General features: G+C 47.5%; 2 protein-coding genes across 2 annotated transcripts in view; one reads left to right on the top strand and one right to left on the bottom strand.

The window, feature by feature from the left end:
- Positions 1–52,390: 52,390 nt before the first annotated feature.
- Positions 52,391–225,445, top strand: LOC121573347 (phospholipid phosphatase-related protein type 1). The gene is made up of 8 exons (XM_041885247.2): positions 52,391–52,677; positions 99,936–100,022; positions 126,008–126,196; positions 147,957–148,089; positions 157,948–158,198; positions 193,551–193,727; positions 195,465–195,596; positions 224,932–225,445. Exons 2-8 carry the CDS (start codon positions 99,963–99,965, stop codon positions 224,962–224,964), a joined length of 975 nt encoding a protein of 324 aa, XP_041741181.1. The 5' UTR covers positions 52,391–52,677; positions 99,936–99,962; the 3' UTR covers positions 224,965–225,445.
- Positions 225,446–231,866: 6,421 nt separating this feature from the next.
- Positions 231,867–260,000, bottom strand: part of LOC121574502 (glutamate receptor ionotropic, NMDA 3A) — a 100,938-nt gene continuing 72,804 nt past the window's right edge. Inside the window, exons 5-12 of the mRNA XM_045222752.1 lie at positions 258,960–259,814; positions 257,749–257,894; positions 247,167–247,282; positions 244,597–244,748; positions 243,099–243,260; positions 235,751–235,821; positions 233,093–233,231; positions 231,867–232,823 (exon numbers count right to left, since the gene is read on the bottom strand). Coding sequence (XP_045078687.1) covers positions 232,650–232,823; positions 233,093–233,231; positions 235,751–235,821; positions 243,099–243,260; positions 244,597–244,748; positions 247,167–247,282; positions 257,749–257,894; positions 258,960–259,814 — 1,815 coding nt within the window. The 3' untranslated portion in view covers positions 231,867–232,649. The remainder of the gene's footprint in view (positions 232,824–233,092; positions 233,232–235,750; positions 235,822–243,098; positions 243,261–244,596; positions 244,749–247,166; positions 247,283–257,748; positions 257,895–258,959; positions 259,815–260,000) is intronic.

Raw genomic sequence — 260,000 nt, 5'->3', positions numbered from 1 at the left:
AACCAAGAGGTCACTGGTTCTAATCCCCGAGCCGACTAGGTGGAAAATCTGTCGCTGTGCCCTTGAGCAAGGCACTTAACCCTAATTGCTCCTGTAAGTCGCTCTGGATAAGAGCGTCTGCTAAATGACTAAAATGTAAATGTAATTTCAATAGGCAGCAGCAGCCTCTAATGTGCTAGTGATGGCTATATAACAGTCTGATGGCCTTAAAATAGAAGCTGTTTTTCATTCTCTGACTTCGCCTTCTAGATTATCAACGGCGCGAGTAGTTATCAACAGCGCTAGTAGTTATCAACGGTGCGAGTAGTTATCAACGGCGCTAGTAGTTATCAACAGCGCTAGTAGTTATCAACGGCGTGAGTAGTTATCAACGGCGCGAGTAGTTATCAACGGCGCTAGTAGTTATCAACGGCGCTAGTAGTTATCAACAGCGCTGGTCCCATGAATTTGTTTATTTTCTAACGCTTCCGCATTAATAATTACGTTGTCTTCACTTGTATGTTTTAACCATGCATGAGATAAGACCTTACAATAAGATTGTAATGCATGTCATAAGACTGAACACTATGCCAGCATCACAAAAGGCACACTATTCCCTATCTAGTGCACTACTTTTGACCAGGGCCTTTGGACCATTTAGGGAATACGGTGGTATTTGGGATGCAGACTATGTGATCAGATTTTTTAAAAGCGGTTCTGATTTAAAATGTGATATTCCAAAAACAATGAAACGTGATTTGACAACGATTTAACCACGCAGCATACAAATGCATCCCCCCTCTCTCTCCATCCATCACTCCATCCCTCCTTCCCTCCGTCTGTTCTGTTTGGGCGAGGAGCATTCTTGGTTTAGCGTTGGTTTTGACGTTACTATGGATACCTCCTCAGCCAGCTATGGTTATTTATAGCAGCAGTAGGAGATATGCTGCTCCTCCACATCGCTGGGAGATACAGGCTACAGCTTAGCTCCCTCTCTCCCTCTCTCTCCCTCTCTCTCCCTCGCTGGGAGATACAGGCTACAGCTTAGCTCCCTCTCTCCCTCTCTCTTCGCTGGGAGATACAGGCTACAGCTTAGCTCTCCCTCTCTCTCCCTCGCTGGGAGATACAGGCTACAGCTTAGTTCCCTCTCTCTCTACCTCTCTCTCCCTCGCTGGGAGATACAGGCTACAGCTTAGCTCCCTCTCTACCTCTCTCTCCCTCGCTGGGAGATACAGGCTAGAGCCTAGCTCCCTCTCTCCCCCTCTCTCTCCTCGCTGGGAGATACAGGCTACAGCTTAGCTCCCTCTCTCTCCCTCTCTCTCCCTCGCTGGGAGATACAGGCTACAGCTAGTTCCCTCTCTCCCTCTCTCTCCCTCGCTGGGAGATACAGGCTACAGCTTAGTCCTCTCCCTCTCTCTCCCTCTCTCTCCCTCGCTGGGAGATACAGGCTACAGCTTAGCTCCCTCTCTCCCTCTCTCTCCCTCGCTGGGAGATACAGGCTACAGCTTAGTTCCCTCTCTCTCTCTCTCTCTCTCCCTCGCTGGGAGATACAGGCTACAGCTTAGCTCCCTCTCTCCCTCTCTCTCCCTCGCTGGGAGATACAGGCTACAGCTTAGTTCCCTCTCTCCCTCTCTCTCCCTCGCTGGGAGATACAGGCTACAGCTTAGTTCCCTCTCTCCCTCTCTCTCCCTCTCTCTCCCTCGCTGGGAGATACAGGCTACAGCTTAGCTCCCTCTCTCCCTCTCTCTCCTCGCTGGGAGATACAGGCTACAGCTTAGCTCCCTCTCTCCCTCTCTCTCCCTCGCTGGGAGATACAGGCTAAGCTTAGCTCCCTCTCTCCCTCTCTCTCCCTCTCTCTCCCTCGCTGGGAGATACAGGCTACAGCTTAGTTCCCTCTCTCCCTCTCTCTCCCTCGCTGGGAGATACAGGCTACAGCTTAGCTCCCTCTCTCCCTCTCTCTCCCTCTCTCCTCGCTGGGAGATACAGGCTACAGCTTAGTTCCCTCTCTCCCTCTCTCTCCCTCGCTGGGAGATACAGGCTACAGCTTAGTCCTCTCTCCCTCTCTCTCCCTCGCTGGGGAGATACAGGCTACAGCTTAGTTCCCTCTCTCTCTCCCTCTCTCTCCCTCCTCGCTGGGAGATACAGGCTACAGCTTAGTTCCTCTCTCTCCTCTCTCTCCCTCGCTGGGAGATACAGGCTACAGCTTAGCTCCCTCTCTCCCTCTCTCTCCCTCGCTGGAGATACAGGCTAGCTAGCTCCCTCTCTCCCTCTCTCTCCCTCGCTGGGAGATACAGGCTACAGCTTAGCTCCCTCTCTCCCTCTCTCTCCCTCTCTCTCTCGCTGGGAGATACAGGCTACAGCTTAGCTCCCTCTCTCTCCCTCTCTCTCCCTCGCTGGGAGATACAGGCTACAGCTTAGCTCCCTCTCTCCCTCTCCTCTCTCTCCCTCGCTGGGAGATACAGGCTACAGCTTAGCTCCCTCTCTCTCCCTCTCTCTCCTCGCTGGGAGATACAGGCTACAGCTTAGTCCCTCTCTCCCTCTCTCTCCCTCGCTGGGAGATACAGGCTACAGCTTAGCTCCCTCTCTCTCTCTCTCTCTCTCTCCCTCGCTGGGAGATACAGGCTACAGCTTAGCTCCCTCTCTCCCCTCTCTCCTCTCTCTCCCTCGCTGGGAGATACAGGCTACAGCTTAGCTCCCTCTCTCCCTCTCTCTCTCCTCGCTGGGAGATACAGGCTACAGCTTAGTTCCCTCTCTCCTTCTCTCTCTCCCTCGCTGGGAGATACAGGCTACAGCTTAGTTCCCTCTCTCTCCCTCTCTCTCCTCTCTCTCCCTCGCTGGGAGATACAGGCTACAGCTTAGCTCCCTCTCTCCCTCTCTCTCCCTCGCTGGGAGATACAGGCTACAGCTTAGCTCCCTCTCTCCCTCTCTCTCCCTCGCTGGGAGATACAGGCTACAGCTTAGTCCTCTCTCCTCTCTCTCCCTCTCTCTCCCTCGCTGGGAGATACAGGCTACAGCTTAGCTCCCTCTCTCCCTCTCTCTCCCTCGCTGGGAGATACAGGCTACAGCTTAGCTCCCTCTCTCCCTCTCTCTCCCTCGCTGGGAGATACAGGCTACAGCTTAGCTCCCTCTCTCTCCCTCTCTCTCCCTCGCTGGGAGATACAGGCTACAGCTTAGTTCCCTCTCTCCCTCTCTCTCCCTCGCTGGGAGATACAGGCTACAGCTTAGTTCCCTCTCTCCCTCTCTCTCCCTCTCTCTCCCTCGCTGGGAGATACAGGCTACAGCTTAGCTCCCTCTCTCCCTCTCTCTCCCTCGCTGGGAGATACAGGCTACAGCTTAGCTCCCTCTCTCCCTCTCTCTCCCTCTCTCCCTCTCTCTCCCTCGCTGGGTGATACAGGCTACAGCTTAGCTCCCTCTCTCCCTCTCTCTCCTCTCTCTCCCTCGCTGGGAGATACAGGCTACAGCCTAGCTCCCTCTCTCCCTCTCTCTCCCTCTCTCTCCCTCCCTCTCTCTCCCTCGCTGGGAGATACAGGCTACAGCTTAGCTCCCTCTCTACCTCTCTCTCTCTTGCTGGGAGATACAGGCTACAGCTTAGCTCCCTCTCTCTACCTCTCTCTCCCTCGCTGGGAGATACAGGCTACAGCTTAGCTCCCTCTCTCCCTCTCTCTCCCTCTCTCTCTCTTGCTGGGAGATACAGGCTACAGCTTAGCTCCCTCTCTCTACCTCTCTCTCCCTCGCTGGGAGATACAGGCTACAGCTTAGCTCCCTCTCTCCCTCTCTCTCCCTCGCTGGGAGATACAGGCTACAGCCTAGCTCCCTCTCTCCCCTCTCTCTCCTCTCTCTCCCTCGCTGGGAGATACAGGCTACAGCCTAGCTCCCTCTCTCCCTCTCTCTCCCTCTCTCCCTCGCTGGGAGATACAGGCTACAGCTTAGCTCCCTCTCTCTCCCTCTCTCTCCCTCTCTCTCCCTCGCTGGGAGATACAGGCTACAGCTTAGCTCCCTCTCTCCCTCTCTCTCCCTCCCTCTCTCTCCTCGCTGGGAGATACAGGCTACAGCCTAGCTCCCTCTCTCCCTCTCTCTCCTCTTCTCGCTGGGAGATACAGGCTACAGCTTAGCTCCCTCTCTCCCTCTCTCTCCCTCGCTGGGAGATACAGGCTACAGCTTAGTTCCCTCTCTCCCTCTCTCTCCCTCGCTGGGAGATACAGGCTACAGCTTAGCTCCCTCTCTCCCCTCTCTCTCCCTCGCTGGGAGATACAGGCTACAGCTTAGTTCCCTCTCTCCCTCTCTCTCCCTCTCTCTCCCTCGCTGGGAGATACAGGCTACAGCTTAGCTCCCTCTCTCCTTCTCTCCCTCTCTCTCCCTCGCTGGGAGATACAGGCTACAGCTTAGCTCCCTCTCTCTCTCTCCTCTCTCTCCCTCGCTGGGAGATACAGGCTACAGCTTAGTTCCCTCTCTCCCTCTTTCTCCCTCGCTGGGAGATACAGGCTACAGCTTAGCTCCCTCTCTCCCTCTCTCTCCCTCGCTGGGAGATACAGGCTACAGCTTAGTTCCCTCTCTCTCCCTCTCTCTCCCTCGCTGGGAGATACAGGCTACAGCTTAGTTCCCTCTCTCTCCCTCTCTCTCCCTCGCTGGGAGATACAGGCTACAGCTTAGTTCCCTCTCTCCCTCTCTCTCCCTCTCTCTCCCTCGCTGGGAGATACAGGCTACAGCTTAGCTCCCTCTCTCCTCTCTCTCCTCTCTCCCGCTGGGAGATACAGGCTACAGCTTAGCTCCCTCTCTCTCCCTCTCTCCCCTCTCTCTCCCTCTCTCTCCCTCGCTGGGTGATACAGGCTACAGCTTAGCTCCCTCTCTCCCTCTCTCTCCCTCTCTCTCCCTCGCTGGGAGATACAGGCTACAGCTTAGTTCCCTCTCTCCCTCTCTCTCCCTCTCTCTCCCTCGCTGGGAGATACAGGCTACAGCTTAGTTCCCTCTCTCCCTCTTTCTCCCTCGCTGGGAGATACAGGCTACAGCTTAGTTCCCTCTCTCCCTCTCTCTCCCTCGCTGGGAGATACAGGCTACAGCTTAGTTCCCTCTCTCTCCCTCTCTCTCCCTCGCTGGGAGATACAGGCTACAGCTTAGTTACCTCTCTCTCCCTCTCTCTCCCTCGCTGGGAGATACAGGCTACAGCTTAGTTCCCTCTCTCCCTCTCTCTCCCTCTCTCTCCTCGCTGGGAGATACAGGCTCGCTTAGCTCCCTCTCTACCTCTCTCTCCCTCGCTGGGAGATACAGGCTACAGCTTAGCTCCCTCTCTCCCTCTCTCTCCCTCGCTGGGAGATACAGGCTACAGCCTAGCTCCCTCTCTCCCTCTCTCTCCTTCTCTCTCCCTCTCTCTCCCTCGCTGGGAGATACAGGCTACAGCTTAGCTCCCTCTCTCCCTCTCTCTCCCTCTCTCTCCCTCGCTGGGAGATACAGGCTACAGCCTAGCTCCCTCTCTCCCTCTCTCTCCCTCGCTGGGAGATACAGGCTACAGCTTAGCTCCCTCTCTCCCTCTCTCTCCCTCGCTGGGAGATACAGGCTACAGCTTAGTTCCCTCTCTCCCTCTCTCTCCCTCGCTGGGAGATACAGGCTACAGCTTAGCTCCCTCTCTCTCCCTCTCTCTCCCTCGCTGGGAGATACAGGCTACAGCTTAGCTCCCTCTCTCTCTCTCTCCCTCTCTCTCCCTCGCTGGGAGATACAGGCTACAGCTTAGCTCCCTCTCTCCCTCTCTCTCCCTCTCTCTCCCTCGCTGGGAGATACAGGCTACAGCTTAGTTCCCTCTCTCCCTCTCTCTCCCTCTCTCTCCCTCGCTGGGAGATACAGGCTACAGCTTAGTTCCCTCTCTCCCTCTTTCTCCCTCGCTGGGAGATACAGGCTACAGCTTAGTTCCCTCTCTCCCTCTCTCTCCCTCGCTGGGAGATACAGGCTACAGCTTAGTTCCCTCTCTCCCCTCTCCCTCTCTCTCCCTCGCTGGGAGATACAGGCTACAGCTTAGTTCCCTCTCTCTCCCTCTCTCTCCCTCGCTGGGAGATACAGGCTACAGCTTAGTTCCCTCTCTCCCTCTCTCTCCCTCTCTCTCCTCGCTGGGAGATACAGGCTACAGCTTAGCTCCCTCTCTCCCTCTCTCTCCCTCGCTGGGTGATACAGGCTACAGCTTAGCTCCCTCTCTCCCTCTCTCTCCCTCTCTCTCCCTCGCTGGGAGATACAGGCTACAGCTTAGTTCCCTCTCTCCCTCTCTCTCCCTCTCTCTCCCTCGCTGGGAGATACAGGCTACAGCTTAGTTCCCTCTCTCCCTCTCTCTCCCTCGCTGGGAGATACAGGCTACAGCTTAGTTCCCTCTCTCCCTCTCTCTCCCTCGCTGGGAGATACAGGCTACAGCTTAGTTACCTCTCTCTCCCTCTCTCTCCCTCGCTGGGAGATACAGGCTACAGCTTAGTTACCTCTCTCTCCCTCTCTCTCCCTCGCTGGGAGATACAGGCTACAGCTTAGTTCCCTCTCTCCCTCTCTCTCCCTCTCTCTCCCTCGCTGGGAGATACAGGCTACAGCTTAGTTCCCTCTCTACCTCTCTCTCCCTCGCTGGGAGATACAGGCTACAGCTTAGCTCCCTCTCTCCCTCTCTCTCCCTCGCTGGGAGATACAGCTACAGCCTAGCTCCCTCTCTCTCCTCTCTCTCCTTCTCTCTCCCTCTCTCTCCCTCGCTGGGAGATACAGGCTACAGCTTAGCTCCCTCTCTCCCTCTCTCTCCCTCTCTCCCTCGCTGGGAGATACAGGCTACAGCTTAGCTCCCTCTCTCCCTCTCTCTCCTCGCTGGGAGATACAGGCTACAGCTTAGCTCCTCTCTCCCTCTCTCTCCCTCGCTGGGAGATACAGGCTACAGCTTAGTTCCCTCTCTCCCTCTCTCTCTCCCTCGCTGGGAGATACAGGCTACAGCTTAGCCCCTCTCTCTCCCTCTCTCTCCCTCTCTCTCCCTCTCTCTCCCTCGCTGGGAGATACAGGCTACAGCTTAGTTCCCTCTCTCCCTCTCTCTCCCTCGCTGGGAGATACAGGCTACAGCTTAGTTCCCTCTCTCCCTCTCTCTCCCTCGCTGGGAGATACAGGCTACAGCTTAGTTCCCTCTCTCTCCCTCTCTCTCCCTCGCTGGGAGATACAGGCTACAGCTTAGTTACCTCTCTCTCCCTCTCTCTCCCTCGCTGGGAGATACAGGCTACAGCTTAGTTCCCTCTCTCCCTCTCTCCCTCTCTCTCCCTCGCTGGGAGATACAGGCTACAGCTTAGCTCCCTCTCTCCCTCTCTCTCCCTCGCTGGGAGATACAGGCTACAGCTTAGCTCCCTCTCTCCCTCTCTCTCCCTCTCTCTCCCTCTCTCTCCCTCGCTGGGTGATACAGGCTACAGCTTAGCTCCCTCTCTCCCTCTCTCTCCCTCTCTCTCCCTCGCTGGGAGATACAGGCTACAGCTTAGTTCCCTCTCTCCCTCTCTCTCCCTCTCTCTCCCTCGCTGGGAGATACAGGCTACAGCTTAGTTCCCTCTCTCCCTCTTTCTCCCTCGCTGGGAGATACAGGCTACAGCTTAGTTCCCTCTCTCCCTCTCTCTCCCTCTCGCTGGGAGATACAGGCTACAGCTTAGTTCCTCTCTCTCCCTCTCTCTCCCTCGCTGGGAGATACAGGCTACAGCTTAGTTACCTCTCTCTCCCTCTCTCTCCCTCGCTGGGAGATACAGGCTACAGCTTAGTTCCCTCTCTCCCTCTCTCTCCCTCTCTCTCCCTCGCTGGGAGATACAGGCTACAGCTTAGCTCCCTCTCTACCTCTCTCTCCCTCGCTGGGAGATACAGGCTACAGCTTAGCTCCCTCTCTCCCTCTCTCTCCCTCTCTCTCCCTCTCTCTCCCTCGCTGGGTGATACAGGCTACAGCTTAGCTCCCTCTCTCCCTCTCTCTCCCTCTCTCTCCCTCGCTGGGAGATACAGGCTACAGCTTAGTTCCCTCTCTCCCTCTCTCTCCCTCTCTCTCCCTCGCTGGGAGATACAGGCTACAGCTTAGTTCCCTCTCTCCCTCTTTCTCCCTCGCTGGGAGATACAGGCTACAGCTTAGTTCCCTCTCTCCCTCTCTCTCCCTCGCTGGGAGATACAGGCTACAGCTTAGTTACCTCTCTCTCCCTCTCTCTCCCTCGCTGGGAGATACAGGCTACAGCTTAGTTACCTCTCTCTCCCTCTCTCTCCCTCGCTGGGAGATACAGGCTACAGCTTAGTTCCCTCTCTCCCTCTCTCTCCCTCTCTCTCCCTCGCTGGGAGATACAGGCTACAGCTTAGTTCCCTCTCTACCTCTCTCTCCCTCGCTGGGAGATACAGGCTACAGCTTAGCTCCCTCTCTCACTCTCTCTCCCTCGCTGGGAGATACAGGCTACAGCCTAGCTCCCTCTCTCTCCCTCTCTCTCCTTCTCTCTCCCTCTCTCTCCCTCGCTGGGAGATACAGGCTACAGCTTAGCTCCCTCTCTCCCTCTCTCTCCCTCTCTCTCCCTCCTGGGAGATACAGGCTAGCTGGCTCCCTCTCTCCCTCTCTCTCCCTCGCTGGGAGATACAGGCTACACAGCTCCCTCTCTCCCTCTCTCTCCCTCGCTGGGAGATACAGGCTACAGCTTAGTTCCCTCTCTCCCTCTCTCTCCCTCGCTGGGAGATACAGGCTACAGCTTAGCTCCCTCTCTCTCCCTCTCTCTCCCTCGCTGGGAGATACAGGCTACAGCTTAGTTCCCTCTCTCCCTCTCTCTCCCTCGCTGGGAGATACAGGCTACAGCTTAGTTCCCTCTCTCCCTCTCTCTCCCTCTCTCTCCCTCGCTGGGAGATACAGGCTACAGCTTAGCTCCCTCTCTCCCTCTCTCTCCCTGGCTGGGAGATACAGGCTACTGCTTAGTTCCCTCTCTCTCTCCCTCTCTCTCCCTCGCTGGGAGATACAGGCTACAGCTTAGCTCCCTCTCTACCTCTCTCTCCCTCGCTGGGAGATACAGGCTACAGCTTAGTTCCCTCTCTCTCTATCTCTCTCTCCCTCGCTGGGAGATACAGGCTACAGCTTAGTTCCCTCTCTCTCCCTCTCTCTCCCTCTCTCTCCCTCGCTGGGAGATACAGGCTACAGCTTAGTTCCCTCTCTCCCTCTCTCTCCCTCGCTGGGAGATACAGGCTACAGCTTAGTTCCCTCTCTCCCTCTCTCTCCCTCGCTGGGAGATACAGGCTACAGCTTAGTTCCCTCTCTCTCCCTCTCTCTCCCTCTCTCTCCCTCGCTGGGAGATACAGGCTACAGCTTAGCTCCCTCTCTCCCTCTCTCTCCCTCGCTGGGAGATACAGGCTACAGCTTAGCTCCCTCTCTCCCTCTCTCTCCCTCGCTGGGAGATACAGGCTACAGCTTAGCTCCCTCTCTCCCTCTCTCTCCCTCGCTGGGAGATACAGGCTACAGCTTAGTTCCCTCTCTCCCTCTCTCTCCCCCGCTGGGAGATACAGGCTACAGCTTAGTTCCCTCTCTCTCCCTCTCTCTCCCTCTCTCTCCCTCGCTGGGAGATACAGGCTACAGCTTAGCTCCCTCTCTCCCTCTCTCTCCCTCGCTGGGAGATACAGGCTACAGCTTAGCTCCCTCTCTCCCTCTCTCTCCCTCTCTCTCCCTCTCTCTCCCTCGCTGGGTGATACAGGCTACAGCTTAGCTCCCTCTCTCCCTCTCTCTCCCTCTCTCTCCCTCGCTGGGAGATACAGGCTACAGCTTAGCTCCCTCTCTCCCTCTCTCTCCCTCTCTCTCCCTCTCTCTCCCTCGCTGGGAGATACAGGCTACAGCTTAGCTCCCTCTCTACCTCTCTCTCTCTTGCTGGGAGATACAGGCTACAGCTTAGCTCCCTCTCTCTACCTCTCTCTCCCTCGCTGGGAGATACAGGCTACAGCTTAGCTCCCTCTCTCCCTCTCTCTCCCTCTCTCTCTCTTGCTGGGAGATACAGGCTACAGCTTAGCTCCCTCTCTCTACCTCTCTCTCCCTCGCTGGGAGATACAGGCTACAGCTTAGCTCCCTCTCTCCCTCTCTCTCCCTCGCTGGGAGATACAGGCTACAGCCTAGCTCCCTCTCTCTCCCTCTCTCTCCTTCTCTCTCCCTCTCTCTCCCTCGCTGGGAGATACAGGCTACAGCTTAGCTCCCTCTCTCCCTCTCTCTCCCTCTCTCTCCCTCGCTGGGAGATACAGGCTACAGCCTAGCTCCCTCTCTCTCCCTCTCTCTCCCTCTCTCTCCCTCGCTGGGAGATACAGGCTACAGCTTAGCTCCCTCTCTCCCTCTCTCTCCCTCTCTCTCCCTCTCTCTCCCTCGCTGGGAGATACAGGCTACAGCCTAGCTCCCTCTCTCCCTCTCTCTCCCTCTCTCCCTCGCTGGGAGATACAGGCTACAGCTTAGCCCCTCTCTCCCCCTCTCTCCCTCTCTCTCCCTCGCTGGGAGATACAGGCTACAGCTTAGTTCCCTCTCTCCCTCTCTCTCCCTCGCTGGGAGATACAGGCTACAGCTTAGCTCCCTCTCTCTCCCTCTCTCTCCCTCGCTGGGAGATACAGGCTACAGCTTAGCTCCCTCTCTCCCTCTCTCTCCCTCTCTCTCCCTCTCTCCCCTCGCTGGGAGATACAGGCTGCAGCTTAGCTCCCTCTCTCCCTCTCTCTCCCTCTCTCTCCCTCGCTGGGAGATACAGGCTACAGCTTAGTTCCCTCTCTCCCTCTCTCTCCCTCTCTCTCCCTCGCTGGGAGATACAGGCTACAGCTTAGTTCCCTCTCTCCCTCTTTCTCCCTCGATGAGGAGATACAGGCTACAGCTTAGTTCCCTCTCTCCCTCTCTCTCCCCTCGCTGGGAGATACAGGCTACAGCTTAGTTCCCTCTCTCCCTCTCTCTCCCTCGCTGGGAGATACAGGCTACAGCTTAGTTACCTCTCTCTCCCTCTCTCTCCCTCGCTGGGAGATACAGGCTACAGCTTAGTTCCCTCTCTCCCTCTCTCTCCCTCTCTCTCCCTCGCTGGGAGATACAGGCTACGCTTAGCTCCCTCTCTCCCTCTCTCTCCCTCGCTGGGAGATACAGGCTACAGCTTAGCTCCCTCTCTCCCTCTCTCCCTCTCTCTCCCTCTCTCTCCCTCGCTGGGAGATACAGGCTACAGCTTAGTTCCCTCTCTCCCTCTCTCTCCCTCTCTCTCCCTCGCTGGGAGATACAGGCTACAGCTTAGCTCCCTCTCTCCCTCTCTCTCCCTCGCTGGGAGATACAGGCTACAGCTTAGTTCCCTCTCTCCCTCTCTCTCCCTCTCTCTCCCTCTCTCTCCCTCGCTGGGTGATACAGGCTACAGCTTAGCTCCCTCTCTCCCTCTCTCTCCCTCTCTCTCCCTCGCTGGGAGATACAGGCTACAGCTTAGTTCCCTCTCTCCCTCTCTCTCCCTCTCTCTCCCTCGCTGGGAGATACAGGCTACAGCTTAGTTCCCTCTCTCCCTCTTTCTCCCTCGCTGGGAGATACAGGCTACAGCTTAGTTCCCTCTCTCCCTCTCTCTCCCTCGCTGGGAGATACAGGCTACAACTTAGTTCCCTCTCTCTCCCTCTCTCTCCCTCGCTGGGAGATACAGGCTACAGCTTAGTTACCTCTCTCTCCCTCTCTCTCCCTCGCTGGGAGATACAGGCTACAGCTTAGTTCCCTCTCTCCCTCTCTCTCCCTCTCTCTCCCTCGCTGGGAGATACAGGCTACAGCTTAGTTCCCTCTCTACCTCTCTCTCCCTCGCTGGGAGATACAGGCTACAGCTTAGCTCCCTCTCTCACTCTCTCTCCCTCGCTGGGAGATACAGGCTACAGCCTAGCTCCCTCTCTCTCCCTCTCTCTCCTTCTCTCTCCCTCTCTCTCCCTCGCTGGGAGATACAGGCTACAGCTTAGCTCCCTCTCTCCCTCTCTCTCCCTCTCTCTCCCTCGCTGGGAGATACAGGCTAGAGCCTAGCTCCCTCTCTCCCTCTCTCTCCCTCGCTGGGAGATACAGGCTACAGCTTAGCGCCCTCTCTCCCTCTCTCTCCCTCGCTGGGAGATACAGGCTACAGCTTAGTTCCCTCTCTCCCTCTCTCTCCCTCGCTGGGAGATACAGGCTACAGCTTAGCTCCCTCTCTCTCCCTCTCTCTCCCTCGCTGGGAGATACAGGCTACAGCTTAGCTCCCTCTCTCCCTCTCTCTCCCTCTCTCTCCCTCTCTCTCCCTCGCTGGGAGATACAGGCTACAGCTTAGCTCCCTCTCTCCCTCTCTCTCCCTCTCTCTCCTCGCTGGGAGATACAGGCTACAGCCTAGTTCCCTCTCTCCCTCTCTCTCCCTCTCTCTCCTCGCTGGGAGATACAGGCTACAGCTTGTTCCCTCTCTCCCTCTTTCTCCCTCGCTGAGGAATACGGCTACAGCTTAGTTCCCTCTCTCCCTCTCTCTCCCTCGCTGGGAGATACAGGCTACAGCTTAGTTACCTCTCTCTCCCTCTCTCTCCCTCGCTGGGAATACAGGCTACCACTTAGTTCCCTCTCTCTCCCTCTCTCTCCCTCGCTGGGAGATACAGGCTACAGCTTAGTTCCCTCTCTCCCTCTCTCTCCCTCTCTCTCCCTCGCTGGGAGATACAGGCTCGCTTAGCTCCCTCTCTACCCTCTCTCTCCCTCGCTGGGAGATACAGGCTACAGCTTAGCTCCCTCTCTCCCTCTCTCTCCCTCTCTCTCCCTCTCTCTCCCTCGCTGGGAGATACAGGCTACAGCTTAGCTCCCTCTCTCCCTCTCTCTCCCTCTCTCTCCCTCGCTGGGAGATACAGGCTACAGCTTAGTTCCCTCTCTCCCTCTCTCTCCCTCTCTCTCCCTCGCTGGGAGATACAGGCTACAGCTAGTCCCCTCTCTCCCTCTTTCTCCCTCGCTGGGAGATACAGGCTACAGCTTAGTTCCCTCTCTCCCTCTCTCTCCCTCGCTGGGAGATACAGGCTACAGCTTAGTTACCTCTCTCTCCCTCTCTCTCCCTCGCTGGGAGATACAGGCTACAGCTTAGTTCCCTCTCTCTCCCTCTCTCTCCCTCGCTGGGAGATACAGGCTACAGCTTAGTTCCCTCTCTCCCTCTCTCTCCCTCTCTCTCCCTCGCTGGGAGATACAGGCTACAGCTTAGTTACCTCTCTCTCCCTCTCTCTCCCTCGCTGGGAGATACAGGCTACAGCTTAGCTCCCTCTCTCCCTCTCTCTCCTCGCTGGGAGATACAGGCTACAGCCTAGCTCCCTCTCTCTCCCTCTCTCTCCTTCTCTCTCCCTCTCTCTCCCTCGCTGGGAGATACAGGCTACAGCTTAGCTCCCTCTCTCCCTCTCTCTCCCTCTCTCTCCCTCGCTGGGAGATACAGGCTAGAGCCTAGCTCCCTCTCTCCCTCTCTCTCTCCTCGCTGGGAGATACGGCTACCGCGCCCTCTCTCCCTCTCTCTCCTCGCTGGGAGATACAGGCTACAGCTTAGTTCCCTCTCTCCCTCTCTCTCCCTCGCTGGGAGATACAGGCTACAGCTTAGCTCCCCTCTCTCTCCCTCTCTCTCCCTCTCTCTCCCTCTGCTGGGAGATACAGGCTACGCTTGTTCCCTCTCTCCCTCTCTCTCCCTCGCTGGGAGATACAGGCTACAGCTGGTTCCCTCTCTCCCTCTCTCTCCCTCGCTGGGAGATACAGGCTACAGCTAGTTCCTCTCTCTCCCTCTCTCTCCCTCGCTGGGAGATACAGGCTGCAGCTTAGTTACCTCTCTCTCCCTCTCTCTCCCTCGCTGGGAGATACAGGCTACAGCTTAGTTCCCTCTCTCCCTCTCTCCCTCTCTCTCCCTCGCTGGGACATACAGGCTACAGCTTGCTCCCTCTCTCCCTCTCTCTCCCTCGCTGGGAGATACGGCTACAGCTTAGCTCCCTCTCTCCTCTCTCTCCCTCTCTCTCTCTCTCCCTCGCTGGGTATACAGGCTACAGCTTAGCTCCCTCTCTCCCTCTCTCTCCCTCTCTCTCCCTCGCTGGGAGATACAGGCTACAGCTTGTTCCCTCTCTCCCTCTCTCTCCCTCTCTCTCCCTCGCTGGGAGATACAGGCTACAGCTTAGTTCCCTCTCTCCCTCTTTCTCCCTCGATGAGGAGATACAGGCTACAGCTTAGTTCCCTCTCTCCCTCTCTCTCCCTCGCTGGGAGATACAGGCTACAGCTTAGTTACCTCTCTCTCCCTCTCTCTCCCTCGCTGGAGATACAGGCTACAGCTTAGTTACCCTCTCTCTCCCTCTCTCTCCTCGCTGGGAGATCAGGCTACAGCTTAGTTCCCTCTCTCCCTCTCTCTCCCTCTCTCTCCCTCGCTGGGAGATACAGGCTACAGCTTAGCTCCCTCTCTACCTCTCTCTCCCTCGCTGGGAGATACAGGCTACAGCTTAGCTCCCTCTCTCCCTCTCTCTCCCTCTCTCTCCCTCTCTCTCCCTCGCTGGGTGATACAGGCTACAGCTTAGCTCCCTCTCTCCCTCTCTCTCCCTCTCTCTCCCTCGCTGGGAGATGCAGGCTACAGCTTAGTTCCCTCTCTCCCTCTCTCTCCCTCTCTCTCCCTCGCTGGGAGATACAGGCTACAGCTTAGTTCCCTCTCTCCCTCTTTCTCCCTCGCTGGGAGATACAGGCTACAGCTTAGTTCCCTCTCTCCCTCTCTCTCCTCGCTGGGAGATACAGGCTAAGCTTAGTTACCTCTCTCTCCCTCTCTCTCCCTCGCTGGGAGATACAGGCTACAGCTTAGTTACCTCTCTCTCCCTCTCTCTCCCTCGCTGGGAGATCGGCTACAGCTTATTCCCTCTCTCCTCTCTCCCCTCTCTCTCCCTCGCTGGGAGATACAGGCTACAGCTTAGTTCCCTCTCTACCTCTCTCTCCCTCGCTGGGAGATAAGGCTACAGCTTGGCTCCCTCTCTCACTCTCTCTCCCTCGCTGGGAGATACAGGCTACAGCCTGGCTCCCTCTCTCTCCCTCTCTCCCTTCTCTCTCCCTCTCTCTCCCTCGCTGGGAGATACAGGCTCCTAGCTCCCTCTCTCCCTCTCTCTCCCTCTCTCTCCTCGCTGGAGATACAGGCTACAGCCTAGCTCCCTCTCTCCCTCTCTCTCCTCGCTGGGAGATACAGGCTCCAGCTGCCCTCTCTCCCTCTCTCTCCCTCGCTGGGAGATACAGGCTACAGCTTAGTTCCCTCTCTCCCTCTCTCTCCCTCGCTGGGAGATACAGGCTACAGCTTAGTTCCCTCTCTCTCCTCTCTCTCCCTCGCTGGAATACAGGCTACAGCTTGTTCCCTCTCTCCTCTCTCTCCTTCTCTCGCTGGGAGATACAGGCTACAGCTTAGTTCCCTCTCTCCCTCTCTCTCCCTCGCTGGGAGATACAGGCTACAGCTTAGTTCCCTCTCTCTCTCCCTCTCTCTCTCCCTCGCTGGGAGATACAGGCTACAGCTTGGCTCCCTCTCTCCCTCTCTCTCCCTCGCTGGGAGATACAGCTACAGCTTAGTTCCCTCTCTCTCTCTCTCCTCTCTCTCCCTCGCTGGAGATACAGGCTATCGCTTAGTTCCCTCTCTCCCTCTTTCTCCCTCGCTGGGAGATACAGGCTCCAGCTTGTTCCCTCTCTCCCTCTCTCTCCCTCGCTGGGAGATACAGGCTACGCTTCGTTCCCTCTCTCTCCCTCTCTCTCCCTCGCTGGGAGATACAGGCTACAGCTTAGTTCCCTCTCTCTCCCTCTCTCTCCCTCGCTGGGAGATACAGGCTACAGCTTGTTCCCTCTCTCTCTCTCCCTCTCTCTCCCTCGCTGGGAGATACAGGCTACAGCTTAGTTCCCTCTCTCCCTCTCTCTCCTCGCTGAGTACAGGCTACAGCTTGCTCCCTCTCTCCCTCTCTCTCCTCGCTGGGAGATACAGGCTACAGCTTAGTTCCCTCTCTCTCTCTCTCTCTCCCTCTCTCTCCTCGCTGGGAGATACAGGCTACAGCTTAGCTCCCTCTCTCCCTCTCTCTCCCTCTCTCTCCCTCGCTGGGAGATACAGGCTACAGCCTAGCTCCCTCTCTCCCTCTCTCTCCCTCGCTGGGATACAGGCTACAGCTTAGCTCCCTCTCTCCCTCTCTCTCCTCGCTGGGAGATACAGGCTACAGCTTAGTTCCCTCTCTCCCTCTCTCTCCCTCGCTGGGAATACAGGCTACAGCTTAGCTCCCTCTCTCTCCCTCTCTCTCCCCTCCCTCTCTCTCCCTCGCTGGGAGATACAGGCTACAGCTTCGTTCCCTCTCTCCCTCTCTCTCCCTCGCTGGGAGATCGGCTCTTATTCCCTCTCTCCTCTCTCTCCCTCGCTGGGAGATACAGGCTACAGCTTAGTTCCTCTCTCTCCCTCTCTCTCCCTCGCTGGGAGATACAGGCTACAGCTTAGTTCCTCTCTCTCCCTCTCTCTCCCTCGCTGGGAGATGCGGCTACAGCTTAGTTCCCTCTCTCCCTCTCTCTCCTCTCTCTCCCTCGCTGGGAGATACGTACAGCTTCTCCCTCTCTCCCTCTCTCTCCCTCGTGGGAGATCAGGCTCTTCTCTCTTCTCTCTCTCCTCTCTCTCCCTCTCTCTCCTCGCTGGGTATACAGGCTACAGCTTAGTCCCTCTCTCCCTCTCTCTCCCTCTCTCTCCCTCGCTGGGAGATACAGCTACAGCTTTGTTCCCTCTCTCCCTCTCTCTCCCTCTCTCTCCCTCGCTGGGAGATACAGGCTACAGCTTGTTCCCTCTCTCCCTCTTTCTCCCTCGCTGGGGATACCTACAGCTTAGTTCCCTCTCTCCCTCTCTCTCCCTCGCTGGGAGATACAGGCTCCGCTTAGTTCCCTCTCTCTCCCTCTCTCTCCCTCGCTGGGAGATACAGGCTCCAGCTTGTTCCTCTCTCTCCCTCTCTCTCCCTCCTGGAATCAGGCTACACTTTTCCCTCTCTCCCTCTCTCTCCCTCTCTCTCCCTCCTGGGAGATACAGGCTACAGCTTTGCTCCCTCTCTCCCCCCTCTCTCTCCCTCGCTGGGAGATCAGGCTACAGCTTCTCCCTCTCTCCCTCTCTCTCCCTCTCTTCCCTCTCTCTCCCTCGCTGGGAATACAGGCTACAGCTTAGTTCCCTCTCTCCCTCTCTCCCTCTCTCCCTTGGGAGATAAGGCTACGCTTTTCCCTCTCTCCCTCTCTCTCCCTCTCTCTCCCTCCTGGAGATCAGGCTACAGCTTAGTTCCCTCTCTCCCTCTCTCTCCCTCGCTGGGAGATCCTACAGCTTTTCCCTCTCTCCCTCTCTCTCCCTCGCTGGGAGATACAGCTACAGCTTGGTTCCCTCTCTCTCCCTCTCTCTCCCTCGCTGGGAGATGCGGCTACAGCTTAGTTACCTCTCTCTCCCTCTCTCTCCCCTCGCTGGGAGATCTACACTTTTCCCTCTCTCCCTCTCTCTCCCTCTCTCTCCCTCGCTGGAGATACAGGCTACAACTTAGTTCCCTCTCTCCCTCTCTCTCCCTCGCTGGGAGATACCTACAGCGGTTCCCTCTCTCCCTCTCTCTCCCTCGCTGGGAGATACGGGCTACAGCTGGCTCCCTCTCTCTCCCTCCTCTCCTCTCTCCCTCTCTCCCTCGCTGGAGATACGCTACAGCTTCGCTCCCTCTCTCCCTCTCTCTCCCTCTCTCTCCCTCGCTGGAGATACAGGCTACAGCCTAGCTCCCTCTCTCCCTCTCTCTCCCTCGCTGGGAGATCAGCTACACTTCGCTCCCTCTCTCCCTCTCTCTCCCTCGCTGGGAGATGCCTACAGCGTTCCCTCTCTCCCTCTCTCTCCCTCGCTGGGAGATGCTACACTTGTCTCCCTCTCTCTCCCTCTCTCTCCCTCGCTGTCTACACTTGTTCCCTCTCTCCCTCTCTCTCCCTTGCTGGGAGATACAGGCTACAGCTTAGTTCCTCTCTCCCTCTCTCTCCCTCTCTCTCCCTCGCTGGGAGATACAGGCTACAGCTTGTTCCCTCTCTCCCTCTCTCTCCCTGCTGGGATACGCTGGCCTCTCTCTCCCTCTCTCTCCCTCCTGGGAGTCCAGGCTCAGCTTGCTCCCTCTCTCCCTCTCTCTCCCTCCTGGAATACAGGCTACAGCTTAGCTTCCCTCTCTCTCTCTCTCTCTCCTCGCTGGGAGATACAGGCTACAGCTTGGTTCCTCTCTCTCCCTCTCTCCCTCTCTCTCCCTCGCTGGGAGACAGGCTACAGCTTAGTTCCCTCTCTCCCTCTCTCTCCCTCTGGAGATCAGGCTCAGCTTGTTCCCTCTCTCCCTCTCTCTCCCTCGCTGGGAGTACGGCTACAGCTTAGTTCCCTCTCTCCCTCTCTCTCCCTCTCTCTCCCTCGCTGGGAGTACAGGCTACAGCTCTCCCTCTCTCCCTCTCTCTCCCTCGCTGGAGATACAGGCTACAACTTAGCTCCCTCTCTCCCTCTCTCTCCCTCCTGGGAGATACAGGCTCGCTTGCTCCCTCTCTCCCTCTCTCTCCCTCGCTGGGAGATACAGGCTCCAACCTAGTTCCTCTCTCCCTCTCTCTCCCTCGCTGGGAGATACAGGCTCCAACTTGTTCCCTCTCTCTCCCTCTCTCTCCCTCTCTCTCCCTCGCTGGGAGATACAGGCTACAACTGCTCCCTCTCTCCTCTCTCTCCTCTGGGAGATACAGGCTACAACTTAGCTCCCTCTCTCCCTCTCTCTCCCTCTCTCTCCCTCTCTCTTCCTCGCTGGGTGATGAGGCTACGCTTGGCTCCCTCTCTCCCTCTCTCTCCCTCTCTCTCCCTCGCTGGGAGATACAGGCTACAACTTAGTTCCCTCTCTCCCTCTCTCTCCCTCTCTCTCCCTCTCTCCCTCGCTGGGAGATACAGGCTACAGCTTAGTTCCCTCTCTCCCTCTCTCTCTCTTGCTGGGAGATACAGGCAATTTCCCTCTCTCTCTCTCTCTCCCTCGCTGGGAGATACGGGCTACACTTGGCTCCTCTCTCCCTCTCTCTCCCTCTTCTCTTGCTGGGAGATACAGGCTACAGCTTGGCTCCCTCTCTCTCCTCTCTCTCCCTCGCTGGGAGATACAGGCCTACAGCTTAGCTCCCTCTCTCCTCCCCTCTCTCTCCCTCGTGGTACGGCTACAGCCCTAGCTCCCTCTCTCCTCTCTCTCCCTCTCCCTCTCTCCTCCTGGGGATCAGGCTCCCTTCTCTCTCCTCTCTCCCTCTCTCTCCTCGCTGGGAGATGGCTACAACCCTCTCCCTCTCTCTCCCTCTCTCTCCTCTCTCTCCCTCGCTGGGAGATACAGGCTACAGCTTAGCTCCCTCTCTCCCTCCTCTCCCTCTCTCCTCTCTCTCCTCGCTGGGAGATACGGCTCAGCCCTGCTCCCTCTCTCCTCTCTCCCCTCTCTCCCTCGTGGAGATCAGGCTACACTTAGCTCCCTCTCTCCTCTCTCTCTCCTGGAGATCAGCTCACTAGTTCCCTCTCTCCCTCTCTCTCCTCGCTGGGAGTCGCTACAGCTTGCTCCCTCTCTCCCCTCTCTCTCCCTCGCTGGGAGATACAGGCTCCTCCCTCGCTCCCTCTCCCTCTCTCCCTCTCTCTCCCTGCTGGGATACAGGCTACAACCTCCCTCTCTCCCTCTCTCTCCCCTCCCCGGAGATAGCTACACTTCCCTCTCTCCCTCTCTCTTCTCTCTCTTCCTCGCTGGGAGATACAGGCCTACTCTTGTTCCCTCTCTCCCTCTCTCTCCTCATGGAGATCGGCTACAGCTTAGTTCCCTCTCTCCCTCTCTCCCTGCTGGGAGATACAGGCTACAACTTAGTTACCTCTCTCTCCCTCTCTCTCCCTGCTGGGAGATACGGCTACACTTAGTTACCTCTCTCCCTCTCTCTCCCTCGCTGGGAGATACGCTACAGCTTAGTTCCCTCTCTCCCTCTCTCTCTCTCTCTCCCTCGCTAGGAGATACAGGCTACAGCTTAGCTCCCTCTCTGCCCTCTCTCTCCCTCCTGGGAATCCTACCTTCCCTCCTCTCTCCCTCTCTCCCTCTCTCTCCCTCGTGTGATACAGGCTACAGCTTGTTCCCTCTCTCCCTCTCTCTCCCTCTCTCTCCCTCGCTGGGAGATCAGGCTACAGCTTAGTTCCCTCTCTCCTCTCTCTCCCTCTCTCTCCCTCGCTGGGAGATACAGCTACAGCTTAGTTCCCTCTCTCCCTCTTTCTCCCTCGCTGGGAGATACGGCTACGCTTAGTTCCCTCTCTCCCTCTCTCTCCCTCGCTGGGAGATACAGGCTACAGCTTAGTTCCCTCTCTCTCCCTCTCTCTCCCTCGCTGGGAGATCAGGCTACAGCTAGTTCCCTCTCTCTCCCTCTCTCTCCCTCGCTGGAGATACGCTACAGCTTAGTTCCCTCTCTCCCTCTCTCCCCTCTCTCTCCCTCCCTGGGATCGCTACAGTAGTTCCCTCTCTCCTCTCTCTCCCTCGCTGGGAGATACAGGCTACAGCTTGGCTCCCTCTCTCTCCTCTCTCTCTCCTGATCAACTCCCTCTCTCCCCTCTCTCTCCTCTCTCCCTCTCTCTCCCTCGCTGGGAGTACAGCTACATTTCCCCCCTCTCTCCCCTCTCTCTCCCTCTGGGAGATGGCTACAACCTGCTCTCTCTCTCTCTCCTCTCTCTCCCTCGCTGGGAGATCAGGCTACAACCTAGTTCCCTCTCTCCCTCTCTCTCCCTCGCTGGGAGATCTCCGTTCCTCTCTCTCCCTCTCTTCCCTCGCTGGATCAGGCTACCTTAGTTCCCTCTCTCTCTCTCCCTCGCTGGGAGATACAGGCTCAACTTAGCTCCCTCTCTCTCCCTCTCTCTCCCCCTCGCTGGAGATACAGGCTACCTTTTCCTCTCTCCTCTCTCTCCCTGCTGGGAGATACAGGTACAACTTGTTCCCTCTCTCCCTCTCTCTCCCTCTCTCCTCGCTGGGAGATCTACAGCTCTCCCTCTCTCCTCTCTCTCCTTCATCTAATACAGGCTCTGCTTGTTCCCTCTCTCTCCCTCTCTCTCCTTGCTGGGAGATGCTACACTGCTCCCTCTCTCCCTCTCTCTCCCTCGCTGGGAGATCAGGCTAATGTCTCTCTCCCTCTCCTCCCTCTCTCTCCTCGCTGGGAGTGCAGCTCGCTTCCCTCTCTCTCCCTCTCTCTCCTCGCTGGGAGAGGCTACAGCTTAGTTCCCTCTCTCCCTCTCTCTCCTTCGCTGGGAGATACCTCCAACTTGTTCCTCTCTCCCTCTCTCTCCCTCTCTCTCCCTCCTGGGAGATGCGGCTCGCTCCCTCTCTCCCTCTCTCTCCCTCCTGGAGATACTATTGTTCCCTCTCTCCTCTCTCTCCCTCGCTGGGAATCCGGCTACAACTTAGTTCCCTCTCTCCCTCTCTCTCCCTGCTATACGGCTCCAGCTTAGTTCCCTCTCTCCCTCTCTCTCCCCTCGCTGGATACGGCTACAGCTTGGTTCCTCTCTCTCCTCTCTCTCCCTCCTGGGAGATCGGCTCAGCCTTCGCTCCCTCTCTCCCTCTCTCTCCCTCCTGGGAGATACGGCTATTGGTTCCCTCTCTCTCTCTCTCTCCCTCGCTGGAGATACAGGCTACCTTGGCTCCCTCTCTCCCTCTCTCTCCTCTCTCTCCCTCGCTGGGAGATACGCTACACTTGCTCCCTCTCTCCTCTCTCTCCCTCTCTCCCTCCCCTCGCTGGGGATCCTCTTGTCTCTCCTCTCTCTCTTTCTCTCTCTCTCTCTCCTGTGGTCCTACCTTGTCCCTCCTCCTCTCTCCCTCCCTTGTGGGATACGTCTGCACTTCCCTCTCTCTCCCTCTCTCCTCCTGCTGGGAGATACAGGCTACAATTAGCTCCTCTCTCTCCCTCTCTCTCCCTCGCTGGGAATACGTCACCTCTCCTCTCTCCCTCTCTCTCCCTCTCTCTCCCTCTTGGAGATCTCTTCCCTCTCTCCTCTCTCTCCCTTGGGGATAGCTACACTTCTCCTCTCTCCTCTCTCTCTCTCTTTCTCCTCTCTCCTTTTTCCCTCTCTCTCCCTCTCTCTCCCTCCTGGGAGATCAGGCTACACTTTTCCCTCTCTCTCCCTCTCTCCCTCTCTCTCCCTCGCTGGAATCCTACCTTAGTTCCCTCTCTCCCTCTCTCTCCCTCTTCCCCCCTCGCTGGGAGATACGGCTACAGCTTAGTTCCCTCTCTCCCTCTCTCTCCCTCGCTGGGAGATCACAGGCTACATTGTTCCCTCCCCTCCTCTCCCTCGTGAATCGCTACACTGTTCCTCTCTCCCTCTCTCTCCCTCGCTGGGAATACAGGCTACAGCTTCTCCTCCCTCTCTCTCCTCCTCAATCGCTACTTGTTCCCTCTCTCCTCTCTCTCCTCTGGGATATCGGCTACAACAGTTCCCTCTCTCCCTCTCTCTCCCTCGCTGGGAGATACGCTACGCTTACTCCCTCTCTCTCTCTCTCTCCCTCTCTCTCCCTCGCTGGGAGATACAGCTCCTATTCCCTCTCTCTCCTCTCTCTCCTCGCTGGAATCCTCACTAGCTCCTCTCTCCTCTCTCTCCCTCTCTCTCCCTCGCTGGGAGATACAGCTCCGGCTTGTTCCTCTCTCTCTCTCTCTCTCTCCCTCGCTGGGAGATCTCTCTCCATTCTCTTCCCTCTCTCTCCCTCTCTCTCCCTCGCTGGGAGATACAGGCTACAGCTTAGTTCCCTCTCTCCCTCTCTCTCCCTCGCTGGGAGATACCTCAGCTTGGTTCCCTCTCTCCCTCTCTCTCCCTCGCTGAGATCGCTACAGCTTGTTCCCTCTCTCCCTCTCTCTCCCTCTCTCTCTCCTGGGAGATAGGCTACTTGTTCCCTCTCTCTCCCTCTCTCTCCCTCGCTGGGAGATCAGGCTACACTAGTTCCCTCTCTCCCTCTCTCTCCCTCGCTGGGAGATCTCAATTCCCTCTCCCTTCTCTCCCTCGTGGGAGATCCACTTTCCCTCTCCCTCTCTCTCCCTCTCTCTCCCTCGCTGAGATGCTCCTTGTTCCCTCTCTCCCTCTCTCTCCTCTCTCTCCCTCGTGGAGATGCTAACTTTCCCTCTCTCCTCTCTCTCTCTCTCTCCCTCCTGGGAATCCTACACCTTTCTCTCTCTCTCCCTCTCTCCCTCGTGGAGATACCACAACTAGCCTCTCTCTCCCTCTCTCTCCCTCTCTCTCCCTCTGGGTACGGCTACAACTTGTTCCCTCTCTCCTCTCTCCCTCGCTGGGTGCGTTGCCAGTTCCTCTCTCCCTCTCTCTCCTCGCTGGGAGATCTAGCTTGTTCCCTCTCTCTCTCTCTCCTCTCTCCCTCCTGGAGATACGGGCTACAGCTTAGCTCCCTCTCTCCCTCTCTCTCCCTCGCTGGAGATACAGGCTCCGCTTAGTTCCCTCTCTCCCTCTCTCTCCCTCTAGATACAGGCTACAACTTAGTTCCCTCTCTCCCCTCTCTCTCCCTCGCTGGGATGGCTACTTGTTCCTCTCTCCCTCTCTCTCCCTCCGCTGGGAGATACGCTCAGCTTGGTTCCCTCTCTCCCTCTCTCTCCCTCGCTGTCAGCTCACGTTCCCTCTCTCCCTCTCTCTCCCTCCTGGTGGCTAACTTTCTCCCTCTCTCCCTCTCTCTCCCTCTTCCTCGCTGGGAGATACGGCTACAGCTTAGCTCCCTCTCTCCCTCTCTCTCCCTCTCTCTCCCTTGAGATGGCTACACTTATTCCCTCTCTCTCTCTCTCCCTCTCTCTCCTCGCTGATCCTTTCCCTCTCTCTCTCTCTCCCTCGCTGGGAGATCACTACTGTTAGTTCCTCTCTCCCTCTCTCTCCCTCCTGGGAGATACCTACAGCTTAGCTCCTCTCTCCCTCTCTCTCCTCCTGGATCTACGCTTTTCCCTCTCTCCCTCTCTCTCCTCGCTGGAGATCTAGCTTAGTTCCCTCTCTCCCTCTCTCTCCCTCGCTGGGAGATACAGTCTACACTTGTTCCCTCTCTCCCTCTCTCTCTCCCTGTGGGAATCAGGCCTCAGCTTTTCCCTCTCTCCCTCTCTCTCCTCTCTCTCCCTCCTGGGTGATCCTACACTTTTCCCTCTCTCCCCTCTCTCCCTCGCTGGAATGCTCAACTTTCCCTCTCTCCCTCTCTCTCCTCCTGGGAGATCGGGCTACTTCTCCTCTCTCCCTCTCTCTCCCTCGCTGGGTATACGTACATGGTTCCCTCTCTCCTCTCTCTCCCTCTCTCTCCCTCTCTCTCCCTCGTGGGTGATACGGGCTCTGGCTCCCTCTCTCCCTCTCTCTCCCTCTCTCTCCTCGTGGAGATACAGGCTCCAACTAGCTCCCTCTCTCCCTCTCTCCCTCTCTCTCCTCTCTCTCCCTCGCTGGGAGATACGGCTTCAGCTTGCTCCCTCTCTCCCTCTCTCTCTCCTCGCTGATGTCTACACTCCCTCTCTCTCCTCTCTCTCCCTCTGGGAGATACCTACAGCTGTCCCTCTCTCCCTCTCTCTCTCTCTGAGATTCTTAGTTCCCTCTCTCCCTCTCTCTCCCTCGTGGGAGATACGGCTAATTCTCTCCTCTCTCTCCCTCTCTCTCCCTCGCTGGGAGATACACTACACTCTCTCTCCCTCTCTCTCCCTGCTGAGATACAGGCTAACTTTCCCTCTCTCCCTCTCTCTCCCTCGCTGGGAGATGCAGCTACAGCCTAGCTCCCTCTCTCTCCTCTCTCTCCCTCTCTCTCCCTCCTGGGAGATAGGCTACAGCTTCTCCCTCTCTCCCTCTCCTCTTCTCCCTCTTCCTCGTTCTCCCTCTCTCTCCTCTCTCTCCCTCGCTGGAGATGTTAAGCTTTCCTCTCTCCCTCTCTCCTCTCTCCTGGAGATACAGGCTACAGCTTGGTTCCTCTCTCTCCCTCTCTCTCCCTCGCTGGGAGATACAGGCTACAGCTTAGTTCCCCTCTCTCTCCCTCTCTCTCCCTCGCTGGGAGATACAGCTCGCTTAGTTCCCTCTCTCCTCTCCCTCTCTCTCTCCTCGTGGGAGATAAGCTACATTGTTCCCTCTCTCCCTCTCTCTCCCTCGCTGGGAGATACTGCTACAGCTAGCTCCCTCTCTCCCTCTCTCTCCCTCGCTGGAGATCCTACAGCCTAGTTCCCTCTCTCCCCTCTCTCTCCCTCTCTCTCCCTCGCTGGGAGATACAGGCTACAGCTTGGTTCCCTCTCTCCTCCTCTCTCCCTCTCTCTCCTCGCTGGGAGATCCTACAGCCTGCTCCCTCTCTCTCTCTCTCCCGCTGGGAGATCGGCTCGGCTTGGCTCCCTCTCTCCCCCTCTCTCCCTCTCTCTCCCTCTCTCTCCCTCGCTGGTTATACGGGCTACAGCTTGTTCTCTCTCTCCCTCTCTCTCCCTCGCTGGGAGATACGGCTACACTAGTTCCCTCTCTCCCTCTCTCTCTCCTCGTGGGAGATACGCTACGCTTAGTTCCCTCTCTCCCTCTCTCCCTCGCTGGAGATACCTAGTTAGTTCCTCTCTCCCTCTCTCCCTCGTGGGAGATGCTCACTTATTCCCTCTCTCCCTCTCTCTCCCTCGCTGGAGATACGGCTACAGCTTAGTTACCCTCTCTCCCTCTCTCTCCCTCGCTGGAGATACAGCTACAGCTTAGTTCCCTCTCTCCCTCTCTCTCCCTCTCTCTCCCTCGCTGGGAGATCGGCTCTGTTCCCTCTCTCCTCTCTCTCCCTCGCTGGGAGATACAGGCTACAGCTTAGCTCCCTCTCTCCCTCTCTCTCTCTCGCTGGGAGATCGCTACGCTTGTTCCCTCTCTCTTCTCTCTCTCTCCTCGTGGGGATACAGGCTCAGCTTTTCCCTCTCTCCCTCTCTCCCTCGCTGGGAGTGCTCGCCCTCTCTCCTCTCTCTCCCTCGTGGGAGATCTATCCTCCCTCTCTCCTGTGGGAGATACGGCTACAGCTTGGTTCCCTCTCTCCCTCTCTCTCCCTCGCTGGGAGTACCTACACTTAGTTCCCTCTCTCTCCCTCTCTCTCCCTCTCTCTCCCTCGCTGGGAGATAAGCTCTAGCTCCCTCTCTCCCCTCTCTCTCCCTCGCTGGAGATACAGTCCAGCTTAGCTCCCTCTCTCCCTCTCTCTCCCTCCCTGGGAGATCCTTCGCTTGTCCTCTCTCCTCTCTCTTCCTGAGATCCGGCTACACTTAGTTCCCTCTCTCCCTCTCTCTCCCCCCTGGGAGATACACTACAGCTTAGTTCCCTCTCTCTCCCTCTCTCTCCTCTCCCGCTGGGAGATACCTCACTTGCTCCCTCTCTCCTCTCTCTCCCTCGCTGGGAGATACACTACGCTTCTCCCTCTCTCCCTCTCTCTCCCTCTCTCTCCCTCTCTCTCCCTCGCTGGGTGATACAGGCTCCAGCTTAGGCTCCCTCTCTCCCTCTCTCTCCCTCTCTCTCCCTCGCTGGAATACAGGCTACACTTGCTCCCTCTCTCCCTCTCTCTCCCTCTCTCTCCCTCTCTCTCCTCTCGCTGGGAGATACGCTACAACCTCCTCTCTCTCCCTCTCTCTCTTTGCTGGGAATACAGGCTACAACTTAGCTCCCTCTCTCTCACCTCTCTCTCCCTCGCTGGGAGATACGGCTCAGCCTCCCTCTCTCCCTCTCTCTCCCTCTCTCTCTCTTGCTGGGAGATAGCTAGCTTGCTCCCTCTCTCTCCCTCTCTCTCCCTCGCTGGAGATACAGGCTACAATCTCCCTCTCTCCCTCTCTCTCCCTGCTGGGAGATACAGCTACAGTCCCTACTCCCTCTCTCTCCCTCTCTTCCTTCTCTCTCCCTCTCTCTCCCTCCTGGGAGATACAGGCTACAGCTTAGCTCCCTCTCTCCCTCTCTCTCCCTCTCTCTCCCTCGCTGGGAGATACAGGCTCCGCCTAGCTCCCTCTCTCTCCCTCTCTCTCCCTCTCTCTCCCTCGCTGGGAGATCAGGCCCTACAGCTCCCTCTCTCCTCTCTCTCCCTCTCTCTCCCTCTCTCCCTCGCTGGAGATACAGGCTACAGCCTAGCTCCCTCTCTCCCTCTCTCTCCCTCTCTCCCTCGCTGGGAGATCACTCACGCCCCCTCTCTCTCCTTCTCTCCCTCTCTCTCCCTCTCTCTCCCTCGCTGGGAGATACAGGCTACGCTTAGTTCCCTCTCTCCCTCTCTCTCCCTCGCTGGGAGATACGGTTACCGCTAGTTCCCTCTCTCCCTCTCTCTCCCTCGCTGGGAGATACAGGCTACAGCTTGTTCCCTCTCTCCTCTCTCTCCTCGATCCTACTTTCCCTCTCTCTCCCTCGCTGGGAGATCAGGCTACAGCTTGTTCCCTCTCTCCCTCTCTCTCCCTCGCTGGGAGATCTACAACTTTTCCCTCTCTCTCCCTCTCTCTCCCTCGTGGAGATAGTCCTTAGTTCCTCTCTCTCCCTCTCTCTCCCTTGGGAATACAGCTACTTAGTTCCCTCTCTCCTCTCTCTCCCTCTCTCTCCCTCGCTGATGCAGGCTCGCTGCTCCTCCTCTCTCCCTCTCTCTCCCTCGTGAGATACAGCTACCTTGCTCCTCTCTCTCCTCCTCTCTCTCTCCCTCTCTCTCCCTCGCTGGGTATACAGGCTACAGCTTAGTTCCCTCTCTCCCTCTCTCTCCCTCTCTCTCCCTCGCTGGGATCAGCTAATAGTTCCCTCTCTCCCTCTCCCTCTCTCCCTCGCTGGGAGATAAGCTCAACTTGTTCCCTCTCTCCTCTCTCTCCCTCGCTGGGAGATACAGGCTCAGCTTGTTCTCTCTCTCCCTCTCTCTCCCTCGCTGGGAGATACGGCTCACTTTCTTCCCTCTCTCTCCCTCTCTCTCCCTCGCTGGAGATCTGGCTGCTTGTTCCCTCTCTCCTCTCTCTCCCCTGCGCTGGAGATACAGGCTACACTTAGTTCCCTCTCTCTCCTCTCTCTCCCTCTCTCTCCCCTCACTGGGAGATACGCTACAGCTTAGTTCCCTCTCTCCTCTCTCTCCCTCTATCGGCTACACTTGGCTCCCTCTCTCCCTCTCTCTCCTCTCCCCTCTCTCCTCGCTGGGTATACACTACACTTCTCCCTCTCTCCCTCTCTCTCCTTCTCTCCCTCCTGGGAGTCTTCTCCCTCTCTCCCTCTCTCTCCCTCGCTGGGAGATACAGGTCTAGCTCCCTCTCTCCCTCTCTCTCCCTCGCTGGAGATACAGGCTCAGCTTACTCCTCTCTCTCTCTCTCTCTCTCTCCCTCTCTCTCCCTCGCTGGGTGATACAGGCTACAACTTGCTCCCTCTCTCCTCTCTCTCCCTCTCTCTCCCTCGCTGGGATCGGCTACACTTAGCTCCCTCTCTCCTCTCTCTCCCTCTCTCCTCTCTCTCCCTCGCTGGAGATACAGGCTCAGCTCTCCTCTCTACTCTCTCTCTCTTGCTGGGAGATACGCTACAGCTTGCTCCCTCTCTCTACTCTCTCTCTCCCTCGCTGGGAGATACGTCTGCTCCCTCTCTCCCTCTCTCTCCCTCTCTCTCTCTTGCTGGAGATGCAGGCTAATTGCTCCCCCTACCTCTCTCCCTCGCTGGAATGGCTACAGCTTTCTCCCTCTCTCCTCTCTCTCCCTCGCTGGGAGATAGGCTACAGCCTACTCCCTCTCTCTCCTCTCTCTCCTTCTCTCTCCCTCTCTCTCCCTCGCTGGGAGATACAGCTACACTTCTCCCTCTCTCCCTCTCTCTCCCTCTCTCTCCCTCGTGGGAGATACGGCTCACCCTATCCCTCTCTCTCCCTCTCTCCTCTCTCTCCCTCGCTGGGAGATACAGGCTACAATTGCTCCCTCTCTCCCTCTCTCTCCCTCTCTCTCCTTTCTCGGAGATCCTACGCCTATTCCCTCTCTCCCTCTCTCTCCCTCTCTCCCTCGCTGGGAGATACAGTCTACAGCTTGGCCCCCCTCTCTCTCCCTCTCTCTCCCTCTCTCTCCCTCTCTCTCCCTCGCTGGAGATACAGCTACCTTGTTCCCTCTCTCCCTCTCTCTCCCTCGCTGGGAGATACAGGTTACAGCTTAGTTCCCTCTCTCCCTCTCTCTCCCTCTGGGAGATCAGCTCACTTAGTTCCCTCTCCCTCCTCCCCTTCTCTCCTGCTGGAGATCGCTTTTTCCTCTCTCCCTCTCTCTCCCTCCCCCTCGCTGGGAATCCACTACACTTCGTTCCCTCTCTCCCCTCTCTCTCCCTCGCTGGGAGATACAGGCTCAGCTTTTCCCTCTCTCCCTCTCTCTCCCTCGTGGGAGATACAGCTCATTTCCCTCTCTCTCTCTCTCCCTCTCTCTCCCTCGCTGGGAGATGCAGGCTACACTTATCTCCCTCTCTCCTCTCTCTCCCTCCTGGAGTGGCTCTCTCCCTCTCCTCTCTCTCCCTCGCTGGGAGATCCTCCTCTCCCTCCCTCTCTCTCCCTTGGAGATCCTTGCTTATTCCCTCTCTCCTCTCTCTCCCTCGCTGGGAGATCCTCAACTTTTCCCTCTCTCCCCCTCTCTTGTTCCCTCTCTCCCTCTCTCTCCCTCTGGGAATCCTACAGCTAGTTTCCCTCTCTCCTCTCTCTCCCTGCTGAATCGCTCACTTATCCCTCTTCTCTCTCTCCCTCTCTCTCCTCGCTGGGAGATCGCTACAGCTTAGTTCCCTCTCCCTCTCTCTCCCTCTCTCTCCCTTCGCTGGGAGACAGGCTACTTGGTTCCTCTCCCTCCCTCTCTCCCTCCTGAGATCAGGCTCCGTTAGTTCCCTCTCTCCCTCTCTCTCCTCTGATAGGCCCTTCCTCCCCCCCTTTTTTCCCTCTCTCCTCTCTCTCTCCCTCCTGAATCGCTACAGCTTGTTCCCTCTCTCCTCTCTCTCTTCTCTAGATCTCCTTTCCCTCTCTCCCTCTCTCTCCCTGTGGGAGATACAGGCTACAGCTTGTTCCCTCTCTCCCTCTCTCTCCTCTCTCTCTCCCTCGCTGGGAGATACAGGCTCAGCTTTGCTCCCTCTCTCCCTCTCTCTCCCTCTCTCTCCCTCGCTGGAGATCGCTTCAGTTCTTTTCCTCTCTCTCCCCTCTCTCTCCCTCTCTCTCCCTCGCTGGGAGATACGGCTCAGCTTGTTCCCCTCCCCTCCCCCTCTCCTGTGGGATCGGCTCTTTCCCTCTCTCTTCTCTCTCCCTCCGCTGGGAATAGGCTCTCTTGGTTCCCTCTCTCCCTCTCTCTCCTCTCCCTCGTGGAGATGCGGGCTACACCTATTCCCTCCTCTCCTCTCTCTCCCTCCTGAGTCCTACAGCTTAGTTCCCTCTCTCCCTCTCTCCCCCTCGCTGGAGATCAGTCCTTTCCCTCTCTCCCTCTCTCTCCTCTGTGGATCGGCTCTGCTTGTTTCTCTCTCCCTCTCTCTCCCTCGCTGGGAGATACAGGCTACAGCTTATTCCCTCTCTCTCCCTCTCTCTCCCTCGCTGGGAGATACAGGCTACAGACTTAGCTCCCTCTCTCTCCCTCTCTCTCCCTCTCTGGGAGATCCTACACCTCTCCCTCTCTCTCCCTCTCTCTCCCTCGCTGAATACACTACAACTTGTTCCCTCTCTCTCCTCTTCCCTCCTAATCTCTCCTCTCTCTCCCTCTCTCTCCCCTCGCTGGGAGATACAGGCTACAGCTTAGTTCCCTCTCTCCCTCCTCTCCCTCGCTGGGGATACGGTTACAGCTGTTCCCTCTCTCCCTCTCTCTCCCTCGCTGGGAGATGCAGGCTACAGCTTAGTTCCCTCTCTCCCTCTCTCTCCCTCTCTCTCCCTCGCTGGGAGATACAGGCTACAGCTTAGTTCCCTCTCTCCCTCTCTCTCCTCGCTGGGAGATACAGGCTACAGCTTAGTTCCTCTCTCCCTCTCTCTCCCTCGCTGGGAGATACAGGCTACAGCTTAGTTACCTCTCTCCCTCTCTCTCTCCCTCGCTGGGAGATACAGGCTACACTTGTTCACCTCTCTCTCCCTCTCTCTCCTCGCTGGGAGATGCAGGCTACAGCTTAGTTCCCTCTCTCTCTTCCCTCTCTCTCCCTCCGCTGGGAGATACGGCTACAGCTTAGTTCCCTCTCTCCCTCTCTCTCCCTCGCTGGGAGATACAGGCTACGCTTAGTTCCCTCTCTCCCTCTCCCTCTCTCTCCCTCGCTGGAGATACAGGCTACATGCTCCTCTCTCCTCTCTCTCATTCGCTGGGAGATACAGGCTACAGCCCTCTCTCCCTCTCTCTCCCTGCTGGGAGATACAGGCTACAGCTTAGCTCCTCTCTCTCTCTCTCTCCCTCGCTGGGAGATCAGGCTACAGCTTAGTCCCTCTCTCCCTCTCTCTCCCCTCGCTGGGAGATACAGCCTACAGCTTGTTCCCTCTCTCCCTCTCTCTCCCTCTCTCTCCCTCGCTGGGAGATACAGGCTACAGCTTAGCTCCCTCTCTCCCTCTCTCTCCCTCGCTGGGAGATACAGGCTACAGCTTAGCTCCCTCTCTCTCTCTCTCTCCCTCTCTCTCCCTCTCTCTCCCTCGCTGGGTGATACAGGCTACAGCTTAGCTCCCTCTCTCCCTCTCTCTCCCTCTCTCTCCCTCGCTGGGAGATACAGGCTACAGCTTAGCTCCCTCTCTCCCTCTCTCTCCTCTCTCTCCCTCTCTCTCCCTCGCTGGGAGATACAGGCTACAGCTTAGCTCCCTCTCTACCTCTCTCTCTCTTGCTGGGAGATACAGGCTACAGCTTAGCTCCCTCTCTCTACCTCTCTCTCCCTCGCTGGGAGATACAGGCTACAGCTTAGCTCCCTCTCTCCCTCTCTCTCCCTCTCTCTCTCTTGCTGGGAGATACAGGCTACAGCTTAGCTCCCTCTCTCTACCTCTCTCTCCCTCGCTGGGAGATACAGGCTACAGCTTAGCTCCCTCTCTCCCTCTCTCTCCCTCGCTGGGAGATACAGGCTACAGCCTAGCTCCCTCTCTCTCCCTCTCTCTCCCTCTCTCTCCCTCTCTCTCCCTCGCTGGGAGATACAGGCTACAGCTTAGCTCCCTCTCTCCCTCTCTCTCCCTCTCTCTCCCTCGCTGGGAGATACAGGCTACAGCCTAGCTCCCTCTCTCTCCCTCTCTCTCCCTCTCTCTCCCTCGCTGGGAGATACAGGCTACAGCTTAGCTCCCTCTCTCCCTCTCTCTCCCTCTCTCTCCCTCGCTGGGAGATACAGGCTACAGCCTAGCTCCCTCTCTCCCTCTCTCTCCCTCTCTCCCTCGCTGGGAGATACAGGCTACAGCTTAGCCCCCTCTCTCTCCCTCTCTCTCCCTCTCTCTCCCTCGCTGGGAGATACAGGCTACAGCTTAGTTCCCTCTCTCCCTCTCTCTCCCTCGCTGGGAGATACAGGTTACAGCTTAGTTCCCTCTCTCCCTCTCTCTCCCTCGCTGGGAGATACAGGCTACAGCTTAGTTCCCTCTCTCCCTCTCTCTCCCTCTCTCTCCTCGCTGGGAGATACAGGCTACAGCTTAGTTCCCTCTCTCCCTCTCTCTCCCTCACTGGGAGATACAGGCTACAGCTTAGTTCCCTCTCTCCCTCTCTCTCCCTCGCTGGGAGATACAGGCTACAGTTTAGTTACCTCTCTCTCCCTCTCTCTCCCTCGCTGGGAGATACAGGCTACAGCTTAGTTACCTCTCTCTCCCTCTCTCTCCCTCGCTGGGAGATACAGGCTACAGCTTAGTTCCCTCTCTCCCTCTCTCTCCTCTCTCTCTCTCTTCGCTGGGAGATACAGGCTACAGCTTAGTTCCCTCTCTACCTCTCTCTCCCTCGCTGGGAGATACAGGCTACGCCAGTCCCTCTCCCTCTCTCTCTCTCCCTCGCTGGGAAAAACAGGCTACAGCTTAGTTCCCTCCCTCCCTCTCTCTCCCTCGCTGGGAGATACAGGCTACAGCTTAGTTCCCTCTCTCCCTCTCTCTCCCTCGCTGGGAGATACAGGCTACAGCTTAGTTCCCCTCTCTCCCTCTCTCTCCCTCGCTGGGAGATACAGGCTACAGCTTAGTTACCTCTCTCCCTCTCTCTCCCTCGCTGGGAGATACAGGCTACAGCTTAGTTACTCCTCTCTCTCCCCTCTCTCTCCTCGCTGGGAGATACAGGCTACAGCTTAGCTCCCTCTCTCCCTCTCTCTCCCTCTCTCTCCCTCGCTGGGAGATACAGGCTACAGCTCTAGCTCCCTCTCCCCTCTCTCTCCCTCTCTCTCCCTCGCTGGGAGATACAGGCTACAGCTTAGCTCCCCTCTCTCCCTCTCTCTCCTCTCTCCCTCGCTGGGAGATACAGGCTACAGCTTAGTTCCCTCTCTCCCTCTCTCTCTCTCGCTGGGAGATACAGGCTACAGCCTAGTTCCCTCTCTCCCTCTCTCTCCCTCGCTGGGAGATACAGGCTACAGCTTAGTTCCCTCTCTCCCTCTCTCTCCCTCTCTCTCCCTCGCTGGGAGATACAGGCTACAGCTTAGTTCCCTCTCTCCTCTCTCTCCCTCGCTGGGAGATACAGGCTACAGCTTAGTTCCCTCTCTCCCTCTCTCTCCCTCGCTGGGAGATACAGGCTACAGCTTAGTTACCTCTCTCTCCCTCTCTCTCCCTCGCTGGGAGATACAGGCTACAGCTTAGTTACCTCTCTCTCCCTCTCTCTCCCTCGCTGGGAGATACAGGCTACAGCTTAGTTCCCTCTCTCCCTCTCTCTCCCTCGCTGGGAGATACAGGCTACAGTTTAGTTACCTCTCTCTCTCTCTCTCTCTCCTCGCTGGGAGATACAGGCTACAGCTTAGTTACCTCTCTCTCCCTCTCTCTCCCTCGCTGGGAGATACAGGCTACAGCTTAGTTCCTCTCTCCCTCTCTCCTCTCTCTCCCTCTCTCTCCCTCGCTGGGAGATACAGGCTACAGCTTAGTTCCCTCTCTACCTCTCTCTCCCTCGCTGGGAGATACAGGCTACAGCTTAGCTCCCTCTCCCTCTCTCTCTCTCCCTCGCTGGGAAAAACAGGCTACAGCTTAGTTCCCTCCCTCCCTCTCTCTCCCTCGCTGGGAGATACAGGCTACAGCTTAGTTCCCTCTCTCCCTCTCTCTCCCTCGCTGGGAGATACAGGCTACAGCTTAGTTCCCTCTCTCCCTCTCTCTCCCTCGCTGGGAGATACAGGCTACAGCTTAGTTACCTCTCTCTCCCTCTCTCTCCCTCGCTGGGAGATACAGGCTACAGCTTAGTTACCTCTCTCTCCCTCTCTCTCCCTCGCTGGGAGATACAGGCTACAGCTTAGCTCCCTCTCTCCCTCTCTCTCCCTCTCTCTCCCTCGCTGGGAGATACAGGCTACAGCCTAGCTCCCTCTCTCCCTCTCTCTCCCTCTCTCCCTCGCTGGGAGATACAGGCTACAGCTTAGCCCCCTCTCTCTCCCTCTCTCTCCCTCTCTCTCCCTCGCTGGGAGATACAGGCTACAGCTTAGTTCCCTCTCTCCCTCTCTCTCCCTCGCTGGGAGATACAGGTTACAGCTTAGTTCCCTCTCTCCCTCTCTCTCCCTCGCTGGGAGATACAGGCTACAGCTTAGTTCCCTCTCTCCCTCTCTCTCCCTCTCTCTCCCTCGCTGGGAGATACAGGCTACAGCTTAGTTCCCTCTCTCCCTCTCTCTCCCTCGCTGGGAGATACAGGCTACAGCTTAGTTCCCTCTCTCCCTCTCTCTCCCTCGCTGGGAGATACAGGCTACAGCTTAGTTACCTCTCTCTCCCTCTCTCTCCAGAGCTGGGAGATACAGGCTAGCAGCTTAGCTACCCTCTCTCTCCCTCTCTCTCCTCGCTGGGAGATACAGGCTACAGCTTAGTTCCCTCTCTCCCTCTCTCTCCCTCTCTCCCTCGCTGGGAGATACAGGCTACAGCTTAGTTCCCTCTCTCCCTCTCTCTCCCTCGCTGGGAGATACAGGCTACAGCTTAGTTCCCTCTCTACCTCTCTCTCCCTCGCTGGGAGATACAGGCTACAGCTTAGTTACCTCTCTCTCCCTCTCTCTCCCTCGCTGGGAGATACAGGCTACAGCTTAGCTCCCTCTCCCTCTCTCTCTCTCCCTCGCTGGGAAAAACAGGCTACAGCTTAGTTCCCTCCCTCCCTCTCTCTCTCTCACTGGGAGATACAGGCTACAGCTTAGCTCCCTCTCTCCCTCTCTCTCTCCCTCGCTGGGAGATACAGGCTACGGTGCCAAAATGGTGGCTAAAAACAGACAGCACATGGACAATACAGGAGGAAGAGGACGGAAATGTATCATGCATTTCATAGTTCATGTTTATATGAAGTCATATTAGCAATCTTCACGTTCACTATCATCAGATACATGTCCGTCCTGCTGCAGTGTTTTCTGTGATAATAACAGTGTGGAAATACCATAGAGGTAGTGTACATAGGGGTTGTTTTAGATGGAGTAAATAGTCTAATATCAAATGCATGTCAGCTCATATCACTTTTCTTAGTAAATAATTGATCTTACATTAACATACATATACTGAACAAAAATATAAATGCAACAATTTCAAAGATTATTCTGAGTTACAGTTCATAGAAGGAAATCATTCAATTGAAATAAACGCATTAGGTCATCATTTATGGAATTAGTTATTAGTTATTTAGCAGACGTTCTTATCCAGAGCGACTTACAGTTAGTGAGTGCATACATATTTTTTTCATACTGCCCCCGTGGGAATCAAATCCACAACCCTGGCGTTGCAAACGCCGTGCTCTACCAACTGAGCTACACTGGGCCACATGACTGGACAGGGGCACAGCCATGGGCGGGCCTGGGAGAGCATAGGCCCACCCACATGGGAGCCCACCCACTGGGGAGCCAGGCCCAGCCAATCAGAGTAAGTTTTTCCCCACAAAAGGGCTTTATTACAGACAGAAATACTCCTCAGCCCAACACACAGACGTGTTAGTTCCCACAGACTTCCAGTCCAGTCATAAGCTGATCATTTCTCTGTTTCAGTGTGATTGTAGAGCTCATCAAGTCCCTTGACTAACTCTCTCTCTAGTCTAGGGGCTCATCTAACAGATCCTCTTCATTGTCTGGGCTGCTGAGTCTCAGGGCTCTCATTTAAACACATGCACACACACACACACACACACACACACACACACACACACACACACACACACACACACACACACACACACACACACACACACACACACAGCCAAGGCCAAACATATGCCTGACTGTCCTCTCCTCTCTGTGCCTGCCTGCCGTCTGCGTCACCATGGCAACCCCTCTGTGGAAGCTAGCTACACCACACCATAGCTCTATGGAGAAAAAGCCCAGCTGGAGAAACCAAACACCCAGATCAATAAGCTGCTTAAACACAACCTCTCTGCTTCACAGACTATACTGTCTGGCTGGTGATCACCTAACAAACCCTTTTTTATTTATTTTATTTTATAATTTAACCTTTATTTAACCAGGTAGGCCAGTTGAGAACAAGTTCTCATTTACAACTGCGACCTGGCCAAGATAAAGCAAAGCAGTGCGATAAAAACAACAACAACACAGAGTTACATTTGGGGTAAACAAAACGTAGAGTCAATAACACAATAGAAAATCTATATACAGTGGGTCACGACATCCGCCGAGGCTGCCCCCCCTCCTTGTTCGGGCAGGCTTCGGCGTTCGTCGTCACCGGCTTACTAACTACTGCCGATCCCATTCTCATCACTCCACTTGTCATGTCTTGTCAATCAAACACACCTGGTGCTCATTCCCCTAATTAGTATGTGTATACGTGTTCCCTCTGTTCCCCTTGTCTTTGTGAGTGATTGTTTCATTGTGAGAGCCAGGAGCTCGGTTCAGCTACTCTTCCATTTGTTATTGCTAAGGTGGAATATTTCCCTTGTGATAGTTTCGTTTTAACGCTGGGTGCGTTTGATTTATGTAAACGGAATAAACTCTGGACTTCTGTGTTTTACCTCCTGCGCCTGACTCCTTCATTCACACCTCGTCACAGAATCACTCACCTGCTGAATGGAGTCAGCAGGAGAAGACCGCATGCCTGGAGTTGTGGCAAGGGTCCCGGAGCACTCCTCAATGCTGGCCAGCTTGGGGGAAGCGATGGATCGGGTTCTATCGAGACCAGCTGGTCAGCCGGATCCAGCCACCTACACCCCAGCCCATGGAGGGATCCAGATATCCCGGCCACTGGCGTTCAATGTGACTGCAGCACGATGTAAGGGATTTATGTTCCAACTCTAGCTGTATTTCTCCAGCATCAGGCCGGCGCCCCGGGAGCGGGAGAAGGTATCCGTCCTCGTTTCCTGCCTTTGTGGGAGAGCCCTGGAGTGGAGGACTACGGGGAGTTTGCTCGCCTCTTTCGGGCCGTTTTTGATCACCCGCCTGAGGGTCGAGAGGCGGTCGAAAGACTGGTTCATCTGAGGCAGGGGACGAGAACCGCTCAGGACTACGTGCTGGAGTTCCGGACGCTGGCAGCGGGGTCCGGGTGGAACGAGCTGGCCCTGATCAACCATTTCCGGTGCCACCTAAGGGAGGACATCCGACGGGAGCTAGCCTGCCGGGATGCCATGCTACCATTCTCCCAACTGGTGGACCTGGCCATCCGGCTGGACAATCTGCTAGCAGCCAGAGGACGTCCTTGTAGGGGTCTTCCCGTTCCCACTCTGGACGACTTTGACCCCGAGCAGATGGAGCTGGGGGGAGCCGCCGGTCGAGAGAGCGCAGGAGGACAGCGACAGTGCCACTCTGGTGGCACGAAGGGACAATTCACCTCACATCGCAGTCAACGTTATTTTGGGTCTGTAGGCGGTAGGCAGGGTACTCACGCATCACCCCAGGTAACGAACACCCAAACGTGTTCAGAGCCCATTGCAGCGCACTGTACTTTATCTATCTCCTTTCCCGATCACTTGGTCGGTTCCCAGTGTAAGGCGCTAGTCGATTCAGGCGCATCTGGGAATTTTATGGACAGGGCATTTGTACGCCGTCAAGGCATTTCATTGGTTCCCCTAACCATTCCACTCCCCATCAGAGCATTAGATTGTTGACCATTAGGGTCCGGGTTGGTGGAGGAAGTTACTGTACCAGTCATCATGATTACGCAGGAGACACATGTTGAGCAGATCACCTTTATGATTATTGAGTCTCCTGCTTACCCTGTAGTCTTGGGTATCCTGTGGTTAGCCCTTCACAACCCCAATTTCTCATGGCCGCAGAGGGTTCTTACGGGGTGGTTGCGTGAGTGTCCGGGTAGGTGTCTAGGTGTTTCGGTTGGTGCGACCACGGTGGAAAGTCCAGACGGTACCCCCACCATGCGCATTCCCCCCGAATACCATGATCTGGCGCTCGCGTTTTCCAAGACGCAAGCGACAAAATTACCACCTCATTGGGGGGGGGGATTGCGCGATAAACCTTCGGGTAGATGCTGTACCTCCCAGGAGTCATGTGTATCCCCTGTCGCAGGCTGAAACAGAGGCTATGGAAATATACGTCACCAAGTCCCTGCGCCAGGGGTATATAAGTCCCTCCACTTCACCTGCCTCCTCGAGTTTCTTCTTTGTTAAGAAGAAAGATGGTGGTTTACGCCCGTGCATTAATTATCGACCACTGAATAATGTGACGGTACGATTTAGTTATCCTCTTCCCCTCATTCCTTCAGTGATTGAGTCACTGCATGGGGCCCGTTTTTTCACCAAATTAGACCTCAGGAGTGCCTACAACCTGGTGCGTATTCGGGAAGGGGATGAGTGGAAAACAGCATTCAGCACAACCTCGGGGCATTATGAATACCTGGTGATGCCCTACGGTTTGATGAATGCTCCATCCGTTTTCCAGTCCTTCGTGAACGAGGTGTTTCGGGACATGCTTGGTCGTGGTGTGGTGGTCTACATCGATGACATCCTGGTGTATTCTGCTATGCGCGCCGAGCATGTGTCCCTGGTTCGCAAAGTACTGGTCCGACTGCTGGAAAATTATCTTTATGCCAAGGCAGAGAAGTGTGTTTTTCCAGCAGTCAATTTCCTTCCTTGGATATCGCATCACCACCACAGGTGTGGAGATGGAGGGAGACCGCATTGCAGCCGTGCGTAATTGGCCGACTCCAACCACGGTAAAGGAGGTGCAGCGCTTCCTTGGCTTTGCCAACTACTATCGAAGGTTTATTCAGGGTTTTGGCAAGGTCGCAGCTCCCATTACCTCCTTGTTGAAGGGTGGGCCGTCTTATCCTAACGCTCGGGCACACCACCTAAGCTTCGCCCCTGTGCCTTCTTTTCTAAGAAGCTCAGCTCGGCGGAGCAGAACTACGGCGTTCGTGATCAGGAGCTGTTGGCTGTTGTCCGAGCTTTGACGGTGTGGAGACATTGGCTCGAAGGGGCGAAACACCCTTTCCTCGTCTGGACAGACCACAGTAACCTGGAGTACATTTGGGCAGCGAGGAGGCTGAATCCTCGCCAGGCCAGGTGGGCCCTCTTCTTCACCCGGTTTGATTTCACACTCTCATACATTCCGGGTACGAAGAACGTGAAGGCAGACGCACAGCCTCGGCTGTATGACACAGAGGAGAGGCCCAGAGACAACACCCCCATACTCCCGGCCTCATAAATTGTGGTGCCGGTATTATGGGCGATGGACGCAGATCCATCTCCACCGCAGTGTCCAGCTGGGCTGCAGTATGTGCCTGCGCTTATCCGTGATCATCTAATCTACTGGGCACACTTGTCACCCTCCTCTGGTCATCCAGGTATCGGTCGCACAATGCGCTGCCTGACCGAGAAGTACTGGTGGCCTACCTTGGCTAAGGACGTGAGGGTGTATGTTTCCTCCTGCTGAGTGTGCGCCCAGAGTAAGGCACCTAGGCACCTCCCAGCAGGTAAGCTACAATCTTTACCAGTTCCACAATGACCATGGTCTCACCTGAGTATAGATTTTCTCCCTGATCTTCCCCCCTCCCAAGGTAACACCACTATCCTGGTCGTTGTGGACCGCTTTTCAAAGTCCTGCCGCCTCCTTCCTCTGCCCGGTCTACCCACGGCCCTACAAACTGCGGAGGCTCTGTTTACTCACGTCTTCCGGCACTACAGGCTACCAGAGGATATAGTGTCCGACCGTTCACGTCTAGAGTCTGGAAGGCGTTCACGGAACGTCTGGGGGTCTCGGTCAGCCTGACCTCTGGATTCCACCCCGAGAGTAATGGGCAGGTGGAGAGGGTGAATCAAGATGTGGGTAGGTTTCTGCAGACCTACTGTCAGGACCGGCCGGGGGAGTGGTCAGTGTTCCTGCCATGGGCAGAATATGCTCAGAACTCTCTCCGCCACTCCTCCACTAACCTAACACCCTTCCAATGTGTTTTGGGTTACCAACCAGTCCTGGCACCGTGGCACCAGAGCCAGACCGAGGCTCCTGTGGTGGATGACTTGGTTCAGCGCACGGAGGAGACGTGAGACGCTGCCCATGTTCTCCTCCAGCACGCCATGCGTCATCAGAAGGCCAACGCTGACCGCCACCGCAGGGAGGCCCCGGTGTTCGTACCGGGGGATCGGGTCTGGCTCTCGACCCAGAATCTGCCCCTCCGCCTGCCCTTCCGGAAGCTGAGCCAGCGGTTTGTGGGGCCGTTTAAAGTCCTGAGGAGAATAAACGAGGTGACATTCAGGTTGTTACTCCCCCTGATTACCATATTAATCCCTCGTTTCATGTGTCTCTCCTCAGGCCGGTAGTAGCTCCAGGAGTCTGAGGTGCGGGATGTTCCTCCACCTCCTCTGGACATTCATCCCGGCGTACTCAGTCCGTTCCATCCTGTATTCAAGGCATCAGGTGGGGGGCCTTCAGTATCTCGTGGAGTGGGTACGGTCCAGAGGAACGGTGCTGGTTCTAGATTTAACTTTGGATTGTAGATGCTTAATGTGAGTCTGGAAGGAGAGTTTACGGTCTAACCAGACACCTAGGTATTTGTAGTTGTCCACATATTCTAAGTCAGACCCGCCGAGAGTAGTGATTCTAGTCAGGCGGGCGGGTGCAAGCAGCGTTCGATTGAAGAGCATGCATTTAGTTTTACTACCGTTTAAGAGCAGTTGGAGGCTACGGAAGGAGTGTTGTATGGCATTGAAGCCCGTTTGGAGGTTTGTTAACACAGTGTCCAATGAAGGGCCAGATGTATACAAAATGGTGTCGTCTGCATAGAGGTGGTTCTGAGAGTCACCAGCAGCAAGAGCGACATCATTGATATACACAGAGAATAGAGTCGGCCCGAGATTGAACCCTGTGGCACCCCCATAGAGACTGCCAGAGGTCCAGACAACAGGCCCTCCGATTTGACACATTGAACTCTATCTGAGAAGTAGTTGGTGAACCAGGCGAGGCAGTCATTTGAGAAACCAAGGCTATTTAGTCTGCCAATAAGAATGCCATATTGAATTCAATTGAATACAATAGCTTTGTTCAGTTCTACAGTCCCTTGCAAAAGTATTCATCCCCGTTGGCGTTTTTCCTAATTTGTTGCATTACAACCTATAATTTAAATGGATTTTTATTTGGATTTCATGTAATGGACATACACAACATAGTCCAAATTGGTGAACTAAAATGAAGAAAAAAAACTTGGTTCAAGAAATTGGTGAAGTGAAAAAACCCCCACTTGCTTCAACAAATATATAACTGAAAAGTGGTGCATGCAAATGTATTCACCCCCTTTGCTATGAAGCCCCTAAATAAGATCTGGTGCAACCAATTACCTTCAGAAGTCACATAATTAGTTAAATAAAGTCCACCTGTGTGCAATCTAAGTGTCACATGATCTCAGTATATATACACCTGTTCTGAAAGGCCCCAGAGTCTGCAACACCACTAAGCAAGGGGCACCACCAAGCAAGCGGCACCATGAAGACCAAGGAGCTCTCCAAACAGGTCAGGGACAAAGTTGTGGAGAAGTACAGATCAGGGTTGGGTTATAAAAAAATATCAAAAACTTTGAACATCCCACGGAGCACCATTAAATCCATTATTTAAAAAATGGAAAGAATATGGCACCACAACAAACCTGCCAAGAGAGGGTCGCCCACCAAAACTCACAGACCAGGCAAGGAGGACATTAATCAGAGATGCAACAAAGAGACCAAAGATAACCCTGAAGGAGCTGCAAAGCTCCACAGCGGAGATTGGAGTATCTGTCCATAGGACCACTTTAAGCCGTACACTCCACAGAGCTGGGCTTTACGGAAGAGTGGCCAGAAAAAAGCCTTTGCTTAAAGAAAAAAATAAGCAAATACGTTTGGTGTTCGCCAAAAGGCACGTGGGAGACTCCCCAAACATATGGAAGAAGGTACTCTGGTCAGATGAGACAAAAATTGAGCTTTTTGTCCATCAAGGCAAACGCTATGTCTGGCGCAAACCTAACACCTCTCATCACCCCGAGAACACCATCCCATGTTTTTCATAGGCAGGGACTGGGGAACTGGTCAGAATTGAAGGAATGATGGATGGCGCTAAATACAGGGAAATTCTTGAGGGAAACCTGTTTCAGTCTTCCAGAGATTTGAGACTGGGACGGAGGTTCACCTTCCAGCAGGAGAATGACCCTAAGCATACTGTTAAAGCAACACACAAGTGGTTTAAGGGCAAACATTTAAATGTATTGGAATGGCCTAGTCAAAGCCCAGACCTCAATCCAATTGAGATTCTGTGGTATGACTTAAAGATTGCTGTACACCAGCGGAACCCATCCAACTTGAAGGAGCTGGAGCAGTTTTGCCTTGGAGAATGGGCAAAAATCGCAGTGGCTTGATGTGCCAAGCTTATAGAGACATACCCCAAGAGACTTGCAGCTGTAATTGCTGCAAAAGGTGGCTCTACAAAGTATTGACTTTGGGGGGTTGAATAGTTATGCATGCTCAAGTTTTCTGTTTTTTTGTCTTATTTCTTGTTTGATCACAATAAAACATATTTTGCCTCTTCAAAGTGGTAGGCATGTTGTGTAAATCAAATGGTACAAAGCCCCCAAATATCAATTTTAATTCCAGGTTGTAAGGCAACAAAATAGGAAAAATGCCAAGTGGGGTGAATACTTTCGCAAGCCACTGTAAGAGGAATACCTATTTGAGAATACTGTTAATTGACTACAGTTCAGCGTTCAACACCATTATCCCCTCCATGCTCGTCACCAAGCTTAGGACCCTGGGACTGAACAACTCCCTCTGCAACTGGATCCTGGACTTCCTGACGGGCCGACCCCAGGTAGTTAGAGTCGGCAAAGTCACCTCCGCCATGCTGACCCTGAACAGTCCCCTCCTGTACTCCCTGTTCACCCACGACTGCGTGGCCAAGTATGACTCCAAAACCATCATTAAGTTTGCTGATGACACGGCGGTGGTAGGCCTGATCACCGACAACGATGAGACCTGGCAGTGTGGTGCCAGGACATCAACCTCTCCTTCAACGTCAGTAAGACCAAGGAGCTGATCGTTGACTACAGGAGAAAGAGAGGAGAGCACGCCTCCATCCACATCAACAGGGCTGTAGTGGAGCGGGTCGAGAGCTTTAAGTTAATCGGTGTTCACATCACTAAGGACTTAGAATGGTCTACATACACACGAACAGTCGTGAAGGCGACAGTCCCTCTTCTCCCTTGAAAACGTTTGGCCCTGAAATCCTAAAAAAACGTATACAGCTGCACCATTGACAGCATCTTGACTGGCTGCATCACTGCATGGTATGGCAACAGCAGTGCCCTCGATCGCATGGCACTACAGAGGGTGGTGCGGACAGCCCAGTACATCACTGGGACTGAGCATTTCACTGACATAAAGGCATTTCACTGTACTGACATTATAGAGAAGCACACCATTAAAACGCGCTTTGAGGGAGTGTCTTTGTCCTACTGAGGGAGTGTCTTTGTCTTACTGAGGGAGTGTATTTGTCCTACTGAGGGAGTGTCTTTGTCTTACTGAGGGAGTGTCTTTGTCCTACTGAGGGAGTGTCTTTGTGCTGCTGAGGGAGTGTATTTGTCTTACTGAGGGAGTGTCTTTGTCTTACTGAGGGAGTGTCTTTGTCTTACTGAGGGAGTGTCTTTGTGCTGCTGAGGGAGTGTCTTTGTCATACTGAGGGAGTGTCTTTGTGCTGCTGAGGGAGTGTCTTTGTCATACTGAGGGAGTGTCTTTGTGCTGCTGAGGGAGTGTATTTGTCTTACTGAGGGAGTGTCTTTGTCTTACTGAGGGAGTGTCTTTGTCTTACTGAGGGAGTGTCTTTGTGCTGCTGAGGGAGTGTATTTGTCTTACTGAGGGAGTGTCTTTGTCCTACTGAGGGAGTGTCTTTGTCTTACTGAGGGAGTGTCTTTGTCTTACTGAGGGAGTGTATTTGTCTTACTGAGGGAGTGTCTTTGTCTTACTGAGGGAGTGTATTTGTCTTACTGAGGGAGTGTCTTTGTCTTACTGAGGGAGTGTCTTTGTCCTACTGGGGGAGTGTCTTTGTCTTACTGAGGGAGTGTATTTGTCTTACTGAGGGAGTGTCTTTGTCTTACTGAGGGAGTGTATTTGTCCTACTGAGGGAGTGTCTTTGTCCTACTGAGGGAGTGTCTTTGTCCTACTGAGGGAGTGTCTTTGTCCTACTGAGGGAGTGTCTTTGTGCTGCTGAGGGAGGGTCTTTGTCTTACTGAGGGAGTGTCTTTGTCCTACTGAGGGAGTGTCTTTGTCCTACTGAGGGAGTGTCTTTGTCTTACTGAGGGAGTGTCTTTGTCTTACTGAGGGAGTGTCTTTGTGCTGCTGAGGGAGTGTCTTTGTCCTACTGAGGGAGTGTCTTTGTGCTGCTGAGGGAGGGTCTTTGTCTTACTGAGGGAGTGTCTTTGTCCTACTGAGGGAGTGTCTTTGTCTTACTGAGGGAGTGTCTTTGTCTTACTGAGGGAGTGTCTTTGTCCTACTGAGGGAGTGTCTTTGTCTTACTGAGGGAGTGTCTTTGTCCTACTGAGGGAGTGTCTTTGTCCTACTGAGGGAGGGTCTTTGTCCTACTGAGGGAGTGTCTTTGTCCTACTGAGGGAGTGTCTTTGTGCTGCTGAGGGAGTGTCTTTGTCTTACTGAGGGAGTGTCTTTGTGCTGCTGAGGGAGTAATTTGTCTTACTGAGGGAGTGTCTTTGTCCTATTTAATCTTTTTTTCAGTTATAGATACGTCCATCTTCACACAGTCTGTCTTCAGTCAGAAGACCATAAAGTTAGTGTGTGGTTTGGTACCTAATGTAAATATAGCCAAAAACACACATTATTGAGTCAGAATTTACATTTTGGTCATGTAGCAGACACTGTTACTGTTAGTCAATGTCTACATTTACACAGTCTTTACTTACCTGTTCCTGTCCTCCGCCGTAGCCTCAGGGACTTACCTGTTCCTGTCCTCCGCCGTAGCCTCAGGGACTTACCTGTTCCTGTCCTCCGCCGTAGCCTCAGGGACTTACCTGTTCCTGTCCTCCGCCGTAGCCTCAGGGACTTACCTGTTCCTGTCCTCCGCCGTAGCCTCAGGGACTTACCTGTTCCTGTCCTCCGCCGTAGCCTCAGGGACTTACCTGTTCCTGTCCTCCGCCGTAGCCTCAGGGTTGTCTACGATAGCTCTGTGTTCACGTTCAGTACAATCCTCCTGTTTTGTTCATCTGCTTATTCTCATTATTAAACTCACCTTCTGCACCTGCTTCCTGACTCCTTCTGCACCTGCTTCCTGACTCCTAACATTACATAGAGTAACAGTGGTCTAGGACTCCTAATGGTGAGGGAGACGTGTTGATAGAAATTCTGCATCACGTGTCTGAATGACGCAAAATTAAAATCGCCGGAAACAAGGAATACATCCATGAGCATATAACATATTAACGGATAAATCCATGAGCATATAACATGTTAACAGATACATCCATGAGCATATAACATGTTAACAGATAAATCCATGACCATACAACATGTTAACAGATAAAACCATGAACATACAACATGTTAACGGATAAATCTATGACCATACAACATATTACCAGATAAATCCATGAGCATACAACATATTAATGGATAAATCCATGAGCATACAACATGTTAACGGATAAATCCATGAGCATACAACATGTTAACGAATAAATCCTTGACCATACAACATATTAACAGATAAATCCATGAGCATACAACATATTAAAGGATAAATCCATGAGCATACAACATGTTAACAGATAAATCCATGAGCATACAAGATATTAATCGATAAATCCATGAGCATACAACATGTTAACAGATAAATCCATGAGCATACAACATATTAACGGATAAATCCATGAGCATACAACATATGAATGGATAAATCCATGAGCATACAACATGTTAACAGATAAATCCATGAGCATACAAGATATTAATCGATAAATCCATGAGCATACAACATGTTAACAGATAAATCCATGAGCATACAACATATTAACGGATAAATCCATGAGCATAAAACATGTTAACGGATAAATCCATAAGCATACAACATGTTAACGGATAAATCCATGACCATACAACATATTAACAGATAAATCCATGAGCATACAACATGTTAACGGATAAATCCATGAGCATACAACATATTAACGGATATATCCATGAGCATACAACATGTTAACGGATACATCCATGAGCATAGAACATATTAACAGATAAATCCATGACCATACAACATATCAATGGATAAATCCATGAGCATACAACATGTTAACGGATAAATCAATGAGCATACAACATGTTAACGGATAAATCCATGAGCATACAACATATTAATGGATAAATCCATAAGCATACAACATGTTAACAGATAAATCCATGAGCATACAAGATATTAATCGATAAATCCATGAGCATACATGTTAACAGATAAATCCATGAGCATACAACATATTAACGGATAAATCCATGAGCATACAACATATTAACAGATAAATCCATGAGCATACAAGATATTAATCGATAAATCCATGAGCATACAACATGTTAACAGATAAATCCATGAGCATACAACATATTAACGGATAAATCCATGAGCATAAAACATGTTAACGGATAAATCCATGAGCATACAACATGTTAATGGATAAATCCATGACCATATAACATATTAACAGATAAATCCATGAGCATACAACATGTTAACAGATAAATCCATGAGCATACAACATATTAACGGATATATCCATGAGCATACAACATGTTAACGGACACATCCATGAGCATAGAACATATTAACAGATAAATCCATGACCATACAACATATCAATGGATAAATCCATGAGCATACAACATGTTAATGGATAAATCAATGAGCATTAAACATGTTAACGGATAAATCCATGAGCATACAACATGTTAACGGATACATCCATGAGCATACAACATATTAACAGATAAATCCATGATACATCCACGAGCATACAACATGTTAACGGATAAATCCATGAGCATACAAAATATTAATCGATAAATCCATGAGCATACAACATGTTAACAGATAAATCCATGAGCATACAACATGTTAACGGATAACTCCATGAGCATACAACATATTGATGGATAAATCCATGAGCATACAACATGTTAACGGATAAATCCATGAGCATACAACATATTAACAGATATATCCATGAGCATACAACATGTTAATGGATACATCCATGAGCATACAACATATTACCAGATAGATCCATGAGCATACAACATATTAATGGATAAATCCATGAGCATACAACATATTAATAGATAAATCCATGAGCATACAACATGTTAACGGATAAATCCATGATCATACAACATATTAATGGATAAATCCATGAGCATACAACATGTTAACGGATAAAATAACTTCTGAGTGGCGCAGTGGTCTAAGGCACTGCATCGCAGTGCTAGCTGTGCCACTATAGATCTGGTTCGTATCCAGGCTCTGTTGGCCGTGACCGGGAGACCCATGGGGCGGCGCACAATTGGCCCAGCGTCGTCCAGGGTATGGGAGGGAATGGCCGGCAGGGATGTAGCTCAGTTGGTAGAGCATGGCGTTCGCAAGGGTTGTGGATTCGATTCCCACGGGGGGGCAGTATGAAAAAAGAAAAAAGAATGTATGCACTCACTAACTGTAAGTCGCTCTGAATAAGAGCGTCTGCTAAATTACTAAAATGTAAAATCAGAGAAGAAAAACAAAAACAATAATGCGGTCTTAAAGAACCTCATTATTCAATGAGCTCAAATATGGGATTGGTGACATCATGTATCATGTACTTCATTTACCTCATGTATCATTAACCCTGAGGGGTTTCTAATGTGATTATATAATGGATGCCTAACCCTAACCCTGAGATGTTTCTGAAGAGTTCCTAATGTGATTATATAATGGATGCCTAACCCTGAGGGGTTTCCAATGTGATTATATAATGGATGCCTAACCCTAACCCTGAAGAGTTTATAATGTGATTATTTAATTTAATTTAGTTGCTAATGGAGAACCCTGGTCGGCCTTCCACTGGAGATTCTCAATGAGAGGGGGCAGCACTGAGCTAGCCTGCAACGTTACTTCCTGGAGAAGCTAAAACAGCGCATGTTATGTCTCCTTGAGACATGCTTGGCATCTACAAGGTGCTACAGAAGGTAGTGTGTATGGCCCAATACATCACTGGGGTCGAACTCCCTGCCATCCAGGACCTCTATACCAGGCGGTGTCAGAGGAAGGCCCTAAAAATGGTCAAAGACTCCAGCCACCCAAGTCATAGACTGTTCTCTCTGCTACCACACAGCAAGCGGTACCGGAGCGCCAAGTCTAGGACCAAAAGGCTCCTACCCCCAATCCATAAGACTGCTGAACAGTTAATCAAATGGCTACCCGAGCTATTTACATTGACCCCTTTATTGTATTCTTATACTTATTATCTGCACACTCACTGACACTCCAACACACACACACACACACACACACGCTGCTACTCTCTGTTTATTATCTATGCATAGTCACTTTACTCCTACCTACATGTACATATTACCTCAATTACCTTGACTAACCTGTACCCCTGCTGATTGACTCTGTACCGGTACCCCCCTGTATATAGCCTCACTATTGTTATTTTATCGTGTTACTATATTTCCTTTAGTTTATTTAGCAAATTTTTCTTACTTACTTTTTTAAAAAAAACTCTGCATTGTTGGTTAAAGGCTCGTAAGTAAGCATTTCACGGTAAGGTCTACACCTGTTGTATTCGGCGCATGTGACAAATACAATTTGATTTCATTTGCCTGTTTTTCTATGCTTCATGTTTCCTGTTGCAACTTGTAACAAACCAGATTGATTTTTGATTGACTTTATCTACAACTGCTCTTTTCTTTTGTTTAAATACAGCATTTAATAGCAGAGTATTTAAATGTAATTTGGGGAGTATCTGGTTTAATGTCGCCCCATATAAGGTCAGTGTGGCAGTCTGCATCTGGACAACCACTGGACCAGGGACCTGGCGGGAACTCAGCCGTACCTTTGTGTGGTATGTGGGCCAGATCTGGGTCACACCTTTTAAATGTAATCACTGTACAGGTTGTGGGTCAGATCTGGGCCACACCTTTTAAATGTAATCATTGTACAGGTTGTGCGTCAGAGCTGGGCCACACCTTTCTAATTGGGTCGGTCTGCAGTGTGTGGGCCAGATCTGGGCCACACCTTTCTAATTGGATCGGTCTGCAGTGTGTGGGCCAGATCTGGGCCACACCTTTCTAATTGGATCGGTCTGCAGTATGTGGGCCAGATCTTGGCCACACCTTTCTAATTGGATCGGTCTGCAGTATGTGGGCCAGATCTTGGCCACACCTTTCTAATTGGATCGGTCTGCAGTATGTGGGCCAGATCTTGGCCACACCTTTCTAATTGGATCGGTCTGCAGTGTGTGGGCCAGATCTGGGGCCAGGCATACGCTGGGACAGAAACACACACAGTATGTGGCCCACAGCTGAGCTGGAGTCATTCTGCTAACCTCAATACACAGCAGGGTCACAACAACTGGATGCATCTGTTTTTCAGGGGAAATGGAAAGAGAGCCTGTGATGTGACTTCCACTTTTGGAAGTTAACAAGGGAAACACTCAAAACACTATTTTTATGCCACTTCGATACTGAAGAAACTTCTTAGTAGCAGGTTAGGAGAATTAAAGTAGCAGGTTAGGAGAATTAAAGTAGCAGGTTAGGAGACTGAGGTTAAGGTTAGGAGACTGAGGTTAAGGTTAGGAGACTGGGGTTAAGGTTAGGAGACTGAGGTTAAGGTTAGGAGACTGGGGTTAAGGTTAGGAGACTGAGGTTAAGGTTAGGAGACTGAGGTTAAGGTTAGGAGACTGAGGTTAAGGTTAGGAGACTGGGGTTAAGGTTAGGAGACTGAGGTTAAGGTTAGGAGACTGAGGTTAAGGTTAGGAGGCTGAGGTTAAGGTTAGGAGACTGAGGTTAAGGTTAGGGAAAGGGTTAAGGTTAGGAGACTGAGGTTAAGGTTAGGAGACTGAGGTTAAGGTTAGGAGACTGAGGTTAAGGTTAGGAGACTGAGGTTAAGGTTAGGAGACTGAGGTTAAGGTTAGGAGACTGAGGTTAAGGTTAGGAGACTGGGGTTAAGGTTAGGAGACTGAGGTTAAGGTTAGGAGACTGAGGTTAAGGTTAGGAGACTGAGGTTAAGGTTAGGAGACTGGGGTTAAGGTTAGGAGACTGAGGTTAAGGTTAGGAGACTGAGGTTAAGGTTAGGAGACTGAGGTTAAGGTTAGGAGACTGAGGTTAAGGTTAGGGAAAGGGTTAAGGTTAGGAGACTGAGGTTAAGGTTAGGAGACTGAGGTTAAGGTTAGGAGACTGAGGTTAAGGTTAGGAGACTGAGGTTAAGGTTAGGAGACTGAGGTTAAGGTTAGGAGACTGAGGTTAAGGTTAGGAGACTGAGGTTAAGGTTAGGAGACTGGGGTTAAGGTTAGGAGACTGAGGTTAAGGTTAGGAGACTGAGGTTAAGGTTAGGGAAAGGGTTAGCAAAAAATGCTCTCCTAACCTGCTACGAAAATCACTTAGTATCGAAGCGGCGTGAAAAGAGTGTGTCCGTTAACAAGAAGACACTCTATTTTAACTCCTCCTCCACATTTACTGGATCGGTTGAACAGTGCAGAAGAGAAGCTCGCCTGGTAGTTTTTTTCCCCTCTTCAGGACCAGAAGGAAAGAAACGCCTTTTATTTTATGCCTTCTACGTTGAGTTACCTTCGATTCAACCTCCTCCCCAGCCTAACTGCACATGGGCGGAAGTGTCCGGTGGACAATATTTCAAGCCATCGAAGTTCGTATTGTAGTAAAACCATCACAGTTTAATATTGTAGTCAATAAATTGTGAAATCTCTGTTTGGAGATTGGACTAGTAGTGTAACAGTTGTTAAAGTACTTTGTGAATTTCACCAGGTTGATATATTAATATAACATGTTGATGTGTTGTTCCGCATGCCCGCATCCTGGGAATAGAGGATAACATGTTGATGTGTTGTTCCGCATGCCAGCATCCTGGGAATAGAGGAGTGTGTACTTAACGTTTTGCCCTGAGTGCTCCTGCTCAAATCATGTTGACGCACTATGAGAGGTAGGCACGCTCTTTCTGTCGTCTTTAGAAAAGTTAGATTCCTTTTAAGCACAAAGTCGAACACACAGTGTTTTGGTCATGAATAATGTTGTATATTTAGAGTTTACTCACGAGTGGATGGTATTTTTAAGATGCAATTGTAATTGTACTTTTTAGGATGATGTTAACGTTGTGAATTCAACATGTGGCTACTAGCTAGCTAAGGTATTGTATGTGTGAACGATGGCTAGCTCCTCCACTGATCCCAGTTCAGTTCAACATGTGGTTACTAGCTAGCTAAGGTATTGTATGTGTGAACTATGGCTAGGCTCCTCCACTGATCCCAGTTCAGTTCAACATGTGGTTACTAGCTAGCTAAGGTATTGTATGTGTGAACGATGGCTAGGCTCCTCCACTGATCCCAGTTCAGTTCAACATGTGGTTACTAGCTAGCTAAGGTATTGTGTGTGTGAACGATGGCTAGGCTCCTCCACTGATCCCAGTTCAGTTCAACATGTGGTTACTAGCTAGCTAAGGTATTGTATGTGTGAACGATGGCTAGGCTCCTCCACTGATCCCAGTTCAGTTCAACATGTGGTTACTAGCTAGCTAAGGTATTGTATGTGAGAACGATGGCTAGCTCCTCCACTGATCCCAGTTCAGTTCAACATGTGGTTACTAGCTAGCTAAGGTATTGTATGTGTGAAGCTCCACTGATCCCAGTGCGTCTGTGTTGTAGAAAGAGGCGACAATGGGCAGAACATAGTATTTGTGGTTATATATTCTATTGGCTAGGGCTGGTGGTGGATTCAACCCCAACCTCCTCACCTAGTAGCCAGCATTCCTCCAGTGAACGGACAGATCCTGACAGGAGTGGAAGAGACGTTAGTCCGCCTTGGTCGAGGGGATGCTGTTTGACACCACATTACCAGGCGTCAGTGGATTCAGTGTAAAAAACGCGCCGTGGCCCCGCCTCCGCCTCAGCATCCATCCCCTCAACATTCACACGATCGCTTTCTGATCACCCATCTCAAAGCCAAGAGCAAACGAGACACTGTAGCACTCGGAAAATACGATGGAGTAGCATGCACGCGTTTGGGCATTATTTTTCTTCCATTCCCTTTGATGGATTTGCTCTTCCATTGGAATATACATTAATCACACGGTAAGTTCAGATGCAGTCGGTGGCACGCACCCACGGGCACTGGGTGAGAAATAAACCGAATTGTTGCTGTTCCGCCTATTCAACTATTGTCCATTGTTGATCACAGCGTCCACGGTCGATAGGCTCATGTGCTGTGGCTGTGCTTAGTGGGCAAGTGGTTTTGACATGACTGAAGTGGCAGCGTATGTTTGTTTCTTTCAGCCGATGAAATGTAGCCAGTGTTTCACTAGAGCGTCACTTTGTTTCAATGGTCAAGCCTGAGAGTGAAGCCACACGTTGCGGAGGGAGGGCAGGCTACTACTAGCATGGTCCTCACAGGGTCATTTAATAATTTAAATGGTCATTTGACCAGCGAGGAGCGGTAGACACAGACACACACCTGCCTCTGGAAGTCATTTGGGCCGTGATGTGATTGCTGTATCATTCCCACACCGTCGTCGTCGTTTTTCTACATGCTTTGACTTTTATATACCGTGTTGTGAGAGAGTCTATAAATCATTAACGGACATAATATGTTCGCTATTAGCGGGGACACGGTGATACAGCCTAGTTGTGTGTCGTTTCAGTCACCTTTGGTTGTTGTCAGGTTTAGGATCAGTGCTGATTTTAGGAGCGGTGTTGCCTCTTTGGATCATAATGAATACATGAACAGTGGGACCTGATCCGTGATCAGCAGTCCTACTCTAAGATCCCGATCCGTGATCTCCCAATCTCTCATCTTTACCCGTCTGATTACACACGATGTCCTATGGGCTGTGGCCCTTCTAGATGACCTATGGGCTGTGGCCCTTCTAGATGACCTATGGGCTGTGGCCCTTCTAGATGACCTATGGGCTGTGGCCCTTCTAGATGACCTATGGGCTGTGGTCCTTCTAGATGACCTATGGGCTGTGGCGCTTCTAGTTGGTATTTAACTACACTCTTGACCTATAATGATATTGATGTGTGTTGATGCACTAAAGCAATTTGGGTGATTTCAACAACAATGTTGAAATCACCATCAAAAGAGATTGAATCCACCTCTATTGGGTAACCTAATTTATCTGGACAATGACTTCACATGGGGCACATCATCACACTCCTTTTAATCATTCCCTATGGGCCCTGGTCAATAGCAGTGACCTATATAGGGAATATACATCATACTTTAAGCATCAGTTGTCAGATCACTGCACCTGTACACAGCCCATCTGAAATTAGCCCACCCAACTACCTCATCCCCATATTGTTATTTATTTTGCTCTTTTGCACCCCAGTATCTCTATTTGCACATCATCTCTTGCACATCTAGCATTCCAGTGTTAATACTATTGTAATTATTCTGCACTATAGCCTATTTATTGCCTTACCTCCATAACTTGCTACATTTGCACACACTGTATGTATATTTTCTGTTGTATTTTTGACTGTATGTTTTGTTTTACCCCATATGTAACTCTGTGTTGTTGTTTTTATCGCACTGCTTTGCTTTATCTTGGCCAGGTCGCAGTTGTAAATGAGAACTTGTTCTCAACTGGCTTACCTGGTTAAATAAAAGTGAAATAATAATTAATAAATAAAAAACTATCAACAGCCTTATGGATGGATGGAAAGTCCTGTGGAGTCAACATCATCACCATAGCCTGAGAATGTGTAGATGTTGCTCCCCCTGTTACACACACACACACACACACACAGACACACACAGACATACACACACACACAGACACACACACACACACACACACACACACACACACACACAGACACACACACACACACACACACACACAGACACACACACACACACACACACACACACACAGACACACAGACAGCCTCATGTTCAGTGTGGAGGGTAAATGCATGATGTCTTGTAGTGTTCATTAGTTTCTTCTGATTGGGTACATTGGTAATGAATGTGTATAGGACTGTATATTAATCAGGGAAGGCTGGACAAGCTATAGGCTACAACATTGTGTCCCAATAGCGCCAGCTGGCATCAAATAGCGACTACTAACCCTATGTAGCTGGCTACTTCATTCACTAACAGATTTGCCCCTTCACCCCCCTAGCTGGCTACTTCATTCACCAACAGATTTTCCCCTTCACCCCCTTAGCTGGCTACTTCATTCACTAACAGATTTTCCTCTTCACCCCCTTAGCTGGCTACTTCATTCACTAACAGATTTGCCCCTTCACCCCCCTAGCTGGCTACTTCATTCACCAACAGATTTTCCTCTTCACCCCCTTAGCTGGCTACTTCATTCACTAACAGATTTGCCCCTTCACCCCCTTAGCTGGCTACTTCATTCACTAACAGATTTGCCCCTTCACCCCCTTAGCTGGCTACTTCATTCACCAACAGATTTTCCTCTTCACCCCCTTAGCTGGCTACTTCATTCACTAACAGATTTGCCCCTTCACCCCTTAGCTGGCTACTTCATTCACCAACAGATTTGCCCCTTCACCCTTTAGCTGGCTACTTCATTCACTAACAGATTTGCCCCTTCACCCCCTAGCTGGCTACTTCATTCACCAACAGATTTGCCCCTTCACCCCCCTTAGCTGGCTACTTCATTCACTAACAGATTTGCCCCTTCACCCCCTTAGCTGGCTACTTCATTCACTAACAGATTTTCCTCTTCACCCCCTTAGCTGGCTACTTCATTCACTAACAGATTTGCCCCTTCACCCCCTTAGCTGGCTACTTCATTCACCAACAGATTTGCCCCTTCACCCCCTTAGCTGGCTACTTCATTCACTAACAGATTTTCCCCTTCACCCCCTAGCTGGCTACTTCATTCACTAACAGATTTGCCCCTTCACCCCCTAGCTGGCTACTTCATTCACTAACAGATTTTCCCCTTCCCCCCCTAGCTGGCTACTTCATTCACTAACAGATTTGCCCCTTCACCCCCCTAGCTGGCTACTTCATTCACTAACAGATTTTCCCCTTCACCCCCTAGCTGGCTACTTCATTCACTAACAGATTTTCCCCTTCACCCCCTAGCTGGCTACTTCATTCACTAACATATTTTCCCCTTCACCCCCCTAGCTGGCTACTTCATTCACTAACAGATTTGCCCCTTCACCCCCTTAGCTGGCTACTTCATTCACTAACAGATTTGCCCCTTCACCCCCCTAGCTGGCTACTTCATTCACTAACAGATTTGCCCCTTCACCCCCTTAGCTGGCTACTTACATTTACATTTACATTTTAGTCATTTAGCAGACGCTCTTATCCAGAGCGACTTACAGGAGCAATTAGGGTTAAGTGCCTTGCTCAAGGGCACATCGACAGATTTTTCACCTAGTCGGCTCGGGGATTAGAACCAGCGACCTTTCGGTTACTGGCACAACGCTCTTACCCACTAAGCTACCTGCCGCCCCACTTCATTCACCAACAGATTTGCCCCTTAACCCCCCTAGCTGGCTACTTCATTCACTAACAGATTTGCCCCTTAACCCCCCCTAGCTGGCTACTTCATTCACTAACAGATTTGCCCCTTCACCCCCCTAGCTGGCTACTTCATTCACCAACAGATTTTCCTCTTCACCCCCTTAGCTGGCTACTTCATTCACTAACAGATTTTCCTCTTCACCCCCTTAGCTGGCTACTTCATTCACCAACAGATTTGCCCCTTCACCCCCTAGCTGGCTACTTCATTCACTAACAGATTTTCCTCTTCACCCCCTTAGCTGGCTACTTCATTCACTAACAGATTTTCCTCTTCACCCCCTTAGCTGGCTACTTCATTCACTAACAGATTTTCCTCTTCACCCCTTAGCTGGCTACTTCATTCACTAACAGATTTTCCTCTTCACCCCCTTAGCTGGCTACTTCATTCACTAACAGATTTGCCCCTTCACCCCCCTTAGCTGGCTACTTCATTCACCAACAGATTTTCCTCTTCACCCCCTTAGCTGGCTACTTCATTCACTAACAGATTTGCCCTTCACCCCCTTAGCTGGCTACTTCATTCACGAACAGATTTGCCCCTTCACCCCCCTAGCTGGCTACTTCATTCACTAACAGATTTTCCCCTTCACCCCCTTAGCTGGCTACTTCATTCACCAACAGATTTTCCCCTTCACCCCCTAGCTGGCTACTTCATTCACCAACAGATTTGCCCCTTCACCCCCTTAGCTGGCTACTTCATTCACCTACAGATTTTCCTCTTCACCCCCTTAGCTGGCTACTTCATTCACTAACAGATTTGCCCCTTCACCCCCTTAGCTGGCTACTTCATTCACTAACAGATTTGCCCCTTCACCCCCTTAGCTGGCTACTTCATTCACCAACAGATTTTCCTCTTCACCCCCCTTAGCTGGCTACTTCATTCACTAACAGATTTGCCCCTTCACCCCCTTAGCTGGCTACTTCATTCACTAACAGATTTGCCCTTCACCCCCCTAGCTGGCTACTTCATTCACCAACAGATTTTCCCCTTCACCCCCTAGCTGGCTACTTCATTCACTAACAGATTTGCCCTTCACCCCCTAGCTGGCTACTTCATTCACTAACAGATTTGCCCCTTCACCCCCTTAGCTGGCTACTTCATTCACTAACAGATTTGCCCCTTCACCCCCTTAGCTGGCTACTTCATTCACTAACAGATTTTCCTCTTCACCCCCTTAGCTGGCTACTTCATTCACTAACAGATTTGCCCCTTCACCCCCTTAGCTGGCTACTTCATTCACTAACAGATTTGCCCCTTCACCCCCCTTAGCTGGCTACTTCATTCACTAACAGATTTTCCTCTTCACCCCCTAGCTGGCTACTTCATTCACTAACAGATTTGCCCCTTCACCCCCTTAGCTGGCTACTTCATTCACTAACAGATTTGCCCCTTCACCCCCTAGCTGGCTACTTCATTCACTAACAGATTTGCCCCTTCCCCCTAGCTGGCTACTTCATTCACTAACAGATTTGCCCCTTCACCCCCTTAGCTGGCTACTTCATTCACTAACAGATTTGCCCCTTCACCCCCTTAGCTGGCTACTTCATTCACTAACAGATTTGCCCCTTCACCCCCCTAGCTGGCTACTTCATTCACTAACAGATTTTCCTCTTCACCCCCTTAGCTGGCTACTTCATTCACCAACAGATTTTCCTCTTCACCCCCTTAGCTGGCTACTTCATTCACTAACAGATTTGCCCCTTCACCCCCTTAGCTGGCTACTTCATTCACTAACAGATTTGCCCTTCACCCCCTTAGCTGGCTACTTCATTCACCAACAGATTTTCCTCTTCACCCCCTTAGCTGGCTACTTCATTCACGAACAGATTTGCCCCTTCACCCCCTAGCTGGCTACTTCATTCACTAACAGATTTGCCCCTTCACCCCCTTAGCTGGCTACTTCATTCACCAACATATTTGCCCCTTCACCCCCTTAGCTGGCTACTTCATTCACTAACATATTTGCCCCTTCACCCCCCTTAGCTGGCTACTTCATTCACCAACAGATTTTCCTCTTCACCCCCTTAGCTGGCTACTTCATTCACTAACAGATTTGCCCCTTCACCCCCCTAGCTGGCTACTTCATTCACCAACAGATTTTCCTCTTCACCCCCTTAGCTGGCTACTTCATTCACTAACAGATTTTCCCCTTCACCCCCTAGCTGGCTACTTCATTCACTAACAGATTTTCCTCTTCACCCCCTTAGCTGGCTACTTCATTCACTAACAGATTTGCCCCTTCACCCCCCTAGCTGGCTACTTCATTCACTAACAGATTTGCCCCTTCACCCCCTTAGCTGGCTACTTCATTCACCAACAGATTTGCCCCTTAACCCCCCCCTAGCTGGCTACTTCATTCACTAACAGATTTGCCCCTTAACCCCCCCTAGCTGGCTACTTCATTCACTAACAGATTTGCCCCTTCACCCCCCTAGCTGGCTACTTCATTCACCAACAGATTTTCCTCTTCACCCCCTTAGCTGGCTACTTCATTCACTAACAGATTTTCCTCTTCACCCCCTTAGCTGGCTACTTCATTCACTAACAGATTTGCCCCTTCACCCCCTTAGCTGGCTACTTCATTCACCAACAGATTTGCCCCTTCACCCCCTAGCTGGCTACTTCATTCACTAACAGATTTTCCTCTTCACCCCCCTTAGCTGGCTACTTCATTCACTAACAGATTTTCCTCTTCACCCCCTTAGCTGGCTACTTCATTCACTAACAGATTTTCCTCTTCACCCCTTAGCTGGCTACTTCATTCACTAACAGATTTTCCTCTTCACCCCCTTAGCTGGCTACTTCATTCACCAACAGATTTTCCTCTTCACCCCCTTAGCTGGCTACTTCATTCACTAACAGATTTGCCCCTTCACCCCCCTTAGCTGGCTACTTCATTCACCAACAGATTTTCCTCTTCACCCCCTTAGCTGGCTACTTCATTCACTAACAGATTTGCCCCTTCACCCCCTTAGCTGGCTACTTCATTCACCAACAGATTTTCCCCTTCACCCCCCTAGCTGGCTACTTCATTCACCAACAGATTTGCCCCTTCACCCCCTTAGCTGGCTACTTCATTCACCTACAGATTTTCCTCTTCACCCCCTTAGCTGGCTACTTCATTCACTAACAGATTTGCCCCTTCACCCCCTTAGCTGGCTACTTCATTCACTAACAGATTTGCCCCTTCACCCCCTTAGCTGGCTACTTCATTCACCAACAGATTTTCCTCTTCACCCCCTTAGCTGGCTACTTCATTCACTAACAGATTTGCCCCTTCACCCCCCTAGCTGGCTACTTCATTCACCAACAGATTTTCCCCTTCACCCCCTTAGCTGGCTACTTCATTCACTAACAGATTTTCCCCTTCACCCCCCTAGCTGGCTACTTCATTCACTAACAGATTTTCCCCTTCACCCCCTTAGCTGGCTACTTCATTCACTAACAGATTTGCCCCTTCACCCCCTAGCTGGCTACTTCATTCACTAACAGATTTGCCCCTTCACCCCCTTAGCTGGCTACTTCATTCACCAACAGATTTGCCCCTTAACCCCCTAGCTGGCTACTTCATTCACTAACAGATTTGCCCCTTAACCCCCCTAGCTGGCTACTTCATTCACTAACAGATTTGCCCCTTCACCCCCTAGCTGGCTACTTCATTCACCAACAGATTTTCCTCTTCACCCCCTTAGCTGGCTACTTCATTCACTAACAGATTTTCCTCTTCACCCCCTTAGCTGGCTACTTCATTCACCAACAGATTTGCCCCTTCACCCCCTAGCTGGCTACTTCATTCACTAACAGATTTTCCTCTTCACCCCTTAGCTGGCTACTTCATTCACTAACAGATTTTCCTCTTCACCCCCTTTAGCTGGCTACTTCATTCACTAACAGATTTTCCTCTTCACCCCCTTAGCTGGCTACTTCATTCACTAACAGATTTTCCTCTTCACCCCCTTAGCTGGCTACTTCATTCACTAACAGATTTGCCCCTTCACCCCCTTAGCTGGCTACTTCATTCACCAACAGATTTTCCTCTTCACCCCCCTTAGCTGGCTACTTCATTCACTAACAGATTTGCCCCTTCACCCCTTTAGCTGGCTACTTCATTCACGAACAGATTTGCCCCTTCACCCCCTAGCTGGCTACTTCATTCACTAACAGATTTTCCCCTTCACCCCTTAGCTGGCTACTTCATTCACCAACAGATTTTCCCCTTCACCCCCTAGCTGGCTACTTCATTCACCAACAGATTTGCCCCTTCACCCCCTTTAGCTGGCTACTTCATTCACCTACAGATTTTCCTCTTCACCCCCTTAGCTGGCTACTTCATTCACTAACAGATTTGCCCCTTCACCCCCCTTAGCTGGCTACTTCATTCACTAACAGATTTGCCCCTTCACCCCCCTTAGCTGGCTACTTCATTCACCAACAGATTTTCCTCTTCACCCCCTTTAGCTGGCTACTTCATTCACTAACAGATTTGCCCCTTCACCCCCTTAGCTGGCTACTTCATTCACTAACAGATTTGCCCCTTCACCCCCCCTAGCTGGCTACTTCATTCACCAACAGATTTTCCCCTTCACCCCCTAGCTGGCTACTTCATTCACTAACAGATTTGCCCCTTCACCCCCTAGCTGGCTACTTCATTCACTAACAGATTTGCCCCTTCACCCCCTTAGCTGGCTACTTCATTCACTAACAGATTTGCCCCCTTCACCCCCTTAGCTGGCTACTTCATTCACTAACAGATTTTCCTCTTCACCCCCTTAGCTGGCTACTTCATTCACTAACAGATTTGCCCCTTCACCCCCTTAGCTGGCTACTTCATTCACTAACAGATTTGCCCCTTCACCCCCTTAGCTGGCTACTTCATTCACTAACAGATTTTCCTCTTCACCCCCCTAGCTGGCTACTTCATTCACTAACAGATTTGCCCCTTCACCCCCTTAGCTGGCTACTTCATTCACTAACAGATTTGCCCCTTCACCCCCCTAGCTGGCTACTTCATTCACTAACAGATTTGCCCCTTCCCCCTAGCTGGCTACTTCATTCACTAACAGATTTGCCCCTTCACCCCCTTAGCTGGCTACTTCATTCACTAACAGATTTGCCCCTTCACCCCCTTAGCTGGCTACTTCATTCACTAACAGATTTGCCCCTTCACCCCCTAGCTGGCTACTTCATTCACTAACAGATTTTCCTCTTCACCCCCTTTAGCTGGCTACTTCATTCACCAACAGATTTTCCTCTTCACCCCCTTAGCTGGCTACTTCATTCACTAACAGATTTGCCCCTTCACCCCCTTAGCTGGCTACTTCATTCACTAACAGATTTGCCCCTTCACCCCCTTAGCTGGCTACTTCATTCACCAACAGATTTTCCTCTTCACCCCCTTAGCTGGCTACTTCATTCACGAACAGATTTGCCCCTTCACCCCCCTAGCTGGCTACTTCATTCACTAACAGATTTGCCCCTTCACCCCCTTAGCTGGCTACTTCATTCACCAACATATTTGCCCCTTCACCCCCTTAGCTGGCTACTTCATTCACTAACAGATTTGCCCCTTCACCCCCTTAGCTGGCTACTTCATTCACCAACAGATTTTCCTCTTCACCCCTTTAGCTGGCTACTTCATTCACTAACAGATTTGCCCTTCACCCCCTAGCTGGCTACTTCATTCACCAACAGATTTTCCTCTTCACCCCCTTAGCTGGCTACTTCATTCACTAACAGATTTTCCCCTTCACCCCCCTAGCTGGCTACTTCATTCACTAACAGATTTTCCCCTTCACCCCCCTTAGCTGGCTACTTCATTCACTAACAGATTTGCCCCTTCACCCCCCTAGCTGGCTACTTCATTCACTAACAGATTTGCCCCTTCACCCCCTTAGCTGGCTACTTCATTCACCAACAGATTTGCCCCTTAACCCCCCTAGCTGGCTACTTCATTCACTAACAGATTTGCCCCTTAACCCCCCTAGCTGGCTACTTCATTCACTAACAGATTTGCCCCTTCACCCCCCTAGCTGGCTACTTCATTCACCAACAGATTTTCCTCTTCACCCCCTTTAGCTGGCTACTTCATTCACTAACAGATTTTCCTCTTCACCCCCTTAGCTGGCTACTTCATTCACTAACAGATTTGCCCCTTCACCCCCTTAGCTGGCTACTTCATTCACCAACAGATTTGCCCCTTCACCCCCCTAGCTGGCTACTTCATTCACTAACAGATTTTCCTCTTCACCCCCTTAGCTGGCTACTTCATTCACTAACAGATTTTCCTCTTCACCCCCTTAGCTGGCTACTTCATTCACTAACAGATTTTCCTCTTCACCCCCTTAGCTGGCTACTTCATTCACTAACAGATTTTCCTCTTCACCCCCTTAGCTGGCTACTTCATTCACCAACAGATTTTCCTCTTCACCCCCTTAGCTGGCTACTTCATTCACTAACAGATTTGCCCCTTCACCCCCTTAGCTGGCTACTTCATTCACCAACAGATTTTCCTCTTCACCCCCTTAGCTGGCTACTTCATTCACTAACAGATTTGCCCCTTCACCCCCTTAGCTGGCTACTTCATTCACCAACAGATTTTCCCCTTCACCCCCTAGCTGGCTACTTCATTCACCAACAGATTTGCCCTTCACCCCCTTAGCTGGCTACTTCATTCACCTACAGATTTTCCTCTTCACCCCCTTAGCTGGCTACTTCATTCACTAACAGATTTGCCCCTTCACCCCCTTAGCTGGCTACTTCATTCACTAACAGATTTGCCCCTTCACCCCCTTAGCTGGCTACTTCATTCACCAACAGATTTTCCTCTTCACCCCCTTAGCTGGCTACTTCATTCACTAACAGATTTGCCCCTTCACCCCCTTAGCTGGCTACTTCATTCACTAACAGATTTGCCCCTTCACCCCCCTAGCTGGCTACTTCATTCACCAACAGATTTTCCCCTTCACCCCCCTAGCTGGCTACTTCATTCACTAACAGATTTGCCCCTTCACCCCCCTAGCTGGCTACTTCATTCACTAACAGATTTGCCCCTTCACCCCTTAGCTGGCTACTTCATTCACTAACAGATTTGCCCCTTCACCCCCTTAGCTGGCTACTTCATTCACTAACAGATTTTCCTCTTCACCCCCTTAGCTGGCTACTTCATTCACTAACAGATTTGCCCCTTCACCCCCCTTAGCTGGCTACTTCATTCACTAACAGATTTGCCCCTTCACCCCCCTTAGCTGGCTACTTCATTCACTAACAGATTTTCCTCTTCACCCCCTAGCTGGCTACTTCATTCACTAACAGATTTGCCCCTTCACCCCCTTAGCTGGCTACTTCATTCACTAACAGATTTGCCCCTTCACCCCCTAGCTGGCTACTTCATTCACTAACAGATTTGCCCCTTCCCCCCTAGCTGGCTACTTCATTCACTAACAGATTTGCCCCTTCACCCCCTTAGCTGGCTACTTCATTCACTAACAGATTTGCCCCTTCACCCCCTTAGCTGGCTACTTCATTCACTAACAGATTTGCCCCTTCACCCCCCTAGCTGGCTACTTCATTCACTAACAGATTTTCCTCTTCACCCCCTTAGCTGGCTACTTCATTCACCAACAGATTTTCCTCTTCACCCCCTTAGCTGGCTACTTCATTCACTAACAGATTTGCCCCTTCACCCCCTTAGCTGGCTACTTCATTCACTAACAGATTTGCCCCTTCACCCCCTTAGCTGGCTACTTCATTCACCAACAGATTTTCCTCTTCACCCCCTTAGCTGGCTACTTCATTCACGAACAGATTTGCCCCTTCACCCCCTAGCTGGCTACTTCATTCACTAACAGATTTGCCCCTTCACCCCCTTAGCTGGCTACTTCATTCACCAACATATTTGCCCCTTCACCCCCTTAGCTGGCTACTTCATTCACTAACAGATTTGCCCCTTCACCCCCTTAGCTGGCTACTTCATTCACCAACAGATTTTCCTCTTCACCCCCTTAGCTGGCTACTTCATTCACTAACAGATTTGCCCCTTCACCCCCCTAGCTGGCTACTTCATTCACCAACAGATTTTCCTCTTCACCCCCTTAGCTGGCTACTTCATTCACTAACAGATTTTCCCCTTCACCCCCCTAGCTGGCTACTTCATTCACTAACAGATTTTCCTCTTCACCCCCTTAGCTGGCTACTTCATTCACTAACAGATTTGCCCCTTCACCCCCTAGCTGGCTACTTCATTCACTAACAGATTTGCCCCTTCACCCCCTTAGCTGGCTACTTCATTCACCAACAGATTTGCCCCTTAACCCCCCTAGCTGGCTACTTCATTCACTAACAGATTTGCCCCTTAACCCCCCTAGCTGGCTACTTCATTCACTAACAGATTTGCCCCTTCACCCCCCTAGCTGGCTACTTCATTCACCAACAGATTTTCCTCTTCACCCCCTTAGCTGGCTACTTCATTCACTAACAGATTTTCCTCTTCACCCCCTTAGCTGGCTACTTCATTCACTAACAGATTTGCCCCTTCACCCCCTTAGCTGGCTACTTCATTCACCAACAGATTTGCCCCTTCACCCCCTAGCTGGCTACTTCATTCACTAACAGATTTTCCTCTTCACCCCCCTTAGCTGGCTACTTCATTCACTAACAGATTTTCCTCTTCACCCCCTTAGCTGGCTACTTCATTCACTAACAGATTTTCCTCTTCACCCCCTTAGCTGGCTACTTCATTCACTAACAGATTTTCCTCTTCACCCCCTTAGCTGGCTACTTCATTCACCAACAGATTTTCCTCTTCACCCCCTTAGCTGGCTACTTCATTCACTAACAGATTTGCCCCTTCACCCCCCTTAGCTGGCTACTTCATTCACCAACAGATTTTCCTCTTCACCCCCTTAGCTGGCTACTTCATTCACTAACAGATTTGCCCCTTCACCCCCTTAGCTGGCTACTTCATTCACCAACAGATTTTCCTCTTCACCCCCTTAGCTGGCTACATCATTCACTAACAGATTTGCCCCTTCACCCCCTTAGCTGGCTACTTCATTCACTAACAGATTTTCCTCTTCACCCCCTTAGCTGGCTACTTCATTCACCAACAGATTTTCCTCTTCACCCCCTTAGCTGGCTACTTCATTCACTAACAGATTTGCCCCTTCACCCCCCTTAGCTGGCTACTTCATTCACCAACAGATTTTCCTCTTCACCCCCTTAGCTGGCTACTTCATTCACTAACAGATTTGCCCCTTCACCCCCTTAGCTGGCTACTTCATTCACTAACAGATTTGCCCCTTCACCCCCCTAGCTGGCTACTTCATTCACCAACAGATTTTCCCCTTCACCCCCTAGCTGGCTACTTCATTCACTAACAGATTTGCCCCTTCACCCCCTAGCTGGCTACTTCATTCACTAACAGATTTGCCCCTTCACCCCCTTAGCTGGCTACTTCATTCACTAACAGATTTGCCCCTTCACCCCCTTAGCTGGCTACTTCATTCACTAACAGATTTTCCTCTTCACCCCCTTAGCTGGCTACTTCATTCACTAACAGATTTGCCCCTTCACCCCCCTTAGCTGGCTACTTCATTCACTAACAGATTTGCCCCTTCACCCCCTTAGCTGGCTACTTCATTCACTAACAGATTTTCCTCTTCACCCCCCTAGCTGGCTACTTCATTCACTAACAGATTTGCCCCTTCACCCCCTTAGCTGGCTACTTCATTCACTAACAGATTTGCCCCTTCACCCCCCTAGCTGGCTACTTCATTCACTAACAGATTTGCCCCTTCCCCCCTAGCTGGCTACTTCATTCACTAACAGATTTGCCCCTTCACCCCCTTAGCTGGCTACTTCATTCACTAACAGATTTGCCCCTTCACCCCCTTAGCTGGCTACTTCATTCACTAACAGATTTGCCCCTTCACCCCCCTAGCTGGCTACTTCATTCACTAACAGATTTTCCTCTTCACCCCCTTAGCTGGCTACTTCATTCACCAACAGATTTTCCTCTTCACCCCCTTAGCTGGCTACTTCATTCACTAACAGATTTGCCCCTTCACCCCCTTAGCTGGCTACTTCATTCACTAACAGATTTGCCCCTTCACCCCCTTAGCTGGCTACTTCATTCACCAACAGATTTTCCTCTTCACCCCCTTAGCTGGCTACTTCATTCACGAACAGATTTGCCCCTTCACCCCCTAGCTGGCTACTTCATTCACTAACAGATTTGCCCCTTCACCCCCCTAGCTGGCTACTTCATTCACTAACAGATTTGCCCCTTCACCCCCTTAGCTGGCTACTTCATTCACTAACAGATTTGCCCCTTCACCCCCCTTAGCTGGCTACTTCATTCACCAACAGATTTTCCTCTTCACCCCCTTAGCTGGCTACTTCATTCACTAACAGATTTGCCCCTTCACCCCCCTAGCTGGCTACTTCATTCACTAACAGATTTTCCTCTTCACCCCCTTAGCTGGCTACTTCATTCACTAACAGATTTGCCCCTTCACCCCCTTAGCTGGCTACTTCATTCACTAACAGATTTTCCTCTTCACCCCCTTAGCTGGCTACTTCATTCACTAACAGATTTGCCCCTTCACCCCCTTAGCTGGCTACTTCATTCACTAACAGATTTTCCTCTTCACCCCCCTTAGCTGGCTACTTCATTCACTAACAGATTTGCCCCTTCACCCCCTTAGCTGGCTACTTCATTCACTAACAGATTTTCCTCTTCACCCCCTTAGCTGGCTACTTCATTCACTAACAGATTTGCCCCTTCACCCCCTTAGCTGGCTACTTCATTCACTAACAGATTTTCCTCTTCACCCCCTTAGCTGGCTACTTCATTCACTAACAGATTTTCCTCTTCACCCCCTTAGCTGGCTACTTCATTCACTAACAGATTTGCCCCTTCACCCCCCTAGCTGGCTACTTCATTCACTAACAGATTTTCCTCTTCACCCCCTTAGCTGGCTACTTCATTCACTAACAGATTTTCCTCTTCACCCCCCTTAGCTGGCTACTTCATTCACTAACAGATTTGCCCCTTCACCCCCTTAGCTGGCTACTTCATTCACTAACAGATTTGCCCCTTCACCCCCCTAGCTGGCTACTTCATTCACCAACAGATTTGCCCCTTCACCCCCTTAGCTGGCTACTTCATTCACTAACAGATTTGCCCCTTCACCCCCCTTAGCTGGCTACTTCATTCACTAACAGATTTTCCTCTTCACCCCCTTAGCTGGCTACTTCATTCACTAACAGATTTGCCCCTTCACCCCCTTAGCTGGCTACTTCATTCACTAACAGATTTGCCCCTTCACCCCCTTAGCTGGCTACTTCATTCACTAACAGATTTTCCTCTTCACCCCCTAGCTGGCTACTTCATTCACTAACAGATTTGCCCCTTCACCCCCTAGCTGGCTACTTCATTCACTAACAGATTTGCCCCTTCACCCCCCTTAGCTGGCTACTTCATTCACTAACAGATTTTCCCCTTCACCCCCCTTAGCTGGCTACTTCATTCACTAACAGATTTGCCCCTTCACCCCCTTAGCTGGCTACTTCATTCACTAACAGATTTGCCCCTTCACCCCCTAGCTGGCTACTTCATTCACTAACAGATTTTCCTCTTCACCCCCTTAGCTGGCTACTTCATTCACTAACAGATTTGCCCCTTCACCCCCTAGCTGGCTACTTCATTCACTAACAGATTTGCCCCTTCACCCCCTTAGCTAGCTACTTCATTCACTAACAGATTTTCCCCTTCACCCCCTAGCTGGCTACTTCATTCACTAACAGATTTTCCTCTTCACCCCCTTAGCTGGCTACTTCATTCACTAACAGATTTTCCTCTTCACCCCCTTAGCTGGCTACTTCATTCACTAACAGATTTTCCTCTTCACCCCCCTTAGCTGGCTACTTCATTCACTAACAGATTTGCCCCTTCACCCCCTTAGCTGGCTACTTCATTCACTAACAGATTTGCCCCTTCACCCCCTTAGCTGGCTACTTCATTCACTAACAGATTTGCCCCTTCACCCCCTTAGCTGGCTACTTCATTCACTAACAGATTTTCCTCTTCACCCCCTTAGCTGGCTACTTCATTCACTAACAGATTTTCCCCTTCACCCCCTAGCTGGCTACTTCATTCACTAACAGATTTGCCCCTTCACCCCCTTAGCTGGCTACTTCATTCACTAACAGATTTGCCCCTTCACCCCCCTTAGCTGGCTACTTCATTCACTAACAGATTTTCCTCTTCACCCCCTAGCTGGCTACTTCATTCACCAACAGATTTGCCCCTTCACCCCCTTAGCTGGCTACTTCATTCACTAACAGATTTGCCCCTTCACCCCCTAGCTGGCTACTTCATTCACTAACAGATTTTCCTCTTCACCCCCCTAGCTGGCTACTTCATTCACTAACAGATTTGCCCCTTCACCCCCTAGCTGGCTACTTCATTCACTAACAGATTTGCCCCTTCACCCCCTTAGCTGGCTACTTCATTCACTAACAGATTTTCCTCTTCACCCCCTTAGCTGGCTACTTCATTCACTAACAGATTTGCCCCTTCACCCCCTTAGCTGGCTACTTCATTCACTAACAGATTTGCCCCTTCACCCCCTTAGCTGGCTACTTCATTCACTAACAGATTTGCCCCTTCACCCCCTTAGCTGGCTACTTCATTCACTAACAGATTTGCCCCTTCACCCCCTTAGCTGGCTACTTCATTCATTATGTTGGCTACTTCAGAATGTCGGGAACACACTGCCTATAGGCTACAACACATCAACACAAATAACCTACTGCCATAGGTTAAACTGCCATAGGTTAAACTGCCATAGGTTAAACTGCCTATAGGCTCCTACTGCCATAGGTTAAACTGCCATAGGCTCCTACTGCCATAGGTTAAACTGCCATAGGTTAAACTGCCATAGGTTAAACTGCCATAGGCTCCTACTGCCATAGGTTAAACTGCCATAGGCTCCTACTGCCATAGGTTAAACTGCCATAGGTTAAACTGCCATAGGTTAAACTGCCTATAGGCTCCTACTGCCATAGGTTAAACTGCCATAGGTTAAACCTATATCTAATAGACGTATATTAGTGTCTAACTATACAGATACATTCTCAACACAGCAGTCAGTCAGCATTTAGAAATGCATGCAGCTGTATTTCAATAAAGAAAGTCTGAAACCCCCCCTGAAACCTAACCTTTCAGACTGAACTGATCTCCTCCAATCACCTTTCAGACTGAACTGATCTCCTCCAATCACCTTTCAGACTGAGCTGATCTCCTCCAATCACCTTTCAGACTGAACTGATCTCCTCCAATCACCTTTCAGACTGAACTGATCTCCTCCAATCACCTTTCAGACTGAACTGATCTCCTCCAATCACCTTTCAGACTGAACTGATCTCCTCCAATCACCTTTCAGACTGAGCTGATCTCCTCCAATCACCTTTCAGACTGAACTGATCTCCTCCAATCACCTTTCAGACTGAACTGATCTCCTCCAATCACCTTTCAGACTGAACTGATCTCCCCTCCAATCACCTTTCAGACTGAACTGATCTCCTCCAATCACCTTTCAGACTGAACTGATCTCCTCCAATCACCTTTCAGACTGAACTGATCTCCTCCAATCACCTTTCAGACTGAACTGATCTCCTCCAATCACCTTTCAGACTGAACTGATCTCCTCCAATCACCTTTCAGACTGAACTGATCTCCTCCAATCACCTTTCAGACTGAACTAAGCACATTTAAACATCTTTCAGACTGAACTGATCTCCTCCAATCACCTTTCAGACTGAACTAAGCACATTTAAACATCTTTCAGACTGAACTGATCTCCTCCAATCACCTTTCAGACTGAGCTGATCTCCTCCAATCACCTTTCAGACTGAACTAAGCACATTTAAACACCTTTCAGACTGAGCTGATCTCCTCCAATCACCTTTCAGACTGAACTAAGCACATTTAAACACCTTTCAGACTGAGCTTATCACCTTTTAAAGGGACAATGCAGCTGTTTTTATCTCAATATCAAATAATTTCTGAGGAACAATTAAGGACCTTACTGTGATTGTTGCATCATGTGTAAAAAGGGCTTTATAAATACATTTGATTGATTGATTGATTGATTGATTGATTGATTGATTGATTGATTTTCAATTATAAAGGTAAAAAAGTAACAACAATAGTTTCTTAGCAAAGATCCATTTCTCAATCCAGAATGTTGCTAGGACTGTCTGGGAGTGGCTTGAGTGGGGAGGGGAAAAGGGAAACAAGCTGTAATTGGCAGAGAGGTTAGGAAATATCTTATGGGTGTAAGGCAATTCCACAGTAACGGAATTACGCTTTGACCCCGATGTTTCACTTTAAAATGAATGCCCCCCTCCCCAAAGACACCACCACCTACTACTGCTAACCTGCACTGGCAGTCTGGGCTGCATCATGTTAGCTCCCCACTTTTTTACTTTCCAACCCCACCACCCTTTCCCTAATCCCTTATTATGGACACAGTATGCTTACATTATTAGTTATCTTGTTATTAGTTGTTAGTTGTTATTAGTCCCATCCTTCATCTCCATTCAACACCACCCACTTCTGATGCACAGAAGTTAATACAGTTGAATAAAGCGACACGGCATGTAGACATTTTTTAAAACTTCATTACTGTCCGCAAAACAATGTCCGTACAGGCTAGAACACTTTACAATGGAAGAAGATACCGGAAGCTTCCAGCTTTGTAGGCTAACTTTCCTAGCTAGCTGACATCCGTTCACACCCCTAGGACTTTGTTTGTGATAAACTATAATGCAAAATAGGCTGATTTCAAAGCTGATTGCCACACATCTCTCCCAAAGATAATCAGCTCAACGGGCCGCCCCCCCTCTTGCCTCGTGAATGATGTCATTACTGGTTAAAGAGACAGGACACATTTTTGTAAAATAAGATACTTCTATGCAAATGTTGTTGATCCAGTACAATAAAATATGTCCCAAATGGAAGGAAAACAGATTGTCTGTAGCCCCGTGAACTCAGCTAAAACAAGCTCAATAACTCAATGCACACACCCCTATTGAATATGCATTCACCTGTATTGTCCATAGGCCTAGGCTACATATTTACCTAGTTTATCAATAGAGATATTTACCATTCAAATAAATGATTACCATTTATGTTATGTAGCTAGATTGGTAAAAACAAAGTCAAATGTATTGTATGATTGCATATATGGCTGTCTCTGAAAAATGTTCACTCAAAAAAAATTATAATGTAATGACATTGAACAGAACAGATGCCCAACGATTGAACAGAGCAGTAGCTGAGTTTATCTGTCTGGATCAAGTGGCATTCTGGGACTTTGGCTAATATGCCTTCTTTTTTCGCCATGGTATCATTTTGGTATCGAGTATCGTGATGGTATCGAGTATTATGATACAAAATATGGTATCGATATTGAAGTCAAAATTCTTGTATCGTGACAACACTGTACTCTACTGTACTGTCCAAACTTGTGAAACATAGACGTCTATGATTGGTTCAGATTTGGTCCGGCCAGGATGGACTGACCAAATTTCAACTACTTTTAGAAAGTCCATGGCTGTCCGGTGCCTTTCAGTGCTCAGTGGGTGAGGATGCTTGTTACAGTAAATGGAAAGTGGGTAGGTGGTAGGTGTCACTCAGTAAGCGCCGGGAGATTAACTGGAAAGGGGGAGAGAGGGGGGAGTTGTCCAGACTGTTTTCAGTCTTGCTTTGACCACCAGACGACAGAAAGGGAAAGAAAACAGTTATGAGCTGAACATAACAGTATACCAGTGGAAGGAGGACAGTAGCAGGAGACCCTATGAGCTGAACATAACAGTATACCAGTGGAAGGAGGACAGTAGCAGGAGACCCTATGAGCTGAACATAACAGTATACCAGTGGAAGGGAGGACAGTAACAGGAGACCCTATGAGCTGAACATAACAGTATACCAGTGGAAGGAGGACAGTAGCAGGAGACCCTATGAGCTGAACATAACAGTATACCAGTGGAAGGAGGACAGTAGCAGGAGACCCTATGAGCTGAACATAACAGTATACCAGTGGAAGGAGGACAGTAGCAGGAGACCGTATGAGCTGAACATAACAGTATACCAGTGGAAGGAGGACAGTAGCAGGAGACCCTATGAGCTGAACATAACAGTATACCAGTGGAAGGGAGGACAGTAGCAGGAGACCCTATGAGCTGAACATAACAGTATACCAGTGGAAGGGAGGACAGTAGCAGGTGACCCTATGAGCTGAACATAACAGTATACCAGTGGAAGGGAGGACAGTAGCAGGAGACCCTATGAGCTGAACATAACAGTATACCAGTGGAAGGAGGACAGTAGCAGGAGACCCTATGAGCTGAACATAACAGTATACCAGTGGAAGGAGGACAGTAGCAGGAGACCCTATGAGCTGAACATAACAGTATACCAGTGGAAGGGAGGACAGTAGCAGGAGACCCTATGAGCTGAACATAACAGTATACCAGTGGAAGGGAGGACAGTAACAGGAGACCCTATGAGCTGAAAATAACAGTATACCAGTGGAAGGGAGGACAGTAGCAGGAGACCCTATGAGCTGAACATAACAGTATACCAGTGGAAGGGAGGACAGTAGCAGGAGACCCTATGAGCTGAACATAACAGTATACCAGTGGAAGGGAGGACAGTAGCAGGAGACCCTATGAGCTGAACATAACAGTATACCAGTGGAAGGAGGACAGTAGCAGGTGACCCTATGAGCTGAACATAACAGTATACCAGTGGAAGGAGGACAGTAGCAGGAGACCCTATGAGCTGAACATAACAGTATACCAGTGGAAGGAGGACAGTAGCAGGAGACCCTATGAGCTGAACATAACAGTATACCAGTGGAAGGAGGACAGTAGCAGGAGACCCTATGAGCTGAACATAACAGTATACCAGTGGAAGGAGGACAGTAGCAGGAGACCCTATGAGCTGAACATAACAGTATGCCAGTGGAAGGAGGACAGTAGCAGGAGACCCTATGAGCTGAACATAACATTATACCAGTGGAAGGAGGACAGTAGCAGGAGACCCTATGAGCTGAACATAACAGTATACCAGTGGAAGGGAGGACAGTAGCAGGAGACCCTATGAGCTGAACATAACAGTATACCAGTGGAAGGAGGACAGTAGCAGGAGACCCTATGAGCTGAACATAACATTATACCAGTGGAAGGAGGACAGTAGCAGGAGACCCTATGAGCTGAACATAACAGTATACCAGTGGAAGGGAGGACAGTAGCAGGAGACCCTATGAGCTGAACATAACAGTATACCAGTGGAAGGGGAGGACAGTAGCAGGATACCCTATGAGCTGAACATAACAGTATGCCAGTGGAAGGAGGACAGTAGCAGGTGACCCTATGAGCTGAACATAACAGTATACCAGTGGAAGGAGGACAGTAGCAGGAGACCCTATGAGCTGAACATAACAGTATACCAGTGGAAGGGAGGACAGTAGCAGGAGACCCTATGAGCTGAACATAACAGTATACCAGTGGAAGGAGGACAGTAACAGGAGACCCTATGAGCTGAACATAACAGTATACCAGTGGAAGGAGGACCGTAGCAGGAGACCCTATGAGCTGAACATAACAGTATACCAGTGGAAGGAGGACAGTAGCAGGAGACCCTATGAGCTGAACATAACAGTATACCAGTGGAAGGGAGGACAGTAGCAGGAGACCCTATGAGCTGAACATAACAGTATACCAGTGGAAGGAGGACAGTAGCAGGAGACCCTATGAGCTGAACATAACAGTATACCAGTGGAAGGAGGACAGTAGCAGGAGACCCTATGAGCTGAACATAACAGTATACCAGTGGAAGGAGGACCGTAGCAGGAGACCCTATGAGCTGAACATAACAGTATACCAGTGGAAGGGAGGACAGTAGCAGGTGACCCTATGAGCTGAACATAACAGTATACCAGTGGAAGGGAGGACAGTAGCAGGAGACTCTATGAGCTGAACATAACAGTATACCAGTGGAAGGAGGACAGTAGCAGGAGACCCTATGAGCTGAACATAACAGTATACCAGTGGAAGGAGGACAGTAGCAGGAGACCCTATGAGCTGAACATAACAGTATACCAGTGGAAGGAGGACAGTAGCAGGAGACCCTATGAGATGAACATAACAGTATACCAGTGGAAGGAGGACAGTAGCAGGAGACCCTATGAGCTGAACATAACAGTATACCAGTGGAAGGAGGACAGTAGCAGGAGACCCTATGAGCTGAACATAACAGTATACCAGTGGAAGGAGGACAGTAACAGGAGACCCTATGAGCTGAAGATAACAGTATACCAGTGGAAGGAGGACAGTATCAGGAGACCCTATGAGCTGAACATAACATTATACCAGTGGAAGGAGGACAGTAGCAGGAGACCCTATGAGCTGAACATAACAGTATACCAGTGGAAGGGAGGACAGTAGCAGGAGACCCTATGAGCTGAACATAACAGTATACCAGTGGAAGGGAGGACAGTAGCAGGAGACCCTATGAGCTGAACATAACAGTATACCAGTGGAAGGGAGGACAGTAATAGGAGACCCTATGAGCTGAACATAACAGTATACCAGTGGAAGGGAGGACAGTAGCAGGAGACCCTATGAGCTGAACATAACAGTATGCCAGTGGAAGGGAGGACAGTAGCAGGAGACCCTATGAGCTGAACATAACAGTATACCAGTGGAAGGAGGACAGTAGCAGGAGACCCTATGAGCTGAACATAACAGTATACCAGTGGAAGGAGGACAGTAGCAGGAGACCCTATGAGCTGAACATAACAGTAGACCAGTGGAAGGAGGACAGTAGCAGGAGACCCTATGAGCTGAAGATAACAGTATACCAGTGGAAGGAGGACAGTATCAGGAGACCCTATGAGCTGAACATAACATTATACCAGTGGAAGGAGGACAGTAGCAGGAGACCCTATGAGCTGAACATAACAGTATACCAGTGGAAGGAGGACAGTAGCAGGAGACCCTATGAGCTGAACATAACAGTATACCAGTGGAAGGAGGACAGTAGCAGGAGACCCTATGAGCTGAACATAACAGTATACCAGTGGAAGGGAGGACAGTAGCAGGAGACCCTATGAGCTGAACATAACAGTATACCAGTGGAAGGAGGACAGTAGCAGGAGACCCTATGAGCTGAACATAACAGTATACCAGTGGAAGGAGGACAGTAGCAGGAGACCCTATGAGCTGAACATAACAGTATACCAGTGGAAGGGAGGACAGTAATAGGAGACCCTATGAGCTGAACATAACAGTATACCAGTGGAAGGGAGGACAGTAGCAGGAGACCCTATGAGCTGAACATAACAGTATGCCAGTGGAAGGGGAGGACAGTAGCAGGAGACCCTATGAGCTGAACATAACAGTATACCAGTGGAAGGAGGACAGTAGCAGGAGACCCTATGAGCTGAACATAACAGTATACCAGTGGAAGGAGGACAGTAGCAGGAGACCCTATGAGCTGAACATAACAGTATACCAGTGGAAGGGAGGACAGTAGCAGGTGACCCTATGAGCTGAACATAACATTATACCAGTGGAAGGGAGGACAGTAGCAGGAGACCCTATGAGCTGAACATAACAGTATGCCAGTGGAAGGGAGGACAGTAGCAGGAGACCCTATGAGCTGAACATAACAGTATACCAGTGGAAGGAGGACCGTAGCAGGAGACCCTATGAGCTGAACATAACAGTATACCAGTGGAAGGAGGACAGTAACAGGAGACCCTATGAGCTGAACATAACAGTATACCAGTGGAAGGGAGGACAGTAGCAGGAGACCCTATGAGCTGAACATAACAGTATACCAGTGGAAGGGAGGACAGTAGCAGGAGACCCTATGAGCTGAACATAACAGTATACCAGTGGAAGGAGGACAGTAGCAGGAGACCCTATGAGCTGAACATAACAGTATACCAGTGGAAGGAGGACAGTAGCAGGAGACCCTATGAGCTGAACATAACAGTATACCAGTGGAAGGGAGGACAGTAGCAGGAGACCCTATGAGCTGAACATAACAGTATACCAGTGGAAGGAGGACAGTAGCAGGAGACCCTATGAGCTGAACATAACAGTATACCAGTGGAAGGGAGGACAGTAGCAGGAGACCCTATGAGCTGAACATAACAGTATACCAGTGGAAGGGAGGACAGTAGCAGGTGACCCTATGAGCTGAACATAACAGTATACCAGTGGAAGGAGGACAGTATCAGGATACCCTATGAGCTGAACATAACAGTATACCAGTGGAAGGAGGACAGTAGCAGGAGACCCTATGAGCTGAACATAACAGTATACCAGTGGAAGGAGGACAGTAGCAGGTGACCCTATGAGCTGAACATAACAGTATGCCAGTGGAAGGGAGGACAGTAGCAGGAGACCCTATGAGCTGAACATAACAGTATACCAGTGGAAGGAGGACAGTAGCAGGAGACCCTATGAGCTGAACATAACAGTATGCCAGTGGAAGGAGGACAGTAGCAGGTGACCCTATGAGCTGAACATAACAGTATGCCAGTGGAAGGGAGGACAGTAGCAGGAGACCCTATGAGCTGAACATAACAGTATACCAGTGGAAGGAGGACAGTAGCAGGAGACCCTATGAGCTGAACATAACAGTATACCAGTGGAAGGAGGACAGTAGCAGGAGACCCTATGAGCTGAACATAACAGTATACCAGTGGAAGGGAGGACAGTAGCAGGAGACCCTATGAGCTGAACATAACATTATACCAGTGGAAGGAGGACAGTAGCAGGAGACCCTATGAGCTGAACATAACAGTATACCAGTGGAAGGAGGACAGTAGCAGGAGACCCTATGAGCTGAACATAACAGTATACCAGTGGAAGGGAGGACAGTAGCAGGAGACCCTATGAGCTGAACATAACAGTATACCAGTGGAAGGAGGACAGTAGCAGGAGACCCTATGAGCTGAACATAACAGTATACCAGTGGAAGGAGGACAGTAGCAGGAGACTCTATGAGCTGAACATAACAGTATACCAGTGGAAGGAGGACAGTAGCAGGAGACCCTATGAGCTGAACATAACAGTATACCAGTGGAAGGAGGACAGTAGCAGGAGACCCTATGAGCTGAACATAACAGTATACCAGTGGAAGGAGGACAGTAGCAGGAGACCCTATGAGCTGAACATAACAGTATACCAGTGGAAGGAGGACAGTAGCAGGAGACCCTATGAGCTGAACATAACAGTATACCAGTGGAAGGGAGGACAGTAGCAGGAGACCCTATGAGCTGAACATAACAGTATACCAGTGGAAGGAGGACAGTAGCAGGAGACCCTATGAGCTGAACATAACATTATACCAGTGGAAGGAGGACAGTAGCAGGAGACCCTATGAGCTGAACATAACAGTATACCAGTGGAAGGGAGGACAGTAGCAGGAGACCCTATGAGCTGAACATAACAGTATACCAGTGGAAGGGAGGACAGTAGCAGGATACCCTATGAGCTGAACATAACAGTATGCCAGTGGAAGGAGGACAGTAGCAGGTGACCCTATGAGCTGAACATAACAGTATACCAGTGGAAGGAGGACAGTAGCAGGAGACCCTATGAGCTGAACATAACAGTATACCAGTGGAAGGGAGGACAGTAGCAGGAGACCCTATGAGCTGAACATAACAGTATACCAGTGGAAGGAGGACAGTAGCAGGAGACCCTATGAGCTGAACATAACAGTATACCAGTGGAAGGAGGACAGTAGCAGGAGACCCTATGAGCTGAACATAACAGTATACCAGTGGAAGGAGGACAGTAGCAGGAGACCCTATGAGCTGAACATAACAGTATACCAGTGGAAGGAGGACAGTAACAGGAGACCCTATGAGCTGAACATAACAGTATACCAGTGGAAGGAGGACAGTAGCAGGAGACCCTATGAGCTGAACATAACAGTATACCAGTGGAAGGAGGACAGTAGCAGGAGACCCTATGAGCTGAACATAACAGTATGCCAGTGGAAGGGAGGACAGTAGCAGGAGACCCTATGAGCTGAACATAACAGTATACCAGTGGAAGGAGGACAGTAGCAGGAGACCCTATGAGCTGAACATAACAGTATACCAGTGGAAGGAGGACAGTAGCAGGAGACCCTATGAGCTGAACATAACAGTATACCAGTGGAAGGAGGACAGTAGCAGGAGGACAGTAGCAGGAGGACAGTAGCAGGAGGACAGTAGCAGGAGGACAGTAGCAGGAGGACAGTAGCAGGAGGACAGTAGCAGGAGGACAGTAGCAGGAGGACAGTAGCAGGAGACCCAACTGTGGTTTGTGACTACTGTGATTTCCCATTGTAGACTATTCAATTGCAGAAATTCGGTTACTGATTTGTCGGTAATTCCGTTACCAATTTGGTAACAGAATTACGAGTTTGAATCACTTAATAATTAATATACAAAACACTAACTAATGGATAGGCCTACCTTTACTTGTTACTTCTGTTAACTCATTATCCTCCCTCCTCATGAGGGAGAGAGAATATCTTAAAGATGTTTGGGTTTTTGGTAACGGAATTACAAGGCATAAGGCAATGTTTCTTAAACTTACAGAAGGCACTTGTGCAAAACTAAATATTTGTTGATATTAGTTGGCAGGGGGCTTTACTACAACATTATTGTGTTTTGATGTATTTCAAATAGCTTTTAAGACTTTTTCTGATAGATGTTGTCTAAGACCCCTTATCCTTATGTTTGACCAGATATCAAAGCCTTTGCTTAAGGTCAATTCCACGATAACGGATCTCCGCTGAGACAGATTTTTCACTTAAACTGTCGCCAAACAAAAACCATTGATTTCAAGTTCAACTCTATGCACAAGGACTACTTTTAACATTTTACACTGAACATTTTACAAAAACACATGTACTGGAAGAACTGTGCAGATCCAAAGTTTGGTAACAGAATTTTGGTAAAATTTCCCTCAGTTTTTTATGTGTCCACATTTTCCAGAAATATCTACTCCAAATTAAGATTCAATGATGTCTGCAGAAAGAATGGGGTGTAAGCTATGACATGACACATAGACTTTGAAAAAATCTATTTTGGTTATTGAACTACAGTAAGTGAAGTGGATTTACACCCGGTAACGGAATTGCTGTAACGGAATTGCATCATGGGTCCCTGATCTGTACAACACAGAAATACATAATGATGATATGAAAGTCGTGCTCTTCATGGGGATGTATCCTGAACAGGAACACAAAGGTAGTAATATACAATATCATTATTTGCATATTTGGGTATTATTATACACAAAGGCTATTATTTTAATGAGGTCTGTCCCCAAACAAGACCACATTTGGTTGGTCCGAACCGGACCAAATCTGAACCAATCATAGACATCTATGTTTCACAAGGTTGGACATTAAAGTAGAGCTCAGTGTAGTACAGCACAGAACAGGACAGGACAGTATAGTTCAGTTTCTTTATGGTACTGAACTGTACTCTACTCTACAGTACTGAACTGAACGGTACTCTACTGTACTGAACTGTACTCTACTCTACAGTAACTGTACTGAACTGTACTTTATGGTAACGGTACTGAACTGTACTCTACTCTACAGTACTGAACTGTACTCTACTCTACAGTACTGAACTGTACTCTACTCTCTACAGTACTGAACTGTACTCTACTCTACAGTACTGAACTGTACTCTACTCTCTACAGTACTGAACTGTACTCTACTCTACAGTACTGTACTGAACTGTACTCTACTTTACTGTACAGTTCTGTACTTATATTTTGAATGGGTAATAAACTAGCAATAGTCTGTTGCTAAATATCTCAAAAACTAAAAGTATCGTCTGGGAAACACACAGTATTAAATAGAGCCATGACTACATGGAACTCTCTTCCACCCCAGGTAACTCAAGCTAGCGATAAAACCATATTCAAAAACCAAATAAAATAACACCTTACAGCACAACAATGACAGTGACGGAATCACGCAGACATTTTGATATATTTTGTATTGCAATTTACACTGTATTATGTATTGTGATGTGTAGACGGGTGGCCTTGCACGGAACCTTGGCTTGCGCGAGCCAGAACGGCTCATAGAGCAGGAACCATCTCAGAGGCAGGAGATGATGTATATTATTTTGTATTTTATTTGTTATTTTGTTTCCTGTTTGGACCCTAGGAAGAGTCTCTAATTGGGGATCCTAATAAAACACTAAATACTGTACTGTGCTGTACTGGCCAAGCCTGTGAACCTAACTGTGGTTTGTGACTACTATGATTTCCCATTATAGCCAATTCAATTGCAGAAATTCCATTAACCGATTTCTCTGAAATCCCATTAACGATTTGGTAACGGAATTTCAAGTTTTAATTAATCACTTAATAATTAGGGATGTAACGATTCACCCACGGTTCAAATTGTTAAGATACATCGGTCCCCGGGAGCCCAAACCGATCCAAATTAAGCATGCATCTGTCAGAAAACCGATTGAAACGTTATGAATTGCCGGTTCACTAATGTTTTAACTCGGAATTGTTTTATTCTGAAAATACCTCTTTATCTGTTGTGACTGAACCGATGCATCTTCTCCTTCAGTTCAGTAGCCTGTTGAACTTTTATGCATGTAACTGCGTATGACTGTCAGATAACATCTGCACACAGGGCGGGAGACACAGCTGCTGGTGCCAACCAGCGGTAAGCCTATCCTTGATCTAATAGGAAACATCTGCACGGCACCTTCAGCTGATCTACACACAATACCCCAAAATATGTTTTTAGAATTTTTTTACAAAATGTAATCAAAAATGAAAAGCTGAAATGTTTTGTGTCAATAAGTATTCAACCCCTTTGTTATTACAAGCATAAATAAGTTCAGGAGTAAAAATGTGCTTAACATGTCACATAATACGCTCTGTGTGCAATAATAGTGTTTAACATGATTTTTGAATGACTACCTCATCTCTGTACCCCACATATACAATTATCTGTAAGGTCCCTCAGTCGAGCAGTGAATTTCAAACACAGATTCAACCACAAAAACCAGGGAGGTTTTCCAATGCCTCGCAAAGAAGGGCTCCTATTGGTAGATGGGTAAAAATAAAAAAAGCAGACATTGAATATCCCTTTGACCATGGTGAAGTTATTAATTACTCTTTGGATGGTGTATCAATACACCCAGTCACTACAAAGATACAGGTGTCCTTCCTAACTCAGTTGCCGGAGAGGATGGAAACCGCTCAGGGATTTCATCATGAGGCCAATGGTGACTTTAAAACAGTTACAGAGTTTAATGGCTGTGATAGGAGAAAACTGAGGATGGATCAACAACATTGTAGTTACTCCACAATACTAACCTAAATGACAGAGTGAAAAGAAGGAAGCCTGTACAGAATACAAATATTCCAAAACATGCATCGTGTTTGCAATAAGGCACTAAAATGTGGCAAATAAATGAACTTCATGTCCTGAATATAAAGCGTTCACTCAAAAAAAGTATAATGTAATGATATTGAACTGAACAGATGCCCAACGATTGAACAGAGCAGTAGCTGAGTTTATCTGTCTGGATCAAGTGCATATCACTGAGTACCACTCTTCATATTTACACTGGAGTTGCTTACCAAGACGACATTGAATATTCCTGAATGGCCAAGTTACAGTTTTAACGTAAATCGACTTAAATCTATGGCAAAACTTGAAAATGTCTGTCTAGCAACGATCAGCAACCAATTTGACAGAGCTTGAAGAATTCTAACAAGAATAAGGTGCAACTGTTGTACAATCCAGGTGTGGAAAGCTCTTAGAGACTTACCCAGAACGATTCACAGCTGTAAACACTGCCAAAGGTGATTCTAACATGTATTGACTCAGGGGTGTGAATACTTATGTAAGTTAGATTTTTGTATTTCATTTTCAATAGATTTGCACACATTTCTAAAAACACGTTTTCACTTTGTCATTATAGGGTATTGTGTCGACGATTGAGAAAAAATATATAATTTAATCCATTTTGAATTCAGGCTGTAGCACAACAAAATGTGGAATAAGTCAAGGGGTATTCATACTTTCTGAAAGCACTGTAAAATACATTACTTTTGTAGGCAGTAATGTATTTCAAACGAGTACAGGCTTAACTGAATGAACAACAAAGACGTAATGAAATGTGACATTTTATTAAATCGTTTGGGGAATGGACTCGTTGCCGAGGGAAGATCCTCGGAGCCAGATGATGTGATGGCAGGTAGCCCTATACAGGTGCATTGGTACCGCTTGCCGTGCGGTAGTAGAGAGAATTTTTAGGGCCTTCCTCTGACACCGCCTGGTATAGAGGTCCTGGATGGCAGGAAGCTTGGCCCCAGTGATGTACTGGGCAGTACACACTACCCTCTGTAGTGCCTTGTGGTCGGAGGCCAAGCAGTTGCCATACCAGGCGGTGATGCAGCCAGTCAAGATGCTCTCAATGGTGCTGCTGTAGAACTTTTTGAGGATCTGAGGGCCCATGACAAATCTTTTCAGCCTCCTGAGGGGGAAAAGGGGATGTCGTGCCCTCTTCACGACTGTGTTGGTGTGTGTGGTTCATGATAGATCTTTATTAATGTGGACTCCGAGGAACTTGAAGCTCTCGACCCGCTCCGCTAAAGCCCCTGTTGAATGGGGGCGTGGTCAGCCATTCATTGCTTGTAGTCCACGATCAGCTCCTTTGTCTTGCTGACATTGAGGGAGAGGCTGTTGTCCTGGCACCACACGGCCAGGTCTCTGACCTATAAACTGAGGGAGGTTGTTCTGAGAGAACATGGGTAATTTGGCATATAAATACAGATTTACGGCCATTGATTGAGAGAAAGGAAGGTGATAATTGCAAGAGTGAGCCCATAGGTTGAACAGCAAGCGTATGGGCCCCGTGTAGCTCAGTTGGTAGAGCATGGCGCTTGCAACGCCAGGGTTGTCGGTTCGATTCCCACGGGGGGCCAGTATGAAAAAAAAAGTATGAAAAAAAAATATATATATGCACTCACTAACTGTATGTCGCTCTGGATAAGCGCGTCTGCTAAATGACAAAAATTTAAATGTGTGGAATGTGCAATATTTTACCATGCTTATAGGCTGTAAGGTAAATAGATGAATGACATTCCACACATGGTTAACATTTACATTACATTTTACATTTTTGTCATTTAGCAGACGCTCTTATCCAGAGCGACTTACAGTTTTTTATATATATATATATTATTTTTTTTATACTGGCCCCCCATGGGAATCGAACCCACAACCCTGGCGTTGCAAACGCCATGCTCTATCAACTGAGCTACATCCCTGCCGGCCATTCCCTCCCCTACCCTGGACAACGCTGGGCCAATTGTGCGCCGCCCATGAGTTTCCCGGTCGCGGCCGGCTGCGACAGAGCCTGGATTCGAACCAGGATCTCTAGTGACACAGTTAGCACTGCAATGCAGTGCCTTAGACCACTGCGCCACTCAGGAGCTGTGGAAACAGGAAATAGGAGAAGAAACTGGCTGATGATGATACGTTTGGATTCATTCCCGTAGAACAGGAAACAAAGTGAATTATGTTATGCTTACTGGATGAAGTTAACGAGCATTCAGACCAGCCTTCCTGATTTGATATTTCGTAAACTACATTTCAATCGAGTAGAGGCTTATCTGAATGAACAACGAAAGGGAATGCAATATGACATTTTATGAAATAGTTTGGGGAATGGCCTCGTCTCCGAGGGAAGATCCTCTGAGCCAGATGATGTGATGGTAGGTAGCCCTATACGGGAACTTACCAGGGAGAAGGGACACGATGAAGCAACAATTGGATATAAAGATTGAAAAAACAATTGGATATAAAGATTGAAAACAATGATTAATTCGAAGAAGAAAAAAAGATGCATGCAAGACGAAAGTGATTAGTTATTCTGTGACATTATAGTGGAAAGTATTATGACATTTCAATAAAGCATGGCACACTAAGCGCCAGAATCAAACATTGGCTGATGTGTTTAGATGAAATGCTACGTGTGCTTGTATGTAGAACCCAACCATGCAGTGTGATTTGTATGATGAAATTTGATGATTGCTTTGGCCCAAAGAGTGTCTGGCCCAAAGAGTGTCTGGCCCAGAGAGTGTCTGGCCCAGAGAGTGTCTGGCCCAGAGAGTGTCTGGCCCAGAGAGTGTCTGGCCCAAAGAGTGTCTGGCCCAGAGAGTGTCTGGCCCAGAGAGTGTCTGGCCCAGAGAGTGTCTGGCCCAGAGAGTGTCTGGCCCAGAGAGTGTCTGGCCCAGAGAGTGACCCGTGTAACGTTGAGGTGAAAAATAACACCTTTATATTACTTGAGACAGGAGAGAAGTGAAGCAGAATTTAGATGAAGTGGAGGGATGAATAGAGAATGATGAAGAGCCGAGCGGAGTCGAGGAGGAGGAGGAGGGATGAATAGAGAATGATGACGAGCCGAGCGGGGTCGAGGAGGAGGAGGAGGGATGAATAGAGAATGATGAAGAGCAGAGCGGGGAGGAGGAGGAGGAGGGATGAATAGAGAATGATGAAGAGCAGAGCATGGAGGAGGAGGAGGAGGAGCGATGAATAGAGAATGATGAAGAGCAGAGCGGGGAGGAGGAGGAGGAGGAGGAGGGATGAATAGAGAATGATAAAGAGCAGAGCGGGGAGGAGGAGGAGGAGGGATGAATAGAGAATGATGAAGAGCAGAGCATGGAGGAGGAGGAGGAGGAGGAGGAGGAGGAGGAGGGATGAATAGAGAATGATAAAGAGCCGAGCGGGGCCGAGGAGGAGGCCTCTGGCACGCTGAAGAAGTGTGCTCTTCACGGTTGAATCCCGGTTTCAACTGTACCGGCCAGACGTATGGCGTCATGTGGGTGAGCGGTTTGCTGATGTCATCGTTGTGAACAGAGTGCCCCATGGTGGCAGTGGGGTTATGGTATGGGCAGGCATAAGCTACGGACAACACAATTCCATTTTATGGATGGCAATTTGAATGCACAGAGATACCGTGATGAGATCCTGAGGCCCATTGTCCTGCCATTTATCCACCTCCATCGCCACATGTTTCAGCAGGATAATGCACGGCCCCATGTCGCAAGGATCTGTACACAATTCCTGGAAGCTGAAAATATTACAGTTCTGTCATGGCCTGCATACTTACCAGACATGTCACCCATTGAGCATGTTTGGGATGCTCTGGATCGACGTGTACGACAGCGTGTTCCAGTTCCCGCCAATATCCAGCAACTTTGCCTAGTCATTGAAGAGGAGTGGGACAACATTCCACAGGCCACAATCAACAGCCTGATCAACTCTGTGCGACGGAGACCTCACACCGAACGAGGCAAATGGTGGTCACACAAGACACTGACTGGCTTTCTGACCAACTGATTCATATCTGTATTCCCAGTCATGTGAAATCCATAGTTTATGGCCTAATAAATGTATTTCAATTGACTGATTTCCTTCTATGAACTGTAACTCAGTAATATATAATTGTTGTTGTGTTTATATTTTTGTTCAGTGTGTATATATACAGTTAATCAACTGTCCAGAATTGCTTGAGATAACGTCCTCTTTTCAAGAAATATAGACTTAAAATTGACAAGGTATAATTGTCTCGACAACAACATATATACAAATGTAACTTTCTTAATCAAAAAGAAAATCAAGAGTTATATGTGGCTGTTCATCAAAGTTGGCTGGTTCATTTAATAATTGTCCTTTCTGGAAGAGTCCACTGGAGATTGGGCTCCTCCTCTCTGATAGGCCAGTCTCCTGCTCCCTGATAGGTGGCCTCATGTTTCCTGATAGGTCAGGACATCTGTCACAGTGATTCTCCCAGGAGAGAGATATTAAGGACATCACTCCAGGATACAGACAGGATAGTTGATATAGTGCACAATGCAGGACACAGGGTGCTGTTTGGGACCCTGGCATTGATGCTGCTGGCCATCCAACTTATGAATGGTAATACATTACACTGCTGACGTCACCTGTCATGTCCTGTCCTGGCTATATACACAACAACCCTGTCCTGTCCTGGCTATATACACAACAACCCTGTCCTGTCCTGGCTATATACACAACAACCCTGTCCTGTCCTGGCTATATACACAACAACCCTGTCCTGTCCTGGCTAAACACACAACAACCCTGTCCCGTCCTGGCTAAACACACAACAACCCTGTCCTGGCTAAACACACAACAACCCTGTCCTGGCTAAACACACAACAACCCTGTCCTGTCCTGGCTAAACACTCAACAACCCTGTCCTGTCCTGGCTAAACACACAACAACCCTGTCCTGGCTAAACACACAACAACCCTGTCCTGTCCTGGCTAAACACACAACAACCCTGTCCTGGCTAAACATACAACAACCCTGTCCTGTCCTGGCTATGCACACAACAACCCTGTCCTGTCCTGGCTAAACACACAACAACCCTGTCCTGTCCTGGCTAAACACTCAACAACCCTGTCCTGTCCTGGCTAAACACTCAACAACCCTGTCCTGTCCTGGCTAAACACTCAACAACCCTGTCCTGTCCTGGCTAAACACTCAACAACCCTGTCCTGTCCTGGCTAAACACACAACAACCCTGTCCTGGCTAAACACACAACAACCCTGTCCTGTCCTGGCTATGCACACAACAACCCTGTCCTGGCTAAACATACAAAAACCCTGTCCTGTCCTGGCTATGCACACAACAACCCTGTCCTGTCCTGGCTAAACACACAACAACCCTGTCCTGTCCTGGCTAAACACTCAACAACCCTGTCCTGTCCTGGCTAAACACTCAACAACCCTGTCCTGTCCTGGCTAAACACACAACAACCCTGTCCTGGCTAAACACACAACAACCCTGTCCTGTCCTGGCTATGCACACAACAACCCTGTCCTGGCTAAACACACAACAACCCTGTCATGTCCTGCCTAAACACACAACAACCCTGTCCTGGCTAAACACACAACAACCCTGTCCTGGCTAAACACACAACAACCCTCTCCTGTCCTGGCTATGCACACAACAACCCTGTCCTGTCCTGGCTATGCACACAACAACCCTGTCCTGTCCTGGCTATGCACACAACAACCCTGTCCTGTCCTGGCTAAACACACAACAACCCTGTCCTGGCTAAACACACAACAACCCTGTCCTGGCTAAACACACAACAACCCTGTCCTGGCTAAACACACAACGACCCTGTCCTGTCCTGGCTAAACACACAACAACCCTGTCCTGGCTAAACACACAACAACTCTGTCCTGGCTAAACACACAACAACCCTCTCCTGTCCTGGCTATGCACACAACAACCCTGTCCTGTCCTGGCTATGCACACACCAACCCTGTCCTGTCCTGGCTATGCACACAACAACCCTGTCCTGTCCTGGCTAAACACACAACAACCCTGTCCTGGCTAAACACACAACAACCCTGTCCTGTCCTGGCTAAACACACAACAATCCTGTCCTGGCTAAACACTCAACAACCCTGTCCTGTCCTGGCTAAACACTCAACAACCCTCTCCTGGCTAAACACACAACAACCCTGTCCTGGCTAAACACACAACAACCCTGTCCTGGCTAAACACACAACAACCCTGTCCTGTCCTGGCTAAACACACAACAACCCTGTCCTGGCTAAACATATAACAACCCTCTCCTGTCCTGGCTATGCACACAACAACCCTCTCCTGTCCTGGCTATGCACACAACAACCCTGTCCTGTCCTGGCTAAACACACAACAACCCTGTCCTGGCTAAACACACAACAACCCTGTCCTGGCTAAACATACAACAACCCTGTCCTGGCTAAACACACAACGACCCTGTCCTGTCCTGGCTAAACACACAACAACCTGTCCTGGCTAAACACACAACAACTCTGTCCTGGCTAAACACACAACAACCCTCTCCTGTCCTGGCTATGCACACAACAACCCTGTCCTGTCCTGGCTATGCACACAACAACCCTGTCCTGTCCTGGCTATGCACACAACAACCCTGTCCTGTCCTGGCTATGCACACAACAACCCTGTCCTGTCCTGGCTAAACACACAACAACCCTGTCCTGGCTAAACACACAACAACTCTGTCCTGGCTAAACACACAACAACCCTCTCCTGTCCTGGCTATGCACACAACAACCCTGTCCTGTCCTGGCTATGCACACACACAACCCTGTCCTGTCCTGGCTATGCACACAACAACCCTGTCCTGTCCTGGCTATGCACACAACAACCCTGTCCTGTCCTGGCTAAACACACAACAACCCTGTCCTGGCTAAACACACAACAACCCTGTCCTGTCCTGGCTAAACACACAACAACCCTGTCCTGGCTAAACACTCAACAACCCTGTCCTGTCCTGGCTAAACACTCAACAACCCTCTCCTCGCTAAACACACAACAACCCTGTCCTGGCTAAACACACAACAACCCTGTCCTGGCTAAACACACAACAACCCTGTCCTGTCCTGGCTAAACACACAACAACCCTGTCCTGTCCTGGCTAAACACACAACAACCCTGTCCTGGCTAAACACATAACAACCCTCTCCTGTCCTGGCTACGCACACAACAACCCTCTCCTGTCCTGGCTATGCACACAACAACCCTGTCCTGTCCTGGCTAAACACACAACAACCCTGTCCTGGCTAAACACACAACAACCCTGTCCTGGCTAAACACACAACAACCCTGTCCTGGCTAAACACACAACGACCCTGTCCTGTCCTGGCTAAACACACAACAACCTGTCCTGGCTAAACACACAACAACCCTGTCCTGTCCTGGTTAAACACACAACAACCCTGTCCTGGCTAAACACTCAACAACCCTGTCCTGTCCTGGCTAAACACACAACAACCCTGTCCTGTCCTGGCTATGCACACAACAACCCTGTCCTGTCCTGGCTATGCACACAACAACCCTGTCCTGTCCTGGCTAAACACACAACAACCCTGTCCTGGCTAAACACACAACAACCCTGTCCTGTCTTGGCTAAACACACAACAACCCTGTCCTGGCTAAACACACAACGATCCTGTCCTGTCCTGGCTAAACACACAACAACCTGTCCTGGCTAAACACACAACAACCCTGTCCTGGCTAAACACACAACAACCCTGTCCTGGCTAAACACACAACAACCCTGTCCTGACCTGGCTAAACACACAACAACCCTGTCCTGGCTAAACACTCAACAACCCTGTCCTGTCCTGGCTAAACACACAACAACCCTGTCCTGGCTAAACACACAACGACCCTGTCCTGTCCTGGCTAAACACACAACAACCTGTCCTGGCTAAACACTCAACAACCCTGTCCTGTCCTGGCTAAACACACAACAACCCTGTCCTGGCTAAACACACAACAACTCTGTCCTGTCCTGGTTAAACACACAACAACCCTGTCCTGGCTAAACACACAACAACCCTGTCCTGTCCTGGCTAAACACACAACAACCCTGTCCTGTCCTGACTAAACACACAACAACCCTGTCCTGGCTAAACACACAACAACACTGTCCTGTCCTGGCTAAACACACAACAACCCTGTCCTGTCCTGGCTAAACACACAAAAACCCTGTCCTGGCTAAACACTCAACAACCCTCTCCTTTCCTGGCTAAACACTCAACAACCCTGTCCTGGCTAAACACACAACAACCCTGTCCTGGCTAAACACACAACAACCCTGTCCTGTCCTGGCTAAACACACAACAACCATGTCCTGGTTAAGCACACAACAACCCTCTCCTGTCCTGGCTAAACACACAACAACCCTCTCCTGTCCTGGCTATGCACACAACAACCCTGTCCTGTCCTGGCTATGCAAACAACAACCCTGTCCTGTCCTGGCTATGCACACAACAACCCTGTCCTGTCCTGGCTAAACACACAACAACCCTGTCCTGGCTAAACACTCAACAACCCTGTCCTGTCCTGGCTAAACACACAACAACCCTGTCCTGGCTAAACACACAACAACCCTGTCCTGGCTAAACACACAACAACCCTGTCCTGGCTAAACACACAACAACCCTCTCCTGTCCTGGCTATGCACACAACAACCCTGTCCTGTCCTGGCTATGCACACAACAACCCTGTCCTGTCCTGGCTATGCACACAACAACCCTGTCCTGTCCTGGCTAAACACACAACAACCCTGTCCTGGCTAAACACACAACAACCCTGTCCTGTCCTGGCTAAACACACAACAACCCTGTCCTGGCTAAACACTCAACAACCCTGTCCTGTCCTGGCTAAACACTCAACAACCCTGTCCTGGCTAAACACACAACAACCCTGTCCTGGCTAAACACACAACAACCCTGTCCTGGCTAAAAACACAACAACCCTGTCCTGTCCTGGCTAAACACACAACAACCCTGTCCTGTCCTGGCTAAACACACAACCACCCTGTCCTTGCTAAACACACAACAACCATGTCCTGGCTAAACACACAACAACCCTCTCCTGTCCTGGCTATGCACACAACAACCCTGTCCTGTCCTGGCTATGCACACAACAACCCTGTCCTGTCCTGGCTATGCACACAACAACCCTGTCCTGGCTAAACACACAACGACCCTGTCCTGTCCTGGCTAAACACACAACAACCTGTCCTGGCTAAACACTCAACAACCCTGTCCTGTCCTGGCTAAACACACAACAACCCTGTCCTGGCTAAACACACAACAACTCTGTCCTGTCCTGGTTAAACACACAACAACCCTGTCCTGGCTAAACACACAACAACCCTGTCCTGTCCTGGCTAAACACACAACAACCCTGTCCTGTCCTGGCTAAACACACAACAACCCTGTCCTGGCTAAACACACAACAACACTGTCCTGTCCTGGCTAAACACACAACAACCCTGTCCTGTCCTGGCTAAACACACAAAAACCCTGTCCTGGCTAAACACTCAACAACCCTCTCTCTTTCCTGGCTAAACACTCAACAACCCTGTCCTGGCTAAACACACAACAACCCTGTCCTGGCTAAACACACAACAACCCTGTCCTGTCCTGGCTAAACACACAACAACCATGTCCTGGTTAAGCACACAACAACCCTCTCCTGTCCTGGCTAAACACACAACAACCCTCTCCTGTCCTGGCTATGCACACAACAACCCTGTCCTGTCCTGGCTATGCACACAACAACCCTGTCCTGTCCTGGCTAAACACACAACAACCCTGTCCTGGCTAAACACACAACAACACTGTCCTGTCCTGGCTAAACACACAACAACCCTGTCCTGTCCTGGCTAAACACACAAAAACCCTGTCCTGGCTAAACACTCAACAACCCTCTCCTTTCCTGGCTAAACACTCAACAACCCTGTCCTGGCTAAACACACAACAACCCTGTCCTGGCTAAACACACAACAACCCTGTCCTGTCCTGGCTAAACACACAACAACCATGTCCTGGTTAAGCACACAACAACCCTCTCCTGTCCTGGTTAAACACACAACAACCCTGTCCTGGCTATGCACACAACAACCCTGTCCTGTCCTGGCTAAACACACAACAACCCTGTCCTGGCTAAACACTCAACAACCCTGTCCTGTCCTGGCTAAACACACAACAACCCTGTCCTGGCTAAACACACAACAACCCTGTCCTGGCTAAACACACAACAACCCTGTCCTGGCTAAACACACAACAACCCTCTCCTGTCCTGGCTATGCACACAACAACCCTGTCCTGTCCTGGCTATGCACACAACAACCCTGTCCTGTCCTGGCTATGCACACAACAACCCTGTCCTGTCCTGGCTAAACACACAACAACCCTGTCCTGGCTAAACACACAACATCCCTGTCCTGTCCTGGCTAAACACACAACAACCCTGTCCTGGCTAAACACTCAACAACCCTGTCCTGTCCTGGCTAAACACTCAACAACCCTGTCCTGGCTAAACACACAACAACCCTGTCCTGGCTAAACACACAACAACCCTGTCCTGGCTAAAAACACAACAACCCTGTCCTGTCCTGGCTAAACACACAACAACCCTGTCCTGTCCTGGCTAAACACACAACCACCCTGTCCTTGCTAAACACACAACAACCATGTCCTGGCTAAACACACAACAACCCTCTCCTGTCCTGGCTATGCACACAACAACCCTGTCCTGTCCTGGCTATGCACACAACAACCCTGTCCTGTCCTGGCTATGCACACAACAACCCTGTCCTGGCTAAACACACAACAACCCTGTCCTGTCCTGGCTATGCACACAACAACCCTGTCCTGTCCTGGCTAAACACACAACAACCCTGTCCTGGCTAATCACACAACAACCCTGTCCTGTCCTGGCTAAACACACAACAACCCTGTCCTGTCCTGGCTAAACACACAACAACCCTGTCCTGTCCTGGCTATGCACACAACAACCCTGTCCTGTCCTGGCTAAACACACAACAACCCTGTCCTGGCTAAACACACAACAACCCTGTCCTGTCCTGGCTAAACACAAAACAACCCTGTCCTGGCTAAACACACAACAACCCTGTCCTGGCTAAACACACAACAACCCTGTCCTGGCTAAACACTCAACAACCCTGTCCTGGCTAAACACTCAACAACCCTGTCCTGGCTAAACACTCAACAACCCTGTCCTGACCTGGCTAAACACACAACAACCCTGTCCTGGCTAAACACTCAACAACCCTGTCCTGTCCTGGCTAAACACTCAACAACCCTCTCCTGTCCTGGCTAAACACTCAACAACCCTGTCCTGACCTGGCTAAACACACAACAACCCTGTCCTGGCTAAACACTCAACAACCCTGTCCTGTCCTGGCTAAACACTCAACAACCCTCTCCTGTCCTGGCTAAACACTCAACAACCCTGTCCTGGCTAAACACACAACAACCCTGAATTGAAAATAGGGGACACATGGTTTTCTGGAAACATCGGTAAAGAAAGGTGATAAAGTACATTGGTTGTCTGTATCAAGAAAACATTTTGACCTCTTTTGAAGAACTAAGGTCCAAGTATAATTTTCAGAAACAAGACATTTGGAGGTATCTCCAGCTTAGAGATTTGTATTTTTTAAGGTAGGACAGAATAACAACAGATTCCCAGTACATTCTGATATAAGTGTTAAGATAGAAATCCTATGCAAATTACCACATAACGCAGAGTTTATATACAGCCACCTTATGGGTGGATTTAATGGACCTTGTAAAGGCCTAAAGGCCTTATGGGTAAACGACTTGGAGAGGAGGAATGGAATGTAACAGTACAACAGATGCTCCTCCCTATGAGAGATGCCCGGTCCAAGCTGATTCATATAACAGAACAACAGATGCTCCTCCCTATGGGAGATGCCCGGTCCAAGCTGATTCATATAACAGAACAACAGATGCTCCTCCCTATGAGAGATGCCCGGTCCAAGCTGATTCATATAACAGAACAACAGATGCTCCTCCCTATGGGAGATGCCCGGTCCACGCTGATTCATATAACAGAACAACAGATGCTCCTCCCTATGGGAGATGCCCGGTCCAAGCTGATTCATATAACAGAACAACAGATGCTCCTCCCTATGAGAGATGCCCGGTCCAAGCTGATTCATATAACAGAACAACAGATGCTCCTCCCTATGAGAGATGCCCGGTCCAAGCTGATTCATATAACAGAACAACAGATGCTCCTCCCTATGGGAGATGCCCGGTCCAAGCTGATTCATATAACAGAACAACAGATGTTCCTCCCTATGGGAGATGCCCGGTCCAAGCTGATTCATATAACAGAACAACAGATGCTCCTCCCTATGAGAGATGCCCGGTCCAAGCTGATTCATATAACAGAACAACAGATGCTCCTCCCTATGAGAGATGCCCGGTCCAAGCTGATTCATATAACAGAACAACAGATGCTCCTCCCTATGAGAGATGCCCGGTCCAAGCTGATTCATATAACAGAACAACAGATGCTCCTCCCTATGAGAGATGCCCGGTCCACGCTGATTCAATTTAAAACTGTTCAATAGGATTTATTGGACTCCGCTGACGTTGAACAGAATGGGTTTGATATAATCCAACCTATGCTGCTGGAGATGTCAGTCAAGTACAGGTGACACGATCCGTATGTTCTGTAACTGTCCAAGCTCGCTTACCTTTTGGCAGAAGGTAATGGAAAAGATTGGGGATATTCTGGGTACCACAATACTTCAAAATCATGCTTTGCTATTACTGAATAACACTAAAGGATATCGATAGACTGAGAAGCTCATGTTTAAACTGGCTAAACGTTGCTCTAACCACAGCCAAAACAGTCATATTGAGACACTGGAGGGAGAAGGACCCTCCCTCATATAAGGAACCGTATATAGCCTTGGCAGAAACAGCTTCATACGAAAGATTGATTTATAAAATGAAATGTAAACTCCTTTTCTGACATCTGGAGCTGCTCTTCCTCCCGGGGAAGGACTGCCCGTTCCATGATCTCGCCATCACGGTTGACAACTCCGTTGTGTCCTCCTCCCAGAGTGCGAAGAGCCTTGGCGTGACCCTGGACAACACCCTGTCGTTCTCTGCTAACATCAAGGCGGTGACCCGATCCCGTAGGTTCATGCTCTACAACATTCGGAGAGTACGACCCTGCCTTACACAGGAAGCGGCACAGGTCCTATTCCAGGCACTTGTCATCTCCCGTCTGGATTACTGCAACTCGCTGTTGGCTGGGCTCCCTGCCTGTGCCATTAAACCCCTACAACTCATCCAGAATGCCGCAGCCCGTCTGGTGTTCAACCTTCCCAAGTTCTCTCACGTCATCCCGCTCCTCCGCACACTCCACTGGCATCCAGTTGAAGCTCGCATCTGCTACAAGACCATGGTGCTTGCCTACGGAGCTGTGAGGGGAACGGCACCTCCGTACCTTCAGGCTCTGATCAGTCCCTACACCCAAACGAGGGCATTGCGTTCATCCACCTCTGGCCTGCTGGCTCCCCTACCTCTGCGGAAGCACAGTTCCCGCTCAGCCCAGTCAAAACTGTTCGCTGCTCTGGCACCCCAATGGTGGAACAAGCTCCCTCACGACGCCAGGACAGCGGAGTAACTCACCACCTTCCGGAGACACTTGAAACCCCACCTCTTTAAGGAATACCTGGGATAGGATAAAGTAATCCTTCTACCCCCCCTTACCCCACCCCCCAAAAAATTTAAAAAAAAAAAATATATATATATTGTAAAGTGGTTATCCCACTGGCTATAAGGTGACTGCACCAATTTGTAAGTCGCTCTGGATAAGAGCGTCTGCTAAATGACGTAAATGAAAATGTAATGTAGAGTGTAGTAGTAATGTACTGTAGTAGTAATGTACTGTAGTCGTAATGTACTGTACTAGTAATGTACTGTAGTAGTAATGTACTGTAGTAGTAATGTGCTGTAGTCGTAATGTACTGTAGTCGTAATGTACTGTAGTAGTAATGTACTGTAGTAGTAATGTACTGTAGTAGTAATGTACTGTAGTAGTAATGTACTGTACATTTGACTTAACAAACGAGGATCGGATGTCGTCAACCTTCTTTTCAAAATGGTTGACGAAGTCATCCACAGAGAGGGAGGAGGGAGGGGGAGGAGGAGGATGATTCAGCAGGGAGGAGAAGGTGGCAAAGAGCTTTGCCCAACAACACCACCACTCTGGTCAAGAGGGCGCAGCAGCGTCTCTACTTCCTAAGGCGGATGAAGACATTGGGCATGCCACCCCAGGTCCTCTCCAAATACTACCACTGTACCCATCCAGAACATCCTGACCAGTTGCATCATGGCCTGGGAAGGGATTTGCTCCGTCCACGACCTCAAAGCCCTCCAGTGGGTGGTGAAGACAGCCCAGGACATCACTGGGACAATGCTCCCACCATCCAGGACATCACTGGGACAATGCTCCCACCATCCAGGACATCACTGGGACAATGCTCCCACCATCCAGGACATCACTGGGACAATGCTCCCACCATCCAGGACATCACTGGGACAATGCTCCCACCATCCAGGACATCACTGGGACAATGCTCCCACCATCCAGGACATCACTGGGACAATGCTCCCACCATCCAGGACATCACTGGGACAATGCTCCCACCATCCAGGACATCACTGGGACAATGCTCCCACCATCCAGGACATCACTGGGACAATGCTCCCACCATCCAGGACATCACTGGGACAATGCTCCCACCATCCAGGACATCACTGGGACAATGCTCCCACCATCCAGGACATCACTGGGACAATGCTCCCACCATCCAGGACATCACTGGGACAATGCTCCCACCATCCAGGACATCACTGGGACAATGCTCCCACCATCCAGGACATCACTGGGACAATGCTCCCACCATCCAGGACATCACTGGGACAATGCTCCCACCATCCAGGACATCACTGGGACAATGCTCCCACCATCCAGGACATCACTGGGACAATGCTCCCACCATCCAGTATATCACTGGGACAATGCTCCCACCATCCAGGACATCACTGGGACAATGCTCCCACCATCCAGGACATCACTGGGACAATGCTCCCACCATCCAGGACATCACTGGGACAATGCTCCCACCATCCAGGACATCACTGGGACAATGCTCCCACCATCCAGGACATCACTGGGACAATGCTCCCACCATCCAGGACATCACTGGGACAATGCTCCCACCATCCAGGACATCACTGGGACAATGCTCCCACCATCCAGGACATCACTGGGACAATGCTCCCACCATCCAGGACATCACTGGGACAATGCTCCCACCATCCAGGACATCACTGGGACAATGCTCCCACCATCCAGGACATCACTGGGACAATGCTCCCACCATCCAGGACATCACTGGGACAATGCTCCCACCATCCAGGACATCACTGGGACAATGCTCCCACCATCCAGGACATCACTGGGACAATGCTCCCACCATCCAGGACATCACTGGGACAATGCTCCCACCATCCAGGACATCACTGGGACAATGCTCCCACCATCCAGGACATCACTGGGACAATGCTCCCACCATCCAGGACATCACTGGGACAATGCTCCCACCATCCAGGACATCACTGGGACAATGCTCCCACCATCCAGGACATCACTGGGACAATGCTCCCACCATCCAGGACATCACTGGGACAATGCTCCCACCATCCAGGACATCACTGGGACAATGCTCCCACCATCCAGGACATCACTGGGACAATGCTCCCACCATCCAGGACATCACTGGGACAATGCTCCCACCATCCAGGACATCACTGGGACAATGCTCCCACCATCCAGGACATCACTGGGACAATGCTCCCACCATCCAGGACATCACTGGGACAATGCTCCCACCATCCAGGACATCACTGGGACAATGCTCCCACCATCCAGGACATCACTGGGACAATGCTCCCACCATCCAGGACATCACTGGGACAATGCTCCCACCATCCAGGACATCACTGGGACAATGCTCCCACCATCCAGGACATCACTGGGACAATGCTCCCACCATCCAGGACATCACTGGGACAATGCTCCCACCATCCAGGACATCACTGGGACAATGCTCCCACCATCCAGGACATCACTGGGACAATGCTCCCACCATCCAGGACATCACTGGGACAATGCTCCCACCATCCAGGACATCACTGGGACAATGCTCCCACCATCCAGGACATCACTGGGACAATGCTCCCACCATCCAGGACATCACTGGGACAATGCTCCCACCATCCAGGACATCACTGGGACAATGCTCCCACCATCCAGGACATCACTGGGACAATGCTCCCACCATCCAGGACATCACTGGGACAATGCTCCCACCATCCAGGACATCACTGGGACAATGCTCCCACCATCCAGGACATCACTGGGACAATGCTCCCACCATCCAGGACATCACTGGGACAATGCTCCCACCATCCAGGACATCACTGGGACAATGCTCCCACCATCCAGGACATCACTGGGACAATGCTCCCACCATCCAGGACATCACTGGGACAATGCTCCCACCATCCAGGACATCACTGGGACAATGCTCCCACCATCCAGGACATCACTGGGACAATGCTCCCACCATCCAGGACATCACTGGGACAATGCTCCCACCATCCAGGACATCACTGGGACAATGCTCCCACCATCCAGGACATCACTGGGACAATGCTCCCACCATCCAGGACATCACTGGGACAATGCTCCCACCATCCAGGACATCACTGGGACAATGCTCCCACCATCCAGGACATCACTGGGACAATGCTCCCACCATCCAGGACATCACTGGGACAATGCTCCCACCATCCAGGACATCACTGGGACAATGCTCCCACCATCCAGGACATCACTGGGACAATGCTCCCACCATCCAGGACATCACTGGGACAATGCTCCCACCATCCAGGACATCACTGGGACAATGCTCCCACCATCCAGGACATCACTGGGACAATGCTCCCACCATCCAGGACATCACTGGGACAATGCTCCCACCATCCAGGACATCACTGGGACAATGCTCCCACCATCCAGGACATCACTGGGACAATGCTCCCACCATCCAGGACATCACTGGGACAATGCTCCCACCATCCAGGACATCACTGGGACAATGCTCCCACCATCCAGGACATCACTGGGACAATGCTCCCACCATCCAGGACATCACTGGGACAATGCTCCCACCATCCAGGACATCACTGGGACAATGCTCCCACCATCCAGGACATCACTGGGACAATGCTCCCACCATCCAGGACATCACTGGGACAATGCTCCCACCATCCAGTATATCACTGGGACAATGCTCCCACCATCCAGTATATCACTGGGACAATGCTCCCACCATCCAGGACATCACTGGGACAATGCTCCCACCATCCAGGGATTCGAAATGGTCGGTGATGAAGCCCCCTCTATCCTGTGTGTTGTTCAGATGAAGCCCCCTCTATCCTGTGTGTTGTTCAGATGAAGCCCCCTCTATCCTGTGTGTTGTTCAGATGAAGCCCCCTCTATCCTGTGTGTTGTTCAGATGAAGCCCCCTCTATCCTGTGTGTTGTTCAGATGAAGCCCCTCTATCCTGTGTGTTGTTCAGATGAAGCCCCTCTATCCTGTGTGTTGTTCAGATGAAGCCCCCTCTATCCTGTGTGTGTTGTTCAGATGAAGCCCCTCTATCCTGTGTGTTGTTCAGATGAAGCCCCCTCTATCCTGTGTGTTGTTCAGATGAAGCCCCCTCTATCCTGTGTGTTGTTCAGATGAAGCCCCCTCTATCCTGTGTGTTGTTCAGATGAAGCCCCCTCTATCCTGTGTGTTGTTCAGATGAAGCCCCCTCTATCCTGTGTGTTGTTCAGATGAAGCCCCCTCTATCCTGTGTGTTGTTCAGATGAAGCCCCCTCTATCCTGTGTGTTGTTCAGATGAAGCCCCCTCTATCCTGTGTGTTGTTCAGATGAAGCCCCCTCTATCCTGTGTGTTGTTCAGATGAAGCCCCCTCTATCCTGTGTGTTGTTCAGATGAAGCCCCCTCTATCCTGTGTGTTGTTCAGATGAAGCCCCCTCTATCCTGTGTTACTGTGTTTTGTACCTCTTTTTCTTGCCCAATCAGCTCATGTCTTGAGATGTATTCCCGACTCCAGGAACTTAGGAATCGGAACCAGAATGGACTCCAGTATTTCTGGATATTAACAGTCTCATCCTTTTCCTCCTGTAGACTGAGGATCCGTCTGGCTGAGACAACATGGCTTCTGACAACACACAGCGCAGCTACTCCATCATCCCATGCTTCATCTTCATAGAGGTAAGACTGTCTGTCTGTCTCTGGTGTTACCTAATAACAGGTAGGACAGTGATCATAGAGGTCTCTGTGTGTGTGTGTGTGTGTGTGTGTGTGTGTGTGTGTGTGTGTGTGTGTGTGTGTGTGTGCTATTATAATTTTTCTAGCACATGTAGAGGGTTAAGTCGATTTAGGAACTCTCTCTCCCCACTCTCTCTCTCTCTTCATGTCTATTTGAGACAGTGTTTTCAGCCCCAGCTCCATATTTAATGAACAGTTCTGCCAAAGCCTTTTAATCACAGTGAACCATCTTGAGACGCTGTACATCAAAGCCTTTGCCTGGGAGAAGAATGACATGCTTAACATAGCACATTCACAATTCTGTCAATAATCTTCTCAATTCACTTCCTTATTTTTCCTCTCTCCATCTTTCTATATTCTTTCTTTCTTTCTTTCTTTCTTTCTTTCTTTCTTTCTTTCTTTCTTTCTTTCTTTCTTTCTTTCTTTCTTTCTTTCTTTCTTTCTTTCTTTCTTTCTTTCTTTCTCTCTCTCTCTCTCTCTCTCTCTCTCTCTCTCTCTCTCTCTCTCTCTCTCTCTCTCTCTCTCTCTCTCTCTCTCTCTCTCTCTCTCTCTCCCCTCTCTATCTCCTCCCTCCCTCCCCCTCTCTCTGTAGTCAGCCATCCTAGACTATAGTATTCTGTAGTCAGCCATCCTAGACTGTAGTATTCTATAGTCAGCCATCCTAGACTGTAGTATTCTATAGTCAGCCATCCTAGACTGTAGTATTCTGTAGTCAGCCACCCTAGACTGTAGTATTCTGTAGTCAGCCATCCTAGACTGTAGTATTCTGTAGTCAGCCACCCTAGACTGTAGTATTCTGTAGTCAGCCATCCTAGACTGTAGTATTCTGTAGTCAGCCATCCTAGACTGTAGTATTCTGTAGTCAGCCACCCTAGACTGTAGTATTCTGTAGTCAGCCACCCTAGACTGTAGTATTCTGTAGTCAGCCATTCTAGACTGTAGTATTCTGTAGTCAGCCACCCTAGACTGTAGTATTCTGTAGTCAGCCATCCTCGACTGTAGTATTCTGTAGTCAGCCATCCTCGACTGTAGTATTCTGTAGTCAGCCACCCTAGACTGTATTATTCTGTAGTCAGCCATTCTAGACTGTAGTATTCTGTAGTCAGCCATCCTAGACTGTAGTGTTCTGTAGTCAGCCATCCTAGACTGTAGTATTCTGTAGTCAGCCATCCTAGACTGTATTATTCTGTAGTCAGCCATTCTAGACTGTAGTATTCTGTAGTCAGCCACCCTAGACTGTAGTATTCTGTAGTCAGCCATCCTAGACTGTAGTATTCTATAGTCAGCCATCCTAGACTGTAGTATTCTGTAGTCAGCCATCCTAGACTGTATTATTCTCTAGTCAGCCATTCTAGACTGTAGTATTCTGTAGTCAGCCACCCTAGACTGTAGTATTCTGTAGTCAGCCATCCTAGACTGTAGTATTCTGTAGTCAGCCATCCTAGACTGTAGTATTCTGTAGTCAGCCATCCTAGACTGTAGTATTCTGTAGTCAGCCATCCTAGACTGTATTATTCTGTAGTCAGCCATTCTAGACTGTAGTATTCTGTAGTCAGCCACCCTAGACTGTAGTATTCTGTAGTCAGCCACCCTAGACTGTAGTATTCTGTAGTCAGCCACCCTAGACTGTAGTATTCTGTAGTCAGCCACCCTAGACTGTAGTATTCTGTAGTCAGCCATCCTAGACTGTAGTATTCTGTAGTCAGCCATCCTAGACTGTAGTATTCTGTAGTCAGCCATCCTAGACTGTAGTATTCTGTAGTCAGCCACCCTAGACTGTAGTATTCTGTAGTCAGCCATCCTAGACTGTAGTATTCTGTAGTCAGCCATGCTTGTTTCTCTGCTTCAATGTTAATTTTAGCTGTTATGATTTGACTAGTGAAACTGTGTATGTTTAAACACTGACCCCTGCTGGCAGAGAGAGGACCTGGTGAAACTGTATATGGTTAAACACTGACCCCTGCTGGTAGAGAGAGGAGCTGCATCTGATAAGAAGCTGCTTAACTTAGGGATACTCAAATCTGGACCTGGATTCCAGTTAAACTTTTTACCTAGTAGTTAATTGCACTCACCTGTTTCTCCAGGTCTAAATCAGTCCCTGACAAAAGGGCAAGAATTTAAATCAGCAGTGAAAATAAACTCAAGGTTCAGATTTGAGTGTCCCCAGCTCATAGAGTATGATATGACTACAGCTTTAACCAGTAACAGAAAATTAACATACCAAAACCATTTGCCTAATGATGAATTATTTCAAGATGTTATGATTATTTCTGTAATTAAATCGGAAATTATGGCGTGTCAGATTGGACCACAGGAGGCAGCTGAGGGAAGAACGGCTCATAATAATGGCCGGAACCGAGCAAATGGAATGGCATCAAACTCCTGGAAACCATGTGTTTTGATGTATTTGATACCGTTCCACTAATTTCGCTCCAGTGATTACCATGAGCTCGTTCTCCCCAATTAAGGTGCCACCAACCTCCTGTGGATTGGACCATTGACCAGCAGGCTTTGATTGTGTGCTATGCAAAAGTTCTCAATTGTAAAGATATCTTAATAGAAAATTATTCAAGTAAAAGTGAAAGTCACCCAGTAAAATACTTATTGAGTAAAAGTAAAAACGAAAATGTACTTACAAAAAGTACTCAATTGTCATACTTCAGTAAAAGTAAATGCTATTAATCAAATTCCGGTTATTAGGCAAACCAGACGGACAGGGGCACACTCCCACACTGACATTATTTACAAACGCAGTATTTGTGTTTTAGTGAGTTAGCCAGATCAGAGGCAGTAGGGATGACAACGCGTTATATTGATAGGTGTGTGAATTGGACCATTTTGCTGTCCTGCCTGAGCATTTGAAATGTAACTTTGAGCATTTGAAATGTAACTTAGTACTTTTGGTTGTCAGGGAACATGTATGGGAGTAAAAAGTACATATTTTCTTTAAGGATGTAGTGAAGTAAATACTACCCCAAAAATCAACTGTAGTACTTCAAATTATTTTTACTGAAGTACTTTACACCACTGGGCTATGATCAAATGGCCCCATGGGCCCTGGCCATACGAAGTGCACTGTGTAGGGAATAGGGCTTCCCTAAAATGGTTTTGCTCCGAACCAGATTAGTGCCGTGGGGACTAATGTTAACAAAACAAGCACTGGTGACAAACCATTTTAGAACATTTGCAGCACGCTGGTTTTCACAGCATTTCTTTGTTATTTTGAGAAGGGCTAAAGCTGCAGGGGTGAAATGGTCTACAGTGTTGGCCATATCAATATTTTAAATATTTGACTGTGCAGGCTAGCATGAGGGACAAGAAGTAGGTAGCCACAATGAGATTATTTTTCAGAAAAGTCAGCTAACCATGTAAGCTACCTAGGTACAATATAACTAGCTAGCTAAATCAAATCAAATCAAATCAATTTTATTGGTCACATGCGCCGAATACAAGAGGTGCAGACATTACAGTGAAATGCTTACTTACAGCCCTTAACCAACAGTGCATTTATTTTAAACAAAAAAAGTAAGAATAAAACAACAACAAAAAAAGTGTTGAGAAAAAAAGAGCAGAAGTAAAATAAAGTGACAGTAGGGAGGCTATATATACAGGGGGGTACCGGTGCAGAGTCAATGTGCGGGGGCACCGGCTAGTTGAGGTAGTTGAGGTAATATGTACATGTGGGTAGAGTTAAAGTGACTATGCATAAATACTTAACAGAGTAGCAGCAGCGTAAAAGAGGGGTGGGGGGGTGGGCAATGCAAATAGTCCGGGTAGCCATTTGATTAGATATTCAGGATTCTTATGGCTTGGGGGTAGAAGCTGATAAGAAGCCTCTTGGACCTAGACTTGGTGCTCCGGTACCGCTTGCCGTGAGGTAGCAGAGAGAACAGTCTATGACTAGGGTGGCTGGAGTCTTTGACAATTTTTAGGACCTTCCTCTGACACCGCCTGGTATAGAGGTCCTGGATGGCAGGAAGCTTGGCCCCAGTGATGAACTGGGCCGTACGCACTACCCTCTGTAGTGCCTTGCGGTCAGAGGCCGTGCAGTTGCCATACCAGGCAGTGATCCAACTAGTCAGGATGCTCTTGATGGTGCAGCTGTAGAACCTTTTGAGGATCTGAGGACCCATGCCAAATATTTTCAGTCTCCTTAGGGGGAATAGGCTTTGTCGTGCCCTCTTCACGACTGTCTTGGTGTGCTTGGACCATGTTAGTTGGTTGGTGATGTGGACACCAAGGAACTTCTTGACAGATGCCAGTAATGACATCATAATGTAGGCTTCTGTCTGCGTTGGTGATGCCATGCCATGCCATATGATGAGCTGACAATCCAATAAAACAGATTGGAGATCTTACAACCAGACAAAAAATTCATGTTGATTTGAGAATACAACACAGAAACACAGACACATTATTGCAGGGCTGTGATCTGTAATGAATCAAGATTGGCACTAGTTCAAAATGTACAAATAAGCTAACTGGTATGTAAAGATTAGACATCTTAGTCTAAACAACACTAGATCACTGAGTAGTAACCAGTAGGTTATTATTACTAAAGCGTCATTTCAGGTGAACAATAAAAAAAAATAAATCCAACCTTGCTCTACTGATCTACTGGCTGACCATCTTCTATCCCAGCCCAGGGATACACAACGTGTAAACCTATTACAATTGGACCAGGCTGGAGGTCTGCTGGGCGTGCAGGGTTCTGTTCCAGCCCAGAAATCGCACACGCTTTAAGTTTGAAAAGTTGAATCTGGTGTGTTATTGCTGGGCTGAAACAGAACCCTGCACGCCCAGCAGACCTCCAGCCTGGTCCAATTGTAATAGGTTTACACGTTGTGTGCGATGTTTACGTGTATTTTTTTTATACAACATTTGCTAACATAGGTAGGCCAACACTTATAACCCATGGCATAAAGGATATACCCAGAGTCTCTCGGGAGATTCATTGGGACCCGTCTCTTAATCTGCAAACAGGCTTTCACAGCTTTCCATATCTGAGGAAAGAAAACATCACCAAGAAACAGGCTTCATTATACTCAAATTAGACAGCACTGAATATTATGTTGCTATTATCTCTCTGTCCTCAAATGTTCCCCTCTAGGGACCGGAACTGGAGAATCTTTTCATAATGTCCTCCCACAAAATGACCTGCCCTGTCCAGTAGCCCTGTCCAGTAGCCCTGTCCTGTAGCCCTGTCCAGTAGCCCTGTCCAGTAGCCCTGTCCAGTAGCCCTGTCCTGTAGCCCTGTCCAGTAGCCCTGTCCAGTAGCCCTGTCCAGTAGCCCTGTCCTGTAGCCCTGTCCTGTAGCCCTGTCCTGTAGCCCTGTCCAGTAGCCCTGTCCTGTAGCCCTGTCCTGTAGCCCTGTCCAGTAGCCCTGTCCTGTAGCCCTGTCCAGTAGCCCTGTCCAGTAGCCCTGTCCTGTAGCCCTGTCCAGTAGCCCTGTCCAGTAGCCCTGTCCAGTAGCCCTGTCCAGTAGCCCTGTCCAGTAGCCCTGTCCTGTAGCCCTGTCCAGTAGCCCTATCCTGTAGCCCTGTCCAGTAGCCCTACCCTGTAGCCCTACCCTGTAGCCCTGTCCAGTAGCCCTGTCCTGTAGCCCTGTCCTGTAGCCCTGTCCAGTAGCCCTGTCCAGTAGCCCTGTCCAGTAGCCCTGTCCAGTAGCCCTGTCCAGTAGCCCTGTCCTGTAGCCCTGTCCAGTAGCCCTGTCCAGTAGCCCTGTCCAGTAGCCCTGTCCAGTAGCCCTGTCCTGTAGCCCTGTCCAGTAGCCCTGTCCAGTAGCCCTGTCCTGTAGCCCTGTCCAGTAGCCCTGTCCAGTAGCCCTGTCCAGTAGCCCTGTCCTGTAGCCCTGTCCTGTAGCCCTGTCCAGTAGCCCTGTCCAGTAGCCCTGTCCAGTAGCCCTGTCCAGTAGCCCTGTCCTGTAGCCCTGTCCAGTAGCCCTGTCCTGTAGCCCTGTCCAGTAGCCCTGTCCTGTAGCCCTACCCTGTAGCCCTACCCTGTAGCCCTGTCCTGTAGCCCTGTCCTGTAGCCCTGTCCAGTAGCCCTGTCCAGTAGCCCTGTCCTGTAGCCCTGTCCAGTAGCCCTGTCCAGTAGCCCTGTCCTGTAGCCCTGTCCAGTAGCCCTGTCCTGTAGCCCTGTCCAGTAGCCCTGTCCAGTAGCCCTGTCCTGTAGCCCTGTCCAGTAGCCCTGTCCTGTAGCCCTGTCCAGTAGCCCTGTCCAGTAGCCCTGTCCTGTAGCCCTGTCCTGTAGCCCTGTCCAGTAGCCCTGTCCAGTAGCCCTGTCCAGTAGCCCTGTCCAGTAGCCCTGTCCTGTAGCCCTGTCCAGTAGCCCTGTCCTGTAGCCCTGTCCAGTAGCCCTGTCCTGTAGCCCTACCCTGTAGCCCTACCCTGTAGCCCTGTCCTGTAGCCCTGTCCTGTAGCCCTGTCCTGTAGCCCTGTCCAGTAGCCCTGTCCAGTAGCCCTGTCCTGTAGCCCTGTCCAGTAGCCCTGTCCAGTAGCCCTGTCCTGTAGCCCTGTCCAGTAGCCCTGTCCTGTAGCCCTGTCCAGTAGCCCTGTCCAGTAGCCCTGTCCTGTAGCCCTGTCCAGTAGCCCTGTCCTGTAGCCCTGTCCAGTAGCCCTGTCCTGTAGCCCTGTCCTGTAGCCCTGTCCTGTAGCCCTGTCCTGTAGCCCTGTCCAGTAGCCCTGTCCAGTAGCCCTGTCCAGTAGCCCTGTCCTGTAGCCCTGTCCAGTAGCCCTGTCCAGTAGCCCTGTCCAGTAGCCCTGTCCAGTAGCCCTGTCCAGTAGCCCTGTCCTGTAGCCCTGTCCTGTAGCCCTGTCCAGTAGCCCTGTCCAGTAGCCCTGTCCAGTAGCCCTGTCCAGTAGCCCTGTCCAGTAGCCCTGTCCTGTAGCCCTGTCCTGTAGCCCTGTCCAGTAGCCCTGTCCAGTAGCCCTGTCCTGTAGCCCTGTCCTGTAGCCCTGTCCTGTAGCCCTGTCCAGTAGCCCTGTCCTGTAGCCCTGTCCAGTAGCCCTGTCCTGTAGCCCTGTCCAGTAGCCCTGTCCAGTAGCCCTGTCCAGTAGCCCTGTCCAGTAGCCCTGTCCTGTAGCCCTGTCCAGTAGCCCTGTCCTGTAGCCCTGTCCAGTAGCCCTGTCCAGTAGCCCTGTCCAGTAGCCCTGTCCAGTAGCCCTGTCCTGTAGCCCTGTCCAGTAGCCCTGTCCAGTAGCCCTGTCCTGTAGCCCTGTCCAGTAGCCCTGTCCAGTAGCCCTGTCCAGTAGCCCTGTCCAGTAGCCCTGTCCTGTAGCCCTGTCCAGTAGCCCTGTCCTGTAGCCCTGTCCTGTAGCCCTGTCCAGTAGCCCTGTCCTGTAGCCCTGTCCGCCCTGTCCAGTAGCCCTGTCCAGTAGCCCTGTCCAGTAGCCCTGTCCTGTAGCCCTGTCCAGTAGCCCTGTCCTGTAGCCCTGTCCTGTAGCCCTGTCCAGTAGCCCTGTCCTGTAGCCCTGTCCTGTAGCCCTGTCCTGTAGCCCTGTCCAGTAGCCCTGTCCTGTAGCCCTGTCCTGTAGCCCTGTCCTGTAGCCCTGTCCAGTAGCCCTGTCCTGTAGCCCTGTCCTGTAGCCCTGTCCAGTAGCCTGCACTCTCCCTTTACTGACAGCTGGAGCTGCAATTTCACACTCTTCCATGGCTGTTATCTACAGATGCATTTGGAGACTGTCTTTTAATTTACAATGATTACATCAAGATAGCTAGCTAATAGGAAGTTTGCTAGCTGATGACATTTAATTAACTTAGCTAAACAGTGTGTAAAGTTAGCTAGCTAGCAGCTCAGTTGAGTTAGCCTACAAAGTGGCCTACTGCGTCTGTCTTTTGGGTCCTTTCAAATCAAAATAATCTTCACAGTGTTTTGGGTGGGAGCAAAGCGCATCCAGCAGCCATGTGGACGAATGGAGACAAGGAAGACAAGTGTGTTTGTCACCAGAGCGGTTTAGAACGAGTTGTGCCGTTGGACATTACCAGCGTAATCCACTTTTACATTTCAATAAATATAAATCACAGACTGTCGGCCACACTTGAAACTAGCAACAACTATCCGGACGGAAAACAAGGTATGACAACGACGTGATTTTGTAGGTCAATGCAAGTCAATGCAAGTCGATGCAAGTCGATGCAAGTCGATGCAGGTCGATGCAAGTCAATGCAAGCCAATGCAAAATGCCCATTACACTTCTGTAGCAGTCATTGGTCCAATCCCGAATGGACCCCTAGATCCCCTAGATCCCCTAGATCCCCTAGATCCTACACCTTATGCACTTGTGGAGATCTGAGTGGGTTTGATTAATATAAGCAATATGTTGACACTTTCACCCAGCCTATCAGAGGGTCCGTTGGGGATTGGGCCCTAGCCTATCAGAGGGTCCGTTGGGGATTGGGCCCCAGCCTATCAGAGGGTCCATTGGGGATTGGGCCCTGGACTGAGGAACTTTTTCGGTGGTCATCAAGACCCTCTTCACATCACCTTGGTCCTGGATGTTAGCGACTAACGACCTTGTGGAATAGAGGTGTAACTTGGAAATGAGATTGAATTTAATCTAGCTGGTCGTACAGCGGGATTCAGATGGGCTGTAATTCATGTCCAGGGCTGCATCTGAAATGGCATGCTATCAGGGGTACTGTAATTAATGTCTAGGGCTCCATCTGAAATGGCATGCTATCAGGGGTACTGTAATTAATGTCTAGGGCTCCATCTGAAATGGCATGCTATCAGGAGTACTGTAATTAATGTCTAGGGCTCCATCTGAAATGGCATGCTATCAGGGGTACTGTAATTAATGTCTAGGGCTCCATCTGAAATGGCATGCTATCAGGGGTACTGTAATTAATGTCTAGGGCTGCATCTGAAATGGCATGCTATCAGGAGTACTGTAATTAATGTCTAGGGCTCCATCTGAAATGGCATGCTATCAGGGGTACTGTAATTAATGTCTAGGGCTCCATCTGAAATGGCATGCTATCAGGAGTACTGTAATTAATGTCTAGGGCTCCATCTGAAATGGCATGCTATCAGGGGTACTGTAATTAATGTCTAGGGCTGCATCTGAAATGGCATGCTATCAGGAGTACTGTAATTAATGTCTAGGGCTCCATCTGAAATGGCATGCTATCAGGAGTACTGTAATTAATGTCTAGGGCTCCATCTGAAATGGCATGCTATCAGGGGTACTGTAATTAATGTCTAGGGCTGCATCTGAAATGGCATGCTATCAGGAGTACTGTAATTAATGTCTAGGGCTCCATCTGAAATGGCATGCTATCAGGAGTACTGTAATTAATGTCTAGGGCTCCATCTGAAATGGCATGCTATCAGGGGTACTGTAATTAATGTCTAGGGCTCCATCTGAAATGGCACGCTATCAGGGGTACTGTAATTAATGTCTAGGGCTCCATCTGAAATGGCATGCTATCAGGGGTACTGTAATTAATGTCTAGGGCTCCATCTGAAATGGCATGCTATCAGGAGTACTGTAATTAATGTCTAGGGCTGCATCTGAAATGGCATGCTATCAGGGGTACTGTAATTAATGTCTAGGGCTGCATCTGAAATGGCACGCTATCAGGAGTACTGTAATTAATGTCTAGGGCTGCATCTGAAATGGCATGCTATCAGGGGTACTGTAATTAATGTCTAGGGCTCCATCTGAAATGGCATGCTATCAGGAGTACTGTAATTAATGTCTAGGGCTCCATCTGAAATGGCATGCTATCAGGGGTACTGTAATTAATGTCTAGGGCTCCATCTGAAATGGCATGCTATCAGGGGTACTGTAATTAATGTCTAGGGCTCCATCTGAAATGGCATGCTATCAGGAGTACTGTAATTAATGTCTAGGGCTGCATCTGAAATGGCATGCTATCAGGGGTACTGTAATTAATGTCTAGGGCTCCATCTGAAATGGCATGCTATCAGGAGTACTGTAATTAATGTCTAGGGCTGCATCTGAAATGGCATGCTATCAGGGGTACTGTAATTAATGTCTAGGGCTCCATCTGAAATGGCATGCTATCAGGAGTACTGTAATTAATGTCTAGGGCTCCATCTGAAATGGCATGCTATCAGGGGTACTGTAATTAATGTCTAGGGCTCCATCTGAAATGGCATGCTATCAGGAGTACTGTAATTAATGTCTAGGGCTCCATCTGAAATGGCATGCTATCAGGGGTACTGTAATTAATGTCTAGGGCTCCATCTGAAATGGCATGCTATCAGGAGTACTGTAATTAATGTCTAGGGCTCCATCTGAAATGGCATGCTATCAGGAGTACTGTAATTAATGTCTAGGGCTCCATCTGAAATGGCATGCTATCAGGGGTACTGTAATTAATGTCTAGGGCTGCATCTGAAATGGCATGCTATCAGGGTACTGTAATTAATGTCTAGGGCTCCATCTGAAATGGCACGCTATCAGGGGTACTGTAATTAATGTCTAGGGCTCCATCTGAAATGGCATGCTATCAGGAGTACTGTAATTAATGTCTAGGGCTCCATCTGAAATGGCATGCTATCAGGAGTACTGTAATTAATGTCTAGGGCTCCATCTGAAATGGCATGCTATCAGGAGTACTGTAATTAATGTCTAGGGCTCCATCTGAAATGGCATGCTATCAGGGGTACTGTAATTAATGTCTAGGGCTGCATCTGAAATGGCATGCTATCAGGGGTACTGTAATTAATGTCTAGGGCTCCATCTGAAATGGCACGCTATCAGGGGTACTGTAATTAATGTCTAGGGCTCCATCTGAAATGGCATGCTATCAGGGGTACTGTAATTAATGTCTAGGGCTCCATCTGAAATGGCACGCTATCAGGGGTACTGTAATTAATGTCTAGGGCTCCATCTGAAATGGCATGCTATCAGGGGTACTGTAATTAATGTCTAGGGCTGCATCTGAAATGGCATGCTATCAGGGGTACTGTAATTAATGTCTAGGGCTCCATCTGAAATGGCACGCTATCAGGGGTACTGTAATTAATGTCTAGGGCTCCATCTGAAATGGCATGCTATCAGGGGTACTGTAATTAATGTCTAGGGCTCCATCTGAAATGGCATGCTATCAGGAGTACTGTAATTAATGTCTAGGGCTCCATCTGAAATGGCATGCTATCAGGGGTACTGTAATTAATGTCTAGGGCTCCATCTGAAATGGCATGCTATCAGGGGTACTGTAATTAATGTCTAGGGCTCCATCTGAAATGGCATGCTATCAGGGGTACTGTAATTAATGTCTAGGGCTCCATCTGAAATGGCATGCTATCAGGGGTACTGTAATTAATGTCTAGGGCTCCATCTGAAATGGCATGCTATCAGGGGTACTGTAATTAATGTCTAGGGCTCCATCTGAAATGGCACGCTATCAGGAGTACTGTAATTAATGTCTAGGGCTCCATCTGAAATGGCATGCTATCAGGGGTACTGTAATTAATGTCTAGGGCTCCATCTGAAATGGCATGCTATCAGGGGTACTGTAATTAATGTCTAGGGCTCCATCTGAAATGGCATGCTATCAGGGGTACTGTAATTAATGTCTAGGGCTCCATCTGAAATGGCATGCTATCAGGGGTACTGTAATTAATGTCTAGGGCTCCATCTGAAATGGCATGCTATCAGGAGTACTGTAATTAATGTCTAGGGCTCCATCTGAAATGGCATGCTATCAGGGGTACTGTAATTAATGTCTAGGGCTCCATCTGAAATGGCATGCTATCAGGAGTACTGTAATTAATGTCTAGGGCTGCATCTGAAATGGCACGCTATCAGGAGTACTGTAATTAATGTCTAGGGCTCCATCTGAAATGGCATGCTATCAGGAGTACTGTAATTAATGTCTAGGGCTCCATCTGAAATGGCACGCTATCAGGAGTACTGTAATTAATGTCTAGGGCTGCATCTGAAATGGCATGCTATCAGGGGTACTGTAATTAATGTCTAGGGCTCCATCTGAAATGGCATGCTATCAGGGGTACTGTAATTAATGTCTAGGGCTGCATCTGAAATGGCATGCTATCAGGGGTACTGTAATTAATGTCTAGGGCTGCATCTGAAATGGCATGCTATCAGGGGTACTGTAATTAATGTCTAGGGCTGCATCTGAAATGGCATGCTATCAGGGGTACTGTAATTAATGTCTAGGGCTGCATCTGAAATGGCATGCTATCAGGGGTACTGTAATTAATGTCTAGGGCTCCATCTGAAATGGCATGCTATCAGGAGTACTGTAATTAATGTCTAGGGCTCCATCTGAAATGGCATGCTATCAGGAGTACTGTAATTAATGTCTAGGGCTGCATCTGAAATGGCATGCTATCAGGGGTACTGTAATTCATGTCCAGGGCTCCATCTGAAATGGCATGCTATCAGGGGTACTGTAATTAATGTCTAGGGCTCCATCTGAAATGGCACGCTATCAGGGGTACTGTAATTAATGTCTAGGGCTCCATCTGAAATGGCATGCTATCAGGGGTACTGTAATTAATGTCTAGGGCTCCATCTGAAATGGCACGCTATCAGGGGTACTGTAATTAATGTCTAGGGCTCCATCTGAAATGGCATGCTATCAGGGGTACTGTAATTAATGTCTAGGGCTCCATCTGAAATGGCATGCTATCAGGGGTACTGTAATTAATGTCTAGGGCTGCATCTGAAATGGCATGCTATCAGGAGTACTGTAATTAATGTCTAGGGCTCCATCTGAAATGGCATGCTATCAGGGGTACTGTAATTAATGTCTAGGGCTCCATCTGAAATGGCATGCTATCAGGAGTACTGTAATTAATGTCTAGGGCTCCATCTGAAATGGCATGCTATCAGGGGTACTGTAATTAATGTCTAGGGCTCCATCTGAAATGGCACGCTATCAGGAGTACTGTAATTAATGTCTAGGGCTCCATCTGAAATGGCATGCTATCAGGGGTACTGTAATTAATGTCTAGGGCTCCATCTGAAATGGCATGCTATCAGGGGTACTGTAATTAATGTCTAGGGCTCCATCTGAAATGGCATGCTATCAGGGGTACTGTAATTAATGTCTAGGGCTCCATCTGAAATGGCATGCTATCAGGGGTACTGTAATTAATGTCTAGGGCTCCATCTGAAATGGCATGCTATCAGGAGTACTGTAATTAATGTCTAGGGCTCCATCTGAAATGGCATGCTATCAGGGGTACTGTAATTAATGTCTAGGGCTCCATCTGAAATGGCATGCTATCAGGAGTACTGTAATTAATGTCTAGGGCTGCATCTGAAATGGCACGCTATCAGGAGTACTGTAATTAATGTCTAGGGCTCCATCTGAAATGGCATGCTATCAGGAGTACTGTAATTAATGTCTAGGGCTCCATCTGAAATGGCACGCTATCAGGAGTACTGTAATTAATGTCTAGGGCTGCATCTGAAATGGCATGCTATCAGGGGTACTGTAATTAATGTCTAGGGCTCCATCTGAAATGGCATGCTATCAGGGGTACTGTAATTAATGTCTAGGGCTGCATCTGAAATGGCATGCTATCAGGGGTACTGTAATTAATGTCTAGGGCTGCATCTGAAATGGCATGCTATCAGGGGTACTGTAATTAATGTCTAGGGCTGCATCTGAAATGGCATGCTATCAGGGGTACTGTAATTAATGTCTAGGGCTGCATCTGAAATGGCATGCTATCAGGGGTACTGTAATTCATGTCCAGGGCTCCATCTGAAATGGCATGCTATCAGGGGTACTGTAATTAATGTCTAGGGCTCCATCTGAAATGGCACGCTATCAGGGGTACTGTAATTAATGTCTAGGGCTCCATCTGAAATGGCATGCTATCAGGGGTACTGTAATTAATGTCTAGGGCTCCATCTGAAATGGCACGCTATCAGGGGTACTGTAATTAATGTCTAGGGCTCCATCTGAAATGGCATGCTATCAGGGGTACTGTAATTAATGTCTAGGGCTCCATCTGAAATGGCATGCTATCAGGGGTACTGTAATTAATGTCTAGGGCTGCATCTGAAATGGCATGCTATCAGGAGTACTGTAATTAATGTCTAGGGCTCCATCTGAAATGGCATGCTATCAGGGGTACTGTAATTAATGTCTAGGGCTCCATCTGAAATGGCATGCTATCAGGAGTACTGTAATTAATGTCTAGGGCTCCATCTGAAATGGCATGCTATCAGGGGTACTGTAATTAATGTCTAGGGCTGCATCTGAAATGGCATGCTATCAGGGGTACTGTAATTAATGTCTAGGGCTCCATCTGAAATGGCACGCTATCAGGAGTACTGTAATTAATGTCTAGGGCTCCATCTGAAATGGCATGCTATCAGGGGTACTGTAATTAATGTCTAGGGCTCCATCTGAAATGGCATGCTATCAGGAGTACTGTAATTAATGTCTAGGGCTCCATCTGAAATGGCATGCTATCAGGGTACTGTAATTAATGTCTAGGGCTGCATCTGAAATGGCATGCTATCAGGAGTACTGTAATTAATGTCTAGGGCTCCATCTGAAATGGCATGCTATCAGGAGTACTGTAATTAATGTCTAGGGCTCCATCTGAAATGGCATGCTATCAGGGGTACTGTAATTAATGTCTAGGGCTCCATCTGAAATGGCATGCTATCAGGGGTACTGTAATTAATGTCTAGGGCTCCATCTGAAATGGCATGCTATCAGGGGTACTGTAATTAATGTCTAGGGCTCCATCTGAAATGGCATGCTATCAGGAGTACTGTAATTAATGTCTAGGGCTGCATCTGAAATGGCATGCTATCAGGGGTACTGTAATTAATGTCTAGGGCTCCATCTGAAATGGCATGCTATCAGGGGTACTGTAATTAATGTCTAGGGCTGCATCTGAAATGGCATGCTATCAGGGGTACTGTAATTAATGTCTAGGGCTCCATCTGAAATGGCATGCTATCAGGAGTACTGTAATTAATGTCTAGGGCTCCATCTGAAATGGCATGCTATCAGGGGTACTGTAATTAATGTCTAGGGCTCCATCTGAAATGGCATGCTATCAGGGGTACTGTAATTAATGTCTAGGGCTCCATCTGAAATGGCATGCTATCAGGGGTACTGTAATTAATGTCTAGGGCTCCATCTGAAATGGCATGCTATCAGGGGTACTGTAATTAATGTCTAGGGCTCCATCTGAAATGGCATGCTATCAGGGGTACTGTAATTAATGTCTAGGGCTCCATCTGAAATGGCATGCTATCAGGAGTACTGTAATTAATGTCTAGGGCTCCATCTGAAATGGCATGCTATCAGGGGTACTGTAATTAATGTCTAGGGCTCCATCTGAAATGGCATGCTATCAGGGGTACTGTAATTAATGTCTAGGGCTCCATCTGAAATGGCATGCTATCAGGGGTACTGTAATTAATGTCTAGGGCTCCATCTGAAATGGCACGCTATCAGGGGTACTGTAATTAATGTCTAGGGCTGCATCTGAAATGGCATGCTATCAGGGGTACTGTAATTAATGTCTAGGGCTCCATCTGAAATGGCATGCTATCAGGAGTACTGTAATTAATGTCTAGGGCTCCATCTGAAATGGCATGCTATCAGGAGTACTGTAATTAATGTCTAGGGCTCCATCTGAAATGGCACGCTATCAGGGGTACTGTAATTAATGTCTAGGGCTCCATCTGAAATGGCATGCTATCAGGAGTACTGTAATTAATGTCTAGGGCTCCATCTGAAATGGCACGCTATCAGGAGTACTGTAATTAATGTCTAGGGCTCCATCTGAAATGGCATGCTATCAGGGGTACTGTAATTAATGTCTAGGGCTCCATCTGAAATGGCATGCTATCAGGGGTACTGTAATTAATGTCTAGGGCTCCATCTGAAATGGCATGCTATCAGGAGTACTGTAATTAATGTCTAGGGCTCCATCTGAAATGGCATGCTATCAGGGGTACTGTAATTAATGTCTAGGGCTCCATCTGAAATGGCATGCTATCAGGAGTACTGTAATTAATGTCTAGGGCTCCATCTGAAATGGCATGCTATCAGGGGTACTGTAATTAATGTCTAGGGCTGCATCTGAAATGGCATGCTATCAGGAGTACTCAACCACGCTGAACAAAAATATAAACTCAACATGTAAAGTGTTGGTCCTGTGTTTCATGAGCTGAAAAAAATAGTCCCCAAATTGTTCCATACGCACAAAAAGCTTATCTCTCAATTTTTTTTGCACAATTGTTTTTACATCCCTGTTTATAAGCATTTCTCATAATAACATTTAGCACAATAAAAGGCCACTTTAAAATGTGCAGTTTTGTCACACAACAAAATGCCACAGATGTCTCAAGTTTTGAGGGAGTTGTCAATTGGCATGCTGACTGCAGAAATGTCCACCGGAGCTGTTGCAAAAGAATTTGTACATTTCTCTACCATAAGTTGCCTCCAACATCGTTTTAGAGAATTTGGCAATAAGTCACAACCACAGACCACCTGTAACCACGGCAGCCCAGGACCTCCACATCCAGCTTCTTCACCTGCGGGATCGTCTGAGGTTGTGAGACAATGTTGGTCCCTTCTGGTAGTCAAGAGGAAGGCCACCAAAAATTCAGAAATGTCCATCCCCAACTACAACATTTTCCGTCTAGATAGAACTGCCAAAGGGGGTGGAGTTGCAATCTACTGTAGAGATAGCCTGCAGAGCTCTATCATACTATCCAGGTCTGTGCCCAAACAGTTTGAGCTCCTACTTCAAAAAATCCACCTTTCCAGAAATAAGTCTCTCACTGTTGCCGCTTGCTACAGACCTCCCTCAGCCCCCAGCTGTGCCCTGGACACCATATGTGAATTGATTGCCCCCCATCTATCCTCAGAGTTCGCACTGCTTGGTGACCTAAACTGGGATATGCTTAACACCCGGCCATCCTACAATCCAAACTAGATGCCCTCAATCTCACACAAATTATCAAGGAACCTACCAGGTACAACCCTAAATCCGTAAACATGGGCACCCTCATAGATATCATCCTGACTAACTTACCCTCTAAATACACCTCTGCTGTCTTCAACCAGGATCTCAGCGATCACTGCCTTATTGCCTGCGTCTGTAACGGGTCCGCGGTCAAACGACCACCCCTCATTACTGTCAAACGCTCCCTAAAACACTTTAGCTAGCAGGCCTTCCTAATTGACCTGGCCCATGTATCCTGGATGGATATCGATCTCATTCCGTCAGTAGAAGATGCCTGGTTGTTCTTTAAAAGTGCTTTCCTCTCAATCTTAAATAAGCATGCCCCATTCAAAAAATTCTGAACTAAGAACAGATATAGCAACTTTTCAGGGAAGTTAGGAACCAATATACACAAGCAGTTAGGAAAGCAAAGACTAGCTTTTTCAAAAAGAAATTTGCATCCTGTAGCACTAATTCCAAAACGTTTTGGGACACTGTAAAGTCCATGGAGAATAAGAGCACCTCCTCCCAGCTGCCCACTGCACTGAGGCTAGGAAACACTATCACCACCAATAAATCTACAATAATCGAGAATTTCAACAAGCATTTTGCTACGGCTGGCCATGCTTTCCAGCTGGCGACCACTACCCCGGCCACCAGCTCTGCACCCTCAGCTGCAACTTGCCCATGCACTTCCCCGCTTCTCCTTCACACAAATTCAGACAGCTGATGTTCTGAAAGTGCTGCAAAATCTGGACCCCTACAAATCATCTGGGCTAGACAATCTGGACCCTTTCTTTCTAAAATTAGCAGCTGAAATTGTCGCAACCGCTATTACTATCCTGTTCAACCTCTCTTTCGTAACGTCTGAGATCCCCAGAGATTAGAAAGCTGCCGCAGTCATCCCCCTCTTCAAAGGGGGTGACACTCTAGATCCAAACTGTTACAGACCTATATCCATCCTGCCCTGCCTTTCAAAAGTTTTTGAAACCAAGTTAACAAACAGATCACCGACCATTTCGAATCCCACCGTACCTTCTCCGCTATGCAATCCGGTTTCCGAGCTGGTCACGGGTGCACTTCAGCCACGCTCAAGGTCCTAAACGATATTATAACCGCGATCGATAATAGACAGTACTGTGCAGCCGTCTTCATCGACCTGGCCAAGGCTTTCAACTCTGTCAACCACCGCATTCTTATTGGCAGACTAAATAGCCTTGGTTTCTCAAATGACTGCCTCGCCTGGTTCACCAACTACTTCTCAGATAGAGTTCAATATGTCAAATCGGAGGGCCTGTTGTCTGGACCTATGGCAGTCTCTATGGGGGTGCCACAGGGTTCAATTCTCGGGCCGACTCTTTTCTCTGTGTATATCAATGATGTCACTCTTGCTGCTGGTGACTCTCAGATCCACCTCTACGCAGACGACACCATTTTGTATACATCTGGCCCTTCATTGGTCACTGTGTTAACAAACCTCTAAACGAGCTTCAATGCCATACAACACTTCTTCCGTAGCCTCCAACTGCTCTTAAACACTAGTAAAACTAAATGCATGCTCTTCAATCGAACGCTGCTGGCACCCGCCCACCCGACTAGAATCATTACTCTCGGCGGGTCTGACCTAGAGTATGTGGACAGCTACAAATACCTAGGTGTCTGGTTAGACCGTAAACTCTCCTTCCAGACTCACATTAAGCATCTCCAATCCAAAGTTAAATCTAGAATTGGCTTCCTATTTCGCAACAAAGCCTCCTTCACTCATGCTGCCAAACATGCCCTCGTAAAACTGACTATCCTACCGATCCTTGACTTCGGCGATGTCATTTATAAAATAGCCTCCAACACTCTACTCAGCAAATTGGATGTAGTCTATCACAGTGCCATCCGTTTTGTCACCAAAGCCCCATATACTACCCACCATTGTGACCTGTACGCTCTTGTTGGCTGGTCCTCACTACATATTCGTCGCCAAACCCACTGGCTCCAGGTCATCTATAAATCACTGCTAGGCAAATCCCCGCCTTATCTTAGCTCATTGATCACCATAGCAACACCCACCCGTAGTATGCGCTCCAGCAGGTGTATCTCACTGGTCACCCTGTCGTTCTCCGCTAACATCAAGACGGTGACCCGATCCTGTAGGTTCATGCTCTACAACATTCGGAGAGTACGACCCTGCCTTACATAGGAAGCGGCACAGGTCCTAATCCAGGCACTTGTTATCTCCCGTCTGGATTACTGCAACTCGCTGTTGGCTGGGCTCCCTGCCTGTGCCATTAAACCCCTACAACTCATCCAGAATGCCGCAGCCCGTCTGGTGTTCAACCTTCCCAAGTTCTCTCACGTCAACCCGCTCCTCCGCACACTCCACTGGCTTCCAGTTGAAGCTCGCATCTGCTACAAGACCATGGTGCTTGCCTACGGAGCTATGAGGGGAACGGCACCTCCGTACCTTCAGGCTCAGATCAGTCCCTACACCCAAACGAGGGCATTGCGTTCATCCACCTCTGGCCTGCTGGCCCCCCTACCTCTGCGGAAGCATAGTTCCCGCTCAGCCCAGTCAAAACTGTTCGCTGCTCTGGCACCCCAATGGTGGAACAAGCTCCCTCACGACGCCAGGACAGCGGAGTCACTCACCATCTTCCGGAGACACTTGAAACCCCACCTCTTTAAGGAATACCTGGGATAGGATAAAGTAATCATTCTACCCCCCCTTACCCCACCCCCCAAAAAAACAAAAACAATTTGTAAGTCGCTCTGGATAAGAGCGTCTGCTAAATGACGTAAATGTAAATGTAAATTATGACTAGAGAATCAGCTGAGATGGTTCTGTGTCCTGTCTGGTGCATTATGACTAGAGATGACTGGTCCTCTGTAGCTCAGCTGGTAGAGCACGGCGCTTGTAACGCCAGGGTAGTGGGTTCGATCCCCGGGTAAAAATGTATGCACACATGACTGTAAGTCGCTTTGGATAAAAGCGTCTACTAAATGGCATATTATTTTTTATATTAGATGCAGCCAAGATGGTTCTGTGTCCTTTGGTGGAGGGAGGGCTATAGATCCCTGCAACATAGAAATGATCACCCGCTGTGGTGAGGGAGGGAGGGAGGGAGGGAGGGAGGGCGATAGATCCCTGCAACATAGAAATTATCACCCGCTGTGGTGGTGGAGGGAGGGAGGGAGGGAGGGTGATAGATCCCTGCAACATAGAAATTATCACCCGCTGTGGTGGTGGAGGGAGGGAGGGAGGGAGGGAGGGTGATAGATCCCTGCAACATAGAAACTATCACCCGCTGTGGTTGTGGAGGGAGGGAGGGAGGGAGGGAGGGAGGGAGGGCGATAGATCCCTGCAAATAAAATGTCTAACTAGTATCTAGTAACTTGCTTGGGAAGCGAGACATTGAGTGATTGGATCGCCTTAAAGTTGTTTTTCACATAAATAGCTACACCACCACCCTTCTTTGGCCTATCACATCTGTAAACATTACAGTCATGAAGTGAAATGGAATTATCATCAACAGAGAATTTTATCCATGTGTCAGAGCAAACTCAAATGTCGGGATGTCCAACATGCCCATCTTGGAGATAATACTTGGACATTCATGCCTGGTTTTAAAGTCTGTGTATTAGCCCCATTAGCCCCAGCCTGGTTTTAAAGTCTCTGCATTAGCCCCAGCCTGGTTTTAAAGTCTGTGCATTAGCCCCATTAGCCCCATTAGCCCCAGCCTGGTTTTAAAGTCTGTGCATTAGCCCCAGCCTGGATTTAAAGTCTCTGCATTAGCCCCATTAGCCCCATTAGCCCCAGCCTGGTTTTAAAGTCTGTGTTTTCTTTTCGACTCACTCTGCATATTTGCAATCATACGGCAGAATTTTCTCCATCTCCTTAGCTATCATACTCTAATTCCACTGATTTCAAAACTCGGTCCTCCAGAAAGTGGTGAGCAACACTCTTGCAGATCTACTACATGATATATATATTTTTAAAAGCGGCAATAGAAAGGATTCCCTACACATACTGAGCAGCTCATGTTATAGTCAGAAGTGCGCTACATGGCAGACCAATCCGAACTCTTCTCTCGGCATGTCCAGCCCACCCATTATCTCAGCCAATCATGGCTAGTGGGAAGGTTCCTGTCTTTTTCCGTGGCTAAACCAACTAGGCTCGTAATTTAACCATTGTATTCGTATTTACAGATGGCTTACCAGTTTGTTATTAAGGCACATGACAGTTCACATGTTCCAGAAGGCACGTTGAAATGCCTCTCCTGTGAAGTAGTGATGCGCGACATATGCCTAGTTTCCTGAACGAGTCACATTTTTCTCTCCCCCTCTCTCTCTTTCTCTCTCTCCCTCTCTCTCTCTCTCTCTCTCTCTCTTTCTCTCTCTCCCCCCTCTCTCTCTCTCTCTCTCTCTCTCTTTCTCTCTCTCCCCCTCTCTCTCTTTCTCTTTCTCTCTCTCCCCCATCTCTCCCCCTCTCTCTCTCCTCTCGCTCTCTTCCCCGTCTCTCTCTCTCCTCTCTCTCTCTTCCCCGTCTCTCTCTCCTCCACCCTCTCTCTCTCTTTCTCCCCCTCTCTCTCCTCTCTCCCCCCCTCTCTCTCTCCTCTCTCTCCCCCGTCTCTCTCTATTATTAAGGCACATGAAAGTTCACGTTCCAGAAGGCATTTCTGCCAAAAAACTCATTTTGGTAAAAGAAAACAAGTTTAAGTTCAAATGTCTCTCCTGTGAAGTAGTGACACGCGACATACGCCTAGTTTCCCCTAACCCATACGCCTAGCTTCCCCTAACCCATATGCCTAGTTTCCCCTAACCCATACGCCTAGTTTCCCCTAACCCATACGCCTAGCTTCCCCTAACCCATACGCCTAGTTTCCCCTAACCCATACGCCTAGTTTCCCCTAACCCATACGCCTAGTTTCCCCTAACCCATACGCCTAGTTTCCCATAACCCATACGCCTAGCTTCCCCTAACCCATACGCCTAGTTTCCCCTAACCCATACGCCTAGTTTCCCCTAACCCATACGCCTAGTTTCCCCTAACCCATACGCCTAGTTTCCCCTAACCCATACGCCTAGTTTCCCCTAACCCATACGCCTAGTTTCCCCTAACCCATACGCCTAGCTTCCCCTAACCCATATGCCTAGTTTCCCCTAACCCATACGCCTAGTTTCCCCTAACCCATACGCCTAGTTTCCCCTAACCCATACGCCTAGTTTCCCCTAACCCATACGCCTAGTTTCCTGAAATGAGTCACATATTGTGATCACTACATCTGATGGATCTGGATACTGCTTTCATTTCATTTAATTACACATGCTTTTCATTTCTGCAGCATTAGGAAAAATGTGATCAATACAAGTTGATGATTTCATTCCTATGCTTTCATTCCTATTTTAGGGCCTCTCTTATTTCTTATATATGTTAATGATAAAAGAGCAAACTCCTGCTTTATGCTGATGACACCCTGATGGTACCAGGGAAGGATACAGTTTACATAGAGGAGGCCCTGATTAAGGAATTGAATTTTGTTAGAGATTGGTTGACTGACAACAAATTGTCGCTACATTTGGGAAAAACTGAAGTATCAAAAGTAAAAGTATGAAACATAGGGAGAGACCGTGAATCCAAAAAGCAAAACAGCCAGACCTTTTATTGCTTTAAGCTTTTCTGAAAGGTAACAGTCTTATGGATACAAGAAGAGCTCAGATTTTTTTTTTAAGAATGTGGAATCTCAAATACAGTGAGGGGAAAAAAAGTATTTGATCCCCTGCTGATTTTGTACGTTTGCCCACTGACAAAGAAATTATCAGTCTATAATTTTAATGGTAGGTTTATTTGAACAGTGAGAGACAGAATAACAACAAAAAAATCAAGAAAAACGCATGTCAAAAATGTTATAAATTGATTTTCATTTTAATGAGGGAAATAAGTATTTGACCCACTCTCAATCAGAAAGATTTCTGGCTCCCAGGTGTCTTTTATACAGGTAATGAGCTGAGATTAGGAGCACACTCTTAAAGGGAGTGCTCCTAATCTCAGTTTGTTACCTGTATAAAAGACACCTGTCCACAGAAGCAATCAATCAGATTCCAAACTCTCCACCATGGCCAAGACCAAAGAGCTCTCCAAGGATGTCAGGGACATGATTGTAGACCTTGTCACCGTCTCTTATGACCAAAAAGTGCTTCTGGATATCAGGACAGCGATTACTCACCTCGTATTGGACAAATATTTTTTCTTCAATGAGTCGGACGCGAAGGATATTCTACAGACACCCGACAAGGCCTAAATCCCCGTCATTCGCATGAGAAAGAGACGGAGATATCGTGGACGTAGGTCGGGGTGCCTTGTAAGGATCCGACGGCGAGCGAGTAATCTGCCTCTTTCATCAATCCTATTAGCCAACGTACAATCATTTGAAATCAAAATGGACGACCTACGATCAAGGATATCCTACCAACGGGACATTAAAAACTGTAATATCTTATGTTTCACCGAGTCGTGGCTGAACGACAACATGGATAACATACAGCTAGCGGGCTATACGCTACATCGGCAGGATAGAACGGCTGACTCCGGTAAGACAAAACTCGAGGTTTTGCTCGCCTGAGGTAGAGTATCTCATGATAAGCTGTAGACAACACTATCTACCAAGAGAGTTTTCATCTATATTTTTCGTAGCTGTCTATTTACCACCACAAACCGATGCTGGCGCTAAGATTGCACTCAATGAGCTGTATAAGGCCATAAGCAAACAGGAAAGCGCTCCTGGTGGCTGGGGACTTTAATGCAGGGAAACTTAAATCCATTCTACCTAATTTCTACCAGCATGTTAAATGTGCAACCAGAGGGAAAAAAACTCTAGACCACCTTTACTCCACACACAGAGACACACAAAGCTCTCCCTCGCCCTCCATTTGGCAATTCTGACCAGAATTCTATCCTCCTGATTTCTGCTTATAAGCAAAAACTAAAGCAGGAAGCACCAGTGACTCGGTTAATAAGGAAGTGGTCAGATGACGCAGATGCTAAGCTACAGGACTGTTTTGCTAGCACAGACTGGAATATGTTCCAGGATTCTTCCGATGGCATTGAGGAGTACACCACATCAGTCACTGGCTTCATCAATAAGTGCATCGAAGACGTCGTTCCCACAGTGACTGTACGTACATATCCCAACCAGAAGCCATGGATTACAGGCAACATCCGCACTGAGCTAAAGGGTAGAGCTGCCGCTTTCAAGGAACGGGACTCTAACCCGGACGCTTATAAGAAATCCCGCTATGCCCTCCGACGAACCATCAAACAGGCAAAGAGTCAATACAGGGCTAAGATTGAATCGTACTACACTGGCTCTGACGCTCGTCAGATGTGGCAGGGCTTGAAAACTATTACAGACTACAAAGGGAACCACAGCTGCGAGCTGCCCAGTGACACGAGCATACCAGACGAGCTAAATCACTTCTATGCTCGCTTCGAGGCAAGCAACACTGAAGCATGCATGAGAGCATCAGCTGTTCCGGATGACTATGTGATCACGCTCTCCGTAGCCGATGTGAGTAAGACTTTTAAGCAGGTCAACATTCACAAGGCCGCAGGGCCAGACGGATTTCCAGGACGTGTCTTCATTGTGTCTTCATTGACATTTTCTACATGTCCCTTACTGAGTCTTTAATACCAACATGTTTCAAGCAGACCACCATAGTCCCTGTGCCCAAGAACACTAAGATAACCTGCCTAAATGACTACCGACCCGTAGCACTCACGTCTGTAGCCACGGATTGCTTTGAAAGGCTGGTCATGGCTCACATCAACAGCATTATCCCAGAAACCCTAGACCCACTCCAAGTTGCATATCGCCCCAACAGATCCACAGATGATGCAATCTCTATTGCACTCCACACTGCCCTTTCCCACCTGGACAAGAGGAACACCTACGTGAGAATGCTATTAGTTGACTACAGCTCAGCGTTCAACACCATAGTAACCACAAAGCTCTTCACTAAGCTAAGGACCCTGGGACTAAACACCTCCCTCTGCAACTGGATCCTGGACTTCGTGCCGGGCCGCCCCCTGCACATTGACTCTGTACCGGTACCCCCTGTATATAGCCTCTCTACTGTTATTTTATTTTACTTTAATTATTTTTTTATTTTATTTTTTACTTATCTATTTTTTACTTAACACTTTTTTTCTTAAAACTGCATTGTTGGTTAAGGGCTTGTCAGTAAGCATTTCAGTGTAAGGTCTACACCTGTTGTGTTCGGCGCATGTGGCAAATACAATTTGATGTGATTTCTAAATAACCAAAAAGCACATGGAATCTGATATTTCAAGCCACATTTCAAACCAACTTCGTAGGTATTTTGAAGTCAGATACAAATCTGATTCCTGGCCATGCAACTTGTGTCTGTTAGTTAGGTTAGGTTGTATTTAGGTTAGGTTGTGTTTGAGTTATGTCAGGTTGTATTTAGGTTAGGTTGTGTTTGAGTTATGTCAGGTTGTATTTAGGTTAGGTTGTGTTTGAGTTATGTCAGGTTGTGTTTGAGTTATGTCAGGTTGTATTTAGGTTAGGTTGTGTTTGAGTTATGTCAGGTTGTGTTTGAGTTATGTCAGGTTGTATTTAGGTTAGGTTGTGTTTGAGTTATGTCAGGTTGTATTTAGGTTAGGTTGTGTTTGAGTTATGTCAGGTTGTGTTTGAGTTATGTCAGGTTGTATTTATGTCAGGTTGTGTTTGAGTTATGTCAGGTTGTATTTAGGTTAGGTTGTGTTTGAGTTATGTCAGGTTGTGTTTGAGTTATGTCAGGTTGTATTTAGGTTAGGTTGTGTTTGAGTTATGTCAGGTTGTGTTTGAGTTATGTCAGGTTGTATTTATGTCAGGTTGTGTTTGAGTTATGTCAGGTTGTATTTAGGTTAGATTGTGTTTGAGTTATGTCAGGTTGTATTTAGGTTAGGTTTTGGTTCCAGCCTGATATCTCTCTGATGTTCTCTCTCCAGCTGGTGATAATGGCAGGGACCGTCCTGCTGGCCTACTACTTTGAGCTGACGGACATGTTCGGCATCCACGTCCAGGGGTTCTTCTGCAACGATGCTGACCTGATGAAGCCATACCCCGGGGTGGACGAGAGCAGCTTCATCCCTCCCCTCATCCTCTACTGCGTGGTCGCCGCTGCTCCCACCATCATCGTGAGTACTGCCTGTCGTCTGTCTGTCTGTCTGTCTGTCTGTCTCAGATAAGCTTTATTAGCATGAATGACAAGGCCACTGTTGCTCAAGCGAATTGAGATGACATCAACAACAGTAACAGATAATAGTCAAATTACAAAAATGCATAAATAATTATAATGTGACAATCTAAAAAGCATTTTACTTTGAGTAAACAAACAAATAAAAAAGTTGTATATTTGGGCAATGAGATCAGTCAGTGTATTCATGTAACAACATTGAGTAGGTACAACGAGATACAATAAGATCATCTATAGATGCATCTCTCTCTGTCTGACTCTCTGACTCTCTGTCTGACTCTCTGTCTGACTCTCTGTCTGACTCTCTGTCTGACTCTCTGTCTGACTCTCTGTCTGACTCTCTGTCTGACTCTGTCTGACTCTCTGTCTGACTCTCTGTCTGACTCTCTGTCTGACTCTCTGTCTGACTCTCTGTCTGACTCTCTGTCTGACTCTCTGTCTGACTCTCTGTCTGACTCTCTGTCTGACTCTCTGTCTGACTCTCTGTCTCTCTCTCTGTCTGACTCTGTCTGACTCTCTGTCTGACTCTCTGTCTGACTCTCTGTCTGACTCTCTGTCTGACTCTCTGTCTGACTCTCTGTCTGACTCTCTGTCTGCCTCTCTCTCTGTCTGACTCTCTGTCTGACTCTCTGTCTGACTCTCTGTCTGACTCTCTGTCTGACTCTCTGTCTGACTCTGTCTGACTCTCTGTCTGACTCTCTGTCTGACTCTCTGTCTGACTCTCTGTCTGACTCTGTCTGACTCTCTGTCTGACTCTGTCTGACTCTCTGTCCGACTCTCTGTCTGTCTCTCTGTCTGACTCTCTGTCTGACTCTCTGTCTGACTCTCTCTCTCTCTCTCTCTGTCTGACTCTCTGTCTGACTCTGTCTGACTCTCTGTCTGTCTCTCTGTCTGACTCTCTGTCTGACTCTCTGTCTGACTCTCTGTCTGACTCTCTGTCTGACTCTGTCTGACTCTCTGTCTGACTCTGTCTGACTCTCTGTCTGACTCTCTGTCTGACTCTGTCTGACTCTCTGTCTGTCTGACTCTCTGTCTGACTCTCTGTCTGACTCTCTGTCTGACTCTCTGTCTGACTCTCTCTCTCTCTCTCTCTGTCTGACTCTCTGTCTGACTCTCTGTCTGACTCTCTGTCTGACTCTGTCTGACTCTCTGTCTGTCTCTCTGTCTGTCTCTCTGTCTGACTCTCTGTCTGACTCTCTGTCTGACTCTCTGTCTGACTCTCTGTCTGACTCTGTCTGACTCTGTCTGACTCTCTGTCTGACTCTCTGTCTGACTCTCTGTCTGACTCTCTGTCTGACTCTCTGTCTGTCTCTCTGTCTGACTCTCTGTCTGACTCTCTGTCTGACTCTCTCTCTCTCTCTCTGTCTGACTCTCTGTCTGACTCTCTGTCTGTCTCTCTGTCTGACTCTCTGTCTGACTCTCTGTCTGACTCTCTCTCTCTCTCTCTGTCTGACTCTCTGTCTGACTCTCTGTCTGACTCTCTGTCTGTCTCTCTGTCTGTCTCTCTGTCTGACTCTCTGTCTGACTCTCTGTCTGACTCTCTGTCTGACTCTCTCTCTCTCTCTCTGTCTGACTCTCTGTCTGACTCTGTCTGACTCTCTGTCTGTCTCTCTGTCTGACTCTCTGTCTGTCTCTCTGTCTGACTCTCTGTCTGACTCTCTGTCTGACTCTCTGTCTGACTCTCTGTCTGACTCTCTGTCTGACTCTCTCTCTCTCTCTGTCTGACTCTCTGTCTGTCTCTCTGTCTGACTCTGTCTGACTCTCTGTCTGACTCTCTGTCTGACTCTGTCTGACTCTCTGTCTGTCTCTCTGTCTGACTCTCTGTCTGACTCTCTGTCTGACTCTCTGTCTGACTCTCTGTCTGACTGTCTGTCTGACTCTGTTGCTCTCTCTCCCTTCCTGTCTCTGTTAGTGACCGAGGCAGCTTTTCTCCTTCCCTGTTAAAGTGTCACTTTATTTCATTAGAAGCTAAGCACTCCTTCTGTCTCACTTTGTGTTACAAGTCGAACCCCTTCTGAGACTGCTGTCTCCAGACACTAAGGCACTTTTATCAGCGCTCCATTATCTTAGTTGTTTAATGGAGAGAGATATTCATTAATAAAACGGAAAAGATCAGTACATCTCATCACATTAGTGGCTAGCCTTTCTATTTAAATATGTATTTCTAGGTTTGATTGGGACTGCTATTTTGTGTTGTGACTTTGGCTATGAATATTCAAGATCATTTATTGAGTAATTACTGGAGTCATTTATCTAATTTATCGTAATTCATTTGGTTATCCTATCCAAATTAATCAGGTAGAGGCACCATTTTTTATTTTTTATAAAGGTCCCTTGAATTAACTCCTATCAGTAGTTATTAACCGTTATACCATTAATGCTTATATTAACAGTAGTTTCAATCACTAGTCGATTTCTATATTCTCACTCTGAAAGTGGTTGAGCGCTACACTTCAAGAATCCAATCACTCGTTTAAGGACTTCAATGCAACAAGATTCACTTAAATGTTTTTTTTACTAGACTAAATGAGGTAGTTACAGTTGTCTTAATAGACAAGATACAAAAGTAATGCAGTACAGTCATTAACATGGGAAACACTACAGATCCGTTGAATAGGCTTACGGACTCAATAGGACAACTGTTACGTTCTCCCCTCGGGTGTAGTTCGTCTGAGGGGGAGATGTAAATGCCCTGTGCCTGTGCACACAATGTAAACTAGACGGATGGGGAAGAAATGTGGGGTGTAACTAACTACAATAATGGGACACAACAACCAGAAGTCAATGTCTGCCCTCTGGGGTCGTTTAGTAAAGTACTGAATAACATATACAACACCCATAAAGAAACAGTCATAAAACAAAGACCAATCAAACAAACCAGCGAAGGTAAGAGAAGGGAATGTTTGGGAACGGGGTCCAAGTAATGAAAATAAACAAAAGGTCCCTCCTCTTCTACACACCTAATCCTTCCTAACACACTCTAAGCCCTAACCAGCTTTCCTACCTGTTACCATAAATACAGGGGTGACACCCGCCCGGCTAACCTAGTGTGTAAAACAGTGGGTTATCTACGTGTGAATGTACACCCATGTGCAGAACTACCTTTCCCTTCTCCAGGACCCAGGTAGGGTGGAATACAGCAGGACGACCGGCTGGAACACAAACAGACACATCAAAATAACCAAATCCTCAAACAGCCAAACCAAAAACTCTCTCTCTCTCTCTCTCTCTCTCTCTCGCTCTCTCGCTCTCTCGGTCTCGCTCTCTCGCTCGCTCTCTCTCTCTCTCTGTCTCTCTCTCTCTCTCTCTCTCTCTCTCTCTCTCTCTCTCTCTCTCTCTCTCTCTCTCTCTCTCTCTCTCTCTCTCTCTCTCTCGCTAGCTCACACGACAAACAGTTTATATACTCTAGTCACTCAACCACAGCTGCCAGGACTCCGGACCGAAGCCACGCCCCACCATCGCTCACTCGCAACTCAGCACACCTGTAATAACCAGAACACACAAACAGAACAACCACTCTGAACCAAACACACACTACAAAGGACGATTGGGAGAAAGAAAAACATGTCACACGTAACACGCCCCCCCCCCCAAAAAAAAGAGTAAACCCCTGAGTTTATTATAAGAACATTACATTTATATATATTTTTTTTACTTTCAACACATCCCCCTATAGTTGTCAACCCCTCATTCTATTATTTTATTTTCCTCTGACCCGGGACGGGCACGGGACAGAGCATCCGCAGCCACGTTTTCTGCACCCTTCATGTGATGAATTTCTAAATTATAACCAACGCCCAACGCGTAAGACGTTGGTTGTGGTTGTACATGCGGCTCAAAAAAGTTAAAGGGTTGTGGTCTGTATACACCTCAACAGGCAATACACTGGAAGCTAACATAAACCTAAAAAAATTGGTAAGGCAAACAACAGCGCCAGAGTCTCCTGTTCGATAGTGGAATAGCGTGACTGACAGCTGTTGAATTTGCGAGAGAAGTAACAAACCGGGGTGATCTAGACCATCGTATTCCTGTAATAGTACAGCGCCTGCACCCACTGAACTGGCATCCACCTCCAACTCAAAGGGTTTCTGGAAATCAGGGGCAGAAAGAACAGGAGAAATACACAATAGTACTTTTACAGAGTCGAAAGGCAGATTGACACTCAGCGGTCCACTCAAAGGACACTGAAGGACTGAGTAACCTAGTCATTGGGGCTACAACAGTTGAGAAATTCCTAGAAAATGTACGATAATAACCCGTCATGCCTAAGAATCTGCGTAATTCCCGTCGAGTGGCAGGGGCAGGAAATCGGGTGATTAGCGTCCACCTTAGCGGTTACGGTACGAACCTGACCCCGCCCCACCTCTTTACCCAAATATGTAACAGTAGCCTTTCCAAACTCACATTTGGCTAAGGGTTAAGGGTCAAAGAAGCGCTGGCCAAGCGTGCAAACACAGCCCTCCAATGTGCTCATGTGATCAAGCCAGGTTGTCGAATGAACAACCAGGTCATCAAGATACGCGGTACAATCAGGAACATCAGCCAATACAATATTTACCAAACGTTGAAACGTGGCCGGGGGCGTTCCTCATTCCAAAAGCCATTACCGTGTACTGGCCAGAAACTGTCAGGGGTTACAAAAGCAGACACCTCAGAGGCACGAGGGGTTAAAGGCACCTGCCAATAACCTTTTAACAAGTCAAGCTTAGGAACATACGCAGCCGATCCAATGGTGTCTATACAGTAGGAAGGTAAAGGGAATGAGTCAGGTATAGTAACATTATTCACTTTTCTGTAGTCAGTGCAAAACCTTTGAGTCCCGTCAGGCTTTGGAATCAACAGACAGGGGGGGAACTCCAAGGACTGCCACTGGGGATTGCCATCTCATTTTCCACTAAATAAGTTACCTCTTTCTTCATCATTACCCCCTTGATTTGAATTCACACGGTAAGGGTGCTGTTTGATTGGAGCAGCATCACCTACATTTATATCATGTTTCAACACATTTGTACGACTGGGAACATGCTTAAAGAGACTCGGAAAATCAGTGATTAGTAATTCAATATCAGCCCTCTGCTGATCATTCAAATGCAACGAATGGGATTGGAGAGACGCTGCCATCTCCGAATTACATAAACGAGCACACTGCTCAGGAGTATTTTGCATCAACAAACCCTCCTCATCAATTATGCTTACTCCTGGGTGGGTAACCATGCTCACAGAAGCAACAGAGGATGCCACAGGAGGTTTACTGGTAATGGGGGATACGATACCAACTCTTAACATGATACGCTTTAATCCTGTTAATGTGACATACCCAAAATGGGCGTCTACAGTCTGGCGTTTTGATAACATAATCAGCATCACTGAGTTTTTGCTCCACCACATATGGGCCAGAGAAACTGGAAGAGAGACACGAGTCGGGTACCGGCAACAACACCAAGACTTGGTCACCTGGTTGAAAAGAACGAGACACCGTTTTTACATCAAAGTGAAGTTTCATTTTCTTTTTTTGTGGAAGACATATTTTTCTCTGGCTACAGCACAGGCGTCATGCAACCGCTCCCGGACTTGACTAACATAGTCTGGTACATTAGTAGAGGACCCAACTGAATCATCAGCCATAACTTGTTATCTTTCAGTACCTTTTAGAGGCCCAAAGATTAGCTCAGCTGGGCTAAACGCAAGAGACTATTGTACAGTCTCCCGAATAGCAAACAGCACGTATGGCACCCCCTTATCCCAATCTTTTTCTGTGTCCATGCAGTATTTACGCAACATGGCTTTTAGCGTCTGATGCCAACGTTCCAGCGCCCCCTGACTCTCCGGGTGGCAAGCGCTAGACATCTGATGGGACACTGACTAGGACTTCAACACACTTCCAAACAATCTCCATGTAAAATGAGAGCCTTGATCCGTCTGTACGATTTTTGGAAAATCCAAAAGGTAGAGAAATACTTAATCAGCGCCTTCACAATTGCCTTACTTGTGATTTTACGCATAGGAATCGCCTCTGGGTACCTTGTAGCAGTGCACATTATCGTTAACAAGAATTGATTACCCGGCTTAGTCCTGGGTAATGGACCAACACAATCGATTATTACTTTCTCAAACGGCTCTCCCATGACCGGAATCGGGCAGAGAGGAGCCGGGGAAATTACCTGGTTAGGCTTCCCCACCACTTGGCACGTACTACATGTACGGCAATAACGAGCCACATCCCGTTTCATTCCCGGCCAGAAGAAATGACGGAGGATTCGATCGTAGGTTTTAGTCACCCCTAGATGACCAGACCAGGGAATATCATGATCTAGGGACAACACCTTCGTCTGAAACGTGGCAGGAACTACAATCTGGAAAACGGAACTCCAATCATTTTCTAGGTCAGCAGGGGAGTCCATTTTCTCATCAAAATACCCTTCTCAAGGAAATACGTCCCACCTTTCCTTTTTGCCTCACTCAAAGGTAACATGGAGGAAAAACATTTGGCCAATCCCAAACAGTCCACCGAGGAAGCCATTGTCTTGTCTTTACTACCATCATCATAATCAGAACACAGGAGTGGAACACTGGATATCTTCCCCCTTCAACATAGGGGCAAGCACAGAGTCAGCTAAGTCTACCATGGTACCTAAGCGCACGCGTAATGGCACACGCTGGAAATGCTTCGGGAAACGTAGTGGCCAAAACATCAGCACTTGACTGAGCATCAGGCTTGTCCAGCACTTCTAACACAGGCACAACTTTGCCTCCTGCTAGATCGTGACCCATGATTAGAGCTGTCCACCGATTCTGAAACATCTAGATCAGAAGTCAGATGGACAGTATGTAACGGAACAGGCCCACAACCCATTTCGATCCCCCTTAATAATACACTAAAACCACAATAAGACTCCTCTGACCAGGGCAGAACACTGGAGAGAATTACAGACTGAGCCGCACCAGTATCTCTCAATATCAAAACTGGCTTTTGTTCTCCACAATCACCTGTCAGTGAAACAAAGCCTTTACATATGAACGGGTCGTAGGTTGGATCGGGACCACTTAGTACAACCCCAGGACTCTCCTTTACAGAGCTCTTAGAGTTTACCTTAATCAAACCCACACTTTTATGGGGTTTAGAGGTTGAAGGTGTTGACTTGCGTTTTAAAGACATACATTCCGAAATGTTGTGTCCGACTTTATGACAGTAAAAACAGGCGCGTTCCTCCTTTGGAGTCAGCCGTGTAGACAGGAGAGGATACAACCGGTCTATTCTCACTACGGTGTGTAACGGTGGGAAGTGTAGACAGGAGAGGATACAACCGGTCTATTCTCACTACGGTGTGTAACGGTGGGAAGTGTAGACAGGAGAGGATACAACCGGTCTATTCTCACTACGGTGTGTAACGGTGGGAAGTGTAGACAGGAGAGGATACAACCGGTCTATTCTCACTACGGTGTGTAACGGTGGGAAGTGTAGACAGGAGAGGATACAACCGGTCTATTCTCACTACGGTGTGTAACGGTGGGAAGTGTAGACAGGAGAGGATACAACCGGTCTATTCTCACTACGGTGTGTAACGGTGGGAAGTGTAGACAGGAGAGGATACAACCGGTCTATTCTCACTACGGTGTGTAACGGTGGGAAGTGTAGACAGGAGAGGATACAACCGGTCTATTCTCACTACGGTGTGTGGGAAACACTGTTCTATGTGTTTAACACAAATTCATCTGCAAGCACCGCGGCTTCAGATAACTTTAACACTTTCTGTTCATTAATGTATACAACCAACCGCTCTGGGAGGCTGTTTTTAAATTCTTCCAATAACATTAATTCACGAAGACTCTTCAAAGTCATTGATTTTACTCGCTGAGCACCATTTGTCAAAGAGAGACTCCTTCTCTCTAGCGAATTCGACAAACGTTTTTATAGAGGATTTGGAGTGCTTTCTAAACTTTTGTCTATAAGCCTCCGGCATAATCTCATACCCACGGAGCACAGTAGCCTTAACAATGTCGTAATTGAGAGAGAGAGAGAGAGAGAGAGAGAGAGAGAGAGAGAGAGAGAGAGAGAGAGAGAGAGAGAGAGAGAGAGAGAGAGAGAGAGAGAGAGAGAGAGAGAGAGAGAGAGAGAGAGAGAGAGAGAGAGAGAGAGAGAGAGAGAGAGAGAGAGAGAGAGAGAGAGAGAGAGAGAGAGAGAGAGAGAGAGAGAGAGAGAGAGAGAGAGAGAGAGAGAGAGAGAGAGAGAGAGAGAGAGAGAGAGAGAGAGAGAGAGAGAGAGAGAGAGAGAGAGAGAGAGAGAGAGAGAGAGAGAGAGAACCTCAGACTCACGGAATTGTGGAACTAAAGCAATATGCCGGCTAATGTCAAAGGTAGAGGCAGATCCTGGGGTGGAAAACACACTAGTGGGAACGGCAGGGACAGCGGCCAGCCTCGCCGTCTCTGCCTCTAATTTCTAATTTGCGCATTTCAAAGTCAATCTGCTTTATCTTAATGTCCCTTTCTGCTTCCAACTCCAGTCGGCGCATCTCCAACTTGAGATGTAGCTTTATCCTTTCTGATTTGTGCTCTCTCTTCTGCCTCCAGCTGCAAGTGTACAGCCGTAGGCATAGGAGAGAGAGGGTCAAATCGAGGCAAGGTGGCCGGGGCCTTATACTCGACCTCATCGTCGGGCCTATACGGGGTACCCGGAGCATACACCACCTATACGGGGTACCCAGAGCATCCACCACCTCTCCAACCGCAGGCCGAGGCAAAACCAACCCCTGCTGTTCAATCAGCGCCGCTAACACCAATGCCCTTACCTCAGCCTTAACAAAACCCCTTGGCACGGAGATATCAAAATGGTCTGCCAAAGTCTCTAAATCCACTCTCCTACAATTCTCAAAACCCTCCCACGTAGGGTTATCCAGAAAAAACTTCAGGTTAAGAAAGGTGGCCATTTTCTAAATCCACCACCTAACTACTACACCCACCACAGAACTAAACCCTGCACCCAACACAACTACCACACAATCCACATCTACTGCCAAAGTGTGCGGGCACAAGCTGGATCAAAGATCCCGGACGAACCCCCATGTTACGTTCTCCCCTCTGGTGTAGTTCGTCTGAGGAGGAGACGTAAATGTGTGTGGGAGATGTGTGGGAGATGTGTGGGGGCTGTGTGGGGGCTGTGTGGGGGCTGTGTGGGAGATGTGTGGGAGATGTGTGGGGGCTGTGTGGGGGGCTGTGTGGGGGCTGTGTGGGAGATGTGTGGGGGGCTGTGTGGGGGGCTGTGTGGGGGCTGTGTGGGGGCTGTGTGGGGGCTGTGTTGGGGCTGTGTGGGGGCTGTGTGGGGGCTGTGTGGGGGCTGTGTGGGGGCTGTGTTGGAGCTGTGGGGGCTGTGTGGGGGCTGTGTGGGGGCTGTGTGGGAGCTGTGTGGGGGCTGTGTGGGGGCTGTGTGGGAGGTGTGTGGGGGCTGTGTGGGGGGCTGTGTGGGGGGCTGTGTGGGGGCTGTGTGGGAGCTGTGTGGGGGCTGTGTGGGGGCTGTGTGGGGCTGTGTGGGGGGCTGTGTGGGGGCTGTGTGGGGGGCTGTGTGGGGGCTGTGTGGGGGGCTGTGTGGGGGCTGTGTGGGGAGATGTGTGGGAGATGTGTGGGGGCTGTGTGGGGGCTGTGTTGGGGGCTGTGTGGGGGGCTGTGTGGGGGGCTGTGTGGGAGATGTGTGGGGGGCTGTGTGGGGGCTGTGTGGGGAGCTGTGTGGGGGGCTGTGTGGGGGCTGTGTGGGAGCTGTGTGGGGGCTGTGTGGGGGGCTGTGTGGGAGCTGTGTGGGGGCTGTGTGGGGAGCTGTGTGGGAGCTGTGTGGGGGCTGTGTGGGGGCTGTGTTGGGCTGTGTGGGGGCTGTGTTGGAGCTGTGTGGGGGGCTGTGTTGGAGATGTGTGGGGGCTGTGTGGGGGGCTGTGTGGGAGCTGTGTGGGGGCTGTGTGGGGGCTGTGTGGGGGCTGTGTTGGAGCTGTGTGGGGGGCTGTGTGGGGGGCTGTGTGGGGGGCTGTGTGGGGAGATGTGTGGGGGGCTGTGTGGGGGGCTGTGTGGGGGCTGTGTTGGAGCTGTGTGGGGGCTGTGTGGGAGATGTGTGGGGGCTGTGTGGGGGCTGTGTGGGGGCTGTGTGGGAGATGTGTGGGGGCTGTGTGGGGGCTGTGTGGGGGCTGTGTGGGAGATGTGTGGGGGCTGTGTGGGGGCTGTGTGGGGGCTGTGTGGGGGCTGTGTGGGAGCTGTGTGGGGGCTGTGTGGGGGCTGTGTGGGAGCTGTGTGGGGGCTGTGTGGGGGCTGTGTGGGAGCTGTGTGGGGGGCTGTGTGGGGGCTGTGTTGGAGCTGTGTGGGGGCTGTGTGGGGGCTGTGTTGGAGATGTGTGGGGGCTGTGTGGGGGCTGTGTGGGGGCTGTGTGGGAGATGTGTGGGGGCTGTGTGGGGGCTGTGTGGGAGATGTGTGGGGGCTGTGTTGGAGCTGTGTGGGGGGCTGTGTGGGGGCTGTGTGGGGGCTGTGTGGGAGATGTGTGGGGGCTGTGTGGGGGGCTGTGTTGGAGCTGTGTGGGGGCTGTGTGGGAGCTGTGTGGGGGCTGTGTGGGAGATGTGTGGGAGCTGTGTGGGGGCTGTGTTGGAGCTGTGTGGGGGCTGTGTGGGGGCTGTGTGGGAGCTGTGTGGGGGCTGTGTGGGGGCTGTGTTGGAGCTGTGTGGGGGCTGTGTGGGGGCTGTGTGGGAGCTGTGTGGGGGCTGTGTTGGAGATGTGTGGGAGATGTGTGGGGGCTGTGTGGGGGCTGTGTGGGAGCTGTGTGGGGGGCTGTGTGGGGGCTGTGTGGGAGCTGTGTGGGGGCTGTGTGGGAGCTGTGTGGGGGCTGTGTGGGAGCTGTGTGGGGGCTGTGTGGGAGCTGTGTGGGGGCTGTGTGGGAGCTGTGTGGGGGCTGTGTGGGAGATGTGTGGGGGCTGTGTGGGAGCTGTGTGGGGGCTGTGTGGGGGCTGTGTGGGAGCTGTGTGGGGGCTGTGTTGGAGCTGTGTGGGGGGCTGTGTGGGGGCTGTGTGGGGGCTGTGTGGGAGCTGTGTGGGAGATGTGTGGGGGCTGTGTTGGAGATGTGTGGGGGCTGTGTGGGAGCTGTGGGAGCCATAACAGCTATAGCACCTCTAGTAGTAGTAGTGAAGCCTACGTGGTGAAAGTCACACAATTTAATAGGAGCATTTCTCACCTTGTTACACCTGCAGCTCTGGCTCCAACACCAACCCAACTTCCGCTAAGCCCACACTGACTGATCACCTCCCTATCCAGAGAAGTCTGGTAGTGAATAATAATAATCCAGGTGTGTCCCAAATCACACCCTGTTCCCTAAGTAGGGCACCATATAGGGAACAGGGTGTGATTTGGGACGCTTCACCAGCCTTGATGGATGTTGTGACTAATCTGTCAGCAGTATTTAGGAGGAGAGTGTTGGTGTCAAACCCAGCAAAGGAAACAATAAACCTCCATTGGTGCTGTGTAAGAATGTTTGGATGCGTCCCAAATGTCACCGTATTCCGTATGGGCCCTGGTGAAAAGTAGTGCCCTGATTAGGGAATAGGGCACCATTTGGACTCAGCCTTTGAATGCATCTCATAGGTTGTTCACTTAGTTCCACCACAAAGTATAGCAGCCATAGGTAATGAACTACCACAACGATTACGCACTCGTTGGCTGTAATGGATGGCCAATAAAAAGAGAGTATTTCACACTAGGCAACATTTCTAACAGTAGAAGTGCCGATCTAGGATCAGGTCCACCTCTGTCCATACAACTTGTTCATTACGATCTAATAGGAAAAATAGATCCTTGATCTGTACTCCTTCTCTGAGATACTTTGTGAATACTGGCCCAGAAATCACAGTTTTAAGTTATGAAGAATCCCTCTGATTCTGAACTGTCTGGTAGTTAAATGTTCATTTTGTTTATCCTATTTTCTCCTTCCCTATACCTTCCCTATTGCTTCCTGGTGTTTCCCTATGCCTTCCCGATTGCTTCCTGGTGTTTCCCTATGCCTTCCCTATTGCTTCCTGGTGTTTCCCTATACCTTCCCTATTGCTTCCTGGTGTTTCCCTATTCCTTCCCTATTGCTTCCTGGTGTTTCCCTATACCTTCCCTATTGCTTCCTGGTGTTTCCCTATACCTTCCCTATTGCTTCCTGGTGTTTCCCTATGCCTTCCCTATTGCTTCCTGGTGTTTCCCTATACCTTCCCTATTGCTTCCTGGTGTTTCCCTATTCCTTCCCTATTGCTTCCTGGTGTTTCCCTGTGCCTTCCCTATTGCTTCCTGGTGTTTCCCTATGCCTTCCCTATTGCTTCCTGGTGTTTCCCTATTCCTTCCCTATTGCTTCCTGGTGTTTCCCTATGCCTTCCCTATTGCTTCCTGGTGTTTCCCTATGCCTTCCCTATTGCTTCCTGGTGTTTCCCTATTCCTTCCCTATTGCTTCCTGGTGTTTCCCTATGCCTTCCCTATTGCTTCCTGGTGTTTCCCTATTCCTTCCCTATTGCTTCCTGGTGTTTCCCTATTCCTTCCCTATTGCTTTCCTGGTGTTTCCCTATGCCTTCCCTATTGCTTCCTGGTGTTTCCCTATTCCTTCCCTATTGCTTCCTGGTGTTTCCCTATGCCTTCCATATTGCTTCCTGGTGTTTCCCTATGCCTTCCCTATTGCTTCCTGGTGTTTCCCTATACCTTCCCTATTGCTTCCTGGTGTTTCCCTATACCTTCCCTATTGCTTCCTGGTGTTTCCCTATGCCTTCCCTATTGCTTCCTGGTGTTTCCCTATACCTTCCCTATTGCTTCCTGGTGTTTCCCTATACCTTCCCTATTGCTTCCTGGTGTTTCCCTATACCTTCCCTATTGCTTCCTGGTGTTTCCCTATGCCTTCCCTATTGCTTCCTGGTGTTTCCCTATGCCTTCCCTATTGCTTCCTGGTGTTTCCCTATTCCTTCCCTATTGCTTCCTGGTGTTTCCCTATGCCTTCCCTATTGTTTCCTGGTGTTTCCCTATGCCTTCCCTATTGCTTCCTGGTGTTTCCCTATTCCTTCCCTATTGCTTCCTGGTGTTTCCCTATGCCTTCCCTATTGCTTCCTGGTGTTTCCCTATTCCTTCCCTATTGCTTCCTGGTGTTTCCCTATTCCTTCCCTATTGCTTCCTGGTGTTTCCCTATGCCTTCCCCTATTGCTTCCTGGTGTTTCCCTATTCCTTCCCTATTGCTTCCTGGTGTTTCCCTATGCCTTCCCTATTGCTTCCTGGTGTTTCCCTATGCCTTCCCTATTGCTTCCTGGTGTTTCCCTATTCCTTCCCTATTGCTTCCTGGTGTTTCCCTATTCCTTCCCTATTGCTTCCTGGTGTTTCCCTATGCCTTCCCTATTGCTTCCTGGTGTTTCCCTATTCCTTCCCTATTGCTTCCTGGTGTTTCCCTATGACTTCCCTATTGCTTCCTGGTGTTTCCCTATTGCTTCCTGGTGTTTCCCTATGCCTTCCCTATTGCTTCCTGGTGTTTCCATATGCCTTCCCTATTGCTTCCTGGTGTTTCCCTATGCCTTCCCTATTGCTTCCTGGTGTTTCCCTATGCCTTCCAAATTGCTTCCTGGTGTTTCCCTATGCCTTCCCTATTGCTTCCTGGTGTTTTCCTATGCCTTCCCTATTGCTTCCTGGTGTTTCCCTATTCCTTCCCTATTGCTTCCTGGTGTTTTCCTATTCCTTCCCTATTGCTTCCTGGTGTTTCCCTATTCCTTCCCTATTGCTTCCTGGTGTTTCCCTATGCCTTCCCTATTGCTTCCTGGTGTTTCCCCATACCTTCCCTATTGCTTCCTGGTGTTTCCCTATGCCTTCCCTATTGCTTCCTGGTGTTTCCCTATGCCTTCCCTATTGCTTCCTGGTGTTTCCCTATGCCTTCCCTATTGCTTCCTGGTGTTTCCCTATACCTTCCCTATTGCTTCCTGGTGTTTCCCTATGCCTTCCCTATTGCTTCCTGGTGTTTCCCTATACCTTCCCTATTGCTTCCTGGTGTTTCCCTATACCTTCCCTATTGCTTCCTGGTGTTTCCCTATGCCTTCCCTATTGCTTCCTGGTGTTTCCCTATACCTTCCCTATTGCTTCCTGGTGTTTCCCTATGCCTTCCCTATTGCTTCCTGGTGTTTCCCTATACCTTCCCTATTGCTTCCTGGTGTTTCCCTATGCCTTCCCTATTGCTTCCTGGTGTTTCCCTATACCTTCCCTATTGCTTCCTGGTGTTTCCCTATGCCTTCCCTATTGCTTCCTGGTGTTTCCCTATACCTTCCCTATTGCTTCCTGGTGTTTCCCTATGCCTTCCCTATTGCTTCCTGGTGTTTCCCTATTCCTTCCCTATTGCTTCCTGGTGTTTCCAGTATGAAATGTAAAATGTCAGGATGTGGGCTAGTGGGTTATTTGCATGGATGTGGTGTCCATCTGTCTCTCCCCACCATAAAGAAATACATTAAGTTCTCCTTTATAGAAGCTAACACATTGCCTCAGGACATAAATCTCCTTTCTAACACTGTCCTTAGACAGAAAATGCTCTTTCCAACTAGCCTTCTACATACTTACAGTGAGGGGAAAAAAGTATTTGATCCCCTGCTGATTTTGTACGTTTGCCTACTGACAAAGAAATGATCAGTCTATAATTTTAATGGTAGGTTTATTTGAACAGTGAGAGACAGAATAACAACAAAGAAATCCAGAAAAACGCATGTCAAAAATGTTATAAATTGATTTGCATTTTAATGAGGGAAATAAGTATTTGTGCTTCCTTGAGCAGGGGGACCTTGCGGGCGCTGCAGGATTTCAGTCCTTTACGTCGTAGTGTGTTACCAATTTTTTTCTTGGTGATTATGGTCCCAGCTGCCTTGAGATCGTTGACAAGTTCCTCCCGTGTAGTTCTGGGCTGATTCCTCACCATTCTCATGATCATTGCAACTCCACGAGGTGAGATCTTGCATGGAGCCCCAGGCTGAGGGAGATTGACAGTTCTTTTGTGTTTCTTCCATTTGTGAATAACTGTTGTCACCTTCTCACCAAGCTGCTTGGCGATGGTCTTGAAGCCCATTCCAGCCTTGTGTAGGTCTACAATCTTGTCCCTGACATCCTTGGAGAGCTCTTCGGTCTTGGCCATGGTTGGAGAATTTGGAACCTGATTGATTGATTGCTTCTGTGTACAGGTGTCTTTTATACAGGTAACAAGCTGAGATTAGGAGCACTCCCTTTAAGAGTGTGCTCCTAATCTCAGCTCGTTACCTGTATAAAAGACACCTGGGAGCCAGAAATCTTTCTGATTGAGAAGGGGTCAAATACTTATTTCCCTCATTAAAATGCAAATCAATTTATAACATTTTTGACATGCGTTTTTCTGGATTTTTTTGTTGTTATTCTGTCTCTCACTGTTCAAATAAACCTACCATTAAAATTATAGACTGATCATTTCTTTGTCAGTGGACAAACGTACAAAATCAGCAGGGGATCAAATACTTTTTTCCCTCACTGTAGATTAAAAAAGCTTTTTTTTTAATATAAAAAGAACACAGCTGCAAGTTGTCCATTAGGACAAATTAAATTGCAGAGAAATGTACTTATGTAAAATAGATTAACAGTGGCTTGCGAAAGTATTCACCCCCCATTTTGTTGCCTTACAACCTGGAATAAAAATATATTTTTTGGGGGGTTTGTATCATTTGATTTACACAACATGCTGTCAGTAGTTCCGATGTGGATGTGGTGGAGGAGTCAGGCGCAGGACACAGAGGATACGTCCAAAAGACTTTAATAGTCCAAAGAGCAACAAACAAAACACGACCTCGAAAACAGACGGAGGCGAGGCAATTACGCAAACACGCGTAAACAATAATCCCAAACATAGACAGAGTGCAAACACGCAGCTCTGCACGACAGGCAGAAAATAACAACACACAATCAGACTAAAGCAAAACAAGGAACTTATAAGACAAGTAATCAACACACAAATGGACACAGGTGTAAAAGACAGACAAAAGCAATCACACTACGAAACATAGAGCGGTGGCAGCTAGTACTCCGGGGACGGCGAACGCCGAAGCCTGCCCGAACCAGGAGGAGGAGCAGTCTCGGCAGATTCCGTGACACATGCCTACCACTTTGAAAATGCAAAATAGTTTTTTGTGTGAAACAAACAAGAAATAAGACAAAAAAAACTTAAAACTTGAGCGTGCATAACTATTCACCCCCCAAAGTCAATACTTTGTAGAGCCACCTTTTGCAGCAATTACAGCTGCAAGTCTCTTGGGGTAGGTCTCTATAAGCTTGGCACATCTAGCCACTGGGATTTTGGCCCATTCTTCAAGGCAAAACTGCTCCAGATCCTTCAAGTTGGATGGGTTCCGCTGGTGTACAGCAATCTTTAAGTCATACCACAGATTCTCAATTGGATTGAGGTCTGGGCTTTGACTAGGCCATTCCAAGACATTTAAATGTTTCCTCTTAAACCGCTCGAGTGTTGCTTTAGCAGTATACTTAGGGTCATTGTCCTGCTAGAAGGTGAATCTCCGTCCCAGTCTCAAATCTCTGGAAGACTGAAACAGGTTTCCCTCAAGAATTTCCCTGTATTTAGTGCCATCTATCATTCCTTCATTTCTGACCAGTTTCCCAGTCCCTGCCGATGAAAAACATCCCCACAGCATGATGCTGCCACCACAATGCTTAACTGTGGGGATGGTGTTCTCGTGGTGATGAGAGGTGTTGGGTTTGCGCCAGACATGGCCAAAGAGCTAAATTTTAGTCTCATCTGACCCGAGTACCTTCTTCCATATGTTTGAGGAGTCTCCCACATGGCTTTTGGCAAACACCAAATGTGTTTGCTTATTTTTTTATTTAAGCAATGGCTTTTTTCTGGCCACTCTTCCGTAAAGCCCAGCTCTGTGGAGTGTACGGCTTAAAGTGGTCCTATGGACAGATACTCCAATCTCCTCTGTGGAGCTTTGCAGCTCCTTCAGGGTTATCTTTGGTCTCTTTGTTGCCTCTCTGATTAATGCCCTCTTTGCCTGGTCTATGAGTTTTGGTGGGCGGCCCTCTCTTGGCAGGTTTGTTGCGGTGCCATATTCTTTCCATTTTTGGATGTAATGGTGCTCCTTGGGATGTTCAAAGTTTCGGATATGTTTTTATAACCCAACCCTGATCTGTACTTCTCCACAACTGTGTCCCTGACCTGTTTGGAGAGCTCCTTGGTCTTCATGGTGCCGCTTGCTTGGTGGTTCCCCTTGCTTAGTGGTGTTGCAGACTCTGGGGCCTTTCAGAACAGGTGTATATATACTGAGATCATGTGACAGATCATGTGACACTTAGATTGCACACAGGTGGACTTTATTTTGACTAATTATGTGACCTCTGAAGGTAATTGGTTGCACCAGATCTTATTTAGGGGCTTCATAGCAAAGGGGGTGAATACATATGCACGCACCTTTTTTTTAAATTTATTTTGTAGAATTCTTTGAAACAAGTTATTTTTTTCATTTCACTTCACCTAGGGTTGGGGTTACGGCTAGGTGTTAGGATTCAGGGTTCGGGCTAGGGTAGCCTCGTCATCCTAAAATGGGAAGCATGTGGGAAGTCCATGGCAGAAATCAGCTTCGCAACTTGTCAAACCAATCAAATGCCCTGCTCCAAAGGTGCTCACGAGATTAGCGGCGTAGGAGAAACCGCGAGGACTAATCAAATGTCAGCAGAACAAGCACTGCCCTTTAGAACGCTATTTACCCATTGAAATGTGCTGCAGCACACTGGTTTTAGAACACTATTTACCCATTGAAATGTGCTGCAGCACGCTGGTTTTAGAACACTATTTACCCATTGAAATGTGCTGCAGCACGCTGGTTTTAGAAAGCTATTTACCCATTGAAATGTGCTGCAGCACGCTGGTTTTAGAACGCTATTTACCCATTGAAATGTGTTAACCCAGTCTCTGTCTATCTATGGGAACAACTGCAACCTTTTTGTAAGCAACATTGCTAAAATGAATGTACCAAATCTGGTATATGGTTTGCCTCATATACAGTGCCTTCAGAAAGTATTGACACCCCTCTACTTTTTCCACATTTTGTTGTCTTACAGCCTGAATTTAAAATGTATTAAATTGAGATTTTGTGTCACGGATCTACGCACAATACCCCATAATGTCAGAGGAATATTGTTTGTAGAACATTTTCAAAATTAATTAAAAATTAAAAGCTGAAATGTCTTGAGTCAACAAGTATTCAACCCCTTTGTTATGGCAAGCCTAAATAAGTTCAGGAATAAATATTTGCTTAACAAGTCACATAATAGTTGCATGGACTCACTCAGTGTGCAATAATAGTGTTTAACATGGTTTTTGAAGGACATCTCTGTACCCCACACATACAATTATCTGTAAGGTCCCTAAGCTGAGCAGTGAATTTCAAGCAGTTTCAACCACAAAGACCAGGGAGGTTTTCCAATGCCTCGCAAAGATGGGCACCTTTTGGTAAATGGGTTAAAAAAAGCAGACATTGAATATCCCTTTTAGCGTGGTGAAGGTATTAATTTTGGATGGTGTATCAATAAACCCAGTCACTACAAAGATACAGGTGTCCTTCCTAAATCAGTTGCCGGAGAGGAAGGAAACCAATCAGGGATTTCACCATGTTTTAAAACAGAGTTTAATGGCTGTGATAGGAGAAAACTGAGGATGGATCAACAACATGAACGTTTCTCCACAATACTAACATAAAATAAAACCTGTACTGAATAAAAATATTCCAAAACATGTATCCTGTTTGCAATAAGGCACTAATGTAATACTGCAGAAAATGTGGCAAGAAATGAACTTTTTGTCCTGAATACAAAGTGTTATGTTTGGGGCAAATCCAACACAACACACCACTCTCCATATTTTCAAGCATTGTGGTGGGTGCATCATGTTATGGGTGTGCTTGTCATTGGCAAGGACTAGGGAGTTGTTTTAGGGTAAAAAGAAACGGATTAGCTTTAAGCACAGGCAAAATCCTAGAGGAAAACCTGGTTCAGTCCGCTTTCCAACAAATGCTGGGGAGACAAATTCACCTTTCAGAAGGACAATAACCTAAAAGACAAGGACAAATATACACTGGAGTTGGTTACCAAGACGACATAGAATGTTCCTGAGTGGCCTAGTTACAGTTTTGACTAAATCGGCTTGAACATTTATGGCAAGACTTGAAAATGGCTGTTTAGCAATGATCAACAACCAACTTAGCAGAGTTTGATGAATTTCTTAATGAATAATGGGAAAATATTGTACAATCCAGGTGTGCAAAGCTCTTAGAGACTTACCCAGAAAGACTCACAGCTGGAATCACTGCTAAAGGTGATTCTAACACGTATTGACTCAGGGGGTTGAATACTTTTCTAATCAAGAAACAGTATATTAGTGTTTTCTTTTCCATTTAAGTAAAAAAATATCACATTTTTCTTCCACTTTGACATTAGAGTATTTGGTGTAGATCTTTGCCCAGAAAATGACAATTAAATCCATTTTAATCCCACTTTGTAACACAACAACATATAGAAAAAGTAAAGTGGTGTGAATACTTCCTGAAGGCACTGTGAGTACTTTAAAGACCTGTTTAATTCACGTGGTGTGAATACTTCCTGAAGGCACTGTGAGTACTTTACAGACCTGTTTAGTTCACGTGGTGTGAATACTTTCTGAAGACACTGTGAGTACTTTACAGACCTGTTTAATTCACTTAGCCAAACAGTGTGTAAAGTTAGGGTCAGTTGATTTATCATATAAAGAGGCCTAACGTTACTGTAGCCGGCTAGCTCCTTACAAAAACAAAATAATTGGCAATCTTCCAGATTATTATTTTTTTGGTGGGGGGCGGGTTGGGTTAGCAAAGCACAGCCCAGCAGCCATGTGGACGAAAGGCAAAAAGTGTTTAGAATGTGTTGTGATGTTTGACCAGCATAATCCACTTTCAATTTCAATAAATACAAATCTCAGACTGTCGGCCACACTTGATAACTTGAAAACTAGCACTTGAAACTAGCATACTCTCTACAAAATGTGTCCTACCCGGATGGAAAACAGTGCCACACAGCACTCCTTCTACGGGCATGTGGGGGGACTGTTCTTAAAATGTAACATCCAATCAAAATGTAGCAGCTAGAATCCAAAGGAATACAAATTTCTCCAGACTTCCAGAGGAGGCATGACAACAACGTGATTTTGGTGGTATGGCAAAAGCAAGACTAGTGCTATGGCTAGGTGTTTGGGTTAGGACTAGGAGTTAGGGTTAGGTCTAGGTGTTTGGGTTAGGACTAGGTGTTAGGGTTAGGACTAGGAGTTAGGGTTAGGACTAGGTGTTAGGGGTAGGACTAGGTGTTAGGGGTAGGACTAGGAGTTAGGGTTAGGACTAGGTGTTAGGGTTAGGACTAGGAGTTAGGGTTAGGACTAGGTGTTTGGGTTAGGACTAGGTGTTAGGGTTAGGACTAGGTGTTAGGGGTAGGACTAGGTGTTTGGGTTAGGACTAGGTGTTAGGGTTAGGACTAGGTGTTAGGGGTAGGACTAGTTGTTTGGGTTAGGACTAGGTGTTAGGGTTAGGACTAGGATTTAGGGGTTAGACTAGGAGTTAGGGTTAGGACTAGGTGTTGGGTAGGACTAGGTGTTTGGGTTAGGACTAGGTGTTAGGGGTTAGGACTAGGTGTTAGGGTTAGGACTAGGTGTTTGGGTTAGGACTAGGTGTTAGGGTTAGGACTAGGTGTTAGTACTGGGTTAGGACTAGGTGTTAGGGTAGGACTAGTTGTTTGGGTTAGGACTAGGTGTTAGGCTGGATTAGGACTAGGAGTTAGGGTTAGGACTAGGAGTTAGGGTTAGGACTAGGAGTTAGGGGTAGGACTAGGTGTTTGGGTTAGGACTAGGTGTTAGGGTTAGGACTAGGAGTTAGGGGTAGGACTAGGTGTTTGGGTTAGGACTAGGTGTTAGGGTTAGGACTAGGTGTTAGGGGTAGGGATTAGGACTAGTAGTGAGGGTTAGGACTAGGTGTTAGGGTTAGGACTAGGTGTTAGGGTTAGGACTAGGTGTTAGGGGTAGGGATTAGGACTAGGAGTTAGGGTTAGGACTAGGTGTTAGGGTTAGGACTAGGTGTTTGGGTTAGGACTAGGTGTTAGGGTTAGGACTAGGTGTTAGGGGTAGGACTAGTTGTTTGGGTTAGGACTAGGTGTTTGGGTTAGGACTAGGTGTTAGGGTTAGGACTAGGTGTTAGGGGTAGGACTAGTTGTTTGGGTTAGGACTAGGTGTTAGGGTTAGGACTAGGTGTTAGGGTTAGGACTAGGTGTTAGGGGTAGGACTAGGTGTTTGGGTTAGGACTAGGTGTTAGGGTTAGGACTAGGTGTTAGGGGTAGGACTAGTTGTTTGGGTTAGGACTAGGTGTTAGGGTTAGGACTAGTTGTTTGGGTTAGGACTAGTTGTTAGGGTTAGGACTAGGTGTTAGGGTTAGGACTAGGAGTTAGGGTTAGGACTAGGTGTTAGGGTTAGGACTAGGAGTTAGGGTTAGGACTAGGAGTTAGGGTTAGGACTAGGTGTTAGGGTTAGGACTAGGTGTTAGGGGTAGGGATTAGGACTAGGAGTTAGGGTTAGGACTAGGTGTTAGGGTTAGGTAAAGGTATAAGGTTATAACTCTGTGGTCACACCGTGTATCTCTGTCTGTCGTCAGATCTTCATCGGGGAGGTATCCATGTACACCATGAAGTCCACACGGGCGGTGCTACTAACCCAGGAGAAGACCATCTTGACGGGGGAATGCTGTTACCTGAACCCCCTCATCAGGAGAATCATCAGATTTATTGGTGAGTCAGTTGTTCTACTGGTCATGGCTGTAGTTTAGTCAGTTCTACTGGTCATGGCTGTAGTTTAGTCAGTTCTACTGGTCATGGCTGTAGTTTAGTCAGTTCTACTGGTCATGGCTGTAGTTTAGTCAGTTCTACTGGTCATGGCTGTAGTTTAGTCAGTTCTACTTGTCATGGCTGTAGTTTAGTCAGTTCTACTGGTCATGGCTGTAGTTTAGTCAGTTCTACTGGTCATGGCTGTAGTCTTGTCAGTTCTACTGGTCATGGCTGTAGTCTTGTCAGTTCTACTGGTCATGGCTGTAGTCTTGTCAGTTCTACTGGTCATGGCTGTAGTTTAGTCAGTTCTACTGGTCATGGCTGTAGTTTAGTCAGTTCTACTGGTCATGGCTGTAGTTTAGTCAGTTCTACTGGTCATGGCTGTAGTTTAGTCAGTTCTACTGGTCATGGCTGTAGTTTAGTCAGTTCTACTGGTCATGGCTGTAGTTTAGTCAGTTCTACTGGTCATGGCTGTAGTTTAGTCAGTTCTACTGGTCATGGCTGTAGTTTAGTCAGTTCTACGGTCATGGCTGTAGTTTAGTCAGTTCTACTGGTCATGGCTGTAGTTTAGTCAGTTCTACTGGTCATGGCTGTAGTTTAGTCAGTTCTACTGGTCATGGCTGTAGTCTTGTCAGTTCTACTGGTCATGGCTGTAGTTTAGTCAGTTCTACTGGTCATGGCTGTAGTTTAGTCAGTTCTACTGGTCATGGCTGTAGTTTGTCAGTTCTACTGGTCATGGCTGTAGTTTAGTCAGTTCTACTGGTCATGGCTGTAGTTTAGTCAGTTCTACTGGTCATGGCTGTAGTTTAGTCAGTTCTACTGGTCATGGCTGTAGTTTAGTCAGTTCTACTGGTCATGGCTGTAGTTTAGTCAGTTCTACTGGTCATGGCTGTAGTTTAGTCAGTTCTACTGGTCATGGCTGTAGTTTAGTCAGTTCTACTGGTCATGGCTGTATGGTCATGGCTGTAGTTTTGTCAGTTCTACTGGTCATGGCTGTAGTTTAGTCAGTTCTACTGGTCATGGCTGTAGTTTAGTCAGTTCTACTGGTCATGGCTGTAGTTTAGTCAGTTCTACTGGTCATGGCTGTAGTTTTGTCAGTTCTACTGGTCATGGCTGTAGTTTAGTCAGTTCTACTGATCATGACTGTAGTTTAGTCAGTTCTACTGGTCATGGCTGTAGTTTAGTCAGTTCTACTGGTCATGGCTGTAGCTTAGTCAGTTCTACTGGTCATGGCTGTAGTTTAGTCAGTTCTACTGGTCATGGCTGTAGTTTAGTCAGTTCTACTGGTCATGGCTGTAGTTTATTCAGTTCTACTGGTCATGGCTGTAGTTTAGTCAGTTCTACTGGTCATGGCTGTAGTTTAGTCAGTTCTACTGGTCATGGCTGTAGTTTAGTCAGTTCTACTGGTCATGGCTGTAGTTTAGTCAGTTCTACTGGTCATGGCTGTAGTTTAGTCAGTTCTACTGGTCATGGCTGTAGTTTAGTCAGTTCTACTGGTCATGGCTGTAGTTTAGTCAGTTCTACTGGTCATGGCTGTAGTTTAGTCAGTTCTACTGGTCATGGCTGTAGTTTAGTCAGTTCTACTGGTCATGGCTGTAGTTTTGTCAGTTCTACTGGTCATGGCTGTAGTTTAGTCAGTTCTACTGGTCATGGCTGTAGTTTAGTCAGTTCTACTGGTCATGGCTGTAGTTTAGTCAGTTCTACTGGTCATGGCTGTAGTTTAGTCAGTTCTACTGGTCATGGCTGTAGTCTTGTCAGTTCTACTGGTCATGGCTGTAGTTTAGTCAGTTCTACTGGTCATGGCTGTAGTTTAGTCAGTTCTACTGGTCATGGCTGTAGTTTAGTCAGTTCTACTGGTCATGGCTGTAGTTTAGTCAGTTCTACTGGTCATGGCTGTAGTTTTGTCAGTTCTACTGGTCATGGCTGTAGTTTAGTCAGTTCTACTGGTCATGGCTGTAGTTTAGTCAGTTCTACTGGTCATGGCTGTAGTTTAGTCAGTTCTACTGGTCATGGCTGTAGTTTAGTCAGTTCTACTGGTCATGGCTGTAGTCTTGTCAGTTCTACTGGTCATGGCTGTAGTTTAGTCAGTTCTACTGGTCATGGCTGTAGTTTAGTCAGTTCTACTGGTCATGGCTGTAGTTTAGTCAGTTCTACTGGTCATGGCTGTAGTTTAGTCAGTTCTACTGGTCATGGCTGTAGTCTTGTCAGTTCTACTGGTCATGGCTGTAGTTTAGTCAGTTCTACTGGTCTTGGCTGTAGTTTTGTCAGTTCTACTGGTCATGGCTGTAGTCTTGTCAGTTCTACTGGTCATGGCTGTAGTTTAGTCAGTTCTACTGGTCATGGCTGTAGTTTAGTCAGTTCTACTGGTCATGGCTGTAGTTTAGTCAGTTCTACTGGTCATGGCTGTAGTTTAGTCAGTTCTACTGGTCATGGCTGTAGTTTAGTCAGTTCTACTGGTCATGGCTGTAGTTTAGTCAGTTCTACTGGTCATGGCTGTAGTTTAGTCAGTTCTACTGGTCATGGCTGTAGTTTAGTCAGTTCTACTGGTCATGGCTGTAGTTTAGTCAGTTCTACTGGTCATGGCTGTAGTTTAGTCAGTTCTACTGGTCATGGCTGTAGTTTTGTCAGTTCTACTGGTCATGGCTGTAGTTTAGTCAGTTCTACTGGTCATGGCTGTAGTTTAGTCAGTTCTACTGGTCATGGCTGTAGTTTAGTCAATTCTACTGGTCATGGCTGTAGTTTAGTCAGTTCTACTGGTCATGGCTGTAGCTTAGTCAGTTCTACTGGTCATGGCTGTAGTTTAGTCAGTTCTACTGGTCATGGCTGTAGTTTAGTCAGTTCTACTGGTCATGGCTGTAGTTTAGTCAGTTCTACTGGTCATGGCTGTAGTTTAGTCAGTTCTACTGGTCATGGCTGTAGTTTAGTCAGTTCTACTGGTCATGGCTGTAGTTTTATTCAGTTCTACTGGTCATGGCTGTAGTTTAGTCAGTTCTACTGGTCATGGCTGTAGTTTAGTCAGTTCTACTGGTCATGGCTGTAGTTTAGTCAGTTCTACTGGTCATGGCTGTAGTTTAGTCAGTTCTACTGGTCATGGCTGTAGTTTAGTCAGTTCTACTGGTCATGGCTGTAGTTTAGTCAGTTCTACTGGTCATGGCTGTAGTTTAGTCAGTTCTACTGGTCATGGCTGTAGTTTAGTCAGTTCTACTGGTCATGGCTGTAGTTTAGTCAGTTCTACTGGTCATGGCTGTAGTTTAGTCAGTTCTACTGGTAATGGCTGTAGTTTAGTCAGTTCTACTGGTCATGGCTGTAGTTTAGTCAGTTCTACTGGTCATGGCTGTAGTTTAGTCAGTTCTACTGGTCATGGCTGTAGTTTAGTCAGTTCTACTGGTCATGGCTGTAGTTTAGTCAGTTCTACTGGTCATGGCTGTAGTTTAGTCAGTTCTACTGGTCATGGCTGTAGTTTTGTCAGTTCTACTGGTCATGGCTGTAGTTTAGTCAGTTCTACTGGTCATGGCTATAGTTTAGTCAGTTCTACTGGTCATGGCTGTAGTTTAGTCAGTTCTACTGGTCATGGCTGTAGTTTAGTCAGTTCTACTGGTCATGGCTGTAGTTTTGTCAGTTCTACTGGTCATGGCTGTAGTTTAGTCAGTTCTACTGGTCATGGCTGTAGTTTAGTCAGTTCTACTGGTCATGGCTGTAGTTTAGTCAGTTCTACTGGTCATGGCTGTAGTTTAGTCAGTTCTACTGGTCATGGCTGTAGTTTAGTCAGTTCTACTGGTCATGGCTGTAGTTTAGTCAGTTCTACTCGTCATGGCTGTAGTTTAGTCAGTTCTACTGATCATGACTGTAGTTTTTCATATCCAGCCACTTTAATACATCCATGTATTAGTTCCACTGTGCCTGTGGTACCTTCCCATGCATAATGACATAATATCCCTACTGGAAGATGGAATTACATTCATCAGATCTCTCTGAGAGGAGAGGAGGGGGCACTGGATACACTGGGCCAGATCATACCAATCCCAAGCCTGAGAAAACACCATTACCTACGTACCCCTGCTCATTCAGAACCAGGGGCAGCAGCAGAAGATGAATCTCACACAATCTTCCACACTAGTGACCAGAGAGCTCACCTCTCTCTCAGCCTTTTGTCTCTCCCTCCTCTGCCTCCTGATATTTCTTATACTCATGGTTGAGTCCCAAATGGCACCCTGTTCCTAATATAGTGTACTACAGAGAGGCCCGGACAGAGAGGCCCGGACAGAGAGGCCCGGACAGAGAGGCCCGGACAGAGAGGCCCGGACAGAGAGTCCCGGACAGAGAGTCCCGGACAGAGAGTCCCGGACAGAGAGTCCCGGACAGAGAGGCCCGGACAGAGAGGCCCAGACAGGCTCAGGGAATTAGAATACAAAGGATTTAAATTTCACGGGCAAGCAATCCAGATAATGATATGTCATACACTGAGGTTGTTTCTCAAAATGCATACGACCGTGCTCCTAGCACGCACGTTGGAGCACAGGAGGATCGGAGAATGAGTCCCAATCAAAGTATGAGAAACGGAGCACGAAGGGCACTTCTCGAATGCGTTCATCGATGCAAGCGTCAACGGAAAGTATGGACAGAAATATGACGCAACCACGTAGAAAATAATGGAGGCCATTATTTGAACTGAAGCGAGAGAAAATACACTCAGACTTCGGAATGAAGTGTTGCCTATTCACATCTCATACGTTGCCTGACTACAAAATTGTATCTTGATACGTTAATAAATACAGGCAGTGGTAATGTTGGCATGTTTACCTGCCTATGTACCGTAGATCACGAGCCCATAATAGGTCAATAAGTCAATAGGTCAATAGGGCTAACTGGCTAGCTACTAGTACTATTAGCTAGCCAGATAGCCACGAAGAATTGTTAGCTAATTACCCACACACAATTGACATCGATCTTGCATAATATTAGTTTTAGGTCATTTTTTGCCTGTTAAACTATCTGGTTAGCTATATTATTACGATTCACAGCTGATAGTTATGAAGTAAAATGGTTGCTTTGTGTATATCTTGTTTCGTCTCTATTGCCATTGGTGTCCTTAATGTTTTGTCCACTCAGTGTATTTCATGAACATAGAAATGAAGGCAGTCATATGTCAGGATCACAGCTTACCATGCAGGTCAGGATCACAACTTACCATGAAGGTCAGGACCACAGTTTACCATGAAGGTCAGGATCACAGCTTACCATGAAGGTCAGGATCACAGCTTACCATGAAGGTCAGGATCACAGCTTACCATGAAGGTCAGGATCACAGCTTACCATGCAGGATCCAAAGAGGTCATTATTCATTACAGTAGGGGAGGTACATCCCAAATGACACACTAGTCCCTTATGGCAGCGTTCCCCATAGATGTCCTGAATTAAAATAACTTTGAACTGATTTTACATTATTTTATGTCCAACAACGAAGATTTTATATTGTGTATACAGTGGGGAGAACAAGTATTTGATACACTGCCGATTTTGCAGGTTTTCCTACTTACAAAGCATGTAGAGGTCTGTAATTTTTATCATAGGTACACTTCAACTGTGAGAGACGGAATCTAAAACAAAAATCCAGAAAATCACATTGTATGATTTTTAAGTAATTCATTTGCATTTTATTGCATGACATAAGTATGTGATCACCTACCAACCAGTAAGAATTCCGGCTCTCACAGACCTGTTAGTTTTCCTTTAAGAAGCCCTCCTGTTCTCCACTCATTACCTGTATTAACTGCACCTGTTTGAACTCGTTACCTGTATAAAAGACACCTGTCCACACACTCAATCAAACAGACTCCAACCTCTCCACAATGGCCAAGACCAGAGAGCTGTGTAAGGACATCAGGGATACAATTGTAGACCTGCACAAGGCTGGGATGGGCTACAGGACAATAGGGAAGCAGCTTGGTGAGAAGGCAACAACTGTTGGCGCAATTATTAGAAAATGGAAGAAGTTCAAGATGACGGTCAATCACCCTCGATCTGGGGCTCCATGCAAGATCTCACCTCGTGGGGCATCAATGATCATGAGGAAGGTGAGGGATCAGCCCAGAACTACACGGCAGGACCTGGTCAATGACCTGAAGAGAGCTGGGACCACAGTCTCAAAGAAAACCATTAGTAACACACTACGCCGTCATGGATTAAAATCCTGCAGCGCACACAAGGTCCCCCTGCTCAAGCCAGCGTATGTCCAGGCCCGTCTGAAGTTTGCCAATGACCGTCTGGATGATCCAGAGGAGGAATGGGAGAAGGTCATGTGGTCTGATAAGACAAAAATAAAGCTTTTTGGTCTAAACTCCACTCGCCGTGTTTGGAGGAAGAAGAAGGATGAGTACAACCCCAAGAACACCATCCCAACCGTGAAGCATGGAGGTGGAAACATCATTCTTTGGGGATGCTTTTCTGCAAAGGGGACAGGACGACTGCACCGTATTGAGGGGAGGATGGATGGGGCCATGTATCGCGAGATCTTGGCCAACAACCTCCTTCCCTCAGTAAGAGCATTGAAGATGGGTCGTGGCTGGGTCTTCCAGCATGACAACGACCTGAAACACACAGCCAGGGCAACTAAGGAGTGGCTCCTTAAGAAGCATCTCAAGGTACTGGAGTGGCCTAGCCAGTCTCCAGACCTGAGCCCGATAGAAAATCTTTGGAGGGAGCTAAAAGTCCATATTGCCCAGCGACAGCCCCGAAACCTGAAGGATCTGGAGAAGGTCTGTATGGAGGAGTGGGCCAAAATCCCTGCTGCAGTGTGTGCAAACCTGGTCAAGACCTACAGGAAACGTATGATCTCTGTAATTGCAAACAAAGGTTTCTGTACCAAATATTAAGTTCTGCTTGTCTGATGTATCAAATACTTATGTCATGCAATAAAATTTAAATTAATTACTTAAAAATCATGCAATGTGATTTTCTGGATTTTTGTTTTAGATTCCGTCTCTCACAGTTGAAGTGTACCTATGATAAAAATTACAGACCTCTACATGCTTTGTAAGTAGGAAAACCTGCAAAATCGGCAGTGTATCAAATACTTGTTCTCCCCACTGTATATACAGCTCTGGAAAAAATTAAGAGACCACTGCACATTTTTCTTAAATCAGCATGTATGACAGCCATTCCATTCCAGTGTCTGTTGAATTCCAACACAGGCACACCTCATTCTACTGAATTAGGTACTGATTAGGTGATCACATGAACCAAATCTTATTTAACGAGGAAAAGTATAAAAACCACTGCTGTGGTCATCACTATCCTCTTGCAATAGGACCAGCTGGATGGCAAAAACTGTGCTAATAGTACCTCAAAAGTAATATTAATCAAAAAATAACTATTGACCATGCCAAAAGAGTTGAAAAAGAAAGTTTTGAGTGAGAAAAGAATGGTTCAATTCTGGCTTTACTGGCAGAGGGATACAGTGAGCGTCAGGTTGCTTCCATCCTTAAAATTTCAAAGACGGCGGTTCATAAGAACAAGGTCAAGCAGCAGACATTGGGGACAACAAAGCTACAGACCGGCAGAGGGCGAAAATGACTCTCTACTGACCGGGATGACCGCAGACTCATTCGAATGTCACTCAACAACCGTAGGATGACATCAAGTGACCTACAAAAAGAATGGCAAATGGCAGCTGGGGTGAAGTGCACTGCGAGGACAGTTCGAAACAGGCTCCTAGGGTCAGGGCTGAAGTCGTGCAAAGCTAGAAAAAAGCCCTTCATCAATGAGAAGCAAAGAAAATCCAGGCTGAGGTTTGCAAAAGACCATAAGGTTTGGACCGTAGAGGACTGGAGGAAGGTCATCTTCTCTGATGAGTCCAATTTTCAGCTTTGCCCAACACCTGGTCGTCTAATGGTTAGACGGAGACCTGGAGAGGCCTACAAGCCACAGTGTCTCGCTCCCACTGTGAAATTTGGTGGAGGATCGGTGATGATCTGGGGGTGCTTCAGCAAGGCTGGAATCGGGCAGATTTGTCTTTGTGAAGAATGCATGAATCAAGCCACGTACAAGGTTGTCCTGGAAGAAAACTTGCTTCCTTTTGCTCTGACATTGTTCCCCAACTCTGAGGATTGGTTTTTGTAGCAGGACAATGTGCCATGCCACACAGCCAGGTCAATCAAGGTGTGGATGGAGGACCACCAGATGAAGACCCTGTCATGGCCAGCACAATCTCCTGACCTGAACCCCATTGAAAACTTCTGGAATGTGATCAATAGGAAGATGGATGGTCACAAGCCATCAAACAAAGCCGAGCTGCTTGAATTTTTGCGCCAGGAGTGGTATAAAGTCACCCAACATCAATGTGAAAGACTGGTGGAGAGCATGCCAAGACGCATGAAAGCTGTGATTGAAAATCAGTGTTATTCCACCAAATATTGATTTCTGAACTCTTCCTAAGTTAAAACATTAGTATTGTGTTGTTTAAAAATGAACATGAACTTATTTTCTTTGCATTATTCAAGGTCTGACAACACTGCATCTTTTTTGTTATTTTGACCAGTTGTCATTTTCTGCAAATAAATGCTCTAAATGACAATATTTTAATTTGGAATTTGGGAGAAATGCTGAATGTAATTGAGGACCCCTGCCTTATGGGCATAGAGTGCCATTTGGAAAGCAGTGTTTTAATGGTCTCTTGTTGTTAAAGATAGTATAATGTCATTCCTCATGTGTAAACATTGACTTCATCAGTGGAATTATAGTCTGGACCTAAACCCTCCATTTTGTCTTCAAGTGTGTCCCAAATTACACCCTATTCCCTATATAGTGCACTACTTTTGACCAGAGCCCTATGGATCCCCTATGGGCCCTGGTCTAAAGTAGTGCACTATAAAGGGAATAGGGTATAATGTGGGATATAGCCTTCTTCTGGGCTTGAAGGTCTGGGGGTTTAGTTCTCCGATGTGTCTCATTCTCTGCCAACCCCAGATGGTAGCCTGTCCCCTGCCAACCCCAGATGGTAGCCTGTCCCCTGCCAACCCCAGATGGTAGCCTGTCCCCTGCCAACCCCAGATGGTAGCCTGTCCCCTGCCAACCCCAGATGGTAGCCTGTCCCCTGCCAACCCCAGATGGTAGCCTGTCCCCTGCCAACCCCAGATGGTAGCCTGTCCCCTGCCAACCCCAGATGGTAGCCTGTCCCCTGCCAACCCCAGATGGTAGCCTGTCCCCTGCCAACCCCAGATGGTAGCCTGTCCCCTGCCAACCCCAGATGGTAGCCTGTCCCCTGCCAACCCCAGATGGTAGCCTGTCCCCTGCCAACCCCAGATGGTAGCCTGTCCCCTGCCAACCCCAGATGGTAGCCTGTCCCCTGCCAACCCCAGATGGTAGCCTGTCCCCTGCCAACCCCAGATGGTAGCCTATCCCCTGCCAAGTCTCTTTCTGACTCTACCTGCAGGTGTGTTTGCGCTTGGCCTGTTTGCTAACCAAGTCTCTCTCTCTCTCTCTCTCTCTCTCTCTCTCTCTCTCTCTCTCTCTCTCTCTCTCTCTCTCTCTCTCTCTCTCTCTCTCTCCCCTTGTCTCTCTCTCTCTCTCTCCCTCCATCTAACTCTCTCTCTCTCCCTCCCCCCTCTCTCTCTCTCTCTCTCTCTCTCTCTCTCTCTCTCTCTCTCTCCCTGTCTCTCTCTCTCTCTCTCTCTCTCTCTCTCTCTCTCTCTCTCTCTCTCTCTCTCTCTCTCTCTCTCTCTCTCCATCTAACTCTCTCTCTCTCTCTCCCCCCCTCTCTCTCTCTCTCTCTCTCTCTCTCTCTCTCTCTCTCCCACCCCCCCTCCTCCTCCTCCCTCCCTGCAGGTGTGTTTGCGTTCGGCCTGTTTGCGACAGACATCTTTGTGAATGCTGGCCAGGTAGTGACCGGTAACCTGGCGCCGTACTTCCTGTCTGTGTGTAAGCCCAACTACACCGGCACTGAGTGTCGCTTCAACCACCAGTTCATCTCCAACGGTAACATCTGTACCGGCAGCCCGGTCGTCGTGGAGAAGGCTCGACGCTCCTTCCCTTCCAAAGACGCCTCGCTCAGCGTCTACTCAGCTGTCTATGTCACGGTGAGTTTTACTGGAATTGATGATGATGATTACAGTGAGGGAAAAAAGTATTTGATCCCCTGCTGATTTTGTAAGTTTGCCCACTGACAAAGACATGATGAGTCTATAATTTTTATAGTAGGTTTATTTGAACAGTGAGAGACAGAATAACAACAAAAAAATCCAGAAAAACGCATGTCAAAAATGTTATAAATTGATTTGCATTTTAATGAGGGAAATAAGTATTTGACCCCCTCTCACATTTAATAATTAAATATTTAATAGCACATTTTCCATTGTTGACCACACAGCGTGCTTCCTGACAGTGATTTTCAACAAATGCAAAGTAACCACAACTATATACTTCTCCATGTCCGAGGTTGCGTCAGCTGCACAGGGTGAGACCAACAGATCATTGAGTGAGGTGTCAGTTCGCCCCCATAAGAGACAACACTACATCCGTGATGGCTAACAAATTCAGTTTATGGGTATTGTTGATCATAGCCCTTAACGACATTCCTTCTAGTAAGGAGAGCAGGTGCCCTTCTAGTAAGGCGAAGCAGGTGCCCTTCTAGTAAGGAGAAGCAGGTGTCCTTCTAGTAAGGAGAAGCAGGTGCCCTTCTAGTAAGGAGAAGCAGGTGCCCTTCTAGTAAGGCGAAGCAGGTGTCATTTTAGTAAGGAGAGCAGGTGTCCTTCTAGTAAGGAGAAGCAGGTGCCCTTCTAGTAAGGAGAAGCAGGTGCCCTTCTAGTAAGGAGAAGCAGGTGCCCTTCTAGTAAGGAGAAGCAGGTGCCCTTCTAGTAAGGAGAAGCAGGTGTCCTTTTAGTAAGGAGAAGCAGGTGCCCTTCTAGTAAGGAGAAGCAGGTGTCCTTCTAGTAAGCAGAAGCAGGTGCCCTTCTAGTAAGGAGGAGCAGGTGTCCTTCTAGTAAGCAGAAGCAGGTGTCCTTCTAGTAAGGAGAAGCAGGTGCCCTTCTAGTAAGGAGAAGCAGGTGTCCTTCTAGTAAGGAGAAGCAGGTGTCCTTCTAGTAAGGAGAAGCATGTGCCCTTCTAGTAAGGAGAGCAGGTGTCCTTCTAGTAAGGAGAAGCAGGTGTCCTTCTAGTAAGGAGAAGCAGGTGTCCTTCTAGTAAGGAGAAGCATGTGCCCTTCTAGTAAGGAGAAGCAGGTGTCCTTCTAGTAAGGAGAAGCAGGTGCCCTTCTAGTAAGGAGAAGCAGGTGTCCTTCTAGTAAGGAGAAGCAGGTGTCCTTCTAGTAAGGAGAAGCATGTGCCCTTCTAGTAAGGAGAAGCAGGTGTCCTTCTAGTAAGGAGAAGCATGTGCCCTTCTAGTAAGGAGAAGCAGGTGTCCTTCTAGTAAGGAGAAGCAGGTGTCCTTCTAGTAAGGAGAAGCATGTGCCCTTCTAGTAAGGAGAAGCAGGTGTCCTTCTAGTAAGGAGAAGCAGGTGCCCTTCTAGTAAGGAGAAGCAGGTGTCCTTCTAGTAAGGAGAAGCAGGTGTCCTTCTAGTAAGGAGAAGCAGGTGTCCTTCTAGTAAGGAGAAGCAGGTGTCCTTCTAGTAAGGAGAAGCAGGTGCCCTTCTAGTAAGGAGAAGCATGTGCCCTTCTAGTAAGGAGAAGCAGGTGTCCTTCTAGTAAGGAGAAGCAGGTGCCCTTCTAGTAAGGAGAAGCAGGTGCCCTTCTAGTAAGGAGAAGCAGGTGTCCTTCTAGTAAGGAGAACCATGTGCCCTACTAGTAAGGAGAAGCATGTGCCCTTCTAGTAAGGAGAAGCAGGTGTCCTTCTAGTAAGGAGAAGCAGGTGTCCTTCTAGTAAGGAGAAGCAGGTGTCCTTCTAGTAAGGAGAAGCAGGTGCCCTTCTAGTAAGGAGAAGCAGGTGTCCTTCTAGTAAGGAGAAGCAGGTGTCCTTCTAGTAAGGAGAAGCAGGTGTCCTTCTAGTAAGGAGAAGCAGGTGTCCTTCTAGTAAGGAGAAGCAGGTGTCCTTCTAGTAAGGAGAGCAGGTGCCCTTTTAGTAAGGAGAAGCAGGTGCCCTTCTAGTAAGGAGAAGCAGGTGTCCTTCTAGTAAGGAGAGCAGGTGCCCTTCTGGTAAGGAGAAGCAGGTGCCCTTCTAGTAAGGAGAAGCAGGTGCCCTTCTAGTAAGGAGAAGCAGGTGTCCTTTTAGTAAGGAGAAGCAGGTGCCCTTCTAGTAAGGAGAAGCAGGTGTCCTTCTAGTAAGCAGAAGCAGGTGCCCTTCTAGTAAGGAGGAGCAGGTGTCCTTCTAGTAAGCAGAAGCAGGTGTCCTTCTAGTAAGGAGAAGCAGGTGCCCTTCTAGTAAGGAGAAGCAGGTGTCCTTCTAGTAAGGAGAAGCAGGTGTCCTTCTAGTAAGGAGAAGCATGTGCTCTTCCAGTAAGGAGAGCAGGTGTCCTTCTAGTAAGAAGAAGCAGGTGTCCTTCTAGTAAGGAGAAGCAGGTGTCCTTCTAGTAAGGAGAAGCATGTGCCCTTCTAGTAAGGAGAAGCAGGTGCCCTTCTAGTAAGGAGAAGCAGGTGTCCTTCTAGTAAGGAGAAGCATGTGCCCTTCTAGTAAGGAGAAGCAGGTGTCCTTCTAGTAAGGAGAAGCATGTGCCCTTCTAGTAAGGAGAAGCAGGTGTCCTTCTAGTAAGGAGAAGCAGGTGTCCTTCTAGTAAGGAGAAGCATGTGCCCTTCTAGTAAGGAGAAGCAGGTGTCCTTCTAGTAAGGAGAAGCAGGTGCCCTTCTAGTAAGGAGAAGCAGGTGTCCTTCTAGTAAGGAGAAGCAGGTGTCCTTCTAGTAAGGAGAAGCAGGTGTCCTTCTAGTAAGGAGTAGCAGGTGTCCTTCTAGTAAGGAGAAGCAGGTGCCCTTCTAGTAAGGAGAAGCATGTGCCCTTCTAGTAAGGAGAAGCAGGTGTCCTTCTAGTAAGGAGAAGCAGGTGCCCTTCTAGTAAGGAGAAGCAGGTGCCCTTCTAGTAAGGAGAAGCAGGTGTCCTTCTAGTAAGGAGAAGCATGTGCCCTACTAGTAAGGAGAAGCATGTGCCCTTCTAGTAAGGAGAAGCAGGTGTCCTTCTAGTAAGGAGAAGCAGGTGTCCTTCTAGTAAGGAGAAGCAGGTGTCCTTCTAGTAAGGAGAAGCAGGTGCCCTTCTAGTAAGGAGAAGCAGGTGTCCTTCTAGTAAGGAGAAGCAGGTGTCCTTCTAGTAAGGAGAAGCAGGTGTCCTTCTAGTAAGGAGAAGCAGGTGCCCTTCTAGTAAGGTGAACCATGTGCCCTTCTAGTAAGGAGAAGCAGGTGTCCTTCTAGTAAGGAGAAGCAGGTGCCCTTCTAGTAAGGAGAAGCAGGTGCCCTTCTTGTAAGGAGAAGCAGGTGTCCTTCTAGTAAGGAGAAGCATGTGCCCTACTAGTAAGGAGAAGCATGTGCCCTTCTAGTAAGGAGAAGCAGGTGTCCTTCTAGTAAGGAGAAGCAGGTGTCCTTCTAGTAAGGAGATGCAGGTGTCCTTCTAGTAAGGAGAAGCAGGTGCCCTTCTAGTAAGGAGAAGCAGGTGTCCTTCTAGTAAGGAGAAGCAGGTGTCCTTCTAGTAAGGAGAAGCAGGTGTCCTTCTAGTAAGGAGAAGCAGGTGCCCTTCTAGTAAGGAGAAGCAGGTGCCCTTCTAGTAAGGAGAAGCAGGTGCCCTTCTAGTAAGGAGAAGCAGGTGCCCTTCTAGTAAGGAGAAGCAGGTGTCCTTCTAGTAAGGAGAAGCAGGTGTCCTTCTAGTAAGCAGAAGCAGGTGTCCTTCTAGTAAGGAGAAGCAGGTGTCCTTCTAGTAAGGAGAAGCAGGTGTCCTTCTAGTAAGGAGAAGCAGGTGTCCTTCTAGTAAGGAGAAGCAGGTGCCCTTCTAGTAAGCAGAAGCAGGTGTCCTTCTAGTAAGGAGAAGCAGGTGCCCTTCTAGTAAGGAGAAGCAGGTGTCCTTCTAGTAAGGAGAAGCAGGTGTCCTTCTAGTAAGGAGAAGCAGGTGCCCTTCTAGTAAGGAGAAGCATGTGCCCTTCTAGTAAGGAGAAGCATGTGCCCTTCTAGTAAGGAGAAGCAGGTGCCCTTCTAGTAAGGAGAAGCAGGTGTCATTTTAGTAAGGAGAGCAGGTGTCCTTCTAGTAAGGAGAAGCAGGTGCCCTTCTAGTAAGGAGAAGCAGGTGCCCTTCTAGTAAGGAGAAGCAGGTGTCCTTCTAGTAAGGAGAAGCAGGTGCCCTTCTAGTAAGGAGAAGCAGGTGCCCTTCTAGTAAGGAGAAGCAGGTGTCATTTTAGTAAGGAGAGCAGGTGCCCTTTTAGTAAGGAGAAGCAGGTGCCCTTCTAGTAAGGAGAAGCAGGTGTCCTTCTAGTAAGGAGAGCAGGTGCCCTTCTGGTAAGGAGAAGCAGGTGCCCTTCTAGTAAGGAGAAGCAGGTGCCCTTCTAGTAAGGAGAAGCAGGTGTCCTTTTAGTAAGGAGAAGCAGGTGCCCTTCTAGTAAGCAGAAGCAGGTGTCCTTCTAGTAAGGAGAAGCAGGTGTCCTTCTAGTAAGGAGAAGCAGGTGTCCTTCTAGTAAGGAGAAGCAGGTGTCCTTCTAGTAAGGAGAAGCAGGTGCCCTTCTAGTAAGCAGAAGCAGGTGTCCTTCTAGTAAGGAGAAGCAGGTGCCCTTCTAGTAAGGAGAAGCAGGTGTCCTTCTAGTAAGGAGAAGCAGGTGTCCTTTTAGTAAGGAGAAGCAGGTGCCCTTCTAGTAAGCAGAAGCAGGTGTCCTTCTAGTAAGGAGAAGCAGGTGTCCTTCTAGTAAGGAGAAGCAGGTGTCCTTCTAGTAAGGAGAAGCAGGTGTCCTTCTAGTAAGGAGAAGCAGGTGCCCTTCTAGTAAGCAGAAGCAGGTGTCCTTCTAGTAAGGAGAAGCAGGTGCCCTTCTAGTAAGGAGAAGCAGGTGTCCTTCTAGTAAGGAGAAGCAGGTGTCCTTCTAGTAAGGAGAAGCATGTGCCCTTCTAGTAAGGAGAAGCAGGTGCCCTTCTAGTAAGGAGAAGCAGGTGTCCTTCTAGTAAGGAGAAGCATGTGCCCTTCTAGTAAGGAGAAGCAGGTGTCCTTCTAGTAAGGAGAAGCATGTGCCCTTCTAGTAAGGAGAAGCAGGTGTCCTTCTAGTAAGGAGAAGCAGGTGTCCTTCTAGTAAGGAGAAGCATGTGCCCTTCTAGTAAGGAGAAGCAGGTGTCCTTCTAGTAAGGAGAAGCAGGTGCCCTTCTAGTAAGGAGAAGCAGGTGTCCTTCTAGTAAGGAGAAGCAGGTGTCTTTCTAGTAAGGAGAAGCAGGTTTCCTTCTAGTAAGGAGTAGCAGGTGTCCTTCTAGTAAGGAGAAGCAGGTGCCCTTCTAGTAAGGAGAAGCATGTGCCCTTCTAGTAAGGAGAAGCAGGTGTCCTTCTAGTAAGGAGAAGCAGGTGCCCTTCTAGTAAGGAGAAGCAGGTGCCCTTCTAGTAAGGAGAAGCAGGTGTCCTTCTAGTAAGGAGAAGCATGTGCCCTACTAGTAAGGAGAAGCATGTGCCCTTCTAGTAAGGAGAAGCAGGTGTCCTTCTAGTAAGGAGAAGCAGGTGTCCTTCTAGTAAGGAGAAGCAGGTGTCCTTCTAGTAAGGAGAAGCAGGTGCCCTTCTAGTAAGGAGAAGCAGGTGTCCTTCTAGTAAGGAGAAGCAGGTGTCCTTCTAGTAAGGAGAAGCAGGTGTCCTTCTAGTAAGGAGAAGCAGGTGCCCTTCTAGTAAGGTGAACCATGTGCCCTTCTAGTAAGGAGAAGCAGGTGTCCTTCTAGTAAGGAGAAGCAGGTGCCCTTCTAGTAAGGAGAAGCAGGTGCCCTTCTTGTAAGGAGAAGCAGGTGTCCTTCTAGTAAGGAGAAGCATGTGCCCTACTAGTAAGGAGAAGCATGTGCCCTTCTAGTAAGGAGAAGCAGGTGTCCTTCTAGTAAGGAGAAGCAGGTGTCCTTCTAGTAAGGAGATGCAGGTGTCCTTCTAGTAAGGAGAAGCAGGTGCCCTTCTAGTAAGGAGAAGCAGGTGTCCTTCTAGTAAGGAGAAGCAGGTGTCCTTCTAGTAAGGAGAAGCAGGTGTCCTTCTAGTAAGGAGAAGCAGGTGCCCTTCTAGTAAGGAGAAGCAGGTGCCCTTCTAGTAAGGAGAAGCAGGTGCCCTTCTAGTAAGGAGAAGCAGGTGCCCTTCTAGTAAGGAGAAGCAGGTGTCCTTCTAGTAAGGAGAAGCAGGTGTCCTTCTAGTAAGCAGAAGCAGGTGTCCTTCTAGTAAGGAGAAGCAGGTGTCCTTCTAGTAAGGAGAAGCAGGTGTCCTTCTAGTAAGGAGAAGCAGGTGTCCTTCTAGTAAGGAGAAGCAGGTGCCCTTCTAGTAAGCAGAAGCAGGTGTCCTTCTAGTAAGGAGAAGCAGGTGCCCTTCTAGTAAGGAGAAGCAGGTGTCCTTCTAGTAAGGAGAAGCAGGTGTCCTTCTAGTAAGGAGAAGCAGGTGCCCTTCTAGTAAGGAGAAGCATGTGCCCTTCTAGTAAGGAGAAGCATGTGCCCTTCTAGTAAGGAGAAGCAGGTGCCCTTCTAGTAAGGAGAAGCAGGTGTCATTTTAGTAAGGAGAGCAGGTGTCCTTCTAGTAAGGAGAAGCAGGTGCCCTTCTAGTAAGGAGAAGCAGGTGCCCTTCTAGTAAGGAGAAGCAGGTGTCCTTCTAGTAAGGAGAAGCAGGTGCCCTTCTAGTAAGGAGAAGCAGGTGCCCTTCTAGTAAGGAGAAGCAGGTGTCATTTTAGTAAGGAGAGCAGGTGCCCTTTTAGTAAGGAGAAGCAGGTGCCCTTCTAGTAAGGAGAAGCAGGTGTCCTTCTAGTAAGGAGAGCAGGTGCCCTTCTGGTAAGGAGAAGCAGGTGCCCTTCTAGTAAGGAGAAGCAGGTGCCCTTCTAGTAAGGAGAAGCAGGTGTCCTTTTAGTAAGGAGAAGCAGGTGCCCTTCTAGTAAGCAGAAGCAGGTGTCCTTCTAGTAAGGAGAAGCAGGTGTCCTTCTAGTAAGGAGAAGCAGGTGTCCTTCTAGTAAGGAGAAGCAGGTGTCCTTCTAGTAAGGAGAAGCAGGTGCCCTTCTAGTAAGCAGAAGCAGGTGTCCTTCTAGTAAGGAGAAGCAGGTGCCCTTCTAGTAAGGAGAAGCAGGTGTCCTTCTAGTAAGGAGAAGCAGGTGTCCTTCTAGTAAGGAGAAGCAGGTGCCCTTCTAGTAAGGAGAAGCAGGTGTCCTTCTAGTAAGGAGAAGCAGGTGTCCTTCTAGTAAGGAGAAGCAGGTGTCCTTCTAGTAAGGAGAAGCAGGTGTCCTTCTAGTAAGGAGAAGCAGGTGTCCTTCTAGTAAGGAGAAGCAGGTGTCCTTCTAGTAAGGAGAAGCAGGTGTCCTTCTAGTAAGGAGAAGCAGGTGTCCTAGTAAGGAGAAGCAGGTGTCCTTCTAGTAAGGAGAAGCAGGTGCCCTTCTAGTAAGGAGAAGCATGTGCCCTTCTAGTAAGGAGAAGCATGTGCCCTTCTAGTAAGGAGAAGCAGGTGCCCTTCTAGTAAGGAGAAGCAGGTGCCCTTCTAGTAAGGAGAAGCAGGTGTCCTTCTAGTAAGGAGAAGCAGGTGCCCTTCTAGTAAGGAGAAGCTGGTGCCCTTCTAGTAAGGAGAAGCAGGTGTCATTTTAGTAAGGAGAGCAGGTGCCCTTTTAGTAAGGAGAAGCAGGTGCCCTTCTAGTAAGGAGAAGCAGGTGTCCTTCTAGTAAGGAGAGCAGGTGCCCTTCTGGTAAGGAGAAGCAGGTGCCCTTCTAGTAAGGAGAAGCAGGTGCCCTTCTAGTAAGGAGAAGCAGGTGTCCTTTTAGTAAGGAGAAGCAGGTGCCCTTCTAGTAAGGAGAAGCAGGTGTCCTTCTAGTAAGCAGAAGCAGGTGCCCTTCTAGTAAGGAGGAGCAGGTGTCCTTCTAGTAAGCAGAAGCAGGTGTCCTTCTAGTAAGGAGAAGCAGGTGCCCTTCTAGTAAGGAGAAGCAGGTGTCCTTCTAGTAAGGAGAAGCAGGTGTCCTTCTAGTAAGGAGAAGCATGTGCTCTTCTAGTAAGGAGAGCAGGTGTCCTTCTAGTAAGGAGAAGCAGGTGTCCTTCTAGTAAGGAGAAGCAGGTGTCCTTCTAGTAAGGAGAAGCATGTGCCCTTCTAGTAAGGAGAAGCAGGTGTCCTTCTAGTAAGGAGAAGCAGGTGCCCTTCTAGTAAGGAGAAGCAGGTGTCCTTCTAGTAAGGAGAAGCATGTGCCCTTCTAGTAAGGAGAAGCAGGTGTCCTTCTAGTAAGGAGAAGCATGTGCCCTTCTAGTAAGGAGAAGCAGGTGTCCTTCTAGTAAGGAGAAGCAGGTGTCCTTCTAGTAAGGAGAAGCATGTGCCCTTCTAGTAAGGAGAAGCAGGTGTCCTTCTAGTAAGGAGAAGCAGGTGCCCTTCTAGTAAGGAGAAGCAGGTGTCCTTCTAGTAAGGAGAAGCAGGTGTCCTTCTAGTAAGGAGAAGCAGGTGTCCTTCTAGTAAGGAGTAGCAGGTGTCCTTCTAGTAAGGAGAAGCAGGTGCCCTTCTAGTAAGGAGGAGCATGTGCCCTTCTAGTAAGGAGAAGCAGGTGTCCTTCTAGTAAGGAGAAGCAGGTGCCCTTCTAGTAAGGAGAAGCAGGTGCCCTTCTAGTAAGGAGAAGCAGGTGTCCTTCTAGTAAGGAGAAGCATGTGCCCTACTAGTAAGGAGAAGCATGTGCCCTTCTAGTAAGGAGAAGCAGGTGTCCTTCTAGTAAGGAGAAGCAGGTGTCCTTCTAGTAAGGAGAAGCAGGTGTCCTTCTAGTAAGGAGAAGCAGGTGCCCTTCTAGTAAGGAGAAGCAGGTGTCCTTCTAGTAAGGAGAAGCAGGTGTCCTTCTAGTAAGGAGAAGCAGGTGTCCTTCTAGTAAGGAGAAGCAGGTGCCCTTCTAGTAAGGAGAAGCATGTGCCCTTCTAGTAAGGAGAAGCAGGTGTCCTTCTAGTAAGGAGAAGCAGGTGCCCTTCTAGTAAGGAGAAGCAGGTGCCCTTCTAGTAAGGAGAAGCAGGTGTCCTTCTAGTAAGGAGAAGCATGTGCCCTACTAGTAAGGAGAAGCATGTGCCCTTCTAGTAAGGAGAAGCAGGTGTCCTTCTAGTAAGGAGAAGCAGGTGTCCTTCTAGTAAGGAGATGCAGGTGTCCTTCTAGTAAGGAGAAGCAGGTGCCCTTCTAGTAAGGAGAAGCAGGTGTCCTTCTAGTAAGGAGAAGCAGGTGTCCTTCTAGTAAGGAGAAGCAGGTGTCCTTCTAGTAAGGAGAAGCAGGTGCCCTTCTAGTAAGGAGAAGCAGGTGCCCTTCTAGTAAGGAGAAGCAGGTGCCCTTCTAGTAAGGAGAAGCAGGTGCCCTTCTAGTAAGGAGAAGCAGGTGTCCTTCTAGTAAGGAGAAGCAGGTGTCCTTCTAGTAAGCAGAAGCAGGTGTCCTTCTAGTAAGGAGAAGCAGGTGTCCTTCTAGTAAGGAGAAGCAGGTGTCCTTCTAGTAAGGAGAAGCAGGTGTCCTTCTAGTAAGGAGAAGCAGGTGCCCTTCTAGTAAGCAGAAGCAGGTGTCCTTCTAGTAAGGAGAAGCAGGTGCCCTTCTAGTAAGGAGAAGCAGGTGTCCTTCTAGTAAGGAGAAGCAGGTGTCCTTCTAGTAAGGAGAAGCAGGTGCCCTTCTAGTAAGGAGAAGCATGTGCCCTTCTAGTAAGGAGAAGCATGTGCCCTTCTAGTAAGGAGAAGCAGGTGCCCTTCTAGTAAGGAGAAGCAGGTGTCATTTTAGTAAGGAGAGCAGGTGTCCTTCTAGTAAGGAGAAGCAGGTGCCCTTCTAGTAAGGAGAAGCAGGTGCCCTTCTAGTAAGGAGAAGCAGGTGTCCTTCTAGTAAGGAGAAGCAGGTGCCCTTCTAGTAAGGAGAAGCAGGTGCCCTTCTAGTAAGGAGAAGCAGGTGTCATTTTAGTAAGGAGAGCAGGTGCCCTTTTAGTAAGGAGAAGCAGGTGCCCTTCTAGTAAGGAGAGCAGGTGTCCTTCTAGTAAGGAGAGCAGGTGCCCTTCTGGTAAGGAGAAGCAGGTGCCCTTCTAGTAAGGAGAAGCAGGTGCCCTTCTAGGAAGGAGAAGCAGGTGTCCTTTTAGTAAGGAGAAGCAGGTGCCCTTCTAGTAAGGAGAAGCAGGTGTCCTTCTAGTAAGCAGAAGCAGGTGCCCTTCTAGTAAGGAGGAGCAGGTGTCCTTCTAGTAAGCAGAAGCAGGTGTCCTTCTAGTAAGGAGAAGCAGGTGCCCTTCTAGTAAGGAGAAGCAGGTGTCCTTCTAGTAAGGAGAAGCAGGTGTCCTTCTAGTAAGGAGAAGCATGTGCTCTTCTAGTAAGGAGAGCAGGTGTCCTTCTAGTAAGGAGAAGCAGGTGTCCTTCTAGTAAGGAGAAGCAGGTGTCCTTCTAGTAAGGAGAAGCATGTGCCCTTCTAGTAAGGAGAAGCAGGTGTCCTTCTAGTAAGGAGAAGCAGGTGCCCTTCTAGTAAGGAGAAGCAGGTGTCCTTCTAGTAAGGAGAAGCAGGTGTCCTTCTAGTAAGGAGAAGCATGTGCCCTTCTAGTAAGGAGAAGCAGGTGTCCTTCTAGTAAGGAGAAGCATGTGCCCTTCTAGTAAGGAGAAGCAGGTGTCCTTCTAGTAAGGAGAAGCAGGTGTCCTTCTAGTAAGGAGAAGCAGGTGTCCTTCTAGTAAGGAGAAGCATGTGCCCTTCTAGTAAGGAGAAGCAGGTGTCCTTCTAGTAAGGAGAAGCAGGTGCCCTTCTAGTAAGGAGAAGCAGGTGTCCTTCTAGTAAGGAGAAGCAGGTGTCCTTCTAGTAAGGAGAAGCAGGTGTCCTTCTAGTAAGGAGAAGCAGGTGTCCTTCTAGTAAGGAGAAGCAGGTGCCCTTCTAGTAAGGAGAAGCATGTGCCCTTCTAGTAAGGAGAAGCAGGTGTCCTTCTAGTAAGGAGAAGCAGGTGCCCTTCTAGTAAGGAGAAGCAGGTGCCCTTCTAATAAGGAGAAGCAGGTGTCCTTCTAGTAAGGAGAAGCATGTGCCCTTCTAGTAAGGAGAAGCATGTGCCCTTCTAGTAAGGAGAAGCAGGTGTCCTTCTAGTAAGGAGAAGCAGGTGTCCTTCTAGTAAGGAGAAGCAGGTGTCCTTCTAGTAAGGAGAAGCAGGTGCCCTTCTAGTAAGGAGAAGCAGGTGTCATTCTAGTAAGGAGAAGCAGGTGTCCTTCTAGTAAGGAGAAGCAGGTGTCCTTCTAGTAAGCAGAAGCAGGTGTCCTTCTAGTAAGGAGAAGCAGGTGCCCTTCTAGTAAGGAGAGGCAGGTGTCCTTCTAGTAAGGAGAAGCAGGTGTCCTTCTAGTAAGGAGAAGCATGTGCCCTTCTAGTAAGGAGAGCAGGTGTCCTTCTAGTAAGGAGAAGCAGGTGTCCTTCTAGTAAGGAGAAGCAGGTGTCCTTCTAGTAAGGAGAAGCATGTGCCCTTCTAGTAAGGAGAAGCAGGTGTCCTTCTAGTAAGGAGAAGCAGGTGTCCTTCTATTAAGGAGAAGCAGGTGCCCTTCTAGTAAGGAGAAGCAGGTGTCCTTCTAGTAAGGAGAAGCAGGTGCCCTTCTAGTAAGCAGAAGCAGGTGTCCTTCTAGTAAGGAGAAGCAGGTGTCCTTCTAGTAAGGAGAAGCAGGTGCCCTTCTAGTAAGTAGAAGCAGGTGTCATTCTAGTAAGGAGAAGCAGGTGTCCTTCTAGTAAGGAGAAGCAGGTGCCCTTCTAGTAAGCAGAAGCAGCTGTCCTTCTAGTAAGGAGAAGCAGGTGCCCTTCTAGTAAGGAGAAGCAGGTGTCCTTCTAGTAAGGAGAAGCAGGTGTCCTTCTAGTAAGGAGAAGCAGGTGCCCTTCTAGTAAGCAGAAGCAGGTGTCCTTCTAGTAAGGAGAAGCAGGTGTCCTTCTAGTAAGGAGAGCAGGTGTCCTTCTAGTAAGGAGAAGCAGGTGCCCTTCTAGTAAGGAGAAGCAGGTGTCCTTCTAGTAAGGAGAAGCAGGTGCCCTTCTAGTAAGCAGAAGCAGGTGTCCTTCTAGTAAGGAGAAGCAGGTGTCCTTCTAGTAAGGAGAAGCAGGTGCCCTTCTAGTAAGTAGAAGCAGGTGTCCTTCTAGTAAGGAGAAGCAGGTGTCCTTCTAGTAAGGAGAAGCAGGTGCCCTTCTTGTAAGCAGAAGCAGGTGTCCTTCTAGTAAGGAGAAGCAGGTGCCCTTCTAGTAAGGAGAAGCAGGTGTCCTTCTAGTAAGGAGAAGCAGGTGTCCTTCTAGTAAGGAGAAGCAGGTGCCCTTCTAGTAAGCAGAAGCAGGTGTCCTTCTAGTAAGGAGAAGCAGGTGTCCTTCTAGTAAGGAGAGCAGGTGTCCTTCTAGTAAGGAGAAGCAGGTGTCCTTCAGAGCCCCTCATTCTTTAGATCTAATCACCAATAAGATCCTATAGAACTGACTAGATTCATTTTGCATTGATGTTTCCACCCATGTAAGGAGTTACTCCACAAAACACATCTGAATTTGAGTGACATATTACCTCTCTTGTCAATGTATCAATTCAGCGCTGCTTTGGTGACCAGTCCACCACATTGTTATGGCCTGTTCCCCCATGTCTTACTCTAACACCCCATGACACTGTTCATCTGCTTCTAGGCTATTCCATTTACACTGGCTAACGGTCTGTTCCACCATTACACCTCTGCCTAGATAGTGCCGCAGATACTGTTTTGCCCGTTCATATTCGTCGGACTGATCAATACGTTTCACGACAATTATAGTTTTATTTGCGTATTGGTCATTCAACATTTTACCCTGGGTCTCATTAGCCCAGCACATAATGTGATGTGGTACACTGGGTTTCCCAGCCAAAACAGTCTGTTTTTATCTTTAAACTGATACACTATCGGCATTTGGTGCACAAACATTATTTTTAATTATGGAGCATGGGACTCTCATCGGTCTCCCGGTAACTACTTCGTGTGGTGTGAGTCCAGTGGTTGCATTCGTTGATGCCCTCATAGACATCGATTCCACTGGTAGGTGTGGTAGGTGTGGTAGGTCTGTCACCCAGTATTTTTCTTCACTTTTCAATGCTTTGGCAATCTTCTCCTTCACGGTACAGTGCTGGCGTTCTGTCACCCCCGCCGCCTGCGGGTGATACAGACAATGCAGAGCTTTATCCCCAGAGCTTTACACACAGAGCTTTATCCCCAGAGCTTTATCCCCAGAGCTTTACACACAGAGCTTTATCCCCAGAGCTTTATCCCCAGAGCTTTACACACAGAGCTTTATCCCCAGAGCTTTATCCCCAGAGCTTTATCCCCAGAGCTTTATCCCCAGAGCTTTACACACAGAGCTTTATCCCCAGAGCTTTATCCCCAGAGCTTTATCCCCAGAGCTTTATCCCCAGAGCTTTATCCCCAGAGCGTTATCCCCAGAGCTTTACACACAGAGCTTTATCCCCAGAGCGTTATTCCCAGAGCTTTATCCCCAGAGCGTTATCCCCAGAGCGTTATCCCCAGAGCGTTATCCCCAGAGCGTTATCCCCAGAGCGTTATCCCCAGAGCGTTATCCCCAGAGCGTTATCCCCAGAGCTTTATCCCCAGAGCTTTATCCCCAGAGCTTAATCCCCAGAGCTTTACACACAGAGCTTTATCCCCAGAGCGTTATCCCCAGAGCGTTATCCCCAGAGCGTTATCCCCAGAGCGTTATCCCCAGAGCGTTATCCCCAGAGCGTTATCCCCAGAGCGTTATCCCCAGAGCGTTATCCCCAGAGCGTTATCCCCAGAGCGTTAACCCCAGAGCGTTATCCCCAGAGCTTTATCCCCAGAGCTTTACACACAGAGCTTAATCCCCAGAGCTTTTGTTGTGGAAAATAACCACTATACTTTATTACAAATAAGGTCTTACAGAGTTTTTGTTGCATCAAGAAATGACTTGATTAAAGTTTTCAACAAAGCTGATACCAGTCTGCAGAGTGGCACCCCCCCTTACGGTCTCCCTCCATCTTATATAGTCCTCTTCAGTTTTCCCGCTCTTTTATTGCACTTCCTTTGTCTCTGAGAGCGGCTAAACTCAACTTTCATTAAGTTCAGAGTACTACAATCAATCAATCCTTATCTTGCAAAAACACTCATGTTTAGTTTCAACTCTTGATCAACCCTGGCTCTTTTCACTGTGTTTGAAGACAAAAACAAACGGCCCAAGCCAGTTTCAGTCTTTGATATGATAAGACAACCATGGATCTAAGTAAGAGAAAGCAATCTGACCCTAGGGCAGGTTCCCTCTCTACTCACCCACACAGTGAAATTAAATGACCCAATACAATTCCTGGCCCAGTAACAAAGAATGCTAACTTTATGCTCTTGATTAACCCAGTTCTACCTCATAATCCATTAAACTCTACAGTTCATTAATAATAATTCACCACCCTTTACACACAGCGCTTTATCCCCAGAGCTTTACACACAGCACGTAGGACTTTCAAAGTGAAATGCATCTCCTTGATCAGAGTCGAGGGTCCAAATTCGTGGAACGACTCCCTCAGCAAAGTTTGAGCTACAAAGTTTGCTGATGCTGAGGAAGTTGCTCTACTTGGAGGACGTATGAAGTCTGTAATGAAGGAGGTCCATCTGGTGGCGGGAGCTGTGTAGGGCACGTGGGTGGAACATTACATTGTACCACACAACACATCGTTTAACCCAGTCCCGAAACGTACTCAACACTCCCCGCCCCCACCACGTGGCCTTGAACTGAGAGTACATGTTCACTGCTGATTGGTGGGTGGGTCTGTGGTACATTTCAGCAAGGGTAATATGAAACCCATTCGGCACTACTGTTGGTTTCCCAGTGGTTGTATTGCACCACACCGCCTCTGTGTTTACTGTTGGTTTCCCAGTGGTTGTATTGCACCACACCGCCTCTGTGTTTACTGTTGGTTTCCCAGTGGTTGTATTGCACCACACCCCCTCTGTGTTTACTATTGGTTTCCCAGTGGTTGTATTGCACCACACCCCCTCTGTGTTTACTGTTGGTTTCCCAGTGGTTGTATTGCACCACACCCCCTCTGTGTTTACTGTTGGTTTCCTAGTGGTTGTATTGTACCACACCCCCTCTGTGTTTACTATTGGTTTCCTAGTGGTTGTATTGTACCACACCCCCTCTGTGTTTACTGTTGGTTTCCTAGTGGTTGTATTGTACCACACCCCCTCTGTGTTTACTGTTGGTTTCCTAGTGGTTGTATTGCACCACACCCCCTCTGTGTTTACTATTGGTTTCCTAGTGGTTGTATTGTACCACACCCCCTCTGTGTTTACTATTGGTTTCCTAGTGGTTGTATTGTACCACACCCCCTCTGTGTTTACTATTGGTTTCCTAGTGGTTGTATTGTACCACACCCCCTCTGTGTTTACTATTGGTTTCCCAGTGGTTGTATTGCACCACACCCCCTCTGTGTTTACTATTGGTTTCCTAGTGGTTGTATTGTACCACACCCCCTCTGTGTTTACTATTGGTTTCCCAGTGGTTGTATTGCACCACACCCCTCTGTGTTTACTATTGGTTTCCTAGTGGTTGTATTGTACCACACCCCTCTGTGTTTACTATTGGTTTCCTAGTGGTTGTATTGCACCACACCCCCTCTGTGTTTACTGTTGGTTTCCTAGTGGTTGTATTGTACCACACCCCTCTGTGTTTACTGTTGGTTTCCCAGTGGTTGTATTGCACCACACCCCCTCTGTGTTTACTATTGGTTTCCCAGTGGTTGTATTGCACCACACCCCCTCTGTGTTTACTGTTGGTTTCCCAGTGGTTGTATTGTACCACACCCCCTCTGTGTTTACTATTGGTTTCCTAGTGGTTGTATTGCACCACACCCCCTCTGTGTTTACTGTTGGTTTCCTAGTGGTTGTATTGTACCACACCCCCTCTGTGTTTACTATTGGTTTCCCAGTGGTTGTATTGCACCACACCCCCTCTGTGTTTACTGTTGGTTTCCTAGTGGTTGTATTGCACCACACCCCCTCTGTGTTTACTGTTGGTTTCCTAGTGGTTGTATTGTACCACACCCCCTCTGTGTTTACTATTGGTTTCCTAGTGGTTGTATTGCACCACACCCCCTTTGTGTTTACTGTTGGTTTCCCAGTGGTTGTATTGTACCACACCCCCTCTGTGTTTACTATTGGTTTCCTAGTGGTTGTATTGCACCACACCCCCTCTGTGTTTACTATTGGTTTCCTAGTGGTTGTATTGCACCACACCCCCTCTGTGTTTACTATTGGTTTCCCAGTGGTTGTATTGCACCACACCCCCTCTGTGTTTACTGTTGGTTTCCTAGTGGTTGTATTGCACCACACCCCCTCTGTGTTTACTGTTGGTTTCCTAGTGGTTGTATTGTACCACACCCCCTCTGTGTTTACTGTTGGTTTCCTAGTGGTTGTATTGTACCACACCCCCTCTGTGTTTACTATTGGTTTCCTAGTGGTTGTATTGTACCACACCCCCTCTGTGTTTACTATTGGTTTCCTAGTGGTTGTATTGTACCACACCCCCTCTGTGTTTACTATTGGTTTCCTAGTGGTTGTATTGCACCACACCCCCTCTGTGTTTACTGTTGGTTTCCTAGTGGTTGTATTGTACCACACCCCCTCTGTGTTTACTATTGGTTTCCTAGTGGTTGTATTGTACCACACCCCCTCTGTGTTTACTATTGGTTTCCTAGTGGTTGTATTGCACCACACCCCCTCTGTGTTTACTATTGGTTTCCCAGTGGTTGTATTGTACCACACCCCCTCTGTGTTTACTATTGGTTTCCTAGTGGTTGTATTGTACCACACCCCCTCTGTGTTTACTGTTGGTTTCCCAGTGGTTGTATTGCACCACACCCCCTCTGTGTTTACTATTGGTTTCCTAGTGGTTGTATTGCACCACACCCCCTCTGTGTTTACTATTGGTTTCCCAGTGGTTGTATTGCACCACACCCCCTCTGTGTTTACTATTGGTTTCCCAGTGGTTGTATTGTACCACACCCCTCTGTGTTTACTATTGGTTTCCCTAGTGGTTGTATTGCACCACACCCCTTTGTGTTTACTATTGGTTTCCCAGTGGTTGTATTTGCACCACACCCCTCTGTGTTTACTATTGGTTTCCTAGTGGTTGTATTGTACCACACCCCCTCTGTGTTTACTATTGGTTTCCTAGTGGTTGTATTGTACCACACCCCTCTGTGTTTACTGTTGGTTTCCTAGTGGTTGTATTGCACCACACCCCCTCTGTGTTTACTGTTGGTTTCCTAGTGGTTGTATTGTACCACACCCCCTCTGTGTTTACTATTGGTTTCCTAGTGGTTGTATTGCACCACACCCCCTCTGTGTTTACTGTTGGTTTCCCAGTGGTTGTATTGCACCACACCCCCTCTGTGTTTACTATTGGTTTCCTAGTGGTTGTATTGTACCACACCCCTCTGTGTTTACTGTTGGTTTCCTAGTGGTTGTATTGTACCACACCCCCTCTGTGTTTACTTGTTGGTTTCCCAGTGGTTGTATTGCACCACACCCCCTCTGTGTTTACTGTTGGTTTCCCTAGTGGTTGTATTGCACCACACCCCCTCTGTGTTTACTGTTGGTTTCCTAGTGGTTGTATTGTACCACACCCCCTCTGTGTTTACTGTTGGTTTCCCCAGTGGTTGTATTGTACCACACCCCTCTGTGTTTACTGTTGGTTTCCCTAGTGGTTGTATTGCACCACACCCCCTCTGTGTTTACTATTGGTTTCTAGTGGTTGTATTGCACCACACCCCCTCTGTGTTTACTATTGGTTTCCTAGTGGTTGTATTGTACCACACCCCCTCTGTGTTTACTGTTGGTTTCCTAGTGGTTGTATTGCACCACACCCCTCTGTGTTTACTATTGGTTTCCTAGTGGTTGTATTGTACCACACCCCCTCTGTGTTTACTGTTGGTTTCCTAGTGGTTGTATTGCACCACACCCCCTCTGTGTTTACTATTGGTTTCCTAGTGGTTGTATTGTACCACACCCCCTCTGTGTTTACTGTTGGTTTCCTAGTGGTTGTATTGCACCACACCCCTCTGTGTTTACTATTGGTTTCCTAGTGGTTGTATTGCACCACACCCCTCTGTGTTTACTGTTGGTTTCCCAGTGGTTGTATTGCACCACACCCCTCTGTGTTTACTATTGGTTTCCCAGTGGTTGTATTGCACCACACCCCTCTGTGTTTACTATTGGTTTCCCTAGTGGTTGTATTGTACCACACCCTCTGTGTTTACTATTGGTTTCCTAGTGGTTGTATTGTACCACACCCCCTCTGTGTTTACTGTTGGTTTCCTAGTGGTTGTATTGTACCACACCCCTCTGTGTTTACTGTTGGTTTCCCAGTGGTTGTATTGCACCACACCCCCTCTGTGTTTACTGTTGGTTTCCCAGTGGTTGTATTGCACCACACCCCCTCTGTGTTTACTGTTGGTTTCCTAGTGGTTGTATTGTACCACACCCCTCTGTGTTTACTGTTGGTTTCCCAGTGGTTGTATTGTACCACACCCCTCTGTGTTTACTGTTGGTTTCCAGTGGTTGTATTGCACCACACCCCTCTGTGTTTACTATTGGTTTCCTAGTGGTTGTATTGCACCACACCCCCTCTGTGTTTACTATTGGTTTCCTTTTTGCTAGTGGTTGTATTGTACCACACCCCTCTGTGTTTACTGTTGGTTTCCTAGTGGTTGTATTGCACCACACCCCCTCTGTGTTTACTATTGGTTTCCTAGTGGTTGTATTGTACCACACCCCCTCTGTGTTTACTGTTGGTTTCCTAGTGGTTGTATTGCACCACACCCCCTCTGTGTTTACTATTGGTTTCCTAGTGGTTGTATTGTACCACACCCCTCTGTGTTTACTGTTGGTTTCTAGTGGTTGTATTGCACCACACCCCTCTGTGTTTACTATTGGTTTCCCTAGTGGTTGTATTGCACCACACCCCCTCTGTGTTTACTGTTGGTTTCCCAGTGGTTGTATTGCACCACACCCCCTCTGTGTTTACTATTGGTTTCCCAGTGGTTGTATTGCACCACACCCCCTCTGTGTTTACTATTGGTTTCCCAGTGGTTGTATTGCACCACACCCCTCTGTGTTTACTGTTGGTTTCCTAGTGGTTGTATTGCACCACACCCCCTCTGTGTTTACTATTGGTTTCCTAGTGGTTGTATTGCACACACCCCTCTGTGTTTACTATTGGTTTCCTAGTGGTTGTATTGTACCACACCCCTCTGTGTTTACTGTTGGTTTCCTAGTGGTTGTATTGCACCACACCCCTCTGTGTTTACTATTGGTTTCCTAGTGGTTGTATTGTACCACACCCCCTCTGTGTTTACTGTTGGTTTCCTAGTGGTTGTATTGCACCACACCCCTCTGTGTTTACTATTGGTTTCCTAGTGGTTGTATTGTACCACACCCCTCTGTGTTTACTGTTGGTTTCCTAGTGGTTGTATTGCACCACACCCCCTCTGTGTTTACTATTGGTTTCCTAGTGGTTGTATTGCACCACACCCCCTCTGTGTTTACTGTTGGTTTCCCAGTGGTTGTATTGCACCACACCCCTCTGTGTTTACTATTGGTTTCCCAGTGGTTGTATTGCACCACACCCCTCTGTGTTTACTATTGGTTTCCTAGTGGTTGTATTGTACCACACCCCCTCTGTGTTTACTATTGGTTTCCTAGTGGTTGTATTGTACCACACCCCTCTGTGTTTACTGTTGGTTTCCTAGTGGTTGTATTGCACCACACCCCCTCTGTGTTTACTGTTGGTTTCTAGTGGTTGTATTGTACCACACCCCCTCTGTGTTTACTGTTGGTTTCCCCAGTGGTTGTATTGCACCACACCCCTCTGTGTTTACTGTTGGTTTCCTAGTGGTTGTATTGCACCACACCCCCTCTGTGTTTACTGTTGGTTTCCTAGTGGTTGTATTGTACCACACCCCCCTCTGTGTTTACTGTTGGTTTCCCAGTGGTTGTATTGTACCACACCCCTCTGTGTTTACTGTTGGTTTCCTAGTGGTTGTATTGCACCACACCCCTCTGTGTTTACTATTGGTTTCCTAGTGGTTGTATTGCACCACACCCCTCTGTGTTTACTATTGGTTTCCTAGTGGTTGTATTGTACCACACCCCCTCTGTGTTTACTGTTGGTTTCCTAGTGGTTGTATTGTACCACACCCCCTCTGTGTTTACTATTGGTTTCCTAGTGGTTGTATTGTACCACACCCCTCTGTGTTTACTGTTGGTTTCCTAGTGGTTGTATTGCACCACACCCCCTCTGTGTTTACTATTGGTTTCCTAGTGGTTGTATTGTACCACACCCCCTCTGTGTTTACTGTTGGTTTCCTAGTGGTTGTATTGCACCACACCCCCTCTGTGTTTACTATTGGTTTCCTAGTGGTTGTATTGCACCACACCCTCTGTGTTTACTGTTGGTTTCCCAGTGGTTGTATTGCACCACACCCCCTCTGTGTTTACTATTGGTTTCCCAGTGGTTGTATTGCACCACACCCCCTCTGTGTTTACTATTGGTTTCCTAGTGGTTGTATTGTACCACACCCCCTCTGTGTTTACTATTGGTTTCCTAGTGGTTGTATTGTACCACACCCCTCTGTGTTTACTGTTGGTTTCCCTAGTGGTTGTATTGCACCACACCCCTCTGTGTTTACTGTTGGTTTCCTAGTGGTTGTATTGTACCACACCCCCTCTGTGTTTACTGTTGGTTTCCTAGTGGTTGTATTGTACCACACCCCCTCTGTGTTTACTATTGGTTTCCTAGTGGTTGTATTGTACCACACCCCCTCTGTGTTTACTATTGGTTTCCCAGTGGTTGTATTGTACCACACCCCCTCTGTGTTTACTATTGGTTTCCCAGTGGTTGTATTGTACCACACCCCCTCTGTGTTTACTATTGGTTTCCTAGTGGTTGTATTGCACCACACCCCCTCTGTGTTTACTATTGGTTTCCTAGTTGTTGTATTGCACCACACCCCCTCTGTGTTTACTGTTGGTTTCCCAGTGGTTGTATTGCACCACACCCCCTCTGTGTTTACTATTGGTTTCCCAGTGGTTGTATTGCACCACACCCCCTCTGTGTTTACTATTGGTTTCCTAGTGGTTGTATTGCACCACACCCCCTCTGTGTTTACTGTTGGTTTCCCAGTGGTTGTATTGCACCACACCCCCTCTGTGTTTACTATTGGTTTCCTAGTGGTTGTATTGCACCACACCCCCTCTGTGTTTACTATTGGTTTCCCAGTGGTTGTATTGCACCACACCCCCTCTGTGTTTACTATTGGTTTCCTAGTGGTTGTATTGCACCACTCCCCCTCTGTGTTTACTGTTGGTTTCCTAGTGGTTGTATTGCACCACACCCCCTCTGTGTTTACTATTGGTTTCCTAGTGGTTGTATTGCACCACACCCCTCTGTGTTTACTATTGGTTTCCTAGTGGTTGTATTGTACCACACCCCCTCTGTGTTTACTGTTGGTTTCCCAGTGGTTGTATTGCACCACACCCCCTCTGTGTTTACTATTGATTTCCTAGTGGTTGTATTGTACCACACCCCCTCTGTGTTTACTGTTGGTTTCCTAGTGGTTGTATTGCACCACACCCCCTCTGTGTTTACTATTGGTTTCCTAGTGGTTGTATTGCACCACACCCCCTCTGTGTTTACTATTGGTTTCCTAGTGGTTGTATTGTACCACACCCCCTCTGTGTTTACTGTTGGTTTCCCAGTGGTTGTATTGTACCACACCCCCTCTGTGTTTACTATTGGTTTCCCAGTGGTTGTATTGTACCACACCCCCTCTGTGTTTACTATTGGTTTCCTAGTGGTTGTATTGCACCACACCCCTCTGTGTTTACTATTGGTTTCCTAGTGGTTGTATTGCACCACACCCCCTCTGTGTTTACTGTTGGTTTCCCAGTGGTTGTATTGCACCACACACCCTCTGTGTTTACTATTGGTTTTCCAGTGGTTGTATTGCACCACACCCCCTCTGTGTTTACTATTGGTTTCCTAGTGGTTGTATTGCACCACACCCCCTCTGTGTTTACTGTTGGTTTCCTAGTGGTTGTATTGCACCACACCCCCTCTGTGTTTACTGTTGGTTTCCCAGTGGTTGTATTGCACCACACCCCCTCTGTGTTTACTATTGGTTTCCCAGTGGTTGTATTGCACCACACCCCCTCTGTATTTACTATTGGTTTCCTAGTGGTTGTATTGTACCACACCCCCTCTGTGTTTACTGTTGGTTTCCCAGTGGTTGTATTGTACCACACCCCCTCTGTGTTTACTATTGGTTTCCTAGTGGTTGTATTGTACCACACCCCCTCTGTGTTTACTATTGGTTTCCTAGTGGTTGTATTGCACCACACCCCCTCTGTGTTTACTGTTGGTTTCCCAGTGGTTGTATTGCACCACACCCCTCTGTGTTTACTATTGGTTTCCTAGTGGTTGTATTGTACCACACCCCCTCTGTGTTTACTGTTGGTTTCCCAGTGGTTGTATTGTACCACACCCCCTCTGTGTTTACTATTGGTTTCCTAGTGGTTGTATTGTACCACACCCCCTCTGTGTTTACTGTTGGTTTCCTAGTGGTTGTATTGCACCACACCCCCTCTGTGTTTACTGTTGGTTTCCTAGTGGTTGTATTGTACCACACCCCTCTGTGTTTACTGTTGGTTTCCCAGTGGTTGTATTGTACCACACCCCCCTCTGTGTTTACTATTGGTTTCCTAGTGGTTGTATTGTACCACACCCCCTCTGTGTTTACTATTGGTTTCCTAGTGGTTGTATTGTACCACACCCCCTCTGTGTTTACTGTTGGTTTCCTAGTGGTTGTATTGTACCACACCCCCTCTGTGTTTACTGTTGGTTTCCTAGTGGTTGTATTGCACCACACCCCCTCTGTGTTTACTGTTGGTTTCCTAGTGGTTGTATTGTACCACACCCCCTCTGTGTTTACTATTGGTTTCCCAGTGGTTGTATTGTACCACACCCCCTCTGTGTTTACTGTTGGTTTCCCAGTGGTTGTATTGTACCACACCCCTCTGTGTTTACTATTGGTTTCCCTAGTGGTTGTATTGTACCACACCCCTCTGTGTTTACTATTGGTTTCCTAGTGGTTGTATTGTACCACACCCCCTCTGTGTTTACTGTTGGTTTCCTAGTGGTTGTATTGTACCACACCCCTCTGTGTTTACTGTTGGTTTCCTAGTGGTTGTATTGCACCACACCCCCTCTGTGTTTACTGTTGGTTTCCTAGTGGTTGTATTGTACCACACCCCCTCTGTGTTTACTATTGGTTTCCCAGTGGTTGTATTGTACCACACCCCCTCTGTGTTTACTGTTGGTTTCCTAGTGGTTGTATTGTACCACACCCCCTCTGTGTTTACTATTGGTTTCCTAGTGGTTGTATTGTACCACACCCCTCTGTGTTTACTGTTGGTTTCCCAGTGGTTGTATTGCACCACACCCCTCTGTGTTTACTATTGGTTTCCTAGTGGTTGTATTGCACCACACCCCCTCTGTGTTTACTGTTGGTTTCCTAGTGGTTGTATTGTACCACACCCCCTCTGTGTTTACTATTGGTTTCCTAGTGGTTGTATTGCACCACACCCCCTCTGTGTTTACTATTGGTTTCCTAGTGGTTGTATTGCACCACACCCCCTCTGTGTTTACTATTGGTTTCCCAGTGGTTGTATTGCACCACACCCCCTCTGTGTTTACTGTTGGTTTCCTAGTGGTTGTATTGTACCACACCCCCTCTGTGTTTACTATTGGTTTCCTAGTGGTTGTATTGTACCACACCCCCTCTGTGTTTACTGTTGGTTTCCCAGTGGTTGTATTGCACCACACCCCCTCTGTGTTTACTATTGGTTTCCTAGTGGTTGTATTGCACCACACCCCCTCTGTGTTTACTGTTGGTTTCCTAGTGGTTGTATTGTACCACACCCCCTCTGTGTTTACTGTTGGTTTCCCAGTGGTTGTATTGTACCACACCCCCTCTGTGTTTACTATTGGTTTCCTAGTGGTTGTATTGTACCACACCCCCTCTGTGTTTACTATTGGTTTCCTAGTGGTTGTATTGTACCACACCCCCTCTGTGTTTACTGTTGGTTTCCTAGTGGTTGTATTGTACCACACCCCCTCTGTGTTTACTGTTGGTTTCCTAGTGGTTGTATTGCACCACACCCCTCTGTGTTTACTGTTGGTTTCCTAGTGGTTGTATTGTACCACACCCCTCTGTGTTTACTATTGGTTTCCCAGTGGTTGTATTGTACCACACCCCTCTGTGTTTACTGTTGGTTTCCTAGTGGTTGTATTGTACCACACCCCCTCTGTGTTTACTATTGGTTTCCTAGTGGTTGTATTGTACCACACCCCTCTGTGTTTACTGTTGGTTTCCCAGTGGTTGTATTGCACCACACCCCTCTGTGTTTACTATTGGTTTCCTAGTGGTTGTATTGCACCACACCCCCTCTGTGTTTACTGTTGGTTTCCTAGTGGTTGTATTGTACCACACCCCCTCTGTGTTTACTATTGGTTTCCTAGTGGTTGTATTGCACCACACCCCCTCTGTGTTTACTATTGGTTTCCTAGTGGTTGTATTGCACCACACCCCCTCTGTGTTTACTATTGGTTTCCCAGTGGTTGTATTGCACCACACCCCCTCTGTGTTTACTGTTGGTTTCCTAGTGGTTGTATTGTACCACACCCCCTCTGTGTTTACTATTGGTTTCCTAGTGGTTGTATTGTACCACACCCCCTCTGTGTTTACTGTTGGTTTCCCCAGTGGTTGTATTGCACCACACCCCTCTGTGTTTACTATTGGTTTCCTAGTGGTTGTATTGCACCACACCCCCTCTGTGTTTACTGTTGGTTTCCTAGTGGTTGTATTGTACCACACCCCCTCTGTGTTTACTATTGGTTTCCTAGTGGTTGTATTGCACCACACCCCTCTGTGTTTACTATTGGTTTCCTAGTGGTTGTATTGCACCACACCCCTCTGTGTTTACTATTGGTTTCCCAGTGGTTGTATTGCACCACACCCCCTCTGTGTTTACTGTTGGTTTCCCTAGTGGTTGTATTGCACCACACCCCTCTGTGTTTACTATTGGTTTCCCAGTGGTTGTATTGCACCACACCCTCTCTGTGTTTACTGTTGGTTTCCTAGTGGTTGTATTGCACCACACCCCCTCTGTGTTTACTATTGGTTTCCTAGTGGTTGTATTGCACCACACCCCCTCTGTGTTTACTATTGGTTTCCCAGTGGTTGTATTGTACCACACCCCCTCTGTGTTTACTATTGGTTTCCCAGTGGTTGTATTGTACCACACCCCCTCTGTGTTTACTATTGGTTTCCCAGTGGTTGTATTGTACCACACCCCCTCTGTGTTTACTATTGGTTTCCCAGTGGTTGTATTGTACCACACCCCCTCTGTGTTTACTATTGGTTTCCCAGTGGTTGTATTGCACCACACCCCCTCTGTGTTTACTATTGGTTTCCCAGTGGTTGTATTGTACCACACCCCCTCTGTGTTTACTATTGGTTTCCCAGTGGTTGTATTGCACCACACCCCCTCTGTGTTTACTATTGGTTTCCCAGTGGTTGTATTGTACCACACCCCCTCTGTGTTTACTATTGGTTTCCCAGTGGTTGTATTGTACCACACCCCCTCTGTGTTTACTATTGGTTTCCCAGTGGTTGTATTGTACCACACCCCCTCTGTGTTTACTATTGGTTTCCCAGTGGTTGTATTGTACCACACCCCCTCTGTGTTTACTATTGGTTTCCCAGTGGTTGTATTGTACCACACCCCCTCTGTGTTTACTATTGGTTTCCCAGTGGTTGTATTGTACCACACCCCCTCTGTGTTTACTATTGGTTTCCCAGTGGTTGTATTGTACCACACCCCCCTCTGTGTTTACTATTGGTTTCCCAGTGGTTGTATTGTACCACACCCCCTCTGTGTTTACTATTGGTTTCCCAGTGGTTGTATTGTACCACACCCCCTCTGTGTTTACTATTGGTTTCCCAGTGGTTGTATTGCACCACACCCTCTCTGTGTTTACTATTGGTTTCCCAGTGGTTGTATTGTACCACACCCCCTCTGTGTTTACTATTGGTTTCCCAGTGGTTGTATTGTACCACACCCCCTCTGTGTTTACTATTGGTTTCCCCAGTGGTTGTATTGCACCACACCCTCTCTGTGTTTACTATTGGTTTCCCAGTGGTTGTATTGTACCACACCCCCTCTGTGTTTACTATTGGTTTCCCAGTGGTTGTATTGCACCACACCCCCTCTGTGTTTACTGTTGGTTTCCCAGTGGTTGTATTGTACCACACCCCCTCTGTGTTTACTTATTGGTTTCCCCAGTGGTTGTATTGTACCACACCCCCTCTGTGTTTACTATTGGTTTCCCAGTGGTTGTATTGCACCACACCCCTCTGTGTTTACTATTGGTTTCCCAGTGGTTGTATTGTACCACACCCTCTCTGTGTTTACTATTGGTTTCCCAGTGGTTGTATTGCACCACACCCCCTCTGTGTTTACTATTGGTTTCCCAGTGGTTGTATTGCACCACACCCCTCTGTGTTTACTATTGGTTTCCCAGTGGTTGTATTGTACCACACCCCCTCTGTGTTTACTATTGGTTTCCCAGTGGTTGTATTGCACCACACCCCTCTGTGTTTACTATTGGTTTCCCAGTGGTTGTATTGCACCACACCCTCTCTGTGTTTACTATTGGTTTCCCAGTGGTTGTATTGCACCACACCCCCTCTGTGTTTACTATTGGTTTCCCAGTGGTTGTATTGCACCACACCCTCTGTGTTTACTATTGGTTTCCCAGTGGTTGTATTGTACCACACCCCTCTGTGTTTACTATTGGTTTCCCAGTGGTTGTATTGTACCACACCCCCTCTGTGTTTACTATTGGTTTCCCAGTGGTTGTATTGTACCACACCCCCCTCTGTGTTTACTATTGGTTTCCCAGTGGTTGTATTGTACCACACCCCCTCTGTGTTTACTATTGGTTTCCCAGTGGTTGTATTGCACCACACCCCCTCTGTGTTTACTATTGGTTTCCCAGTGGTTGTATTGTACCACACCCCCTCTGTGTTTACTATTGGTTTCCCAGTGGTTGTATTGTACCACACCCCCTCTGTGTTTACTATTGGTTTCCCAGTGGTTGTATTGTACCACACCCCTCTGTGTTTACTATTGGTTTCCCAGTGGTTGTATTGTACCACACCCCTCTGTGTTTACTATTGGTTTCCCAGTGGTTGTATTGTACCACACCCCCTCTGTGTTTACTATTGGTTTCCCAGTGGTTGTATTGCACCACACCCCTCTGTGTTTACTATTGGTTTCCCAGTGGTTGTATTGTACCACACCCCTCTGTGTTTACTATTGGTTTCCCAGTGGTTGTATTGTACCACACCCCTCTGTGTTTACTATTGGTTTCCCAGTGGTTGTATTGTACCACACCCCCTCTGTGTTTACTATTGGTTTCCCAGTGGTTGTATTGCACCACACCCCCTCTGTGTTTACTATTGGTTTCCCAGTGGTTGTATTGCACCACACCCTCTCTGTGTTTACTATTGGTTTCCCAGTGGTTGTATTGCACCACACCCCCTCTGTGTTTACTATTGGTTTCCCAGTGGTTGTATTGTACCACACCCCCTCTGTGTTTACTATTGGTTTCCCAGTGGTTGTATTGTACCACACCCCCTCTGTGTTTACTATTGGTTTCCCAGTGGTTGTATTGTACCACACCCTCTCTGTGTTTACTATTGGTTTCCCAGTGGTTGTATTGCACCACACCCTCTCTGTGTTTACTATTGGTTTCCCAGTGGTTGTATTGCACCACACCCCCTCTGTGTTTACTGTTGGTTTCCCAGTGGTTGTATTGCACCACACCCCCTCTGTGTTTACTATTGGTTTCCCAGTGGTTGTATTGTACCACACCCCCTCTGTGTTTACTATTGGTTTCCCAGTGGTTGTATTGCACCACACCCTCTCTGTGTTTACTATTGGTTTCCCAGTGGTTGTATTGCACCACACCCTCTCTGTGTTTACTATTGGTTTCCCAGTGGTTGTATTGCACCACACCCCTCTGTGTTTACTATTGGTTTCCCAGTGGTTGTATTGCACCACACCCCCCTCTGTGTTTACTATTGGTTTCCCAGTGGTTGTATTGTACCACACCCCTCTGTGTTTACTATTGGTTTCCCAGTGGTTGTATTGTACCACACCCTCCTCTGTGTTTACTATTGGTTTCCCAGTGGTTGTATTGTACCACACCCCCTCTGTGTTTACTATTGGTTTCCCAGTGGTTGTATTGCACCACACCCTCTCTGTGTTTACTATTGGTTTCCCAGTGGTTGTATTGCACCACACCCCCTCTGTGTTTACTATTGGTTTCCCAGTGGTTGTATTGCACCACACCCCCTCTGTGTTTACTGTTGGTTTCCCAGTGGTTGTATTGTACCACACCCCCTCTGTGTTTACTGTTGGTTTCCTAGTGGTTGTATTGTACCACACCCCCTCTGTGTTTACTATTGGTTTCCCAGTGGTTGTATTGCACCACACCCCCTCTGTGTTTACTATTGGTTTCCCAGTGGTTGTATTGCACCACACCCCTCTGTGTTTACTATTGGTTTCCCAGTGGTTGTATTGTACCACACCCCTCTGTGTTTACTATTGGTTTCCCAGTGGTTGTATTGCACCACACCCCTCTGTGTTTACTATTGGTTTCCCAGTGGTTGTATTGTACCACACCCCCTCTGTGTTTACTATTGGTTTCCCAGTGGTTGTATTGTACCACACCCCTCTGTGTTTACTATTGGTTTCCCAGTGGTTGTATTGTACCACACCCCCTCTGTGTTTACTATTGGTTTCCCAGTGGTTGTATTGTACCACACCCCCTCTGTGTTTACTATTGGTTTCCCAGTGGTTGTATTGTACCACACCCCCTCTGTGTTTACTATTGGTTTCCCAGTGGTTGTATTGTACCACACCCCTCTGTGTTTACTATTGGTTTCCCAGTGGTTGTATTGTACCACACCCCCTCTGTGTTTACTATTGGTTTCCCAGTGGTTGTATTGTACCACACCCCCTCTGTGTTTACTATTGGTTTCCCAGTGGTTGTATTGTACCACACCCCCTCTGTGTTTACTATTGGTTTCCCAGTGGTTGTATTGCACCACACCCTCTCTGTGTTTACTATTGGTTTCCCAGTGGTTGTATTGCACCACACCCCTCTGTGTTTACTATTGGTTTCCCCAGTGGTTGTATTGCACCACACCCCTCTGTGTTTACTATTGGTTTCCCAGTGGTTGTATTGTACCACACCCCCTCTGTGTTTACTATTGGTTTCCCAGTGGTTGTATTGTACCACACCCCCTCTGTGTTTACTATTGGTTTCCCAGTGGTTGTATTGCACCACACCCTCTCTGTGTTTACTATTGGTTTCCCAGTGGTTGTATTGCACCACACCCCCTCTGTGTTTACTATTGGTTTCCCAGTGGTTGTATTGCACCACACCCCCTCTGTGTTTACTGTTGGTTTCCCAGTGGTTGTATTGTACCACACCCCCTCTGTGTTTACTATTGGTTTCCCCAGTGGTTGTATTGTACCACACCCCTCTGTGTTTACTATTGGTTTCCCAGTGGTTGTATTGCACCACACCCTCTCTGTGTTTACTATTGGTTTCCCAGTGGTTGTATTGTACCACACCCTCTCTGTGTTTACTATTGGTTTCCCAGTGGTTGTATTGCACCACACCCCCTCTGTGTTTACTATTGGTTTCCCAGTGGTTGTATTGCACCACACCCCCTCTGTGTTTACTATTGGTTTCCCAGTGGTTGTATTGTACCACACCCCCTCTGTGTTTACTATTGGTTTCCCAGTGGTTGTATTGCACCACACCCTCTCTGTGTTTACTATTGGTTTCCCAGTGGTTGTATTGTACCACACCCTCTCTGTGTTTACTATTGGTTTCCCAGTGGTTGTATTGCACCACACCCCCTCTGTGTTTACTATTGGTTTCCCAGTGGTTGTATTGCACCACACCCCCTCTGTGTTTACTATTGGTTTCCCAGTGGTTGTATTGTACCACACCCCTCTGTGTTTACTATTGGTTTCCCAGTGGTTGTATTGTACCACACCCCTCTGTGTTTACTATTGGTTTCCCAGTGGTTGTATTGTACCACACCCCCTCTGTGTTTACTATTGGTTTCCCAGTGGTTGTATTGCACCACACCCCTCTGTGTTTACTATTGGTTTCCCAGTGGTTGTATTGCACCACACCCCCTCTGTGTTTACTATTGGTTTCCCAGTGGTTGTATTGCACCACACCCCCTCTGTGTTTACTGTTGGTTTCCCAGTGGTTGTATTGTACCACACCCCCTCTGTGTTTACTGTTGGTTTCCTAGTGGTTGTATTGTACCACACCCCCTCTGTGTTTACTATTGGTTTCCCAGTGGTTGTATTGCACCACACCCTCTCTGTGTTTACTATTGGTTTCCCAGTGGTTGTATTGTACCACACCCTCTCTGTGTTTACTATTGGTTTCCCAGTGGTTGTATTGCACCACACCCCCTCTGTGTTTACTATTGGTTTCCCAGTGGTTGTATTGCACCACACCCCCTCTGTGTTTACTATTGGTTTCCCAGTGGTTGTATTGCACCACACCCCCTCTGTGTTTACTATTGGTTTCCTAGTGGTTGTATTGCACCACACCCCCTCTGTGTTTACTATTGGTTTCCCAGTGGTTGTATTGTACCACACCCCCTCTGTGTTTACTATTGGTTTCCCAGTGGTTGTATTGTACCACACCCCCTCTGTGTTTACTATTGGTTTCCCAGTGGTTGTATTGCACCACACCCCCTCTGTGTTTACTATTGGTTTCCCCAGTGGTTGTATTGTACCACACCCCTCTGTGTTTACTATTGGTTTCCCAGTGGTTGTATTGCACCACACCCCTCTGTGTTTACTATTGGTTTCCCAGTGGTTGTATTGTACCACACCCCCTCTGTGTTTACTATTGGTTTCCCAGTGGTTGTATTGTACCACACCCCCTCTGTGTTTACTATTGGTTTTCCAGTGGTTGTATTGTACCACACCCCCTCTGTGTTTACTGTTGGTTTCCCAGTGGTTGTATTGTACCACACCCCCTCTGTGTTTACTATTGGTTTCCCAGTGGTTGTATTGTACCACACTGTACCACTTGACACCCATTCTCTAACCACTCCCATATTTTCTTCCTAGGAGTTTGCTGTTGACGTTCTATTATCTAATTTACTGGATTTACTTATGATGGATAACAGACACACTTCTAGTAATGCCTCTACTTCATGGCCGTTTTTAAATCGGTGCTCCTGTCGCCGTTAACATGCCCCTTTGTAACCACAGTGTCACAAAATCATGAACTACCCCAAAAGCATAGAGAGAGTCCCCTGCCGACAGCCTACAGGTTGGTCCATAGAGCTCCGCACCCTGGTCTGAACCAGAGGCTGACAATGGGACAGCTTTAACTACTTCTGTTAGTCCATAGAGCTCAGCACCCTGGTCTGAACCAGAGGCTGACAATGGGACAGCTTTAACTACTTCTGTTAGTCCATAGAGCTCAGCACCCTGGTCTGAACCAGAGGCTGGTAATAACTTATACTGTTCTCCAACCACCTCCAGAACGTACAGGCAGCTGTCTATCACCGTGCACGTATTCATCTACTGACAATGTATCATCCTTAACGGGCATTATTCATGGTAAAACCTACGTCTTCCTCCTGGTATGGCTTCCACGGGTCTCGTTGAATAACGTAGTCTTTCAATATGGACTACTTCTCAACAACTGAACGTACTAGTATACAGATGTGCCAACATCTCCATATACCACACAGACAGTACAGACAATAAACAGACGTGTCGTAGGGACGGCCACTCCCATCGACCCTCCTAGGGGACTTCAACCCCTAGTCCTAGGGGATGGTTAAACCGTCCTAGGCACGTAGTGCCTGCGGTGCGTAGTCTAACCTATATATGGGGGCTATACCTTCCTAAGCAGGCAGTGCCCAGTCTAACCTATATATGGGGGCTATACCTTCCTAAGCAGGCCGTGCCCAGTCTAACCTATATATGGGGGCTATACCTTCCTAAGCAGGCAGTGCCCAGTCTAACCTATATATGGGGGCTATACCTTCCTAAGCAGGCCGTGCCCAGTCTAACCTATATATGGGGGCTATACCTTCCTAAGCAGGCCGTGCCCAGTCTAACCTATATATGGGGGCTATACCTTCCTAAGCAGGCCGTGCCCAGTCTAACCTATATATGGGGGCTATACCTTCCTAAGCAGGCCGTGCCCAGTCTAACCTATATATGGGGGCTATACCTTCCTAAGCAGGCCGTGACGGCAGTGCCCAGTCTAACCTATATATGGGGGCTATACCTTCCTAAGCAGGCCGTGCCCAGTCTAACCTATATATGGGGGCTATACCTTCCTAAGCAGGCAGTGCCCAGTCTAACCTATATGTGGGGCTATACCTTCCTAAGCAGGCCGTGCCCAGTCTAACCTATATATGGGGGGCTATACCTTCCTAAGCAGGCCGTGACGGCAGTGCCCAGTCTAACCTATATATGGGGGCTATACCTTCCTAAGCAGGCAGTGCCCAGTCTAACCTATATATGGGGGCTATACCTTCCTAAGCAGGCAGTGCCCAGTCTAACCTATATATGGGGGCTATACCTTCCTAAGCAGGCAGTGCCCAGTCTAACCTATATATGGGGGCTATACCTTCCTAAGCAGGCAGTGCCCAGTCTAACCTATATATGGGGGCTATACCTTCCTAAGCAGGCCGTGCTGGCAGTGCCCAGTCTAACCTATATATGGGGGCTATACCTTCCTAAGCAGGCCGTGCCCAGTCTAACCTATATATGGGGGCTATACCTTCCTAAGCAGGCAGTGCCCAGTCTAACCTATATATGGGGGCTATACCTTCCTAAGCAGGCCGTGCTGGCAGTGCCCAGTCTAACCTATATATGGGGGCTATACCTTCCTAAGCAGGCAGTGCCCAGTCTAACCTATATATGGGGGCTATACCTTCCTAAGCAGGCCGTGCCCAGTCTAACCTATATATGGGGGCTATACCTTCCTAAGCAGGCCGTGCCCAGTCTAACCTATATATGGGGGCTATACCTTCCTAAGCAGGCCGTGCCCAGTCTAACCTATATATGGGGGCTATACCTTCCTAAGCAGGCCGTGCCCAGTCTAACCTATATATGGGGGCTATACCTTCCTAAGCAGGCCGTGCTGGCAGTGCCCAGTCTAACCTATATATGGGGGCTAGGCTGGGCTATGACCGGTTGTGTATTTCCAGTGGGCCTACTGAATAGATCCAGGCTTTCTAGGTCTGTTTCCCATAGTTTATATTCAGCCTATGACCCTCACCTCACCTAAGATGTCAGAATGGGTGGAAACGGGTATAGGAACTTTCTTACCTCGTTTTGTGTGCCGGCTCCTGTTCCACTGATTCGTACTCTTTAGTTTGACTGAAAATCGTGGTGAATCCTGCCGACAACGCCAATTGTTAAGGTTGGCCCAGTGTAGCTCAGTTGGTAGAGCATGGCGCTTGCAACGCCAGGGTTGTGGGTTCGATTCCCACGGGGGGCCAGTATGAAAAATGTATGCACTCACTAATTGTAAGTCGCTCTGGATAAGAGCGTCTGCTAAATGACTAAAATGTTCTGGTACAATACTCCAGACGGACTCTGAGAAAACTGAAGCTAGATTTATTCACCACAGTAGGTGTTGCAGTTGCCAAGACCACGATACAGCTGCCAAGAACCCCCCCCTTTCCCAACTAGACTCCCCCTTCTGTGTCAAGGATGAACAATCAATCTCTTTTACTGGGCAGGTGGCAGGTATCGTGTCCCTGCTTGAGTCCGGAGAGGCCTTGAATACACATTCCTACAGTCTACTGCAGTCCACTACATAATTACCCTTCTGTCACGAGAATGTTGTCATCTCAATGGTTGAAGTCAACTACTTCTCAAGCTTTGAATAATTCCCAGAGGTTGTAAGGCTCTAGTTAATAATGAATTAAACAAAGTCCCATTTCTGTAATGAATCAGTTTCTTTATTCATGAGAGCTCTGCCCCAAAATGGGTGCAAAGTCTTTTTATACTCACACACACACACACTGACCCCCTATCCCCCTATCCCCATAACCCCCTAACCCCCTATCCCCTAACCCCCTATCCCCCTATCCCCCTATCCCCATAACCCCCTAAGCCCCTATCCCCCTATCCCCATAACCCCATAACCCCCTATCCCCCTAACCCCTAACACCATAACCCCCTATCCCCTAACCCCCTAACCCCCTATCCCCATAACCCCCTATCCCCCTATCCCCCTAACCCCATAACCCCCTATCCCCCTATCCCCCTAACCCCCTATCCCCTAACCCCAACCCCCTATCCCCATAACCCCCTATCCCCATAACACCATAACCCCCTAACCCCCTATCCCCATAACCCCCTATCCCCATAACACCATAACCCCCTAACCCCCCTAACCCCTATCCCCTAACCCCATAACCCCTAACCCCCTAACCCCCTAACCCCCTATCCCCATAACCCCCTATCCCCATAACACCATAACCCCTCAACCCCTAACCCCTAACCCCCTATCCCCTAACACCATAACCCCCTAACCCCTAACCCCCTATCCCCTAACCCCCTATCCCCCTAACCCCTAACCCCATAACCCCTATCCCCATAACCCCCTAACCCCTATCCCCTAACCCCCTAACCCCTATCCCCTAACCCCATAACCCCCTATCCCCCATAACCCCTAACCCCCTATCCCCATAACCCCCTATCCCCCTAACCCCCTAACCCCATAACCCCCTAACACGTTTTTACTACTAATAAACGGATTATGCAATTATAAAAGAGCTCATTATGCAAACTAAAATGTGCTCTAGTCATTAATCTTTAACAATGATGATGGTGATGATGATGATGGTGATGATGATGATTGTGATGATGGTGATGATGCTGATGATGGTGATGATGGTGATGATGGTGATGATGGTGATGATGCTGATGATGATGGTGGTGATGATGATGGTGGTGATGATGATGATGCTGATGATGATGGTGATGATGGTGATGATGGTGATGGTGATGATGATGGTGATGATGCTGATGATGATGGTGGTGATGATGATGATGCTGATGATGATGGTGATGATGATGATGATGGTGATGATGCTGATGATGATGGTGGTGATGATGGTGATGATGATGGTGATGACTAAACACAAACTTTAATCTTTATGGTTCTGTGTCACCATGTCGTGTCTCTCCCTGTTCCAGATGTACATCACTAGCACTATAAAGACTAAGAGTAGCCGCCTGGCCAAACCGGTGCTGTGCCTGGGTATCCTGTGTACAGCCTTCCTCACCGGGCTCAACCGGGTCTCGGAGTACCGGAACCACTGTTCTGATGTCATCGCTGGGTTCATCCTGGGCAGCTCTGTTGCTCTCTTCCTGGTGAGGACTAACGTTTTCTTTATCTCTTTGTTGATGATCTCTTTTAGCACACAATGGTAGTCCAGGAAGTCTAGTCTAGTATTGGTCAAACGATCTTAAGCTGGTATGTTGAATCAATAAGGCCTGAGGACGTGTGGTTCAGTGCCTTCAGAAAGTATTTACTTTTTCCACATGTTGTTCTGTTTCTGCCTGAATTTAAAATAGATTAAATTGAGATTTTGTGTCACTGGCCTACACACAATACTCCATAATGTCAAAGTGGAATTGTGTTTTTACACATTTTTACAAATTAATAAAAAATGAAAAGCTGAAATGTCTTGTGTCAGTAAGTATTCAACCTCTTTGTTATGGCAAGCCTAAAGAAGTTCAGGAGTAAAACTGTGCTTAACAAGTCACATAATATCTTGCATGGATTTTTGAATGTCTACCTCATTTCTGAACCCCACACATACAGTTATCTGTAAGGTCCCTCAGTCGAGCAGTGAATTTCAAAACACAGATTCAACCACAAAGACCAGGGAGGTTTTCCAATGCCTCGCAAAGAAGGGCACCAATTTGGTAGATGGGTAAAAATTAAAAAAGCAGACATTGAATATCCCTTTGAGCATGGTGAAGTAGTTAGTTACTCTTTGGATGGTGTATCAATACACCCAGTCACTACAAAGATACAGGCGTCCTTCCTAACTCAGTTGCCGGAGAGGAAGGAAATCGCTCAGGGATTTCACCATTAGGCCAATGGTGACTTTAAAACAGTTACAGAGTTGAATGGCTGTGATAGGAGAAAACGGAGGATGGATCAACAACATTGTAGTTACTCCACAATACTAACCTAAATGACAGAGTGAAAAGAAGGAAGCCTGTACAGAATATACATATTCCAAAACATGCATTGTGTTTGCAACAAGGCACTAAAGTAAAACTAAAGTAAAACAACACATCACTGAGTTCCACTCTTCACATTTTCAAGCATGGTGGTGGCTGCATCATGTTATGGGTATGCTTGTCATTGGCAAGGACGAGGGAGTTTTCTGGGATTAAAAGAAACGGAATGGAGCTAAGCACGGGCAAAATCCTAGAGGAAAAGCTGGTCCAGTCTGCTTTCCACCAGACACTGGGAGACAAATTCACCTTTCAGCACGACAATAACCTTAAAGACAAGGTCAAATATACACTGAGTTTACCAAACATTAGGAACACCTTCCTAACATTGAGTTGCCCCCCCCCCTTTTGCCCTCAGAACAGCCTCAATTTGCCGGGGCATTGGACTCTACAAGGTGTCGAAAGCGTTTCACAGGGATGCTGGCCCATGTTGACTCCATGCTTCCCACAGTTGTGTCAAGTTGGCTGGATGTCCTTTGGGTGGTGGATCATTCTTGAAACACACGGGAAACTGTTGAGCGTGAAAAACCCAGCAGCGTTGCAGTTCTTGACACACACAAACCGGTGCGCCTGGCACCTACTACCATGCCCCGTTCAAAGGCACTTCAATCTTTTGTCTTGCTCATTTACCCTCTGAATGGCACACATACACAATCCATGTCTCAGTTGTCTCAAGGCTTAAAAAACCTTCTTTAACCTGTCTCCTCCCCTTCATCTACACTGATTTGAAGTGGATTTAACAGGTGACATCAATAAGGGATCATAGCTTTCACCTGGATTCACCTGGTCAGTCTGTCATGGAAAGAGCAGGTGTTCTTAATGTTTTGTACACTCTCCTGTATGTCTCCTGTGTTTTAGGGTATCTGTGTGGTGAACAACTTTAAAGGAGCCCACTGCACCCCCACCAAGCAGAAGACTGAAGATTACCGCGGTCTCCCCCTAATGACCTTCCCCCGCGTCCAGAGCCCCCTGGAGACACTCAGCGCACAGGTAACCACTTCACACTACTGTACAATACTACTGCACATGTAACCACTTAACACTACTGTACAATACTACTGTAACCACTTAACACTACTGTACAATACTACTGTAACCCCTTAACACTACTGTGCAATACTACTGCACAGGTAACCACTTAACACTACTGTACAATACTACTGTAACCACTTAACACTACTGTACAATACTACTGTAACCACTTAACACTACTGTACAATACTACTGTAACCCCTTAACACTACTGTACAATACTACTGCACAGGTAACCACTTAACACTACTGTACAATACTACTGTAACCACTTAACACTACTGTACAATACTACTGTAACCACTTAACACTACTGTACAATACTACTGTAACCACTTAACACTACTGTACAATACTACTGTAACCACTTAACACTACTGTACAATACTACTGCACAGGTAACCACTTAACACTACTGTACAATACAACTGTAACCACTTAACACTAATGTACAATACTACTGTAACCACTTAACACTACTGTACAATACTACTGCAACCACTTAACACTACTGTACAATACTACTGTAACCACTTAACACTACTGTACAATACTACTGTAACCACTTAACACTACTGTACAATACTACTGTAACCACTTAACACTACTGTACAATACTACTGCACAGGTAACCACTTAACACTACTGTAGAATACAACTGTAACCACTTAACACTACTGTACAATACTACTGTAACCACTTAACACTACTGTACAATACTACTGTAACCACTTAACACTACTGTACAATACTACTGCACCGGTAACCACTTAACACTACTGTACAATACTACTGCACAGGCACATAGTTAGCAGAGTCCTTAGTGCTGACCTAGACCAGAGTGTGCTGTACCAAACTATCCTGGACTATACTATCCTGGACTATACTATCCTGTACCATACTATACTGGACTATACTATCCTGTACCATACTATACTGGTATATACTGGACTATGCTGTACCGTACTATGCTGTACTATACTATACTGGACTATTCAATACTGGACTGGACTGTACTGGACTATACTATACTGGACTATACTATACTGGACTATACTATACTGGACTATACTATACTGGACTATACCATACTGTACTATACTATACTGGACTATACTGGACTATACTATACTGGACTGTACTATACTGGACTATACTGGACTATACTATACTGGACTATACTGGACTATACTATACTGGACTATACTGGACTATACTATACTGTAATATACTATACTGGACTATACTATACTGGACTGTACTGGACTATACTATACTGGACTATACTGGACTATACTATACTGGACTATACTATACAGGACTATACTAAACTGGACTGGACTGTACTGGACATACTATACTGGACTATACTGGACTATACTATACTGGATTATACTATACTGGACTATACTGGACTATACTATACTGGACTATACTATACTGGACTATACTGTACTAGACTATACTATACTGGACTGTACTAGACTATACTATACTGGACTGTACTATACTATACTGTACTAGACTATATTATACTGTACTATACTATACTGGACTATACTATACTGGACTGTACTATACTATACTATACTGGACTATACTATACTGGACTGTACTGGACTATACTATACTGGACTATACTGTACTAGACTATACTATACTGTACTAGACTATACTATACTGGACTATACTGGACTATGCTGGACTATACTGGACTATACCGGACTATACTGGACTATACTGGACTGTACTGGACTATACTATACTGGACTATACTGGACTATACTATACTGGACTATACTGGACTATACTGGACTATACTATACTGGACTGGACTATACTGGACTATACTATACTGGACTATACTATACTGGACTATACTATACTGGACTATACTGGACTATACTGGACTATACTATACTGGACTGAACTATACTGGACTATACTATACTGGACTATACCGGACTATACTGGACTATACTGGACTATACTGGACTGGACTCTACTGGACTATACTGGACTATACTATACTGGACTATACTGGACTCTACTGGACTATATTGGACTATACTGGACTATACTGGACTATACTGGACTATACTATACTGGACTATACTATACTGGACTGGACTATACTGGACTATACTATACTGGACTATACTATACTGGACTATACTATACTGGACTGGACTGTACTGGACTATACTATACTATACTATACTGGACTATACTGGACTGTACTGGACTATACTGGACTGGACTATACTGGACTATACTATACTGGACTATACTGGACTATACTGGACTATACCATACTGTACTATACTGGACTATACTATACTGGACTATACTGGACCATACTATACTATACTGGACTATACTATACTGGACTATACTATACTGGAATGGACTGGACTGTACTGGACTATACTGGACTATACTATACTATACTGAACTATACTATACTGGACTATACTATACTGGACTGGACTATACTGGACTATACTATACTGGACTATACCGGACTATACTGGACTATACTGGACTGTACTGGACTATACTGAACTGGACTCTACTGGACTATACTGGACTATACTATACTGGACTATACTGGACTCTACTGGACTATATTGGACTATACTGGACTATACTGGACTATACTATACTGGACTATACTATACTGGACTATACTATACTGGACTATACTATACTGGACTATACTATACTGGACTGGACTGTACTGGACTGGACTGTACTGGACTATACTATACTATACTATACTGGACTATACTGGACTGGACTTTACTGGACTATACTGGACTATACTATACTGGACTATACTGGACTATACTGGACTATACTATACTGGACTATACTGGACTATACTATACTGGACTATACTGGACTATACTGGACTATACTATACTGAACTATACTATACTGGGCTGGACTATACTATACTATACTGGACTATACTATATACTGGGCTATACTATACTGGACTATACTATACTGGACTATACTATACTGGACTGGACTGTACTGGACTATACTATACTGGACTATACTATACCAGACTATACTGGACTGTACTGGACTATACTGGACTATACTATACTATACTGGACTATACTATACTGGACTATACTATACTGGACTATACTATACCGGACTATATTGGACTATACTATACTATACTGGACTATACTATAATATACTGGACTATACTATAATATACTGGACTATACTATACTGGACTATACTATACTGGACTATACTATACTGGACTATACTATACTGGTCTGTACTGTACCATACTATTTTGGACTGTATTGTACTGTACCCTACTATACTGCGTTTTGAAATCTACTGTGAATGTCCTGTAATGTTTTAAAAATTGTATAACCTTGGCAGCAGCTGATGGGGATCCATAATAAATACAAATACTGGACTATATTATACCGGACTATACTGGACTGTACTGGACTATACTGGACTGTACTGGACTATACTGGACTGGACTCTACTGGACTATACTGGACTGGACTATACTGGACTATACTGGACTATACTGGACTATACTGGACTATACTATACTGGACTATACTATACTGGACTGGACTATACTGGACTATACTATACTGGACTATACTATACTGGACTATACTGGACTATACTATACTGGACTGGACTATACTGGACTATACTATACTGGACTATACTCTACTGTACTGGACTATACTATACTGGACTATACTCTACTATACTGGACTATACTATACTGGACTATACTGTACCGGACTATACTGGACTGTACTGGACTATACTGTACTATACTGGACTGTACTGGACTATACTGGACTATACCGGACTATACTGGACTATACTGGACCATACTGGACTATACTGGACCATACTGGACTATACTGGACTATACTGGACTATACTGTACTGTACCATACTATTTATTTATTTAATTTAACCTTTATTTAACTAGGCAAGACAGTTAAGAACAATGTCTTATTTACAATGATGGCCTACCAAAAGGCAAAAGGCCTCCTGCGGGGACGGGGGCTGGGATTCAAAATAAAAATAAAGGACAAAACAGACATCACAACAAGAGACACCACAACACTACATAAAGAGAGACACCACAACACTACATAAAGAGAGACACCACAACACTACATAAAGAGAGACACCACAACACTACATAAAGAGAGACGCCACAACACTACATAAAGAGAGACGCCACAACACTACATAAAGAGAGACACCACAACACTACATAAAGAGAGACGCCACAACACTACATAAAGAGAGACACCACAACACTACATAAAGAGAGACGCCACAACACTACATAAAGAGAGACGCCACAACACTACATAAAGAGAGACACCACAACACTACATAAAGAGAGACGCCACAACACCACATAAAGAGAGACGCCACAACACTACATAAAGAGAGACCTAAAACAACAACATAGCAAGGTAGCAACACAACATGAAAACAACATGGTAGCAACACAACATGGTAGCAACATTATTGGGCAACAGACAACAGAAGGTAGAGACAACATTTACATTTACGTCACTTAGCAGACGCTCTTATCCAGAATAAAGAAATACATTTTTATTTTTATTAGCCTTTTTATTTTGTAATTTTATTGGGGTCCTTTTTCTATCTTTTATTATAAAAAAATAAACAAATAAACAAATTCTCTCTCTTTCATTTTTCATTTGTTATATATATATATATATATATATATATATATATATATATATATATATATATATATATTTTTTTTTATATATATATTTTTTTTTTGTGGGGGGTGAGGTAGGGGGGGTAGAAGGATTACTTTTATCCTATCCCAGGTATTCCTTAAAGAGGTAGGGTTTCAAGTGTCTCCGGAAGGTGGTGAGTGACTCCGCTGTCCTGGCGTCATGAGGGAGCTTGTTCCACCATTGGGGTGCCAGAGCAGCGAACAGTTTTGACTGGGCTGAGTGGGAACTGTGCTTCCGCAGAGGTAGGGGGGCCAGCAGGCCAGAGGTGGATGAACGCAATGCCCTCATTTGGGTGTAGGATCAGAGCCTGAAGGTAAGGAGGTGCTGTTCCCCTCACTGCTCCGTAGGCAAGCACCATGGTCTTGTAGCAGATGCGAGCTTCAAATGGAAGCCAGTGGAGTGTGCGGAGGAGCGGGGTGACGTGAGAGAACTTGGGAAGGTTGAATACCAGACGGGCTGCAGCGTTCTGGATGAGTTGTAGGGGTTTCTTTAACAATACACAAATCTAAAAGTAAAATAATGGCATTAAGAAATATATAAATATTAGGACGAGCAACGTCGGAGTGGCCCTGACTAAAATACAGTATAATAAAAGACAATATATACATATGAGATGAGTAAAGCAGTATGTAAACATTATTAAAGTGACTAGTGTTCCATTATTAAAGTGGCCAGTGAATAAATGTCTATGTATATAGGGCAGCAGCCTCTAAGCTGCAGGGTTGAGTAACCGGGTGGTAGCCAGCTAGTGATGGCTATTTAACAGTCTGATGGCCTTGAGATAGAAGCTGTTTTTCAGTCTCTTGGTCCCAGCTTTGATGCACCTGTACTGACCTCACCTTCTGGATGATAGCGGGGTGAACAGGCCGTGGCTCGGGTGTTTGATGTCCTTGATGATCTTTTTGGCCTTCCTGTGACATCGGGTGCTGTAGGTGTCCTGGAGGGCAGGCAGTGTGCCCCCGGTGATGCGTTGGGCAGACCGTACCACCCTCTGGAGAGCCCTGCGGTTGTGGGCGGTGCAGTTGCCGTACCAGGCGGTGATACAGCCCGACAGAATGCTCTCAATTGTGCATCTGTAAAAGTTTGTGAGGGTCTTAGGGACCAAGCTAAATTTCTTCAGCGTCCTGAGGTTGAAGTGGCGCTGTTGCGCCTTCTTCACCACACTGTCTGCGTGGGTGGACCATTTCAGATTGTCAGTGATGTGTACGCCGAGGAACTTTAAGCTTTCCACCTTCTCCACAGGGGTCCCGTTGATGTGGATGGGGTGTGCTCCCTCTGCTGTCTCCTGAAGTTGTTGACGTTGAGGGAGAGGTTATTTTCCTGGCACCACTCCACCAGAACCCTCACCTCCTCCCTGTAAGCTGTCTCGTCATTGTTGGTAATCAGGCCTATTACTGTTGTGTCATCTGCAAACTTGATGATTGAGTTGTAGGCGTGCGTGGGTGAACCGGGAGTACAGGAGGGGGCTGAGCACGCACCCTTGTGGGGCCCCAGTGTTGAGGATCAGCGAAGTGGAGGTGTCGTTTTCTACCTTCACCACCTGGGGGTGGCCTGTCAGGAAGTCCAGGACCCAGTTGCACAGGGAGGGGTTCAGACCCAGGGCCCCGAGCTTAATGATGAACTTGGAGGGTACTATGGTGTTGAATGCTGAGCTATAGTCAATGAACAGCATTCTGACGTAGGTATTCCTCTTGTCCAGATGGGATAGGGCAGTGTGCAGTGCAATGGCGATTATTGTCTGTGGATCTATTGGGGCGGTACGCAAATTGAAGTGGGTCTAGGGTGTCAGGTAAGGTAGAGGTGATATGATCCTTAACTAGTCTCTCAAAACACTTAATGATGACAGAAATGAGTGCTACGTGGTGATAGTCATTTAGTTCAGTTACCTTTGCTTTCTTGGGTACAGGAACAATGGTGGACATCTTGAAGCAAGTGGGGACAGCAGACTGGGATAGGGAGAGATTGAATATGTCCGTAAACACTCCAGCCAGCTGGTCTGCGCATGCCCTGAGGACGCGGCTAGGGATGCCGTCTGGGCTGGCAGCTTCGCGAGGGTTAACACGCTTAAATGTCTGACTCACATCGGCCACGGAGAACGAGAGCCCATTGTCCTTGGGAGCGGGCCATGTCGGTGGCACTGTGTTATCCTCTGTTCTGGATGACTGTGTGATCACGCTCTCCGTAGCCGATGTGAGTAAGACCTTTTAAACAGGTCAACATTCACAAGGCCTCATTCACTGGCACATTTTCAACCTCTCCCTGACCCAGTCTGTGATACCTACATGTTTCAAGCAGACCACCATAGTCCCTGTGCCCAAGAACGCCAAGGTGTAACCTGTCTAAATGACTATCGCCACATAACACTCACTTCTGTAGTCATGAAATGCTTTGAAAGGCTGGTCATGGCTCACATCAACACCATCACACCAGACACCCTGGACCCACTCCAATTCGCATGCAGCTGCTCGGCCATGGAAACACATTTCCAGACGAACAGTTATTGTGCTGACGTTGCTTCCAGAGGCAGTTTGGACATTTACTCGGTTCTGGTACCCCATGTACTGTATATAGCCAAGCTATCATCGCTCATTGTGTATTTATTACCATTTTTTAATATTATTTAATAGTTTTATTGTATTCCCCATTGTTGTAAGTAAGCATTTCACTGTTAGTCTACACCTGTTGTTTACCCAAGCATGTGACAATTAAACTGTATTTCATGTGGCCCTCATCAACCGGCCATCAGGGTCATAGGGATTAGGTGGCTTTGCATTGGGCTGATACTATGCAGTATTAACACTAGGCACACCTCCACACAACACTGTACAGTATATACACTGTTTCTATTCATCATGGCAGCATCCCTCCCTCCGTTTATAGAGATATATCCCCTCTGTAAATGGTATATCCCCACTGTAATCAGCCTGTACTCCAGAGTTGTAGGTTTACTGTTCTGATATTGTACAGTGAGGGAAAAAAGTATTTGATCCCCTGCTGATTTTGTACGTTTGCCCACTGACAAAGAAATGATCAGTCTATCATTTTAATGGTAGGTTTATTTGAACAGTGAGAGACAGAATAACAACAAAAAAATCCAGAAACCCCCCGTCCATCGTCCCTTTGATGCGGTGAAGTTGTCCTGACCCCTTAGCAGAAAAACACCCCCAAAGCATAATATTTCCACCTCCATGTTTGACGGTGGGGATGGTGTTCTTGGGGTCATAGGCAGCATTCCTCCTCCTCCAAAACGGCGAGTTGAGTTGATGCCAAAGAGCTCGATTTTGGTCTCATCTGACCACAACACTTTCACCCAGTTCTCCTCTGAATCATTCAGATGTTCATTGGCAAACTTCAGACGGGCCTGTATATGTGCTGTCTTGAGCAGGGGGACCTTGCGGGCGCTGCAGGATTTCAGTCCTTCACGGCGTAGTGTGTTACCAATTGTTTTCTTGGTGACTATGGTCCCAGCTGCCTTGAGATCCTTGACAAGATCCTCCCGTGTAGTTCTGGGCTGATTCCTCACCGTTTTCATGATCATTGCAACTCCACGAGGTGAGATCTTGCATGGAGCCCCAGGCCGAGGGAGATTGATAGTTATTTTGTGTTTCTTCCATTTGCGAATAATCGCACCAACTGTTGTCACCTTCTCACCAAGCTGCTTGGCGATGGTCTTGTAGCCCATTCCAGCCTTGTGTAGGTCTACAATCTTGTCCCTGACATCCTTGGAGAGCTCTTTGGTCTTGGTCATGGTGGAGAGTTTGGAATCTGATTGATTGATTGCTTCTGTGGACAGGTGTCTTTTATACAGGTAACAAACTGAGATTAGGAGCACTCCCTTTAAGAGTGTGCTCCTAATCTCAGCTCGTTACCTGTATAAAAGACACCTGGGAGCCAGATATCTTTCTGATTGAGGGGGTCAAATACTTATTTCCCTCATTAAAATTCAAATCAATTTATAACATTTTTGACATGCGTTTTCTGGATTTTTTTGTTGTTATTCTGTCTCTCACTGTTCAAATAAACCTACCATTAAAATTATAGACTGATCATTTCTTTGTCAGTGGGCAAACGTACAAAATCAGCAGGGGATCAAATACTTTTTTTCCCTCACTGTATATTCTGTATGATGTCTATGTGGACTCGTGTCTTTATTCTGTTTGTATATTGTCGGCAGCATCTTCTCACTAAGGCAGCATCTTCTCACTACGGTACATTCAGAATAAAGTTGATTTTGATCTTTTGATTCTGGTTAGGTGTGTGTGTGTGTGAGGTGTGTGTGTGTGTGTGTCCAGTCTTAATGTGTATTGATGAGCTGTACAGCTGCCTCCTCAGCAGTCTCCCTCCCTCCCTCCCTCCCTCCCTCCCTCCCTCCCTCCCTCCCTCCCTCCCTCCGGGGGAATCAGGTTGATGAATGAACTAACTGCCATGTTTATGTATGTATCAACATCATTCTGCTCAGAGCCTCCCAGTTCCCTACTGTAGAAAGCCCTAACAGTTTCCCAAATGGGACCCTGTTCTCTACTGTAGAATGGTCTTTCCGTTGGTTACGGACACTCAACTCTCACTCTGGCCCTCAACCTTCACACCTTTTCTCCTGGTACACTCTGTTGCAAGGGGCAACCAGAATTCATATGACCTAATCAGCCAATCAGAAGCTCTACCTGGGAGCAGGACAGGTTGACACAACCGATATAAACTCCTGTCCTCCACATCAACTCACATCTGAACTCTTTCCAAACCAGTCTTCCAACTTGGACTTCGCCAACCGTGTGTTATGTTTTATGTTTTGTTTTAGGCATTTAGCAGACGCTCTTATCCAGAGCGACTTACAGGAGCAATTAGGGTTAAGTGCCTTGCTCAAGGGCACATCGACAGATTTTTCACCTAGTCGGCTCTGGGATTAGAACCAGCGACCTTTCGGTTACTGGCACAACGCTCTTAACCACTAAGCTACCTGCCGCCCTGAGTTAATGCGTCACTGGCCATAAACCACTATAATACACTTCCACTACCACTAGTTCTCTCGTCTATTCCTGTGTGTGTCTGTTTGCTGTGTGGCAATAAAGTGTGAATTGTATCTTATGCTGGTCATTCTACGTTCTCTAACCGGGACTGGTTGCACATATATCTAAACTGGCACGTCTATCATAGTCCACCAGTTGGTGGCGCTCTTTTTCACCTATATAGTGCACTGCTTTTGATTAAAGTCCTACTGGGTCTACATGGGTCCTGGTCTAAAGTAGTGCACTATATAGGGAATAGGGTGCCATTCTCTGGTCTAAAGTAGTGCACTACATAGGGAATAGGGTGCCATTCTCTGGTCTAAAGTAGTGCACTATATAGGGAATAGGGTGCCATTCTCTGGTCTAAAGTAGTGCACTATGTAGGGAATAGGCTGCCATTCTCAGGTCTAAAGTAGTGCACTATATAGGGAATAGGGTGCCATTCTCTGGTCTAAAGTAGTGCACTATATAGGGAATAGGGTGCCATTCTCTGGTCTAAAGTAGTGCACTATATGGGAATAGGGTGCCATTCTCTGGTCTAAAGTAGTGCACTATATAGGGAATAGGGTGCCATTCTCTGGTCTAAAGTAGTGCACTATAGGGAATAGGGTGCCATTCTCTGGTCTAAAGTAGTGCACTATATAGGGAATAGGGTGCCATTCTCTGGTCTAAAGTAGTGCACTATATAGGGAATAGGGTGCCATTCTCTGGTCTAAAGTAGTGCACTACATAGGGAATAGGGTGCCATTCTCTGGTCTAAAGTAGTGCACTACATAGGGAATAGGGTGCCATTCTCTGGTCTAAAGTAGTGCACTATATAGGGAATAGGGTGCCATTCTCTGGTCTAAAGTAGTGCACTATGTAGGGAATAGGCTGCCATTCTCAGGTCTAAAGTAGTGCACTATATAGGGAATAGGTGCCATTCTCTGGTCTAAAGTAGTGCACTATATAGGGAATAGGGTGCCATTCTCTGGTCTAAAGTAGTGCACTATATAGGGAATAGGGTGCCATTCTCTGGTCTAAAGTAGTGCACTATATAGGGAATAGGGTGCCATTCTCTGGTCTAAAGTAGTGCACTATATAGGGAATAGGGTGCCATTCTCTGGTCTAAAGTAGTGCACTATATAGGGAATAGGGTGCCATTCTCTGGTCTAAAGTAGTGCACTATATAGGGAATAGGGTGCCATTCTCTGGTCTAAAGTAGTGCACTACATAGGGAATAGGGTGCCATTCTCTGGTCTAAAGTAGTGCACTACATAGGGAATAGGGTGCCATTCTCTGGTCTAAAGTAGTGCACTATATAGGGAATAGGGTGCCATTCTCTGGTCTAAAGTAGTGCACTACATAGGGAATAGGGTGCCATTCTCTGGTCTAAAGTAGTGCACTACATAGGGAATAGGGTCCCATTTGGGACATAGCAATATATTTACTTCTGCCTCACACTGATCCTTCCTCAGTGCCAGCTGAAATTAAACATTAAACCATTCATGTCCAAATGTCTAATGTCCTTTAGTACTGTAATGTACTGTAGTAGTAATGTACTGTAGTAGTAATGTCCTTTAGTACTGTAATCTGCTGTAGTAGTAATGTACTGTAGTAGTAATGTACTGTAGTAGTAATGTCATTTAGTACTGTAATGTACTGTAGTAGTAATGTACTGTAGTAGTAATGTACTGTAGTAGTAATGTCATTTAGTACTGTAATGTACTGTAGTAGTAATGTACTGCAGTAGTAATGCCATTTAGTAGTAATGTACTGTAGTAGTAATGTACTGTAGTAGTAATGTACTGTAGTAGTAATGTACTGTAGTAGTAATGTGCTGTAGTAGTAATGTACTGTAGTAGTAATGTACTGTAGTAGTAATGTCCTTTAGTACACCTGTTCTTACTGAAGGACAAATCTGAAGACACGTTTTAAATCGGCAAAGCATTTCTCTACCGTGTGAGTTTTGATATTCTACTATATTTAGTCTTTGGACTCATGGGATTACAGTTTTTTTTTACATGAATCAAGTCCTGTGAATACGATGTGTTCAAATGATCAGATCTTAATCATTTTTGCTATATAGATTGTTCAGACCAATACAGTGAGGGAAAACAGTATTTGATCCCCTGCTGATTTTGTACGTTTGCCCACTGACAAAGAAATGATCAGTCTATAATTTTAATGGTAAGTTTATTTGAACAGTGAGAGACAGAATAACAACAACAAAATCAAGAAAAACTAATGTCAAAAATGTTATAAATTGATTTGTATTTTATTGAGGGAAATAAGTATTTGACCCCTCTGCAAAACATGACTTAGTACTTGGTGGCAAAACCCTTGTTGGCAATCAGAGGTCAGACGTTTCTTGTAGTTGGCCACCAGGTTTGCACACATCTCAGGAGGGATTTTGTCCCACTCCTCTTTGCAGATCTTCTCCAAGTCATTAAGGTTTCGAGGCTGACATTTGGCAACTCGAACCTTCAGCTCCCTCCACAGATTTTCTATGGGATTAAGGTCTGGAGACTGGCTAGGCCACTCCAGAACCTTAAGGTGCTTCTTCTTGAGCCACTCCTTTGTTGCCTTGGCCGTGTGTTTTGGGTCATTGTCATGCTGGAATACCCATCCACGACCCATTTTCAATGCCCTGGCTGAGGGAAGGAGGTTCTCACCCAAGATTTGACGGTACATGGCCACGTCCATTGTCCCTTTGATGCGGTGAAGTTGTCCTGTCCCCTTAGCAGAAAACCCCCCCAAAGCATAATGTTTCCACCTCCATGTTTGACGGTGGGGATGGTGTTCTTGGGGTCATAGGCAGCATTCCTCCTCCTCCAAACACGGCGAGTTGAGTTGATGCCAAAGAGCTCCATTTTGGTCTCATCTGACCACAACACATCTGAATCAGTCAGATGTTCATTGGCAAACTTCAGACGGCCCTGTATATGTGCTTTCTTGAGCAGGGGGACCTTGCGGGCGCTGCAGGATTTCAGTCCTTCACGGCGTAGTGTGTTACCAATTGTTTTCTTGGTGACTATGGTCCCAGCTGCCTTGAGATCCTTGACAAGATCCTCCCGTGTAGTTCTGGGCTGATTCCTTACCGTTCTCATGATCATTGCAACTCCACGAGGTGAGATCTTGCATGGAGCCCCAGGCCGAGGGAGATTGATAGTTATTTTGTGTTTCTTCCATTTGCGAATAATCGCACCAGCTGTTGTCACCTTCTCACCAAGCTGCTTGGCGATGGTCTTGTAGCCCATTCCAGCCTTGTGTAGGTCTACAATCTTGTCCCTGACATCCTTGGAGAGCTCTTTGGTCTTGGCCATGGTGGAGAGTTTGGAATCTGATTGATTGATTGCTTCTGTGGACAGGTGTCTTTTATACAGGTAACAAGCTGAGATTAGGAGCACTCCCTTTAAGAGTGTGCTCCTAATCTCAGCTCGTTACCTGTATAAAAGACATCTGGGAGCCAGAAATCTTTCTGATTGAGAGGGGGTCAAATACTATTTTCCCTCATTAAAATGCAAATCAATTTATAACATTTTAGACATGTGTTTTTCTGGATTTTTTTGTTGTTATTCTGTCTCTCACTGTTCAAATAAACCTACCATTAAAATTATAGACTGATCATTTCTTTGTCAGTGGGCAAACGTACAAAATCAGCAGGGGATCAAATACTTTTTCCCCTCACTGTATATATGGGACATTTTCAGCTTCCAGGAATTGTGTACAGATCCTTGTGACATTGGGCCGAGCATTATAATGCTGAAACATGAGGTGAATGGCAGGACAATGGGCCTCAGTATCTCATCACGGTAACTCTGTGCATTCAAATTGCCATCGGTTGGATGTACTGCCAATTAGAGAAATGAACCTGTGTAATGATCATGCTGTTTAATCAGCTTCTTGATATGCCACACCTGTCAGGTGGATGGATTATCTTGGTAAAGGTGAAATGCTCACCAACAGGGATGTAAACAAATTTGTGCACAACATTTTAGAGAAATAAGCTTTTTTTGTGCATATGGAACATTTTCAGGGATTTTTTATTTTGGCTAATGAAACATGGGACACACTTTACATGTTGGTTTTATATTTTTGTTCAGTGTATATATTAAAACAATATCTAAAGAAATCCTCACACCCCTAGAGTACATGCAGTATAAGCAAATCCAATGCAAGTCAGTAAAGACTGGAGACATTTTATAGCCCCGCCTCCTTCCTCAGACAACATGTTCAGATCTTAATAATGTTTGATATATAGATTGTCTGAACAAAAATATAAACGCAACATGCAACAATTTTAAACGATTTTTCTGAGTTACAGTTCATATATGGAAATCAGTCAATTGAAATACATTCATTAGGCCCTAATCTATGGATTTCACGACTGGGGACTACAGATATGCATCTGTTGGTCACAGATACACTACATGACCAAAAGTATGTGAACACCGGCTCATCGAACATCTCATTCCAAAATCATGGGCATTAATATGGAGTTGGTCCCCCCTTTGCTGATATAACAGCCTCCACTCTTCTGGGAAGGCTTTCCACTAGATGTTGGAACATTGCTGCGGGGACTTGCTTCCATTCAGCCACGCGCATTAGTGAGGTCGGGGACTGATTTTGTGCGATTAGGCCTGGCTTGCAGTTGGCGTTCCAATTCATCCCAAAGGCGTTATATGGGGTTGAGGTCAGGGCTCTGTGCATGCCAGTCAAGTTCTTCCACACCGATCTCGACAAACCATTTCTGTATGGACCTTGCTTTGTGCACAGGGGCATTGTCTGAAACAGGAAAGCGCCCTCCCTAAGCTATTGCCACGAAGTTGGAAGCACAGGATCATCTACACAGGAAGCGGCACAGGTCCTAATCCAGGCACTTGTCATCTCCCGTCTGGACTACTGCAACTCGCTGTTGGCTGGCCTCCCTGCCTGTGCCATTAAACCCCTACAACTCATCCAGAATGCCGCAGCCCGTCTGGTGTTCAACCTTCCCAAGTTCTCTCACGTCACCCCCCTCCTCCGCACACTCCACTGGCTTCCAGTTGAAGCTCGCATCCGCTACAAGACCATGGTGCTTGCCTATGGAGCAGTGAGGGGAACGGCACCTCTGTACCTTCGGGCTCTGATCAGTCCCTACACCCAAACGAGGGCATTGCGTTCATCCACCTCTGGCCTGCTGGCTCCCTTCCTCTGCGGAAGCATAGTTCCCGCTCAGCCCAGTCAAAACTGTTCGCTGCTCTGGCACCCCAATGGTGGAACAAGCTCCCTCACGACGCCAGGACAGCGGAGTCACTCACCACCTTCCGGAGACATTTGAAACCCCACCTCTTTAAGGAATACCTGGGATAGGATAAAGTAATCCTTCTACCCCCCAAAATTGTAAAGTGGTTATCCCACTGGCTATAGGGTGAACGCACCAATTGGTGAGTCGCTCTGGATAAGAGCGTCTGCTAAATGACGTAAATGTGCCCTTGAGCAAGGCACTTAACCCTAATTGCTCCTGTAAGTCGCTCTGGATAAGAGCGTCTGCTAAATGACTAAAATGTAAAAAATGTAAATGTAGAATGTCATTGTATGCTGTAGCGTTAAGATTGAACTTCACTGGAACTAAGGGCCCTAGCCCAAACCATGAAAAACAGTCCCAGACCATTATTCCTCCTCCACCAAACTTTACAGTTGGAACTATGCATTGGGGCAGGTAGCGTTCTCCTGGCATCCGTCAAACCCAGATTTGTCCGTCGGACTGCCAGATGTTGAAGCGGGATTCATCACTCCAGAGAACGCATTTCCACTGTTCCAGAGTCCAATGGCGGGGAGCTTTACACCACTCCAGCCGACGCTTGGCATTGAGCATGGTGATCTGCTTGTGTGCGGCTGCTCGTCCATGGAAACCCATTTCATGAAGCTCCCGACGAACAGTTCTTGCGCTGACGTTGCTTCCAGAGGTAGTTTGGAACTCGGAAGTGAGTGTTGCAACCGAGGAAAGACGATTTTTACGCGCTACACGCTTCAGCACTCGGTTGTCCCGTTCTGTGAGCTTGTGTGGCCTACCACTTCGTGGCTAAGCCGTTGTTGCTCCTAGATGTTTCCACTTCACAATAACAGCACTTACAGTTGACCGGGGCAGCTCTAGCAGGGCAGACATTTGACGAACTGACTTGTTGGAAAGGTGGCATCCTGTGACGGTGCCACGTTGAAAGTCACCGAGCTCTTCAGTAAGGCCATTCTACTGCCAATGTTTGTCTATGGAGATTGCATGGCGGTGTGCTCCATTTTAGACACCTGTCAGCAACGGGTGTGGCTGAAATAGAATCCACTAATATGAAGGGGTGTCCACCTGCTTTTGTATATATAGTGTACCATAACAAAAAAAGGTAGGGCTGTGGATCAGAAAACCAGTCCGTATCTGGTGTGACCACCATTTGCCTCATGCAGCGCGACACATCTCCTTCACATAGAGTTGATCAGGCCTTTGATTGAGGCCTGTGGAATGTTGTGATCCTCTGTAGCTCAGCTGGTAGAGCGCGGCGCTTGTAACGCCAAGGTAGTGGGTTCGATCCCCGGGACCACCCATACACAAAAATGTATGCACGCATGACTGTAAGTCGCTTTGGATAAAAGCGTCTGCTAAATGGCTTATTATTATAATTATTATTATTATTATTCTCCCACTCCTTTGCAAAGTTGCTGGATATTGGCGGGAACTGGAACGCGCTGTCGCATCCCAAACAGGCTCAATGGGTGACATGTCTGGTGAGTATGTAGGCCATGGAAGAACTGGGACATTTTCAGCTTCCAGGAATTGTGTGCAGATCCTTGCGACATGGGGCCGTGCGTTATCATGCTGAAACATGAGGTGATGGCGGCGGATGAATGGCACGACAATGGGCCACAGGATCTCGTCACGGTATCTCTGTGCATTCAAATTTACATTGATAAAAAGCAATTGTGTTCGTTGTCCGTAGCTTATGCTTGCCTATTGCATAACCCCACTGCCACCATGGTGACTCTCTGTTCACAACGTTGACGTCAGCAAACCGCTCGCCCCCACGACGCCATACACGTGGCCTGCGGTTGTGAGGCCGGTTGGACGTACTGCCAAATTCTCTAAAACTATGTTTGAGATGGATTATGGTAGAGAAATTAACATTACATTCTCTGGCATAAGTTCTGGTGGACATTCCTGCAGTCAGCATTTCAATTGCACTCTCCCTTAAAACTTGAGACATCTGTTGCATTGTGTTGTGTGACAAATCTGCACATTTTAGTGGCCTTTTATTGTCCCCAGCACAAGGTGCACCTGTGTAATGATCATGCTGTTTAATCAGCTTTTTGATATGCCACACCTGTCAGGTGGATGGATTATCTTGACAAAGGAGAAATGCTCACTAACAGGGATGTAAACAAAATTGTGCACAACATTTGAGGGAAATAAGCTTTTTGTGCATATGGACCATTTCTGGGATCTTTTATTTCAGGTCTGGTAACAACACTTTACATGTTGTGTTGTGTTTATATTTTTGTTCAGTGTATAAATCTAAAAACAATATGTAAATAAATCCACTCTAAATCTCTCTCTCACACACCCCTAGAGTATATGAAGTATAAAGCACATTCAATGGAGGGATTTTATCCGTTTTTATAAACATGTTCAAATCTTAAGAATTGTCTGGACCAATATATTCAGTATATAAAAAATAATATCTAAAGAAATCCACACACTCCTAGAGTACATTATATAGTATAAGCAAATCCAATGCAAGTCAATGGAGATAGTCTGCTACAAGTCAATGGAGATGGTCTGCTACAAGTCAATGGAGATGGCCTGCTACTGCATTTCCTCTGTGCTATTTCTCTGTAAACAAATTAACAACAGACTTTCAGCATGCTTATAGGGAAGGGCACTCAACATGTACTGACACAAATGACTGATGATTGGTTGAAAGAAATGGATAATAAGAAGATTGTGGGAGCTGTACTGTTAGATTTCAGTGCAGCCTTTGATATTATTGACCATAACCTGTTGTTGAGAAAACGTATGTGTTATGGCTTTTCAACCTTGGCCATATCGTGGATTCAGAGCTATCTATCTAATAGAACTCAGAGGGTTTTCTTTAATGGAAGCTTCTCTAATGTCAAACATGTACAGTGTGGTGTACTGCAGGGCAGCTCTCTAGGCCCTCTACTCTTTTCTATTTTTACCAATGACCTGCCACTGGCATTAAACAAAGCATGTGTGTCCATGTATGCTGATGATTCAACCATATACGCATCAGCAACCACAGCTAATGAAGTAACTGAAACCCTTAACAAAGAGTTGCAGTCTGTTTTGGAATGGGTGGCCAGTAATAAACTGGTCCTGAACATCTCTAAAACTAAGAGCATTGTATTTGGTACAAATCATTCCCTAAGTTCTAGACCTCAGCTGAATCTGGTAATGAATGGTGTGGCTGTTGAACAAGTTGAGGAGACTAAATTACTTGGCGTTACCTTAGATTGTAAACTATCATGGTCAAAAGATATAGATTCAATGGTTGTAAAGATGGGGAGAGGTCTGTCCGTAATAAAGAGATGCTCTGCTTTTTTGACACCACACTCCAAAAAGCAAGTTCTGCAGGTTCTAGTTTAGTCTATTCTTGATTATTCTCCAGTCGTGTGGTTGAGTGCTGCAAGGAAAGACCTAGTTAAGCTGCAGCTGGTCCAGAACAGAGCAGCACGTCTTGCTCTTCATTGTAATCAGAGGGCTGATATTAATACTATGCATGCCAGTCTCTCTTGGCTGAGAGTTGAGGAGAGACTGACTGCATCACTTTTTCTTTTTATAAGAAACATGAATGTGTTGAAAATCCCAAATTATTTGTATAGTCAACTTACACACAGCTCTTACACACACACTTACCCCATCAGACATGCCACCAGGGCACTTTTCACAGACCCCAAATCCAGAACAAATTCAAGAAAGCGTACAGTATTATATAGAGCCATTATTGCATGGAACTCCGTTCCCATCTCATATTGCGCAAATAAACAGCAAACCTGGTTTCAAAAAACAGATAAAGCAACACCTCACGGCACAACGCCTCTCCCCTATTTGACCTAGATAGTTTGTGTGTATGTATTGATATGTAGGCTACGTGTGCCTTTAAAAACAAAATGTATGTAGTTCTGTCCTTGAGCTGTTCTTGTCTATTAATGTTTTGTATTATGTCATGTTTCATGTTTTGTGTGGACCCCAGGAAGAGTAGCTGCTGCTTTCACAACAGCTAATGGGGATCCTAATAAAATACCAAATACATAGACACAAACACCCTCTTTCTCTCCCTGTCTCACTAGCACATGAGATACTTACATACATACGTGTGGTATCAAATCAAATCAAATTGTATTTGTCACATACACATGTTTAGCAGATGTTATTGTGGGTGTAGTGAAATGCTTGTGTTCCTAGCTCCAACAGTGCAGTAGTATCTAACAATTCACAACAACACACACAAATCTAAAAGTAAAAGAATGGAATTAAGGAATATATAAATATTATAAATATTAGGATGAGCAATGTCAGAGTGGCATTGACTAAATACAGTAGAATAGAATACAGTATATACATATGAGGTGAGTAAAGCATGTTGAAACCACATGTCAATGTGTCCTGTCTAGATCCTTGTACTATGTTGACACCATATATCATGCATTTACACCAAACAGAATTGATTCAGTGGAGCATTTTTATATTGTACTAAATATAGTACAAGGACTTGAATGGGTTAAATACATTTCCATTTATGTAACTCTTCCCCAGGTGTAACAGCGATTATACTTACCTGATAAAATAAGGGTGAATAAATCGATTTGACTTCAATCCCAACAGGTAATATGGATAGAACCATCTATTTTATCAACCAGTCTTTAAAATGGTTGCCTAACAGGTTGCTGAAGTGGACAACTGCATTATCTATGAACAGAAGGGGAATACGGTTCCTCTGTTAAATTGATTTTGACATGTTCTGCAGCAGAGAAATAGATAGAGACAAGGCAGATACAGCAGTAGGGAATAGACAGCCCTAGTGACAGACAGGACAGCCCTAGTGACAGACAGGACAGCCCTAGTGACAGACAGGACAGCCCTAGTGACAGACAGGGTAGAGACAGCCCTACTGACAGACAGGGAATAGACAGCCCTACTGACAGACAGGATAGAGACAGCCCTACTGACAGACAGGATAGAGACAGCCCTACTGACAGACAGGATAGAGACAGCCCTAGTGACAGACAGGATAGAGACAGCCCTACTGACAGACAGGATAGAGACAGCCCTAGTGACAGACAGGATAGAGACAGCCCTAGTGACAGACAGGATAGAGACAGACCTACTGACAGACAGGATAGAGACAGACCTACTGACAGACAGGATAGAGACAGACCTACTGACAGACAGGATAGAGACAGCCCTAGTGACAGACAGGATAGAGACAGCCCTAGTGACAGACAGGATAGAGACAGCCCTAGTGACAGACAGGATAGAGACAGCCCTACTGACAGACAGGATAGAGACAGCCCTAGTGACAGACAGGATAGAGACAGACCTACTGACAGACAGGATAGAGACAGACAGGGTAGAGACAGCCCTAGTGACCGACAGGATAGAGACAGCCCTACTGACAGACAGGATAGAGACAGCCCTACTGACAGACAGGATAGAGACAGCCCTACTGACAGACAGGATAGAGACAGCCCTACTGACAGACAGGATAGAGACAGCCCTACTGACAGACAGGATAGAGACAGCCCTACTGACAGACAGGATAGAGACAGCCCTACTGAAAGACAGGATAGAGACAGCCCTAGTGACAGACAGGATAGAGACAGCCCTAGTGACAGACAGGATAGAGACAGCCCTACTGACCGACAGGATAGAGACAGCCCTACTGAAAGACAGGATAGAGACAGCCCTACTGAAAGACAGGATAGAGACAGCCCTACTGACAGACAGGATAGAGACAGCCCTACTGACAGACAGGATAGAGACAGCCCTACTGACAGACAGTTTAGACAGCCCTACTGACAGACAGGATAGAGACAGCCCTACTGACAGACAGTTTAGACAGCCCTACTGACAGACAGGATAGAGACAGCCCTACTGACAGAAAGGATATAGAGACAGCCCTACTGACAGACAGGGTAGAGACAGCCCTACTGACAGACAGTTTAGACAGCCCTACTGACAGACAGGATAGAGACAGCCCTACTGACAGACAGGGTAGAGACAGCCCTACTGACAGACAGGATAGAGACAGCCCTACTGACAGACAGGATAGAGACAGCCCTACTGACAGACAGGGTAGAGACAGCCCTACTGACAGACAGGATAGAGACAGCCCTACTGACAGACAGGATAGAGACAGCCCTACTGACATACAGGATAGAGACAGCCCTACTGACAGACAGGGTAGAGACAGCCCTACTGACAGACAGGATAGAGACAGCCCTACTGACAGACAGGACAGCCCTACTGACAGACAGGATAGAGACAGCCCTACTGACAGACAGGACAGCCCTACTGACAGACAGTTTAGACAGCCCTACTGACAGACAGTTTAGACAGCCCTACTGACAGACAGGACAGCCCTATTGACAGACAGTTTAGACAGCCCTACTGACAGACAGGACAGCCCTATTGACAGACAGTTTAGACAGCCCTACTGACAGACAGGACAGCCCTACTGACAGACAGTTTAGACAGCCCTACTGACAGACAGGACAGCCCTAGTGACAGACAGTTTAGACAGCCCTACTGACAGACAGGATAGAGACAGCCCTACTGACAGACAGGATAGAGACAGCCCTACTAACAGACAGTTTAGACAGCCCTACTGACAGACAGGATAGAGACAGCCCTACTGACAGACAGGATAGAGACAGCCCTACTGACAGACAGGATAGAGACAGCCCTAGTGTCAGACAGGATAGAGACAGCCCTAGTGACAGACAGTTTAGACAGCCCTACTGACAGACAGGATAGAGACAGCCCTACTGACAGACAGGATAGAGACAGCCCTACTGACAGACAGGATAGAGACAGCCCTACTGACAGACAGTTTAGACAGCCCTACTGACAGACAGGATAGAGACAGCCCTAGTGACAGACAGGATAGAGACAGCCCTAGTGTCAGACAGGATAGAGACAGCCCTAGTGACAGACAGGATAGAGACATCCCTACTGACAGACAGGATAGAGACAGCCCTACTGACAGACAGGATAGAGACAGCCCTACTGACAGACAGGATAGAGACAGCCCTACTGACAGACAGGGTAGAGACAGCCCTACTAACAGACAGGATAGAGACAGCCCTACTGACAGACAGGACAGCCCTACTGACAGACAGTTTAGACAGCCCTACTGACAGACAGGATAGAGACAGCCCTACTGACAGACAGGATAGAGACAGCCCTACTGACAGACAGGACAGCCCTACTGACAGACAGGATAGAGACAGCCCTACTGACAGACAGGACAGCCCTACTGACAGACAGGATAGAGACAGCCCTACTGACAGACAGGACAGCCCTACTGACAGACAGGATAGAGACAGCCCTACTGACAGACCGTTTAGACAGCCCTACTGACAGACAGGATAGAGACAGCCCTACTGACAGACAGGGTAGAGACAGCCCTACTGACAGACAGGGTAGAGACAGCCCTAGTGACAGACAGGATAGATACAGCCCTACTGACAGACAGGACAGCCCTACTGACAGACAGGATAGAGACAGCCCTACTGACAGACAGTATAGACAGCCCTACTGACAGACAGGATAGAGACAGCCCTACTGACAGACAGGGTAGAGACAGCCCTAGTGTCAGACAGGATAGAGACAGCCCTAGTGACAGACAGGATAGAGACAGCCCTACTGACAGACAGTATAGAGACAGCCCTACTGACAGACAGGATAGAGACAGCCCTACTGACAGACAGGGTAGAGACAGCCCTACTGACAGACAGGATAGAGACAGCCCTACTGACAGACAGGGTAGAGACAGCCCTACTGACAGACAGGATAGAGACAGCCCTACTGACAGACAGGATAGAGACAGCCCTACTGACAGACAGGGTAGAGACAGCCCTACTGACAGACAGGGTAGAGACAGCCCTACTGACAGACAGGATAGAGACAGCCCTACTGACAGACAGGACAGCCCTACTGACAGACAGGGTAGAGACAGCCCTACTGACAGACAGGACAGCCCTACTGACAAACAGGGTAGAGACAGCCCTACTGACAGACAGGGTAGTGACAGCCCTACTGACAGACAGGGTAGAGACAGCCCTACTGACAGACAGGACAGCCCTACTGACAAACAGGGTAGAGACAGCCCTACTGACAGACAGGGTAGAGACAGCCCTACTGACAGACAGGGTAGAGACAGCCCTACTGACAGACAGGATAGAGACAGCCCTACTGACAGACAGGACAGCCCTACTGACAGACAGGATAGAGACAGCCCTACTGAAAGACAGGATAGAGACAGCCCTACTGACAGACAGGATAGAGACAGCCCTACTGACAGACAGGATAGAGACAGCCCTACTGACAGACAGGATAGAGACAGCCCTACTGACAGACAGGATAGAGACAGCCCTACTGACAGACAGCATAAAGACAGCCCTACTGACAGACAGGATAGAGACAGCCCTACTGACAGACAGGATAGAGACAGCCCTACTGACAGACAGGACAGCCCTACTGACAGACAGGATAGAGACAGCCCTACTGACAGACAGGACAGCCCTACTGACAGACAGTTTAGACAGCCCTACTGACAGACAGTTTAGACAGCCCTACTGACAGACAGGACAGCCCTATTGACAGACAGTTTAGACAGCCCTACTGACAGACAGGACAGCCCTATTGACAGACAGTTTAGACAGCCCTACTGACAGACAGGACAGCCCTACTGACAGACAGTTTAGACAGCCCTACTGACAGACAGGACAGCCCTAGTGACAGACAGTTTAGACAGCCCTACTGACAGACAGGATAGAGACAGCCCTACTGACAGACAGGATAGAGACAGCCCTACTAACAGACAGTTTAGACAGCCCTACTGACAGACAGGATAGAGACAGCCCTACTGACAGACAGGATAGAGACAGCCCTACTGACAGACAGGATAGAGACAGCCCTAGTGTCAGACAGGATAGAGACAGCCCTAGTGACAGACAGTTTAGACAGCCCTACTGACAGACAGGATAGAGACAGCCCTACTGACAGACAGGATAGAGACAGCCCTACTGACAGACAGGATAGAGACAGCCCTACTGACAGACAGTTTAGACAGCCCTACTGACAGACAGGATAGAGACAGCCCTAGTGACAGACAGGATAGAGACAGCCCTAGTGTCAGACAGGATAGAGACAGCCCTAGTGACAGACAGGATAGAGACATCCCTACTGACAGACAGGATAGAGACAGCCCTACTGACAGACAGGATAGAGACAGCCCTACTGACAGACAGGATAGAGACAGCCCTACTGACAGACAGGGTAGAGACAGCCCTACTAACAGACAGGATAGAGACAGCCCTACTGACAGACAGGACAGCCCTACTGACAGACAGTTTAGACAGCCCTACTGACAGACAGGATAGAGACAGCCCTACTGACAGACAGGATAGAGACAGCCCTACTGACAGACAGGACAGCCCTACTGACAGACAGGATAGAGACAGCCCTACTGACAGACAGGACAGCCCTACTGACAGACAGGATAGAGACAGCCCTACTGACAGACAGGACAGCCCTACTGACAGACAGGATAGAGACAGCCCTACTGACAGACCGTTTAGACAGCCCTACTGACAGACAGGATAGAGACAGCCCTACTGACAGACAGGGTAGAGACAGCCCTACTGACAGACAGGGTAGAGACAGCCCTAGTGACAGACAGGATAGAGACAGCCCTACTGACAGACAGGACAGCCCTACTGACAGACAGGATAGAGACAGCCCTACTGACAGACAGTATAGACAGCCCTACTGACAGACAGGATAGAGACAGCCCTACTGACAGACAGGGTAGAGACAGCCCTACTGACAGACAGGGTAGAGACAGCCCTAGTGACAGACAGGATAGAGACAGCCCTACTGACAGACAGGACAGCCCTACTGACAGACAGGATAGAGACAGCCCTACTGACAGACAGTATAGACAGCCCTACTGACAGACAGGATAGAGACAGCCCTACTGACAGACAGGGTAGAGACAGCCCTAGAGTCAGACAGGATAGAGACAGCCCTAGTGACAGACAGGATAGAGACAGCCCTACTGACAGACAGTATAGAGACAGCCCTACTGACAGACAGGATAGAGACAGCCCTACTGACAGACAGGGTAGAGACAGCCCCTACTGACAGACAGGATAGAGACAGCCCTACTGACAGACAGGGTAGAGACAGCCCTACTGACAGACAGGATAGAGAGACAGCCCTACTGACAGACAGGATAGAGACAGCCCTACTGACAGACAGGGTAGAGACAGCCCTACTGACAGACAGGGTAGAGACAGCCCTACTGACAGACAGGATAGAGACAGCCCTACTGACAGACAGGACAGCCCTACTGACAGACAGGGTAGAGACAGCCCTACTGACAGACAGGACAGCCCTACTGACAAACAGGGTAGAGACAGCCCTACTGACAGACAGGGTAGAGACAGCCCTACTGACAGACAGGGTAGAGACAGCCCTACTGACAGACAGGACAGCCCTACTGACAAACAGGGTAGAGACAGCCCTACTGACAGACAGGGTAGAGACAGCCCTACTGACAGACAGGGTAGAGACAGCCCTACTGACAGACAGGATAGAGACAGCCCTACTGACAGACAGGACAGCCCTACTGACAGACAGGATAGAGACAGCCCTACTGAAAGACAGGATAGAGACAGCCCTACTGACAGACAGGATAGAGACAGCCCTACTGACAGACAGGATAGAGACAGCCCTACTGACAGACAGGATAGAGACAGCCCTACTGACAGACAGCATAAAGACAGCCCTACTGACAGACAGGATAGAGACAGCCCTACTGACAGACAGGATAGAGACAGCCCTACTGACAGACAGGACAGCCCTACTGACAGACAGGATAGAGACAGCCCTACTGACAGACAGGACAGCCCTACTGACAGACAGGATAGAGACAGCCCTACTGACAGACAGGATAGAGACAGCCCTACTGACAGACAGGATAGAGACAGCCCTACTGACAGACAGGATAGAGACAGCCCTACTGACAGACAGGGTAGAGACAGCCCTACTGACAGACAGGGTAGAGACAGCCCTACTGACAGACAGGATAGAGACAGCCCTACTGACAGACAGGATAGAGACAGCCCTACTGACAGACAGGGTAGAGACAGCCCTACTGACAGACAGGATAGAGACAGCCCTAGTGACAGACAGGATAGAGACAGCCCTACTGACAGACAGGGTAGAGACAGCCCTACTGACAGACAGGATAGAGACAGCCCTACTGACAGACAGGATAGAGACAGCCCTACTGACAGACAGGATAGAGACAGCCCTACTGACAGACAGGATAGAGACAGCCCTACTGACAGACAGGATAGAGACAGCCCTACTGAGAGACAGGATAGAGACAGCCCTACTGACAGACAGGACAGCCCTACTGACAGACAGGGTAGAGACAGCCCTACTGACAGACAGGACAGCCCTACTGACAGACAGGGTAGAGACAGCCCTACTGACAGACAGGACAGCCCTACTGACAGACAGGATAGAGACAGCCCTACTGACAGACAGGACAGCCCTACTGACAGACAGGGTAGAGACAGCCCTACTGACAGACAGACAGCAGACGAGGATTAGGCTAGGTGGTCGCTCACAACAGCCTAATAACAGGATGACATCTAGCCACTAGGGCCTGTCTGAGGAAAAATATGTTTGTGTCACCGATGGGGATTCGTAACTTCACTCCTCAGCGTGATATGTCTCCACCCGTGCCATCGAATTGCTAGCTTTTTGGTGGCGTAGCTGGCTAAGATGTTGTCAAGGGGGCAGCCACATGTGTTTGCAAGATAGAGGTCCCGCGATCCAGTCTCTGTGTGAGAGAGATGGTGAGGGAATAAGAAGCAGTACGACGTCCAGCTACAGTAGCCAGACTCTGTTTATTAATGACATATGACTCTCGCTGTCAGGATCACCTGTCAACCAAAGAAAGAGACACACTGATTGCTGGATCCATGAGGAAATGAGGTTGCAGATAATTATTTTTACTGTTTGACTGACCGGCCAGTTAGTCATCTGATTGATGGATCACTGACATGTAATCAATGTAGCAGGTGGTTCAAGTTTCAAGTTTTAATGTCACGTGCAGAAGTAAAGTGCAATGCCTTTTTTGCCAGCTCCAAACCCTACAACCAGAGAGAACAGTCTATGGCTTGGGTGGCTGGAGTCTTTCACAGCTCCAAACCCTACAACCAGAGAGAACAGTCTATGGCTTGGGTGGCTGGAGTCTTTCACAGCTCCAAACCCTACAACCAGAGAGAACAGTCTATGGCTTGGGTGGCTGGAGTCTTTCACATTTCTCCGGGCCTTCCTTTCACACCGCCTGATATAGAGGTCCTGGATGGCATAGAGGTCCTGGATGGCAGGGAGCTCTGATATAGAGGTCCTGGATGGCATAGAGGTCCTGGATGGCAGGGAGCTCTGATATAGAGGTCCTGGATGGCATAGAGGTCCTGGATGGCAGGGAGCTCTGATATAGAGGTTCTGGATGGCAGGTAGCTCTGATATAGAGGTCCTGGATGGCAGGGAGCTCTGATATAGAGGTCCTGGATGGCATAGAGGTCCTGGATGGCAGGGAGCTCTGATATAGAGGTCCTGGATGGTAGGGAGCTCTGGTATAGAGGTCCTGGATGGCAGGGAGCTCTGATATAGAGGTCCTGGATGGCAGGGAGCTCTGATATAGAGGTCCTGGATGGCAGGGAGCTCTGATATAGAGGTCCTGGATGGCAGGGAGCTCTGATATAGAGGTCCTGGATGGCAGGGAGCTCTGATATAGAGGTCCTGGATGGCAGGGAGCTCTGATATAGAGGTCCTGGATGGCAGGGAGCTCTGATATAGAGGTCCTGGATGGCAGGGAGCTCTGATATAGAGGTCCTGGATGGCAGGGAGCTCTGATATAGAGGTCCTGGATGGCAGGGAGCTCTGATATAGAGGTTCTGGATGGGAGGGAGCTCTGATATAGAGGTTCTGGATGGGAGGGAGCTCGGCCCCAGTGATGTACTGGTCTGTTCAGCACCACCCTCTGTAGCGCCATCCGATAGAGGGCGGTGCTGTTGCCATACCAGGCAGTGATGCAGCCAGTCAAGATGCTCTCAATGGTACAGATGTAGAACTTTTTGAGGATCTGAGGGTCCATGGCAAACCTTTTCAACCTCCAGAGTGGGGAAGAGGCGCTGTCACGCCTTCTTCACGACTGTGCACGTGTGTGTGGACCATTTTAAGTCCTTTGTCATTTTGCCACCAAAGAACTTGAAGCTCTCGACCCGCTCCACTGCAGACCCGTCGATGTGGATGGAGGCGTGCTGTGTTCCTTTCCTTTTCTCCTTCCCTTTCTGTCATTCAGCTCTTTATCAGGATATATTTTCTCAGCTCTTTATCAGGATATATTTTCTCAGCTCTTGTTTTCTGATGTGCATGAAAATCACGCCCGTTTGCTTTACCACTGAACATCATCCACTTCAGCATATGCCTGAAATCTATTTTTTTTTTGTATTTAAAAAAAAAATATATATATATATTTTTTATTTTTTTTTATTCGGGGGGAATGGATCAGCTTAATATTGCAGATAGATTGTATCTTCTATTAATGTAATTGTCTGCATCACTTCCAATCCCCCATGTTTTATATATATATATATACACTCCCCTTTATTACTTTTCAACCCCACCATCCTTTCCCTACTTGGGGTAAATTAGTGAACAACAACGCCCAGGCCTCTACTTCCGGTCTATACTTACTATCTACACCTTATGGACACAGTTAATTTTACAATAATTCTATTATATATATATATATATATATATATTTATTTATTTTTTTGCTCCTGAACTTCTTCTACTCTCAACCTCTCCGATCATTTTCATGATGTCCATCCGGTTTGCTTCTATATGCCATATCTTTCTAACTGTGCTCTTTCCCAAAAGCTCCCAACATACAACCTATATACTTATTATGGACACAGTATGCTTACATTATTAGCTATCTTTGTTATTATTTGTTGTATGCCTCAATTCTTAGTATCTTAGGAAATTCTTTACAAAGACACCTTTATTTGTTCTTCCAGAACCCTATCAGTATTTTTACTCAGCACTGGTTTTGGTAAAGTTTAGGACCACACTCGTTTACGTTATGTTGATGGACATCAACCACAGTACAAACCTCGATGCTAAAAATGTAACACGTCTCTTTTTCTGTTTTCCAGAACCACTCTGCATCGATGACTGAGGTCACATGACTAGCGGGGACCGCGGTGGGTCAGCACCGGGTCACCTTTGCGTCTCCTCAACACAACTTCTAGGCACAATGATGTTTTTCTACTGTCATAATACAACTGTAAGAAAGGACAGTATTCTGGTGTAACTAGTTAGATAGAGGCCGACGATTTGTACATTTTGTATAAGAGAGTACATGCTGTAGACTACCTAACCCTGAGCATGTTGCTACTGTAGGTCTGAACTAGGGTTGCAAAATTCAGGTAACTTTCCAAAAATGTCCAGGTTTTCCACAAAATAGAAGATTCCCGGGAATCAGGGGTAAATAAGCAGGAAATTCAGGAATCCTTCTACCGGGATTTCTGGAAAGCCTGGAAATGTTGGGAAAATTACCAGACTGTTTCACCCCTTAGTCTGATCTGCGTCTGGACTTCCTCCTCTCTCTCTCTGTCTCTCTCTCTCTCTCTCTCTCTCTGTCTCTCTCTCTCTCTCTGTCTATCTCTCTCTCTCTCTCTCTCTCTCTCTCTCTCTCTCTCTCTCTCTCTCTCTCTCTCTCTCTCTCTCTCTCTCTCTCTCTCTCTCTCTCTCTCTCTCTGTCTCTCTCTCTGTCTGTCTCTCTCTCTGTCTGTCTCTCTCTCTCTGTCTCTGTCTCTCTCTCTCTGTCTCTGTCTCTGTCTCTCTCTCTCTCTCTCTCTCTAGACATGTTTTACATCACAAAGGAAATATAATATACAGTATACAGTCTATCTAATGTTATTGAAATATTGATGTTGTTATGTGGTATTTGTACAAATCCCTCAATCTATTCATATTTTGTTATCTCTGTATGTTTTCAGGAATGTTTTTTGTTGTTCATAATTGTTTAGGTGTCACTGTGTTTGTCCTCTCCATCTCTCAGCATGGAAGTACACAGTTCAACTGTTTGAATAAATATTCCCAATTTGTATAGTCTTTCTTTAAGAAAAAAGAAGTATCTAATTTCTTTTGAAATGCTGCATATATTTTTCTTGATTTGTCCACAAAATAAATAGTTAGTAGCAGAGTATTTATTGTGTGGGCTTTTTATTCTGAACCTCAACGAAGTATTTGCTGGCCTTGGTAGTATTGAGTGTAGATTTAGCAGTCGTAATTAAATTAAATTGTGTGGGCTGCATTTCCAAGGCTTATTCTGCAGGTGACAAAACAGTTTGACTCTGCCAAGAAATGAGTAATCTTCCACCTGCGTTTAGTTGTCACCAAAATCTGGCCGCTCTGTGAGAAGGGAAAGGGATATCTAGTCAGTTGTACAACTGAATGCATTCAACCTCAATGTTTCTTCCGCATTTAACCCAACCCCTCTGAACGGGGGGGGGGGGGGCTGCTTTAATCGACGTCCACGTCATCGGTACTCAGGGAGCAGTTGTTGTTGGGGGTTAACTGCCTTGCTCAAGGGCAGAACGGTAGATTTTTCAACCTTGCCGGCTCGGGGATTCGATTCAGCAACTTGGCCCAACGCTTTTAACCGCCCGTAGAATGTTTAGTTATGAATCGTGTTCTTTGTATTACATCTTGTTCCACATTTTATAACACCGTATTTGATATTTTCATATAAATTAAGGAATGTTTGTACCAAATTGCATGCTTTATCCGCCAAGTAAAGTTTTTTTTTTTTCTTCCACTAAGAGAGTGGACTATATCCCAACAAATGATTGCTCAATTAGATTTAAACCAAATCCCAGTCAAATCTGATGAGAATGAGTTCTCTACAGGCAGAATCATCATGTTAATGGGGTTTTATTAGATAAGGACCTCCCTCCGGTAGAAATCATCAACGCTCCATCTTTGTGTTTTGTTGACTAGTTGTGTAATTATGATCGAGACAAAACCAACTAGAGGTACAGAGGGGTCCAAAATGATTGACACCCTTGATAAAGATTAACAATAATGACTGTATAAAATAACGAATTCAAATACTGAGCTATATTGTATGCTCAACAAATGGGGAAATATATTATTTTATACTAATACAATTGCTCAGAGAAAGCGATTTTGTTTAACAAGTAATACATGTTTTTCTCAAAAAGGTAGGGGTGAAAATTATTGACACCCCTAGAGATTCTTCTAAATAAAGTTTAGTATTTGGTCCCATATTCAATGACTACATCAAGCTTGTGACTTTACAAACATGTTGGATGCATTTGCACTTCGTGTTTCTCATTATTTTGTGGGGATTTCTGACTCTGTAACTTTCTCACTCATTTTTACATTTACATTTTAGTCATCTAGCAGACGCTCTTATCCAGAGCGACTTACATTTATCTTAAGATGGCTAGGTAGGACAACCATATATCACCCATTGGGGTGCCAGGACACAGAAGAGCTTGGGCGGGGCTGAGCGGGAGCTGCCCTCCCGTAGGGGTGGGTGGGGCCAAGAGACCAGAGGTGGCAGAACAGAGCGCTCGTGTTGGGGTGTAGGGTTTGAGCATAGCCTTTTGAGCATAGCCTTTTCACTCTGTCAATTAGGTTATTATTGTGGAGTAACTATAATGTTGTTGATCCATCCTCAGTTTTCTCCTATCACAGCCATTAAACTCTGTAACTGTTTTAAAGTCACCATTGGCCACATGGTGAAATCACTGAGCAGTTTCTTTCCTCTCCGGCAACTGAGTTAGGAAGGACGCCTGTATCTTTGTAGTGACTGGGTGTATTAATACACCATCCAAAGTGTAATTAATAACTTCACTATGCTCAAAGGGATATTCAATGTCTGCTTTTTATTTTTTTTACCCATCTACCAATAGGTGTCCTTCTTTGCGAGGCATTGGAAAACCTCCCTGGTCGTTGTGGTTGAATCTGTGTTTGAAATTCACTGCTCGGCTGAGGGACCTTACAGATAATTGTATATGTGGGGTACAGAGATGAGGTAGTCATTCAACAATCATGTTAAACACTATTACTGCACACAGAGTGAGTCTATGGAACTTATTATGTGACTTGTTAAGTAAATGTTTTACTCCTGAACTTATTTAGGCTTGCCATAACAAAGGGGTTGAATACTTATTGACTCAAGACATGTCAGCTTTTCATTTTTAATTAATTTGTGAAAATGTGTAAAAACATAATTCCACTTTGATATTGTGTGTAGGCCAGTGATAATCAACATCAACACTTAATCAATGTTAAATTCAGGCTGTAACACAACAACATGTGGAAAAAGTCTAGGGTCAGTATTGCTCATCTTTATCAAGCGTGTCAATAATTTCCGACCCCACTGTATGTCAGTAAGATATCATTGTCAGGAGTTTAGCAACACACCATCTGTCCCCACTGTGAGCACCATATGTAACTTCCAGAATGTTGTATATTTTTAACTAAGCACTGATTTGCATAGAACTGTATTTGGAGATTGTTAAATTGATGAGATAATGTTCAGATAAACAGGATCTCATTAAATAAATGATGGCCTCCATCTGTGAGATCAAGTCAAACGTTTTTTCACCCAAACCCATCATCTATAAAATAAGTCCTCCTCATCCTGACTGAGCCCCCGGGAAGTAGAACAGAAGAGAACTGAACAGAACAGAACAGAACAGAACGGAGCAGAACAGAACAGAGCAGAGCAGAACGGAGCAGAACAGAACAGAACAGAACAGAACGGAACAGAACAGAACAGAACAGAACAGAACTGAACAGAGCAGAACAGAGCAGAGCAGAACAGAACGGAGCAGAACAGAACAGAACAGAACAGAACGGAGCAGAACAGAACAGAGCAGAGCAGAACAGAACAGAACAGAGCAGAACAGAGCAGAACAGAAGAGAACTGAACAGAACAGAGCAGAACAGAGCAGAACAGAACGGAGCAGAACAGAGCAGAACAGAACAGAGCAGAGCAGAACAGAACAGAACAGAGCAGAACAGAGCAGAACAGAACGGAGCAGAGCAGAGCAGAGCAGAACAGAGCAGAACAGAGCAGAACAGAGCAGAACAGAACGGAGCAGAGCAGAACAGAGCAGAACAGAGCAGAACAGAACGGAGCAGAGCAGAACAGAGCAGAACAGAGCAGAACAGAGCAGAACAGAACAGAACAGAACGGAGCAGAGCAGAACAGAACAGAACAGAACGGAGCAGAACAGAACGGAGCAGAGCAGAGCAGAGCAGAGCAGAACAGAGCAGAACAGAGCAGAACAGAGCAGAACAGAGCAGAACAGAACGGAGCAGAGCAGAACAGAGCAGAACAGAGCAGAACAGAGCAGAACAGAACAGAACAGAACGGAGCAGAGCAGAACAGAACAGAACAGAACGGAGCAGAACAGAACGGAGCAGAACAGAACGGAGCAGAACAGAGCAGAACATTACAGAACGGAGCAGAACATAACGGAGCAGAACATAACAGAACAGAACAGAACAGAACGGAGCAGAGATTAACAGAACGGAGCAGAACAGAACGGAGCAGAACAGAACATCTGTACTGTAAGGGAAACCAGACAGACCAGAGTATTTAGAGATACACCCCAAATGGCACCCTATTCCCTATATAGTGCACTACTTTTGACCAGAGCCCAGATCCCTTTTCCCTGTACATCTGGTCAAATGTAGTGCACTATATAGGGAATAAGGTGCCAGTGTTTAGAGATCCATCATGGTACTCAGTATTCAGAGAGAGAGAGGAAGCACTTCTGTTTCTGGTTCAGCTATCATAGATCATTCTGACACCTCTACTGTGCGCTCCAAATATTCACCCACCCCTGTCTACGTCCCAAATGGCACCCTATTCCCTTTTTAAGTGCACTACTTTTGACCAGGGTCCATAGTTCTTGTCAAAAGTAGTGCACCTATATAGGGAAGAGGGAGCCATTTGGGACTCGGCCCGACACCTCTACAGCACGCTCCAAATGCTCACCACCACCAGACAACAATACACCTCCTCTGTGGCTCAGTCACTCTCTGTCACTCTCTGTCACTCTCTGTCTCTGTCTCCCTAAAACCCCACAGTCCCATTCACAAATAAAAAAAAAACGGTAGCTCTGGAAATAAAATGCATTCATGAGAAAAAGGTCTGATGTAATATCACATTGTAGCATCATTCCCTCGGTCCCCTTCTCTCTCCACATTAGGTCTCAGGTGAGTATAACAACTTATTTCGTATTAAACAAGATGTTCAATAAGAACAACAAAAATATAAACACAACATGTAAAGTTTCATGAGCTGAAATAAAAGCTTATTTCTCTCAGATTTTGTGCACAATTTTGTTTACATCCCTGTTAGTGAGCATTTCTCCTTTGCCAAGATAATCCATCCACCTGACAGGTGTGGCATATCAAGAAGCTGATTAAACAGCATGATAATTACACAGGTGCACCTTGTGCTGGGGACAATAAAAGGCCACTGTGCAGTTTTGTCACACAACAAAATGCCACAGGTGTCTCAAGTTTTGAGGGAGCGTGCAATTGGCATGCTGACTGCAGGAATGTCTACCAGAGCTGTTGCCAGATAATTTAATGTTCATTTCTCTACCATAAGCTGCCTCCAACGTCGTTTTAGAGAATTTGGCAGTACGTCCAACCGGCCTCACAGCCACAAACCACGTGTAACCACACCAGCCCAGAACCTCCACATCGGGCTTCTTCACCTGCGGGATCGTCTGAGACCAGCCACCTGGACAGCTGATGAAACTGTGGGTTTGCACAACCGAATAATTTCTGCACAAACTGTCAGAAACCGTCTCAGGGAAGCTCATCTGTATGCTCGTCGTCCTCACCAGGGTCTTGACCTGAGTGCAGTTCGGCGTCATAACTGACTTCAGTGGCAAATCCTCACCTTCGATGGCCACTGGCATGCTGGGGAAGTGTGCTCTTTATGGATGAATCACGGTTTCAAGTCTACGGGCAGATGGCGTCGTGTGGGCGAGCGGTTTGCTGATGTCAATGTTGTGAACAGAGTGCCCCATGGTGGCAGTGGGGTTATGGTATGGGCAGGCATAAGCTACAGGCAACAAACACAATTGCATTTTATCGATGGCAATTTGAATACACAGAGATACCGTGACGAGATCCTGAGGCCCATTGTCGTGCCATTCATCCGCCGACATCACCTCATCGCAAGGATCTGTACACAATTCCTGGAAGCTATTCCAGTTTCAACTGTTCTGCCTGCGGTTATGGAACCCCTACCTGTCCCAGACCTGCTGTTTTCAACTCTTAATGATCGGCTATGAAAAGCCAACTGAGATTTATTCCTGATTATTATTTGACCATGCTTGTCACTTATGAACATTTTTGAACATCTTGGCATGGTTCTGTTATAATCTCCACCCGGCACAGCCAGAAGAGGACTGGCCACCCCTCATAGCCTGGTTCCTCTCTAGGTTTCTTCCTAGGTTTTGGCCTTTCTAGGGAGTTTTTCCTAGCCACCGTGCTTCTACACCTGCATTACTAGCTGTTTGGGGTTTTAGGCTGGGTTTCTGTAAAGCACTTCGAGATATTAGCTGATGTAAGAAGGGCTATATAAAATAAAATTGATTGATTGATTACAGTTCTGTCATGGCCTGCATACTCACCAGACATGTCACCCATTGAGCATGTTTGGGATGCTCTGGATTGATGTGTACGACAGCGTGTTCCAGTTCCCGCCAATATCCAGTAACTTCGCACAGCCATTGAAGAGGAGTGGGACAACATTCAACAGGCCACAATCAACAGCCTGATCAACTCTATGTGAAGGACATGTGTCGCGCTGCATGAGGCAAATGGTGGTCACACCAGATACGGACTGGTTTTCTGATCCACGGCCCTACCTTTTTTTCCAACAGATGCATATCTGTACTCCCAGTCATGTGAAATCCATAGATTAGGCCCTAATTAAGTAATTTAAATTGATTGATTTCTTTATATGAACTGTATCTCAGTAAAATCGTAGATATTGATGCATGTTGCGTTCATATTTTTGTTCAGTGTATATTGAAAGAATCCACCCCCAGGACAGGGACCAGGTTCCAAGGCTTTGGGTGCAGACAGTGTTCCTCTGGTTAACTCCTCTGTCAGAGAGATCTTGGAGGTTGGAGGTGGAAACAGTGTTCCTCTGGTTAACTCCTCTGTCAGAGAGATGTTGGAGGTCGCAGGTGGAGAGCAGACAGTGTTCCAGGGCTCAGGATTAGCCATGGTGGTCTGCTTTGGGGCTCTGGGTCTGGCGTTAGTCCTGCTGGTCTCATGGTCTCAGGCTGTTGTCCTCCTGCTAGTCCCATGTGCTGCTCTCGGACTCAAGGATATCAGGGTTTCGTTTTGTGGTGGTACTCCTCCAGCCTCTATTCAGTGTTCCTGTGTGTCTGCTGGTAGCTCCAACCTCTATTCAGGGATGTTATGTGTCTGCTGGTAGCTCCAACCTCTATTCAGGGATGTTGTGTCTGCTGGTACCAGATGTAACAGCGTTAGCTTCATAGCTTCACCCCCCAGCTTGTAATGCCTTCACCCACGCTATTGAATTGGTACCTTTTCTATAGCGTAATTACTCAGGGATGTTGTGTGTCTGCTGGTACCAATCCTCTACTCTGTCATGTTGTGTGTCTGCTGGTACCAATGCTCTACTCTGTCATGTTATGTGTCTGCTGGTACCAATGCTCTACTCTGTCATGTTATGTGTCTGCTGGTACCAGTGCTCTACTCTGTCATGTTATGTGTCTGCTGGTACCAGTGCTCTACTCTGTCATGTTATGTGTCTGCTGGTACCAATGCTCTACTCGGTCATGTTGTGTATCTGCTCCAGCTCCCTCTTCTTCTTCATGGCGATGTGCAGCTGCTGTTTGATGACGGTGATGTGTGTCTCCAGCTCCGACAGCTCCTGCAGCATGGGGTTGGTCCTGGCCTGTAGACCCACCTGGACCAGGTGTGTCCTCCCGTTAGAGGTGGCCTGTAGGGGAAGAGAAGAAAATAAGAAAAATGTAAACCAATCAAATGGCATGAATCAAAACATAAATAATATATAATAAATGAGATAAATTACCACCTGATTCTGACTACATCCTAACTACTGGTATTGCCTTTTTTGATGACTAAAATGTAACTGTATATAATAAGGCTGTAGAATTTTTTTTTTTTTTATGTACAATTTCCCAACAAGACGCCCCCTCCCAGAAAGTAAATACTCTATGCTATGTGTTCCTTATTTGTCTGGCCAACCTGAGGAGCAAGAGGAGTGGGGCAATCACAGGGGTACTCCAGAAGCTTCCTCCTGTTGCAGTCGGACTCTGAGCTGGTCCATGGTACACATGCCTGCTCCTGTTGCTGCTGCTGGTGGTGGTGGTTAACCACGTTGCACCTTTGGGGTCGAACAAAAAAACACATATTTTGGGACCTTGTTTTGCATCCCAAATGGGACCTTATTCCCCGATAGTCCACTACTTTGGACCAAGGCCTATAGGGTACTACTTTGGACCAAGGCCTATAGGGTACTACTTTGGACCAAGACCTATAGGGTACTACTTTGGACCAAGGCCTATAGGGCACTACAAAACATGCTATCTGATGCAGTGGAGGATCCTCAGAGGAGGAAGAGGAGGACCATCCTCCTCAGTGAATTTCATAAAAATATATATTTTTAAACATTTGAAATGTTATCCTTTTTAGATAAAACTATACTAAATATAATCACACGTCACCAAATAATTGATTAAAACACCCTATTTTGCAATGAAGGTCTACAGTAGCTTCAACAGCACTCTGTAGGGTAGCACCATGGTGTGGCCGGAGGACAGCTAGCTTCTGTCCTCCTCTGGGTACATTAACTTCAATACAAAACCTAGGAGGCTCAAGGTTCTCACCCCCTTCCATAGTAATTATGACAACTTCTGGAGGACATCCTCCAACCTACCAGAGCTCTTGCAGCATGAACTGACATGTTGTCCACCCAATCATAGGATCAGAAAATGTATCTAGTACTGAAAGCATAAGCTACAGCTAGCTAGCACTGCTGTGCATAAAATGTGGTGAGTAGTTGACTCAAAGAGAGAGAAAGACAATAGTTGAACAGTTTAACAAATTAATTTCTTCCAAATTGAAGGAGAAGCAAGAGAGAAATAGAGAGAGAGATTTCATCAAAGTAGTTAGCTAAACTTCTAACTGACTGTACACTGTAAAGTTACTGCATGATTGTAGTGGGTTTACTAAGATGTTAGTTCTATTAGCAATGCTGACTATGACGTTACTTTAGCTAATATGGTGACAACGATGTAGGCTGTGTGTAGCGGTTTGGCTTGGAAAGCTTTTTTCGCCTGGTCACATACAGCTGATGTGTTGTTCATTAAAGTCCACAAGCGGAGGGAAAAGGTGAGAGGAGGAGAGCGCATAGATGCGAGAAGGAATACAACGTGGCTGCTATGAAATTGAACTGTGTTTATGCGTGATCAGGGATGTATTCATTCCGCCGATTCTGTTGAAAAAAGTTTCTTGAACGGAAGCAAACGGAACAAAACGGGAATAAACATACCTGAATTTGTCCAATCGAAACTCTCGTTTGTAACTGTTGGCGTAATGATTACACCCTTTATCAGCTAGATGCAGGCAAGAGTGTGCAAGGCGGTATTGAATGTCACTGTCTGTCCTTGTGTCACTGTCTGTCACCTCAAATTTGTCTCTCGACCTGTGTGCACCTACATTGTAAACTGTCATTCATAGGCTAGGTTGTAGCAACCTCATGATGGGTATAGGGAAATTCGAGTATCATGTAGTAGCCTAAACCTATCGCTGTTACATTAAACTGGGTGAATTAAATATGAATGACAGTCATCCAATATGCTGTAATAGAAATAATGTGTCCTCCCTCATCTTAAACAGCACTGACCGCCACTGATCTGATGCTGACATGTTCCACAGCCAGTTAGTAGGGTGACACGGTCGCTGCTATCATCCCGTCGCTGCTATCATCCCGTCGCTGCTATCATCACGTCGCTGCTATCATCACGTCACTGCTATCATCCCGTCGCTGCTATCATCACGTCGCTGCTATCATCCCGTCGCTGCTATCATCACGTCGCTGCTATCATCCCGTCGCTGCTATCATCACGTCACTGCTATCATCCCGTCGCTGCTATCATCACGTCGCTGCTATCATCCCGTCGCTGCTATCATCACGTCGCTGCTATCATCACGTCGCTGCTATCATCCCGTCGCTGCTATCATCACGTCGCTGCTATCATCCCGTCGCTGCTATCATCCCGTCGCTGCTATCATCACGTCGCTGCTATCATCACGTCACTGCTATCATCCCGTCGCTGCTATCATCACGTCGCTGCTATCATCCCGTCGCTGCTATCATCACGTCGCTGCTATCATCACGTCGCTGCTATCATCCTGTCGCTGCTATCATCACGTCGCTGCTATCATCACGTCGCTGCTATCATCCTGTCGCTGCTATCATCCTGTCGCTGCTATCATCCTGTCGCTGCTATCATCACGTCGCTGCTATCATCCTGTCGCTGCTATCATCCCGTCGCTGCTATCATCCCGTCGCTGCTATCACCCTGTCGCTGCTATCATCCTGTTGCTGCTATCATCACGTCGCTGCTATCATCCTGTCGCTGCTATCATCCTGTCGCTGCTATCATCACGTCGCTGCTATCATCACGTCGCTGCTATCATCCTGTCGCTGCTATCATATCATCACTGACAATTCAATTAGCCAAGTTGTGATTAAAACACAATTTGACACACACTGTCAAACTGGCACATTCAATCAAACGTTTCTCAAATCAATCAATCAGGTGGTCTGTCAATTTGCTGTACAGCCTTTTTGTGAAGGTTAGGGGACATTCCTTATGGAACATCAATGATTGTGATTACCTTTTTTCCTTCTTGGCGACAGTCTGCAGTTTATCGTCGTTGAAAGATGTGTTCATAGCTCGATGTAATCTCTGATGGATAGAGCAGAAACACACCAGATATCAGAAACGCACCAGATATCAGAAACACACCAGACATGTAACAGAATCTGCACATATACAGTGGGGGAAAAAAGTATTTAGTCAGCCACCAATTGTGCAAGTTCTCCCACTTAAAAAGATGAGAGAGGCCTGTAATTTTCATCATAGGTACACGTCAACTATGACAGACAAAATGAGGAAAAAAAATCCAGAAAATCACATTGTAGGATTTTTTATAAATTTATTTGCAAATTATGGTGGAAAATAAGTATTTGGTCAATAACAAAAGTTTCTCAATACTTTGTTATATACCCTTTGTTGGCAATGACACAGGTCAAACGTTTTCTGTAAGTCTTCACAAAGTTTTCACACACTGTTGCTGGTATTTTGGCCCATTCCTCCATGCAGATCTCCTCTAGAGCAGTGATGTTTTGGGGCTGTCGCTGGGCAACACGGACTTTCAACTCCCTCCAAAGATTTTCTATGGGGTTGAGATCTGGAGACTGGCTAGGCCACTCCAGGACCTTGAATTGCTTCTTACGAAGCCACTCATTCGTTGCCCGGGCGGTGTGTTTGGGATCATTGTCATGCTGAAAAACCCATCCACGTTTCATCTTCAATGCCCTTGCTGATGGAAGGAGGTTTTCACTCAAAATCTCACGATACATGGCCCCATTCATTCTTTCCTTTACACGGATCAGTCGTCCTGGTCCCTTTGCAGAAAAACAGCCCCAAAGCATGATGTTTCCACCCCCATGCTTCACAGTAGGTATGGTGTTCTTTGGATGCAACTCAGCATTCTTTGTCCTCCAAACACGACGAGTTGAGTTTTTACCAAAAAGTTATATTTTGGTTTCATCTGACCATATGACATTCTCCCAATCCTCTTCTGGATCATCCAAATGCACTCTAGCAAACTTCAGACGGGCCTGGACTGGCTTAAGCAGGTGGACACGTCTGGCACTGCAGGATTTGAGTCCCTGGCGGCGTAGTGTGTTACTGATGGTAGGCTTTGTTACTTTGGTCCCAGCTCTCTGCAGGTCATTCACTAGATCCCCCCGTGTGGTTCTGGGATTTTTGCTCACCGTTCTTGTGATCATTTTGACCCCACGGGGTGAGATCTTGCGTGGAGCCCCAGATCGAGGGAGATTATCAGTGGTCTTGTATGTCTTCCATTTCCTAATAATTGCTCCCACAGTTAATTTCTTCAAACCAAGCTGCTTACCTATTGCAGATTCAGTCTTCCCAGCCTGGTGCAGGTCTACAATTTTGTTTCTGGTGTCCTTTGACAGCTCTTTGGTCTTGGCCATAGTGGAGTTTGGAGTGTGACTGTTTGAGGTTGTGGACAGGTGTCTTTTATACTGATAACAAGTTCAAACAGGTGCCATTAATACAGGTAACGAGTGGAGGACAGAGGAGCCTCTTAAAGAAGAAGTTACAGTTCTGTGAGAGCCAGAAAACTTGCTTGTTTGTAGGTGACCAAATACTTATTTTCCACCATAATTTGCAAATACATTCATTAAAAATCCTACAATGTGATTTTCTGGAATTATTTTTCTCAATTTGTCTGTCATAGTTGATGTGTACCTATGATGAAAATTACAGGCCTCTCCCATCTTTTTAAGTGGGAGAACTTGCACAATTGGTGGCTGACTAAATACTTTTTTCCCCCACTGTATAAGGGTTGAGGTCAATCCATTTAAATTTGACAAATGGACTAAATTAAAATAGAATTGATCCCAACCCAGACATATAGTATGTATGGCACAGAGTACACTTAATCTGAGAATATCATACTGTAGGAATATAAATCACAAAGTACACTTAATCTGAGAATATCATACTGTAGGAATATAAATCACAAAGTACACTTAATCTGAGAATATCATACTGTAGGAATATAAATCACAAAGTACACTTAATCTGAGAATATCATACTGTAGGAATATAAATCACAAAGTACACTTAATCTGAGAATATCATACTGTAGGAATATAAATCACAAAGTACACTTAATCTGAGAATATCATACTGTAGGAATATCATTTTCTGGCATTTAAAACATAGTGAAAGTTGAGTTAGTTAAACCAGGCGAACACAGGGCTCTAAATTCACTTTTTTTCATTGGTAGCACTGATGCTCCTAACTATAAAAAGTAAGGAGCACCAGAAAAAATGTAGGAGCACCAGAAACAAAAATAGTTTTTACTGACTGTCCTATCATTGTTAATTGTCATCAGTTGTTACCTTGATGATGTAGAACACATCACTAGAGAGTGGGCCAGACGTTATAATTAAAACTACCTTTAATCATTGTTTTCAAAACTGAAAACATATTTACATAGGTGATTTGTTTTGGACAAACAAATGCAATATATAAAACAGTGTTAATTGTATTCAAAAGTGTAACAGCAAACATATTTATATAGGTGATTAAAACATAACCTTTATTGTATTTAAAAGTGGAACTGCAAACTGGAAACTGTTATCCATTATTGCATTCAGCTAACAGCTAATCGTTGATCTAGAATCTAGCTAGTGAATCAACTTGCTTTTAGGGTTAGGGTTTAGGGTAGTGGTGTCCCAAGGATCCAAGATTGCACAAACTCTCTTCCTGGATGGTGTCCGCGATGGTGCCAAATGCCAATTATGTTTGTGCAGGACACCTCGATTCCATATGTCGGGTTGACACCTCGATTCCATATGTCGGGTTGATTGTAATAAATTATTTTGGGTTTGAATTAGGTCAAATCCATCTCCTCTTTGGCAGTAAGAGGTGTTACATTTAATCTCTAGCTCAGTTAGCTCTGCCTGTTGACGGGATTGGGCTTCCACCTGTTGTCTGCCAAATACGTCTGGTAGTTAGTTAACCTAGTGGTGTTGCTGTAGTTAGTAGACCTAGTGGTGTTGCTGTAGTTAGTAGACCTAGTGGTGTTGCTGTAGTTAGTAGACCTAGTGGTGTTGCTGTAGTTAGTAGACCTAGTGGTGTTGCTGTAGTTAGTAGACCTAGTGGTGTTGCTGTAGTTAGTAGACCTAGTGGTGTTGCTGTAGTTAGTAGACCTAGTGGTGTTGCTGTAGTTAGTAGACCTAGTGGTGTTGCTGTAGTTAGTAGACCTAGTGGTGTTGCTGTAGTTAGTAGACCTAGTGGTGTTGCTGTAGTTAGTAGACCTAGTGGTGTTGCTGTAGTTAGTAGACCTAGTGGTGTTGCTGTAGTTAGTAGACCTAGTGGTGTTGCTGTAGTTAGTAGACCTAGTGGTGTTGCTGTAGTTAGTAGACCTAGTGGTGTTGCTGTAGTTAGTAGACCTAGTGGTGTTGCTGTAGTTAGTAGACCTAGTGGTGTTGCTGTAGTTAGTAGACCTAGTGGTGTTGCTGTAGTTAGTAGACCTAGTGGTGTTGCTGTAGTTAGTAGACCTAGTGGTGTTGCTGTAGTTAGTAGACCTAGTGGTGTTGCTGTAGTTAGTAGACCTAGTGGTGTTGCTGTAGTTAGTAGACCTAGTGGTGTTGCTGTAGTTAGTTAACCTAGTGGTGTTGCTGTAGTTAGTAGACCTAGTGGTGTTGCTGAAGTTAGTAGACCTAGTGGTGTTGCTGTAGTTAGTATACCTAGTGGTGTTGCTGTAGTTAGTAGACCTAGTGGTGTTGCTGTAGTTAGTAGACCTAGTGGTGTTGCTGTAGTTAGTAGACCTAGTGGTGTTGCTGTAGTTAGTAGACCTAGTGGTGTTGCTGTAGTTAGTAGACCTAGTGGTGTTGCTGTAGTTAGTAGACCTAGTGGTGTTGCTGTAGTTAGTAGACCTAGTGGTGTTGCTGTAGTTAGTAGACCTAGTGGTGTTGCTGTAGTTAGTAGACCTAGTGGTGTTGCTGTAGTTAGTGGTTCTAGTGGTGTTGCTGTAGTTAGTAGACCTAGTGGTGTTGCTGTAGTTAGTAGACCTAGTGGTGTTGCTGTAGTTAGTAGACCTAGTGGTGTTGCTGTAGTTAGTGGTTCTAGTGGTGTTGCTGTAGTTAGTAGTCCTAGTGGTGTTGCTGTAGTTAGTAGACCTAGTGGTGTTGCTGTAGTTAGTAGACCTAGTGGTGTTGCTGTAGTTAGTAGACCTAGTGGTGTTGCTGTAGTTAGTAGACCTAGTGGTGTTGCTGTAGTTAGTAGACCTAGTGGTGTTGCTGTAGTTAGTAGACCTAGTGGTGTTGCTGTAGTTAGTAGACCTAGTGGTGTTCCTATAGTTAGTAGGCCTAGTGGTGTTGCTGTAGTTAGTAGACCTAGTGGTGTTGCTGTAGTTAGTAGACCTAGTGGTGTTGCTGTAGTTAGTAGACCTAGTGGTGTTGCTGTAGTTAGTAGACCTGGAGGTGTTGCTGTAGTTAGTAGACCTAGTGGTGTTGCTGTAGTTAGTAGACCTAGTGGTGTTGCTGTAGTTAGTAGACCTAGTGGTGTTGCTGTAGTTAGTTAACCTAGTGGTGTTGCTGTAGTTAGTAGACCTAGTGGTGTTGCTGTAGTTAGTAGACCTAGTGGTGTTGCTGTAGTTAGTAGACCTAGTGGTGTTGCTGTAGTTAGTAGACCTAGTGGTGTTGCTGTAGTTAGTTAACCTAGTGGTGTTGCTGTAGTTAGTAGACCTAGTGGTGTTGCTGTAGTTAGTAGACCTAGTGGTATTGCTCTAGCCCCTGTAGTTAGTAAATCTTGTAATGTTACTGCATCCCCTGCCTGATGTACTTGTCCTGGCACTTGATGTGCTTTTGTCTTAAGAAGTCTTCCCTGTTGCTATTTCTCCACACTTTCGACAGTACTTTCAGAACATTGTGTCACTAGTTTTGTCCCTCCTTAGCCACTTGAGTTTGCGAAACAACCCCTCTGAGGAGGTGTGTTGGTAGCATTATCTCCAACATCGTCCTCGTCCTTTTCTTCCGGATATGGTTGATCATTTCATCATATGTTTTTTTTGGTTGAAGAAAGCTTCAATTCTGATGTTGCATTTCATTGTTGTTGTTGTTGCTAGCTATCTCGCTAGCTAATGCCATATAGCTGACAGAAAAGGTTCTGACGGAAAGTTTGCGTTAAAAGAGATTGGTTGTACCTGGCGTGTGATTGTTCTAATTAGCTACATTTAAACATTTGTAGCATTATGATTGGTTAGGATTTGTAAACAATGTATCAGCCTGTCTTGTTTGAGCAGTGAAGAGAAGAGTGTTGTGGCTAAATATTGTTACGCATTGAGTTTTATATTGGGATGGTTTTTTTTTGGTTGCAAAAATTGTTGCATATGCTACCCAATCGGTCACACTTTAGAACCCTGGGTGTACACTACACCATTTTGGCCCTGACTAAGCTCTCCCAGACACGTTTTTGAGATGGGGAGACAAAATCTCCATGTCGTTGCCTACTCGGGGCTCATTTAATGTGAGCGGGTCAGAGACGCAACCTGAGGGCAACCTATCCGAGTCGTACAGGACGTCCCGATATTTTAAAACATTTGATTTTATCGGCACAAAATCAGCAATGCTCTTGTAGTGTGAGAACGGTGATCAGCAATAGCCAATGAGACAATGAAAGCTGGCCAGAGAAGAAGCCAGTGAGATGATGACGTTTTATTGCATCCCCCAGAATGTGTTGACTCTCCATCAGGAGCGATGACTACTATTAGTATGAATGTGTTGACTCTCCATCAGGAGCGATGACTCCTACTAGTATGAATGTGTTGACTCTCCATCAGGAGCCATGACTCCTACTAGTATGAATGTGTTGACTCTCCATCAGGAGCCATGACTCCTACTAGTATGAATGTGTTGACTCTCCATCAGGAGCGATGACTCCTACTAGTATGAATGTGTTGACTCTCCATCAGGAGCGATGACTCCTAGTATGAATGTGTTGACTCTCCATCAGGAGCGATGACTCCTACTAGTATGAATGTGTTGACTCTCCATCAGGAGCGATGACTCCTACTGGTATGAATGGGTTGACTCTCCATCAGGAGCCATGACTCCTACTAGTATGAATGTGTTGACTCTCCATCAGGAGCCATGACTCCTACTAGTATGAATGTGTTGACTCTCCATCAGGAGCGATGACTCCTACTGGTATGAATGTGTTGACTCTCCATCAGGAGCGATGACTCCTACTAGTATGAATGTGTTGACTCTCCATCAGGAGCGATGACTCCTAGTATGAATGTGTTGACTCTCCATCAGGAGCGATGACTCCTACTAGTATGAATGTGTTGACTCTCCATCAGGAGCGATGACTCCTACTAGTATGAATGTGTTGACTCTCCATCAGGAGCCATGACTCCTACTAGTATGAATGTGTTGACTCTCCATCAGGAGCGATGACTCCTACTGGTGTGAATGTGTTGACTCTCCATCAGGAGCGATGACTCCTACTAGTATGAATGTGTTGACTCTCCATCAGGAGCGATGACTCCTAGTATGAATGTGTTGACTCTCCATCAGGAGCGATGACTCCTACTAGTATGAATGTGTTGACTCTCCATCAGGAGCCATGACTCCTACTAGTATGAATGTGTTGACTCTCCATCAGGAGCCATGACTCCTACTGGTATGAATGTGTTGACTCTCCATCAGGAGCGATGACTCCTACTAGTATGAATGTGTTGACTCTCCATCAGGAGCCATGACTCCTACTAGTATGAATGTGTTGACTCTCCATCAGGAGCGATGACTCCTACTAGTATGAATGTGTTGACTCTCCATCAGGAGCCATGACTCCTACTAGTATGAATGTGTTGACTCTCCATTTGGAGCGATGACTCCTACTGGTATGAATGTGTTGACTCTCCATTTGGAGCGATGACTCCTACTAGTATGAATGTGTTGACTCTCCATCAGGAGCGATGACTAGAGAAGGACTACTAGTATGCGTTTGTACTTTTCTTACCAAAGCCGAAGTGTCAACTCCTTACAACTCTGAAGTCAACAAAAAATTGTATTCAACTCAAAATGTATTGGCTAGATATTTCAACTCTGTATGGCAAGCGTGAATGTCTTACTGAAAACGTTTCTGAGACTGCTTTGAGCCACAGCTCGTTGTTACTACGTTAACAATCGAATGACATCATCACATCATTGTTTTAGAGAGAGGTGGTATGGAGAATCCTCACGACCAAGTCAAGAATCTTGTAGTTTGTGACTCCCCGTCTGTGCAACATTGTTTAGTGTGAGCAACACTACCTTGGAAAGACAACAAACTACAGGAAAGACGGTTGTTTAATGTGAGAGGCTCAGTGATGTTATGATTTTGCAAGTCGTGTAGTGTACGCCAGGCATTACCTGACTAGTATGCAGCCAATACTTGAATTTGGGGTCCTTGACTCTGGGTATAACGAAGTGGTAGATGATGTGTTCAGCCAGGGTGGTGAGGAGAGACAGAACCAACCCGACACATAGCATCAAAAACAGGCCTGAGAAATGCTTTATGCCCATTTGTAAGGTCTGGAGAGAGACAAAACAGACACACAGACACACAGGCAGACACATCACTATACACTATTACACATCACTGTACACTATTACACATCACTATACACTATTACACATCACTATACACTTTTACACATCACTGTACACTATTACACATCACTATACACTATTACACATCACTATACACTATTACACATCACTATACACTATTACACAACACTATACACTATTACACATCACTATTACACATCACTGTACACTATTACACATCACTATACACTATTACACATCACTATACACTATTACACATCACTATACACTATTACACATCACTGTACACTATTACACATCACTGTACACTATTACACATCACTATACACTATTACACATCACTATACACTATTAAACATCACTATACACTATTACACATCACTATACACTATTACACATCAATGTACACTATTACACATCACTTTACACTATTACACATCACTATACACTATTACACATCACTATTACACATCACTATACACTATTACACATCACTATACACTATTACACATCACTATACACTATTACACATCACTATACACTATTACACATCACTATACACTATTACACATCACTATACACTATTACACATCACTATTACACTATTAAACATCACTATACACTATTAAACATCACTATACACTTTTACACATCACTGTACACTATTAAACATCACTATACACTATTACACATCACTATACACTATTACACATCACTATACACTATTACACATCACTATTACACATCACTATACACTATTACACATCACTATACACTATTACACATCACTATACACTATTACACATCACTATACACTATTACACATCACTATACACTATTACACATCCCTATTACACTATTACACATCACTATACACTATTACACATCACTATACACTATTGCACATCACTGCACACTATTACACATCACTATACACTATTACACATCACTATACACTATTAAACATCACTATACACTATTAAACATCACTATACACTATTAAACATCACTATACACTTTTACACATCACTGTACACTATTAAACATCACTATACACTATTAAACATCACTGTACACTTTTACACATCACTATACACTACATCTATAATTGATGGAAGCTTATTGCTCTTAAGGGAATAAAGGCCAGTTTTTGGAAAGCTTCAATAATTTATAATGGACTCCATCAATAAGACTTCGAAACACACAAATAAACACAGACTGATGGAGATGATTTAGTATTGCAATGTATTTTGATTAATATTTAAGTAGTGTGATGTACGGTAGGTAGTTACATTACCTCAGTGACGGCGAAGCTCCGTTTCCCACAAGGCACCACCTTGTACCACTTGTCATGCAGCATGTCCATGAAGCCGTCTGACTTGTACTGGCTCACCAGCTCAGAGATGTTAGATGTCAGGGGAGAGTTCTGGCGCAGGCCGATGCCATAACCTGGAAACAGATATACACATAGAATGACGTAGAACGTCCCGGTCTTCTTCTTCTGTACTATGGGTGATGAAGACATACAGTGGGGAGAACAAGTATTTGATACATCAGAAAAGCAGAACTTAATATTTGGTACAGAAACCTTTGTTTGCAATTACAGAGATCATACGTTTCCTGTAGGTCTTGACCAGGTTTGCACACACTGCAGCAGGGATTTTGGCCCACTCCTCCATACAGACCTTCTCCAGATCCTTCAGGTTTCGGGGCTGTCGCTGGGTAATACGGACTTTCAGCTCCCTCCAAAGATGTTCTATTGGGTTCAGGTCTGGAGACTGGCTAGGCCACTCCAGGACCTTGAGATGCTTCTTACGGAGCCACTCCTTAGTTGCCCTGGCTGTGTGTTTCGGGTCGTTGTCATGCTGGAAGACCCAGCCACGACCCATCTTCAATGCTCTTACTGAGGGAAGGAGGTTGTTGGCCAAGATCTCGCGATACATGGCCCCATCCATCCTCCCCTCAATACGGTGCAGTCGTCCTGTCCCCTTTGCAGAAAAGCATCCCCAAAGAATGATGTTTCCACCTCCATGCTTCACGGTTGGGATGGTGTTCTTGGGGTTGTACTCATTCTTCTTCTTCCTCCAAACACGGCAAATAGAGTTTAGACCAAAAAGCTCTATTTTTGTCTCATCAGACCACATGACCTTCTCCCATTCCTCCTCTGGATCATCCAGATGGTCATTGGCAAACTTCAGACGGGCCTGGACATGCGCTGGCTTGAGCAGGGGGACCTTGCGTGCGCTGCAGGATTTTAATCTATGACGGCGTAGTGTGTTACTAATGGTTTTCTTTGAGACTGTGGTACCAGCTCTCTTCAGGTCATTGACCAGGTCCTGCCATGTAGTTCTGGGCTGATCCCTCACCTTCCTCATGATCATTGATGCCCCACGAGGTGAGATCTTGCATGGAGCCCCAGACCGAGGGTGATTGACCGTCATCTTGAACTTCTTCCATTTTCTAATAATTGCGCCAACAGTTGTTGCCTTCTCACCAAGCTGCTTGCCTATTGTCCTGTAGCCCATCCCAATCTTGTGCAGGTCTACAATTTTATCCCTGATGTCCTTACACAGCTCTCTGGTCTTGGCCATTGTGGAGAGGTTGGAGTCTGTTTGATTGAGTGTGTGGACAGGTGTCTTTTACACAGGTAACGAGTTCAAACAGGTGCAGTTAATACAGGTAATGAGTGGAGAACAGGAGGGCTTCTTAAAGAAAAACTAACAGGTCTGTGAGAGCCGGAATTCTTACTGGTTGGTAGGTGATCAAATACTTAGGTCATGCAATAAAATGCAAATTAATTATTTAAAAATCATACAATGTGATTTTCTGAATTTTTGTTTTAGATTCCATCTCTCACAGTTGAAGTGTACCTATGATAAATATTACAGACCTCTACATGCTTTGAAAGTAGGAAAACCTGCAAAATGGACAGTGTGTCAAATGCTTGTTCTCCCCACTGTATATACTAAATAGATACAGACACGTAGACTGACTCAGAAAACACTTTTGTTCAAATGAATTGATGTAATCTTAAAGTTGTACAACATATACCATTTACATTCACATTTTAGTCATTTAGCAGACGCTCTTATCCAGAGCGACTTACAGGAGCAATTAGGGTTAAGTGCCTTGCTCAAGGGCACATCGACAGATTTTTCACCTAGTCGGCTCGGGGATTAGAACCAGCGACCTTTCGGTTACTGGTAGTGTTGAACATGCAGTACATGTACAGGTTGACCATAGCTTTATCTTGCTATATTGGCAATATTTGCAGTAGCCCAATACGTTTTAATGTGTGGGTATCAGGTTTGTGCTCAATTGAATTGACTCCCATTTCATTTCTTTGGCTTCTTTTTTAAGGCTTTAGGGTCAACTTGAGGGTTAAACTAATGCATTCTGGGAAATGTAGTTTTTTGTTTGTTTGCGTGGCACATATTGATCAAAATGTACGTAATTAATTAAATATAATACATTTGAATATTCTCATACAGGTCTTGTTTTCCTTGATCATACATTTTAAGACTTTGTCCTGAGTTGTTTCATCGATATTTTAAATGCATGTATGTAATGACACGTTTGATGTTTTATGTGATTTCAATTCTATTTCCTTTCATTCAAATTAGAATCGCACTTCTGTATCCTGTTTACTGCTTCAATTCAAATTCAATTCAAAATAAAGAATTGAATTGGAATTTGATGCATTCAGCTCTGAATTGAGCACAACCATGGTGGGTATAGCCGTATTGCTACCAGTGGTTCTATAGCTAGTGTGAAAAGGAAAGGGGACAGAGGGCATTCCTGGTCTAGTCTGGTTGCCCTTTAGTATGGATATAGCATTAGCACGTTATTTCATGTCAATATACTTGCCTTCAATTGCAAATGGTTTCCCCACGGTGAGTGTCTTGCATTCTGCATCTATAGACACCTCGTAGTCTAGTAAGGCCTTGTCCATGATGAAAGCATCCAGTTGCTGTGGATCATGCCTGAAACGACGGAAGAAGATTTACTACTGAATTGCACATCTGTCTAACATTTGACTAAAATGAACAACATCAGGAAGGAATTATTATTTTTCATTGCAAGTCAATTAAACCTTTAAATGTAGACGTTCAAAAAAGACATCATTGGCTGCTTCATGTTACAAGCCCTGGTGTTAACTCAAGTATCAAAATACTGAAGTTCATATTTTTCAAGAAAAAAAAGTTCCAGTTGGCCAAATGCTTTACCCTGTAAAAATCCAGTGCTTACTAATATATTTAGTTGGAAATAGCTATTAACTGCCTCAGTCTGTAATACCAACATGTTTCAAGCAGACCACCATAGTCCCTGTGCCCAAGAACACTAAGATAACCTGCCTAAATGACTACCACCCCGTAGCACTCACGTCTGTAGCCATGAAGTGCTTTGAAAGGCTGGTCATGGCTCACATTAACACCATCATCCCAGAAACCCTAGACCCACTCCAATTTGCATATCGCCCCCAACAGATCCACAGATGATGCAATCTCAATTGCGCTCCACACTGCCCTTTCCCACCTGGACAACAGGAACACCTACAGTTGAAGTCGGAAGTTTACATACACCTTAGCCAAATACATTTAAACTCAGTTTTTCACAATTCCTGACATTTAATCAGGAATTAAGAATTCCCTGTCTTAGGTCAGTTAGGATCACCACTTTATTTTAAGAATGTCAAATGTCATAATAATAGTAGAGAGAATGATTTCTTTCAGCTTTTATTTATTTCATCAAATTCCCAGTGCGTCAGAAGTTTACATACACTCAAATAGTATTTGGTAGCATTGCCTTTAAATTGTTTAACTTGGGTCAAACGTTTTGGGTAGCATTCCACAAGCTTCCCACAATAAGTTGGGTGAATTTAGGCCCATTCCTCCTGACAGAGCTGGTGTAACTGAGTCAGGTTTGTAGGCCTCCTTGCTCACACACGCTTTTTCAGTTCTGCCCACAAATGTTATATAGGATTGAGGTCAGGGCTTTGTGATGGCCAATCCAATACCTTGACTTTGTTGTCCTTAAGCCATTTTGCCACAACTTTGGAAGTATGCTTGGGGTCATTGTCCATTTGGAAGACCCATTTGTGACCAAGCTTTAACTTCCTGACTGATGTCTTGAGATGTTGCTTCAATATATTCACATCATTTTCCTTCCTCATGATGCCATCTATTTTGTGAAGTGCACCAGTCCCTCCTGCAGCAAAGCACCCCCACAGCATGATGCTGCCACCCCCGTGCTTCACGGTTGGGATGGTGTTCTTTGGCTTGCAAGCGACCCCCTTTTTCCTCCAAACATAACGATGGTCATTATGGCTAAACAGTTATATTTTTCATCAGACCAGAGAACATTTCTCCAAAAAGTACGATCTTTGTCCCAATGTGCAGTTGCAAACCGTAGTCTGGCTTTTTTATGTCGGTTTTGGAGCAGTGGCTTCTTCCTTGCTGAGCAGCCTTTCAGGTTAACTCGCTATACGACTCGTTTTACTGTGGATATAGATACTTTTGTACCTGTTTCCTCCAGCATCTTCACAATGTCCTTTGCTGTTGTTCTGGGATTGATTTGCACTTTCGGCACCAAAGTAGGGGGCCAAGCTGGGGCCAAGCTTCCTGCCATCCAGGACCTCTATACCAGGCGGTGTCAGAGGAAGGCCCTCAAAATTGTCAAAGACTCCAGCCACCCTAGTCATAGACTGTTCTCCCTGCTACCGCACGGCAAGCGGTACCGGAGTGCCAAGTCTAGGTCCAAAAGACTTCTCAACAGCTTCTACCCCCAAGCCATAAGACTCCTGAACAGCTAATCATGGCTACCCGGACTATTTGCACTGCCCCCCACCCCATCCTTTTTTACGCTGCTGCTACTCTGTTAATTATTTATGCATAGTCACTTTAACTCTACCCACATGTACATATTACTTCAACTACCTCAACTAGCCGGTGCCCCCGCACATTGACTCTGCACCGGTACCCCCCTGTATATATAGCCTCCCTACTGTTATTTTATTTTACTTCTGCTCTTTTTTTTCACAACACTTTTTTTGTTGTTGTTTTATTTTTACTTTTTTGTTAAAATAAATGCACTGTTGGTTAAGGGCTGTAAGTAAGCATTTCACTGTAATGTCTGCACCTGTTGTATTCGGCGCATGTGACCAATAAAATTTGATTTGATTTGAAGTACATTCATCTCTAGGAGACAGAACGTGTCTCCTTCCTGAGCGGTATGACGGCTGTGTGGTCCCATGGTGTTTATACTTGCGTACTATTGTTTGTACAGATGAACGTGGTACCTTCAGGTGTTTGGAAATTGCTCCCAAGGATGAACCAGACTTGTGGAGGTCAAAAAAATATATTTCCGAGGTCTTGGCTGATTTTTTAGATTTTCCCATGATGCCAAGCAAAGAGGCACTGAGTTTGAAGGTAGGCCTTGAAATAAAATCCACAGCTACACCTCCAATTGACTCAAATGATGTCAATTAGCCTATCAGAAGCTTCTAAAGCCATGACATCATTTTAAGGAATTTTCCAAGCTGTTTAAAGGCACAGTCAACTTAGTGTATGTAAACTTCTGACCCATTGGAATTGTGATACAGTGAATTATAAGCGAAATAATCTGTCTGTAAACAATTGTTGGAAAAATTACTTGTGTCATGCACAAAGTAGATGTCCTAACCGACTTGCCAAAACTATAGTTTATTAACAATACATTTGTGGAGTGTTTGAAAAACAAGTTTTAATGACTCCAACCTAAGTGTATGTAAACTTCCGACTTCAACTGTACATGTACTTATTACCTCAATTACCTTGACTAACCGGTGCCCCTGCACATTGACTCGGTACCGGTACATTACATTTTAGTCATTTAGCAGACGCTCTTATCCAGAGCAACTTACAGTTAGTGAGTGCATACGTTATTAAAAAATGTTTCATACTGGCCCCCCGTGGGAATCGAACCCACAAACCTGGCGTTGCAAATGCCATGCTCTACCAACTGAGCTACATCCCTGCCGGCCATCCCCTCCCCTACCCTGGATGACACTGGGTCAATTGTGCGCCGCCCCATGGGTCTCCCGGTCGCGGCCGGCTATGACAGAGCCTGAACCATGATCTCTAGTGGCACAGCTAGCACTGCGATGCAGTGCCTTAGACCACTACTGTTCAGTCGTGTGGTCAGGTGCCACAAAGAGGGACTTAGGAAAATTGCAATTGTCTCAGAACAGGGCAGCACGGCTGGCCCTTGGATGTACACAGAGAGCTAATATTAATAATATGCATGTCAATCTCTCCTGGTCCAAAGTGGAGGAGAGATTGACTTCATCACTACTTGTATTTGTGAGAGGTGTTGAATGCACGGAGCTGTCTGTTTAAACTACTAGCACACAGCTCGGACACCCATGCATACCCTACAAAACATGGTTCAGTTCGGTCCTGGTTCGAGTCCAGGCTCTGTCGCAGCCGGCCGTGACCGGGAGACCCATGGGCGGCGCACAATTGGTCCAGCGTCGTCAAAGGTAGGGGAGGGTTTGGCCGGCAGGGATGTGGGTTCGTTTCCCACGGGGGAAAAAAATAAATAAAATAAAATAAAAATAAAAATAAAACAAACAAAAAAACATGTATGCACTCACTAACTGTAAGTCACTCTGGATAAGAGCGTCTGCTAAATGACTAAAATGTAAAAGGTCTCTTCACAGTCCCCAAGTCCAGAACAGACTATGGGAGGCGCACAGTACTACATAGAGCCATGACTACATGGAACTCTGTTCCATATCAGGTAACTGATGCAAGCAGTAGAATCAGATTTAAAAAACAGATACAATTTATGGAACAGCAGGACTGAAGAGACACACACACTTTGAGCGTTGGCACATTGTAATATTGTTGTATCATACATTTTGTATTGTAGATATGTAGTGGTGTAATAATGTAATATGATGGACTGTTTTACAGTGGGGGAAAAAAGTATTTAGTCAGCCACCAATTGTGCAAGTTCTCCCACTTAAAAAGATGAGAGAGGCCTGTAATTTTCATCATAGGTACACGTCAACTATGACATACAAAATGAGGAAAAAAAATCCAGAAAATCACATTGTAGGATTTTTTATGAATTTATTTGCAAATTATGGTGGAAAATAAGTATTTGGTCAATAACAAAAGTTTCTCAATACTTTGTTATATACCCTTTGTTGGCAATGACACAGGTCAAACGTTTTCTGTAAGTCTTCACAAGGTTTTCACACACTGTTGCTGGTATTTTGGCCCATTCCTCCATGCAGATCTCCTCTAGAGCAGTGATGTTTTGGGGCTGTCGCTGGGCAACACGGACTATCAACTCCCCTCCAAAGATTTTCTATGGGGTTGAGATCTGGAGACTGGCTAGGCCACTCCAGGACCTTGAAATGCTTCTTACGAAGCCACTCATTCGTTGCCCGGGCAGTGTGTTTGGGATCATTGTCATGCTGAAAGACCCAGCCACGTTTCATCTTCAATGCCCTTGCTGATGGAAGGAGGTTTTCACTCAAAATCTCACGATACATGGCCCCATTCATTCTTTCCTTTACACGGATCAGTCGTCCTGGTCCCTTTGCAGAAAAACAGCCCCAAAGCATGATGTTTCCACCCCCATGCTTCACAGTAGGTATGGTGTTCTTTGGATGCAACTCAGCATTCTTTGTCCTCCAAACACGACGAGTTGAGTTTTTACCAAAACGTTCTATTTTGGTTTCATCTGACCATATGACATTCTCCCAATCCTCTTCTGGATCATCCAAATGCACTCTAGCAAACTTCTGACGGGCCTGGACATGTACTGGCTTAAGCAGGGGGACACGTCTGGCACTGCAGGATTTGAGTCCCTGGCGGCATAGTGTGTTACTGATGGTAGGCTTTGTTACTTTGGTCCCAGCTCTCTGCAGGTCATTCACTAGGTCCCCCCGTGTGGTTCTGGGATTTTTGCTCACCGTTCTTGTGATCATTTTGACCCCACGGGGTGAGATCTTGCGTGGAGCCCCAGATCGAGGGAGATTATCAGTGGTCTTGTATGTCTTCCATTTCCTAATAATTGCTCCCACAGTTGATTTCTTCAAACCAAGCTGCTTACCTATTGCAGATTCAGTCTTCCCAGCCTTCAGTCTTTCTGGTGTCCTTTGACCGCTCTTTGGTCTTGGCCATAGTGGAGTTTGGAGTGTGACTGTTTGAGGTTGTGAACAGGTGTCTTTTATACTGATAACAAGTTCAAACAGGTGCCATTAATACAGGTAACGAGTGGAGGACAGAGGAGCCTCTTAAAGAAGAAGTTACAGGTCTGTGAGAGCCAGAACTCTTGCTTGTTTGTAGGTGACCAAATACTTATTTTCCACCATAATTTGCAATTAAATTCATTAAATATCCTACAATGTGATTTTCTGGGAAAAAAAATAGTTGACGTGTACCTATGATGAAAATTACAGGCCTCTCTCATCTTTTTAAGTGGGAGAACTTGCACAATTGGTGGCTGACTAAATACTTTTTTCCCCACTGTATGTGGAAGAAGGTGCCATTTGAGACGCAGCTTTAGTCTTTATGGTTGAGACGCAGCTTAAGTCTTTCTGGTTGAGACGCAGCTTAAGTCTTTCTGGTTGAGACGCAGCCTTAGTCTTTCTGGTTGAGACGCAGCCTTAGTCTTTCTGGTTGAGACGCAGCTTAAGTCTTTCTGGTTGAGACGCAGCTTAAGTCTTTCTGGTTGAGACGCAGCTTAAGTCTTTCTGGTTGAGACGCAGCCTTAGTCTTTCTGGTTGAGACGCAGCTTAAGTCTTTCTGGTTGAGACGCAGCTTAAGTCTTTCTGGTTGAGATGCAGCTTAAGTCTTTCTGGTTGAGACGCAGCTTATGTCTTTCTGGTTGAGATGCAGCTTAAGTCTTTCTGGTTGAGATGCAGCCTTAGTCTTTCTGGTTGAGACGCAGCTTAAGTCTTTCTGGTTGAGACACAGCTTAAGTCTTTCTGGTTGAGACGCAGCTTAAGTCTTTCTGGTTGAGACGCAGCTTTAGTCTTTCTGGTTGAGACGCAGCCTTATTCTTTCTGGTTGAGACGCAGCTTAAGTCTTTCTGGTTGAGACGCAGCTTAAGTCTTTCTGGTTGAGACGCAGCTTAAGTCTTTCTGGTTGAGACGCAGCTTAAGTCTTTCTGGTTGAGACGCAGCTTTAGTCTTTCTGGTTGAGACGCAGCCTTATTCTTTCTGGTTGAGACGCAGCTTAAGTCTTTCTGGTTGAGACGCAGCTTAAGTCTTTCTGGTTGAGACGCAGCTTAAGTTTTTCTGGTTGACACGCAGCCTTAGTCTTTCTGGTTGAGACGCAGCTTAAGTCTTTCTGGTTGAGACGCAGCTTAAGTCTTTCTGGTTGAGACACAGCTTAAGTCTTTATGGTTGAGACGCAGCCTTAGTCTTTCTGGTTGAGACGCAGCCTTAGTCTTTCTGGTTGATGTTGTTTAATGTGTGATTTAAGTGCCTTAATGTGTTTGGACCCCAGGAAGAGTAGCTGCTGCCTTGGCAGGAACTAATGGGGATCCATAATAAACCCCAGGAAGAGTAGCTGCTGCCTTGGCAGGAACTAATGGGGATCCATAATAAACCCCAGGAAGAGTAGCTGCTGCCTTGGCAGGAACTAATGGGGATCCTTAATAAACCCCAGGAAGAGTAGCTGCTGCCTTGGCAGGAACTAATGGGGATCCATAATAAACCCCAAGAAGAGTAGCTGCTGCCTTGGCAGGAACTAATGGGGATCCTTAATAAACCCCAGGAAGAGTAGCTGATGCCTTGGCAGGAACTAATGGGGATCCATAATAAACCCCAGGAAGAGTAGCTGCTGCCTTGGCAGGAACTAATGGGGATCCATAATAAACCCCAGGAAGAGTAGCTGCTGCCTTGGCAGGAACTAATGGGGATCCTTAATAAACCCCAGGAAGAGTAGCTGCTGCCTTGGCAGGAACTAATGGGGATCCATAATAAACCCCAAGAAGAGTAGCTGCTGCCTTGGCAGGAACTAATGGGGATCCATAATAAACCCCAGGAAGAGTAGCTGCTGCCTTGGCAGGAACTAATGGGGATCCATAATAAACCCCAGGAAGAGTAGCTGCTGCCTTGGCAGGAACTAATGGGGATCCATAATAAACCCCAAGAAGAGTAGCTGCTGCCTTGGCAGGAACTAATGGGGATCCATAATAAACCCCAGGAAGAGTAGCTGCTGCCTTGGCAGGAACTAATGGGGATCCATAATAAACCCCAGGAAGAGTAGCTGCTGCCTTGGCAGGAACTAATGGGGATCCATAATAAACCCCATTAAGAGTAGCTGCTGCCTTGGCAGGAACTAATGGGGATCCATAATAAATACAAATACAAACTATCAGCACTAAAGAATATGCACTGTTTTTGAAAGAAACCCAGTCAAGCAGACACAGTTTGCAATTCTTTGTCAAAATGAATGGATCTTATCATTGCGAAGCAAGTGCCAGTCTTCCCTCCCACAATGGGAGAAAGATATTGTACATTTCATCAACCCGATCTCAGCCCCCAGATCCATTAACTCAGCTCTGCTCCACAGAAGATGTGAGATGACTTGAGAAACAGTCACACCATAACACTTCCTCCTCCATGCTTTACAACCATAACACCTCCTCCTCCATGCTTTACGATGGGAACCACGCATGCAGAGATCATCCGTTCACCCACACCGCATCTCACAAAGACACGGCGGTTGGAACCAAAAATCTCAAATTTGGACTCCAGACCAAAGGACACATTTCCACCAGTCTAATGTCCATTGCTCATGTCTCTTGGCCCAAGCAGGTCTCTTCTTCTTATTGGTGTCCTTTAGTAGTGGTTTCTTTGCATCAATTCGACCATGAAGGCCTGATTCACACAGTCCCATCTGAACAGTTGATTTTGAGATGTGTCTGTGACTTGAACTCTGTGAAGCATTTATTTGGGCTGCAATTTCTGAGGCTGGTAACTCTAATGCTACTTGCTGCAGAGGTAACTCTGGGTCTTCCATTCCTGTGGCGGTCCTCATGAGAGTCAGTTTCATCATAGCGCTTGATGGTTTTTGCGACTGCACGTTCAAAGTTCTTGAAATGTTCTGTATTGACTGACCTTCATGTCTTAAAGTAATGTTGGACTGTCGTTTCTCTTTGCTTATTTGAGCTGTTATTGCCATAATATGGACTTGGTATTTTACCAAATGGGGCTATCTTCTGGTTAACCCCCCCCCCCTCTACACAACTGAATGGCTGAAACGCATTAAGAAGGAAAGAAATTCCACAAATTAACTTTTAAGAAGGCACACCTGTTAATTGAAATGCATTCCAGGTGACTACCTCATGAAGCTCGTTGAGAGAATGCCAAAAGTGTGCAAAGCTGTCATCAAGGCAAGGGGTGGCTATTTGAAGAATCTCAAATATAAAATATATTTTAATTTGTTTAACACTTTTTTGGTTACTACATGATTCCATATGTGTTATTTCATAGTTTTGATGTCTTCACTATTATTCTACAATGTAGAAAATAGTAAAAATAAAGAACAACCCTTGAATGAGTAGTTGTGTCCAAACCTTTTGACTGGTAGTGTATTTCCATTAATTTTTTCAACTGATACCGTGACCTTCTCATCTTTCCATGGAGGGGGCATAATATCTAGGCCAAACCGTTTGGACACTACAGACGATTTTGTGAGAATACAGATTTTTTGGGTGGGATGACTCATGGTCGGACAAACACCGGTCTAGCTCTGTCACCTGAGGGGGTTTTAAGTCAACTCGAGGCAGACTCAAGCAAACTCCAGGCAGACTCAAGCAAACTCCAGGCAGACTCAAGCAAACTCCAGGCAGACTCAAGCAAACACTCAAAGGCAAACTTAAGCCAACGCTCAAAGTCACTTAAGGCTGACTAAAGCCAACACTCAAAGGCAGACTTAATAGCGATTTAAGGCTATTTTCATTGCAAATATTGGCTAAGCAATAGGCAGACAGGCTGGCAAATGTCAGTAATGTGCTGTCTATGAAATCGTGGTAAATGATGAACTTTGAGAAGGGAAATACAGTTGTAGCCTATGTTACACAGAGTGTTCTATGATACGCAGAGTGTTCTATGGTACGCAGATTGTTCTATGGTACGCAGATTGTTCTATGGTACGCAGATTGTTCTATGGTACGCAGATTGTTCTATGGTATGCAGATTGTTCTATGGTACGCAGATTGTTCTATGGTACGCAGATTGTTCTATGGTACGCAGATTGTTCTATGGTACGCAGATTGTTCTATGGTACGCAGATTGTTCTATGGTACGCAGATTGTTCTATGGTACGCAGATTGTTCTATGGTACGCAGATTGTTCTATGGTACGCAGATTGTTCTATGGTACGCAGATTGTTCTATGGTCGCAGATTGTTCTATGGTACGCAGATTGTTCTATGGTACGCAGATTGTTCTATGGTACGCAGATTGTTCTATGGTACGCAGATTGTTCTATGGTACGCATATTGTTCTATGGTACGCAGATTGTTCTATGGTACGCAGATTGTTCTATGGTACGCAGATTGTTCTATGGTACGCAGATTGTTCTATGGTACGCAGATTGTTCTATGGTACGCAGATTGTTCTATGGTACGCAGATTGTTCTATGGTACGCAGATTGTTCTATGGTACGCAGATTGTTCTATGGTACGCATATTGTTCTATGGTACGCAGATTGTTCTATGGTACGCAGATTGTTCTATGATTGTTCTATGTTATGCAGATTGTTCTATGTTAAGCAGATTGTTCTATGGTACGCAGATTGTTCTATGTTATGCAGATTGTTCTATGTTAAGCAGATTGTTCTATGTTAAGCAGATTGTTCTGTCCCAATGCAGCTATCTAGGCACCATATCAAACACAATAATGTTTGTTCAAATAGCCGCAGGAAGGGGGGGGGGGGAGATACGTAAAACAATGTTTGTGTAAAATAACACGTGCAGAACGTGAATCGGGTCTTCAGATCTGGGGAAAAAATATCCATAGGGGCAGGGTGGTTACCTACGGATCTGCAGTCTCAGACAACATTTACATGGGGTAGCTTTGTGGGTGGTTACCTACGGATCTGCAGTCTCAGACAACATTTACATGGGGTAGCTTTGTGGGTGGTTACCTACGGATCTGCAGTCTCAGACAACATTTACATGGGGTAGCTTTGTGGGTGGTTACCTACGGATCTGCAGTCTCAGACAACATTTACATGGGGTAGCTTTGTTTAACTAGAGTGCTGGCCACAGACTTTGTAAATCTGTCTCTCTGTGTCAGAGTATTTTATGTAGGACTTTCTGACATATTCAGAACAGTTATTGAGTCTCCCGTTGCCTGTATTAAGCTGGTACTGTATAATCTGCATAATGGTACTAATGTTAAAGCTGTGATGAGTCAGTATTGTATAATCTTGACTCACTTCAGATGTTCTATTCCATCTGGGGTTGCTGGTACGTTGTATCGTCTCATGTATTCGTGCATCTCTGGAAAGCTTTTCTTCAGATAATCCTCTGCACTGCTCTCCCGGACCGTCGCGAAGCGGAACCCCTGTGATGGGTGATGAAGCTGGAAGAATAGACAATATGGAAATGTTACTGTGGTTTCTCACCTCCTGGAACTCTTACGGAGTTCTCTCACCTCCTAGAACTCTTACGGAGTTCTCTCACCTCCTGGAACTCTTACGGAGTTCTCTCACCTCCTGGAACTCTTACGGAGTTCTCTCACCTCCTGGAACTCTTACGGAGTTCTCTCACCTCCTGGAACTCTTACGGAGTTCTCTCACCTCCTGGAACTCTTACGGAGTTCTCTCACCTCCTGGAACTCTTACGGAGTTCTCTTACCTCCTGGAACTCTTACGGAGTTCTCTTACCTCCTGGAACTCTTACGGAGTTCTCTCACCTCCTGGAACTCTTAAGGAGTTCTCTCACCTCCTGGAACTCTTACGGAGTTCTCTCACCTCCTGGAACTCTTACGGAGTTCTCTCACCTCCCATACCTATTCTAAGCTTGATTGCTGTCTGGTGTTCTTATTTCTATTAGTCGTGTTTTTTTATCTGACCTTTTTGTTGTTTTGATTACTGTATTGTTAAGAAAGAGCAAGAAAGGCATTTCACTGTACTAGTGCACGTGATAATAGAAACTTCAAACTAAACTGTGATTTGTAATTTAGATTTATAAAGGAGTTGGGTTGTCTCACTGCTTTCCTATTTTGTAGACAGGACAGTGAAAGGCTGACAGGAAAGATAGGAGGAGAGGGTGTGCTAGAATAGCAGTGGGTCGGATTCCAACCCACTTTCACACTGGGACGTGTTACCATAGCCGCGGGAAGTAGGGATGCACCCCCTCAAAAATCAGAAGAAAAAAAATACTGTATGTTCATATAATTATTTGTGTTGTTGTTGAAAATTGTATTTTTTTTTCACAAAAATAGAGCACTGGGCCTTTACTAGTCCTGTGTTAGCTGTACTAGTCTCCCCTCAGCCCCACCCCTATGAACTATGAACCCTATCTTTCCATACTCACCAATCACAAATGAGGCACTATTTATGCATGTACTACAAGTAGGACTGATCTACATACCATTCATTTGTAATTTGATAGGAGGTAATACGGCTGAGTTGTCTACCCTTACCTTTGGATCGTGTATTCCTGAGAGCTGCTCGAAGGTCTTCTCCCCCACCATGACGGCGGCCAGGTTCGCTGTGTAGGTGGAGAGACAGAACAGGCAGAAGATAGCCCAGAGATTCATGAGGAACCGACCCGTCCAGCACTTAGGAGGCTTAATGGCGGCGGTACGGCCGAACAGGATGGCATAGCAGACGTTCAGAGCCGAGGAGAAGGAGAACACCTTATCTCTGTTCCTGCCTCGCGGCGTCATCCCAAACGGGCTGTTCCACTCGTAGACGGTGAGGAACACGGCCGTGACGTGCAGAGAGACGAAGATCCCCAGCCACATGGACCAGTGCAGGGGCCACATGAAGGCCCCGATGGGCGCGGCCGTGTCCCGGCTCCGCACCAGGATGCCCAGAGAGGTGGAGAAGAACGGGGAGGTGAAGTCTATAACCCTGCTCCGGGCCGAGTTTATACTGAAGGATGTGACCGCCAGGTGGGCCGCTCCGCTGAGAAGATCCCCCACCAGCCCTGTCCAGCGCCCGTTCTTAAACCCACCGTACTTGCCGTCGCCTACAATATACAGGTCGAAGTCAAAGCCCATGTCCTCCGCTAGTTTCTCCAGTAGATCGATGCAGTAGCCGTAGCAGCATTTCTTATACTCAATGGGAATGCTGTCATTAGGCCCCTGCATCTGGAGGAAGAGTGACTGGAGCAGGGCTGTGTTGTTGGTGAGGGGGTCCAGGCAGAGCTGACCAGCGGGACAGAGACCGTCCTCATCCACCTCCCGGGTGAAGACGAATGGGTGCTCCACTAACGTCACCACCCGGAGGTGGAGCCGCGACGGGTACCGCCAGTCCCCTCCTTGGTGGGGTGTCTGTTTGTTAGACCAGGCAACACAGTCCATAAGGGAGAGAGAGAGGGAGAAAGGGGGAGGGAGAGAGGGGGAGGGCGGGAGAGGGAGGGAGGGAGGGGGAGGGAGAGAGAGGGAGAGTGGGAGAGGGGGGAGGGAGAAGGAGGGAGGAAGAGAGAGAGAGAGAGAGAGGGAGAGACAGAGAGAGAG

This window comes from Coregonus clupeaformis, chromosome 9 (assembly GCF_020615455.1).
Source record: "Coregonus clupeaformis isolate EN_2021a chromosome 9, ASM2061545v1, whole genome shotgun sequence".
Classification (NCBI taxonomy): domain Eukaryota; kingdom Metazoa; phylum Chordata; class Actinopteri; order Salmoniformes; family Salmonidae; genus Coregonus; species Coregonus clupeaformis.
The sequence above is the reverse complement of the archived record's forward strand: the minus strand, read 5'-3'. Positions and strand labels throughout refer to the sequence as shown.

Bases quoted from the DNA above. Each gene is read 5' to 3' on its own strand.
- LOC121573347 (XM_041885247.2), top strand. From the start codon at position 99,963: ATGGCTTCTGACAACACACAGCGCAGCTACTCCATCATCCCATGCTTC. The intron at 158,199-193,550 runs GTGAGTTTTACT...TCCCTGTTCCAG, and splicing joins ACTCAGCTGTCTATGTCACG to ATGTACATCACTAGCACTAT. The intron at 193,728-195,464 runs GTGAGGACTAAC...CCTGTGTTTTAG, and splicing joins GCTCTGTTGCTCTCTTCCTG to GGTATCTGTGTGGTGAACAA.